At 34.2% G+C, this 288,358-nt stretch overlaps 1 protein-coding gene across 1 annotated transcript; it reads left to right on the top strand.

Annotated features, from left to right (window-relative positions):
- The first annotated feature begins 76,462 nt into the window (after nt 1-76,462).
- LOC118192884 (uncharacterized) lies at nt 76,463-198,191 on the top strand. Its single transcript, XM_085807074.1, has 4 exons — nt 76,463-77,659; nt 166,008-166,244; nt 194,328-194,393; nt 196,736-198,191. Exons 1-4 carry the CDS (start codon nt 76,658-76,660, stop codon nt 196,925-196,927), a joined length of 1,497 nt encoding a protein of 498 aa, XP_085663200.1. The 5' UTR covers nt 76,463-76,657; the 3' UTR covers nt 196,928-198,191.
- Nucleotides 198,192-288,358: the final 90,167 nt, after the last annotated feature.

The raw sequence follows: 288,358 nt of genomic DNA, 5'->3' as shown, positions 1-288,358 counted from the left end.
GAGTTTTTTACTTAGTTCTTGTTGTTGACTGTAGCGAATTTCCGATGAGATCGGATTGGCTTTCTGTTTTGAATTGAGTTTTATTTAACGTTTTAGTAGTTTAAAATATAACTACTGTGAGACATTGCGATATTGTACGAATATCTCTGAGGAAATTTCAGCACTTTCTTTTATTTCTTGTGATAATAATAAATTTTATTAATTTTTTATCGACATGTGCATTCAATTCATTACGAACCCGTACGCACGCAACAATATTTAGGATCAATATTTAAGTAAATGCGTCTGTAGCCATTTTTCTCGAACACCTATATTTGTAATCTATCTTAATTATTATAAGCCACGGGTTTCTCCACCGGGGTGAAATCACTCGCTATCAAAATTGCACTGCTGGCCATTAAATTTGCAACACTATGAAGGAAAGCAGATGCAAAAAAGATATTTGTTGCATGTAAACAGTATGGCATGAAAACAAAAGAATTAAATTTGTAAGCATTTTGGAGGTTTGAAGAGGTGCGAAATTAGTAGAAATAGCTGCCACCTCTGACAACTAAAACGGCCCTTACCTCACTAGGCATGGAGTCAAACTGGGCTTGGATGACAGAAACGGGCAACTCATTCCATACTGCTTCAAGTCTATGCCACTATGCCACACTTATTAACAGACAGGGGGTGACGGTCCAATCTCTCAGCAACCCATGGCCAGATGTGTAACAGATCTGGAGACCGTGCAGGCCAGGGAAGCAATCGATTACCTTGTGTATCAAAGAAGGTCAGAACACGACGTGCAATATGTGGTCTTGCATTATCTTGTTCGAAAATGGCGTTTGGCAGGCCTCAAAGATAGGGCACAACAATTGGACGTAAGATATCAGAAATGTACCGATCTGCTTTCAAATTACCGTTGATCCGAACTAGAGATGAATGTGTCGTGAACCCAATGGCTGCCATCACACCAGGTACAGAGCCCCTATGCCGATATCGAATGCAAGCAGGCGAAGTGCAGTCTCCTCGGAGCCGCCATACGGACATCAGAATATTGCACTTAGAACCGAGACCCGTCTGAAAAGCCGGCATTGTGATACTTCTGTATCCAGCTTTGTCTTTCGGTGCACCAGAGTCGCTATCTCTCTCTGTGCTGCAGTTTCAAGGGAAGCCGAAGTAATGACCCACCAGCGGCCGAGCGGTAAAAGCCGCTGTACACTGGTAGTTCGGTTCCGGGATTCGAGTCCGTAACGTGGATACGATCCAGTTTCTCTTAAAAGACCTCCGCGGGGCATACCTCCTTTTCCGTATAGTGCCTAACGGCGGAGCACGTAATAAGCAAAAAGAAAAAGAAAAAAAAAAAAAAAAAAAAGGCCGAAATAATGGCCGCCGTGATGATAGTCCACGCTGCTGCAAATGTCGACGTACCGAAAGAGCGGATACTGGGCGAGCGGCAAACATGTCCATTTCCTGACTAATGATCCGTGATGTGAATGTATGTTTTTGAAGGGCCAAAATCCCAATATGTCTATTCTCCTGGGCGTTAGTCATGGGAGGGCGTTGAGATCCTCCATGCCATTCAGTATAACCCTCAGCAACCCATTGAATCTATATTCGCATGGCAGTGGTTGGATGTCGACCAGTGCGACAGGCGATATCACAGATCAATAATCCACACTGACACTTGACGGTAAGCATTTCTTCTTATTATTCGAAGCATAACACGATATTTTGAGCAAACTCCAACCTTACAAAGCGTTTTTCGAATGAGAAATCCACTATACAGCCTTTCTTTAATGCAGTGCTTCAGATGCAGTTTCTCTTTCCTGCGTCGTCTAAATGCTCTGAAATACTAATCATTGGCACATCCGAACCTCTTTTTCCTTTCAAGTGATTTTAGCGTTCATCAGATCATTTCTCCCTGGTGTTGCAATTTTAATGGCCAGCAGTGTAAAAACTGTGTGTTATTCCTGATAATGTTCTAATCAATGACGAATATTTGTGAAAAAAATGGCATCTCTCACTACCTTTTTCGATATGACTTATTTAATTTCCTTATGGAGGAATGCACATAATGCATATCAGCGTTTCTAATAATTTCCTTATGGAAGAATGCACATAATGCATATCAGCGTTTCTAAACTCTGAAATCACTTCATAATTCAATAATGCACTTTTTGTAATAACCAAAAAAAGAGTACAATCTATGCTTAAAACGCAACGGAAAGCTACATAATGATACACTTTTCATAATAACCAAATAATAATGATAATTACGAAAAAGTGCATAATAATGCACTTTTCGTAATAACCAAAAGTGTACAGGCAGTGTTTGAAACGCTATTAATACACAGTTCATGCATTGTTATGAACAGCAATGTCGGTTAGACCACTTTCGTTCGCCAATGACGCTCGTCTAATAATTTCGCGAATGCAATCAATATCTAGAATAGAAATTACCAGCTCTTCGTAGTCCGCAAAGAAAAGGGACCCTGAATTCGAATCTCAGCAGAATCTTGTGTTTGTAGAATTTCTTGAGTTATTCTTTCAAATGCAGGGGTGACCGCTTTTTGCGAAGTGGTAGCTTTTTTTGTTACCGATAGTTTTGACTTTTTTCCTTTTTGGTTACTCAAGCTGGTTTTGTTGAAATTGTCTCTACTTTAATCAAGAGGAAGTCACTTCAGGAAACTTTTCCAAAACCTAGTAATTTTCATTTGTTTTGTATATTTACCAGAATGAGCAAGTCCCATAATTTTAAATCATATGTTTTTTCTTTGTACTTAGAATTAAGTACAATTTACGTTGTTGTTGTTGCTGTTGACTAATGCTCACTCGTCTGACCTATAGTCAGCCCAAGCCCCCGAAATTCCTCTTGGCAATCAGCGCAAGATACGCCTGTCCTTGGCAACAGCCTTGAGCAGGTGATAGTGCGATTTAGCTCAGTTCTGCTCATTTTGATGGAGAGCACCCCGGGAGGACGGATCCGACGGTCTCCCACCCTTCTTCCCCTACCAACAACCTCTCGAGAGTACTTTCGGCTCGCCTCACCTGCCGCACGGACACTATACGTGTACAAACATCCATGCCCTCTCCGGGATTCGAACGGGGGGCCCTTCGGCACAGCAGTCAGCGACGCTAACCACTATACCGGTTGGGCTGCACAGTTTATGTTTATTTACGTATAATACTTTGTATTGCATATCTGCATGTTTGAGTTGCATGAGGCTTATAAGTTTAAAAAAATTGAGAAATCTGTATACAATGGCACGAGCTGAGCGTTTTAATCGTTCATATACTACATCAATAAAAAAATGAGGCATATGGCGAGCTATATATATAAAAATTACTATAACTGTTTTCGTTGACGAAAAGGGAGTGTGAAATCTAAGAACTAAAATGATTGCACAGATAATAAAAGACAGTCCAAGAGTATATATCACACACGACGTGTTAATATGCATACTTGATACAGTGTGGGCTCGAACAGGATGCGGTTTCTTGATGAATCCTGTGGTAGGGAAAGGAAATTTTGAATCATGTTCTCCCTCAGATTTAGGGCAAAGATTTATTAGCGAAACGTGCCTTATACGCAGCCACATCAGGAAAGGAGGGGTTGCTTCCACATTTCGGATCGTTTTGGTGACGAAGGCCACATGCTAATAGGTGTACCTATTCGTGATCCCTCATGATAAGTCATAAAACTGAACTGCAGGTCAAAGCTCGATTAAAAAAAATGACTTCAGGGCTGACGGACGCCACCATCGTTTGATACAGGTCAAACATGGGATTGAATGGCATGTCCTCAAATGATGAATAGTTGATTGTTGTGGAATGAAATATTTGATGAAACCCTCAGGTAGAAGCCAATGTTTTCTCAATTAATTTTATTCTGTCAAAATTTTCTGTTAGTAAATGCTTTAACACATTCTGAAAACTATATGAGAAAATAGCATACTATGGAATGACTTTTTTTATCATACGTTATAAATTTCAAGACAAAATGTTTGACTTGTTATTTTTAATGTTTCTTGCAGTTTCTGAAAGAATTGCGAATATTTTAGAACTGAGAAATTGAGAAAAATGAGGCGTCTAGTGTATTTTTTTCCCTCATTACTAAAAAATTCTATACACGTTAAATTCATGATAAATTAAAGGATATTTCAATCTAAATGGTGAAGGTTAATATAACTTGAACTCTCTCATAGTATGAACATAAGAGAGAAATAAGTTTCAGTAAAGTAAATTTTTTACATTGTACCTTCTTTCGAGTCTAATATTAATTTTCAAGCTGCGAATTTTTCATCGGAGTTTTGTGGTTTGTTGAATCACGTTTTAACAGTTTTTCAACTAAGTTTTGAAGGTCGATTAAATTTAAGAAATTTATACCATTTAAAGCCTGTAGAAAGTGAACAACACTACAGGATAAAAAGAACACAAGTTAGGAAAAAAGTGACATAGTCATTGTAAATTTCAAATGACAGTTAACAATAAATTAACAATATTCACATATATGTTCATATACATTCGTGCATTCGGTTTTCGAAAGCAAATTTATGCAGTATTAATTGCTACACGAGTACCCTTGTTTAATTTCCTATTGCCGGCTTGATTTGTCTAATTATGAAACAAATTCACTATTGTCATGGGCTATGTATGGTTTCTGATTCAATCTTTCTTAAATGTAGAACAAGTAAATCTTATTTACAGTTATTTATACATAAGGAAAAATGTTTGAAAATGCAGATTTTGCTCATCATTTAAAATTTACTATAGATTCCTCAATGAGTCTTAAACTGGTATTTTCATTTTCAAATACGATGTTCGTACTTATCAATAAAACTGCGTTGCGCGGGTATAATTTTTCTGAGCAATGGTTGTTTTGGTTGTTCTCAAAGTGTGCTTTGACTGAAAAAAATGCAAGAACGCGTAACATTTATTACGTTGGCTGCAGATTTGTTTTTAAAATAAAATTATTGATCTAAAATTCTGTAATTTTATTTTTGGAATTTCGCACACGATTTTGGACTAGTTTCAGAACTTTGTAAAGAAAGGTTTGCCTTCCGATGTGTTATTGTGGTGTCGTAGTCAGCATATCAGTTCGGTAGTCTGAAGACCGGAGTTCAATTCCTGACAAGTTTCTCAACATTCTCCTCTGCTCAAACTCCAGATGTCTTTAACACACTGGTTGCAATGAGTGCTACAGTGGGTAAAAAAGTATTGGCAATTGCCTATAATTGATCAATCTAGCTATCAAAGGAAATGCTTGACAATTTTAGCTGGACATAATGAACACAGAAGGCAATAAAACACAAATCTAATGAAACTTTCGTTTTTACTATGCTTTTTACACAAAATATACACTAAAAACGTAAATTTGGATGTCAAAAAAGTATTGGCAAGATCAATACAGCAAAATGTGGGGACAAAATTTAATACTTTGTATTCATACCTTTTGCATTTATAACAGCTTATAATCTATTTCTCATAGAAAAATGTAAGTCCTGGTTGTTGAAAAAGTCCTGTTGGGAATTTTGTGCCATTCTTACAGGAGTATACGCTTAAGTTCATCTTTACACAAAATTTCATGTTTCTTGACTTCTGGGTCCAATTTGTGCCATAAATTTTCAATTAAATTTATGCCAGGCGATTGAGACTGTGTCTTTAACTGGCGAGGAGCGTTATAGAGTAACTATTGCCAGGTGAGGTTCCCTTTATCCTTAGGGTCATTATCCTGTTGAAATCCACTGAATTTCATGTTATGGCGCAATCAACAGTTCTTAATCATTATATACTCTTAACTTCATACTTTATCTCTCGACCATAGTTCGGTCTCCTTAATTCGTTTTGTTTACTCGACTGTATTGACTAGCATATTAATTGAAGAACTGTGATGAGTTATTTTTTAATTCTGGAGGAAATACTTAAAGTTTATTTCAAATATCCAGGTTTTATTCTTTACCCCAAATTAAGTTAAGAAACACATGCAAATTAAGTTAAGACGCCCAGGAAATTTAAAAAAAAAATAAATAATAAAATCGCAGGCTTGGTTGGGAGATTAATGACGCTTACATAATTTTTAAATTATTGCACTTTATGGATGTATAATTCTTTAAAAAAATTTAAATTACTCTGCTTTCCTATCTTGCACTTCAAAAAACTTGAAACGACAAATGAGCAAGCATGTTTATGCAAGAGTTCGATGCATTCATAAGACCTTTTGACTTTGAATATCAAATGCATGAAATTATAATTGTGTAAAAAAGGTGTAAGCTGAAAGTGTTAGTTATAAGCGCCTTTAAATAACACATTTTCTTGAAATCCTTGACATTAAGAGCCTTGAGCATACACAGAAGAGCGAGTTTGACCCTGGCAAGAACTCTTCAATAACCTGTGGAACTTGTAGAACGAGTCTGTGAAAATAAACTCGGAGCCAGCTGACACACACCCAAAGGGACCCATCTACTGAAGTGGCATGCTAATTATCAAAACTCTTTTTATTTGTTAAAAGGATTTCCTAGGAAAAGTCATCTTTTATATATTTTTAGTCGTACAGCCAAGAATAAAATTTATGCGAGAAATTTGAAAATATTAGGACGAAGGTAAATGCGGTTATTTTTTCCGCTGAATGCGCTTATGTATATGTAAAACACTGTGAATCTCTAAGAGAAAATCTGAATTTAAAAGAAGCTGCATTAAATATACTAGAAGGAATTTATGATGCTAAACGACTGAAATTTGTAAGATTATTTCATTAAAAAGTGCAGCAGCTTTACCCGGAATCGTCAACAGAGTTTATTTTTATACATTCCAAATCTTGCACTAAACCTTATTATTTTCATTCCTTTTCCCCCCATCATAACTATTCAAAACTTTGGACAAAGCGCTAAAAAAGCAATATTTATTTAAAAAAAAAATATGTGCTTTCCAGTCTTCCAACCAACGAATAGTTCACACGTGTGAAAGCACGCATGGTATGCGTGAAAGTACGTGATAAGTTTTTATTTTAATTTATGCGTATAATCTTAATCATAAAATATATGAATTTTATTAATTTTAATACATTTGTTGTGAGTGAATGTTCTCAACCTCTTACTTGAATATAATTTTGTTTCTTTTTAAATGTGATAAAAGGCCGCTGGAAGAGTTTGCGTTTAGTTTTCGCTCGTTATTTGTGAAGAACATTTTTTCGATAGAACGAGTGAATGAATGGTCTTGTAATGCAATTTTAGATAAAAGTAATGGAAGAAAATTGAAAAAGAGAAACTTCGGGGTGCAATAAATTCATGAAAGCTCTTGACTTATCTTTTTCAATTATAAAATGGTACTTGCCTTTTTTACTCTTAAACCTCGTGTAAAATATTTTGCTCCTATGAATACATTAAACCCTTGGTGAATGCGGGGGCTATATCGTTAATACATTACGCACATTGAAAAATTGCATTCCCCAAAGTCAACTGTAAATGGAAAAAATGTGTTACGTGTAGTTCGAATTAAGAAAGTAAATATAATTTGAACGACCTAATTATTGTTATAATTCAAAGGTAAAAGAAATAAATGCTAACTGAAATTAAAATCATATACTACTGCCTAATAAGTACTAAATATTTTTTAAAATGATCCGTGACTTTTGCTTCGAACAATATGACAAAATTCGAAACATGCAGACTATAACGTTAGTTTTCGTTGATCTTAAAAAAGTAAGGCTTGAAGCCATGCCTGTACATTTAAATGTTTTCCGTTCTATTCCACTGCGTAACCGATATCGGTACAAGCAGGATATCTGTTTATGGATAGTATTTATCTTTATATTCCATCACATGCATGCTTTCGAAAATGACTCTTTTAAAAAACTTGACTTCCTAAACACATTTTAGTTTTAGAGGAAGTCGAAGTGTTTTACTTTACTGATCACGCACGATATCATCCAATCTCGTGTCTAGTTGTCATAGCTCTATTTTGTGATTTCGATGATATGGTTGCTATTATTGACTGATAATTCTATTTGGATGAATACTTCGTGCAATTATGGGATCGGCGACAACGGATTAAGGAATGTTTGCATATTATGCTGAACGTTATTATACGCCTTTTTGGGAATGTTGTAACTTTATATATTATTTTTCCCACCTTTAGACAATACAGTAAATTAATATTTTATTAAAAAAAGAAATAGGGGAAAAAACCCTGGGAATTACTGTCCCTTTATATTTTTTTAAAGTAAACTTTTGGTAAAGAGAAGAAACACGCTAAAGTAAAGCATACAAATATACAAATAGGCAAATTTATTTAATATATGCTCCGCCATTAGGTACTGCCTGGAAAGGGAAGTAAGTATTCCCATTGGAGGACTTTTTTAAGGGAAACTGGCTCGTATTCATATTACACATGGGGAAAACACGAAAACGTCCATGCAGCCAGCCCGTTCTTCTGGATTCGAATCTAGGACCGAACTACTAGTGTTTAGTGCCTTCTACCGCTCAGCCGCTGGTGAGCCAGCATTGTGTTTAGCGTAGATTTTAACCAAGGCTCTCGATTTCACAGGTAAAGGCTTCTTTTCATCAGGAGTAAAGAAACTTTACAACAAAGGGAAGAATCACGGGCATATGCACCAAAACTTACATATACCAAAATCTTTTGGTATAAATACGGCTGTGGCAACTTTTTCGTTGCAGAATTTCTTTGAAGAAGGCCCTATACCTGTTTGTTTTCGAAACCGATAGAGTCTTAATTAAAATCTACGCCAAACGCAAGGTTTCTGCTTTGCCTAATTGTTAAGCTTCTGATAGTTACAGATACAGAAGTTTCCCTGGAATATCAATGAGATATGTGAGACAGATATTTTATTAAATAAACATTAACCGTACATTGGGACCACATGATAACCAAGAGCTCAAGCATTCTTGTTTACCTAAAGACTATTTTTGGAAACGTTAAAAAAAAAAAAAAAAAAAAAAAAAAAAAAAAAAAAAAACCCTCATATTTGTGTCTAGATATCTTTATGATTTGTGGCAAAAATATAGACAGTACCTTATATAAAAATAAGATTATTAATGTTCTCTGAATAACTGATTATACTTTTGAAATCTGTTCGCAAAAAGTAGGATTTAATTAATAGATACGTAACGGCCGAACCATACTCGTTACAGATTAATAAATTTTACTTTCTCAACTGAGTATTTGCCCTTTATGAAAAATTCTACTTAATAGTTTTGCTGAAAATTTGTATTTTTCGGCTTGAGTTACGAAATTTTTTTCTTCAGCTGTTATGACTCATATCCCATGAACTAGAGGATCCCATTTTAAATCAGGACGTTTTTGTTGACTTTTGTTGATAATACAAGGTGATTTAGCTAAACGTGAAAAAAACTTCTGGGAAAGATAGGTTGAACGAAGACAAATTCGAATAGTTATAGAAATACAGGGTCGAAAATGCTGTCTTTACATTTATCATCACTAAGACATGACATACGGACATCAGTAAATCGAATGTTCATTAGCTTGCAAGATTGACGAATGTTTTGATTATTTCTTCTGGCTCTACATTAAAGTACTGGTGAACGACATTCCATCAGAAAGTGCTAAGAAACTTTTTGCGTGCATCATTAGCTGCTTCGAAAATCTGACACGCGCCAGAATGTTTTCCAAAATGGACACAATTCCAGGAATCAACAATGTCAGGCATGTGTTGCAATTGTACTTCTGTAACCGCAGAGCAATTCACAAATGTCTTGTTCATTATTAAACGCAGTTTGTTCTCTTAAATGTTGTTATATCGTTTCTCTTCTTCTCTATACTCTAAGAAATGAAGATGACATTTTGACATTTCCAGCTGCATATTTCTACATGATTCTGATTATCTTTCCTTCTTTTGGAAATTTGTACTCGTTTAGCGGAATCACCCTGATAGCTCGGTACTCGGTATTTCTATCATTTTAATCTTGAAGATCATAATGCCTCTTTAGTGCATTTTATAGAGATATTTATGTGATATATATAATCATACGTATTGCGTAGCATGAGCATTGTGTAGCATGCATATAGACTTTACTTGCACCATAATCTAATACTGTATTTTTGCATTGCGAATTTTATTTAGTTTAATATTCTTATTTAGGTCGCCCAGATGGAAAAGGTTTTTTTGCTTCAGGACTTCATTTCAAAATGCTGTAAATGGTTAAAATACACGAATTTCGATTAAAACTAATGTAAAAGGTATTTACAGATGAAAAACATTACTAGAAAATAATTCAAATTAATTTCCTAATCAATTTAGTAATTTTTATATATTTATTGACCTATAAATTTGAAAAGCTTGGTTATTAGAAGGAGTACAGAATTATAATTAAAATAAATAAAAAAAAGTAGATGAAAATTATCCTTTCATAATCACTATTTTACGGTTTTAGACAACTATTGAGAAATAAATAAGCTAATTTATTCATTGTAGCATAAGTTACTATTAATATAAATGAGACCAATTAGCATTTCTTTCTATTGTATGTACCTTCGTTATCTAGCAAGTTTTAAAAAAGTTTGTTTTGGTAATCAGTATAATCAAGTTTGAGTAACAAACCATACTACGTATTAATCCTTAAAGGCAGGGTTCTACACAAGTGATTTTGTTTTAATGCTTTTATGTAATCTATCACTAGCGATACTTTATCACGAAACAGATCAGTTTCTCCACACATGTAGGAGTAAAAAAGTATTATCATGTTTTTTTTTATGATAACTTAAGGGGTTAAATGTAATACGTTCTTTCGTTAGTTGTTGTTGTTGTCTTGTCCATATTACATTGAACAATGGTTGCCACAGCTTACTCTGAAGAGAGGTTGAACTTCTATTTGCCGCCCCCAATTTTGAGGGAGAGCATCCCGCGGGTCTTCCATTAGTCTTGCATTTAAATTAAATTCATTTTTGAAGGGTGAGAAATATTCGAAAAATATAATAATATTTTTGGAAAAAAATAGTAAAGAAAAATTTAGTATTTATATAAACCTCATTTCTAAATGATCACTATTAAAATAATACTTAAGATTTAAAGATGCCCTAAATTTATTTCAACACTTTATTTTCTGAGATATTTTGCATTTCAAAACGATCAAAATGTAGCTGTCAAATCTGATAGAAAACATATGAAATTGATACAATCAGAAAGGCAGAATTTTACAAAATGATAACCGAAAATTACGTTCTTTTCTTTCTCTACAAATACGAACAAAAGTTCCATTCATAAAGTTCTCCAAAAATAGTAATATATCTGTCAGAAGTTAATAACCTATCCTCACTCTGCAGTACATGAAACAAAGAATTCTAAGAACAGTTGCACCATTTCCATTTTCTCAGAATAAGCCTGGAACATCCGGACAAAAATTTGTATTACGAACTTTTTTTATAATGTATACAAATGCACCTTTGGTAAGGCAAGATTAGTTTGATCGCGTTAAGAAAATATAGAAAACAACTTGAGGTCTAATTGCCTAGACACTTTAGTATATTTTAATGAAATATGCTGGTTACTTTTAAATACAAAGAGTTCTAAATTACTGTCATCAGAAGCTATTATTTACTGGTAGTTTTTCTAGAAGTTACCTCAAGTTTAGTCTTAATGAGTCTGATGAAATGAGAATTTTATAGGAATATTACAGCTATATAAAGGAAAATTAAATTTGATATGTATAATAGTGCGAAAGTGTTTAACAATTAAATTTTTTTCCTTATTTTTGTCACCTCTATAATTTATAATGTAGAACGTGGACAAAAACTGTAATTATTTATGAAACTTAATATTATTGAGTGCCGCCCAGACGGGAAAGTAGTTCGCGATTCTTACTGCTGTGCCGAAGGGATGGCTCTGGTTCGAATCCCGGAGAAAGCATGGATGTAATTTGCTCATCCCTTCATAGGAGGCAATGGTTGCTCACCAATTAGACGCCTCCATAATAAAGATACCACTACTACCGGCCTTAGTAGTGGCCAAAGCCTATAAACTGCTACTGTCTGCCATTGGAGGAAAAAAAAATAGATATAATTTAGTTTGAATTGTGACTGTTATATATGCTTAAAAGTTATGCCAGGTTCGAAAACTTCATATTTATTATTTTTTTTTATTTATTTTTTTTTTTATTTCTGAAAAACAGCGAATGAAAGATTTTTTTCAGTTTTTATGTACCATAGATCGAAACAATGATTTATGATTTAAATCCGTTATTCCAGTGAGAATTTATTTTAGCATAATGTGCAAAGAAATATATATTTTAAACCTCTAAATATTATTAAATGTGAAACTATTAATTTCGTAAATCTATTCGGGACTTTCCAGACTCTTTTGCAGTCTTCAAAATAGGAATAACGACTTCAAAACTGAAGTTCTACATGTAAGTTTAAGCCTAGTAATAAAGCTGCCGTTAACTGGGATTAGTTTACATAATAAGAGATTATTGTTTGGATTTTATCACCCTCTAGAAATAAAATTCCGAATAAAATAAAATTACTTATTAGTGAAGGTGCTACCGGATGCCATAAACGACAAGATAAAAACATTATTTTAATATAAGTGCATCATATAATTATTTTGATATAAGTGCATCATATAATTATTTTGATATAAGTGCATCATATAATTATTTTGATATAAGTGTATCATATAACTGCATCTTCTTTTCTCTTTTTTTCTTTTGGATAGCTACTGAAATTTGAGAATTTAAGTTCTGAAAATGTTACAAGATACAGCTCCTGAAAATTTTACTAAAATGTATATTTGTAAATGTCGAATTACTCTTGTGCAATACGTGACAGTGAAAATGCAGCCACATGAACGTATGCGCAGATGAAAGTGATAAAATACGGCAAAAGAAAAGACACCGCAACGAATAATAAGTAATGTTTATTACAATATGATACACTTATAAAAAGAGCAACTACACAGTATGCTTAGTAAGTTGTCGGACCATAGTTTGCGGAGATAACATGTCTAAGTGCAGACGCAAACAATATGCAGATTGTCTTCTGAGGGATAGACGTTCCTTCCCCATTAACCATTTGCCACAGTTCATCTTCTCAACACGGCAGCGGAAACGCACACAAGGTGATGTCCATCACATCCCAGACATGTTCGATGGCTGAGAGATCCGGGAAGACAGGTGGCCAGAAAAGCAGATGGGTATCTAGCTTGACGGCATGTTGTCTAATGTGCGCAGTGTGCGATCTCACGTTGCTCTGCTGGTAAATGGCATTCGGCACCCCCTAAAGGTAGCGTAATGTTACCGGATGGAGGATGTCATACACGTATTGTTGAGCCTTTATGCTGACAACAATACAGTGATCTGCCAACAGTATGGTGATCTGCTACCGTATGCGATTGTACCCCCAAACCATGAAGGTACGTTGCTGCGCAATTTGCCTTTCCACAGTTGCGGTGGAATTGGACCTGTTACGAGGTCGCCGTCAGAATTATACACGGTAATTTTCGTTGCTTAAACGAACTCGTCGGAAAACACCGCATTATATCACTCTGAAGTTCACACTGCTTTATCCCAACACCATCGAAAACTGAGCTTCCTTGCTGTTGGCTCAATGGCAGCCTTCTTAACGGACGCCGTACGTGTAGGCCACAGGTTGTCAGTCGGCGAACAATGATGGTGGTCGATAAGGGAGTATCAATATCACCTGCCACAAAATGTCGATGGAAGTTGCTTGCGGGGTCACCACCGCATTGCCTGCGAATGCATCTCTACACAAGTGCTGAAGTCACTTTTGCAGCACCGCCCCCCTCTAAAATATGCCGTATTCCCTTTTCCCAACCATCTTCGCCACAGTAGGTGCACCTTAGACGCGTGTAAGTGCTATCCTCTACGACTCGGCGCAGGAACCAACATGCTCTTCTCAGTCTGATCACCATAATCCTGGTATACTTGTTCGTCTGCTGGAAGTAATTCGGTTGACGGCGTCCTGAAATCGTCAGTACTAACGCTTCCTCTACGATAAATGTTAAGATGGGAGAAAAAATGACCGGTAGTCTAGTAAGGTTATTCAATGCAGATTAAATATAAAATTAAATATAACATTTTAGGCCAAATTAAAAAAAAAGGCAGAAAGTAAAGGTTTATGATTTCATATTAAAAGAAGATAATATAAATTGTATTTTGAATACAAGTAGTACTAGTGTTCCGTCACGGTTAGAATGCTTTGCCCATTTGTACTGATGTAACGATTGCAGCGCCATGCAATGTCAGTAGCGAAAATCCAGTACTAATTAGTAAGCGATAAGCACGCATTCGGCCCACACCGAGTCATTTTTCCTCAGCCCGGTCAAAGCGGCAGCCAATTGTTATACTAATTAAACTGCAATCCTTACTCACCCTTTTGCTCGTTTAGGAGGCATTATTATGTGTTAAAAAGAATAAATATTGTTAAAGTTTTTTTCAACTTGACTTTTATGAAATCATATACAGTCCGCAACCACATGCTATCAACAAACAGTTCTTTAAAAGTAATTTTAGTGATGGAGAAAACAGGCAAGCCAGCAAAGGAAATATGATCTCAAGAATGAAGTTAAATATCAAAATGATTATTTCTCAGTTACTGAAAGAAAGATAGAAAGGAGAAAATTTTTATAAAGGAGTTATTCAAAACATATAAAATATTATAAAGATACCGATTCAATACTTAGATCCATGGAAAAGTATGGAGAATTATGAAAATGGCAAGAAGGATATACTGATGAATTATTTGATGAGTAGGAAGGCTATTGTTTAGCATCAATAAGCTAAAGCTGCTGAGATGTTGGATGCATTTTTATAGTTTTATGATATGATAAAAGTGTTTGTTTATCTCTTACTGATTCCTTCAGGTAGCATATGACGATGTTTTGCCTTTTGTGTGATGTAGAATTTTTCGTATTTTTTTACGATTCAGAAACGCAAGACATCAAGTGTGCCGTCACGAGATTCGAACCGCCGATATTCCAGTTGCTAACAGGTCGTGCTAACCATTTACGTCAAGAACACATGCAGGGGGGATGAGATAATTTTTTACTTTCTTCTCTGTTTAAAAAGGCAACTGATCAGACCCACGAGATTCTGTTGACCAAATCTAGGAGATGAGGTTTCATCCACCACATCCTTGTATGGGATTCACTGTAGAGAGTTTTCTTAATAGTTTTTCGAGAATCAGGACATACAAGAAATAAATTTTGTCTTCATTTGGTTTTGAACTTGATCTTCCAACTATTCTTAAAATGATCGGGAACCGACCAACCAAAATGAACCAATTACAGTACTAATCAAAGATATGAATGACCCGTGAACTCTTTCAAAATGTATTGCACTGGATAAAAATTTTCCGCTATCTGTCTGCCACAGGAAGATTTCCCATCAGAATGTCTCCAACTGTCTTATTGGAGTAAAAACGAACAACTAACTCATTTTTCATAGGGATGCCTTGGAAACGTGCATTCAAGTTTACCATCACAATGCACTTAACGAACAATTGCGATTAGATTTTTTCTTTCTATAAAATACTCATTACAACATTGCTTTGTATTTCCGCGGACAACATTGGCAAAAACAAAATAGCTATAAACCTTTCACCTGATTCTTACTTAAAACGTATAAAACCTGTTAAGAAGTATGGCGAGAGTAGTTTTCATATTAGAAGTCAGTATGCAATCAGTAGAAACATTCTGATGTTCATTTATAATGGCATTCAGGTTGTCCCGTGGTTATTCAGCTTGCCCAAATCGCAGCTTATAGCTAGAGGAAACGTACATTCCTCCTAATGTGAATTTCATAGCACAACAAGATGTCATTCGGAATCTTAAACATTTACATTGTCATTGTTTCGAAACCCTTAAATAACATTGTATCAAATATACAAATGAAAAATGTTCTGGATGCAACTCGAATGATGAGCAAGTCATGGAAAGGAGTTCTAAAATCGGATAGTCATGAACTGCTTCTGCAAAACAGGCTTTTAGACATAAAAACGATAAAAAAGTTGACTCTGGGACCGTCCAGAAGAATCTGCAATATTGCAGAATCCCAAACACCTAGATAATGCAATTCGAGATCATCAGGCAGATCAAATCAACAACAAATCCTAGTTAAATGCTGATAATAAAGTTGCTGTTGGTAGGCAACTGACTGATACAGATATGTTGAAATGGTAACCATAACGAAATTTGAATCGCATAATAAGGAAAAGAAAATGAAGCTAACAATATAATAAAACAGCCTGTAAAATAACCTCTTTAGAATGTGTAGGCATATTAAAGAAAGCAAAAGTGTTCGTTGGAGTACAAACGGATGTTAAAGATTACATTTTTTTTATCCTGTATGTGAAACTGAGAATTTTGTATACTGTGTAAAAGCAAATTTAGGAAGCGAATGAAGATTAAAAATTATTTTTAAATGATATATTTTCAGCATTGTACTCCTTGTATGACATTCATAGATACAAAAAATGTAAGGAACTCAACTGAAATGAATGAAATTTGTATAACTGAGTTAAATGTCAGCATAATGAATAAGTGTTGATAAAACTGGATAATTCGAATGTTGCATTTTCCTTCCAATTCGAATGAACTAAGTTCGACTGCATTCTTTTTCGGATAAAAATGCGTTTCTTTAGAATCTCATGGAATTATTCACAAGGATTTAAGATAGAAATTTCAGTAAACTGCAAAAAAGAAACAGTTTGACTTAAAAAATTCTTAGTTTATGTAGAAAGTAATCTCTGCTAGTAATATGTATAGCCAGATAATCTGGCTAAAAAATGCTGATAACAGCAAATTTGGTTGATCATCCGCTTTTCTGAAAGTTTTAATCAAATCGTGATCTAGAAAACTGAAAAAATTGAATCAGAAATTCAGAGCCAATAATAATAGGCCAAAAGCGTTCAAATTTATATCAGTTATTAATTTTCCACAAAAGAATGCCATGTACATGACACAGAGCAAAAGAAACTCATTATTTAAATTATGATTTTCCTTTATCAATACTGTAAAAGTGAGTATCTTTAATAATAATAAGCTATCAGATCCAGCCAACTAATACCTTTATCGTCTTATCTAAATTTCGTTTCAGAACAGTAACTTTTTCAGATGCGGAAATGATCACAAGAACCATGAAATGATTAAAAACCACTAAGGTAGAAAACTTCCTTCTGTCTGTCATTACGATTCATGTACTCCAACTGATATCGGAATAATAAATTTTTAAACTACGAACTTTATCCCTAGAGAAGGCAAAGATCTGATGATAGAAAATGCTGAAGAGTTTAAATGAAATAATAATCATTAGTCCTTTAAACAGGTTCTTCTAAAGATTGGATGGTAATCTTCTTAACTTTTTTTCCTCTTTACGATCCAATACTTAGTGCACACATTATGGCCTCTGAGAATGTTAAGCAGTGGTCAACGTTGGTACAACTGATGTCACATCTGCAAGAACGGGAAAAGCCGCCGAACCAGGATAGTGGCAAGTGACTCTGACTCGGGTTTGAATCCTGGAGAAGACGTGGATGGTTGTAAATGTATAGTGTTTGTGCGACATGGGAGCACTCTAAATATGCGGCGAGCCGAAAGTCCTCTCGAGAGGTTAGTGGTAGGGGAAAGAAATGGGAAACCTTTGGACCCCCCCCCCCAAGGTGCTCTTTCTCAAAACTGGTGGCGGAAGAGCTAAAGTGGAGCGATCATTTATATGGGGCTCAAAACTTTTGCCAAGACAGTGCATATGACTCCTTGCCACGATGAATGTCGTGGGTTTGGGGTGACCTTTGTCAGAGAAGTCAGACTGGTAACAACAACAGAAGGGGAAAAGATTCGCGTAAACAATCAAACATTACTTTGGTAAAAAACACTTTAGCCTTGGCAGCCATTAAACCAGCTGGAGCTATTCTTTAGCTTTGGTTCCACATATACAAATAAAGCATCAAGGCAGATAATAGCCGTGATTGATGTACCCGCGAGTAAAATTGGCCTAGTAAATGAGTTATGACATACCAGCCAATTTCCTTTGGATGTTTCGTTGAAGTTCCAAAGGTTTGTTAAGGTTCTTCAAACCCTTCTTACATCGTACCCGTTCAGGAATTCGAAAACGGGAAATATTGGTTCTTTAATAAAAGTAAATATTTAAGAGCCATAGATTGAAATCTACATGCTAACTGCAGATTTTTGTATCATAACTTATGGTGTGGCCTAAAGGCCCCTTGTAACAGATGCATTTTCTGTGCATAAAATGGAGAAAAACAGATAATCTGTAACAGAAACAATGATTATTAAATTTAAACTTGAAGTGTTTTACTGATATAAGTAAAATGTTTCATAAAATGAACTTTTAGCGTATTTTTGAAGTTGCAGTGATACCTTTTAGGCGCTCCACGCAGGGTTTTCAGAAAAAGTGGCTACAAATTTAATTCCAACATATTGATCCTGATTGTTAGTTGTTTTAAATTTCAGAAATTTAGAAGCAAGAGCTTTTTATACAGCTGACAAACAGCTCGGATTTTACGCAAAGATTTATGCTTAGTGGTAGTAATATTAAACGTAATATTCAACCGCTTGGATGCAGGGTTGAATTTTCAAATATTTCTGCTTTTCAAAATATTTCCGATATAACAATGAAGTTACGATTTGAATCTGAAAGCATTTTAGAAACGCAGACAGTTGATTTGAAATCGTATTTAACATGAATAAAACGACAAATATATTTCTTGTCTTTATTTAAAGAGGCCTTTAAAGATGACTCACAACTTTATGCGTTGAAGGCGTAATTTACAAAAACACTGATTGCCCAGACATTATAAGCAAAACAAAATAGACAGAAATGTAATTAAGAAGCAAAAACTGTTTAAAAAGTGAGACATGCGATTGAGACACTCTGCATAACATCACAGGATTGTTAATGAGTGGCTGATGCACAGCTTCGATACGATGCGGAGGCATTACCGCATAATTTTAGAGCATGGTTGTCAACTTCCGATCTCAAAATTTAACAGAATTTCTACAGACTTTACCAGTACATTGTATTTATAATTTTATACCCATGGTTAATATGGGTCGACTCTAGGATTCACCGCAGTTACTACAGTAAATTCCAGTTTCAACGGGGACGGATTAAGAGCGTTGCTGATTAAGCGGGCCCTGTCTGATGGAAAGTTAAGTTTGTTTATTGCGAAACACTGGAAAAGTTGCTATCGCACACTATCAGCATAAAACAAAACGGTCTACGGAAAATGCAAAAAAGAAGAAGGATGCTTAGGATAACTGCAATAATAGCGGATGAAGTCAGTTCTAACCCATGTCCATGCTAATTTGAACTCAATGACATTGTTGAAACTCTCTCTTAATCATTCTATAATGCCATTTATAAATTAGTTTCTTCATTTCTAGTGATGTTTATTCTTCCATTATATACAGTGTCCTTTCCGTTTGAAATACTGATTTAATTTACGTGAACATATAAAATAATTCTCTAGAATAAACTATTACAAAATGCAGGAAAATTACTACACGGCTTACCACTTTTATTAACAAAGCTGCTGTCTGTCTCATTTCTCACTTATTTGTCCATATCGTTTTTCAAATAAAAGGATGTTGCCATCTAATGTTATCGCCACGTATTATTTTTAAGAAATAAATATAGTAAATATGAAAAAGGTGTATGGCAACAATTAACACTCCATCTATAATTCTAAAAATTTTTTGTTATATTTTTTAATTTGATGTTGATGTTATGTGGCGTAAGTGCGAAGTATAAAGTAAAGAGAAAGCAACACAAAAACAAAAATGTTTAAACAAAAAATTTGCGTATTCAGAAAACTGTCCATTCAGACCATTAATATAATGAACTGAGAAAATTGAATTGCAACACTTAACACTCTATCGAGAAATTTAAACATATGCTGTTTTTAAAAATTTTGTAATTTTGTTGTTGAACCTTACGTACCGTAAGTTCGAAAAACGTGATGTTTGATAATGAGACTTGCATTAGCAAGAGTGAGTCCAAGACCAGATTGCTAAGCTGTGAGTTCTGCGAGAGTATAAACCCTTTGGTGCGATTGTTAAATCATTAAACCCTGAATCTCTCAGCCTTTTTTTTCCCCTATTTTTTTTAACTTCCTTAAAATTAGCTGTGATTTCGAATTAAAAGTGGACGTCGTTCCTGGTATTAACCGATAAATCGGAAGTTGACTGTATATTGTTAGACAACCTAAATCGTTGGAAAAATCTGAATTTCTTCTCATAAACATAAACACTCAATGTTATTTTCAATTTTGATGGATTATTTCATCAATTTACAGATTTGTCTTTCTATTCCAAACTCAAATTTCTCAATTTAAATCTCGTAAGCCTTCTTTTCCTCTTGAAGATCGTAACTTCTAAAAAAATAATATGTGCTTAACATACAAATATTAAATGTGAAGTAATTCTGCTCGCAATAAAAAATAAGTAAAATGGCTATTTGAGGAGGGGGAAGTAAATATATGAGCACAACAGATCTTTCGCTCGCACACCCATCTTTTCCTTAAAAGCGGAAGTTCATCTCGAGGAAAAATATTTTTTTTACTCGCCTTGAAATGTATTCGACCTTTAAACGAAAGAGAAAAACATAGATGATAAAGCGATATTGTCTATCGTTATTCAACGCAATACTGCTGTCTCGATTTCTGGCGCCAAATTTTATCTTATATCTTTAAAATGCCATCGCTAAGTTGTAACTACTTCCGAAGAAAATATCCCATGTCAGTGTTAACTCAAGTTCAAAATGCCAGACGGTCAGTCATTAGTGGCTTCTTTGATTAGCTGACTGAAGAAGACGGAGTTTCATTACCAATGAAAAGATTTGTATTTCTTTTTAATTTTAGGTTTCATACTGTAAGCTCGAATTTTATCACTTACCGAAATAATTTCTGATATTTTAAATGACATTTCGTCTTATTTTTCTTGTTAAAGAGCCTAAAATCAAAATATACATTTAAAGAAGAGAAAATATGCCCTGTGAACTAAAAAAAAATCATAAACATAAGAGAAATATGTAGAATAAAATAGAAAGCATCGTTGACAATAACATCTGTTTAATAAAAAAAAACTACCAAAATTTTGAAAATGTTTTTTGAAAATTTCCTGTTTTGTTATTTTGCATATTTGCAAAAAATTGCTGCAATTCTTTAAATTCAAAAATTCAGTCTTGAAAGAGAATTTATGTTGTTTATTGAAATTGTTGACAGAGAATTTATTTTGTTGACAGAAAATTTAATGAAAAAATAACTTAAACTTTTGCAGTGCAAAAACATTATGCTTAATTAATCATACACCACTGTGACTAGATTAAGAAATCAATTGAAATTAGAGGCTCTGAGGGTTCTCGGAGTCTTTATTCTAACAACCAACTAAATTATAACAACATGTTTATCATTCTTCAGTCCGCCCACTAGCGGCCGAGCAGTAAAGTCGCTAGACACTGGTAATTCGAGATGGGTTCGATTCCAAGTGAATGAGCTGGCTGCATAAGCATTTTCGTGGTTCTTTCATGTGTAATTTGGATACGAGCCATTTTCCCTTAAAAATCCTCCACTAACGTATCCCTCCCTTTCACGTCTTTTGTCATGATTAAAAAAACCAAAAACCAAACTATGTTTCCGAACCAAACACGAAACTATGCCCACCAGTGGCCGAATGAACAAAGCTGTTGAACATTAGAACTGGGTCGGTGCGTAGCATTCTGTAGCAACTACTGAAAGCAAACGGTGCACAATAGTTGAGTGGTCCTATTGCATTGGTTGTACCAGTTGCCGCATGCGGAATCTCATGAACATACTCATTCAAGCAATCTTTATCAAAATCAGACGGTCTTCCTAAAGGCGGATCATTAGATAAGTCAAATGTTTTCGCAGAAACTGAAAGAACGTATTTTGGAGTATTTTCAGCGATGACATTACTTCCGATGACATGGCACACTTTTTCGTTACCCTACTGTACTTGACCTTTGGTTAAAGTCGATGAGTAGTTTACACAGCAAATCATTTTGACACTACTTTGTTTCCTTCTGCAAGATAAAAAAATGTACTCATAATTAGAGCAAACCGTTTTCTTGAACACTAAATTACATATTAATCAATAATAATGAAATAATGGACAACGAATTCTTTGCAACACAGTGTTATCAACCCATAACAAAACGCTACGAACTTACACACCGATTCAATAGTTCGTTCCAGATTTGTACCATCAAGTTTCATAATTCCTTCAGTCTGTAATGTAATCTAAAGCAATTTAGACTATGAAGTCCACCAAGAAGACATTCTTCCTAAGCCAGTCAGTCCTGGCCGGTTACCATATTAAAAAATATATATAAAGCTACTATTCAACATCATGTTGACAAACTAAAGAAAGTCAGTTTTGGTATTTGGTAGAAAAACACGTTATCGAAGCAACACAATCAGAGTTAGAGATTTATGAATATAGTTAGCCCTTTGCCATATTTCAAGTACAGATAGAGTAACAGGACCGCTTGCCATCTTACTGATCGCTGCTTGATATGGAAACAGATTGCTAAAAACTAATTCGTTATCGAACTAACTGAGGTTTTAAACTTTGATCGTAAGAAAGACATTATCCTGGCAAACTTACGGATTTTTTTATAGATCGTTATCTGTAACTTAAACTGCATATAACTGTTATTTAATAAGCATAATTATTAAGTAAAACGTCAGGAATTCTGGCCAAAGATTATTGTTTAAAAAATTAAAAAGAAAAAGCTCAAATTGGGATAATTACTCACCATACTATTATATCATGGCCGGCGGTAGTCTGCGATTTTGAAATCCGTTCCGAACTTAGAAGAGACACTGAACCCTGAACCTCTATTTAACTCTGAACCCACTTTCTTTGTTTCCTGAAAGTGGTGGTGAAAGAATCCTTCTTTCAACCCAAAAATTATCTCAAATTGACTAAACATGAATTTTTATCGAAGTAAAGAATGAAACAGAATTAAGGTGTTGCTTTTAATGTGAGATTGCGCGAATTCCAAACTGATTTCCCAAACTCTATTATCCTTTGAACTGTCAACATTCATTAATTATTTTTGGCTTTAAATTAAAGTTATTAGTTATTAAAATTAAATTAATTAAAATTAAAGTCCCATATTTATTTCACTTAAATAAGCAGCATATTCACTAAATACCATTCAAACAGTTCTTGTTTAAAACTCACCAGTTCATTTATTTTTTGGTTTTATGATATGGGCTGTGTCATGGGCGGATAGGATACCCCTGTTCTGCAGTATCCCTTGGTTACATTTCATCACAGAAAATTAGTCCTATCACAGTACTCTAAAGCAGCGATAATTACACATTTACAACTAGCATTTCTTCTCGAGAAATTTCTTGAAGAAAAGCAAAGTTTTTCATAACTCACTTAAGTAGAAATTGGTTTGTTCCTCTGGAAATGAGAAAGCAAGAAAATGTTTAAAAACATTATGCTATAAAATATCAGCAAAATTAATTTCAATATTTTTCTTTTACTGATTATCATCACAGTCAAGAAAACATCTAGAGATATTCAGAAGGACTGTAGAAAAAGTAAGAAATTAGAAACAGTGACTTTCAAACTATGTGAAAGAAGACAGCGAAAAGCAGCTGACATTCATTTTTAATTTGTAAAACAATTAAAGTGGCTCTAATTGATCTGAATAGTGACTAATATAAGAAATGACGATTTAATAAAAATTTCTGGTGTATAACTACGATATCAATACTGGTTAGGCTAATTATCGAATATTTACCTGAAAAAAAAAAAAAAAAAAAAAAAAAAAAAAAAAAAAACTCGACATTGTCAATTGCCGAAGGAGAGCTGAATTTTTTATTTTATTTTATTTTATTTATTTATTTTGCAAATTTAGAAAAGTCTAACAGTGAAATACTTAACTCTAAGAGTGAAATACTTAAGTCAGAAATACTTTAAAAATTTTAAAATCAAACAAGCAAAAGAACTAATAACTTAATAAATGTCTTCAAAACCAGAAAATTTCATTTTTCTTTAATTATTCCTGAATTTTTTTTATTGACAATTTTTATTCCTTTGATAAATAAGTTTTTTTAAATTAATCGAACATCAGTATTTTACTGCTACAGCATTATTGTCTTTTTCGCCATTTAAAAATTAATTCTACGTAATTACAATAATGATTTTTTTCCCTAGAAATTTCTTGATTTTCCAAGAAAAATGTACAAAGAGGAAAAAAAAGTGACGTACAGGATACTTAAGTAACTAGAATAATTATGATCGCGCTGACGTCAAAGGTGATATTCAGCCAATATTCCATCTGTAATTTAAGAGAAGAGTTGTTTATTCAGAATCAATTCAATTTTTTTATAACAGAAAATTCTACAGGACCTACATCTTGTTGTAATGATAAATATCAAACTCTTGTTCAACAGTTTAACATTTTTGATAGATGGGAGGGCAAACTTGGAAAACTGAGCTATGCATTGTGCGCAAGATTTTAACCCTACTTCTGGGCAAAATGAAAGAAATTTGAGGCTTATTTTATAAACACTTTTATTTTTCATCTTTTTAGGCTTTTACCAAAAATCATAAATTAAAATAAAATCTCATAAAACTTTATTTAAAAAGTTTTTCAACTCTGTCCGATGGTACAAACAGTAAAATTCTAAGGGGTTTAGTTTGCCTCTGAAACGAAGAAGATAAGTTAGAAAAATCGTTTCAACATCAAATTAAAAATTATATAAATCAAATTTAGGGGGAAAATCTCACCACATTGTATTTTCATACACAATAAGAGTGTATGCGAAATGGGAGCTCGATATCTTATAATGAATAGGAAAGTTTTGACCGTAGTGACAAAAACCATGAGTGTTAAATGAAAGTTTATAAAAACGCGTGTAGTTTAAAAAAAAAAAAATCTAAAAAGCGTCCTTATTTATATTTTTCCATCATTTTTGTTTTAATAGAGGATGAGAAATATCTTTAATAACCTATGAAAATTTCAAATCTTTAGCACAGATACATGCTTGGAAGTTAGAACTTTGAACTCCCATAAAAGAACGTAATTTTACGCACCTCGAAAAAATTAGGAAAATCAGCTTTTAAAAGGAAATATTTCTTAACTTGTTTATAGACTTCTGACGGGGAAAATATTTAAAATTACACGACAAAATTTCACTACGATGCAGTAACATCATAACCTTGAAACTGTGTTGAAGGAAGAAGCCTTTCTGTTTTACACTGCAGTGTATTGTTACGAATTTTGTATACATTTAAATAATTTTAGCGAAATTATATGTAAATTGTAGTATTTCTTGTATGAAACGCCTCAGAATGCGAAGCACTGCCTGAAAAATAGGCGTACATGGTTAAGTCCATTTAACATTGAGATAAATGGGGCTCCAAGTTGGCGAGAAATCGCCAAAAGTTGCCAACTTGAAGACCATGTGTCCGATTCTGTGTAACTACTCGTATCCGGCCATATGTCACTATATCTGAAGCCGGCCCTATGCAAATGTAACTGTGTATGCTTTCCAGCAATTTTGAGAATCGAGTAAGACCGGAGAGAGTATCAATTTTCAGTTTAATTCAGAGTATTGAGAAATTACAGTGCGATTCGCTTTTTGATGCCTTGTGTTCAACGTTCTTTAGTAGTTTGAAGTGGTAGCTACTGATTGTGCTTTGTCATACTGAGAAGAGCTGTACGAGTACTTCTGCGTAGAAAATTCCAAAACTGTGAAGCGTGGGTTTTTTTTTTTTTTTTGAAAATAAATTTCATCACGCTGTCACTGGTTCTGTGTGCATTCAATTCACTACGAAACCGTACGCACGTAACTATTTTTGGTGTCTATAGTCGCCAAACTTGAAAACTTTTGGCGATTTCTCGCCAAATTTGGAAAAAAAATTAGTTTTCCAACTTGGCTTAGGAATAGCGGCAAGTTCAAGATGGTTTTAGCGACATGTAAGACGGACTTACTCTGTACCTCCATTTTTACGGCGATGCTTTGCATTCTGAGGTCTTTATACAAGAGATACTATAGTTTACATTTAATTTCACTAGAATCATTTACATGCATACAAAATTCGCAACCATGCTTTTGTTAAATGTAGAAAATCACCCAATTAATGTTTTCATATCAATCTTGTTTTAAGAAAGGCAAAGTTATCTATAATCCATGAAACTTTAAAAATTTTGTAACCGATACATATGTAGAAGTTGAAATTTTAAAATCATAAACTTAAAATAGTCGAAAAAATATGGAGAGATTTTTTTAAAATTGTTTAAATAGTAAATTAAAAAAATCTAAATCGAATATTTTGAAAAAATTGCTTCACCAGATTGCATTCTCATCCAGAAATAGTAAGTTTACAAAATATGAATTATTAAGCTTATCAGTGAATAATGTGTCAACTGTGACAAACTTCCGATTACAACTACAAACACCGCGAGTAAATATAATAACAAAAATAATAAATAAATATGAATGAGATAAATATATTATAAATCAAATATAACATTAATATATAAATAGAAATAAATTAGAATAATATAAACAAATTATAATAATATAAATAAAAACAAGTTTCCCGATGATAACGCAGACTTAATGACGTGCAAAAGTAAAGGGCTAAATTGACACACTTGGAGACGAAAATATCGAGCACTGGGTTCTTTTACTTTGATTTTGAAGATTTAAGTTTGTGATATTATGTTTCCTTTCCATTAGCTGAAAACGAAACTAGGTTTGTGCCTTACCCTAAAAATCAATTCTTGTTACCCAATCATGGATACAAAAATGTAAGATTGGAATCAAAATATAACATATATGTTGATAGAACGTTGGCAGAACAATTAAAATGTTTCACTGATGCAAAACAGAGCTATGTTGTACTGCTGGCGCATGTACATTAAACTCTTTCCTCAGTTATTAGTAAAAACATGCAAACGACTTTGAATTCTCATTACCCAATTTATACTAATGTTTGCTACTAATGTTGAACTAATTCTATCAATAGTAGTATAATATTTGCATTGTATAAATATTTTAGCTAGAAAGCTCGCATTTTTTAATAAAAGAGAAAATATAATTTCTGCTTATGATTATGCAGATTTAAATTCCTCTAAATATTTAAAGTATATTTGTATGCTGTCTCAGCAAAAGCATTCTGCAATTACATTTCGTCACGGTTCAGACTGATTCTGGTGACTGACCGGCGACATGAAATTAGAAGGTAACGTCGGACGAAACTAAATAATCTTCTTGGTAAAAATGCGTCATTCAACCACTCACATTTCTTCAAAGCTCATTCTGTTACCTCAGTTTATATTCAAACTCTCGACCATTTATAAACCTACACCCAGTGTAGGTTAACGACACAAGAAAAACATATTTCATCCACCTTTCTACTATGTCTTCCACCCTCCCAGAGGTTTCGACAGCTAGTCTGACACCCACAGATATTCCGAAGACGCCTTAGCAAAGTGCTTTTGCTGCCTTATAAGCCTTTGCCCTTGTTTATTTTTAATTTCATTTTCTATTCTCGTTCGACGCCCTATCGCTTTCGGTAATATAGTGCTTTAGAATTCTCCTTTCTTAGTTTCGAAATTGTGATGATTCTTGATGGTTTCCGGCGCCAAAAGAGAAAAACCTAGTTAGAAGCTCTGCTGGTGCCATCATTTCATGTTTTTATTTCCCTGATTTGACGTAGTTGTTTCTGCGCTACTGCGACTCTGATGTGAAAAATCAAGTAGGTCTAATGACCTCCGTCCCACGTATTTCGATTATGTATTTGGCCGGTCAAGGTTATACTAAGGGATTGACATCTATGCTGATGCATGAATGCTGTTAAAATTATTTAAACAAGCTTAGAATAAAGCTGAGTAATTCAAAAGTAAAAACTAAGAAAGTCGATAACTCTGGCATACTTACGTAGATCTATATAAATAATGTGAATATTCTCCCAAACTTTTCATACAGAAGTAGACTTTTCATTCTATACAGCTGCTGCGAGATGAATAACCATAGTGAATTTAAAAGCAACTGAAAAAGAACGCCAAGCGTTTAAAGAAAGATTCAGTAGATAAGATTTGGTGGTTAGTTAATTACGATAACAGCTTAAATGTGAGAAGAAAAATTAGTTGATTCTGAGATAATTTGTGCATTTCATAGTTTATACGATATTTATTAAAACCCTAATTCTTTGTGAACCGTAATACCTCCAAGAATAATCAAAACACAAGAATTCGATGTGTGTGGAACAGTAAGGATGTCTTTATTACCGAAAATCATATTAAAAATATTCTTTAATGCAAATAACAGAACTTCTTGAGTTATAAAGTTACTGATTTCTAAAGATGTGAAATGTTGATATAAGTACAAGGAACAGTCAGTTTTTTTCACCCCTAAATGAAATCAGTGCCTTGCTCCATGGTCCTATTATGATGCATTTCTGAACTGGAGCAATTTTCTGTTCCAGCTTTAACTTCTATCTAATAGCAATATTTAATAGAGGTTAGCTTCAAAACGCTTCTGAAATCACCGCCTTCCTTACAGTTCTCCCACAATAAGAAGCTGCATATCAGAATTTTGAAATACCTATGACGTCATGTCGCGGGTGTATGTCTACACGATTCCTTTTTTCAACAGCAGCAGGATATACTTTTCCTGTAGTGTGTGTCTAGTATTGTGGTGGCATTTATGGTGCAATTTGGCTAATGGATATCTAGTCAAGTTCAGTCTAACGACCATAGGGCAACCTACACAGTCACCATACATGTTTCCAGCCGATTCTGTATTTATTTTTTAGCTAGAAATCCACAGAGTTACTATTAACATCTCGGTTGCAGGAAATCATCTTAAAATCTATCAAAAATATTATTTTCAGGACTGCTTCGAGCTGCTTTATGAGCATTGACGAAAAATTATAGTCCCCAAAGTAACTATTTCAAAACAAGTGTAAATTATTTTACCTTTGATTGTTCTTTCTAATATAAAAATTCACAGCTTCCTTTAAGCTACAACACATGTTATTAGGTATTATTTTTTAGATTTATTTAAATTACAAAAAATTACAAAGTTGTTACAAATTTCTTAGTTAGTTTGCTTACTATGAAGTAATATCTCAGAATTTTCCCAGCAACACTGGGGCTTTGAGACAAACGCCTGAAATCGATAAAAACATAAAATACAAATATATAATGTGATGGCTATAGCCAAAATGTTCTTTGGACGAAATATTTTTTAGTTGTTAAAAAAATTGCATTCTATTCCACATTAAGTTACAGCTGACAAGTAACACGACAGTCAAATATAAAAATAGAATTTAAAAAATGAATTGTCTTAGCTCTGTAAAAGTACTGAGAGGGAGGATAAAGGAAAACTTGTAACTAAGCATTCGTATATAATATTAATTTGGAGAACTAAAACGTAACTGTCCTATTCCTAATCTGACATTTAATACGTTTGTGATTCAGAATATTTAGAGATAATATGCTGCTTCATTTAAAATGTAACCAACATGCAATAAATATTTAAACAAATTTAAAAGCAAAATTATAGGTAATTTCATATTGAATAAAAATACTGTTTAAGATTAAAAATTTTCATTCATTTTAAAAATACGCATTTTTAATATAAAGTGCTTGGAAGGAATTACTTAAATAAGTCATTTAATTAAAATTTACATAAATAATATAACTGCAAATCAATCTTTGAGTAACATTGATGTCCACCCGAATGTATTTTAAAACACTTTATTATGTTACTTAGAATTGTTGAGTCTATGTGGTCATTTCAAGAGCATTCACATTAGACCCTACGTGAAAGACTACGTAGCGAATTCTCGCTATGTCTTGAAGAACAGATACTAAAGAAGAAGTTTTAAATAATATTTTTATTTGAACTAACGTCACAAGATGCACTCACTCGGTGTTCACAATTCACCACCACTTGTGGCTAAATAAATTGCGCAGAAAATAAAATTGTAAAATCAAAATAAATTAGAATTGGTTGAACGACTAGCTCTTCCTTAGTTCTAAACCGCTAAATCCGCTCGCTCAGCAAAGCAGAGCCTAGAATATCAATATAATCTGAAGAGGGTGTCTAACACCAACTAGAGAGCTATTTCAAACAGCATAAACTCGGATCTAACTTCGATACTACTCCTCGCGAACTCTTGAAACGCAGCTTAAATACTGCTTCTGAAACAAACTTGGATTTTGCATACTACTTATTAAAATTTACATTCCGGCAGGAAACTGAAATCAGGAGGAAAAATAACTGAGTATCAATTTAGCAAATTCATGAGGATGTCAGGATTGTTCCATTTTTATTTCTAATTATCATTATTATTTATTAACGCATTATTATTATATTACTTGTTAAAATATCATATACAGGATGTTTTATAAACTACTGAGCCCTTTTCAGTAACACAATAATCTTTTGATACATGTATTACATTTTAAAAACATTTCAGTATGTGCTGCTTCTATGACATGAGCAATATACATTACAGCTGATATTCAATCTCTCGGCATGTGCTCCTCGGCATTTTCGACATTATTATCCTAATTTCCGTAAATCCTAAAATCCGATAATCTCGAATAATTTAATTTCATAAATATCCTGAGTAAAGAATTACACGGGTATTACATCAAGAGACTGAATTGTCCAAGACATCCATTTATCTAACGCGTTATTTATTATATTCGATCTTCTTTGTGGAATTTTCTAAGTTGATGGATTGGAGTAAACTTCTTGATTATCCACAACTCGTAAGAGCTCTTTGCCTAAGGGAAGGAAGACATTGTGGTGAATTCTTTAAGGGGAATTAGACTGCATTTTTCTTATACTTAAAGGGGAGGTTTATCATGTAGCCATACTTGTTAACCTCTGAGAATAAAACACAGACCACTCAAGAAGTTGTTGCTCACTGTTGTCGCTGATCTGTAAGTTATCTGATCAGTTAGTGTAAGTCAAACTAAAAATAATTGGTTAAAATAAAATAAGGTCATTACAGAACAAGTGGCTTTGTTACCTCCTGTTGCTTAAATTTTTAACTTGAGGGTACAGTCGGTACATATGATACGTCTTTCACAGTTTAAATCAAATTACTAGAAGAGAGAGAAGACCTTTAGCTCGTCAGTTATCATATTTTTATTGCATCCGCAAGCAATATTTTATTTCATTTCGCTTTGCAACTTCAAGCTTAAGTTTTTAATAAATTTGATTTATCAGTATTTCAGTACTTACAACATTTAAAGAATATTGATTTGTCTCGATAATTAAGCTTTAATTATAATTAAAAATTTACATTTAATTAAAGATATAATTATAAATACCAATTTAACCTCAGTGTAAGGCGGCTAAATAAAATGTTGGTTAAACAATAGAAAGCATTTTGCCACAAATTAGGAATCGACCCATTGTGTTGTAGAGACATTAGGATTTTTTTGGAGGCCGCAGAGATGAAAAATATGCAACTGCCTTCGCCGGGAATCGACCCACGGACCTCTGAAATACCGGCTCAGTGGGCTGACCACTACACCACGAAGGTAAGCTAGGAAGGCGGGAGAAATACCTTACATACTCCCCCTTTTAAAGGGCGACTGTGGTTTCCAGGGGACCTAATCGCCAAATCCTGGGTGAGGAGAATTATCATCCAACACCCTTTTAGTTCGGGACTACTATAAAGACATTAGGATTTTTTTGGAGGCCGCAGAGATGAAAAATATGCAACTGCCTTTCCCCGGGAATCGAACCAAGGACCTCTGAAATACCGGCTCAGTGTGCTGATCACTACACCACGAAGGCACGCTAGGAAGGCGAGAGAAATACCTTACAGTGTAAAGTTTCAAAACAGTTTTTGCGTTCAGCCTTAGTCGTATGATAGTTTGCAAAGTGAACTCCATATTACTGTCCAGTTAATTTGAGTGGCGGAAAAAGCATATATAGTGTCTTCGAGGCATGGGGGTATTTAAAATACGTTGAGACAAAAGTTCTTTCGATAGGTTGACTGTAGGGATGGAAGGTTTCGTTGTACTTAGATATCGTTCCTTGATCTATTTTCAATCAAAATTAAGACGGAACTGCTCGGAAGTCCTATTATCACCAATGAGGATCTGATACAGATCAGAACGCTAAGTGAGCAACAAACTTCTTGAGTGGCCTGTGTTTTATTCCCAGAGGTTAAGAAGTTTGGCTGCATGATAAACCTCTCCTTTAAGTATAAGAAAAATGCAGTCTAATTCCCCTTAGAAAATCCACCACAATGTCTTCCTTCCCTTAGGCAAAGAGTTCTTACGAGTTGTGGATAATCAAGAAGTTTACTCCAATCCATCAACTTAGGAAATTCCACAAAGAAGATCTAATATAATAAATAACGCGTTAGATAAATGGATGTCTTGGACAATTCAGTCTCTTGATGTAATACCCGTGTAATTCTTTACTCAGGATATTTATGAAATTAAATTATTCGAGATTATCGGATTTTAGGATTTACGGAAATTAGGATAATAATGTCGAAAATGCAGAGGAACACATGCCGGTCATAGAAGCAGCACATACTGAAATGTTTTAAAATGTAATACATGTATCAAAAGATTATTGTGTTACTGAAATGGGCTCAAAAGTTTATAAAACATCCTGTATATGATATTTTAACAAATAATATAATAATAATGCGTTAATAAATATTAATGATAATTAGAAATAAAAATGGAACAATCCTGACATACTCATTAATTTGCTAAATTGATACTCAGTTATTTTTATGAAATAATTGAAGTAACAGTCATTAAAAAACGTTCAACATCTTTTGACTGACTTTTGACTTCAGTTGATACAACGAAGGCGTCTAACACTTTTCGCATCCGATGAAGGAAAACGAGTCTCAAATTTAACAGCTGTAGATTTATTTTCTAGAAGTTTACAAGTGAAAGAATACGCTAATTATTTTTGTCTTACATCAACATGCAAATGCACTCACTTCAGATATAACCCAATAAATAATTTAACCAGGCATGTCACACGTTACGGTTGACGATACGACAGCCTGAATGCTCTATTTCTCTTTCAAGACCTGGATGACTGACATCCGTTTCTTGTAGTATATTACATAGGCTCAAATGAGACAGACATACGCACATTGATTCTACATTGTTCTTCTTGTATCTTAACATTATTTCTTTTCCTGAATGGATAATTGTAATGAGTCAGTAAAATAACTACAGTTATACAAAAATAATGTTAATTAAATGATATTAGTTACTTCTGACCTTGAGTTAAATATTTTATGGCTTTTCAAACTCTAATCATGCATTTATACAATAAGCACATTTTAAATTGATTTTCGTTAGAATATTCTGTGAATTTTTAGCTATCTACCACTGATAGGAATTAATTTCTTTCACTTCCTATCAGCGGTGGATTTATGTGACATCGCAAGGGATATTGCAATATAAAAGCAGGAATACTCATAGAATTCGTATCTGTGCCTTTTTTGTTGCAAAATTTCCATAGCACAGAATAATTAGGAAAATTCAAAGTATATCTGAATGTCAGAATCGGAATCATGCCTGGTCATTTTGTCACTTTGTAGAGTAATTAGGTTATTTCGAAGCAGGAGAGACGAAAAACGAGCAACGCCCTCGCCGGCAATCGAACCACGGACCTCTGAAATACGCGCCCAGCGTGCAGACCACTACACTACGAAGGCATGCTAAGAAGGCGGGGGGAATACCTTATGACTTGAGGCAAGAAACTTTTTCTGTACAAATACATAGAATATAAAGATTCATATGAAAAGCTTTATACTCTGTATTTTGGGGCCCTCCTAATTTTTCGCCTGAAGCGAGTGCTTTAATCGCTTCAGTAGTGTCGCAGCCCTATTTGTTACAAACTTGGCAACTTTTTGTTAACTACGAGATACAGAAGGATATATATATATATATATATATATATATATATGTGTGTGTGTGTGTGTGTGTGTGTGTGCAATAAATTGGAGAAGTTTAATCCGTACATAGAATGATGAAACTTGTACATAAACGGAGCCATAGATACCACATAATTTGTTACTGGATAACTCATTCTTGAGACATGTGCTCTTATTCACATATCATGATGGGCACAATACGCACCCCATAATTTTGTAAGCTTAGCACACCTTCAGACAATAGATGAACCAGAGAAGCGGTCAATGACACGCTGGATCTGAAGCAAGGAAGCAGAAAAGTGAGGTATTCAGAAGAAGCCTGGGAGAGATTAAAAAAAGTTTCGGTTTCAATACAAATCTTATTCAATGATTGGATAAAAGGTGTCCAATGCAGAGTTAGGTAAGATCTAATGATGCGGATTAATTTTGAAATGACGCAGTTTAGAATGATATGTTATATATAATTATTAATTTTAGGACAGAAAGGAGAAGTACCCAAATTAAAATGAAGAATAAAACGACTATTGCCATTTGAAGTTATCAGGACTTGTATTCCTTTTAATTTGTTTTGGAAACATGTTGTGTCCTGACTGGACAGGGAGTTTGACTACAAACTATGTCTTGAGGAGTGTTGAAGATATAACAAGATGAGAAGGGTTTAGTTACCGTTTATTTTTCACAATAATACAGGCACTCCCTCACTCGGGATACAAAGACCAACCACTTGTGGTCTGAACGTAAAAATATAAAACTACTAACTAACTAAAACTAAGATCTAACTTTGAATTAGTTTAACACAATGGCCTAACGTTAAGACTGGCCTTTTAAATTATTATGTATGTAGTACGCAAACTACCGAAACTACAATACGTTTTAAATAACGAGAGAACTAAACCTCTGGCCTTAAAGACAGACAGCAGCTGATTGAAAATTCGCGCGGAACGCAGTGGCAAGACGGCTCACTTTCTCTCTGTCTAACTCTTGGCAAAAAGCCACAGCTTAAATACTTCGGCGTTAACAAGTACAATTTGCATAAACTAGTTAACGCGTTTAATTCTGGCCGGAAGTGGAAACTAAGAGAGGACAGTAAAGTTTTAAAATAAAATAAACGTTAGTAAAACTTAAGATCTTTACAAAGTTAGCTATAAATATTATTTTCTTACATGCATATATATATATATATATATACTACATATATCATATTTTACAAATACGGAATTATTTTTACAAAAGGTATCTCTGCAAAATTAATTTGAATCCTCTTACTCCACTGCAATAAATATAAAGCAACATTTTTTTCCTTATGAGACGCTGTAAAATTCTTAATTACTTAAGTAACACTTTGGGAGAAGCACTTTTAATATTTGACACATACATCTTCTAATTACTGGAAAGTCCTTTCGACTAGAGTCAGGAGGTTCGGGGTTCAAATCACGGCGAGGGCTGATTGTCCGTGTTTCCTGCTCCGAAATGATCCTAACGACTCTGCAGATTTATGAGAATATCAAGATTTTTATTGTTGTTGAACAAACAAGAAGATTAATTGTAATGCAGCATGAAACCTGATATGATAAAACAAGCTTGCTTGTGTTAAAGTTACATGAAGGAGTAAGTAATTATTTTTCCTTCAATTTTATTTAGCAGTTATTTTTGTATATCTTAAAGGTCTTACATTTGTTTTCCTGTTATATGGATATATACAGTCTAATTAAAAATATCTAGCAAAAATTTAAGCACAGATAGAGAGGAATTTTTCTGTTGCAATGAAGATTTTGTATTGGAATGTGTGAGCAAAAATGGTGCTTTGATGGCCCTCTTGAGTGAGAGATGAAAGAGTTTTGTGGAGCAAATCATCATGCTCCTCTCAAATTTCGTGCCGTGTGCATCACTATACGAACGGGGAGCTCACCGTCATGCATTTTGTTAATCAGACTGCCGACAGAAATAGAACAGCTGCTCAAAGGAGGTACTCAGGAATCGTTGTCTGTACCTCTTAAGTCGCTTCTCAGTTTTAACCCCAGCTCCATAGATAAAATCCATATTGTTGAGTTCCGATTTCGTTTAGAGACACATACCACTCGAAATTCGCACGGGGGATGAGATTAACTTTTCACGGAGATTGTTTGGCGATAATACATAATACGCTTTTAACAGTCGTCGTAGAGGTTTTTTACGATCTGCTGAAACTACTTAATTGAGGTGTTTGTGTCCTTCAATTCACCCAACACTGCGTTTTACATTTTCTCCTCGTTGGAAAATCTACGATTCTTAAGATGGCGTATTAACTCAGAAAACGGGTATAAGTCACCCGCTACGAGAGCAGGTGAATACCGAGAACGTGGAAGGGGTAAACTTCTTGTTATACCAAGAAATTTAGAAGCCGTGGTTGACAAATAGGCGAAATCATTGTTTTATAACTTCACCTATAGTCCAAAGTTGAGATTCAAAACAAATAATATTTTTTATATTAAAATTTATTTCTAACTTTAACCTGTCTTTGCTGCCATCTGAATGAATATGTGATTTCACGGATAACTTCCTATAACTGAAACTGCTTCCGGGTAACTGAAACCGCTTATTATAAGGATCGAAACAAAGATGGCAGTTTCTGTTGATAGTAGCTGTAAGATGGGCTGTGATTTCCAGCTGTAGAGCGCAAATGACCTTCTATCAATAATCTCTTGTGTGTAGACATTAGCACTGTCTTTTAAGATTATGTCTCGATATCTTTTGGCAAGTGTCTCGGATATCCTTGCAATGATGTTTATTTTCTGGATCGTTTGTTGTCTGTTAGTTTGTACAAATGCAGAAAGCTGCAGTTTTCTCATCATTTTATGTAACTGGTCGGCTATTAATATCGCCATTTTCGACTTCTTCTCTTGAACTACCAGAAACATCAATGGCATACTAAGACTTTCGAAATGTATCGTCACAATGAACATACATAAAAAATTTTGAACATTTATACTGAACGTTTTCCTAAACATACACAGAAATGTTTGTTGACTCACTGTCTAGTGAATTCTTTATGTAGATGGCTTTATACGTAGAGAATGCTTGATAACGTTTTGATTAGTGGAAAAGAATACGAGGGCCTGTAAAAGCAGGAACAATAAGTGCTCCTCTTAAATAAATGTTTTATTGTTGTGTATCTGAATCAAGCTTCGTACATGGCTCATTTATTCTCGAACTTATTGCGGATTACTATTAGCCTAGAAACCCTTCCGAGAAAATTTGAAAAGGAACTTCCACACTGTTCAACAAATGCTGTATTTTTAAAATTGTCGAGCAAAAAGAGCTTGACTCAGAATATCTAGATGTACTAGAGAAGTCACTAGATGTAATTGGCCGGAATTAATCCTTAGTTCAGTGCCGTAACTTAGACAAACTTCACTTGAGTCTTCTAGTACGTTGTTCTACACATGCAGCTCATGCTGCTATACATGAATACATATATACTGCTCATGAATGCTTGACTCCGATTAAGTGTGTGTGTATGTAGCGAGCGCTATCTGCCTAAGGGGAGGGGTGCCTTCGTGGAGGACTTTCTAAGGGAAATTGGCTCGTATACACGACCTCGATTAAGAAAAATTACTTTAGAATATTTGATACAATCAGTAGGTTAAAATATTCAAAACTGTTGCATTTAATTCACAGTTTTCTTATCTCATGCAAAATATTTAAACTTAAGTATTTATTAAAATTTATTTACATCAGTAATCTGATAAATATTATTTTCACCTAACATATTTTTTACATGTGGCCTAATATCCACATACAATTAAATATTTGCAAGGGAACGACTCCTGAATACAAAAACTGCAAGGACAACTGTTTATTAAAAAGTATGGATTCATAAACAAGAAATATATTTTTTGCTGTTTTTGTAATTACTGGCGTAGTATCAAGCGTAACACCAGTATTCGCATGTAATTAGAAATGTGTCCATTCAATTTTAGAAGCATAAAATGATTCACTGCAGACAAATATTAACTTCCCAAAAATACGACGGCATTTTTTAATGAGACATGTATCTTACTTGTTCATCTTCACGCACAAATTTCATGTGTCACGTCAATGGTGAACAGAAAGTCAAGAAGTATGTTACGGTACATTGTATGACCTATGTAAGAATACGTGCTACTGGACTTGATAAATAAATAGCTAACTTTTATCATAGTTTATTTTGTGTAGCATGTAATCATGTAAACAGATATAAGAAGGCTGCATTTATTAAATCATGCATTTATTTTTTCACCGAAAGGCGTAAATACAAGCACATCTTTGAAATAAAATACCGTATTTACTGGCGTAATATTCGCAGTTTTTTTGCCAGTTTTTCACTGTGAAAGTCTAGGTACTACTATTATGCGGAAAAATCTACTACACAGTATTATACACTTTTTACGATTTTTTCTTTTTCTTTTTTTTTTTTTTTTCTTTAAAACCGGGTTGCGATTATTACGCGAGTAAATTGATATTCATCGGCTCCTCTTTTCTTTAACAAAATAAATAATATATAGTAAATATAATGCTCAATTTGCATTAAACAGAGTTTTTTTAGTTAAGTTCTAAAATATTAGTCTCTAATGTCACTTCAAAGTACAATCGGCCACGGTCAAGACATAATATTCATATAATATTCAGACGTGAATAAAATACCAAAATCAATAAGAAATAATTAAATTAAGAAACATATTTTCGTTGTGGAGTGCAACAGACAAGAAAATTCTTAAATATCGGGAGAGGAAGGAAGATACATTGATATTTTAGCAAACTGAAAAAAAAAATCGAGTTTTCCACCACGTGAAATTTAACAAATTTTTGTAGTTAGTTACTGATGAGATTTTAAGTTACCTAAATAATTTTCAGAGCAGAAATTTTGGAATATTATTAATTTATGAGTACAGTAAAAACCCTCTCACGACGTTCAACTCTGAAAGTGACCGGTATTTCTGACAAACTAAAGATACGTTGGCGCTGAATATCCCCAGTCATCCTGCTCTGTAAAATTACACCTCCACTGGAGACCAAGATCGTCTGAAACCACGGTTGATTGTCTTATGGATTATTCAGATTATGCCAAAGCACGCCAGAACTATATAGAAAAGAGAAGAGATGTCTTCGGGGAGGAATTCCTAAGGGAAACTGGCTCATGTACATACTCGTGTGCAAAATTAAGAGAATTTTCCCACCATATCGAATTTCTAAAAACTAATGGACAGATTTTTAATCAAATGTGGTATGAATAACACAGTAAGAAATGTCCAAAATCCCTGCTGTGACATCCAACTGAAAACGAGTCTAGTATTAAGATAGCCTTCTCTAACGGCCAGACAGGTCACGTATCGTTTCGGCATACTGAACAGGCGGCAGTTGATAAGCCCCTGTGGTAGTCGAAATCACTGCTGAAGCATGGCAGTTATCAACTCCGGCATGGTTCTCCGAGGGACATGGCAAGGTGAAATGTCTTCCAAGAGCGACCCAGATATACTCCAGCGACAAGAGAACTCAGATATACTCCATAGCAACGATTCTCAACCGGTGGTATTCAAGAGAAAAATAGGTGGTACGCAAAGAAACAAAGTATTTTTAACTAGTAAATTCAAAAATTAAATACCCCAACATCCTGTTAAAACTTTTTCTCTAAAACTCGTAAATTTATGCGATCTGAGCTCTGTTGAAGATTAATAGCCGCTCGTTAATTTTAGAAAATAATCCGTTTTCATTTTCATGAATATTCTTTTAGCCATAGACATAATCAAATTTGTAAGAAATGATGTTTTGAAAAGGAGTAATAGAAATGGATGTTGCATTTAATCGGAAATAAAAATAAGTTCCTATAAAAAGATAATAGTATCCTATTAATTCTTTTAGAGTTGATCGACTTATTAACATGTCTGCACGTCATGTCGCCACCATTTCTGGGCTGATATTGTTCTATTTTATAATCATTTTTTTACGTCGATTTGCTGTCTCCGACGGCAGTATTTTATCTTCTCGTTGCTTTGTATTCCTTATTTTTCTACGCAATTTGAAAATATCGTCGTTTGTGTTTAAAGAACTCGTAATAATATATTGTGCATCTAAATATTTGTGAAAAATTAATAAAACAAACCTAGATTTCCAAAATAGAAAAATGGCAAGTTAAATGAATTAAATCTAGGATTACAAGGACAAAGTTTTAATTTGTTTACCATCAGAGATAAAATAAATGCAATGATAAAAAAATTCAAGCTAACAATCAAAGGATTGGATGATAATATTTTAAGCTTTTTATCACTTTTAGAAAGTTTTCTAACCGAAAATAATTGGAAATAATAGAAGAATTAGCAACCGACATTAAAAATTAGTTGCCATTGATAAATAATTTCAACGTGTATACGTGTATCTCCCTAGGATTATGAGAAAGAAAATTGGATTAGAAATCCATTTTGTTCAATTGTACCTGAAATTTTCTATTGTGAAGAGAAAGAGAAATTGCTAGGAATTTCTTGTGATCCAACTCTAACTGAAAATTTCAAAAATAACATACTTGTTAACTGTTGGCTGAACCGAAAAAAAAAAAAAAAAAAAAAAGAATTTAAAGGCATTTCAAATAATGCTATTAAATTTTTCTTGCCTTTTTGCACAACCTATTTGTGAAAATAAGGACTTTCGTCTACATTATATATGAAAAATAAATACAGAACAAAATTAAAAGTGGATCCTAATTTACGGCTAAAGCTAAGTGAAATAAAACCAGACATAAAGAAATTTATGTGTCTTAAACAGGCCCAAATTTCACACTAAATTTTAGAATTAAAGTAACTTAAATTTTGATAATTGAAATGGTAACCAATTTTTAATATAATATTTTTATGTGTGCATATTCAATACAAATAGCCAGTAGACTGCGCAAATAGCAAAATATATCTCTTTTAATATTCCTCCTGAAAATCTGAAAAATAATCATCGTAAAATGTAGTGGTAATACTAAAGTTTTTCAGTTTCTGTTTAGTTGGTACGCGTTAGTCAAAAGGTTGAGAACCGCTGCTCTATAGTATTAACTTCAGGAGATCTGGCTGACCAATCCATGCGGCAAATATCCTCACTTTCCCAGGTAATCTTCGACTAGCTGAGCCCTTATGTGGACGAGAGTTCTCGTCCATTAACAGGAAACCAGGACCAGCTGCGGTCCTGAAAAGTAGAAAATAGGACTCACTCCCTGTATAACTCATAGTAGTCAGAAGCTTTTGTCAAACGCATCCAGGGGTGGAAGGCAGTCCTACATAAAGCCTGTCCAAACCTTTACACCTCCACCACAGTAATGATCCTTTATGCCTGATGAGAGAGATATGGTATCGTGTTCCAGGCTCTCTCCAGATACAAGAAGACAGAGAATCAGTGTCTAGGCTGAATCTCCATTCATCTGTAAAAAACTCGGTGCTCCACTGAAGTCTGGTCCTAGGCATATGCTGTCTGCATCATGCTAAACACGCTCTCTTGTGTGTTGCAGTGTATGCAAACAAAGGATCTTCGCATACAGCACTATCTCATGAACCCTTCGGGAACTGTAGATCATGAAACTTCGGTTCCAGCGGCAAGTATACAACTCACACGAGAGCTTTGAAACTTTCACAGTTCTAAGTAGCTGCGTTGAAAGTGCTAAATAAGAATTCTTCTTCATCGTTGTGGATCTTGTCCAATTCTTCATATGTTCTAGTACCCTGAAACTGTTTCCACAAACTATTGCCATTTTTATATATCATGTATATATTTAATTTCTATTTCATATCTGAGGTTATGGCCCTCTTTACCGCCCTCTTTTTTTAGAATCGTCTCTCCCGCCCTCGAGCGACCTGTTGCAATTTTCTGTAATATGATAAAAATGAAAGGAAATGTATAAAAACGATAATTGCCCTAGGAATACAACAATGTACTAGGAGCTGCACATAATATTTTACAATAATGAGTTCCTTAAAATTGTTTAATGTAATTAGATATACTCATGTAAATGTATTGTTTGTATGATGTACTAATGTATTTTTGAAGTAATTATGTTATATTAATCTGTCATAGTCCAACTTTTGTTAATCGATTAAGTTCATTGTAGTAATTGCATACCGAGTTATTGTAATAGCATATTATATACGAAAGTCTAGAATTAATGTAAAGTATCTCTGTAAATGTCTTGCTAGGCTGGCTTCTGATTAAGGCCAACCGAACGCCCAGCAGGTTTACAGTAGTGCAACGGAGCAATACCTGTAAAAATCACTGACGAAGTTCTGGTGCTCCGTCTGCTTTTCCCTGTCCCTGTTTCTACAGATTTCAGACAACATAAATTAAATATATATATAGAACTGTATACTACATGAGTCTGTAATTTCTCTGCCTCCAATCTACCGACAATTCTCCCTCTCATTCCATCATCCATACGTTCGCAGCTTTTCATTAAACCTGATACCTTATAAAATTTACCCGACCCTTGCGAAAAGCATTGGGAATGTAGTGAAGCAGTACGAGCACACGAATCGACGAAATTCCCACATGTGCTTATAACTTTCCGCAATCACATCTTCTCAGACACGCACATGTAGGCTTACATATTTAAATTTGAATATTTGTATAATACTTCGGCGGCATAATTAGTACCTTCGGTTCAATACCTTTCGTAAAAATAGACAATTTTCGGAGAAGATTTCGCTGCTGTCTTTGAAAAAAAATCGAAAGCGGCTCCTACTTATTCTCACTGTTTAGACTCGTCAGTGAAAATTTCAGTTCATTTTCTCTTTGTTGAGAAGTTTTCCGTGATTTTGAGCAGTGCAGTCCTTTGGATTTGCAGGAGTTTTGGGCTGACTCTTACTGTGTCCGTCATCCATACTGGACACCCGTATAAAATCATTCTTTCTATACCTCGTAGGTACTATATTTTGTTTAAAAGCCAATCCTGTTATGGTTCACTATCCTATTTAGGTTGCTTATTATTTTATTGGCTTTAACTCTGTATCTGCTAGATGTAGGATTAACGTAAGTTTCTTATAAAGTATGAATCGCAAATATTTGTGGGTATCACGGTTCTTCAACGAAAGTAATCCCATTTAATTCTTGGAGGATTATTAATCATTTGTTCCTTTTTTAAAAAATTGTCATTTTAGTTTTTTTGAGTGCTGATATTTAGTCTTATTACATACTGTGATGAGCTTTAAAGCTTTCTGAGCTTTTCTCTCTCTGTTGTAATGCGGGTGCTATCACTTCCAATCTATCAGAGAATAATATGGTAGCAAAACGTTAGTTATTCAAAGCCGCAAATTTAAACTATTAAAATACAACCCTTCACTCAGAAATAAGCTTATAATTTTCATCAGTTGTTTTGCTCTTAAACTGTAGTTCTTATTAAATTAGAAACGAAAGTAACTTTTCGAGAGACCAACATTTACTATCGAAATTTTTAAATAAAAGCAATTTATCCTAAATCAACGTAATAAGGATTTCACTAAGTTACCTGACGTAATGTTGATTACATTAGTGATGAACGTGTAACCAAAATCATTTCAGAATGAAAGAAACTAAGCTATTCATGAAAGACAGCAAAGTATCTTTAATGAGGATTAGGATAACAGCTTACAGACGAAACCTGAGTAAAACAGGGTGTTGTAGAAAGTTTCAAATTAAATTTATCCACATACATTTGATGTTATTTTGCTTCCACATTTGAAGTTGTTTTAATATTTAATAACAACGACGGTTTCAAAATTTTACTTCTCGCTTAGTTACTAAACGTTTTTAATTTATTGAAGAATAAATGAGAACTGAAAATCGTTCACAGGAAAATTTTATCATATTTCACGCCCTACTGAGGCCCATCGCTCGAAGCGCATATTATTTCATAACCTGGAAAGAAATGTACATTTCTTAACACGGCAATAAACTAGAGGCATACATCATTTTTTTTTCTTCAAAACAATATTTCATTTTAGCAGTGTTTTCCTGTTCCGTTCTTGTATGAATTAAATGAGTCGAATAAGCAATTGCATTTAAACCTTACGCATTTACCGGCCCTTGCATAATCTTCCAATCACTTTTTTGCATCTACTTTAAGACTCCTTAGTTTCAGCTTACGATCCAGTCAGGTTTCCCTAGGTCTCACACAATTTGCAGACCATGAAATGTTTTACTACTTTTTTACAGCACTTTTGTGAAGTCAAAAGGAACAAAAGCTTAAGTGTTCCACTTAAGAGTGGTTTCTCCTTGATCAAAATGCGTTTTTCATATGGACACATTCGTCCAGAATAGTGTGTTTCAAAACTTTTTTCTTTTTTTTTTAAGTCTCGTATTTGTAGAGCAAGACGCATTTTCTCTGTTGCGATAGGCTCGTTTACAAAGTTCAGTTGAATTATTTGAGCAATACAAAATCTGCATAGCTTACTAATACATTCATAATTTTACATAAGATGCACTTTTTAAAATTATGAAAAGAACAAGATCAACTTCAGATTTCCGCAGCTTTTGAATAAAACTCGATCTCTTGAAACTGAAACACCGAGCTTCCTTCATTTTCTTGACATTCTAATTAATAGCAATTACTTTGAATTCAGTACTACTGTTTACTGAAAACCAGGGATTCCCAAACTTTTTCTTGCGTCGACCTCTTTCAGAGGACTGGTTTTCTTCATTGACGACCTTACATTTTTCTCTATAATATACGATATACAACATAATCATAATGGAAATTATTGCACATGAATAATTTTAAAATAACAATTCGATTAAAAATGTGAAAAATCTGATGTGTACACCACATGACTTCCTTGTATTGGAATATTAAATTGGAATATTAAATTATACGCATTTTTTCTTGCATTTCATTTAAACTTATTGGATTGAATTAAATCTACTTCGCCGACAGCGCATAAACCACAATAGAATAAATGCATTCTTTAAAATTCACTCTAGTATTTGTTTACCATAGCGACACTCTGGCGCTAGATTCACTTAACAGTATTAATAATTATATAACAGTTAACTTATATAATAATTACATAACGAAAACTAAGTTAACTGTTATATAATCCAATAATTATATAACAGTTAACGTATATATTTCGTTCATAAAATAACTCACAATGCACAAAATTTATATCATTTAAAGAATAAAATTATCTAATCGTTGCCACATGTTCTATTCAAATACTATAATAAAGCTAGAATGATGTATAAAAGAAATTAAACAAACAAAACAAAAAAGAAACAGTTTTACACAGACGATTGAGTATTTTTCATTTAACTAATTCAGTTCTCACTTCGCGAGAAAGGGAAAAATACATAAAAACTCAAAATATCTATATTTAAAATTACGAAGTAAAGTTCAAACACTTATTTACTCGAAAAAATTCCAGAAAGAATTAAGCAAGATTTAATTGGCAATAATAAATGAATGCGTTATCTTTGTTGTTGCGAAGCTAAGTTTCTCTAGATTGGCAACAAATCCACTAGTCTCCTGTTTCAAATGTAAACATCAATGGCCGCCATTAAAAAAGGCTTAGCGGCAATTAAACAGCTTTAAAATTGCTGATAATTCTAAAAATATTGCACACAGATTTACTAAAGGCATAAAATCCTTAACCGGAAGATAAAAACAACATAATTCAATCATTTTTAAAGCAAAAAATGTACAATTTACAAACATATAAGAGTAAAGAAACTGAGATCTCTGAGCCGGGTAACAGAGTGGATATATATATAAATATATTTATATACGTTTGGTGCGAAAAATACGAGGTGCGAAAAATACCAAAATACGAGGTGCACATCTACATGTTATAGCAGTCCTATATACAAAATTTCAACGTTCTGAGTCTACTCGTTTTTGAGTTATGCGAGATACGAACGTACGCACGAACGTACGTACGTACGCACGTACGTACATACGTTCGTACAGACGCCACGAAAAATTCTCTTCAGAATTAATTTTAAAGCAGTTTTATAATTTTTTTGAAGGAAAAGAGTATTTTATTCTGTCCTTACGTACAGATATCACGCAAAAACATCGTTACATTGCATTCGATAGCGGTCAAAATCGAAATTTTGGTTGAAATATGCTGCCTGAAACTTTTCGCGATTACAATACCTCCTTTTTACTTCGTACAAGGAAGTAAAAATGGTTTATTAAATTTCAGTTTAATAAATTTTTGTATTATTCTTATTTTTAATTTTACAAAGATAAACAAATACCACAGATTTTAATTGCATAAAAGTTCGATTTTAATTAACGCTTGATATATTGATGCAATTTGTTTAATATTTGGCACTAATTGCTTAAATCATCTCATCCAAAAGTATTCAATCTGTTTCATGTTTTACGTACTAGTTCTGCGATCTTCGTATTTTCTTATGTTTTATTTGCGTATTACGCCTTTATATTGCTCTTACTGAATAAACATACACTGGAAATTCCCCATGCAATATCATGTAACTTTCTAAATAAAAAATAGCCTTTTTGTTGGTTTTCGTGGCTCTACCCATGTGTGACAAAAGTATGGACCAGTTTTCCTTAAGAAGTCTTTTACGGAAGTATCCTTTTCTTTAAGTAGATAGCCCTCAACTTCTTTGCTATTATCAGTTAAACAAAATTAATTAGTGTATCGAAACACGCTAATGTACCATGATGTTCCAGAAAGTGTACTGCGATATTTTTTTAATTTAAATATACATTTGAAAGTTTAATTCCATTTTCAGTGTTTTACCGATTAATCGGTATTTTCTGTAATGAAAGCAGTGAAATCTAAGTTAAAGAAATAAGCGGTGCATCTTTAAAATGTTTTAGATTTTTATCTATTACCACTTCTTGACACATCTGGGGAGCATACCATGCACACATATCATTTTACACACATTTGAGGCGAGATATTCCTCGCTAACATGATAATAATTAAAGCTACAAATTACAGGTTTAAGATTACAATTTAATTTCACTTATATTAAACTGAGCATAAACCGTACTAGATTGTGAGACGAATTTCGCCCTTCTTAACTACGAGTACTAAAGCATAACTGCACAACTGATATGTTACGTATAAAAGCAGCCAAACTATGTACAATTACTCAACTTAAAATTTACAAATAAAAATCAATAACAAACTAAGTTGCCGTTTCTTGGGCCTTGATAATGCAGCAGTAGTTCAATATCGACAAATAAAAATGTTAAAGCATAAGAATCGATCTCCTATGCTAGTACTCCTTCACACTTAACTATAAATGCAAAATTAACTCCCCAGTAGTTAACACGCCTGTCGGAAGAAAGCAGGATCAGTGCGTTGAGGACCGAGATTACTAAAGTTTTCTATTTTAATTTAAACTCACTTTGTTTACATTTCTGGTAAAGAAGACAAAATACTACTACTACTAAAGAAAAATTCAATATAAAAGAAATGACGTGGTCATTAAAATAAACTTTACGCTGGGCTGCAAGATTATGGTTGCTAAGTTATAGTCAAAGGTAGAGAGATTGAAAACGTGAATCGTTGCTTTTAGTGATAGATAATATTATCAAAATGTGGAAAGTGCATTGGTAATTGACAGAAATAATTTAAGGCATTTGAAAACAAACAGCAAATGAAAAAATTTAGAATTTCTTGCACTTGTAATCATTTTCATGACACAGATTGGGATTTTTTAATTTATACAAAGCATGAGAGGGCTATCTGCATAAGTTCCATACTAATTTTGATTTAAGGTCTCTAGGGAATCCATCACCTATGGAACATGGGAAGAACATTGAATATTAAACCTGATTATTTTACTGATGGACAAAAAATATGAAAAACGAAAGTGAATGTTTTATTAACAAATTATATACTGATTTTTAGTAATCTTTATTAGTAACTTATATATTGAGTCTTCCTTTTCTGTCACTGGAAATTTCTGCCGCCTGAAGAATGAGACGGTTTGATTCAATACGGCATGAAACTGATAAGACATGGAAACTGCTGAAGTATAAAAGGGAAAATTTGTGCTTGAGGGAAAAGAAATTTGAATACGTGCGAGATGGCTTATTAACATTCTGGTTAGAAAGCGTGAGTCAAAATGAGAATCAAAGGAAAGTTGCTTTAAAATTAAAATTAACTCTTAGATAAATTAAATGAATCTTCACAAATTCAGCGAACTTAACTATCATGGAAAGGCCGTTTTTCTCGTAAATATTTAAAAAAAATGTTAAAATGGTAATGCAGCTACAATCCCGAATAAACGATCGGTAATTAATGTTCACCTTTTATAAAAAATTATTAATGAAATAAAATTGTCACTCATTTGAATTTCGGAAAATATTGCAGAAAATATTTTATTGCATACTCAGCTTATTTTTTACTTTAGTCAAATGAGCCACTTGTTAGTATTTTAGAAATTTAGTATTCCGAAGATAAAGAGTTTAATTTTTTATATTGCTTTTGATTTTATGTGGTAGATATGAATAATAAGGCTTTAGAGAGTGATAAAATTTATACTTGTGCTGAGATTTTCTGAAGTTTCGATGATCATTTTATAAAGTATTTCTCACGCCTTCTTAACGAGACTTCGTTGTTTAGTGGTCAGCACACTCAGCCCGTAATTGAGAGGTCCTCGGTTCGGTCCCCGGTGAAGGCGTCGCATATTTTTCATCCTGCCTGTTTCCAAAATAACTAATGTCTCTACATTGGCGCCCGAACTAAAAGGGTGTTGGATGATGATTCTCCTCACCCAGGATTTGGCGATTAGGCCTCCTAAAAATCCCAGTCGCCCTATAAAAAAGGGAGCATATAAGGTGATTCTCCCGCCTTCTTAGTGAGCCTTCGGGTTGTAGAAGTCTGCACGCTCAGCGCGTATCGATTCCCGGGGAAGGCGTAGCTAATTTTTCATCTCTCCGGCCTCCAAAAATGCCTAATGTCTCTATAATTTATTGACTGTCTTTAAATGGTCCACTACTTGTGCATTTACTGTACTGCATCGTTTACTTTGAGGCTCACTTTTGACGATTGCCTAAACCATGTTATAAAAGAAAATATGATTTATCGGTAGTTTAAATGTAGGAAAAGTTCGACTTTAGAGGGTCGTTAGTTTTTCAGAAAAGCTGTGTGCATTTTGACTGAGTCTGAGATAAGATTTTCTTCTTCGACGAACAAAAGTGTTATGCACTATCGTCAGAAGTTTGTCATTTAAAAAACGAAATAAAAGCAAATAAAGGGAAAGAAATCAACAATTACAGAGTCAGTTTTCAAACGAAAGCTGTCACAATTTATGATAAAAAATTTTAAATGCTTCGGGAAGAATATAATTGGAATAAAAATTATTATGTTTGTATGGATATGGGATACTTCAAAGTTATATATTTCTTCAACTGAAGAAGACTTTGTAGAATTTTAAACGATGCGAAGTTACGCGGGCATTAACGGGAATCTTTTAAGTTCACTCTTAAAATTAATGACTTGGTAAGGGATAAACAATGATTAACACTGAAAGATTTATTTATTTCTTCATTTCTGATGTAAGATTCTCGGTGTAGATTTAATTTCGAAGCTCTTTTAGTTTAAATAACGTATATTATGCTATACTGTTTTAAAGTTTAAATTACAAGAGAAGATTGGATATAGAATCTTAAAAAAATAAATTATTCATTTTATTAACAGAAGAAAAGTAAATTAGAAGCAGCGCTTAGAAAATGTTCAGGATGTCTCGTAAATAGCAGAATGGAAAATTTGGGAAGATAATAGGATTATCACGATTGATTTTAACTAGAGAACCCTTTTTGTAACGCAAGAAAAGTGTTCTAAAAATTATCCGTAACAGAAAGATGTAGTAACAGCTTTCAAGTAATTAAACTCTTGAATAAACGAAGATTGCAAAGAACAAACTTTAAATTCACGGTATAACGTCTCGTATTCTTTGGTATCAGAATCTAGTTAGACGTTAGAAGGCTATTTAAGGGATTATCCCCGAGTCTTAAGTATGACAAAGTCCAGACGAAGATTTAAAAAAAGGTTTATTAACTCAGAGAAAAATTCCCAGATGGCAACGACTCGTGCTTACAAAGATAACGATTACTTTAAAACTAAACAGAGTTAAGATTAGTCTAACGGCTTCACAGGTTACTTAACACGCAGGATGGCTGTGACTCGTAAAAGTCTGCTTAAACAAGCCTAATGGTAAGAAGAGCTCAACATCACAGAAATCTAATCGCTAGTAAATCAAAATAGTAAAGTGGCATTCAGGCAAGCAGAACACGCTCTAAATTCACGTTCAAAAACTTGTCTTAAATATTAACTTCTTTCTCCCTCATTTGAATACACGCGCTCTAGCTCATTTAGATTCTGGAAAGAAAGTGTGAGTTGAAAGCAACAGCAAGGGCTGCTTAAAACTAAAATTAACTGTTACGTAATTAAATAAATCCTCACAGCGGAAAGTGTAAAAAATAGATAGAACCTTGTTTTTATTTAAAGGAGTGATAAGATTTGTCTTGAGAAGGAAGATGGACAGAAAAGTGCTCTACAATAAAGAAAACTGTGCTGAAACTAAGTTTATTGCTGGCTTCCAAGGAAAAGAAAGGTGACGAGAGGTTTAGTTTCAAAAAACCAACCTAATGCTGGACTTAGAGAAATTTAATGGGTTAGATTGTCAGGACTGCTGTTACTTCTAATTGCCTTTGGGAACATCTATTAATCCTGAATGAGAGCAGGGAGCTTAACTATGCTCGCGTGTATGTAGAATAAACAACACCAATAAAAAAGGTTAACTTTACCCTTTATTTCTTACAGCGTACAACCGCTCCCGTACTCCGAGATACACTTTTGGTCTAAAACGTAGAAAATAAGAAATAAACTAGTTTAACTATATAAGAACTAAGATGTTTTACAGAGACTAGCGACGCGAAGATTGGCCTTTTCGCACTACGTATGTAGTGAGCGAAATGCAAAAACTACAATACGTCTTCAAAATATCAACAGGAACTAAGTTCTGGCCAGGCAGACATGAACTGACTGAAAAGCACGCGCGTGGTAAGGCAGCAAGAAGTCTCTCTCTTCTCTTGGCTAAAAGCTCCATCTTAAATACCTATACAATTTGCAACATCATTAGCATAAACAATTCTACTCGTGCTTATTCTGGCCGGAAATGGACAATAAGAGAGGATAGCAAAGTTTTAAAATAAAATAAACGTTAGTAAAATCCCTACAATATATGTTCGATTATCGTTTTTGGGCATCAGAATGCTCAGTAGAAGGCCAGTTAAAAGAGTGAGAAAAAGGGCTTAATAGTGTGTTAGTATCAAGTATTCTTCATTCGCTAAATAAAACTATTCAAGTGATTAAACAGAAACATGCATGTTTTGAGACTATCCTAATCTGTTTTAATTCAGGGACAAAAGGTACCATTTTGTTTAATAACCCATATATAAATAAGAATATCCAGATGCTGACAGCATCCGCATATACTATATTCGTATAATTAAAATGTGCACAAATAAATATTTTTTTATGAAATGAAAGTGGGAACTCGTTTTCCTTTGTCATTCTGCAGAAGTCTGCTGAACACATGAACGATTACCTTTGAATTTTCTTGCGTACAATTGTCCTATAGAACAAATCTTAAAATACGAATGAAAAAGTAGCACAGTGCCAACAGCTATTCTTCAAAATGCATCTAATTATTTGTTAACATTTCAATAAACCTGCATTTTATTAGCATGTGAAGTTGAGGATTCAAAATACTGTGCGATTATTTTTTTTTCGTTCAATTTTTTCCTCATAATGTTTATAGAAAAAGAATGAATATTCTTTTTTTCCTTTTGGTAATAAGTATAAAATTGCATAAACCACTCTACTTATCCGGAAAATTTATTTAAGTGTTGGAGAATAAAACCTTAAACGCATTGTTATGATAAATATAAAAAGGATAAATGTTCTTTTATTTAAATTGTTTTTATTTTTAAACCGCGAAACAAGTTTCGTTTTTATTTGAATATCTTGCAAACAGTTTCAGCTTCCTACTAAACACTCTAATTGCTGTTCTGAATTCTATATCTATAAATTTTATTCCACGATTTTTATTTGATAAAAAATGATGTAAGACACAATATTGAAGCCAAATTACATTCATATTATTTATTTGCTATTAAAAAACGTTTTCAGAAGTCAAATATGTGCAATCATTTGTGTTGCTGTTAATTAATTTTCAGGTCTATCAAAAGTTTGATTCTTTACCTATTAAAACAGTTAATAGAAAGGTTTGTTCGTGATCAGATTGTTTTCCACTTTTTATAGATGACATCTAGCTGTTTATTTTACATGTTTGTCGTCTTCTAAGTATTTCTGTAATATCATTTTGTAAATTTAGAGATTAGTAGAAATTTTGAACTTAATTTTAAATGTCAGCTTTCAATACCTTGATCCTAATCTCTACATTACTAAACTTGAATGAATCCTTCCTCCTAAATAACTTTTGCTTTTGTGACGCTAATATAACCGAATTTCTCTTGAAAAGTCCTCCGTGAAGGCATTTCCTCCATCAGGCATATAGCTGTCGCTGGCCTTCTAAGTATTAACAACAAACAAATGTTCACTGTCTTTGAAGATTTAATACTACTGTTATGGGGGGGGGGATATTAAAATACATATTAAAAAATCGAGAATGTTATGGTGGTTATTAAACAGCCTATAAACATTCATGACGTTGAATGGCATCACTCTTGAAATGAAATCTATGTTGATTATGGAAATAAAAGTGATATAGCTAATTAATATATGCTTCGGGCCAGTGGAGTAGCGAGCATGACTGGCGCCCGGGGCAAAATACCTTTCTGGCTCCCCTTTCCCGAAAAAAACATGGAGGTAGGAAGTAAGATGGAGTCGCCCTAAACAGGTTTCTCCCGTACCCTGCTCTGAAGCACCGGCGATCCCTACTTGGTGACCAAAATATTGGGTCATTTACCATTGAGTTCTATGGGATTTGACGCGTTCGGATGTAAATATTTTGTAATTACGTCGTAAATATACATATAAATGTATATATTTTCTTTTTCCACAACACTTCAGAGTCCTAAGTATGTCAAAACAACATATTTTTAAACAACATTTCATTCTGAACGGAATTAAATGCTATACTTTTCACAGGACAGTTTTCTCAGAATGGTTTAATTTGAATGAAATATTTTCACAAGTTTTCGTTAATTACATTAGAAAAAAAAATTAAGGTAATTTGATTTTATTCGGTTAAGGTACAAAAATTAAGATCAAAGTTTATTGTATTATTAATATTAAAATTATGCATTATTTCTTTTCTATTTATAGAGCTTCTTCCTAAAATACTTTCTTAAATATGACATGATTTTTTGGCTTCTTTTAAATCGAAAAATGTAAGTCAATTTATAATTAATGCTCTATTCGGTTCATTTTAAATTAGAGAATTATTAGGAATTAGCGAAATACTTTAGATAAGTATTTCGCTAATTCCTAATAATTAAATAGGTATTAAATACTATTTGACTTTCTCTGAACATTTCTGAAAGGGAATAAAATAAGTTTTTTTTTTTTTTTTTTTTTTTTTTTTTTTTTTAAGTATTATTTAAAACTTGTAACTGAGTTATTATAAAATGTAAAGGGAATAATTCTTTTAATTATACTTATCAGATTTTTTTTTTACCCTTCATTTCAACAATACATATTCCAAAACTCTTTATTACGTTCTTAAGTGCGCATCTCATAGCATTTGCTTTACAATACCTTTTAACAGATTGCTTTCCAATACGAACAATTTTTGCTTAAATAGTTTTATAACGTATTTGTCAACAGGATTTCAATTTATGTTTACAATTCAATATTAAGGTTATTATATATTTAGATAACATTTATAATCATTATAAATTAGATACATTTAATAATTAGATTTCTTCACAGTACTTTCACAGTTGTTTATAAGTGAATAAATACTTCATTTCAAATACATTTATAAATAATTTAATGAATATTTAAGTATTTTGTCAAAGGCAGATACATGCTTTTTGCAAGCACATGCATAAATACCCATACATATTTCCTATTTTTCCTTTCCGTCATGTGCAAATCTTTAATTTCTGTGCATTCACTATATTTTTCGTGCAAAGTAATTTACGCTAATTTAGCATACACCCGAAAGTTTTACATAAAAAATATATATGAATATAATTTGAATGAAAATTATAAGTATTATTTTTAATACTTAATACCCACTCAAAGGTCAGTTTTTTTTTTAAATTCTTCCACGATGGCTTCTCTCTCTTTAGGCAGATAGCCCTTGCATGCGTTACTCTATTAAATCTGACCTATGTGCCTAATTACAAATATTTTAACGTACATAATTTTATATTTATAAAACGTGTAAGCCCAAAGTGATTATTTTTCAGATATATAAAATTAAAACGATGGGTTTAAAATGAGCAGCAGTAAAGGCTCTCCTCTAAAAAATTTTGAAAGGTACATGTTACAATAATATATGGATGTGAAAAAAATTTGTTTTATTTAAAACATTTTGACGTTTGGAAAATAAAATAAAAGTAGCGAATACTCTATCAAGGGTATCGAAAGACGTATATAATTTTAAATGTACCGTAAGGTATTTTTCATTCTTTAAGCATAACATTTTTCTTAAAATCTATATTTTTGTAGTGCAACAGCTTATAATTTTATAAAACAAATTCATAATCAAAATCGCTGTTGTTAGTTATCGAAAAATAACCAAGATGTGATTATTGCGTAAATGTCACTAAACTATACAAATTGCTATTATCCATCCCACTATGAATGTTTCTTTCATGAGAAAGTGTCTCTTTTTCGATTTCTATGGAACTGTCGTGTGTCGAAATATTATCAGAATCTTGTCAAGCGAGCTTCTCAATGTAAACAAAGAACACCCCATCTGGTGACCCAAGCCTCAAAGCAGTGCTTCACTTTTAGCGCGGGTTGGCCCCTCCTCCCTCTCCTACCTCCATGAAAAAAACACAGTGATATGATGAAAATCTTGTTTGGAGACCATTTGACGCCCCTCTGCGAGCAGCGCCCGGGGCATCATATACCCCCTTGCCTCCCCGTCGCTACGCCACTGCCTGGGACTCCCAAAATACATTCACAATTTCTTTTCACGTGACCCCAGAAAATCTATATCAGTTTACATAAGTGTAGAAGTTGTCATTTAAATCTTCAATTAGTTGATAATGGGAAGCAAGGTAGAGCTTACTGCCTTCGTGGAGGACTTTCTATGGAAAACTGGCTCATATTTAAGTTGTACATGAGTTAATTGATAATGGCGAATCAGGCTAGAGCTTACTGCCTTCGTGGAGGGCTTTCTATGGAAAACTGGCTCATATTCAAGTTGCACACGAGGAGAACAACGAAACCCCGAAGCAACGAGTCGAACTCGGGGCAGAACACTAATATTCAGTGGTATTTATTTTGTTGGTCAGTTTTATATATAAAATATCTCGAATATAAATGCTGAATTAAGGCATTAATTTTTTTTAAAGCATGAAGCACAAAAAATCAGCTAAGCCCTTATCCCTTACCGATATTCGAACCACGGATCTTGCAACGGTTAACTGAACTGTTACTTCTTACACCACGACAGCACACGCGGGAGAATGCGTTAATTCCTTGTAACTTTTAGTTCATTTACTGACGTATAATAAAGAGTAGCGCATTTTAATGAATTTTCCACGTTCATACTCCTAGTTTTATATGAGACATTGCCAGCACAAAAACAATATGCAGGCGTTTAAGGCGTAATTCTATGAATGATAATTTCAAAAATGCGTTAAAATGGCAGCTAATACCATGCATAATACACTCACTTCCAAAAGTTAAGCACGAAGATGTAAAATGCAAAAAAATCAACAAATACTGCTTTGATTGACACAAAATTCGGCAGGAAAGTAGCATATATATTTATGAATAAAACAAAATCAATAATTATATACAGAAATGAAAAAAAATATTAAATTTTTGTAAGTTATCAGATAATGACATATTGGAGACGTAAACAGAATTATGTATAAAGTGAAAATAAACAGCATAAAATAAAAAAAGGACATTTATAGGTTATGTGATCCTTCCTCATCTGTATACAAAGTTTACACCTTGTGACCATGCTTTCAATTAAGTGGTCAACCACCGCAGAATTAAGCGATCATCATTCTTCTTGAAGAGCAGTTTCCAGCTCAATAAGAGTGGCTGGAGGTGGGAGACGTGAAGATACAGCACGGCTGAGAGCATCCCAAAGATTTTCAATGGGATTAAGGTCGGGCGAATATGCTGGCCACGCCATACGCGCAATCCCTTCCCTCTCCATGTAGTCATCGACGATGTCAGCTCTATGGGGACGTGCGTTATCGTCTATTAAAACAAAAAGTAGGGCCAACTGCTGCAGCGTACAATCTCACAATGGGTTCTAGGACTTCATCTTGATACCAGACAGCCGTCAAAGAACCCCATTTAAAGATGTGCAGGTCGGTGCGGTATCCTAATGAAATTCCTGCTCACACCATAATGCTTCCGCCTCGGAATGCATGATGTTCGGTGATGTTTTGGGACTGACTGTGTGTTCGTTGTTCACACCATATCCTTATACGCTTGTCATCTGGCTCCAGAGCAAAGCTTGACTCATCAGTAAACATGACATGGCTCCAGTCAGACACATTCAAATTGACATGTTCCCGGCACCACTGCAATCGTGCCCCTCTTGATTGGACGTAAAGAGGAGCACAAACTCGAGTTACCCGGGCGTACAGTCCACTCACATGCAATCTTCGGCGTACAGTAGCTGCAGATATCGCCTTACCAATGGACGCTGTAACCATAGATGTCACACATGTGGAGGTCGCTCTGCGATTCCGCTTGACTACAATAGCAATATATGGATCTTCCGCGGGGGTTGTAACCCTTGAGCGGCCGGCCACGGGCCTTCGGACAACTGTCTGTGTGGTTTGGAATTGTTTCCATAAACGTGAAATTACAGAATGATGAACGCCGCAGAAAAGAGCAACATCTGTGATCGACTGTCCTGTTTCAGTGCGCTCCACAGCACGACAGCGCTCAGAATCTTTCATTCGTCTTCTGGAAGTCATAGAAACACGTATGTCTTGAAAACAAATTGTACGAAAGTTTTAAACACCTTCTATCAGCACTTACAATCAACTTCTGTAACCCTTCATAAAGCTGTCTTCTTATAAGACTGCCTTTTTTTGCATATTTCTTGACATGAAAGCGCGATTGGCTGTTACCTAACATATTTGCATACTTCCATCTACCTCTGCAGCGACGTGCATCCTCTTCAATTCTGATTGGCTTCAAGAAATTAGCATTTTCCTCTCCTGCTTAACTTTTGGAAGTGAGTGTATTAAAGATTATTAACCATTAACCGTATATTAAATTTGATGCAACGGAAATTATCATTATTTACTACTTCAGGAATTATAATATTTCATCATATTAAAAAATAAATGTGAGACAATTTCATTTTCTCTAGATATTTTTTGATTCCTGGAATTTATAATTTTTCTAGGTATAAAAAAAACTCTAAAATCATGTTGGAGTACCAAGGAAATGGGAGAGAAGGAAAGAAAGCCTGACTAAAATGGGACATTTCGGTTAAGAAGAAACGGATCTACTGAGCTGGATTGGATTATTTAGAGTACGGGCAAAGTATGTGAGGGCTATCTACTGATGGAAAGTGAGGCTTTCCTGGAAGATATTTTAAGGAAAAGGGAATCGCGTTCATCTTACATATAGGAAAAAAAAGCCGCAAAACCTCTAGTACATCCAGCTCCTTCGCAAGAAATTGAACTCCTATGGGACTACCAGTGTTAACTTAGTTTTACCGCTCGGCCGCTGCTGGACGATCTGCTTAATTAACGAAAGGTTTTGGTACAGGTTATCTGATAAAGAGGGCAATCTTTATTTATTTTCTTAAATACTGACACTAGATACGGACTTTTAATTGCAGGTTTTCTCAAAATAAGTAGGAATTTTTAAAATAGTCTCAATACCGAAGATGAGATTATTCTCTCATATTACACTCCTGGCATATTAAAATTGCAACACCAGGAAGGAATGATCTGACGAATGTCAAAATCACATGAAAGGAAGAAGAAGTTGAGATATGCAAATGTATGTATTTCAGTGCATTTAGACGACGCAAGAGGGAGAATCGTCACCTGACGCACTGCATAAAAGAAAAGTTGTGTAGTGGATTTCTCATTCGGAAAGTGCTTTGTAAGGTTGGAGTTTGCTCAGAATATCGTGTTATGTCTCGAATAAGAAGAGAAAATGCTTACCATCAAGTTTCGAAATTCGATAGAGGCAGGATCGTTGCCTATCGAAAAGTGCAGATTATCGTTCCGTGATATTGCCGGTCGCACTGGTCCACATCCAACCACTGGCATGCGAATAAGGAATCAATGGATTGCTGAGAGTCATACAGAACGGCATACAGGATCTCAACGCCTTCCCATCACTAACGCCAGAGAGGACAGACATATTGTGAGGTCAGCCCTGCAAAACCGTACGACCACATCACGGACCATTAGTCAGGAAATGGGCATGCTTGCAGCAAGCTCCGTATCAGCTCGTAAGGTGCGTCGACGTTTGCAGCAGCGTGGACTATCACCAAGGTGACCATTACTTCGGCTTCCCTTGACAATGCAGCATAAAGAAATACAGCGACTCTGGTGCACCAGATGACAAAGCTGGGTACAGGAGTGGCACAATGACGCCTTTTTAAACGAATCTCGGTTCTACGTGTCGGTTTTGATGGCCGCATACGTGTCTGGAGTGTCCGAGTAGACCGCACGTCGCCTGCTTGCATTTGATATCGGCATAGGGGCTCTGCACCTGGTGTGATGGTTTGGGCAGCCTTTGGGTACACGACAAGCACATCTCTAGTTCGGATCGCCGGTAATTTGAAAGCAGATGGGTACATTTCTGACATTTTACGTCCAGTGGTTGTGCCCTATCTTTGAGGCCTGCCAAACGCTATGTTCCAACAAGATAATGCAAGACCACATGTTGCTTGTCATGTCCTGAGCTTCCTCTATATACAGGGTATTCGATTGCTGCTCTGTCCTGCGTTGTCTATAGATCTGTCACCCATTAAAAACATCTGGTCAGGGGTTGCAGAGAGACTGGCCCGCCACCGCTCTCCAGCTAATACGGTTGATGAAGTGTGGCATAGACTTGAAGTAACATGAAATGAGTAGTCAATTTCTATTATCCAAGCCCAGTTTAACTTCATACCTAATAGGGTAAGGGCCATTTTAGTTGTCAGAGGTGGCAGCTGTTTCTACTAATTTCGCACCCCTTCAATTCTCCAAAATGCTTACAAATTTAATCATTTTGTTTTCATGCCATACTGTTTACATGCAACAAATATCTTTTTTTGCATCTGCTTTCCTTCATGGTGTTGCAATTTTAATGGCCAGCAGTGTACCTTTTAAAGCTGCTTGCTTTGGCTATTAGTGGTTCCATACGTTATAATATTAGTGGTAGCATACGTTATTACATTTCTAGCTGGTTGCATGAAAGCATGAAACAGACGTATCTCTGGCAATTTTGCTCAAATGGATATGGAACATTTTGCATCAAACTTAATTAAGAAAAATATTTTTCTAATTAAAACCTTTGACCTTCGAGGCAATAATCTGCTAGATTTTATATTTGTGGCAAAACTTGCTTAGCATTTATTTTACATGAAATGAAGCTGCAGTTAATTCCCACTTTAGAGACAAACATGCAAAAAGCTTTGATTTTATTTATTCAGTCACTGATAAGCCATATCAATCACCGACGATACCAGCTTTTGGAAAGAATAGCTTTTAAAATCAGCTGTCAAAATAAAGTATTATTACAAGCTCGTTATCTGCTTCCACTAACGCTACCACAGCAATCAATGATTCTGAGGTCATAGCCAAGCAAATCTGCATACCAAAATTCGCTGATGTACAAAACTATCTCTGTTTATGCAAAAACATTAAATTTTCAAATACTGCTCCATAAAATTGAACGAATTTATTTAGGGTGCTATATAGAAAAATAAAATACAAATACATATCAAAAAATAGAATACTAATGTATATGACTCAAAGCTATATGAGAAAAATAAAATTAAAATAATATATTTTAACAAAATTTAGAAAAAAGATAAATCGCCAAAAGTTAACTTTTGGCATTAATAAGGCTAATGATTTCTCCTAATTCGTACAAAATTATCATAAGGCTATTTCATGCTCTCAGGAGGGTGGTCAATTAAAATTTAGAGAAGTAAATTCCAATTCTTTACTGATAAGCTCTCCGAGACTCTGCGATCTGCAGAAGGAGAATTTCCCCATATAACAGCTCTCTAGGTTATCTCCTATGTTCTGTATGGTACTGAAATTAAGAGATTGACTGGTGAGTTTATTTGCTCAGTGCCTTCGGTTTCAAGAAAGCAACGAACCTGGTTTACTGAAAACCTGGTCCTTAAAAAAAAAAAAAAAAATTCAGAACCACATGCTCAGCTGAAACGTCGTATGTAGTATGTTTGACGTCATCTCGATATCGATAGAAAGTGATATATCCTGGCAGTGAAACGAGTACGTCGATGACTCATTATTTCTCTCTATTCCATTACATTTGCACGGAAGTAATGGCTATATTCTTTAACGTTGGTGGAAATATTTCACGTTCTTAGCTTTCTCCGGATATAAAGGCGTTAGAATCAAACTTTAACCGGAACCGTTATTGATCACTGAAAAGAACACAGGCAATTGTTGTAGCCTTTCTTTTTAATGTGAAATTAATAGCTTAAAGATCAGGCATAAGGCCTTTTTATTCAAGCCTTATATAGCACTTCCACTGATACCTGCAGACTCTACACTCGCCTAGCAATCAAGTTTCTGTTGCGACGCTCGGACAGAAACCGATCTTGAGAAATAATTGCTTTTTTTCCTGAGACATTGCACCGACTTCCTGACAGCAGCTTCAAAGAGTTTATATTTCCAGAGGCCAAAACTATCTATCTTGAAATATTTAGCTAGCTTGTCACTTTCATATCCGTCTTTCCTACTTTTAAATAACCCTTTACATCTCATGATTCAAGATTCCCAAGATTTTTAAATCTTTGATAATTCTTTTAATCTACTTCGTCGCAATAAAAAGTTATTTTGATTTGATAAACAGTGAAACAAAACACTGAATCACATAGAAACATCATCTATGCAAAGCTCTTGATTTATCTGTGGATGACATCATGCCATCCTTTGCATTTCATAAACAAATTGATCTACTTGGTAAAATATCAATAAAAATGCTTATCTTTGAAGATTCTATGTAAAACTAAATCTAATTGATTAGTTAATTAAAATCTTTATTTTTATATGTGTAAAATAATTTTAATACTAACGTAGATTAACAGCTATCCATTCCTTTATTAAGTAAAATTTACGAAAATTTACTTTAATCACCTAATAATGATTAAACGTTCTTATTTATAAGAGGACTTATGACTATTATACTGATACAGTGGTGTTGACTAATATCTCACCCCCAGGCATTTCTGCTTTCTGGATGAACCTGCAATATTCCGAAAAGAATTCGCTGACTTATAAGTATAGAATCATTGCCAAATTATTAACTATGCAGTACTTCCAATCCAAAATGTATGCAATAAATTTTGTAACTATATTATAAAATTAATTTATACTTGAAAAATAAATCTTCTGTGACCCTTCTTTTCAAGGGTAGGGACATTTAACATAAATACTCATCTTAGAATTCGATTACGATGTCGATTGCGAAGTTTGGAGAAATACAGTTTTGATCGAGTAGTTTAATTCTATATTCTAAAACAGAAAACTTATGGAAAATGAGAAAGTGTATGTAGAGGAGGAGAATTACCTTGTTTTATATTTTCCATCACACGTGTAGGTGATATCTATGTCAGGAGTCGCATTGAGGATGGGGAGAGAAAGGCATTTATTTCCGGTAACAAATGGGAAACGGAGGCAAAATTGAACTGCAATAAAAATATAAAAATTATTTAGAGGTAATATTTTTAGTACCTTTTTGGTATTTATTCTCATCTCAACCGAACTCTACTGATGACAATCAATTGATTACAGATTTTCTAACAGAGCCTTCTACTTTAGTTAACTTCTTTCCTGCGTGTTATTGGAAGCTGAGCAGTGATATGAATTTATGGAGCTGCAGGAGAATCATAATTTAGAAATAAGCTGTAATGCTACAGAAACTAATTTTAGACAAGGAGGGACATCTGTTCCTCTACGTAGCATCCAAGGGCCGCCAAACTGATGCTACGAATTTTTAGAATAAAATGTTTTCCATTTTTGGCAAGTAAGAGGGAGTGCGAAATTTTCAATTTTCTCCGGGAGCTGAAAACGCAAGCTACAGTTCTGTATGATTAAAAAATATTGATAAAAGTTATGACAAGTTTGCATTAAATTAAATCAAATCTATTTTTAGGGTTTCTAATAATTAATAAATGCTTTCTAATGAATTAATTTTTATTTTAATAAAAAAATCTGTATGATACCAACATTTCTAAACCCCGGGAACTTTTAGTTGCATAGATGTTTTCTACGATTTCCCCAATCTCTAATGCAAGTACGAATCAGTATTGAGAAAAATCTTCCACAGAGGCATCCTTTCCCTTAGACAGAGAGAGAGAGCTCTTGAGTTAATCTGTCTTTATCTATTAACCAACCCCTTGAAAAAACTCGAATATCAACGCAGACATCTTCGTAAGAACTTCAGAGCATCATTATTCAAAAAAGGAATGCACTTAAACTTGTTCCTCCCTATTTGAGATAACTTGATAGGGCAAAGGACTCAAATGCTGTATTTGTTTTATAATTTTAATCTCTATTATTTTTCGAAATACAGCTCATCTAAATATGTCATACTATTTTAAACTTAATCTATGAGAGGGTTAATAGATTAAACACACAACATATGATTAAATTTTCGAAATATTGTTTTTACACAAATACAGCACATTTAGTAATAAAGCCTCGTACAATGTGAAATAAATAAGACATAAATGTTTGTTTCTTGCAGTTTTTTCAATAACAAAATGTAAGAATCAACCAGTTTCTCACCCCAGCCACTCTGACATTATGAAATATAATTCGAGCCAGTTTAAAGAATAGCTTTATTAACGAAATCGTATTACAACCACACTACAGCGTAATTAAATATTCAAACTCAATACCGCTCGTAGAACGAATAGCCTATTGAAGAGGGGAGAACCATGTAAAACAGAAGGCGAAAGTGATTTCGTGCTCAACTGACCATGACACGGCCAATTTGTTTCTTCGTGTTACTGGCATACGCGGGCTTCTCATTCAAACTTTTACACTCGTGCGAAAGTGATGCGATGATTAATGTGATTAATGTATGCAGGTAGGTTACGTGATGCTATCAGTGACACGAAACAAACTTATCAGACACTATTTCAACTATCTCAGTTTCATCTTAATGCCTGGCCACCAGCTTACTAAGCTTACTTTTAAAATGACTGATGCGTAACTATTTTAAATGGTTTCAGAAATAAGATAATACTGCATGCTAAGAATAGAATTAATCGGGATTGAAAGAACTTCTTAACCAAACATTCTGGAAGACACTTTTGAGGAAAGGCTCATAATTTAAATATCTTTTCTAGGTGACATTTATTAAAAATGGTATTTTACTGCTTAATACAAAAATAAATAAAATTAGAAGAGTAAATACTTATTCAAGAAAGTTTATTGGCACTAAGAACTGAAAAGGGTAACTGATATTTGATATTAATATCATAAGATCTGATTGCGACAATTATAATTTTTTGTATGCATTGTAGATATTCGTTAATATTCTTTCTACCTTCGAATTTCTTTCCAATTAAAATTAAACAGATTTTATACTATGCTCAAGACTTTTGTAAAATAAGAAGCAAATTAATCTGATTGCGACAATTATAATTTGTATGCATTGTCGATATTCGTTAATATTCTTTCTACTTGCGAATTTCTTTCCAATTAAAATTATATAGATTTTATACTATTCTCAATTATTTTTGTGAAATAAGAAGCAAATTAACTTTGAGATCCCAGACTCCAAAACAGAGATAAAAAAAAAAAAAAAAAAAAAAAAAAAAAGAAAGAAAAATAAACTGACGCTTACAGGAATGATTATCCTTTACACAGATTTTAGCAGACATTCACATATATACGGATCAACAAAATGAGATATTTGTACTCATATTTATTCCCATATATTGTCGAATCAGTGTTAAAAAATAAAAGAGGAAAAAGAAATTTAACTGTTTAATTAATTTGAAGAAAAAAGAAATAATTCGTGGAGCATCTTATAAGGAAAATTGTTTCGTATTCACATTTCACAGGGATAAAGTCGTGGAAAGTTTACGCAGCTAACTCGTTTGCAGAAAATCGAATGTGGGATGAAGTACTGCATTCAGCAATCGTATCCACTCGATCAGTGAGGAACTATTGAAAATTTAAGAAATGTTGTTAACTGTATATTTTTACGTGCTTTGTTTCCACATTTTTCATTCAGAATTTAATCCTTCATCTGTCCAAAACATCTTTACACCTTAATATTAATACTTATCTTTCGGTATATCTTCGACTCCACGCCATGATCTTTAACCTGAAAATTGCTTATTTCAACTTCTATTCATTCATATGTTATAGATTTAACCATATCATGCATTTATAATAAAGAACTTGCAGCCATTTTCTATGTTAATTTTCATTGTTTATCGCAAAGTTAAAATAAAGAGATGTTAGGGTTGAGATAGCTAAGAAAATTATTAATCTGAAAGATCTAACTTAACTTTTCTGATAACAAAGTGATACTAAATGTTTAAACGAGCATTTATAGTTTTTCTTTTTTACCCTGTTCATGTTCGAGACTCACTGTGTTGTTTTGAAGCAGGAAACATGAAAAATGTGCAGTGCCCTCACCTAACTATATATATATATATATATAGTTGCTAAATTAAGATTATTAATTATTAAAGGTGTTCAGTGTGTTTCGAAATTAATTAAATAATCAAGAGCTAATAAATAAAGCTGGTGACTAACTTACTAAGAGGAAGAATATAACAGAAAATATAAATAAAATTGAATAAAAACAAAACAACATAATAAATAAGTTGAAATAAATTGAAAATTCTTTGGTCTTTTTCAAAGAGTAGCCGAAAATATTTCAACAGAACCAAATTTTTGAATTGTATCTGGATGATTATCAAAATAAATTCGTTAAAAAGTCAAAAGCGAGTGTTAAAGAAATCATTTTAAAGTAATTTAAAATAATGTTACAAAGGCATTAAAATTTGTTAATGTCATATAAGAAGGACTGTAGAGTCCTTAGGTTATTTTGATGCTGGAGACGTGAAAAATGAGCAATGTCCTCGCCGGAACCCGAACCTGGATATCTCGAATACGCACCGAATATGCTACCGTTACACCACGAAGGTATGCTGGTTGGAGGGAGAAAATACCTTATATACTCCTCCTTTTAAAGGACGGCTGAAGATTAAGAGAACCAATTGCCAAATCCTGATGGTGAAGAATCATCATCCACCATTTTTTAGTTTGGGAGCCACTCTAGAGTCATTTAGGATTTTTGGAAGCAGGAGACGTGAATAATGAGCAATGCCTTCGCCAGGACTCGAACCTGGATCTCTCGAATACGCGTCGAGCGTGCTACCGTTACACCACGCAGGTATGCAAAAGGAGGGAGAAAATACCTTATAGGGCAATTAAAATTTTAATTAAAAATTGTTTAGAAATATTTTCAAAAACAAATACTAAGATATAATCTGCTCCGACGCGGGCTAAACAAGTTATGCTATTAATTTTATTGGCCTTTTTAATGGCATTAAAAATTTTAGTGACCTTGCAATACTATTTTAAATTACTTTAAAATTATTTCTTTAAAACTCAGTTTGGATTTTTTTTTCCCGAAAATTTTTTTTAACCATCCAGATATAATTCAGGAGCTTAGCTCTGTTAACATTTTTTCAGAAGCATATATTTCCTGTTAATTACACTGCTGGCCACCGTAAATGCAACACCCTGACGGAAGCATGCAAATAACATGAAATTTACAACATGCATTAGCGGCGGGGAGATATGCAAATTATTAGAATTTCATCGCAGACGCACATCACGCGCGCCTCTGTCGCCACTTCAAAAAAGCTATTTAAGGCTGGGAGTTTTCGAAGATTTCAAGTTCGGCAATTGTGTTTTTCTTGTGATTTAAAAAAAAATTACGATCAATTATGCCTCGTAGAAAACAGCGATCATCGTTTGATCAAGTATCCGAGTTCGACAGAGGAAGAATAGGTGCCTACCGAGACTGTGGATTATCTTTCAGGGAAATCGGTAATTGTGTTGGACGAAACCAAACAACTGTAATGCGGATAGGTTATCTACTAAATAAATTTTGTTGTGATATCTTTTGTCTTTCTTTGTGTTGTAGTTTGGGTGGCCAGCAGTGTACTTGTAAGGATCCTAAGTTTTACTAACGTTTATTTTATTTTAAATCTTTACTATCACTTCTTATTTTCTACTTCGGCCAGAATTAAAAGCTTTAACTTATTTATGCAAATTTGTCTTGCGAACGCCAAGTACTTAAGTTGTGGCTTTTTGCCAAGCAAGAGAGAGGAAGGAGTTATTAGAAGCAGGCCGCTTGCCATAGTAGTTTTACTCGGTTGCTGGTTGCCTTCAAGGCCAGAGGTTTAATCCTCTTGATAATTTCAAACGTATCGTAGTTTTAGCAGCTCTCTGTACTACATACGGATTTTTGTTAAATAACGGCCAATCTTAAAGTTAGGCACTTGTATATTAATCCAAAGTTAGTTTTAGTTAGAGTTTTAGTTAGTATTTTTATATTCTTACGATCAGACCACAAGTGGTTGGTCTCTGTATTCCGAAGTTCCGGAAATCTCTGTAAAGATAGAAAAATAAAGGGTTTCGTATACCCTTCCTGTGTGTATTGTCTACTTCACAATTTATTGAACATAGCTTGAGTAAGCTCCCTGTTCCGAGTCAGGACAGTTCATGTTTCCAAGGCAAGTAAAGAGGAACACAAGTCCTGATATACTTAGCCACCAGTTTCGATGTAATTATTATTATCTCTTAACTATATGTACAGAATTAATTAATTATTTAAAATTAATGATTATTTCTTAACTATATGTACAGAATAGAACAGAAAATGAGTAATATTTATTAGTCCAAAAGGGTAATTTGCCCATAAGGACTATTAATTTTGTTTTGGCATTTTGCGTCGATTCACTACGAACATTGTTTCACTTTTCAAATTGTTGCCACCAAATATTATCGCCCTGTATTTTATTTGAAGACATTAAATAATAAAGAATCTGGATAAATGCCTGTATGTTTCTCGCACTGTGATAAAATAACGGTACCTAGAGCCATCAAATTTTGAATAACGTAATTCTCCTGCGAATATGGGCACCTGGAAGCCCAAATTTGAAATTTAGAATTTGTTTTAGTATCGAATTCATATTTTGTAAAACTTTAATGAATTTTCGATTAATAGACTCAAGGATTTTAAAGCGAGCAATGGCAACATTGTACAGAAAAAAACATTTTAATCTCTAGCGCGCGAGACAGAGTATCGGAAATTCTAAAGATATGCTCATTTTAAAATTATTTTGCGATATTGCTCTTGTACTGAATTTTATGGTTTAAATGCGAAGAACGTGATATTTAATAAATAAAGGTAACACATGAAATGTTAAAAAAAACGCCCCTTTGGACGTAATTTAAAATATGAAACCTTTCAGATATTTTGATAAATGCTTCTTCTTTATTTTTAATGAATACTTGTAATGTCACGCAAAATGCTACGAAAATAATAATTAAGAAATAGATAAAATATAAATAATTGATACCAACCAACTGAGGCAAATGTTCTAGCAAGAAAGCTCAAACTAAAAACTATTAAATTAATAACTTGGAAAACAAAACTGAAACAAAAAAGGATATATTAAATATCGCATAATATTAAATAGCACCTGGATAAATCTTTGGTCTTTGTTGAGAAGCAGCAGAAAGAATTATCACGTTTTTGAATTATATCTGGATGAATTGCAAAAATAATCAGAGCATTCCTTAAAATTAATTTGATAAGAATATATTAATGCAAGATTTAAAGTATTTTAATTTTAAAAAAATTAAAGGTTTTTAAAGTATATAATGATCAGGACCTACGCTAGACTTTTGCCGCCCGGTGCAAATTATGTGACTGCGAAATTCTGTCGCCCGGTTCTTTCCTAAATTGTAAACATTTTGCCGCTCCTAAATCATGCAGCGTGGTGCGGCCGCATGAATTAAAACCTGCTATTATCTGAAATCAAACATCAAGGTTTAACCTGCTTTCTGTTTAACTTTTCTGTAATTCTGATTTCTAAACTTGTCTTATACTTAGCAACTAGTACATTATGTCATTTCGGTTTTCAAAGTTACTAATTTTTATAAAATTTAAACTTAAGATTTAAAGATTTTCCTGGTCTTGTTTAAACACATTTTGTGTTTTAGTCTATTTTGTATATTATGTAACTAATTTCGAATCATGTTGGAGCAGATTATATCTTAGTGATGGATTTCAGGTAATAAATAGGTTTTAAATTTCTTTAAGAAATTGTGAATACTTTAAATTTTGTAATAATGTATTCTCATTTAATTATTTTAAAATTAACAAATTCATTGATTATTTTTGAAATTCATCTAGATATAATTCAGAAACTCTGCTCTGTTGATAATTCTTTCGGCAGCTTCTTGACAAAAAAAAAACCCAAAGAATTATCAACTATTGTTTAATATTATACGAATTTTGTTTTGTTTTTGTATTAAGTTAATCTTATCAGTTTAGTTTTGTTTTCCAAGTTATTGATAAAATTGTTTTTAATTTGTGGTTTCTTGTTAGAAAATTTGCCACATTTGGTTGACATTAATTCTGTATATTTTATCTTTTTCTTATATATAAAATATATACATAAATATGAAAAGAGAGAAAAAGGGAGTAAAGATATTTAAAAGAAATGTAAGAAATTTGAATAAAAGAAGAAAGAAGGGAAAAAAAGTTAGCAACAAATTAATCAGAAGGGGCTGAAAAATTTTTAACATTTAAATGAAGAGTAGAAAAAGACAAATAAAGGGGGGAAAAGTGTTTGGACCTTCTTTTTTTGGCCGTTATCATGGGGCAGTCATAAATGCATTCAAATTAAAATCATTTTCCTGATTATGGCCCTAGATGAATTATCATTAATAATCGACGTTTGTTTTCTTTGATTATGGCAAAGCACGTGAAGGGTATCTGTCTAAGGGGAGGTGGATTTCAATGAGGACTATGTAAGGGGAACTGACTCGTATCCACGTTACACGTGGGGTAAATAACACAAAAACGTCCATGCAGTCAGTCAGTTCACCAGGGTTTGAGGCCGAGTCAAATTATCAGTTACCCTTCGAATTACAGTTACTGCACGACCGCTGGTGAGCCTAATCAAAGCTTGAAATAATAATTAAATTCTTAGCAATAGTTTATAAAAAAATTGCTTTCAGAATTAAAATTGCTTAAACACGGTGGAAATTGAAAAAACAACATGCCTGGAAAGCCGAAAAGAAAAATGCCGTTCATGATGGCCCAAAAACTAAAATGATCAAAAATAAAAGGCAGTGTAAAAATAAGAAGAAAGTTGACGTAATTTTTTTGAAGAAATAACAATTATAATTAAAGTTGAATGTTAAGTTATAAAACAAAATTTCAAGAAAAAACGCACCCTTCTGAGAACCGGTACATACCAGCAAAACATGTGAAATTTAATTCATAAGTCAAACAATATAGTCCCTTTACAAAATTAATCAATTAAATTAATACTCAGTTGAAGTACTTACCAAAATAAAAATAATAATAAAAAACTAAAAAAATGCAGTAAAAAGGAAGAAAATAGAAGAGCAAAGAATTTCGCCTTTAGAAGATTCTTATTCCTTTCTTTCTCCAAACAGAGGAAGCCAACTCATGGCTGACTTGAATTACATTAATTAGCATTGAAGTGGATTTGCAGAGGGCTGCTTTGAAGGCTCAATGAATATTGATGCTGGTTAGATTAAAATGTAGTAAATTTTAAAATTTGCGACTGTAAATTTAAAATTAGTGAGATGTTAAAATTTATCGGTTTAAAGAGCCTAAACTTGTATCATAAAGCAGTAAAAGTAAAAAATTTCGATAAATAAGTTTAAACTGCTAATAATGAACGTTACATTTATTCTTTAAAATACATTTTAAGGTGGTTAAAAAATTAAAGTTTGCTAAAGCAAGTAGAAAGTGATAATTAATATCCATCTTCCAGAACAAGCAAAAGACTAGCTTAAATGTGTTAACAATGATAAAATTAAAAACACCCAAACATAAATTAAAAGAGAAATTGCAATTGATTGAAATATGAAGCATAATCTATCAAGTTATCAAATAAACAGCAAATTTCCTATAATTTAGATTGCGAAAACATAAAAAAATATAAGAAAGAACATTAAATTCATCCAATCAATCTTTGTTTTTAATTTTACCTTTCTTCACACACTTAGTCTATTGTTTCGCCTGCTTTGGAGGAGGAAAATTCATGATGTTCATTATTTTCTTTTCATGCTTATTTATCAAACTTGCATTTGGATAAGAATTACCTTTTAATTATAAAACTTTTATGCTTAGATTAAAAGCTTGTTAAAACATGTTTCCCTTGTTTGAAGTTTCTTTGAACTGCATGCATATATATTTATATATTATAGTCCATATAATTTTTCCTTATATATATATATATATATATATATATATAATAGGAAGAAATATTGTAGTGAGCTCGCTAAAAAGTTACCAGGAGCTGTGGCTCCAAGAAATAGTTCAACGCAGTATTTTTTAAAAAATATTAACATGGAAGTATTTGTTAAAATATTAACATGGAAAGTTGAAAAAACAGCTTACATGCGAAATAAAACATAGAACATAAAACTGTTAAAATCTATTGTTGGAAAACATGTGAATGCACAAAAAAAGAGCAAAACCTATCGATGTGATATGTGAAAAGTTAGCACATATAAAAAACTGATCGACGGAACAAGTTAAAACAAAATTAAAACATAATAATTAAACTTTTTAGCGAGCTCACTACAATATTTCTTCCTATTATTTCATAATTTTGAAGCACTTTGCGCAAAAAATTTTTAAGACCAAATAGGTCTTACTACACATTACTTGTTAGCTTTTCAATTTCTAGTTCAATTATATATAAATGAAAACATTTAAAAAAACTACATATATATAATGAAAACATTTAAAAAAAACTTTAAAACTTTCTCAAGAAACCAACAAACAGAAATAAAGAATTAACGGACAAAACTAATACAAGGTTAGTCTATCACTTTTCAACTCAGGAAGCATTTTAATTAACAAATTAAATAAAATTAAAAAGCAAAAGAAGAAAAGGTTATTAAGATAAAAGAATGCTGAAGATTACTTTAAGCACGTTGTCATTAGGAGAGAAGACGTTGTAATGTTGCGCGGCCCCAACCTGCACGCAACAATAGTGGTGACTGCTATGAACTGGAAAGTACACAAAGTCTTGAGAAGGGTTTAAATCCCTTTTTATTCAACTTTAGAAATTACAGATGCGTGCTCTTGACGCTCACAAACTACGCCGACCCGGCGGTAAAATAAAAATAAGAAACTAAAAATGAATAATAACAAGTGACTACCTACGAGGCTCTCTAAACTTAACTAACCTAACCGCGTTCTAAAATATCGCTGATAATTCAGCAAACTTCTGAATATTACGTTGAACGATTTAACTATCTGCTGAGGCAAGCACACAGGCCGAAACGCGTGGTTCTTCAATTTCTACCTAGCCACCTCCACGCTCGTGAAGCAAGAAAGCACACCTTCGAACTCGTTTCCCTTCTATTTAACTCAGAATACTTCCGCTGACTATTTTGAATACTTTACGCGTTCTACTAAAATTTACATACTCTGGCATTGGCAATTCCAGGGGAAAGTAAGGCTTGACAGGAAAGATAGTTTAAACTTAAAATAAATGTTAGTTAAAATAAATATAAACCCTACAACGTGTTTAGAAGAATCTAAATTAATCTAATTAAAACAAAGACTATATTTCTGAAATTTTAAAATACAAGGTAAAAATTTTAAGAACGGCAAATAATAATGATGAAATACAATAACATGTGCCTTTTTCTGGTATAAATTAATCCCCAATATAGTTTTATTCGGAAAACAATGTGAAAAGTCAAAGATAAATGGTCATTTAGCCAATATATATGTAAGATAAAATTATAACTTTAATTTGTAACGTCCTGTAAATTCGTTTTAATTTGATTTTTTTCTCTCCAACTTAAAAATAATATAATGCTTATAATCAATGTTTTTGAAAAGCGTCATTCGAAAATTAATTTCTGTCAATTAAATCTTATACTATAACTCTAATGGTGCATGTACTTACATAATTGCAAAAATGAAAGTGATATCTTTTATCCAATTATAAGTAAATCAAAAATTTTATAAATTAATAATAGTAAAGTGATAATATGTCCCTCTATTGACAAATAAAGTAAAAGCACCTTTCTTAATATGGCATAAGTAAAAAAGTTTCCGTTTGTCTCTGTCTAGCTAAATTGTAGACTATCGTTTTTCAGCTATCAATATTTACAATATTCTGAATACGTGAAGAGAAATAATCCCATTTTTTTCAACAATACGCATGTATTACTGAAAAACGAGAGTGTTTCTTGCACCAATTTAATTATGCATGTTTATTTTAAAAACGCTACACCAAAAATAAAGAAAAGTATTAATCGGCTATGGAGTGAAGCTATAGCTTTATGCGCTAGCTCCATTATCTTCTTCAGCATCAGTCCCAAAATTTCATCTCTCTTCCATGCACACTTCATAAGATACATGTATTAAAAGTAAAATTTTTAGTGTGTACATGTACAAGTGTACATATAATACTTTTCTTTTAATTTTCCTTTCCATTAAAATAAAATTTGTTTGATTATATATATGTTCCAACTTACTAAAAATCATGAAAGTTAACGTTAACCAATCACTGTTTATTCATGTTTTCTCCGAGTTTATTATTTCTCAAAAACTTTGGAAATTTTTTAACTACATAATTATAATTTTTAGTTTTGTAAGAAGTACATTAGTTTCGTTTTGATGAAACTATGAGCTATAAATGTATAGTTTGTCTGTCCTTTTATTTGAACTATATTGACCTATTATGCAAAGATACTGAAATAGTTTTAGGCTACTTCCATAGCCTAAAAGTACTATAAGTTATCTCGATTGATTTCCACGTGTTTTCTAACTTTTTTCGCAATCTTAAAACTAGTTAATGTATACTGAAATATGCATACGACTGCTGTTTAAATTTAGGGTCTTTTGGGAAAGAATTGTCTCGGAAAGCCGAATATTTATTTTAAACATGAGAAAGTAAGGAAGAAATCCTACACAGTTTCCATGTAAGTTCCGAAATATATTTAGCTTTGTATTATAAATTCAAGGTATTTCCTTATGTTATATATTGACATTATAATCTTTGTATTACATACAAGTATTATATGTAATACAAAGTTGTATTACATATGATACTTTCATATACAATAAAAAATAAGATCTATATACGTTATGTTGCTGCTCGTAGTTTTTTTTTTCCTGTGAAGAAGTGTAAATAAGAAAAGAAAATGCATATGAGATAAATTATTGCCAAAGCAAATCGATTAGTGCATCCTGTTTATGGAATTTACTGTCGACAGAAGCATCCAGATTTCGTTTAAATCCACAGATGTATGTTTCAGCAGATGGAGTACGATCAACCTATTCTCTTCTACGATGGCACACATTCGATTAAAAATGGACTACCTTGGAATCAACCTACTGTTCTTGATATCGAAAGAGTCCTCCTACGCATGCCTACTCTTACGAAAAAATATTATTGACCACATGTGTTCCGAAGAAAGTTAAGTAATTCGCCCACGTTTGGTAAAGAGAGTTACGTGACAGAAATACATTTAATGGCTAATATAATATGACTTTTCATCCTGCCACATATGATTTTTTTTTCTTTGTTCAATAACCATTTGTTGCATTGCATGAATATTTACTTGCTTTCGGAAGCCTTAGGTTATAATAGATATGCTTCTGCGGGACGATGACTCTTTGTTCAGTATATGTGTAATCCAGATGACCCAAACCAGTACATAGCGGAGGATGTTCCAGTCAAATGAACGTAGAAGAAAAATGTATTTATATTTTTTAAAAGCATATAAATATTTTTAAATGTATGGAATTACTATCTTCACTAGAGAAATTAATCTCCAAATTTAAAGCAGTAGGAAAATTAAACGATTTGCCGAGAGGAATAGTGAACAAACAACTCGGTTAAAAAATTACATTACTAATTAATGCATTACAGAGGTAATATTAATACATTACAGAGGTTATTTCATTGCAGAAATTTTACAAATCTATTTAAATTGAGAATTTTGCTTTCTATCAAAGACATATTTAACAGTCTTGTAGGTATATAATAAAAAGTTAAGATTTGAAATATGCCTTTTTTTGCTTGATTTCAGAACAGTAATAAATTTTAAACTGATTTAAGCACATACATGGTTTTTTTTTTCTCTCAAAATAGATAGGAGCTACATGGTCTACCACTTTGAATTATTCAGTTTTTATTGATAAAATATAAAATTCTTGGGTAAGCTGAACGTAATTTCGCAATAATAAAATAATTGCAATAGGAGAAATTCAAAATAAGCATGCTATTAAAAAATTACTATTTTGTGAAAATTATGCGAAGAATTTTTTTAAGTTCCAAAAATATTTCCGCAGAATCTCTGCAAAAACTTTTGCATTGATGTAGGGACGAATTGTATATCTTCATGCTCATACCATGTGCATTTTTAGACAAATTTAGTTTACGCAGCAGCTTTGATCTTTCAATGCCTTGTCATAAAACTTATTACATTCTATGTTGCAATTTTGTTTTAACATTAGCGTAGTATTCATTTATTTTAAACCTGCATTTTCCTTTACTCTGTGCTATTTATAACATCGAATACTCTTTTCGTGGATTTTAATTTTTAGGAACAGACTAAATAAACTCTGTCATTATAAAAATTATATTATATACAACTTTTCCTTGTTGATTTCAATCAGCCTGTCTCTACTAAAAGTATTAGTATCTTTGCCAAAAACATAGTTATAACTGGGGTGAATTTAAGTTTTTTTTTTTTAAAACATTGATGAAGACATGACGGAATTGGGCTTTTTACTAATTTATTGAACTAAAGTGATTTTTTATTTAAATTGATTAATACAAAGTTAAAATTATGTCATTATAATTTATTGACTAGTATGTAATACAGATCAATAAAATATAATAATTTATTAAATTTACAAAAGGCTTAAATTCACAATACTATATATATATATATTTAACTTTCCATTCCTTCTTTCCATTCCAATTTATTCCGAAGAAGTGTATAATCAATATACACATAAATACATATATCAAAAACTGAACAAAATTTGCTCCTGAAAGATACGAAACTGTTACAAAGATGCGCGGGAGAAAAATTTGATTCTCACAGAATATTAGTTAGCTACAAAGATGCATGGAGAAAAGTGCCTAAGTAACGTACATGTGCGTTTAAAATACATAAAATACTTGCTTTCACATGTACTAGTCCATTCCATTTAAATCAAATTAACGTTTGGTTGCATTTTTAAACGCAAAATAATTTTTTCAAAATCTTATTACTTTTTTTTTTCCTCAACGGGGTGGTGGGGTGTTTTTCGATATTTTACCTTTTAAAATTTAATTGCAAAATAATTAAGCGGAGGAAAGTCTCTTATACATTCGCAAGACACTATTTTCTCTGACCTTTTAAAATTTACTGCACTAACATTTTTGACTAGCTAAGTAAGAAACTAAATCATAGCATTAACACTTATATTACAAAATATATACAAGAATTCCTTTTTTTTCCCATCCACCCCTTTCCTTTATAAGTATTATTATTTTTTCACTTACTAAAAAGCAAACGGCAGTGAAATAAATCATGCAGATCAGTTAGAAAATAAGAAAATAAATAAACAAAATAAAAATAAAAAACACCAATTTATAAAAAGATTTGAGGGCATTGGATTACTTCTTCATCTACCACTTCTGTTAGTTTTTCTAAAATTTGAGTGTACATTTCCAAATATTGTCAGTTGACGCGCCTTTTATTCTTTTCGTATCGCGAAATGTAGTAAATACGGTTCGTACATACTATCATTGCGCGATCAGCAGCGCCCCCTCCGCTCACGAAACAGGAACCACGCATGCGCGTTCGGCCTGTCGCACGTTTCGAAATATCAGGTTAGTGGATCCCAGCATCAGAACGAGTTCATTAAGCTTCTTTCTCTCTATGAGGACGGACGTAAGTGTGCTACCGGGTTTGAGTATCTATTAATTTTCCGACCGCGGCAATCAAATACGATTCTTTAGGAACTGTATTTTTTTATTTTTTCCTAGGAAAAAAAAAAAAAAATTATTGCGAATTGTGAGTGATTAAACAGCATCTTGGGGGGCGAGCTTCTCGGAGATAAAATGCTGGCTAGTGAGCCATCTTCCAGCCGAATTCATGCTGGTGGAGGTATTTCTGTTCGAGTAAATGGAACCGCGGTCGAGTCTCAAGAACCTGATGGTTCAATCGAAAGACTTAGCGGTAACGTGAGTAGCAAAGATCTAGCGGAGAATCCATCCGAGTGGGCTAAAGCGACTATTACATGGCGCAATGAAGCGCAGCGCTTCGATGACGCGAGCTCGAAGCTCGTGCATAATAGCAACGCTTCCTCATCTGTCGGCATCAACGGTCTCACACCGCAACTGGTGCACGTGATTCGAGTGAATTCTTCCGGGGAGCCGCTCGAAGGGAAAGACACCGAAATGAGCGGCAACGTGGCAGCTCCTATAAATAGTGCTAAAATACACATAACCACCTCCACCCCCAATAGTACTTATGCCAAAAAGAATGTAGACTATTGTAAAGATAAAATATCGGTAATGGTTGGCTCTCCGATCAATCACATTGTCAAAGCGGAAGATGAGAGAAGCAGTAGCGGGGCTTCCAGTGCCCCTGGCAGTGATTGTGAAAGATCAGATTCGGACAGAGAAGCGGATGATGGAACTGATTCTGGTTTTTCGCCGTCCAGGAGACATTGTGCAAGAGTTAGTGTAAATGCCAACAATTCAAATAACAACCATCCTTCTGAGTTGTCCAGTTGTGAATTTAATAACAAAAATACGATTAAAACCAATGTGATTTGCAATGGCAATCGGAACAACGTAAAACTTACTATATCTTCCTATTCGGATAAAGACTCTGAGCTTGAAAACGGCGGCAGTGTTAATAAGGACCAGTGGGATATGCACTTCCATTTGCGTGAACTTGATTCTGTACCGACGGATAAAAAGACAGATTCAGAAGATATCAAAACAAAGATTGCCGCTGCTCACGCTATGCTTTCGGGACAAGCTGGTGAAACGCTTTGCTTGAAGAACAAAGTTCGGTCCAGTATCGTATCTCTTCTGGTCCAGTCAGCATCAAATGTAAGTTGAATTTTATTTGAAGTGACAGTTCTCAAGAATATGCTTGTTCGCTTTATTTCCCCCAACCAGTTACAGCTAAATTATAGTTAATGTTACATCAGTTGAAATTTTAATGATTTTAGGATTATACTGAATTATCTACTTCGTTTCGGTTATGTTTCTAAATTTGTTTTTAAATTGTTAAATTCTCTACCGAAGCGAACACATACGAGAGAACTGTCACCGCTTTTGCTTTGGCTAGTGTTTACTTAGACGACATGTGTTCTGTTGAGACTACCAGTTATAGTTGTGCTGATATGATTGGCTAAATTTTGAAGACTGCCAGTAGGTACGTATTCCTGAAAGAAGGAAGACGCAGTTAAGAAAAGGGTATAGTTTTTACGTCGTTTTTTTTTCCAAGATGAAGGCATTATTTTTTTAACATTCATGCCTAGCCTGCATGTGGCTGTAGAGAGCCGAATATTTTGCGCTTTGTAGCCTTAATATAACGTATCATCGCTTAACACCGATCTATTCCGAAAAATATTAATTAATCTTGTAATAATCATGAACATATGTTTGGATTGGATTACGGTAAGTAATCATCTTTTCCTAATCAGAAAATGTATTCTACACATTTTTTAATAAATTAATCTGATATTTTGGTTAATTTTTAATAATTTCTAAGTAATATAATATTTAAATAATATTCATCGCATAAATTACATCAGATTTAGATATGTATTTTTATAAACATCTTGCTTGCTCTTAAACCTCTTGTAATCCAATTCTTTTCTTCAAAAATTGTAAAGATACATTTTAGCGCATTATAAGTATTGATCATTATAAATTCACGATACATGTACATAAAGATCATAAGTCAAAACACATTTTTATGTTAGGAATATTTTTAAGAATACCTTCTAACTTTTTTTCAATTTATACGAAATCGAAAAGGCTGTTGCATTTGAAGACATTTTCGATCTTATTACAATATAGATTTTTACTGCAATATAAATGTGACTCAATTTATACGATCTTATTACAAATTATTATTATTTTATCGATATCGATCTTATTACATTATTATTTTATCGATCTTATTATAAATATTTGAGGATAGGATTATTTAACTTATAAAACTGTGCAACTGCAAAAAAATATTAAAATTCCAAAATAGATAAACGTTATTGAATGATTTCAAAACTAAGGAGTGTTATCAATGAAGACTTTCAATTTTAGTAAGTCAAAATGTTGGCCTTTTTTGCGATAATTTAAATAAATAAATAAATCTGTATCTATTGAGTTAATGACGTACGTTTGTTAATAACTAAGTACTGAAAATTTTTACAGATAAACTTCATTCTGAATTTCTTCTTTTTTTAAGTTTGACCTTTTGTGCAAACATGAATTTCTGGAAATTTTACAGTTAAGTATCTAGCAATAAGAAAAGCATATAAAATAAATTCTATAGCAGATCTTTGCTACTATATGTCTATAAATACTGGGGAATACTGATGCTAATTTTTTGAATAAATATTTTCTTCTTAAAGATTTAAACACATTGATTAATGCAAGTAAGATTTAATTATATTGCATTTAACTGGTTAATGCAATTAATGTTTAATTAGATTGGATTCTAAAAATAGATGCTATGTTACATGTTCATACGCTTTATATGAAGCTATTAAAAGACTACTCATCTAAGGAAAAATTCAATCCCAACTGCCTTATCTTTAAAAATTTTCATTAGTTAACGGATTATTTATTGACGCTACATAATTCGTTTTGGTGATATATGTTACTGTAGATACTTCTTAAGAATTAATGCAAATTAGCGATTGTAATTCTTAAAAATTATTGAAAATGGGATGCTGTGCAAGATTAAGTACTCTTCTGTTATCAAGACCGAATTCAGAAATCTATGTATGTGTTCATATATGCATGTGTATGTATATACTCACCCACATACATACATACATTTCTGAAACCGGTCTCGATAACAGAAGAGTAGCTAAGACTTTTCTGTCATTAAATTATTTTTCAAACCAAAAAATAAAGCAACTATTTTACAAAACAATATAAAAGCTGCAAAAATAAATAATTTTTCTTAACATTATCCATAATATTGATGTAATAGAAATAAAATTCTGTAAATACGCAATAAAGGTATTTATATCAGCTGTTATACAATTTACATTAAATGGCATTCGTGTATTATGTCCTCCATGGAAATGTTGGCGCCGTGGATCGCCATTTAGTGCCAGACATTGGAGCATTTAAATTGTCGGGTGCAAAGGATTTGAAGCTATCCTTTACTTTTAATTCGTTAAACGAAACTGAAATAATTAATAGAGGACGACAACTTACTTAACGAACTTGAAAATGAAGTAATGAAACTACGGGTGATTGAAAAGGAAGAAATCAAAAGAATTTGCACAAATGATTTTAGCATGATTAAAATGATTGTTTTCTACATTTCTGAAGTCAGTTTCTACCAGTGACATAAGTACATTCTCTCTCTTTCTGTCTTGTCTCTTTATCGAGAAAGGCCGAGCAGCTGCCGCACGGATAAGACTACTGAAGTCGTGAGTTCAAATCCCGGTGAAAGGTTTGGTTTGGTTTGATTATGACAGAGCTTCGAGGGCTATCTGCCTAAGGGAAGGGATGCCTTTGTGGTGGACTTTTTAAGGGAAACTAGCTCGTATACATATAACACATGGAAAAAAACCACTTAAACGCTCGTTCAGCCAGCTCATTTGCCGGAATTCGAAGCACGGACTGAACTACCAGTGTTCAGCGACTTTATCGCTCGACTTGTGGTGGGCTCCCAGTGAAAGAAATCAGCTGCATGGGAACTTTCGTGATTTTTCACATGTAACTTGAATGAGATCCAGTTACCCTTAGGAATCCATCCAGTGGCATTTCTTTCCTTAGCAGATAGGCCTAGTAAACTTTGCCATAATTTAATAAGCTTTATCCAACGATGCAATCTTTCCACAGAAGTAGCTCAAACTTATATGTTTTCAAAATATTTTACGATAATTTAAAATATTTTTAAAGCCTTAACACTCTTTCTCGAATTATTTGAGAGATTTATAATGCTTACCTTTTAACTAACTTTTTCTGTATAAGTTTTAAAGAAAATAATTTGTTAAAAAAATCTATAAATTGTGCAAAAAGTAATTTACTATGAAAAGATAATAAAAATACCCTTCCCTCCAATTCATAGCTCTCTCCACTGGCTAATCAAATTGATTTAGGGTCCCAGCGAACTGGTTGGCTGCATGGAGTTTCCATGATTTTAGCTGGTATTTACGTTATGTGCAGGCAACACATAACGTAAATACGAGCTAGTTTCCATTAGAAATTCATCCACGAAGGGATCCCTATTTTAGATTGCAAATCCTTGTGTTACGCTGTAATCAGGTAATTAGGGACAAATTAGATAATAGGTCTCCGAATTTATAAAATCATTGAAAACTTGATAATTCGGCCTGGGTTTATATCTCGTCCGCGCATGATTGTTTTCATGATTTTGTCTTGTGCTATGTCAATTGTCCTTAGTAAGTCCTTTACGAAGGTATCCATATCCTCTGCGCTGATAGCCCTCGAGTGCTTGGTCTTAATCAATTAAACAGCTAATCCTGCATGACATAATTAGTTAAGGTTTCGACGTTATCTACTTAATCTGAAACATTTATCTCGCAGATACTGAACGAGCGTTTTTATATGAGTGGAGGCGGAAACAACGGAGTGTGTATGTAGCAGATCTATCGTGTTTGCACGCATCATGATCGTAACTTTGAATTCAGAATAGGTACAGCAAATGAAAAGAGTATCGTTTCTGCATATAATGCTACTTTAAGGGGAAGGAGCAAATATGTCGAAATAGCACTGTCATATTTTTGTTTTTGTTTTTGTTTTTTTTGTTGCGGTTGTGTCCTCTTTAATTTTAGCTCTGACAACGGAAGCATTAGACGGAAATATTCAATTATAATGTCGGCATTTGAAATTAGCCATGTGAATTCAAGCCTTAAACAATGAAGTAGAGTTGACTAGATTGCATTTTCTCTTACGTAATTATTGCGAAGCGAATATGTCTGCATGATATTTCAAAATAATTCTCAGCTACATAGTTAACTCTAATCTATTCTGCCTTTCTTCTAAGTGTCTTTTTAACGATGAAGGTCACACGAGAAACGTTATTGTTAATTTCAGCCAACGTTTTTACATATCAAATTTTCCAATCGAAATTTGGTGTGATAATTGCTAGTAACTCTTTCTGCTACAAAGCCTATTGTTCTTAGTTATCATCTTTTACCATGTCAGTAGAACTTCTCTTTGATGATTTTAATCTTAATGATTGTCTTTTTTTCTTCCAAAAAGATTTCTTCGTGATTTGGTTTTATGCTATTGCGCAGAACAGAGGAATTTTTAATCAAAGGTTTTCCTGATTTGAAACATAAATATAATGGAAGCTAAAAGAAGCAAAAATATGTATACTGTGGAAGAGTAAAATTAATTACAGAACTTTAAGGCGTAACTCCCTCTTCTCTTAACGATTTATATATAAATGCTTTTCAACAGGTCGGCAAAAATTTTATTTTTTTTATCACGATTTCTTAATTGATGATACTAGCAATTTTTCTCTTCAAATTGGTGCTAGATAATTGGTGATATTTTGGATATAAAGATATCATTTGAAATCAGGTTAAATTTAAATTACATCAAACAATATTAAGGTTAATATAGTTGTTACATAAAATGATTACTTGTGCATAAAATTAATATTTAGAAACTTTCAAAGAATACTGACATACTCGATAATGATTGAAAACTAGCTGTATTTGATTTGCTAGCACAATTCTACCAGAATAATTGCTGTTTCAAAGACCCTAACTGGGTGTATAAAGTCACGATTTGGTTGTTTGGGCGATAAGGTTCGCAAGGTCTGTGTGATTAAGAAGAGAAATGCCTTCTTGGAGGAACTTTTCAAGAGAAACTGGCTCGTGTTTACGTTATACATGTAGAAAAATACGGAAGCTGTCAAGCAGCCAACCTAGATCAAATTACCGGTATTCAAGGATCTTACTTTTCCCTGATGTTAAAAATACTGGTAGTTACTCATTGTCTGTGTTTCTGGCGACTGACCGGACGTGCTGCTTCCTGTAATATTTCCTATGTATAACGTAAAAATATGGGCCTTAAAAGTAAGCATCATAAGAATATTAGCATAAGTACAGCCCATAAAATTGTCATAAAGTTCAGAACTCAGATGGTTGGCGTCTTCACAAACTTACCCGAGTGGATGAGGGATGTAATAAACAAACTGCTAAGAAGCAAACTACTGCTGTCTCCCTTCCGATCCCCCAAAAAGTTCAGAGTGGTACAAAAAATGTAAATACATTGAAAAGCACTAGAAACGAAACCGTTAGTTCTTCAGAAATTACAGATAATATCCAGGTTTTATTGGAGGTAATAAAGATTAATCGGGAGATCAAAGAAACATTTGTTCATGCTTCGCTCTCTTAACTTATAAATGAATTTAAGCCACTTATCGCAGATATAAAAATGCTAAAATACTGCACAATTCTGAATTTTAAGAACAGCCGGAATATCATTGTAGTCAATTACGCACAGAGAAACTTATTTTACAAAATAATGCGTTTGAAATTGGCGAAATTTATCCTGTTGCTCAACGGACTCGGGAAGAGCATGAGTTTAATTCCTTTTCTAGCTCACGTTGTAATTGCAGCCGGTTTGTTGTGATGGTATGCTATTCCTAGAAGTCAGTAATTAAATCCGGTTAATGGATCTTTCATGATCACTGTGACTATCAAGAAACTAAAAAAGCACCTTGAGGATGAGGAGCCTCTAATTTGTTTCATCATAATTATATTTCTAATCCTTCAAGGTCAAGTTGAAATGTCAATTAGTAGTGTCATTCGTAGTAATCTGGCAATTAGGTATGTAATCAATTCACACGAATCCGTTTCTTTATGAGTTGTTAGTGTTATCCTGTCCTAGTTTTGTTTACTATCGTGTTTTCTGTATCAGTTTGATTCATTTGACGAAGGGGAAGTTATGTAACAGGATTTTATTTTATTTATTTATTATTTTGTCTTAATATGACGATAAACGAGTTTTTTTTTATTGTATCGAAATTAGCTTGTAGAAGATAAGGCATGAAATAAATCTCACCGTCAGTGTGCTATCTAACCTCTCCCCCTAAAAAAAGAGTTATTCAGGAATTTATCCGTACATTTTTGTTTGAATTACGTAATGCTGATACCAAGAGTAGTAAGGTGCGTCTATTATACACCATCGTGAGGTTTTCACACACACTTCTCTAAATCTTCCGATATTTTTTAGATTGCATTTAAAAATTGCAAGACATATTATAACTAGACATTTAAAATTAGACTTTTTGAGTTGACATCGCAGCAATACCTAGTACATTTACCTAGTAAATTAATCCATTTATTGCTCGAAAAGCAATTTAAGCATCTCATGGAGTTTAGAGTCAACTACAAATCGCCAGTTCTCAGATCATTAAGGACTAGTGTAATTTTAATTATTTATTAAGCAAAGCTGAGAAAAAGCTAAGGGATTTATACCAACATATCTTAGCAAAATGATACTTATTCGTATTTTCCTTGAAAGGAACATTCTAAGAATGAAGATTAATTAAGACATTAGACTTGTTTTGGTGGCAGAACTTTAAATACAGTAGGCTATTGTTTATCTGACATACGCGAAACTGATTGCTGATCTAATGGTTAGGATTGTTGGATAATACGGAAATACTGAAGGTAAATTAATGTTGACTCATTCAAACAAAAAATAAAATTCTTGTCAAACTTGGTTTAATAAAAGAGAGACATAACTGTATATTGAAACCAATATGTAATTTTATCTTTTTTATGCCTGCAATAATAAAAATATTCAATTACAAAATACGACTTCCTTTTACGGTACACTGTACGGAAGAACTGTAAAAAACTGTAAAACTAAAAAGCTCTTTTAGCATTGAAATCGATACAAAAAGTGATATATATCTTGTAAATTCGACAAATTATTTCGTTTTTCAGACCTTAACAGTTACTGTTCTAAAGCTTGAATTGGAAAGTACTCTTTGATCGACTTTGCATTATCTAGCTGTCTTAGGAAGTTTCTATTCAGTTCCAGTAAAACGGTGTTTAAAGACACCCGGGCACCTGGGCGAACCCTACCCCCCCCGAATCGAAAACTACAAAATATGATTACTATACAGCTTCGAAATAGTACTTAAGATTGATTATAATAAAATTGTATATATATAGCTTTATACTAATATTTTTTTTTCCTTTCTAATAATATATTCAGTTGCAAAAGCGACTTTCTTCCACCATTTGATATGATACATTTTTAATACAGTACTGAAAATAACACACTAAAACATAATAGTTGACTAATACAAAACAATTAAGAACATTCATATGAAAGATAGCATGAATAACTTAGATTTTTCAGAACGAATACCTATGATCTTGCCTCTGTGATTGCTGTTCTCAGAACTCATTTGCTAGCAATGCGGTGGATATGTCTTGAAGGAAACAAACAGTAGAGTATTCGTAATTTCTGCTATTAGTTACATTTCCGTGGTTATATCGGATAATCGGCAGCCTACTCTATATATCAGTCGACTCTACTGTGTACCTCTCTGGAAGCATTTATGGTAAATATGCATTTATTATAAAGAAAGACTTGGATAACCTATTACAAAGTACGTATGACTAGTTTAATAACGCAGAAGTATTCAAGATAATTTTTTTTACTGTCATCTTTTTCCCACATGTCGTCTAAGTGCTTCCAATTATAAATTCCTTATGTTATGTGACGTGTTATTTTTGACTTCATTAATATTGTTCCTGAATCTTTACTGTGTGTATCCGTTTTACAAATATATTTTATTCACAGTAATAATCACTTTCATTGAATACAAGGCCACAAATTAGTATGTCATCCCATTTAATAGTCTTAAACTTATGATGAATGCATCAATTACTTATTTTTTTAAGTTATAGCAAAATTGAAAGAAGAAGTTATATGTACAGAATCTGAAATTGATGAAGTTCTGAGCTAATGGGTTTATGGCAGAACGGCATTACATAAGTTACATTTTAAAATAGTATGAGCATTATGGTTAATATTATGGGTGCAATGCATTTGAATTTTATTGGTCGGAAGAAAGGCAAGAAATGCTCACAGCTAGATTTTTAAGAATGTTTGTCCCGCGAACGGGCTGGCTGCATGGGCGTTTTCGTGGTTTTCCCCATGTGTAAAGTGTATACGAGCCAGTTTCCCTTAGAAAGTCCTCCACGAAGGCATCCCTCCCCTTAGGCAGATAGCCCTAGTGTGCTTTGCCGTATTCTCAATACACACACACACTTAAGAATGTTTTCCAGAACTAATTAACGTTCATCAATAATCACTGAATTAAGTATTAGAATTGAATGCTTTATAGTGTTCACAAAAACAGAGTACTAATTCTAGCAAAGTACATTTAAAAGCAGTAATATCCAATGTTTAGATCATCAAAACCGCATAATATTTGTCTGTTTTATCGATTATTGTAAAACACTCGAAGGAAATCTGCTTAAGAGGAAGATCTTATAACTAAAGGCTAAAATTGAATGAAATATTGATTAGGCTATTTGTAAACATTAGTTTACAGTTTACAGTTTACAGTATTTGTGGGGGATTGTATGAGCATTTGAATGCATTAATCTTATACTGGACATCAGTCATTAACGGTAGTTTAAAACTGATGTAATTCATTAATTATCAAGAATAATCTTTATTTCCATTAAATAAAAATTTTACTAGAATAATATGGTCGGTCAACACAAATGAATTTTAATCTGATCACCTTTAAACTTCACTTCAGTTATATTAGTTAGATATTATTTCAGTGGTAAAATCAAATAATAAACATTCTAGCTTACCTTTTAGTGCAAATTATTGGATAGCCATTTAAGTTATTTTAGATATGTAATTAAAATACTAAAATCATACTTTTGTTATGCATTTAAAAAGGAATAAAAGTTTATTGTTAAATATTTAAGTACTGTGTACTATCTAGTTATCAGTTTTACCTTAAAAGTAATTAATTGAAGTATTGTCATTATATAACGTTTCAACGTAATTTTAAGTCACCTTTGTTCAGCTTCGTATTCGGTAAGTAGATTTAGAATTACTTCCACTTATCTGTAAATATTAACTAGTAAATATCAAATTTTAATTTCCATTTACATTTATAATCAACAGTATCTGAAATAATGAAGGGGGTTTTAGTCTTTATGAAATTAATATAAAGGTAGGTACGATTTCGTTTTTTTTCTTACATTTAAAATCCTTTCATTTTTCTATAATCTAAAACTTTACGCAAAGTTAGGTAAGAGATTAATATAAAATTTAGGTTACCGTTCATTTTAATGTCATTTTGTAAGCACTTTTTATATAGATGTATGAGCCTCTTATTTGTACTGTTATTATTTGTAATGTTAAAAATGCTCTACATATAAATAACTTTAGAAATAATAAATATTTTGGAATTTATTGGAAAGTCTGTTTTTTCCCCCCCTGAAACGTTTCAAAGACACAATGATAAATTCGGAATGTTACTGAAAGCTTTGATGCATAATATTTAGATTTTTAAAACATATAAAACTATTGGGTACATATATAGCAGAATATTATATGTATCTTAGGTGATCAGATTAAGATATTAAATATTTAGTTTTTTTCTGGTGTATTTACTGCATTTATGGTAATTTTATTCTTTTGCAAGATAAAAAGTATTAATTCACGTTTGTTAATTCAGTCTATAACACTTAGAACTGTATAAAATACATATATATAAAGTTTGTTATAATAGCAATTCCATTGAAGTATAATGAAAGTGATATTACATTTGAATCAACAAAATTCTCATGCCGAATATTTTGCACAGATATCAAACTGAAAATTCTGTAGCAGTGTTTCTCAACCTTTTTTGTTTCATGCGTCCCTTTCAACATTGCTATCGGATCATTCCCTTCGCTTTCCCAAACTCGAAAAATGCATATACATTTATTTAGATTATTTTCTAACAAGTCGGGATGACCACATCCTCTGAAACTATGACTCTCCCCCCGTTGAGAACCCTTTTTCTATAGGTTGATCTGTGTCGAGCTGAAATTAAATAACGGTTTCGCTTCATTGTTTTTGTTTTACATATAAATTTAATCCATAAAAATAAAGCTTTTGTTAAACCAACCTTACGCGTTTCATTATTATTTTGGGTACTTTTCCGTTTCGCCTGCGCAAATCTCGCCAAGCAGACTTTATTGGCGACAACATACAGTATACACATAAAAAATATTTAAAAAATGTTAGTTCTAAGAATTCTTTTAAAAAAAGAAGGCATAAACATTTAAATATCGCTTAAACTTTTATAAAAAGGCCAATAAATAAAGACAATAAATTTGTAAAAAGACATTGATTTAAGAATTTACTATGCTTTCATGGTTCAACATCCTGATTCGCCGGTTCATATTACGTGACTCCAAGCGATCTCCTCTCACGTAAACTACTCTACAAAAAATCTAATGCTCTCAGTAATTATCTACATTAATTTCAAGTTAAATCTTAATTTGGAACACAAGTTTAAATGCAAGAAATATTTCAATGCATACGAATAGCTTACTCAGAAATTATGTAAAACTGTAGTGCTTTACTTCGCTAATGCATTCTTATTAGAATGGATGAATTTAACCCTTGACTTTACCTTTTCTATATTTTCGGCTTCAGGTAAGCGCTGTGATTGCATCCTAATTGACTTAATTACCGAAAATGGCCTTAGACATAAAACTGAACTATCTGATAAAAATACTATGTAATTATATGTCAGTATTGAAAGAAACAATCAATCTGATAAGAAAAAGCTGCGACTTGTTTTCAAAATGAGGCGTAAAAGGTTACCAGCGAGAATATTCCGTTTGGCATTGGTTGTACCATTATTGGCGACTTTATCGCTTGCGCCGGCAAAACGGAAAAGTACCTTATTTTGTTGTGTTGTGAAACAATTTTGCTTCTTAATATTATCAAAACAAAATTTTACAACTGAAGTGTTTAAGGCCCACCAGCGGCCGAGCAGTAAAGTCGCTGAACACTGGTAGTTCGGTCCGAGGTTCGAATTCCGCGAACGGGCTGGATGCATTGACGTTTTCGTGGTTTTCCCCATGTGTAACGTGTATACGAGCCAGTTTTCCTTAGAAATTTCTCCACGAAGACATCCCTCCCCTTAGGCAGATACCCCTCGAAGCTTTGCCATAATCACACACACGCAACTGAAGTGTTGTTTCACCGATATGTACGTGTATATTAAACAGCTTACCAAACTTAAGCTTATATTTACGTATGTATTAAATATTTAAATAATTTTAAAAACATTTCTTTTTAAACTCCATCAGGAAGTCCGAAACACGTTTAAATGATAAATGTCTGTGCTATCGGTAGATGTGTTATTATGAAGGTTTTCTATACGAAAATTATTATTGCTGTATTTTCTTGTCAATCTTCAATAGATTTATAGCCAGAGAAAATATGGAATTAAATACTCATCAAAACATCAGTGGTACTTATTTACCGAACGAAAACCAAAACAAAACAAAAAAAAAAAAAAAAAAAAAAAAAATGCATACATCTCTAAGATAGTTATTATTTATAAAATTCTTTGCGAATGAATGTTAAAGGAACATTATTTTTTGCCTTTGCAAAAAACTGAGAATAGCAGCGTTATTTGCGTAGTACTATTTAAGAATAAATGTTCCTCGGGAAGAATTAAACCCTTTTTCAATATTGCGACAGAGCAAACGATAACGTTTACGAAGAAACCATACGTGCAGCTGAATAGAAGCCCAAGCTGTGTACGTGTAGGTTTTGGTCATGGAGGTAAGAAAGGTCTTACTTCCTACCTCCATGGTTTTGGTGGAGGGGCTAAGACCATGGAGGTAGGAAGTAAGAAGGAGTCGCCCTAAACAAGTTTCTCCGTACCCTGCTCTGAAGCACCGGCGACCCCTACGTGGTGACCAAAACATTGGGTCATTTACCATTGAGTTCTATGGGATTTGACGCGTTCGGGTGTAAATATTTTGTAATTACGTCGCAAATATACATATAAATGTATATATTTTCTTTTTCTACAACACTTCAGAGTCCTAAGTATGTGAAAACAACATATTTTTAAACAACATTTCATTCTGAACGGAATTAAATGCTATACTTTTCACAGGACAGTTTTCTCAGAATGGTTTAATTTGAATGAAATATTTTCACAAGTTTTCGTTAGTTACATTAGAAAAAAAAAAAATTAAGGTAATTGATTTTATTCGGTTAAGGTATAAAAATTAAGATCAAAGTTTATTGTATTATTAATATTAAAATTATGCATTATTTCTTTTCTATTTATAGAGCTTCTTCCTAAAATACTTTCTTAAATATACATGATTTTTTGGCTTCTTTTAAATCGAAAAATGTAAGTCAATTTATAATTAATGCTCTATTCGGTTCATTTTAAATTAGAGAATTATTAGGAATTAGCGAAATACTTTAGATAAGTATTTCGCTAATTCCTAATAATTAAATAGGTATTAAATACTATTTGACTTTCTCTGAACATTTCTGAAAGGGAATAAAATAAGTTTTTTTTTAAAAGTAATATTTAAAACTTGTAACTGAGTTATTATAAAATGTAAAGGGAATAATTCTTTTAATTATACTTATCAGATTTTTTTTTACCCTTCATTTCAACAATACATATTCCAAAACTCTTTATTACGTTCTTAAGTGCGCATCTCATAGCATTTGCTTTACAATACCTTTTAACAGATTGCTTTCCAATACGAACAATTCTTGCTTAAATAGTTTTATAACGTATTTGGCCACAGGATTTCAATTTATGTTTACAATTCAATATTAAGGTTATTATATATTTAGATAACATTTATAATCATTATAAATTAGATGCATTTAATCATTAGATTTCTTCACAGTACTTTCACAGTTGTTTATAAGTGAATAAATTCTTTGTTTCAAATACATTTATAAATAATTTAATGAATATTTAAGTATTTTGTCAAAGGCAGATACATGCTTTTTGCAAGCACATGCATAAATACCCATACATATTTCCTATTTATCATTTCCGGCATGTGCAAATCTTTAATTTCTGTGCATTCACTGTATTTTTCGTGTAAAGTAATTTACACTAATTTAGGATACACCCGAAAGTTTTACATAAAAAAATATATATGAATATAATTTGAATGAAAATTATAAGCATTATTTTTAATACCCACTCAAAGGTCAGTTTTTCTTCAAAATTCCTCCACGATGGCATCTCTCTCTTTACGCAGATAGCCCTTGCATGCGTTACTCTATTTAATAAAAACTTCATCTGACCTATGTGCCTAATTACAAATATTTTAACATACATAATTTTATATTTACAACAAACTTTTCAAAACTTTCAAACTTTTCAAATCTTCTAGAAAATAAATTTTGGCAGTTTTCTCATAGCAATTTTCTTAAAATCTATATTTTTGTAGTGCAACAGCTTAGAATTTTATAAAACAAATTTATAATCAAAATCGCTGTTGTTAGTTACCGAAAAATAACCAAGATGGGATTTTTGCGTAAATGTCAGTAAACTATACAAATTGCTATTATCCATTACACTATGAATGTTTCTTTCATGCGAGAGTGTTCCTTTCTCGATTTCTATGGAACTGTCGTGTGTCGAAATACTATCAGAATCTTGTCAAGCGAGCTTCTGAATGTAAACAAAGAACACCCCGTCTGGTGACCCAAGCGTCAAAGCAGTGCTTCACTTCTAGCGCGGAATGGCCCCTCCTCCCTTTCCTACCTCCATGGTCTTATCCATGGAGGTAAGAAAGGGAGGAGGGGCCATTTCGCGCTAGAAGTGAAGCACTGCTAGACCATGGAGGTAGGAAAGGGAGGAGGGGCCATTCCGCGCTAGAAGTGAAGCACTGCTTTGACGCTTGGGTCACCAGACGGGGTGTTCTTTGTTTACATTCAGAAGCTCGCTTGACAAGATTCTGATAGTATTTCGACACACGACAGTTCCATAGAAATCGAAAAAGGGACACTCTCGCATGAAAGAAACATTCATAGTGTGATAGATAATAGCAGTTTGTATAGTTTACTGACATTTACGCAAAAATCTTGGTTATTTTTCGATAACTAACAACAGCGATTTTGATTATGAATTTGTTTTATAAAATTCTAAGCTGTTGCACTACAAAAATATAGATTTTAAGAAAGTTGCTAAAAGAGATCTGCCAAAATTTATTTTCTAGAAGATTTGAAAATTTTGAAACTTGATGGCTAAATGTAAATATAAAATTATGTATGTTAAAATACTTGTAATTAGGCACATAGGTCAGATTAAGTTTTTATTAAATAGAGTAATGCAGGCAAGGGCTATCTGCTTAAAGAGAGAGATGCCATCGTGGAGGAATTTTGAAGAAAAACTGACCTTTGAGTGGGTATTAAAAATAATACTTATAATTTTCATTCAAATTATATTCATATATATTTTTTATGTAAAACTTTCGGGTGTATGCTAAATGAGTGTAAATTACTTTACACGAAAAATATAGTGAATGCACAGAAATTAAAGATTTGCACATACCGTAAATGATAAATAGGAAATATGTATGGGTATTTATGCATGTGCTTGCAAAAAGCATGTATCTGCCTTTGACAAAATACTTAAATATTCATTAAATTATTTATAAATGTATTTGAAATGAAGAATTTATTCCTTATAAACAACTGTGAAAGTACTGTGAAGAAATCTAATGATTAAATTTATAATGATTATAAATGTTATCTAAATATATAATAACCTTAATATTGAATTGTAAACATAAATTGAAATCCTGTTGACAAATACGTTATAAAACTATTTAAGCAAGAATTGTTCGTATTGGAAAGCAATCTGTTAAAAGGTATTGTAAAGCAAATGCTATGAGATGCGCACTTAAGAACGTAATAAAGAGTTTTGGAATATGTATTGTTGAAATGAAGGGTTAAAAAAAAAAATCTGATAAGTATAATTAAAAGAATTATTCCCTTTACATTTTATAATAACTCAGTTACAAGTTTTAAATATTACTTTAAAAAAAAAACTTATTTTATTCCCTTTCAGAAATGTTCAGAGAAAGTCAAATAGTATTTAATACCTATTTAATTATTAGGAATTAGCGAATACTTCTTTAAAGTATTTCGCTAATTCCTAATAATTCTCTAATTTAAAATGAACCGAATAGAGCATTAATTATAAATTGACTTACATTTTTCGATTTAAAAGAAGCCAAAAAATCATGTCATATTTAAGAAAGTATTTTAGGAAGAAGCTCTATAAATAGAAAAGAAATAATGCATAATTTTAATATTAATAATACAATAAACTTTGATCTTAATTTTTGTACCTTAACCGAATAAAATCAAATTACCTTAATTTTTTTTTCTAATGTAATTAACGAAAACTTGTGAAAATATTTCATTCAAATTAAACCATTCTGAGAAAACTGTCCTGTGAAAAGTATAGCATTTAATTCCGTTCAGAATGAAATGTTGTTTAAAAATATGTTGTTTTCCCATACTTAGGACTCTGAAGTGTTGTAGAAAAAGAAAATATATACATTTATATGTATATTTGCGACGTAATTACAAAATATTTACACCCGAACGCGTCAAATCCCATAGAACTCAATGGTAAATGACCCAATGTTTTGGTCACCACGTAGGGATCGCCGGTGCTTCAGAGCAGGGTACGGAGAAACTTGTTTAGGGCGACTCCTTCTTACTTCCTACCTCCATGGCTAAGACATAGGGGAGGAACACAGCCTATTCGGCCTTCAAGGTCGAACTTGAACAGGTTAGCGAATCTATTTCTTCCGTTAACATCGCTTCTACTCGAAAGACGCGGTTAGTTCCACTTGTCACGCGCAAATCACTTTTCCGGGCTCTTTCGAAAGCAAACTAATATTTGATTCTTATATGATGAATGCGAAAGTATAAATTTTCGGCGTACGGTTGAATGAAAGTAAAATTTCAGTAAACGCACCCCTTGCGGTTTCGCAAATAATTTATCTTCAAATTTAGCCTTTCTTTAATCAACTGAATCTGCGGCACTTCTTTGTTAGGAAACAGGTTAAGTTATTTGAATATGGCAAAGCTGGCCAGGGCTATCTATTTAAAAGGAGAGATGCCTTCGTGGAGAACTTTGTAGGAGAAACTGGCTCATATTCACTATGCACATGGAGAAAAAAAACCACGAGAACCAACCGTGCAATTCAGCCCATTTGGCCTGGAATTGAATCCAGGTCGAATTGGTTCAGCAGTCATAAAATAGAAATAAGGAACTGATGAAAAATCGCTTACGTATCTGCTGTAAATATGAGTAAAATAAATTAATCAAGTAATAAAATAAGTTTTTATTAGTTAAAATATTACCTATGTAAGTAAAATTTTAAAATGTAGGCAAAGTAAAAATTTATTTGATTTGATTATAACGAAAGGTTATTTTTAAAATTATATATATATATAACAGAATAAAATACTAATGTTATTTACAAATGATTTCGAAGTAAAAGATAATTTTTTAATAGTACTTTTTGTTGAAATGAAACATGAAATGGCTTCAAAGAGTAGAAAGAGAATTAAAGGGCGACATTTCGCTACATTTTTGGTCAAATTTGAGGTGGTCAAATTTATTATATATTCTTCTCCTTCCATTGACACTCTCATCGCGACGCCTTCAGTAGAGTGTCCTTAAGGTTAGTAATATCACTTTATACGGACCTTGGGATCTCCCGGCATAAGGTGTGCGAACACTCTTAAGCGGCACGGTAAAGACTGAAAGCTGCCAGTATTCTAAAATGAATAAGTGTTCTTAAATAAATGCTTTTGTTTTGATTTCTTTTTTTCTATAGTATACATACAATATACTGGATTTCGTTAGAAGGAGCCTAATGGAATGATAGTTCATGTACTTTGAAATATTGTCCGGTCTATAGAATATCCTTCCTTCTAGGTCTCATTATGATTATTTTAAATAAAGAAATTCAAAATGGAGAGGAATAACTTTCAAATTCTTAGAATCCTCTTTCGCACTGTATGTTTGAACATTTTGTTCGAGTAGTATATTTCTTATTAGTAAATAGATAAGCTGAACGTTTCGTTCGTAAGTTTCGTTAAAAATGATCTCAAAATTACCTTAACTGCATGCAGTGAGAGAAATATTTTAAAGTTTTAATAACTTTTTCTCCAACAAGGATTAAAAAATAAACTTTTATCTACATGTAATATGCTCCATGATGCCATGCATTAAACTATGAATGTTTTTAGTTTCTTATTTAGGGAAAAGCAATATATGAGTTTATTTAAAGTAACCACATTCCTATCGTAAAATGAGGATTAAATTGTGATGAGAAAAAATACTCACTGAATAAGTTTTACTTAAATTCAAACTGCCGGAGTAAAAGACAGAATATTCATTCTTTAGGTTTGCTTTAGATTCAATCAAATTCATCAAAGACTGGAGGGAAACCTTCGTACACATTTCAGGCACAAAAACTGAGAAAACCTCGAATTTAATTTGGTGTATTTAATGTGAAATAAACTTTAGTAAAATGTTTATATTAAGAACTATTATATTAAGCTTTTCTACAAACACAAATATTATATTTCCAGCTTTTGCTCGCTTCTTTACTTAGAGGTAAAAAAAAAAAAAAAAAGTAAGGAACCACTCTTTAGCGAACGTCAGTGGGGTTAAGTGCTTACATCTTCCTCACTGACCTCCGCAAATGGGTGCTGATTGAATTAAAAAATTAATTATTGATTTTGGGGCTGCTCGGAACGCGGGACCCCTCACGAATGTGACAGGCGTGTTCCCAAAACCTGCCTCTGACCTGAGTATCACTCTCTGCTACATTAGTTTTCCATTAAAAATTAAAGTATGGATCTTAAAGTTGCCTGTAATGACAGTGGTTACCGTTCGACATCGCATAAGACCTTTACGTTAAAAAACTTGTTGTTAGATATGTGTAACGTCACTATGAAACACTTTCTTTTAAAAACACCTTGCATGATGGCATTTCTCTCTGTCAAGGAGACAGACCCACCAGCGGTCTAGCGGTAAAGTCGCTAAACACTGGTAGTTCGGTCCGTGGCTCGAATCCCGGCAAACGGGCATTTTCGTGATTTTTCCCATATATAACGTGTATTTGAGCCAATTTCTCTTAGAAAGTCTTCCGCGAAGAAATTCCTCTTCTTAGGCAGATAGCCGTCGTGGACTTGCCATAATCAGATAAATCAACAACTTAACTTAGGCAGATAGACTTGTGTGCTTTGCCTTATTCAATTGGCCACCAGCTGTCAAGAGGATACCACTGAATACTGATAGCGTGACCCGGGTTCAAATCCTGGCAAACGGGATGGTTGCATTTTCGGGCTTTCCGCCAGCTAGTTTCTCTTAGAAAATCCTCCACGAAGACAGCTTTCCTCTTAGTCGGATAACCTTAGTGCATTTTATCATAATCTAGTAAATGCAATCCTCTTTACCCTGATCTAACAAATCCATCGACATCTTTTATAACGTAATGGTTCAAATGACCATAAAATTTATCAGTCAGGTACATTACAAATCGCGGGAATTTTGAAGTATTATGAATTCCATCAGTTGCATATATTATTAAACTATTGTTGTACATCTCTCTATTTAAATCCCTTTTATTGCATTGTTGTATTTATTTGTTTCGCATTTGTGGCCGCGTGTATTTTTTATGTCTGTGTTTGTTTGTTATATGGAATGGTTGATTTTGTTGTTCTGAGAGTGGCAATGCTCAGAATGTAAAAATAGCCTACGTGAAATGCGAGATACGCTCCTCACGCCTTGGCGACTGATATTTCTCGAAATTTCTAGAAGCTCTGGTTACACCAGATCAGTGCCCGTGTAACTGCGGCAAAGAGAGTTCGGGCAAGTTGTTATTCAGTTGTGAGATTTAGTATTAGCTGAATTCTGAGTTTACTTTGTAAGTGATTTTGACAGTTGCCGATATTTCTCATGCTATAAGCAGGAATTTGTTTATATCCGCGTTTTGCTTAAGCTGCTTGATTTTGTTTTACTGTGCTATCTGTAAATATGCATTTTGTAATTAGCTGTTAATTTCGTCCTATTGTTCGGAGCGATAATTCAGAGAGATCATCGAAATGGTAGCCCGCAACAATATTAAAGTTTGGTTTGTTTGATTATAACAAAGCACGCAAGGGCTATCTGCTAAGGAAAGAAATGTTTCGTGGAGGACTTTCTACAGAAACTGCTTCGAATCCACTTTACACGCAGGGTAAACCAGGTCGAACCAGGTCCAATTCGGTTGTGGTGGGTGAAACTGGCCATATTCTTGCAAGCAAAACTACCAGTGTTCAACAACCCTATTGCTCGGCCTCTGGTGGGCCTCGCAACAATATTAAATAAAGATTATTAAATAATACGCAATCAAACTTGTTAAGTAATACATATTCTGGCTTTTTAAATCGTTCACTAAATTAAGCATTGGATACATTTAATATGAAAAGAAAAACGTATTATGGTATATCGAATGGAAATGCGTCTGATAACTGGAAATTTGTTACGCCTCGTGAACTCACAACATCTGCTAAGATAAATATAAATACCTCGGCAGCGAAACATAACAGGACACAAAAATAGAGCCAGAGCTATAACATTTCCGACAGAAAAAATAATTATTAAATTTTGGGTCTGTATGACTCACTATTCAAGTTACAAACAGATCTTTTACTATGTCCATTACAAGTTGCATAATTTCGATATGCTGCTTAAAAATATGTTAATACTCTGTTGCGTCCATGGCTGCTGCCACATCACAACACTCACGAACTGCCTGTGAGGTAAACGCATCATTTTTTCTAGATAAAATGTCTGAAACTGCAGTGAAAGGGAAAAGGATTACAGGAAGAGAAATAAACTACACTGCATAGTTTTTAACCACGGGTTTTTTTGAAAACTTACAAAAAGGTGGAGAAGAAATTACTTACAAAAACATTGCAAGGCTGTATAAATAGCTGTCTTGCAGGCAGAAGCTAATCAATGCTGTGTTAAGATATGTATAGTTATTTTGAAACGTATTTGTTTGAATTTCGGTGGCGGTACACGAAAGAGTTTATCTATCTACCAAGGGGTTTATTTGTTTTATTTGAGTACGGCAAAGCATCATAGGGCTATCTGCCTAAGAGGTTTTGTTTTATTTGATTATGGCAAAACACTCGAAGACTTTCTGCCTAAGGGAAGGGATGCCTTCGTGGAGGACCTTTCTAATATACAAAATAATAAAAACCACGAAAACGCCCATGCAGCCAGCCCGTTCGCCTGGAATCGAACTCAGCTCGGAACTACCAGTGTTCAGCGACCTAACCGCTCGGCCGCTGGTGGGCTATCTGCCAATGGGAGGTAGGCCTTTGTGAAGAAAGTTTTACAGACTTCATATCACACATAGCAGCATTACACTCGCATCCACATTACGCACGAAGAAAAACAGAAAAACTCCCATGCAGGCCTGCTTGTTTATCGGGATATGAACGTCGGTCGAATTACCATGTTTAGCGCCTTTACCACTTGGCCGTACTTTCTATAACCGATTGGATGGATTGGATTATTTGATTATGGCAAAACACACGAGGGCTATCTGCCTAAAGGGAGAGATGCCTTCGTGGAGGACTTTCTAAGGGAAACTGGCTCGTATACACGTTACACATGGGGAAAACCACGAAAACGCCCATGCAGCCAGTCCGTTCGCGGGATTCGAACCTTGGACCGAACTACCAGTGTTCAGCGTTTTTACCGCTCGGCCGCTGGTGTGCCTAATCGATTGGATGTACATAAAAGAGGAAAACTTCAGATTCCTGCAAGATTTATTAGTTGTCGAGTGGATAAGACTGCGTAAACACTAGCAGTCCATCTGGAGTTCAGTTCCTGGTGAAAGGGCTGGTTAGTTGCGGTTTTCATGATTCCCCCCCCCCCCCATGAATACGAGTCAGTTTCTCTTAGAATGTTTTTTACAACGGATCGCCGTTATCTGTTAAGCAAAAAAACGAAACCCTTTTAAATCAGAAAAATTCTGGCGTGCCTTATTATAAATCAGTTAACTAACCAATCATAAACAAGTCTTAATCTTTGTAAAGCTCATTATTTATTTTTAATGTAAATAGGCGACAGGAAAACCCGCCGTGATAGTGGCTTACATTTATCTTTTATTAGCCTAACTTATAGTTACTGAATGAAAATTGGTTTTCATTGAGTATTCGCGGTGTCAAGTATGCCAGCAGAAACTAAAGGCTTTTTTTTTTTTTTTTTTTTTTTTTTTTCGTTTCTTTCTGCGAAGAAAGGATACCCGTAGTCAAAGCCAAACTTTTATTATATTGCGGAAAAGTTACGCTGCTTCTTACTTCTGTCATGAAATGCAACAAGACCAGTTATTATTAACCTAGTTTCGCTGAAAAATACTTGGATGATGAGGTAACGCCTAGCTTCAGAGTTCATGAGATAGTTTGGAATTTCAATGATCTTGTCGTAGGCAGTTGCAAGTTTCAGCCTTCACCTAGTAAAGGCTCGGGAATATTCGACATAAATAAGTGCTATGTCCGCTATTTCCAAGTTTGCGCATTTTATGTCTATGCTAACCCGGAGCTCGTGCTAGTTAGTTTTTCTTTCTCATGACAAATTCACTGTTCTGAATAATTCGTGCTGCGTTTTGACTCGGTAATTCCGGATACAAAAATTGCTGTGTTTTTATAGCTATCAGATTAAAAATCACAGGACCGTCGCTTCTAATTTTGCGCTTGTTTTATTTCGCGTACTGCATGAGATGTTATTTTATTGTATACGAAATGAGTGCGTTTCGGTTTTGAAATTGACATCTACTAATGAAATGCACATTTGTGATATTAATCCTTTGATTAATTTCGGGGAATTGTAAATGCTGTTAATTACTTAAGCGGAAAATTTAACTAAAAGTAATGAAAATCTGATTTACGTATTTAAGGATTTTTCATTCTTATTTATGTTTAATTAAATTTATAGCGTCATCTGCATATAAAGAGAGAACTCCCTTACAATTCCGTCGCGCTATTAAAATTGGATCTCCTTCTTTATTCCATAGTTACTGCAGTTTATATATTCGGTTCGCTACACTTTTAAGTGAATTTGCTTAAATAATGTCATTTTTCTTAGCTTGCGCGAGCCCACCAGCGGCCGAGCGGTAAAGTCGCTGAACACTGGTAGTTCGGTGCGAGGTTCGAATCCCGCGAACGGGCTGGCTGCATGGGCGTTTTCGTGGTTTTCCCCATGTGTAACGTGTATACGAGCCAGTTTCCCTTAGAAAGTCCTCCACGAAGGCATCCCTCCCCTTAGGCAGATAGCCCTAGTGTGCTTTGCCATAATTAAATACACCACACTTAGCTTGCGCGTCCAGTCTTAGCCGAGTGAGTAAGACCGATGAACACTGGTAATTTGACTCAGGCTCAAATTTGAAAAGACGGGCTTCCTGCGTAGGGGTTTTCGTGGTCTGCCCAATGTGTAGCATGAATACGAGCCAGTTTCTCTTAGAAATGTCTTCCACGAAGACATCCTTCTCCTTAGGTTAATAATCCTCGTGTGCTTTGCCATAATCATTCTAAACCAGTCCAAACCTAGATTGTTGGAAAGAAGTGTTTAAAAAGAAATGCTTCATTTTTCGTGATTGGTAAAAAATTATAGCAATTAATACTTTTGAAAGGGGGAATACTGTAGAGGATCGACACTGCGTATGATTACAGCCTTTCTGTCGGTACAGGATTAATACATCAGTTAACTGATGTCGATTTTAAGCACGTCACCTAAGAACATGGTAATTTAAACAAATTCTTACCCTCTTGATTATGAGAAGTTTCTAATTACTCGTATATCAATTTTGTTACTGTTCTAGTAATAAAGCTAATAAACAAGTAATTAGCAACGTCTGGGATCCTGGATGCACAGTTGTTTTCATGAGCTTATATAGGCTTATATACGGATAATTGGTGTGCATTTATTGCTAGTCTACGCTATGAAATTGTCAATTTTATCCTGGCATGAATTTTATAGCATGTTGATGGTATGCCTGTGTCAAGCCTATGCAGTCTCGATCCTGACCCGATGAAAAGAACTGTCAGGTGACTAATATGTACTAATCCTCTTACTATTACATCATCACTAAAACTCATTTTTTTATTATGTTGATCTTACGAAGTGTCGATCAGATGAATGCTAGCCTTGGAAAGTAATATTATTTTATGAAAATCATTAATAATCTCAGATGTTTGTTGTGAATTTCAATTTATGCTCAGCCTATGAGAAAACACAGCTAAGAAACTTTGAAACAGGTCTTAAAACTCTGATGTTTTGAAACAGGTCAAAGGGTTTCTGAGCCCGAACAACATTACTTCATAAATATTCACGTGATGGAAGGAAAGATTTTGCTTTCTTTCTGACAACTTCCATCCTGTAATGCGAAAGGTCAAGCGGACTTGGAATAATGAAATGATTGCCGCAATTCTATTACCGAGTTCGATAAAATTCATCTACTCTCTAATGATTATCTTTTAAATCATAAAAGGAAAATATTTTCAGGGAGAAATTCTTAGTTTCTTATAAATTAGTTTTATGCTAACTTTTTAAAATATATTAAATGAAAAAAATATTTGAAACATTTTACTGAATGCGTTTTACTTTAAAATTTAAGAATATTTTATGAATAAAGTGTTTCACAAAATATTGAATAATATTGAATTTTACAAAATATGCTCTAAGGTGTTTTCCTCAAAAAAATAAGCTTTTAAATGCAGAAATGCTTTTTTTATGCTGGTTACATGTAATTAATCGTAACAAAAATAAGCCGATATATTTGAAAATATAAAATATATCTTTCTTTTAATTATGCTTGACAAGCAGTTTGTAAGCTAAGAAGTAGTTTACAGATTTTATTAAAATTAAAATAACGGAAGAACAGAATTTTGTACTTAAAGTTCGGCTATGAATATTATAAATAAAAGAAAATATACTTAACATGGCACAGATGATCAGCGAAAAACTACTAATTAAATGGCTTGCCTGTTTGTCAGGAAAACCTGAATTACTTTGATGTGTCAATAATGTATTCATCTAAATAGTGGGATGTTAATCACTCAGCGATCGAATGTTAAACGTGTAGTAACACATTTCACCTGGCTTTAAGCGTGAAACTTTCCTCTTGAGTACATATTCATAGAATTTCATTATTCGAAAATAAAGCTGGTATTACGCATGAAGGAACTTGGACAGTTTATGAATTCGGCACCCACATGTTTTTCCGTTTCGCCTATTTTGTGAATCTTAATTACGTAAAGTGAAGTGGGCGGGCTTTATTGTTATTACATTCCTTTACAGATGAATAAAAAATTGTGGCTTAGTTACTGGTCTACGGCAAGGTAGAATTAAATTGAGGTTGAGTAACTTTTATTTTGATTTATTTATTTATCTGTATTCGGGTAATTAAAGATTTTAAGTTCTTTATTTATAGAGACATCTGCAACTAATGAATGAGAAGTTTTTCAGGACTTGCTTATTATGTCAGGAAAGGCTTTTCCATTTCATACGCTGGTAGTTCGGTCCGAGGTTCGAATCCCGCGAACGGGCTGGCTGCATGGGCGTTTTCGTGGTTTTCCCCATGTGTAACGTGTATACGAGCCAGTTTCCCGTAGAAAGTCCTCCACGAAAGTCCTTCCCTTAAGCAGATAGCCCTCGAGGCTTTGCCATAATCACACAGGCCTTTTCATACAATTTTCAACTTTTTGTCTTTTACTTTCAAACGGAAAGGAGAGTCGATTAAACTAAATGTCTACAATTTAAACAATATAATTTGCCAAACCTATATTTACTTGTGTCTGAACACTCTCGAAATTGATAGTTTCATTCAAAATCTTCGCCAGAGTAAAGTTGCTTTTTGCGTAATTTTAAATCGAATATGTTTCAAATAAAAACTACAATATGCATATAAGTAAATATATGTATATGTAAACGAATATATATATATATGCAAGTTATTAATAAATTTTACACATTGGTGCAGCATTTGGTTATAAGCCGCAGAGTACAGTACATAAAGAAACAGAAATTCTTTTGATGATTCTTTTGAAGACTTCACCTCGTTTATTATAAAATTTCTAAAGAATACACGGCTTTTTAAAATGCTTGAGATAGCGGTTATTTTTAATCTCTCTTTACATAGTAATAATAGGGTCAAGAACTCAGACGCAGTCCAAGGAAGAGAGGCTTCCGGTCACGCAGATCTTTGTTTGCATGGCCTAGTACCTGAATGCGGTGCTATGTCCACTCAAGCATACTCTCTAATGCTGTCAGCGAAGAAGCATTCGTAAGTAAAACAAAAGTGTAAGAATATTTAAGTATGTATGTTCCATCATTCACGCTAAACTAGTTAATAGCTGCATCTTCTAATCCTCTTATTTGCTCCTTGGATCATAAACAGATTCTGACATTTTAGGGTTTGAAACCGCGATTTGGTTGAGTTATTAATTTAACAACCTGGATCTGGATGAAATATGTTCGTAAATCCGGTATATGGTTACCTCATTAATGCGGAAGTATTGAAACATAACGGAAAGAATACTGTGATGTAAAGTGTAGATGCAAATATTAATTAATCGATGTTCGTTTGTTATTTGTTCGTAAGCACGGCTTCAGTTCTTATTGTGCTAAGCAAACATTTGACAGTACAGTGATAGACAGTAGTGTAATTATAACTGTTCATCCTCATCCTAGATTTTTGTTTAGAGGTATGGGAAATGAAACTTATTTTCTTTCCACCGTTAACATAGGTTTTACTTTATGGAGTTTTTGATCTGGTACGGATCTCCTTCTATTGTGTTTCGTGAAAATCTTGCAGAATGTGATTTCTTACAATTTGATCATGATTTTTCTTTTTAGATTAATTCCGTTTACGCGGTTTTCGTACTGAGTCTTTAAAGACAAAGGGAGGAGGAGTAAATAATTTTCTTTGGTTGAGAAAGGAATATTAAAAAGATAGAATGAATTGAGGTTTATAATTTTGCATAAATAAGGGTTTATTAACCACTGACATTCAACTCTACAATTAATTGCTTTTAATATTTCACATACGATAAGGCAAAAGTGGTGAATGGCATATCAAATATAGGCACTTAGACCCTTTACTTTTCTCGAGTTCATTATAAACCAGTTTTCAAGGCACAATTTTATAACTGTACGCTCTTTTAATAGAATCATTTATATTCAGTCGTTAATCCTACGATAAATGCGAACTGTCACATTTTTCTTTAGTTCCTTTAAGCTAAGTAATAGAGTAAAATGTGTAGTCTGTTTTATGCATCTTTATAGTTGAAGCAGACATTTTTTTAGGGGGGAGGCATCGATTTGAATAACGTAAATATTTCGTTTCTCCCCTTTTTTTTTAAACTTCTGGAGTCCTGGAATTGTCTTACTGCATTCAAATGCAAAACAAATCTGAACAAGAAAACGTGCAGCTAACACAGTTTAATTAGGTGAAGGTGAGGCGGATATGAATAAACTAGATGGTTTGTAATTTGAAATAGTAGTGGAACTGATTTAAACCGCTGTAGTCAGCCTTTATTGGGTTGAAGACTCTTAATATGTACTTTTAGTAAATTTCATTAATATTGATTTAATCAGAGAAAGCCCAGCCTTATTTTGTATTCATTCCTTTATAGAAAAGTATGATGTCTCTTTAGTATTTTTTAGATATTATTTAAAGTTTTCCGTAAGAATATACCATTTTAATGCTTCTTACAAAATGTTCTACATAATACGTGTAACATTTTGTAGGAAATTTGTAGGTTTAAAAAATTAGAATTAAAAAATTAGAAAATATTAAAATATTAGAAAGGTAAAATATTGAATGTACTTGTCTAGTAATTCGTTGGTTAGCTTTTTTCGCTGACAGTAGTAATCATGCAGTGTCAGATAAATTTTAAGCTAGACTAGCTCTCATTCAATCCAGATGTGATGTACTGTAAGGAAGTAGTCTGATTCTTTGTAATGATGTCTCGCACGTCAAGAGTTATCGACATATTTACAATCATATTTTCCTGTTTTGTTGGAAGTTTAGTTTTATTTCTCACAGACTTTTAGACCTATGAGGTGCTTTATTACGGAGATGTTCAGCCTTGCAGAAATAGAATAATCGACTTTCATGACACCCACAATCTAGCCGCGGTCACAGACATTGATATCCTTGTATTTTCCAGTAATTACATTTCTCCAATTGTTTTACAATGCATAGAGACCTGCTCTATTTTTAGCCATTATCGGCTTTCAACTTGCCTTGCGATACAGTTTAACTGAACAGCGTTGGCGTTAAACTAGAAATAATGCTTTTTGAGCTACCTGTTAACCGTGTGCATTATTTCTCTTTTTAAACAGATCTTATTTAATAAATTGTCTCTTTCAAATATATGTATTTAAAATTGCAGAAATTAATGTCTGTTAAGAATAATTTTCTTCTTTTCATTAAAGCAATTCCTTTTATGTGAAAATTATTTAATTTTACAAATTTTAACCATCTGATTGAATTTTATACATTTGACTAAATCCTTTTTTTAAAACAGATTCAGCACACAGGATGTTATTAGACTTCATCTAAATTACGCTGAAGTCGTCCTATATCGTCTTGGTAGAGCTCTTTTTCTAGAATTCAAAGGATCGATTTTTTTTTAATGAATGAAGAATCGTTATATTTTATATTTATTACGGTTTTGTTCTAGCAAGAAATACAATTAAAAATTATCATTTTACCCGCAATGTTAAGTACTTTGTTACTTAAAATGCTGAAGTTTCATGTAGCTATTTTTCTCATTTTCTACCTTAGCTCTCAAAGAGCTTATTGGGCTTATATTATTAGATTAGTGTTTAAAATTTATGTGAATAAGTTAAAATGAATGTTTGGTTGAATAAAATTAAAAGAAATGGAGAAAGCAATCTGAAAGACGCACTGAAATATCTTTTCGTTAGGCCTTTCGACCATTCTTCATCAGATTATTTCGGAGGAATTATTTGTTTAATGTTGAAGCTCGTGAGTGAACTTGTGGTTGGACCAGGAAGCTGTTAAATTTTTGCGATCACAAGTTCTACGGCAGAGAAGTGGCAGAGCAGTTGTCTGCTTTCTTTCAAGTTGATAGTTCCTTCGCATGTCAGTCTGATGATGGATATAGAAATGATCAAAAGACCTACTCAAGACTAATTATTTAGTTAATTAAGATACAGCATACGAAAGCTGTTTGCCTAATGGAGGGAATCATTCGCGGAAGACTTTCTGAGGCTAATTTCTTATATTTATGTTACTCAAGGACACACGAAAATCGCACGCAGCCAGTTCTTTCACAGAGATTTGAACCAGAGTTGAATGAGGTTTTATCTACTGGGCCGTTGGTGGGTAGCCAGCTTACGGTACGTAACCTGAATGTCTTTGAACAGTTTTTCCTTTTTAACTAAAAGGAGCCATTCTTTCCAGTTTTGTTAACTCACGAGTATTTGTATTAATAAATACCTAATCCTTTCCAGTGAGCGTATTTAAAAAAAAAGAAAAGAGAAGTTAACTATAAAAGAGAATTATGTTCAATTTATTCTAAGATTCTTCTTTGAAGCCTAATTAAAATCATAAAACACGTTAAAATAATCATTTTAACTTTGTGTATAAAATCAAATCCTACTTGAACAGAATTTTAATGAAAATTTTTATCATTTTGCATACAAAAATATAAAATGTAAAATACTTCTTTAACTATGATCAACGTGTATTTTGTTTAATCTTATTAAATTTAAAGGTTTGTTAAAATTTTTAAGATTTTAAGTGGTGAGTATTGCTTGAAAATATTTTGTAAGTTTATTTAATTCAATCAGATGCTGTGAAGTTGTTCTGTTAATGGCTTTTAATAATGTGTGACCTTTTTGAAACATCAATTCCCTTCAAAAGTCATCTCGAACCCTATTTTTGCGTCTTTCCAAATTCTAACAAGCGTCAATCTATCCATTCAGTTTAGTGTGGTGTAAAAAATACATTTTACAAGTAATTCCTAAAAAAATTACTTAAATGTTCTTTATTAAGAATGACTCTTAAGAAAGAGGAGTAAAGACAGTGATAAATATAACACTAACCAAAAAGAATTTTTTAAAATCTAGTTTAGCAAATTCGAAACGGATTCTTATTATGGATTTCCCTTATTTTCATAATTTTCAGTTTCCTGCATCTGATATATCATCTAAATCAAACTTGTAATCAAACCAGGCTGGCATAAAATTGAAAAGTTGGAACATTTAGACAAGATCCATACACCAATTTCTGTTATGTAGCAAGATCTGGTTGCCTTGTAACGAAGTTTGGCTTAAGCCCCTTGTCACCCCAAAGCCCTCATGTGAACGATTTATAATAAAAGCCCTTTGATTAAACTCCCTTTATCCTTCGGTAAATAACGTTATGATGTTAAATTCAGTCTGGCTTACTCTAAACTTAGTTTTAACATTCTAGAGACAGCCACGCGAATTCTCATCCTGTCTTTACTTTTCAGTACTTGAACAGTCGACGATGTGAAACAACTAAAGGAATTCAGCTGAACTTCAGCAAAGTCACAACTCAGAGTTAATAATATTAACATCCCATTCTGGCGAGATAGATGAACAATAAAGATTCAAAATGGTTACAAATCAAAAGGTTAACTGTAATGTCCAAAATCCTGGCTCAACTATTTTACAATTGCTTACTTAGTTTTTAACAACAAAGTTTGAAAAGCAACTCTTTGTTGTTGTTGTTGTTGTTGTTGTTGCTGTTGCTGCTGCCGCCGCCAACAACGCTGAAAAGACAGCCAGTAACAGAGGAGTATCACTACGGTGGACTGTAGTTACCAGTCCCCTCTCTTGAACTTAGATTCTTGCTGCTATTTGAAAATCTTGTGATTTACAAATTCAGGTAGCTTAGACAAAACAGCGGAAATGCAGGAAATATTTTTAACATAATGAATATAGTAATGAATTTATATAAACCTTGAAACGATACATAACGATTTGTGTTTAATGCAATTGCACGATGTGTTTAGATATAATTTAAATAATTATAAAAAATAAGCCAACCAGAACATCGAGTTTCGATGAGCGTAGTTGTCCTTGGATGGTATTTTTTAATGACTATTAAGTTTCCGGATTCTGATAGTCAACCTTTACAAAAAAAGGAGTCAGATTGGCTAATTAAATTAAATGAGCTTTTTGTGAATAAAGAGTAACCTATTCTTTATTTGGATGATATTTTTCTAATCTTGAAGAAAATGCAAATGAAGATGAAAGCATATAAGAAATATAAAAACTGAAATTAAAATCATTGTCAGTAGCTTAAAGCCATTTGCATGATTCTATCCTTTTTTAATTAAAAAAATAAAACTATGTCATTTACATCAATGTATACATTTTTAATTTTAAAAAGTGCAACTCGAGTTACTTTGAGTATTGGTTATTTGTAGCAACACACTACACTTTTCTAATTGTGTGAGTATTTAATCCACAATTTTGCATTCTTTTTGATGATTTAGAAATGAAAATAAAAAGGAAATAATAAGCTATGTAATAAAAGTTAAGATTCTAGACATTTTCTGTTCTAAATAACATATTATTTAAACTGCATTACAGCTCTTTCTGTGTCCGTTTAAGTTTTCAAGAAACTAAAGTCTATGTGAGAATAAGATGAATATGTGAAAATCGCAGTTAAAAAGTTTGAGCAGAAATTTCTAAATGTTTTGAAATTAAAAAAAAAATGAACTTAAATTTTTAATGTTATCATTTCGCTTATTAAGCTGTCAAACATAAGTCATCGAGTTTCTTCCTCAGTTTAAACACTTGGAAAATGTTCTTAAACCATGTATGGTTTAGATGATCTATGCTAAAATTAAACGCTTTATTTCACGCTTCATAAACGACGGGTAACGATCGTGTTTGAAACTCTGTACCTGCTGTAAAGGATAAGAATTACTCACCCTACGTGACAAGTAAAAACGCTTGTAAATTATTAACGGTAAGTACGTGCAGAAACTGGTTTTGACATATTTATTAACTAAAATGTGCTGCGGTCAAAGCATATATGGAGCATCTCCTTAAATTGGCGATACTTTGTATGCGAAACATTATGTGCAGTATAACTTGATGAGTAAGATAAATAATTTTTCATACATGCTTTAGAAAGGTCTCAAATGCCAAGGTTTTTCCTCTTTTCAGTATGTTTCCATTTTTCGCTTTTATTATTTTTTATTGTGTTCCAGCTGCCATGACACATTTAATAGAACTGAAATTATACATTCGTTTTAAAGAATGTCTTGGCTTATTTTCCGTGCGAATTGTCAAGGAGAAGGTCGCAGATTACTCATATTTTTAAAATTTAATATGATCTTGTAAACTAGTCAGTTGCTGCTTGTTCCGCGAACTCAAGTAAACGCACTACAAAGCCTGAACCCACCTTAGGACCTCCATACTAGGCAAGAGATGGGTATGTTAGACGAATTGCTTCGATCGAGAGTAATTACATTCACTTCGCTGCCGCCCGTCCTACACATATTGGCGACAGACTGTATAGTTCTCTCTTACCCCATCGCTGAACTGGCCAACCGGGTCACCACTCCCAGCGACCAGAGATCACGATGCGGGGGGGGGGACAGCTCTTATTAGCCTGAAGATTTGACTGATCGCCTAAATGCTCCAACCAGTACTACACGGGCAACCTGAAAGCTTACGCTAACAGGATTTGCACCGACTCCTTCAGACGAGGCCAATGAAGTTTCCTCAGATGGGCGTGAAACCCCATCTGAGGTTTTGTGTCTCCGGTAGGCTGCCTAAGTACAGATCCTAGCCAGAACAATACTCGACCCCCTGGGGGGGATTTTGTAAAGATACAAAGAATCTAAATGAAGAAGAAAGTGATATTAAAAAAATTCGGCTAGAAATGACCCATAGGGGTTCACAGCACCTGCAGCAGGGGGTCGCCAAAAATTTTAGCAGTTGTGATATTTCTCTAACTTATTATAATAATTTTACAATTACCAAATATTTTTTACACAATGTATCTGAAAATAGGTAAAGATTAGACAATACAGACTAAGAAAAAACGGAAAACGTTTTGACGCATTCATTTTAGAATATAAACGTTTATTTTACTTGTTTTGCACGTGACGCTGTCATTTCGTCTGTTATTTATTTATTTAACATTTTCACATTGTTCTATGTCTTAAAATTAGAAATTAAAGTTAATGACCTAGCAGCCCAGTCGGTATAGTGGCTAGGGAAGCTGACTGCGATGCCAAAGGGCCTGGGTTCGAATCCCGGAGAGGGCATGGTTGTTAACTGTCAGTCTCTTCATAGGAAAGGCGATGATGGCTCACCTATTAGGTGCCTCCATAATAAAGAGACCACCACTTCCGGCTTTGTATAGATTAATGGACTGGTTTACATTTGCAATTGTTCAAAATCTGCCACTGGAAAAAAAAAAAGTAAAAGTTAATGACCTATAATGCAATAGTATATTACAGTACAGGTGGAAAAATTTACAATTTCGCTCACGCGTGTGTCGGATTTTGCGCATTGCTTATGGGGTCCAACAAGATTTTCGTAAATATTCTGGGGTCCTGGAGTCGCGAAAGAAATATCGATGATAAAAAGGAGTCGCGACTGAAAAGAGTTTAAGAAGCCCTGGGTTAGACCTCGCTTTTTGCATTTTCATATAATAATAGAAAAAATATAGTTCTGATTCCACTTTGAAAACATTATCGATAGGTTATGTGATTAAAAGGCGAAGCAGGCGCTCGGTGCACTATAGTTAATAGTACGCCCACTTACTTCCCTATCTGTAAAAAAAATAATGTGTCTAAAATATTATTCTCTGGATATATAGTTTTATTTCTTACTTGTCTGTGAAGCATCTAGTGGCCCACTGGATAAGACGGCTGAACACTGGCAGTATGACTCTAAATCAGCGCCCGTTGAACATTGCTGGCTGCATGGGATTTTCTCAGTTTTTCTTACTGCTAACTTGTATACGAATAAATATCTCTTAGCATGACCACCACAAAGGCATTCCTAATTTTATATAGATGGCCTTTGCCTGCTTTTAACCCATCAGTTAATTAGTTGGGCAATTATAATATCACTTATAGAGAATTTGAAATCAAGTAAAATGTCACTTATAGATAATTTGAAATCAAGTAAACGAAAAATTGGATGTTTTTTTCTAGTTTAATTATTTTCTTCTAATGAAAAATCTTCTAGCGCTGTTTGACCGAGACTTCTCATATCTGTTCAAGCTTTAGCATCACCTGTTACTTAAAAGCATTGCGCGGAATAATTTTTTATAAGAATCTTGCAAAATGAGATGTTGCTTTATAAACATGTTAACTTAAAAGTATATATAAATATAGGACTAACATTACAGTACTTCAGAAGTATAAAGTGCTTTTTTTTTAATCTAACTTTATCTAAGCAGCAAAATAAAAGCAATTTTGCATCCTAAACGTCACGTGCAGTCCTGAACTAGCCCATTTTCCTATTCTTCTGTATCATTTAGAACTTTCTATGAGTATACATGTGTTGCCATTATATGAATCACAAAAGATTTTATTGTTAACACTCTGCCCTTATTCCTATTTAGAAAAGCCTTTTGTGGAATAGTGCTATTATATATCCATTCTTGACAATACTTCTGATTACGCTGCAAACTGCTGTTTTTTTTATTCTCAGTTGCTGCATATATTTATTCTATTTTGATATGGTTTGTGATGATTTATATTCTCACGGTGTTTCTTAGGGATTTTGTGATTTATTCGTTTAAAAAAATGTTCGTCTAAAAAAATGAAAAAAAAAAAAAAAAATGTTGGTTGTGTTCTTCGTCCAATAATGAATGCCATTTCTATTCCTTTCGGAAGAAACTGCTCCAGATTTTCGGAATATACCCAAATTTGGTTTTATATTTTTCTTTCTCGGGAATATTATCTGTGCCATGAATACCAAACGTCAATAAAATAGCTTATTTTCTAATGATTATTTGTACATGCGATCTAGCATTGTGTATTGTTTAGAGCAGTCAATATCCATCAGGTTGTTATAGGCCTGTCAAAATTTGTAGTTTTTCAGTTCCCTCATAATCGACTGTCTTGTGCTGTGACTGCCTTTCGTGACGACTGTCTGAAATGTCTTGCAATGCTAGAATTTCGCAAAGCCTCTTGCGACAAAGCGTATGCGTGTTGCAAGCGTGCGTTTTGAATTATCGTGTTTCTTTCTTTCTTTTTCTTGTTTTCCGTTTTAAACGTGATCTCTTTGTGAATAGATATCTCTTAACAGAACGGATTAAGTTGCTAAGGACTTGTGTATGCAATACATTTTAAATTAATGAAATTTGCTGCACTTTACTTTCTGTCTAATTATCATTTTATATCCTTTCCCTTTTAAAAATTACTGATAAGCGGCCGACGTCGCTAAACACCAGTGGCTCAACCCGGGTTCATATACTGGTGAATGGGCTGGCTAAATGAGTTTTCGTGGTTTACTTCGTGTGTAACTTGACTCCGAGGAAGTTTCTCATTAGTAAGTCCTCTACGAAGACATCCTATCCCGGTAGCAGATGGCCTTCGCGTACTTTACCATAATCCAAATAAAGTAAACTCTTTTTTTTTTTTTTTAATATTACTTGAGTGAAATCATGAGGGATTTCAGGATCTTCTCATACTGCAGTGTAAAACGAGATTAAATGCTAAGAAAATTTCTGGTCTCTGCGTTATAGCGATTGGAAGGAAAATTGATTACGTTTTTGAATTGAATTTGTATAATCAAAAGGTACTGCAAATTAATTTCCGTCTTTTGTAATATTGCCTGATTATCAAAAATAAGAGTAAAGAGTATAATTTCATGATTTAAGATAATTCGTTCGACAAAAAGAATAACTATTCCATATTTTTAGAAATAAAAAGCTAATTTTTGTTTTGTATTGCCTACTGAAACTGAAGAACCTGCTAGAATGTGCCTCTGGAAAAGACTTACCGACGAATTTTAAATACCCCTTCTCCATACACACATTTACGGACACTTTTACATGCTTTACAGAACCTCTGCCGTAAGGTACGGGAGCAATCACATTTGATTATCATATAATTGAGTGGGCAATTTAGTTATGTTTCGGAACGAACACGTTATCACTTAAATTTTACCTTATCTTTTAATTTAGCTGGAATTTGGATTTATTATATTACGGCTAAGCCATTTTGGCTATCTGCTTAAGAGAAGAAATACCTTCATTGAGAACTTTCTGATAGAAGCTGCTTGTAATCACATTACGCACGGGAAAAACCACGAAACGCCTATGCAGCCAACCCGTGTCCTGGGATTCGAACGTGACCCAAGCTAAGATATTCAGCTGTCTTATACTCTCGGCTACTAGTAGGTAGCTGAAGTTTAACTTCTATGTTACATTTAAAGTAGAGAAAAAAAAAAAAAAAAAAAAAAAAGAGGGGGAGACGTCATACAAAATGAACATCTTCCAAGCGCTTTTGCATATATAAATTTCATGATCTGCTCTAGTTTTCATACTGAAGAGTGTTATTTTTAATATTTACCAAAAATGAGCAAGATCCTTCCTGAAAGTTTCTTAAGTCTAATATATGCTGTACATGGATTGTGAGGTAAAAGGATATTTACAGATGTTATTCAATAAGAATAGTTGTTTATTGGATAGTTTTCTTTTTTATTTGAGATTATTTTCTGCATTTACATTTCGAAAGTAATAAACAAAAATTCTCATTTCTTTTTTAGATGTTTTTTATCATAGGATGCAGTTTGTGCTTAGCTACATTAAATCCATTTCTTATTCGATATTCGGTACATTCGTGTTGTCATTGAAACACTATGTCACATCAAACAGAAATCTGAAATTCAAATGGAAACACTTTTTTTCTCCTTGCTTTGGAATGGCTGTTATTATACCAAAGTTATTACTTTTTCATTTTTTAAATTATTTTTCCCTGCTGAGCTTGAGGCTGCTTTGAATACTTGTAGTTTCTCTTAGTTCCCGTTCCAGTGATCGAGTTATCTATCTGTATAGTATTTCAGTAGTTATTCTCTGTATTTCTTGTTGCTAATTTCATTTGTTAGACCCAAGCAGTAAAAGCCCATGAATTGTTTCACGGCACGGTATTCAAGATTGCGTCTGTCGTATCTTTGAGCACCATATAACTGATCGTACAATTTTGCCGAGTTCCTCTCCAGTTTTGAAGAACAACCCGGGGACCGGCTTTAGGATTTCCCACACCTCTTCCTCGACCATCAAACCACATTAAAGGACTTTCGGCTTATTGTATATGAGTGCCCTCATACCGCACAGACACTATATGCATTTACAAACATCCATGCCTTCTCCAGGATTCGAACTAGGGCCCATTAGTACGGCAGTCAGCGTCACTAATTGTTAACCCGCCTGAACAGCTCTCTATATGTAATAAGTACTCGTTCCCCCCATTTAATATTCGTTAAACTGAGGCAGTTGGAATTCAAGCACTTTGCTACAATCAGTAACCTAAGCCAGTTTAACCTTTTTGCACTGAGATGAAAATATTTTTTCAAGGAAACAAATCTTGATTTTATGAAGAATATCGAAAAAAGAAAAAAAAAAAAAAAAAAGGACTCCATAATTAGTACAAAAAAAGCTAATAAATTTTAAATATTTTATGAAACAGTTTGAGCCAAAGAGAAAAAAAAAATAATCTATTCTGCGTTTTGTATTATCTACCTTAAAAACCATATTGAATGTGAAAGCTAAATTATAAAACAGTCTGTTCCAATAGATTTTATTATTGATGCGGGAAATATGCACTGAATACTAAACAACAGTGAAAAGATTATCATATGGCAAAAGTCTTAATTTGAAAATGTAGACGGGGAAATTTTATCTTAAAAAGTATGGTTATTTCTCTGTAGTGATACTCAGGTTTTCAATTAGCTCTGATAACCTTCCAGCATTCAGGCATTCTCGGCATATTATGGAAGATTTCAGATTACAAGATAAAAACTGTAAATCATTTCCAAGTAGTAGAAGTGAGAATTGAAGTGAGTGAAAGTGAGTCAAATTAAAAGTGAGATCGAGTAACATTACTATACATTCTAAGACTCCTATCAGCTTCACTGATAAAAAAAAAATTTTTTTGAATCTATTGCTTTTACGAGTAGGCATACATTAAGTCCAAAAACCTCTTTCTCGATACCGTCTATTAATCATGATCTTTTGTCGAAGACACAGATTTCTTCTTTTTACTGGACCAAATTGTGTCATCAGTATTTTCACTTTGATTTTCTTTTCTGATATTCAAAAGCCGATAGTGATGCCCACGTTCTTTTTAATGATTTTAGAGATTATCTGCTAAGGAAAGTGTGGGTTTAGTCGTCAAGATAATAGCCCACACTCACTTAGTTCACTGAACATACTACTGAACCCAATGTAGGTGTCTTTGTTGAACAGAAGGTCAAAGGTAACGTGTATCACTCTTCCCTTTCCCAATGAGTTCTATCTCACGAAACTTTCTAGAAACTGTAAAATTTAAATTCTTAGAACTTATGAAGCCCCGAAACACGGTGAGAAAACCTAGCGTTCTGTAACATTGTTGAAGTTAACGTTGTCTTAGAATACCGATGCTCATGCGCTGGAGCACATTTCATTTCTTAATATGATTATTATCCAAAATTGTTTCTAGAGCAGGTGTTCTCAGTGTTCTCAACCAGGGAGGAATTCCTCCCTGGGAAGGGGGAATTTCATAGTTCAGGGAAAGATGTGGTCAACCTTTAGTAAATGTTAAGTTTTAGTTTTATGAATGTAAAAAACTACTTTTATTCAAGTTTTCTTGTTTAATTGATAAAAACGCATTAAAAATAATCTAAATTTAGACAAGTGTGTATGTATTTTTCGAGTTTGGGAAAGGATGGGGATGATCGTCTAGGAATGGTGAAAGAGGTTGTATGGAGCATAAAAAAAGTTAAGAACCAACTGCTTTAGAGCATTCCGCTATCTTAACTTCACACTGAACGAAATCTGTATTTTGGGCATCTGTTATGTCAAAACCTTACCACGGTAAAATTAACTTTATCTTTGAAAATACCGTCTGATCTGCTACCCTCAGCCGCTAAGTGGCGGCTTGTAGGTAGCAAATTTCTTTCCCGCAAGATGACATTATTCTGTTAGTTATGTTATGAGAACTTAGCTCAGAAGTCCTCCTGTTGGGTTGGATTGTAATGAAGTACTGAAACGATGTCATTAAGGTATTTATAGTTTAATATTATGTATTATTAATAAGGATGCAATTTCAAATTACACCTGATTCTTTGAAAGCAACCTTGCTTAGAATAAAGGTAAATTTGGGCTTCTTTTTCCACTTGCCTAGAAGATTTACCTAATTTCGTGGCGGAGTAAAGATGGGTATAGGTTTTTAATCCTTATATATATATATCAGCGAAGGTTACTTAAATTGTTCTCAACTTTTCATTCTAAATTAAAAAATAAACGGAATAATTATCATAAGAACTTTAAAAGGGTGTGCGATAGAAATGACTATCCTTTGTTATGTTCAGAGTTATCTTTCAAACATGCTAGGTAAAAATACAGCTGAGATATTTTAGTCATCTTTCAAATCCCATATATTTCAACTGTAAATTGTAGCTTTGATTTTTCTATGCGACATTACTTTAGAGTTGAGAACTATTTTTAGAGGTTTTGATGTAAAACCCCGTTAATCCATTTACTTTCTTTCTTATTTCAAGAAAGAGTGGCCAGTTTCCTGTGACTGACTGTGATAGGATTCATGGACCCTGGGTGCTTACATATTTTTCTTAGAATGCTTAAAGATTGGTTAGGTGCTTCACTGAGATATGTTTTATGAGTGCTTTGTTGACAGCAGAATAAAGCTATTATTATTAAATTACTGCAAAGTTCTAACTTCGGAGGGAATAAGAAATTTGATTATGTTTATAATCCTTCCATTATTTTGATCGTTTTCGTGGCATTCTAAGATAGCTAATTAAAAGGCACAGTGTATGCAACAATTTGTTCGAGATAATTTTCAAAATAAAATTGAGTGAATATAACACAAATTATGCGGATCCTTATACAAGGGAAAGTAAATTGACTTGTTAGAACATGATCATAACTTTAGTTGACTGTAAAATTTTGAGTTAATCTATGTAAGCTTTATTTTAGCATTTTATTTCTTATTTTACAACTTTCTTGCACTTCCTCATCTGCTCCACCAGAAATGCCAATTTAAATTAGTTTAAATAATGAGTGAGAATATAAGTTTAGAGAGACAGCTTTGGCTGAGAGCTCTAATTCTGAAAAGTTCTTGGTCTTTAATATTTAATTTTGTTGAATGATCAAATTATAATTGTATTCTTAGGCTACGTTTATTTTTTGTTTTTCTTAGTTGTGTAATTTCAAACAGGAAGTACCAATAAATGTTTAAATTACTTTCATGCTACAGATGTTATCAGTTTTATGTTATTGAATTCTAGTTACAAACGCAATAAAAATTCATTTGACAGTCTAGCAAGATTAATCAGGTTTTAGATTTAGTGGAATTAGGATGTAAGTGTAGGTTTAGTGTAATTTAGAGTGTAGGCACACAATTCTTTATAAGAAATGTTCTTTTGAACACAAAAAGAAGATTGAATAACTAAGTTAAAATTTTAGGTATTTCCTTGAAGATGAACATTAAAATGATTTCCTTCTTTAAACGTTTTAAATTTACGCACTGTTCCATAAAAAGGGTAATAAATTAAATACATTGATAAGTCATGTTCGAGAACTCGTGTCCATTATTCTGCCATTACGACCTCTCTACTAGCACAGTTATACTCAATGCAGTAACTAAGGATTAAGTTGAAAATGACGGCATATTTTTACATGTCTTAATCCCAGGGATGACAGCTTAAAAGCAGGAAGTTATTTTATAAGTGAATTTCTCTTCGACTACAATTTGAAAGCAGGTGATATTCGAGTAAACTTTACCAGTTTGAGCAAATTTACTACGTTCTTTTACAAAAGAAATTGCCCCGTCAGCTACTTACCCGACAGCAGATACTAAGCGTATCAAATTCTTGAATAATGTAGAGGTAACGGATATTATTTTGTTGGGGGGTGATTTCCTGGGATAGAAATAAATGTCACTCAGGGTAATAACTACTTGTCCACATATAAAAATTATGATATATTGTTCGCCACAATACAAAGTTAAAATTTTGTTGATATTTACAACGGATTTATAATTTGTCTAAGTTATTATTTAAAAAATATATATTGTTCTATAAAAAGAAAGGGGGGAGAAGATATGAATTTGAAATCTTAATTCCAGCTTTAGTTTTATTACTTCTGTTTTCGTATTTGACAAACTTCACAAAAATGTGCATGAGGCCAGAACCTTAGGGTTTTCAGCACTCTGGGGCAGCTGAAAATTTTGCTAAGAATGGAAAGTGTTTCATCCCAAAATTTCGTAACATCAATGTTACGTCCCTTGCTCCCCCCCCCACAGGTATGTCACTGCATGAGGGTACATCTGACTTGCAAGTGATAATTCGAAAACTGTGACTATCCAACTATGAAGCTTTATATGTTCACAGTTTTTAACTTTCATGCAGCTTAAATTTTAGGGCAATTTAACATCTTTGCATTCAAATCAATAAAGTGGTTGAAAATGCATTATAAAAATTCAAACGCAAGTGAGCATGAACTTATCTCCTTTGAATTTCGTCATAAGCAGTTGTCAACTGTAGAATTTGGACTTTTTTTCTCACATAAGCAGCAAATGGTGCATTTATTTTTTTATGGTAAATAACTCTAATGTTTTAAGTTTTTTTTTTTTTTTTTTCCATTTTTTGAGAGCAGTAAATTAACAACAATGACGTGCCTTTCGTTTAAGAGGCGGACTGCGGTATTCATTTCTAGTACATTTTATATGCAGTTTTTTTTATGGGAAATAAACTGCAGGTGCTATAAATTGAATTTATATTACATATTTTAATATATTTGAATATTTATCATTTTAATTATTATACTTCGAGTTTAGAATAATTTTATCTTTAAATAAATGTTTCAAGATTTAATCGGCTAAATGGTTGAAGAAAACGGTACTTCTTTGTTATAGCGGCCCCCAACCATATTTGGAGATTTTAAATTTGCGCCAAGATCTCAGCTATAATTTCGCCAAACTCGTGAAGCGCGAATGTGAAAATAAACAATACAATATATATAATAATAATTCTCACATGTCGTTTTCTAAGAATAGTTTTAAGAATACTTATCCTTATTATTATTTTACCGCTCGTAATTGTTCCAGTCAACTGCAGCAATTTCACACGTATTAACCTGTTTGTTACAACATTTCATCGACGTCAACTCCTTTGCTCAAGAATACCTAAAATCTAATAGCAGTGACGAACGATAGTCTGGAACCGCTGAACCACTATCACAACATGGAGACCCTTCTTTTTGCAAATTTTAACATTGCACCTCCAAATGGTTTCGTCGTTAGCATAAAGTTTCATGTTGGGGCATACTCGTTGGGGCATACCATTTTTGCATACTCGTTTGTCAGGTAACATCTCTTTCTTGAAAACATTATATGGTATCCAACTCATTATTTGGTAAATTAAAGATTGTTAACATCATGTTCACACACACAAAAAAAGCAATGAATATATTTTTAAACAAACAAAGAAAATTCGAGAGCTTCATTAAAAATGAATAATATAAGAACTCGCGGCGAGAGCAAAAATGAAACACGGTGCTAACGATTGCGTGGCGAGGTATAAGAACACAGAGCCAGATTTTGGCGAGATATCTCGGGTGATTGGCGATTCAATCTCGGGTCTGATATAATAAAGAATTAGTGAAAAAAAAAACTTTTAATAATAATATAATATTATATATATGTATAATATGAAATATAGTGAAACAAACTTATCTACATTTATGTCATTGTTTAAAAAGTGTGTTTGTAAATTACCAGTTCTATAGAACATAGCTGAATTACACAAATTTTTTCTTTACTGATGTACGCTTGCCGTTACGTCACCTAACATTTAAAAAAAATTGCTTGCGGCCAAGCGTATAAGCATGTGTACTTTCGAACAATAACATACTCGGGAAACAGTTATTTTAAGTCATACTTAGGGTAATAAACACAAAATATAATTCTTCCTTGCGCTGTTTCATTTAATAAGCATTAGCTAAATAGTAAATTTACCCATCTTAATTTCAGTTAATGGCAATATAAAAAAATTTAACTGTCGCATATTAGGTGGAGTTACTTCACTGTTATGTAGATGAGATATATTAGTTAACAACGGAGTGAAGACTCGACATTACACTCACCTTTTTTTTGGATTGTACTTAATTATTTATTTGGATTACGGCAAAGCTCGCGAGTACTATCTGCCTAAAGGGAAGAGGTACACTACTTTCTGATGAAAACTGACTCTTATCCCATTTAAACATGGGGGAAAACACGAAAAATTCTGTGCAGCCAATCTTTGGCCGGGATTTAATCCCGGATTGAACTACAAGTGTTTATCGAGCATACCGCTGGATCGCTGATAGGCTGTTTGTCTATTAACGGGCTGTTATCTGTTAAATTGGCAACCACTCTTTCATCCCAACAAATTTCGAAACTTGAAGACATTGCGCTTAAGCAGTTGTGTAATTGTACAAATGTACATGAACATTTTAAATTTATTCCTACAGCAAAAAACAATTTTTTTTTGTTTTGTTTTATTTGTAAAGGAAGGATTAGCTGCGTTAGATGTGCATGATATATTCTGTTTATAAGTAACATTTTTTACCCTAGCTGTAAATAAATCTGCTGTTTTTTAAATAAATAAGTAATGAAATAATTATAATAATAATAATAAATACTGTGCGTCAGCTGATTCGAGTACAGGGGTGGGGGTGGAAGGCGTAACTCATTTGACGCTAGAAAATCTGGAATTCGATACCGTGAATCGCACAATGTATTGCCGAAACTTTTATGCAATTATCTTGCGTTTTATTGCGTGTAATGCATCTATCTGTGTTGGTATTGCACGTAGCTCGGGACACGCCTATCTCCAATTTGAAGGGCGTAACCAGTGAGACAATTACCACCCACCTGTTTGAGATAAGAAAGGAATGAAAAGCAAATACTTTTATCAAACATATCTTATATAACACATATCTTAATAAATCACGAGAATTCATTACCTGGAAGAAAGATTTGTAAAATAATAACCGCTCCTTTATTTACACATTCATAAATATTTGAGGTCTATGAAAGGAAAAGCACTGAACAGAGGGAATTCTCCTTAATATTCCAAAGCTTCATGTGCGGTTATAAAAGGCGTAATGTTTACATAATCTTTCTTTGATTTCAAATTATTAAGTGGGAAAATTTCTATTAAATAAATAAACCTTTATTAGTTTAAACTTCATTTCGAATTAATTTTTACTGGTTTGAAAGTTTATTGAATTTTATGTCTGCTTTACGCATAGGGGCATACCTAAGTATTAAATGTGTTGTGTAAGGAGCGTTCCAAGAATTAATTAATCTTGCAAATAACATGTAGCCGGATCTTATCTATAAGAAAATTTTGAAACTTAAAACCTTTTTCCTTCATCACCTAAGTTGCAATATAAAACCAATTCAAGCGCAACTTGGTAGCGGAAAATCCAAATAAGCCAAGCCTCCCTAAACCGGTTTGCGTCTACACAAAGACGGGTTTTCTAAGAAAGGCAAATAAGTGAATCTCTTGGTAGGAATAAATATGTTTTTAAGCCATCATTTCGCATTTTCGTCATTTTATAGTTTTGAGAATACATTAGAGTGGGATTGAAAGCTTTGGCAATTTTGGATTTCATTATAATTTAAGGATGAATATATTATGTCCACTATTGAGTTTCAGAAATGCGTAATTGATAGAAGTGGTTATGGTCGATATACTGTATAACTAAATAATCTTGATGTTAAATTTTTACTTCTGTTTATTACTTTTTGCTAATAAAAGAAATACATAAATATAAAGTATATTAATGAAAAGCTGAATTATTTTTACTAGTAAAATAATACTTACTGATTTCATTACAAAATTTGAGGATTCTTCATTCTGAGGAGGCTGCAAAAAGTCTAGACGATCACGCATGCAAGTAAGGTTTGTTCGACTTGAAAGAAATAAACCAGCGTTTAACTGAGGTACCACTGAATTACCAAGCAGTAATTCTAAAGTATTTAAAGCTCCGAGTAGTGATGCACAAAGTGTGGTGATTAAGCAACGAACCCATCTGCATTAAAACTCCTTTTGACCCTTTGACGTATAAGGAACAAGTACATGCTCATAGTGAAATGCATGCTTTTTGCTTATCTATGCACACAAAAATGCGACCTCGTATGAAGTGGATCCATACCACTGTGTAAAAGCTCAAGTTGTCAAGTCACTATAAAAGCTCATTTATTTAACTATGTGGTTACGGTGTTTATGTATTGGTTACTATACTAAAATTGGAATATATGAATTCTATCAGCTTCTTTGCATATATTTTTCAAAAAAAAAAAAAAAAAAAAAAAAAAAAAAAAAAAAAAAAACTTTTAGATGCATTCAAAGAGTTGAACGAACTTTGCTCAAACGTAATTGCGGTTAACCAAAATGCTAGAAAAAAATAACATATTAAATTGTGAAAACCCATTATTATAAATCTTTCCCCTCCCTCCTCAAAATTTTAGTCTTTATACGCGAGTTCATATTTTATGAGAGAAAAGGAAATCTCATACTACGCAAACAAGAAACTGTGTGTAGGAGGTTGTTTTTACGTTTACTGCTCATTAATTTGTACCCTTCCCATAAAAAGAAAGAAAAAAAAAAAAATGAGACGTACTTTCCCATAAACAATATGAGAAAACAACTCAAAAGATCACGAATTATTTAAGACAGTGCCTCTATCTGAATATTTTGTAATACAAGCTTTTGCGTAACATTGCTGCTTTTAACTATCGAAAATATTTTCCAAAGATTTCCCCCAAATGTGTTATTCAAGATGGTTCTGCTCTTGTTAGTTCGGATAAGTGGGATTGCTCTATATTTTTATTCCTCCTTCTTGGGCATGATGTTTAACTGATTAATCTTTCTTCTTAAATGAGTATCTTAAAAGTCATACCGATCAAGATGTCCGTCAGATGTCTGTGGGGTTGAATTATTCAATTTAGGCAAAGCATATGAAAGCTATCTGCCCAAGTTTCATCCCATTTTTCACTAGGGGTCTAGTAATTGTCTTTCCCTATCACTACCCTCTCGACAAGACTTTTGTCTTCCAAACTATGAGAAAATTCACGCAAGTTCAAATTATCACTCCAACTAGAAATCATCAAAAGCTGATAGCTTGTTTTGGTAGCGTGCTCATTTTTGATGCTTTGTTTTGGGTTCAAGTCCCAGTTTAAGTTCATGGTTGTGATGAGATAATCTTGATATCATATGAAATATTTTGTTTTCATTAATTTTTAATTTATGTGCGCGTTAAACACTTCGTATGTTTAATTGATAAAAATAATTTTTTTCCGATCAATCTATGCGAATTTTCGGCCCACCAGCGGCCGAGCGGTAAAGTCGCCGAACACTGGTTGTTCGGTCCGGGGTTAGAATTCCGGCGAACGGGCTAGCTGCATGAGCATTTTCGTGATTTTTCCCCAAGTGTAACGTATCTACGAGCCAGTTGGCCTTCAAAAGTCCTCCACGAAGGCATCCCTCCCCTTAGGCAGATGGCCCTTAAGTGTTTTGCCATAATTAAATATACCATACCTCTTTAAACTTTCATATTTTATTTTTAGTAATAGGCTTCAGTAATTGATCGCATTTATACTTTTAAGTCTTTTTGTTAGGTTTGACTGTGTCATTCTTTCAAAAATATCTGTAGTTCTTGGCTGTATGATGCCAAATTATGGTTAGTTTTGATGCACGCTGTGGCTAACATGTAAATTATCTATTTTAATAAAGCTAAGAAAGTTGAAATTGCAGTGAACACTATTAATCTTAAAATTTCTTTGGAGAACTTAAATTTTACATTGGTGTGTTTCTCTTCCAGTTCTGTTCCCTGGAATTCCTTTAATTTCTTCAGGTTTCTTCAGGTGTAATTTCTTCAGGTTTCTTAAGGTTATTTAATATTATGAATGCGTAAACAGCCTAGAAAATATTTTGTATTTTAATACATAAGTAATTAATAGCAAAATTAAAGTATAACTGTATAGATTGCATTAAACTAATAACTTTAAGGCGCTTGTTAATAAAATTTTCTTATTAAAAAAATTCATACAGTTGTTTTAATGCTATGGTTATGTTAGGTTATTTGAATATGGCAAAGCGCACGGTGGTTATCTGCTTTGAGCAGGATGCCTTTGTAGAGGATTTTCTAAGGGAACTCCTTCGCATTCACGTTACACATGTGGGAAACCAACCGTGCTGTCAGCCTTTGTTTTCAGAGGTTTTAATGTTATGTGTTTTGGGGAAGGATTTTTACAAGATTAATAACATACTATAAATAATGTAATCCAGGAATTTTAGGGCTAATTTCTAGATCTAGCATATCATGATTAAAAACCTTCCGCACTTTTAATAGTGGAAAAAAATTTTTTTGACAGAAAGTGACAGTATAACAAACAATTTATAGCTTGCAGAAAAATAATTTTTTTGGATTAAATGATAAGCGTTTTACTGTGCTAATATCTTTCATCGCATTATAACTTGAGACAATTGAGCACTTCCTTGAATAGAATACAATCTTAACGAAAGAGCTTGTTAAAAAAAATGCGTTGTGCTAAATGATGGTAGTTGGTACTTGCGTATTAACGCAGCCACCTTAGTAGAAATGCCAAATTTTCAGACTGTGCCAAATTCTGCAAGCGTAGCTCATAACATTTCTTCAGTCAAACAACTGTAACGTCAGTACACCCGTGTCGGGTGAAAGAAAGACAGGTTGTCTTTTAAATTATTTATTTGATAAACTAAAATAGATTTCTTGATTAAAACATAAAAATAAACTGTTCATTACAGCTCTAAATCATACAATATCCGCTAACGCAGATTGGACGCAAAAAGGCGTCCTTTTTACTGTAGTTACAGCATAAAAAAAACTATTGTTCTACAGAAACCACTGGCGTGGTTTAGAACGTAAAAGATGCGTCCTGTCACCTCAAAATCACATGAAGAACTCTTACACAAAGATTTCACTCGTTTTGTTATCTGCGAAGAGAAACATAATTAGTTCCTTGTGTCCGGAAACTCCCAGGAGTTTTTATCTGCAGTCCTGCTTTTTGCAGGTATCGTCCATTTTGTCCGCGAACAAACAGGAAGTTATAATTCAGCACCTGTGCCCGCGGAGGTGCTAGTAGCTGTATCGTCACAACCCCTTTTCTCTCCGGGGGGCGGGGGTTTTCAGAACTCCAATTCCGGTAGCTACCACAGCAAGTTTTCAAAGTAAACTAATTAGTAGTTATTAGCATTAATAAAATTTTACAACAACACTGGGCTAAGTACCAAGGATAAACATAACAAGAACTATATTGCGTGGTGATGGCGATAAGGAGCGCGCCTTGCGCCCTCCGATAAGTGTGGCAACCCTAGAGGAGAAGTTTTTCTTACGAGTAGCGAGCAGAGCGAAACAGGCAGGCTGTCGGGGAGTGTGCGCGAAGTTCCTAAATAAAGCTTAATTTTTATTGTGCACTATGTCTTGTTAATATTATATTAATGCAGTAAGAACATAATCTGTGATATGGAATTCGAGGATTGGTGGTAAAAACATAACCGGAAATCTCCATAATGGTAACCTGGACTGTGTTAAATCGTATGAACAGTTCTCAAGCACTTTCGGTTTTGACTACAAGCCATCACTCAAGATCTCCAAACCAGAAGTAATGGATTACATCGGTTTTCGTCCTCCGGATCACAGATGAGTAGTAATTATAGATCATTTTATAATTCTGTTTTCTACTTATCATTTAATTTCATTTTCTATAGTTAAATTTTTGCTTTTATTTTGGCTTAAAAACCTTGCACAATGTCTGATGTTTATGCCGTCCAAATTCCGGTTTATAACCGATCAGACCCATCTTTATGGTTTATTATGTATGAAAGTACCTTTGCTCTTGCCACCCCCAAACCTATCACAGAATCCATTACTAAATATAATTATGTAGTTTCTCATCTTCCTCCAGATATCGCATCACTAGTACGGGATTTACTTATGAAACCAGACCCTATTGATCCATATGCAAAGCTTAAAACTGAGTTAATAAATCGTTCAGGAGAATCTTCTCAGCAAGAAATTCGCCAATTATTATCTGGAGAAGAATTAGGTTCTCGAAAACCTTCCGATTTGCTTAGAAATATGAAACGTCGAGCAGAATCTTTAAATGTTCCTGATAACTTAATGTTAGAATTATTCCTTCAACGTTTGCCTTCGACTGTTCAGTCTATTTTGGCAGCGGTTTCCAATTTAACTGTAGATAAAGCTGCAGAAATTGCCGACAGAATTTTAGAAGTAAATCCAACCCCAGGGACTTGTGCCGTTTCTCGCACAGTCGATCAGTCTCTTGAGGATAAATTATTTAAACAAACAGAAAAATTAAACAAACGTATTGATCGCATTTCTCTTTCTCGTGGTCGCTCGCCAAATCGCGGAGATCGCAATAAGGAAAGAAGCAATTCCAAAAGGAGAGATTATTCTGTTTGCTGGTATCATAGACGTTTTGGGAAAAAGTGTAGAGATGACAAATGTACAAAACCTTGTTCATGGCAGGGAAACGAAACCAGCAAAGAATAGAGGCGACTTATTCTTTGCCTCAAGTTTCACGTCGCCTGTTCGTTCGTGACCGTAGAACAAACCTTTCATTCTTGGTCGATACCGGCTCTGACGTGCCCTTACTTCCAGCAAATAATTCTCAAAAACGGAATTCGTCCCAACAAACACTTTTCGCTGCTAATTCTTCTACTATTCATGTTTATGGTCAAAAAACACTTTCTTTGGATTTCAAATTAAGACGACAGTTTACATGGACTTTTCTTATAGCAAATGTTAGTACACCCATTCTTGGAGCAGATTTTCTCCATTTCTTTGAATTGGTGCCTGATCTCAGAAACAAATGTCTCAAAGATTTAAAAACGCATTTTAAAACCGTCGGTTGCGTGAAAAATGCAAGCATTTATTCAGTAAAAACTGTATTTAGTGATACACCATATCACAAAATTTTAAAAGAATTTCCTTCAGTTACTAGATTACCAGATCCTAACCAACCTGTTAAACACAACACCGTTCATTATATCATAACTAAAGGTCCACCTGTGGTTGCAAAACCTCGTCGGTTAGCTCCAGATCGCAAACAAAACAAGCAAAACAATAATTTAAATAAAATAATTTAATAAAAATAGCAAAACAAGAATTTCAAACTATGATGCAATTGGGGCATTTGAGACCTTCGAGCAGCAATTATGCATCCCCACTTCACATGGTTCCAAAAAAGGGAAGTCTGGAATGGAGACCTGTAGGAGATTATCGAGCATTGAACGCTCAAACAATAAAAGACAAATACCCTATTCCATGCTTAGCCGATTTTACTGCTGCATTGCACGGTACTAAAATTTTTAGTCATGTCGACCTGATTAAGGCATACCATCAAATACCAATTAACCCAGCCGACATCCACAAAACCGCCATATGCACACCATTCGGTTTATTCGAAAGTACCCGTATGCAATTCAGCTTATGCAATGCATCTGCGACTTTTCAACGTTTTAAAGATGAAGTCACGCGGGGTTTAGAAGGCGTTTACGCTTTTGTCGATGACTTGCTCATAGCCTCTAAAGATTCTGAGGAACATTGCAGGCATTTGAAAGCTTTATTTTCCAAACTTCAGGAATATGGACTTTGCATAAATGTTTCAAAATGCACCTTTGGTCAAACATCTATTGATTTCTTAGGTTTTCACCTTAGTGAAAACGGAATTGAACCTCTTCCTGACAAAGTCAAATGTATTTTAGATTTTCCTCAACCTACCACTCTCACTCAGCTTCGCCGATTTTTAGGCATGTTTGACTTTTACAGATGTTTCATATCTAAAGCAGCACATATTCTTTCTCCTTTAATAAAATTGTCAGAAGGCTATATTAATAAAAAGAAACCTCGTTCTCGTGTTCAGGATTCATCCCCACAATTAAATTGGAACGAGAATGCTGAACAAGCCTTTATTGCTGCCAAAAATGCCATTGCTCAGGCTACCCTTTTGAGACACCCTATTCCCGGAGCCCAGCTAAGCATCTGGGTAGATGCCTCAGACGTCGCAATCGGCGGCACACTTATGCAGTTGTCTCAACAAACATGGGAACCTATAGCATTTTTCTCTATGAAACTCAATAAAAGTCAACAGAAATGGTCCGCGTACGATAGGGAATTATTTTCTATTTATTCTGCAATTAAGAAATTCCGACACATGTTAGAGGGCAGAAATTTTATAATTTATACGGATCAGAAACCGTTAATATACGCTTTTAAACAGAACCCTCATAAATGTTCACCTCGACAATTGCGCCATTTAGATTTTATTTCTCAGTACTCTACTGATATTAGGCATGTGCAAGGTTCAAAAAACGTCGTTGCTGACGCTCTTTCAAGAATCGAAATTGATTCCATAACAAAATCTCCATTTTTGGATTTTAAAAAATTTCGGAAGCTCAACGGCATGATCCGGAGGTACAAAACCTTCTCAAAAACAACACATCATCTTTGAAACTGGAATTTAAACCGTGCCAATATTCTGATGGTAATATTCTTTGTGACATATCAACAGACATTCCTCGTCCATTTTTTCCGAATTCCTTTCGCAGACTCATCTTTAATCATCTGCATAATCTGTCACATCCAGGAATTGCAGCTACTACGAAGCTTATTTGTTCTCGTTATGTATGGCCCGATATGAAACGTCATATCAAAAATTGGGTGAAATCCTGTGAATCTTGCCAAAAATCGAAAATTACTAGGCATACTAAAGCACCACTGGGCACATTCTCTCTTCCTGATGCACGTTTTTCAGAAATCCATATGGATATCGTCGGACCGTTACCTCCATCAGAAGGCAACGTGTACCTTTTGACTCTAATAGATAGATTCTCCAGATGGCCTGAAGCCATTCCCATCCCGGATATGAAAACGGAAACCATTTGCAGAGCCATCTTCAACTGTTGGATATCTCGTTTTGGCTGCCCATCGATCATAACAACAGACCAAGGTTCTCAAATGAGATCCGCACTTTTTGCAGAATTCACGCGCATTTTGGGTACGAACAGAATCACAACAACAGCCTATCATCCAATGTCCAACGGCATTGTTGAACGATTTCATCGACATTTAAAATCTTCTCTCAAGGCTCACGAGACCAATAACTGGACTGAAACACTACCAGTTGTTATGCTTGGTATTCGGACAGCCGTAAAGGAAGATCTACAGTCATCTTGTGCTGAACTGGTGTACGGCACAATTCTCAAGCTGCCTAGTGATATGATAACGTCATCTAAGATATCTCCGTATGACACACAATTTATCACGAATCTTAGGCATAGAATGCAACAATTGAATCCAATAGCAACATCTGCACATTGCCAAGAAAAATGTTACGTAAGTGCTACCTTAAAGTCGTGTACGCATGTATACTTACGTGTCGATCGAGTAAAGCCACCTCTGTGCCAACCATATACAGGTCCGCATAAAGTCCTTTCTAGAACAGACAAAACTTTCACAATTGATGTTAACGGTCTGAAATCTACTGTGTCTATAGACCGTGTGAAACCAGCCTATTTGCTTTCGGACTCTAATTTGCCTGAACTAAAAACAAATAAAGACTTAAAGACAGTTCAGCAGAATAAATCTGCAAACGAACTCTCTAAGACACAAACTGTCACCAGATCGGGAAGACATGTTCACTTCCCTAAGAAACTTGCTTCTTACATAACAATTTAAAACATTTTTTTTAAATTCATATCTTAACATATTTCTTGTTATTTCATGTTTATTATATGTGTCAATACCTTGTTATATATTGAATTTCATTTTGATCTTTTCTAATTTTATATTCTAATTTTGTAATCATGTAAAAATACCCGACAGTACGGATACTCTGAGATAATTTCATAAACTATGTCGTTCCTTTGAATAGCCATTAAAGGAACTGGGGGGAAACTCTGTGGTGATGGCGATAAGGAGCGCGCCTTGCGCCCTCCGATAAGTGTGGCAACCCTAGAGGAGAATTTTTTCTTACGAGTAGCGAGCAGAGCGAAACAGGCAGGCTGTCGGGGAGTGTGCGCGAAGTTCCTAAATAAAGCTTAATTTTTATTGTGCACTATGTCTTGTTAATATTATATTAATGCAGTAAGAACATAATCTGTGATATGGAATTCGAGGATTGGTGGTAAAAACATAACAGGAAATCACCATAATTGAGGCCAGTAAAAAAATATAAACAACATAATAGTGAGAACTAAATTATACACATACAAATAAAGAACGTATAGTTTTCTGAAAATGGAATATACAACATACATTCCTAAGTTTAATATTAATTATATATCTAGCCAGGCTGAAAAGGGAGACCTTGTAGATTTTTAATTTTCCGTTTGTGATAAACTCTCAATAGTAACCCAATACCTGAATGAGAACTACTACATTTAACCTCAATATAAACATGTACATTTAATTTGGCTTTAACATCAGAAAAAACTACTTCATTACAAGTTGGATTTACATCATTCATGAAGTAGCTATATTTAATCCCCTTTGACCGTTCAGTATCAGGCACTAGTATAGATAAATGATAAACTGGGGATTCTTCTACTTTTCTTGGTAAATTTACACTACTAGGTGTCTTGGGCAATTCTCCTACGGAATTTCTAGGCATTCGCAAACCTCCCGAGTCTGGGTGGTACGATACGTCATTTAGCTTATCTACAGTTTCTTGTTCGTGCCGAACCGAAAAGGTAAGTCTTAACTTGTACACCTTTCCCAAAGAGTTACTGTGATCGTTTAACGCGACTAAGTCACAAGATGGCTTTTCAACGTCACTTTTCTTTTGTAGGTCCGCTATAAAAGAATATTTTATTGTAGGCAGTGATAGTTCATTCACTTTCGTTTCAGGCAGAAAGAAATTGGTTTTCTCTATCCTTTGTGTTTGAGACAAGACTTTACCTCCTTCTATAATGAGGGGAGAAACTTCGCTTGAGGGTTCGAGTTCGCCGCGTTCAGACTCCAGTGGACAACTTTTCCCCATTTCATTCTTTGATTGACTCGGAGCTCGAATACCTGTTTTCACCTGAAAGAAAAGTTTATCGTGTTGATCTACGGCTAATTTTTCGGCGGTTCTGTTTCCTAACAGATAATGCTCCAATTCATTTCGAGTGACCGCTGCTTTTGTTGTTACTTGGCCAAAAGTTCCTTCTATTGTAACGTTTGCTAAGGGTACACAAATTGAGGCCTCATCAAACGGGTGTTTTACCCAAACAGTCTCGCCCGTCAGCATCGAAGGAGTGAGATATTTCTTGCAAATTACGTCAATGCATGACCCGGTATCTCTCAAAACTGGAAGATCAAATCCGTTCACTTTAGCCATCGTTAGATACGGGGCTAAACAATCTTCTTCAATCTCCTGGACTCTATTTACAATAAACGGAGTTTTGAGATCCCTTTTAATTTCTGGACATTGAGGCCTTAAGTGTTGGCCTTAAGTGACCCACAAGAATAACACTTAATTGGTCTTCTCATATCAAATTGACGCTCATCCTGATTCCGGAGATGTTCCTTTCTGTCAGAGGCATATCTATCTTCCCCTCCAGACTGGTGATACTTTTTCGGATCCCTCAAATTTAAATTATTTGTATTTCCCCTTTGTGACTCCGAACTATGAACAGGAGAGATCTTCTTCCGGGGTTCACGCACATTTTCATATTCTTCTAGCATTTCCGCTAATTTCTCTGGAGTCGTTATCTTCGACCATTCGTCAATAAAATGTTGCCGCACTTCGGCATTTACACGACGCTTCATTTGGTTCGTTATCATGAGCTCCTTTAAAAGTTCAAAATCCGTAACTTCCAAACCTGCAATCCATTCTTCAAAATAATTCCTTAATTCAAAGGCAAAATCTCTCCAAGTGGTTTGGGGGTGTCTCTGAGATTGTACGAATTTGATGCGAAATTTTTCTGGACTAAGTTTGAACGTTTTTTTAAGCAGTATCCCTTTTATATAAGCGTAATCATAAGCCTGCTGTTCTGGTTCTCGCATAATCAGCTGAACTATGTCAGTTGGCAAAATTGTCAATAAAACCGAAACCCATTCTGATTGGTGAAGATTCGCACGCTTTGCTTGGCGCTCAAACATGACTAGATACAAACTAATATCGTTCTTTTCAGGATCAAATTTTGGCATCATTTTTTTTTTAGATCGTATCGGCTTTTTTTTAGTCCATTTCCTTCATTCCCACCATTTCCAGAGTCATTTCCGTTAGCGGCTAGTAAACGTAACTTGGATAATTCAAATTTCATTTCTTCTCTTCTAATTCTATCCTGCCTTTCTGCTTCTTCTCTCCTAATTCTTTCCTGCCTTTCTTCTTCTTCTTCTCTCCTAATGCTTTCCTGCTCCTTTTTTTCTCTCTCAAGCCTGGTTGAAGTGATATTTTCTAACAGGCCTTTCACTAGTTCCTCCTCATAGGATTCATTTCCCATAATCAGCTGTCTTAAATCCAATATCCTAAGTTCAGGGCTAACTTTTTCCCCTAACTCTCCAGCCAAGGATTTAAGATCCTCTTTCCTAACTTTTGCTAAGAATGCCATGATATAACCAAAATTATGATCCTAACAATTTTAGCTCCCTCACACTACAGATACATACAATTGATTTAAACAGATATCATTTTCACAAGAGAGAGTAAAAATTAAACTTTTATATTTTTTTTTCACAACCTATTTTACAGATGTTAGACAAAAACAAGACAGTTTACACTATAATATGCACATTATGCATTCAAAAATAAAAATAAAAACAAAAATTGTCTACTTGAGGACGTATGAAACTACAAATAATATTATCCTCTGAAAAGCTTTAAATTCAGTTGCGTAAAACACACTTGCTTATGATAATACATAAGTACACTTGCTTATGATAACTTTCCTCAAAATTTGGGATATGTTAAAATATGCGTTCAGAAATACAAGAAATTACACAATACCTATCCATATGCTAGTAATTAACGTTAATATGACAACAGTTAAAAGGAAAGATACTGGGGGGTTTTATCATTCCTCTTTTACTCCTTCAATAGAAAAAAAAAATTCTCAGTTCTTACACAAATAAAAGTTTGACACACCTTAACTGAAATTCTAATATTTATAACATTCAAAACTTCTTAGAAATGATATGTCAGAATGCCACATAACATTAAAACCTTCAAGTTACAGTAATTCTACTCCTTTACACAATCCAATATATAAGTTTAATTTAAGCACAACGCATTAACATTTCAGATATTTTAAAAAAAAAAAACTATTAACACAGGTTTAAATTCTAAATTTTATACTTTCTTATTGTAACATAAAACCCAAAAAGCACATTTCTTTAAGCTTTACAGGAACAAGTTGACTTAAAACAGTTATGTGAACTTACATACTGATTTACAGAAATAAATTAAATTACTTTACTGCCTCAATATAAAAATCCAAGGTACTTACCCGTCTGGATTGGAGACTTCGCTTCTCACAATTTAAGATTTTATGGACACTGATGATCCAGGCACCTATAACGCACACACACAAGATCTGATGATCTAAATTTTCTCGATCACAAGGGTGATCACCCACATATCACTTTTTCAATACCCTACACATCAAAATGATCTGATGATCTTCGGACAATGATTGTCCCACACGCTCACTGCGTTAAATTTCTCGAAAACAAAGATGATCCCACAAGTAACACCTTTATCACCGTGCTTAAAGATGAGCTTATTTCAGGAGACTGTCGTTCCTCTTTTTCTGGACTGATGTCCGTAACTTCTTCGTGGATTCTATTCCCCACTTCGAAGAGCTGTAAATCACTTTTCGAACGGATGTTCGTAAATTCGTGCTGCACTTCAGAGCCTGGCGATCTGTACTATCTGCAAACACTTGATGATGTTCGGACAATGGCTGTCCTACAAACTCGAGATGAATTTCAGACTCGGACGGTCTGCAATCTCTGCATGGATTTTCTTATCTCGTCGCTTCGGAGAGCTGTAATCACTTTTTCGAACTGATGTTCGTAACTTTTCGTGCTGCACTTCAGAACCTGACGGTCTGTAATATCTGCAAAACATTGTTGATATCCGGACAATGACTGTCTAACAATCTTGAGATGAAATTTTAGAGCCTGACGGTCTGTAATTTCTGCATGAATTTTCTCATCTCGTCGCTTCGGAGAGCTGTAATCACTTTTTCGAACTGATGTTCGTAACTTTTCGTGCTGCACTTCAGAACCTGACGGTCTGTAATATCTGCAAAACACTGTTGATATCCGGACAATGACTGTCCCACAATCTTGAAATGAAATTTTAGAGCCTGACGGTCTGTAATTTCTGCATGGATTTCCTCATCTGAACCGCTGCCACCATTTATTATACAACATCGCCATTTTCGTTTGCATTCTTTTTCGTTTATTCCAAATAATAGAGGGTTGGATAGAGGAACAATGATATATTTTTCTCCTAAAACTCAGTTTTAAAATATGTGCTCGTGGAATTTGCCAGCAGTGGAAAAACTGCAAAAATATAGTATTTTACCGCAAAATTGCTAAAAGGAATAATGCCGAGGTGTGTTTGGTAAATTGCTGGTGCGCGATGTCATGTTTGTGTAATTCTCTGGATGTTTTTCGTGCGAAAACGGATCAATGTGTACAGCGCAAAAAATTACAGAAGATTTTTACAAAAACATGGTTCATTTTTTCATGTATCGTATAATCCTTATTTAATAATTAAAAATTGTACATTAAGTTGCTAAAGTGTTGTGTTACGATATTGTCACTTGGACCTGATATGTAACTTTTTCCTTTAAAGTTGTCAAACTACGCTAAGGTGGTTGCATTAATACGTAAGTACTGGGTAGTTTTCTGTATTTTTATTTACGTGGAAAATGTGGGACAGTTGTGTAACCAAAGATATTTAGGAACACCATAATAGCATACCGAGAAGGGATTTTGTTCCTTTAACAGCAAAGGAATTCTAGTGTCAAGTCAGATTGTATTAATCAGTTGATAGAAATTAAGATACATAATCATCTGTAAATTACGATTGGTTTGTTTTGTGATACAATATTGAACCATTTGCGAAACAAAACGAATTGCATATTTGTTCATTAAATTATGGCAAACTACTCTAGGGCTATCATCCTAAGGAAAGGGGTGCATTCACTGAGGACTTCGTGAGGGAAACTGATTAGATTTGAACCGAGGTCGAACTATCAGTGTTTAACAACTTTTATCCAGGGTGCTATGTCTGGTCGGAGACTTTATAGAGGAAAGAATTTATAGGTAGTCTCAGGATTTATATTCTTCTAGTATTTTAAAATAATCATTTAAAAACTGAAATTCGAGAGACTACGTTTTTTTAAAAGACAAAGAAGGACTGTTATGAAGGATACGGAAAAAGACCGATAGCTAAGCAAAGGTATAAATTAAACTTTATTTAATTTATATATCTGCTTACCTAACTGTCATTTTCCGTATCCTCGTGTGTTCTTTCTTTTTAAATTAGGAGAAAAATAATTTTATTGGTTATTTCCGATATTTGAGAACACGAGTAAAGTATATGTGGGTGCTTCATGGTTCATTGTAAGGTTACGACCACAAACTGTCGAGCGAAGAGTCGTCGAATACGGATAGTTCTGTCCGGGGTTCGAATTTCGGCGAACGGGCTGGCTGCATGGGCATTTTCTTGGTTTTCCCATTGTATAACGTATATGCGAGCTAGTTTCCCTTAGAAAGTCCTCCACGAAGGTATCACTTCCTTTTTGCAGATATTCCTCTTGTGCTTTGCCATAATTAATAAATCAAATCAATCCATTGTTAAAATATTTCTTGCAAAGAACTCTTAATAAGTATTTTGACACAGGACAGTATTTTTTCAAGTCGCAAGTTTAGAAATCCGTCATTTGTTTCTCGTGATTTTTAAGATCATGTTATGATTCTTAAAATAATGTTAAGCACTTGATGTATAGTAAAGACAAAACTTCGATTGTAATTGGATCGATGTGGTTTTATTGAAAACTATGATAATAAAGCTTTTGATGTAAATAAGGAACACAAAATACGTTTCTAACTAGAAGACAGTGAGAAATTTTAAAAGCTAAAAAACTGTTGTGTTATATTGTACAGTTCTATCTAAAAGACGTGTCCATTTAAACGCATCGCTGTGTAGCAATTGCTGAAGTCTGCTTTTCATTGAATGACATTATTAGACCTGAAAAATATCTTACACTCGTGTGCGGTGAAGCGCAAAAACACAGAAACAACCATAATTTTTTTTTAGCCCTAAAAGTCGAACACAAGATGCAATATTTATGATTATGTTAAAATTTGCTTTGTTACTTGTTGATTTCAATCAGAAACTTTTCAAACCTTTCCGCTTCATCGATGCTTTATATAAGGCGTCTTACGCTTGACTGACCGTTAAGTTCTTTTAAATGTTACCATATTGCGACAAGAAAGAAAGGTCTTTGCCCTTCACAAACTATCTATCGAATTGAATTATTCTTCATTCATTCTACTCTAAAAACAAAATCGATTATTGTGTTTTTAGTTTGAGCTCACTATTAAATCATATTAGTTACTGAAGTGAAATTCGGAGAAAACTACGTCTATTTTTTTTCATTCAAATAATTTAAGGAGGCATCATTTTAGGCAAGAATTCAAGAAGTAAATTTCAAGTAATTTAAGAAGGCACCAGGTTTAGGGCATCACTATGCCAGTTGGCTTAGAATGAAATTCATTTTAGTCTTCGGCCCACCAGCGGCCGAGCGGTAACGTCGCTGAACAGTGGTAGTTCGATCCGAGGTTCGAATCCCGCGAACGGGCTGGCTGCATGGGTGTTTTCGTGGTTTCCCCGATGTGTAACGTGCATACGAGCCATTTTCCCTTAAAAAGTCCTCCACGAAGGCATTCGTCCCTTAAGGCATATAGCCCTCGAGTGCTTTGCCGTAATCTAATAAACCAAACCAAACCATTTTAGTCTTCAGATTTAAGTTCAGTCTGTTCTGTCATTTCTGAAATACGATGTTAGAAAGGTAAGAAAAACTCAGACAGTGTAACCTCTTTAAAGACACTTACCATCGGTTCCAGATCTGGACTAATTTCTCTAAAATTAAAAGTGCTGGAAAACTGTCAAGAATCATAAAACAATGATAACGAAAATAATAGCTGAAACAATAAAGAGTGAGTAATTTAAGTAACATATTAAGACGCACAAAAATAAATAACAATGAAATACATTTATGATAAGTAATAAAATTAAATAAATATAAGCTGATAAAATTCTTCTTGAGATGTTTACGTCTCTCATATGTAGATATGTCCTCCACGAAGTATCTCAGTTCTTTGCTATCATAAATGTGTCTACTTTTTCCATGGAAAGTGAAATACTAATTATGTAGTTAAGTATCAGCAAAACACTAATTATGAAAAATTAGGAAAGTGAAACACTAATTATGTAGTTAAGTATACTAAATGCTTAGAGAAACAGCAAATAAACAACAGAACTACAGCAAATTTTGGGATTCCAGTACGGTAAAGAAAAAAAAATAAAAGAAAAAAAAATGTTGCATCTGGGATGCGCTCCATTTGGAAATAACGGTTTTATTAAAAAAGGTTGGATAGCGCTGTCCAAGAAAATTTTGTTCTTCTTTGTAGGTGGTGGACTCAGAGAACATAACAAGCAATGATGTTAAAAAACTGTTATTTAATTAATTATTTTCTCAGAAATACTGATCACTTTCTGGTGTGGTACTGTTTGAGAAGTGGAAGTAAATGGTTTCAATGTATATGATTTTTCAAGTGAGATGTTAACGTGGATTATTTATGGATAGTGACCACAATTTACAGCGGAATTTCAGTGTAAGTATAATAGAGTATTATTAGAATATGAAACAAGCGCATGCATTTTAAAAGAAAGATTTCTGAAAATCGTTTCATTTAATAATGCAAGAATACTTTATAATTCAAAAACGGACTATTTTCTGTTCCTCCAAAAGTATGACATCGATATGCCAGCTTTAAATTTATTTTTCTAGGAGTTATTTCTCTTCTAATCCATTAGCACCATATAAATTTAAAGGCCCAACTGTAATCTAAGAATAGTAAAAAAACTCCTGAATATTGAAATTTGCATCACGGTTTCTATTTCTGGCGACTGAAGAATTATCGCTGTTTTTTTCATATGTAATACGAAACGATCGAATTTTAAGGCACACTCCAGATGTCTTTCGCTAGGTAAATAGCGGTTGAGGCCTCTCTAGCAAGGTATGCGTGTTTGCATTTGTAAAGCGTTTTGGTAATGGGACACTTAAAAATCTCGAATTCCTTTCGAGAAGTTGTGTCCTATCGAGAAGAGGGAATACGAAACCTTCAGCTTCCAACTCATGGGGGGGAAAAAAAAAAAAAAAAAAAAAAAGAGCTCTCGGACAAAACTGAATGCAGCTTAAGCAGAGAGTCCTCGTGTGGTGTGACTAGATTAAATAATTCTATTCAAGCTGGCTCTTATTCAGATTAGTTTCTTTGATTAAATTTTAGTAATTGCAAGTGGGTATTCAAACTGAAAAGTTTCTAAACTGGATGTATTGGCCAATTCCTTGTTTAAATTTTTAGATAGAAATGCAGATATGTTTATTTTCTATTTAATGATGACCATCTCTTTCCTAATTTTCCGTTGAACACAACGGTATAGGCAATGTTTCATCATACGTGATTGTTTCCAAAATGCTTCCCTTTCACCCACCATAAAGGCTTAGTGGGCAAGTTTCATAAAATAAGTAGCTTACTTCAAAATTGTAAACTATTTTTGTAAGTTTTGAAACGTGCAAAGTCTTCCTAATTAAGAGCTTAAGGTACAATAACTGTGAAAATTTGAAAATATAACGCTGATTTTTGTTGTTTGACTTCTAAATCAATAGCTATCTATCTGTTCGTTATTGAGGATGTTTAGATAGGAAGGGACGCGGATTTGCAGCACGGTTCTCTAATCATGTATACCTCATTGTACCTACTGTGAGTATTTTTGGAAAATGAGATCTTAATTTGCTTTAATTTTAAAATGTTGGCGGTAAAACCTCTTATTTTAAGGTATGGTATTTCTCTCAATTATAATTTTTATCCGATATAAATGTTTAGGTAACGCTACTTTAATGTGAAGTATCTTAATTTCCATGGTTTGTGAAGTGCAAAATTTGCTTATGTTACACTGCCGTTAACATTTGCGTATCAAAATCCAAGTTGAAATACCTCAAATTACGTAATTTAACTGAAATATAATGCAATTTTATTGCGTCTGAATATTAGTAATTTGTTGTTGTTAAGCATCTGGAATTCTCGCTAGCATACCTAACGTAAGACTCCATGATTCTAAATATTTCAAATTTAATTTCAGATCTGCTGCTTAGAATAGAATCCCCCCCACACACATACACAGTTCATCATGCTTGCCAGGTTCTTGACATGAGAACTTATCTCAGCATTTCAGGATCCTTCTATCTTTTATTGTGAAAAGCCATCTGACAATTGCACAGGTGCTTTCAAAACTTATTTTCCACTTTTATCTTGCTCTTCCAAACTCAAGGACGCAAGACATTTTCTTTATTTTTTTTTATTGAAAGCTTTCATTCTTCGCAAACATTTTATCAAGCTGAAAAATAGTAGTAATTTTAGCTTTAATAGTTAGAAACACTCTCGAATGACACAAAGCATTTTCTAAATAAAAAATATGTTAAGAGGAAAGCTATTATCCCCAAATGAAGGTCAGCCCGTGAGGCCACTACACCCATTTGTCGCAGAGTATCCAATGAATTGTTTAAGAAATTGCAGTCTTCACTTCGCTTTAGATACTTTCAGGAAGACTGTTAGAAAGTCGTTTTTTTCCCTGCGCTTTTATCAGAAGTCTGAAACTCATTCGAGTTCTCTTGAGGAAGACATTTAATGGGAAAAAATTTAAATAGGATATATATTCATTTTTAAATCATAAATACGGTATTATACTGCTAAAAACTATAATTTTAGTGTCTTAAACCTTTAAATAGAATTGATTAATTTCAAGCTGTATTTCTGGCAATGTACGGTTTTTTATCGGGGGAGGGGGATGTGATTACAGAAAAGCCTCGAGGGCTACCTTCCTAAGAGCAGAACTTTCTAAGGGAACTGTCTCTGGTATGCACGTTACCACATAAAATGCCCACGCAGGCAGCACGTTCGCAGGATTCGAACCTCAGACCGAACTACCAGCGTTCAGCGACTTTACCGGTCGGCCGCTAGTGTGCCTCTGCTAATGTAGTAGATACGAAGTAGAAAACATTTGAAGAATTTGTGCACAAGTAGAAAATAAGGGGTATTCTTCCTCCCCAAACTATACAGCACAACTTAATCTGTTGAAATGAAATAAGTAGCTAACGAATTACAAACAAAATTATTTGTAACTGATATTGAGATGTAACACGCAAAATGAAAACATTTTAAACAAGTATTTGAACAAGGATTTATGAAGTGCTTTTTTTATGCTACCGAATTACACTTGAGCATCAGATTTTCTTAAACTAATTCTGAATAGCTTCGTATTATTATTAATGGAAAATAAATATCATAGTGTCAAAAATAAATGAATTCTTTAGCAAGTGTTCCATTTATAGTCTTCAGAGCTGCATATAAAAACACAAGGGAAAAGGGATTTTTCGTGCACAGAATGTTAGGGAAAAGTCATAGTTGTACGCAAAAGTAAAGTTGTACGCAAAAGTTACGTTTTTTTCATCCTGTAATCCTCCCTCTTAAAAAAAAGTGAAAAGAAAGGGGGGGACAGAAATGCAATAGATCAAGCGGACTGATTTTTTTTTTTTTTTTTTTTTTTTTTGGCTTTGTTTTATTTATCTGATGTTTGTTGTTTTCTACAGCAGGTAATCGAAGTTAAACTGTTTGCTTCCGACTATTTAGTTTGTTTTTATTTTGGACATAAAAGTTAAATGATGCGTGATTTCACTTGACTCAGTCAAAGTAATTATTATTTTTGTTTGTTTTAATAGCCATTATTTGTATTAATTAATTAACACAATTAGTAAATTTTTCATCATACAACAATGCCTGCATATGGTTAATCAGAAAGATTTATTGCTGATTTATATATACCTTATATTACACACAAATATGTAAGAAAATTATAACAAGCGTGTAAAATAAACAGTCCGTAAAACTCCATCTTTGTTATTAAAATTAAAACGTTCGTTGCTTTTCAAGAGAAAAAAAGAATGATTTTTCATTTTCATGAAACGTAATTCTAAATTTTTACCAAGAATGAAATGAAATAATTCAAATGGACGAAAGTAAGACAATATTTGTAAAACAGTAAAGTAAATTTACGCAGAATTCATTCATGCATAATGTGAGGAAATAGTTTGCATGAGACTTTTGAACTTTAAACTAAAAGGTGTTAAAAATACCACAAATTGAATATTCATAAGTTTTTACGTGGCTGTCGTAAGGGGCTTGATTTACAAGTTTGTATGTCCAGGGGTAAATCATCAGCCGTTTAATATCCTAATACTCTAGAAAGCCCAACAAAATATATGCCGAGCTCATGAAATGTCTTCCGATCATTTGTTCCAAAATAATTTTAGTAAAATTTTAGTTTCATTAATTTCCGGAAGGTCCCCGACTGCAAACATGCGTGTATGTAAACCTATATTATAGAGAGAAATGTGTTCATATGCAGTAATCCTCACCAATGGCCGAGTACCTAAGGCCTCTGAATACTGGAGATTGGACCCGTGTTCAATTCCAGTCGAACGGACTGGCTGCATGTTTCGTTTTCATAGTTTTTCTTATGGGTAATGTGAATACGAGCCAGTTTCGCTTAGAAAGTTCTACAGGAAAGCATCCCTACCCTTAGGCAAATAGCTGTTGCGTGCTCTGTCATGTTCCAGTAACCAATCATAAGCCGTGATAAGTTATCCCAGCCGTCATAAGATTATCCTCTTGAACTAAGGAACTTTTCTGATGATCTAACTCAATAATGGATTTAATTGCATTGAACCTTGACTGAATTAATTTTTTTTTAAATTTCATTTTGAATTTATTTAAAATAAGTTAGTAGAAAACCTGCTATGCAACCCTCAAAGCGGATTAGAAACAGCGCCTCGGTAGCCTACGAGAGAAACGTTTAATCGTACATTCTTTAGTTACTCTATCAAGGATTTTCTAAATAAGTCAATGAAATGCTCTTTATAAAATAATCCACGGGAAAGGTTAAGAAATGAAGGTGTTCTAGCTTTTGGTGGTATGTAAGCAAGGCGGAAATTGCTACGTAGATAACAATGCCAATTACTTGAGACTTACGTAAGATTAAAACTGTTAAATATTAATGACTGAAAACATTTCATTCATTTGTAAAAAGTGGTAAAGTGGGTCGGTGATGTGTTTTTCAACTCGTTAGAGTTATTGTAAGGCGATGTACCGAAAGTTATAGTAAATAAATATTTGAAAGTAGTCGACCAGAGTGAAGAGAAATAGCTGTTGTGCAAATAAGTATTACTTTCCTGGAAAAAAGGTAACAAAGATTTTGAAGGTTTATAATTTAGTATAAGCCACGTTCCCAAATGAACGCTATTTATCCATTTAGGTCTACGTTTGTGGAATTAAAATGTTTTTACGATATTGCATTTTGAAAGTAATTGATAAATATTGCAATGAAAAAGCTTTTTAATATGTTTTAGAAAGAGCCGTTCAGACGGGAAGGTGTTTAGTGACTCTGACTGCCATACCGAAGGATCCGAGTTTGAATTCCGGAGACAGCATAGATGTAATCTGTCCGTCCCTTTCATAGGAGGGAACGGTGGCCCACCTATTATGTGTGTTCATAATAAAGCGACCACCGCTTCCGATCTTAGTAGTGGCCAACACCTATAAACGTCTAGAACCCACCATTGGGGGGGGGGAATTACCTCTTGTTTTAATACATAGCCCATATTTCTTTCTTATTAATATTTTGCGACATGGATTTTTTTTCTTATTACGTGCTCCGCCCTTAGGCACTATACGGAAAGGGAGAGATGCCCCGTGAGGTCTTTTAAGGGAAACTGGCTTGTATCCACGTTACACATGGGGAAAACCACGAAAACGCCCATGCAGCCAGCCCGTTCGCTGGGACTAGAAACCCCGGACCGAACTAGTGTTCAGCGGCTTTTACCGCTCGGCCGCTGGTGGGCTCTTTGCAGCATGCTGTAAGTCATAATTCAATTACCGCTCTAATTTCATTTTGTAAAAATTCAGTCCGCATTATCATCAGTATCAGCGACTCCTAAGATTTGTGTCTGAGGGTTGGATGATGATTATTTGTTTTAATTCTTAGTTAAACATTGAATATTGTAATACTTCTTTGGCGAAATGAAACAACTCCAATGATGGAACACAGCAATAACTTTTATTTAACACTAAAAAAATGGCGACATACAAACAAGAAGAGAAAACATATTCTAACATTTAAAAATAAATTACATTCTTCGTGCGAGAGTCGCACGTGGCACTCGAGTCTGGTTTCAAATATTGCCATTAACAAATGCCTTAATGTTCATCTATTTAAATTATTTAAACTACAAGATTTTAATAATATGTAAAGCTGTTACAACCTCTTCCCCAACGGAGAGACTTTTACCGAAGGGAAAAGTTCTGCAAAATTCGAAGGTTTATAAGCTCGGCATTCTGAATTATTTTAAGAAGTAATTTCTCCCATAAGTTCTAAACTTTAAACCAAAATTTTAAGTTTTCAACAAATACTTTTACACCACATTTAAAAAGAAAAAAATGGAGAACGTTCAAATACATCAGTTGATCATACATTAAATAATAAAATAAATTCTGAACGTAGTTACATACACTAAGAGTTATTACAGTGCTTAATTCTACTCAGAATATCTACGTTCTTGTGAAAAGATCCTTTGCGATGAATGACCTTAAAATTATAAGGTTGTAATGAGAGTGCCCAGCGCATCAATCTAGAGATACATTTGGCGTTGGATTGTAGCCAGACCAAAGGATTATGATCAGTTTGAATCAAGAATTCTTGCTGACCATCCAGATAAAAATGCAGTTTCTTGATAGCGTAGATGATAGCAGCGCACTCCTTTTCAGTAGTACAATAATTCTTTTCAAACTTTTTTGCTTATATTCAAATTTTTTGCTTATATACAAGATAGGATGTTCACGTTGTTCATCATCTAATTGGCATAGTACTATACCCATGCCATTGTCTGAGGCATCGGTTTGTATAATAAACCTTTTATCAAAATCGGGAGCATACAGAATTGGTTTCTTGCATAGCAACTCTTTTAAATTTTTAAAAGCTTTGTCACATATTTCAGACCATTGTATATTTCCTTTTTTTGTTACCCCCTTCAAAGCGTCCGTGAGGGGTGAAGCAATTTCCGAAAATCTCGGTATGTACTGGCGATAATACCCTACCAGTCCTAAGAAAGCACGTACTTCTGTTTTGGTTTTAGGTGCAGGATACTCCTTTACAGCCAGGATCTTTACTTCATCCGGGATTCGTTGTCCTTGTCCCACAACATGGCCTAGGTATCTCACTTGATCTTGTGCAAATTTACATTTTGATGGTTTTAGTCGTAAATTTGCTTTCTGTATTCTCTCTAGAACAGAAGTTAAGTTTTTAAGGTGCTCTTCCCAGTTTTCTGAGTAAATGGCAATGTCATCCAGGTATGGTACAGCGAAACTTTCGCATCCAGCCAGGACTTTAGTCATAACTTTGCTAAAAAAATATGGGGCATTTTTTAATCCAAAGGGTAAACGTAGAGGCCTGAAACTTCCAAAACTAGTTACAAATGTTGGATATCTTTGGGCTCTTTCTGTTAACGGAATTTGCCAGTAGCCTCTAGATAAATCTAATAGGGTAATATATTTTGCTTTTGCTACAATTTCGATACGTTCTTCAATATTAGGCAAAGGATAGTATTCAGTTTTAGTAACAGCATTGAGTTTACGATAATCAATACAAGGCCGAGGATCCTTTGATGAAGATTCTATCAAAATCATGGGAGATGTATAGTCCGATTCTCTCGGCTCTATAATTTTAAGATCGAGCATTTTCTGTATTTCCCTTTTGAGAATTTCAGTCTGTCGGGGTGACAGTCTGTATGGCTTTATTTGTATTGGTTCGTTATTTAATAGCTCAATATCGTGACAAACTAAGTTTGTTAGTCCAGGATTATTTGAAAAACAACCAGAATATTTCCATAAAATCTTTCGTAAATCTTCTATTTGCTCGGATTTCAACCTTTTCTCGAGTTCATTCTCCTCTATGATGTCCGAAAAATTTAATGTACTTGGATTGGAAGGTAAACGAGGAATGTCCATTTCTAAGTCTCCTTCCACTTCAGTTATCATATTAATCATTTCTGGTCTTTTGTAGTATAGTTTAAGCATGTTAATGTGATATACTTGATTTGGCTCATTTTGTTCCTCGAAACTTACAATATAATTGGTTTCTGAAATTTTCTGCTCTATTTTTTCAGGTCCTTTCCACTGTACTTCTAGTTTATTTTGACGATTCGCTGATAAAACAAGAACTAAATCTCCTCTAGCAAATTCTCTTTTCACTGCGTTTCGATCGTACCATGTTTTCCTCCGTTGTTGAGCTTCTTTCATGTTTTCCACGGCAAGTTCTTGGCATTTCTTCATTCGATTAATAAGTTCGAAAACGTAACTGACAACATTATTACTTTCTTCAATCGGTTCTAGCCACTGCTCATAAAGTAAAGTGACTGGCGTTCGTAGGTTTTTGCCATGAACTAATTCTGCTGGTGTAAAACCAGTGCTTTTGTGTGTGACTGTTCTGAGAGCAAAAAGAACTGATGGTAGATAATTCTCCCAATCCGAAGTCGCTCCTATACATACGACTCTTAACACCCTTTTTAGCGTTCTATGGAATCGCTCAACGGGATTACTCTGCGGATGATATACAGAGCTTCTTACATGTTTAATGCCGAAACGCTCCAAAAATTCCTCTGTCAAAGCACTGACGAAAGAGGTCCCCTGATCTGTTTGGATCATTTTTGGGAAACCCATACGACTGAAAATCTGTAAGAAAGCATCAATCACAGATGGCGAAGAAATGTCTGTCACCGCAACAGCATCTGGATATTTGGACGACATGCACAGAGCTGTAATAATATATTTTTTCCAGTCTTTGACATAGGTAGCTGACCAACGGCATCGACATTTATTTTAGTGAATATTTCGGAAATTACTGGTACTAATGTCATTGGAGCCTTCTTTTTGTCATTTCCTTTTCCAGCGCGCTGACAAGCATCACAGGTTCTTACAAAATCTTCAGTTTCTTTGTAACACCTCGTCCAGTAAAAATATCTAGCAAGTCTGTCTTTGGTCTTTTTGACACCCAAATGACCAGAAGTTCCTTCGTGGCACATCTTTATAATTGACGGCTTGAGTTTTTCAGGTATAACGACAAGCTGTCTTTCAAAGCCCATTTTATCCGTCGTTTTTTTAACTAAAAGTTCTTTTCCTGTCAGACTATAGTTCTCATTTTTGCATGTACCTTCTTTAACCTCTTGGATGATTTTAGACAGTTCCTTATCAGCAAGCTGAAGTTGTGCAATTTCTTCTGAGTCAATGTTTACCAGTTTCATGAGAGTTTCATCTTCCGAATTTAGCTCCGGTAAATTATCTTCTTCTTCAAAAACATCTCTGGATGCTTTATTTTCTTCCTTCATCGGTTCCAAGATCTTCTCTTCGGCTATTTCTCTTTTCTTTTGAGCTCTAGTAGAGACAGCATTAACCTGGTGAGGACAACTATCAGGTTCCTTTCCTTGTTTATTCAACAGTGCAAAAGTTCGATTGTCTAATAAATACCTTCCTTTGTCGAGTTCATTTCTAATAATGGCAGCCTTAGTTATTACTCGCCCAAGATCGCAATTTAGTTCGATCTCAGCCAATGGTAAACAGGTAGGTTGGATTCAAATCTAATGGCTGTTGCACCCACACATTTTCACCTGTCAGCATTTCCGGCGTGATGTATTTGCGACAAACTATATCAATACTAGCACCTGAATCCCTTAATATAGGAAATTTATGACCATTTACATAACCCATACTAGTATAAGGTAATAGAAATTTATCCTCTGGTTTTGCACTAATTCTGTTAAGATTAGCAGGAGATTCAGTACTCTTCTTAAGTTTTGGACATTGGGGTCTTAAATGTTGATAGGACCCACACTGATAGCATTGTGGCGTTTTTTGTTTTTCATATTTATCATCTGGACGTGGACTTCTAGGTCTATGAAACCAGCTTAGCTTTGCGAATTAAATCCTGATGACAATTTTTTTTTCAGTTTTATTTTTATTATCTGAACTCAACTTACCATGAGTTAGTGCATTGTATCTTTCTTTCTGCCGATCCACTACAGGCCTTTTTTGAAAGTTTCCGCAAACGTTTTCATAAGCATCAAGTTTTCCAGCTAATTTTTTAGATGAAATCATCTCTACCCATTCATCAAGAAAATGATCTCGAATTTCAGGAGGAACTCGACGTTTAAGTTGGTCAAGCACCATCAAATCTAGCAACTGATCAAAAGTCTTAACTCCTAGACCAGTCACCCATTCTTTGCAATAATTTTCTATTTCATAATTGAAATCCACCCATGTGGATTCGGTACTTTTTTTATGTTTCATAAATTTCTGCCTAAACTTTTCCGGGCTTAATTTAAACCGTCTTAACAATAAATTTTTCACGTGTTCGTAGTCTTTAGCTTTATCGGAGGGTTCTCTAGCTATTAACTGGCTTACTTCGTAAGGAAGTAGTCCTAGTAAATGAGATACAAATTCTTCTTTATCAATTTTAGCCCATTCTGCTTGCCTTTCAAACAATAGCAAATACAGACTGATATCTCCTTTCTTGTCATCGAATTTCTGCATAAGGTGACGCAGCTCCGTTTTCGGCCGGATCTGTCCGGTATTTTGAGACTTTGTCTCTGCTTCAAGTTTTAATCTCTCTAATTCATACTGTTCGTTTCTTCTCCACTCTTCTGCTTCTTCCTGTCTCCTACGTTCTTCTCTTTCCTCCCTCTCTTTCCGTTCTTCTCTTTCCTCCCTCTCTTTCCTTTCTTCTCTTTCCCTTTCCTCCTTCTCTTTCCTTTCTTCTCTTTCCCTTTCCTCCCTCTCTTTCCCTTCTTCTATTATTGTGTCTAAAACTCCTTTGACGAAGACTTCATCATAATCTCTACTTTCAACAATTTTCTGTTTTAAATCAACTATTTTCAAATCTGCAGTCATATGAACTCCCAGTTCAGCTGCGAGATTTTGCAAATCTTCCTTACGAGCTCTTCCTAAGTAAGACATTGTTTCTATGTTTAAAATTAACGAACACTGTGTTCCTTATTTTTCCTCAAAATAGCTCAAAAATGAAATATTTAAATTATATGAAGTTCATTCTCTCTACCACATTAATTGTGATTAAAATAAGAATAATAACATAGAGCAATATATATATATCTACCGTATGGACAACTAAAATGAATATTAAATATAATATCAAATACGGTAATAAAATAAGATAATTTATTATTAACAGGAAGTAATAATTTGGTATCACTAATATTGCGTTCAGTGATGAACTAATAAAATAAAGCAATTCTATATGAACAGGAAGTAATAATCTGGTATCACTAATATTATGTTCAGTGATGAACTAATAAAATAAAGCAATTCTTTATGAACAGGAAGTAGTAATCTGGTATCACTAATATTATATTCAGTGATGAACTAATAAAATAAAAATACGCACGATTATTCGATCTCGGTCGGTGCCTCCAAAATAATTAAGACTGTAATACTTCTTTGGCGAAATGAAACAACTCCAATGATGGAACACAGCAATAACTTTTATTTAACACTAAAAAAATGGCGACATACAAACAAGAAGAGAAAACATATTCTAACATTTAAAAATAAATTACATTCTTCATGCGAGAGTCGCACGTGGCACTCGACTCTGGTTTCAAATATTGCCATTAACAAATGCCTTAATGTTCATCTATTTAAATTATTTAAACTACAAGATTTTAATAATATGTAAAGCTGTTACAATATGTTATACGTAACTGAGAGAACAGTTTCTTGAGGTACAGCTTCTAAGCATCTAAATGTATAAAATTTTTAGTTATTTGGGAGGATTGCATTTATTATTTAATATGTGTATATGTGTGGGTGTTATTATATTTTTATTTTTTGAACTAAAAAACTGATTAAGATTAGTATCGTTAGCGTTTGTATATAGATGCTTAGTTAATTGACAGTTTTAAAATCCTGAAGGGCTGTTTGTATGCTTTCGTTAAAGACTTTCAGCAAAACTAGAAGCTCATATTTTAGAAATATAGAATATAGAAAGCATTTCATTTAACGCAAAAACTTGTTCCATCAAAAATTGGAACTCCAGATAAAAGTGGTACTGTTTACTTGTTTATCTAGCCGGCTACCTATGGCCCCCTGTACTGTATGTAAACTATTTGAAAGTGTATGTTAGTTCATTTCATGACCACGTGGAAGCTTATGCCGTACTTCGTAATTCTAAGAAATTTAAGCTTTTATAATTAACCCTGAAAAGTACGCAGTCTTATTTTATTTTCCATTACTTGCATAGTGTATACACGCTATAGCTACATAAATGTCTAAATCTTTCTCATACAGTGTGTTGAGAATGAACACCTGGAAGAAGAATTATATCCCAAAATCCTTAAATCTGTTTCGTCAATTGTGATAGAAGAAAAGCTGCTTATATAATGAGTATTGCAATTTCGATATTTTAGCACTGATATGTACAACTGATATATAAGAAATAATGAAGTACCTACTATATCACGTGCAACAAATAAACCCTAGAACCACAAAAGATGGAAAAGCTAGTCCTCACCTCCGAAGTTATACATCGGCGAATTTTAGTACCTCACTCTCAAAATAGGAGTATTTTAGAAACAAATATATTACAGGACGATTCTTATCAAGTTGCACCAGATGCTTCCTTGATTCGTCTTCTGAAAAGAATCTTCTTAGCTCAGCATACATCTTCTTTATTCATACTGCTAGCGTATGAAATATTCATCGGTTATTTATGATATGGGTTACTAAGGCTTTCTAATGTTATAAGTACCTTGTTGTTCTTTTGCAATGCATCTAACTGACTTATTTAAATGTTTGTCCCGTGGGAAACAAAGAAAAGGTGCAATTTAAGCTCAAATATTTTTCAACGTGCATTACTTTGAATCCCGAACGATGTTCGAAGTGAAGTAACTGATTCGACCTCTTTTATCTGAATTTTTATCTCCAAATACCAGTCATGCTCATATTCATTTCAGCTCTTCTTCAAGCGTATGCAAGCGCGGAATCTGTGAGAAATTTACCAGGAAAGAAAAATCTGTCCGAAACTGAAAACCACTCATGCGTAGAGAACTTGATGGCAACGAACTGTCTATCTTTGACAGAAGCGCATCGCATGGAACTTAAAAGAAGGAAACAAAGCGGGTAACCATTGATAGGTTTCACGTAATTCTCTCCGTAGGAGGATCACGGATGACGTCATCTCTGTCCTGCAACGTCGACCATGCGCTTGAATTTGATTATCAATATCAACCGATTCGAACAGTGATGTCATTTACGCCGGCTGGAAAGTTGGTCAAATGCAGTGTATATATACAGTTTAAACAGCAGAAGCATGGTTTAAAAGATGATGGACTTTTGTGTAATCCTTAATTTTCCGTTCGAGGAGAAAATCTGCAGAGAAGAAATAAAAGTGAATGCTAAATTTTTATAGTAGGCACGAAAAGGACGGATCAAGCATTTTATAGACTGAGCAAGTTGTTATTTGGTTGAGAATGCTCGGCTAAGCTAAATTCAACTCGTCAACAAATTTGAATTTCATTTTTTAATTGACTGACTATGAGCTTATAATGTCCAACAGGATAGAGCTATAGCATTTCAGATTTTTCAAAACATTTCTGTTTTATCTTCTTTATTAGTCATTACAACCTCTTCATGATAAATGAATGTGCATTGTGAAAAATATAATTCTTCATCGCAATCATTACACCGTTTTGGCTGACAAAGTACGTAAAGTTATCTACCTTAGGAAGAATGCCTTAATAATTTTGTAAGGAAATAAAACTGCCTTGTATACACTTTACATATGGGGGTGGGAACCATGAAAACTTCATCTAACAACCCATTCGCCTGGAACTGAATTTGGGGCGAACGATCAATATTTAGCAGTCTCATTTGCATGGCCACTATTTCAAAATAATGTGTAACATAAAATTTTGGAAAAGAAAGTTAAGAATTTGATAAATAACTCGTGTGTTTGACTTAATTCTTGAATGCTTTGGGAATAAAGGTAATGTTAACCATTTCCTTATTTCTGCACTTTAAATTGTAAGATTATCAGATGTACACTCCTAGATTTTATAATCTCTTTGAATAGAGAAAAACATACTTAACAATAAAATGCGTTTGATCACAAATTAAATGTTGATGCACATTGTGGTACCCAATATTACAATGTTTAAATAGCAGAAGTAATTAACGACTTTAATTAATATTGTTAAGTTCCGTTTATAACGAGTGACATAAGGAACGTTACAGTTCAACTAAATCACCTTTTTACAGTACTGATTAAGATTTGATCAAAATTAATTTTTAGCCGAATCTTATATACTGCTAAGCAGCTATTTTAATTTTTCAGATTAAAAAAAAATCAGATGGTATGACTCGAGTGAATTTAGCATTAGCATATTTTTTACAAGCTTTTGCCAGTACGAATAGAGCAATTAGAGTTTAAGACGTAGATTATTTGTTTGAAATACCCTTATATGCGGTCAGGTCGTAAATTTAGAACCCCTTTTTTCACAGGGGGTTGAAAAGTAGGGAATAATCTTGCTCGTGGTCTTTGTGGGTCGTTTAAACATCTAACTTCGCTACATTCAGTTTTATAATTTTGTACAATGAAAATGTATTACTTAACGATAAACTGTAAGATAAATAACATCTTTTTTTAAAGCCATAGGTGTAGACAGACAGATATTTGTTACACGAATGAATTTGTAGTAAAAATCGAGTTTTTCATTTCGAATGCTATGTTCCATGTATGCCAAGTAGCTGAGTATGTGAGATAATAGTCATAACCGAATGGCTTTCAACCTTTTCACGGCTAAGGACTGTTTCTCAATTACATTGTGGTCGCTGCTTTTTGATTAATTTTCTAATGACATATAAACAATAGTTGTTTTTATTTGAGACTTATGAATAAAATAGCGCAAACTAGACTGCAGAAAATTCTTAAGAAGGAAGTTAAATAATACTGAAAAATACATTATTGATGCACTTCTGTGTTTTATATGTAGTAGTATTAACTACTACTATAATCCTTAAATGGAATCCTTAAATTATATATATCTATGTATAGGTATATATAAATGGAACCAAATATAGAACAAGGTATAAAATATCTTTATTATACAATGTTCATTACCATACGTATATTTACGTAATATCAATATAAATAGTTAGTTAGGTTTCGTACATATATAATTTATTTTTATATTTTGTATTTTTTGTATTAGATTCAGTATTGTATACGTATCTGAAGTTTAATTTGTTCTCTTTTTGGGTTACGACTTTAAGTGCGAAAGAATTGTTAGGGCCTTCATAGGGATTACATTATATACAATCAGTTAGGATCCGACTTTTCCTTTCTTTTAATCATTATATATATTGAAATACTACTTGATAAGTATACGTAAAATATAGCAGTTTTTAAGCTACTTATCTATATATCTATTGTTTGGTCTGGTTTTGTTTTTTTAATTTTTTTTTTATTATAGCAAAGCATTCGACGGTTATTTGCCTAAGGGTAAGGGTGCCTCGTGGAGAACTTCCTAAGCAAAACTGACTCTTATGCACGTTACACGTGGGGAAAACCTCGAAAACGCCAATACAGCCATCCCCGTCGATCCGGATTCGAACCCTGAATCGACCTGCCAGAGTTCAACGATTTTACAGCTCAGCCGCTAGTAAGCCACACACACGCACATCCACACATATACATTAAATAGTATTTACATGTCGTTTATAAAGTATACTTGAGTGCAATTTAATCATAAAGAGAAAATATTCTACGGAATTACTTCTGTGACGTCGTGGATGCTTCAGTGGGAACCGAATCAACACTGGTATTGGTGATGCATCACTTTAATTACAGCACATACCACAGATACAACATTTAATTAATACATTTATAAAACTTGAGTACATATCCGAGTTGGTGACACGATCAGAGACGTTAACGAAGATAGCACTCGTCATTACTGGACAAATTTAGTCTCCACACCTCAGCTCGCTGGCGGAGCTTCCCAGCACTCTCTCTTTTTCTGACAGGCGTTTGACCAGAAAGTCTCTTCTCTTTCCGCATGCGTATTACTCAATTAAGTCGTTGCCATTCACAGCTCTTTAAAATAGGTGTTAAAATGAATTACAGTCCTCGTAGTGTGAGGAGATCGCTAACGAAGTTCTCTCTAGTCGAGAGCATCATAGGTTTTTCTCGAGAGTTCAGGAGCGTTCTTTACAGACTAACTCCTTCCGCCTCCAGTTTTTGTTTCTCTGGACACAGGAGAAGTAAACCTTCACAGTTCACAGTTTATGGTTTCAATAGATTGTTCAACATTTTACCAGTTAATTTTAAACCACACTGTTACAAAGGTTCTCCACTCTCATAACCAGGCCATCATAAAAAGAACACATTTAAAAATTCACATACAATATATGAAAAACCAAAACACAAATTTTTGTCTTTAAGAATAAAGCTAACAATTTACTATACACTATGAATTAAAAAAGATACAATATACATAATCAAATAACAAGACAACTTAAAAGAAATGAATACTAGTCTATTTAACTGGCATGTACAGAGTTTCTACTTAAGCAGTCTACATTTAAGTTGTCACTTCCCTTTTTATGATGTATCGTAAAATTATAAGATTGCAAGGCTAAGGCTGACCATTTCTACCTGCATTATTTTTTAGCCATACTAGGGGATTATGGTCCGTTTGAATGGAAAATTTAGTCTGCCCATCTATATACCCTTTCAATTTTTTTATTCCATACAGAATTGCGGCACAACTCTTTTTCAGTGGTGAAATACTTCCGCTCACCATCAGTAAATTTTTTACTGAGATACAATATGGGATGTTCTTTTCCTTTATCATCCTTTTGGGCTAAAACAACACCATATCCTTGATCGGATGCGTCTGTCTGTAGTATGAATGGTTTAGAAAAATCGGGTGCATGTAGCACAGGCCTACTAGATAGCTTTTCTTTTAACGATTTGAATGATTCATTACATTCATCATTCCAAACAATTTTACCCCTTTTCTTATTCCCTTTTAACAGATCTGTCAAAGGTGCGGCTATAGCAGAAAACATAGGTATATATTGTCTGTAGTATCCAGCTAACCCTAAGAAAGCTCTAATCTCAGTTTTAGATGTGGGAACAGGAAAACTTTTAACCGCCTCGATTTTTAGTTCTGCTGGAGAACGTTTTCCTCGACCTACTATGTGATCGAGATATTGCACTTCTTCTTGTGCAAACTTGCACTTGGTTTAATAGTTAAATTGGCTTTTCTTATTCTTTCTAAAATTTCATGTAAATGTTGTAAATGTTCCTCCCACGTTTCAGAAAAAATAGCAATATCATCTAAATAAGGGGTCGCATATTTCTCACATCCGCACAATATTTCGCTCATCATTTTACTAAAATAATAAGGAGCATTTTAAAGCCCAAATGGCATTCGCAAAGGCCTATATACGCCAAAATTTGTAGCAAATGCAGCAATTTTCTGCGCCTTAGGGGTCAGCGGAATTTGCCAATAACCTTTAGTTAAGTCTATCAAGGTGATAAATTTGGCTGCTGCAACAGTTTCAACACGTTGCTCTATGTCATTCTATAAGGCTTATGCTGTACGCGTTTGTCACTGATTAGTTCGATATCATGTTCGACTAAATTTGTTTTCCCTGGAATATTTGAAAATATAGCAGAAAACTTTACCAACAACTTTCCCAACTGCAGGATTTGTTTATCACTAAGTCTTTCTTTAAGATTATCTTTTGCTATTATTTCATTAAAATCAAACACATTGGGGTCGGTTAACATATAAGGAAAATCCTCCTCAAATTCCGAGGGTTCAACTATCTCCTCGTTGTCAAGGAGCACCATATTCAAAAGTTCAGGTCTCTTATGCTAAGGTTTTAACATATTGATGTGATACACTTTATTCCCTTCCTGATTCCCTTCAAAACTAACCACATAGTTTGTTTCTGATAATCTTTTCTCTATTTTCCCCGGCCCTTTCCATTGAGGAGCGAGTTTATGGGGTTGGTTCAATGCTAATACTAATACAGAATCTCCTTGCTGGAATTCCCTTTTCACGGCATTTTTGTCATACCATTTCTTCCTTTTGTCTCTCACCTCTTCCATTTTCTCTGTAGCTAATTCTCTACTTTTCTTTAACCTATTGATTAATTCAAAAACATATTCTATTACGGTATCTTCTTTTTCCTGAGGATCTAACCATTTCTCATACAATAATGCGACAGGTGTTCTGAGGTTGGCCCCGTACACTAATTCAGCTGGACTAAATCCTGTACTATCATGCGTTACTGTCCGCAGAGCAAAGAGAGCGGCAGGTACTTGTACTTCCCAATTTGTGGCAGCTTCAATACATAATACCTTTAAGACCCTTTTTATTGACCTATGGAACCGTTCTACTGGATTGCTCTGGGGGTGGTAAACCGAACTTCTGGAAATTTTTATACCAAACCTTCTCAAAAATTCAACGGTTAAGCGACTCATAAAAGATTTTCCTTATCAGTTTGAACCTCCCTTGGAAAGCCCATCCGACTAAATACCAGCAAGAGTGCACTTACAACAGATTTTGACGTTATATCCGGTACCGGGACGGCGTCAGGATATTTAGATGCTAAGCACATAACTGTAATAAGATATTTATTACCTTCAGTAGATGTAGGCATAGGCCCGCAAGCATCTACATTAACCTTACTAAAGACTTCCGATATCACAGGTACTATTACCAACGGTGCTTTCTTTTTGTCACTTGCTTTTCCTACACGTTGACTGGAGTCGCATGTTTTAACAAATTTCTCAATGTCTTTATAACAATTTTGCCAGAAAAAATGTCTTAGTAACCGGTCTTTTGTTTTCAGAACTCCTAAGTGACCTGAAGTTCCTTCATGACATATTGCTTTAATTTGCTCTCTGAGGTTTTCTGGAACAACAATTAAATGTTCTTCTCCTCCTAACTTATTTACCTTCTTTTTTACTAAAACCCCATTTTTAATCCCATAACTTGTTTTACTTCCGCTTTTTACTAGTTCTAATAAAGGCGCAAGTTCTTTACTTTTTTGTTGTTCATCAATAAAAGTACTTGAGTCTATTTGAATCGCAGGACTTGTGGGGACACAATGGTTGACAGGAGGTAATATCTCTCTGTTTTCAGACCTCTCATGAGCATCATCCTCCTCTTCCAATTCTAACTCATTCTGCTCAGAATTTTGATTCGTCTCACTTAAATTTTCCGCTTCCTTAAATTGCCGTGCTTGAGATCGAGTAACGGCCGCATTAACATTCCCGACATACGACGAATAATTTTTCTCAGTTCCTCTGAGAAGAGCCGCTGTTTGGTTGCCTAATATATATCGCCCTTGGTCTAAGTGGTCTCCTATAACAGCTGCTTTGGTGGTTACTGTACCCAAATCGCATTCAATATCTACTTCAGCAACAGGTAAACAAGTCATATGATCATCCAACAAATGTCGAACCCACACATGTTCCCCCTTCATTCTATCTCTGTCTACATATTTCTGACAAATAATATCTACCGTTGCTCCCGTATCTCTTAGAATAGGTACTTCAAATCCATTTACTCTTCCATTTAATGTATAGGGATCTAACAGATTCTTTTCTGATCTCCCGCTTATCCGATACAAATCTGCCTTTTTAGTTTTAAAATTGGGGCACTGAGGACGTAAATGGTCAAAAGATCCACATTCATAGCACTGGAGTCTTTTTCTCCTATCAAAATTCGAGTCCGACTTTTTCCCAACATTGCGTGCATCATTATCAGTTTTAAATTGTGTGCTTTGATGTGTTTTTCTATTTTGGAAAATGTTACCAGTGGACTGAAAAACACCCATTTGTCTACCTGATGTTTTCGTTTTCAGTTCACTCAATTTCGTTTTCCCAACCATCGTCTTTTTCGCATCTTCAAATTCCTCTATTTTATCCACCAACTGTTTTGGTGAAGTGATCGTGGCCCATTCATCTATAAAATGTTCCTTAAATTCATTAGGCGTGCGCCTTTTAATCTGATCTACCAACATTAAATCCTTGAGTTGCTCAAATGTTTCGATTTTTAATCCCTTAAGCCACCCATCTAAAAATGTCTTAATTTCGTGATAAAAATCGTACCATGTAGAATCCGGATTTTTTTGAGTCTTAACAAGAAGTTGCCGAAACTTCTCCGCACTTAACTTAAATCTTTTAAGTAGTAATTCTTTAATATGTTGGTAATCTCTAGCCTGTTCTTCAGGCTCCCTAGTAATTATATTATTCACCTCAACCGGAAGGACACCAATGAGATATGACACCCATTGATCCGTGGGCAATTTTAGAACTTTAGCTTGCCTATCAAAAAGTTCTAAGAATAAACTGATATCATCAGTTTTTAAATTAAACTTGGGCATAAGTTTCTGAAAATTCTGATTAAATACCGTTTCACCTCCAGGTTTAGCAGATTCAGTGTTCTGTTTTGCTCTAAGGCATTCTAGTTCTAACTGTTGCTTTTCAATTTCTTTATTTTGTTGTAGTATCTGAAATTCCCTCTCCCTAGCTTCCTGTTCTAACTGTAGTTCTTTCGTTCTTGTTTGCTTCTCTAAGTTTTCCTTTTCTATCCTATCAGTCATAATACTTTCTAACAAATTTTTAACAAATTCTTCCTCATAATTTTTACTATTCGTTATTAAATGTTTTAAATCTATTACTTTCATATCTTCTAAAGCTATTTCCCCAAGTTCTGAAGCGACAAGGAATAGATCCCTTTTCTTAGCTTTTCCCAAAAATGTCATTTTCACAAAAGTAATTGTTCAAAACAAATAAGAACTCAAATAGTTATTCACAAATAATACACATAAAAATATTATCAGAGATATACAAAACACTTTCTTCTTTCTTACAAAATTAGGCAAATAAAAATAAAAGGTTAATAAAAGCATTAATCACTGTGGATTTATTTCCATTCAAACATAAAACGAATAAACAACCTTACTGAATACTTCGTATAAAAAAATTAATAACAAATTCTTTTCATTTAGTACAGCCAGACAGAAAAAACCCAGAGTCGCGCCAATAAATATAAACACCTTTAATTAACTATCGTTTTCATCACAGCTACTTCCGTTGGCAACCACATGGCCAACGCAAATACTACGTAAATCGATAAGCGCAGCAGGTTTAAATCAGAACACTATTAGAACATTTCTTTACTGCTCAAAGTTTTAATTTTTATGCATTGAAATGATAAAAATTTAACATTCTACTTATCCGAAAAAACACATCATATTAAAATACAGCACTGGTGTGCTTTCATGAGAAAACCAAAGTAACAAGTTTTTAATATCTTCAACAACTTATTTCTTTCACAAGAATTTAACATAAATTTTCTTCTAATGACTTAGAAATGAAAATTTCAATATTGCACTGATGTGCTTTCACTTCTACACAAAATAAACAGTTCAGATTCTATCACACCAATTTATAACGAAACGTTAAACATAAATACACTGATGTGCTGGGGGATGGATTTTTCCCATTATCATACAAAAGAAAAATATCTCGTTAGATATATAAATGCAACACTTTGATTGTTTTAAAAACTTTTATTCACTGACGTGCTATAAAATGCACTGATGTGCTACGTGTTAATAGGAAAATGTTTTCCCGAATATACCACAAAAGGAAAATATCTTGTTAGATATATAAACTAAACACATTGAGTGTTTAAACTGTTATGCACTGATGTGCTACTTCTGCTTTGGGAATTGATTTCCCGAATAAGTAATAAATAACTACATTATACACTTCAGGCCTGGAAATGAATATTGTGGAGAACACATACCTGGTCTCTTGTCACACAGATCTCGGTGGAACCTCCAATTTTTATTTCTTTTTCGTCTGTGACGTCGTGGATGCTTCAGTGGGAACCGAATCAACACTGGTATTGGTGATGCATCACTTTAATTACAGCACATACCACAGATACAACATTTAATTAATACGTTTAGAAAACTTGAGTACATATCCGAGTTGGTGACACGATCAGAGACGTTAACGAAGATAGCACTCTTCATCACTGGACAAATTTAGTCTCCACATCTCAGCTCGCTGGCGGAGCTTCCCAGCACTCTCTCTTTTTCTGACAGGCGTCTGACCAGAAAGTCTCTTCTCTTTTCGCATGCGTATTACTCAGTTAAGTCGTTGCCATTCACAGTTCTTTAAAATAGGTGTTAAAATGAATTACAGTCCTCGTAGTGTGAGGAGATCGCTAACGAAGTTCTCTCTAGTCGAGAGCATCATAGGTTTTTCTCGAGAATTCAGGAGCGTTCTTTACACTTCACTTCGTAGACTTTTTGCTAAGCTTCACCATATTTCTTAAAGAGAATCGCAACGCTGATTCCATTTCCTAGACCTTTATGTATCTTATTTTTTTCTACACTGAATTATATTTAGAAAATTATTTCACTTGGTTATAGCTGAAAATGCAGTTTTTTTATTGAATAATTTAATATCTAATTATTCTTGAAGCATTTAATTTTTTTAAAAAAAAGCGCACATTAATACGGATCACTTAACTAAAGTGCTCGATATAGGACAGATTAATTAATTAATTACGGACAGATTAATTAATTTTTAAAAATATATCTCCCTTTATGATCCCCGACACAGCCGTTTTCTTTCCCCTTCCGTAATTAACGTCAGTCTCCTGCTGTTGACCGCATTTGCCAAGCCACCATTTGTTTAGTCAAAGACCATCTGGGCTACCTGCATATGACAGAAGATGCCTTATGGGAAATGTTTTGAGGAAAACTGGCTCTATCAATCTAAAGTTTAAAGAATCGTGTACATTATTATTCTGTAACTGTGTGTCAAAAGTGTTTGCAACAAAGCGATACTTCATCGGTTGATTTATTGTTCTCATTGACAATGCCACTAAATTGCTTTAATGTCTTGTCACTCAATAGAAAATTAAGGCAATTAATTTGGCAATACTGATAATTTTAACTTGAATGTTCATAGTTATTTCTAAATCAGTAATACTTATATTTCTGAAATTTTCTATTTCTAAGGTAATACTAATTTTGCAAAACTTATTTTAGAGTAACTAAGACAAATGTTTTCAAACTTTGTATAGATACTATGTAACTATTTAGAGCCCTTTTGTCTAACTTTATTTTTCTTTAATGTGTTATGTACTCAGATGACGCTAGTAAAGAATTTATACATTATAATAAGTACCACCTTTGTATTTTTGTATATTTGTGAGTTGAGTGCTAATATGATATACATTGTAAATGGCGGCTGTAGACATCTTGCAAATAAAAGGCGTACTCTTTATATTAGCATCAACCTTAGCTTTGTTTATGAGAGGATAACTTTTAGAGGGAGATAGAGCGGTAATTTCACAGAAATATTTTCGTGTGCAAAATTAAGAGTATATTCACTTTTTGTTGAATTACTGAAAAAATAATGAACATATTTGTATGAAATTTGGTATGAATTTACATTTATAACACAGAAAGAGGCGTACCGTTCGAAAGTCGTTTTATGAAAGCATCAGTAAAGCTCATAGTGCGGGAAGTCCAAAATCCACGTTGTGATATAGAGCTGAAAACTAGTCTAATATGGGATATGTCTCCTCTCACAGCCAGAGAGGTCCCGCAGCGTGACGGCATACTGGACAGGAAGCAGCTGAGGAGTCCTTGTGGCAGCTCTCAAACCCAGTATGGTTCACGAAGGAGGATGGCGAGATGAAATTGCTCTCCCAAAAGGTGTCTTGGGCATGCTCTGTACAGTTAAGGTCAGGAGATCTCATTGGCCTGTCAATGCGGTGAATGTCCTGACTTTCCAGGCAATCGTCGACTAGCTGAGGACTATGTCGACGAGCTTTGTCGTCCATTAACACTAACCCAGGAACGTCTTGAGAGTTTCTAATTGCATCAGATAGAATCATTATCATTTCTATCATTAGAACAGTATTATTATTCTAAAACTATGTTGAATGTAATAAAATAATTAATAATCTTATTTTAGAACTTATGATTATTTTTATATCACAGTTATCATATTAACAATATATTATAATTAGTTATGTCACAGTTAATATATAATATAAAAATAGGTAAATCAAAATGCTAATTTTAATTTGAAATATCGCCTTAAGTATTCTTTTTAATTTGTTTATTTCCCGTTTCTGTCCTGAAAATTGTAACTGCTGATAATTAGGATATTTGAATATACCAAATCTATGAGAGCTATCTGCCTAAGAGGTAGGATGATTTCGCGGAGGATTTTCTGGGGGAAACTGGCTCGTATTCGCATTACACTGGGAGAAAACCAACTTTGCAGCCAGTTCGTTTGCCTGGGTTTGAAACCAAGCCAGGTCGAACTACGGGTATTAAATGGGCCCTGCTTATAATAAATAGCTCTAAACTGCCTTATTTCAAAATGAATCATTTCACAGATTTTTACGTAACGCTGAAATATATATATATATATATATACTGACTGATCTAAAATTCATTGTATTCGGAATTAAACTTCCTACATATGGGTTCACTCTTTTTTGATACATTCTACTAAATTTATATTAGGAGATAATATAATCAATATTTCTTTAATAAATATAATATATATATATATATATATATATATATATATATATATATATATATATATGTATATATATGTATGATATGCAATGTAGAAGGTTAATATGGCATAATGCGGAATTAGTTTTCAGATATAATGCAGTTTCGAAAAAGTTATTTAACTTTTAGAATAGAGAGGGAAGGTGCCCAAGCCAAAAGGAGGAATTAAGGGGCTATAGCTAATTTAAAGTATAATTCAGAGTTATATATTTTTATCTTACTTATATATATGAAACTCAAAATTACTAACTTTAATTTGGTTACGACCTCCTCTGTTTTTAAAAATGCTGATATATAAATCTAAAGTGCGTCATCTAAAAATTAATCCGTTTCGTGTTTATGTAATCATGCTGCAAAGTGGTAAACTCTCAGCCAATCAGAAGAAATTTTTGTCTATAAATACCACTTCTACCTATTGCGTAAACCTTTTTTTTTTTTTTTTTCACTCCGCTCTCTGCTGCTTGCACGTGTTGCTTTGCCGCTCAGCTTTCTTTTCAGCATCTGCAAGTCTTTTCTTCCACTACACAATTACGCCAACGTCATCGATAATCATCGGCTATAATTACAATTATTTGTATGTTCCCCCCCCCATTCCTAAATCACTATTCTAGTTGTTAACTTATTTTGATGGTATTTTATTATTATATATACTATAGCGCTCCTAAAATTCTCAGTTTTGCTGTTTTCGTTGCACTAGCCTTATTCACTACAATCGTTTTTACTATATTTGGGGGTATTTTCACGTATAAAGTATATAACTCCGTTTAAGTTAGTTAATTAACTTATGTTTAATAATTGTTTTGATAGTTAAATAGATAAATTACGTTTTAAGCTGAGTAACGCAGAAAACCCTGTATTCTGTTATTCTAACTTTAGTTTTCAGACTCATAGTCTAAGTATTAACGAAAATATATTAGAAATGAGGACACTGGTAAAAATATACTCTCTTATATACACCGATAAGCAATATATGTCGTAATTCATGCGTTGGCGAAAGAAAATATCATTACACCCTGCAACGCCCGATGACACATCAGGAATATATTTTTTGCGATTGCATAAGGTCTGTAAACGTCTTGACTGTTATTATTAGCTCATTTGCTAGTACAGGTTTAAGTAATTCGTACTGGACTTAAGATTTTGATCAGAAGTTTCTTCTGGAAAGCATCGAGTGATACAAAGCACTTTTAACACGAATGATCATCCAGATCTCTAGACCTGAAACACTGATTTTTTTTTTCTTTTCTTTTCTTTTTTCTTTTCTTTTTTATTTCGGGGCTACCTGAAGTGCATAGATATCATTCACTGATTTAAAAGAGTCTGCTCATCGACATATGTCATGCATATGTAAACAAAACGCTGCTTTTACTGTACACTTTAGTTAATCTTCATTATGCTTCAAATGCCCAAGAACGATGCTTCCTGATTAAGGTTTTGAGCTGTTTCTTTTTTTTTTTTTTCCTTTCTTTCTTTCTTTCTTCCTTTCTTACGTGTATGTGTTCGTGCGCTCACGTGAGTAAATTACCATCTGGTAGACATAACTGCAGTTAAAAATATGCATAATGCGAATACATTTTTTAAAAAATCGTGTGCTTCTCTGCAGTTTTCTGCTTAGTGCATTACTGTGTGCTGCTAAAATCTTTGAAATATAAACTATTTAAATGTTTTTTTAACCACGCAGTAGAAGCTAGCTTAGGCTAATTTATTTGGATCTCTAGCTGGGACTTTTAAAATTTGAATTCTCCGACGCTGAGAAAAATTCTCTTTGCTTATATATTGATGCAAATTTTATCATAACAAATGTATTTAGATAGCTATAAATAAAATAATAATTATACATGAATATAATAATTCTCGCATTTAGAGCACTGTAAATAAATTCATAGTTGTAAAAATATAATAAAAGCGAGGAAATATGGAAGCAGTATCATAGTATAAAAAGTGCTTAAAAATCTTTTGTGACACCTTTCAAAAACAATATATCAATAATAAGCGGGGATAAACTGTGTGATTTTTATTTTGGTGCATTTGTTAAAATGCTAAAACTGAAATAGGTAGAACCAAGATTCGAATCCTGACAAATCCATTTGAGAGAAGATTGGATGTAAAATTAGTATTGATCTAAAATCCAATTCGAACAGCTGCACTCTTTAAATACTGCTTTAACTGAAATAATAATAATGATAAACTATAAGTTTGCATATATTGCCTCTTGTGTTTGCATACGATGTGTAAAATGTTTTAAAGTAGAAAAGAAAAATTTAAATGTTTCTATATTTATGCTATTCTGTTACGCTGACTTCAAAGAAAAGACCACAATTAGTCTAAACATAAAAAACGTTAATTTAGAAGTCAAACAACAAAAATCAGCGTTATATTTTCAAATTTTCACAAGTGTAGTTTCGATGGTTTTACCGAACCACCATTCTCAGCTGCAAAAGCGCAAATGAACGAGATAAGATAAGACAAGAAAGCTTGGACAGGAGATAAGCTACTAGCGCCATCTGTTGATGAAACCAAAAATAAAACATAATTTCTTTAAAAGCTGAAGGCAAAGATGGGTTGGAATTAGGGTCGTTACCTACTAGCACAGAAAGATTTTTTTGAATGTGAAATGTCTCTAGAAAATGCAGTTCACCAATGGAAGATGTTTTTTGAATAATTTTGGCAGCAGAAATATTGAAATTGTTATTTTCGGACCAACAATGTTGGGCAATAGAAGACTTCTGTGTTTCCTTTTTTCTAACATATGCCTCATGTTCTTAACGCGAAATTTTAAGGCTCTTTTAGTTTGGCCAATGTAAATTAAACCACACTGGCAAGGAATCATGTAAATAGCCCAGGAATTCATATCCGGAATGGGGTCCTTGAGTATGAACTCGGAATTTTATTGATGAGAGAATAAACGACTTGGAAGTTAAATTTCTGCAAAATGCGTGCAATTTTATAGCTAATTGCTGGAAAGAAAGGAATGACAACAGAATTTTTATAATCTCCTTAAACAAGAGTGTGCCTTTTGGTGTGTTGAGATGAGAATTTTTTAACTGCTTGATTAATAATGTTGGGTGAAAAGCACCTGTCAGTAGCTCTTACTCTTAAATAATTTAGTTCTTCATCAAGGGATAATTTGGAGGAGCAAACTTGAAGAGCCCGGAAAAATAGGAGTAAAATGAAGCTAGCTTTTGTTTAGTTGGATGACATGATTTGAAGTGTGGTAGAAGGCAAACCGATGAAGGTTTACCGTAAACCGTAGTACCGAAGTTGGATGTGTTACATGTGACCAGAATGTCGAGAAACGGAAGAGAATTGCAAGTCTCAAGTTCAAAAGTGAACTGAATAACAGGATCAATGGAATTCATTGTTGAAAGAACGTTATTTAAATCATCTTTATTACCTTCAAACAGGGTAAAAGTATCGTCTACGTAGCGGAACCATACCGGGAGGTTTAAAGTTTCAAACAATTTTGATTCATAATAATGCATGTAGATATCAGCCAGGATGGCACTGAGGGGGCTTTCCATGGCTAATCCCTGAGTTTGCTTGAAATATTTATAAATAAATATTATTGCATATTTATAAATAAATAAATATTATTATATATTTATAAATAAATATTTATAAGCCACATTCCTATATTTTCTGATAACCTATGTATTTTAGCTACTACATTTCTAAGAACAGATCTGTATGATATTTTTGTAAAATTTTTGACAATTTTTTTCTTTCTATTCCAGAGAAATTATGACCAAGAGGAAGGTGGTCGAATAGTCTTCTACACAACTTCCATGGGCATTGTTCGAACAACTTTTGAAAGATGTCGTAAAGTTAGAAAAATTTTAGAAACTTTGATGGTAAAATTTGAAGAGAGAGACGTCTTTATGAACAGGGGTTTTCAACAAGAAATCAGAGAAAGGTTAGGTACAAACAGAGTCATCGTGCCTCAAGTATTCGTTGAAGGCAGACATTTAGGAGTAAGTGCTGCATATTTGCATTTATTTTAAAACATACAGATATATGTAAAATGCCATTTTGCCCGTATTTTCATGTTCAGAAATCAAATGTAATGTTAATGCTACTGACTGATCTTAAAGTTATTGCTTCTATGTCATTCTTTAAAGGAACTTAGTTAGTTTTCCTAGCGGTAAGATTTTACTAAAATATTTGGCTAATCTTGCTTTCTGACCTTGTTAGGGTTTTACTTTATTTTTCTAATAATTTGTTACGAATTTGGTATTTAAAAAGCTAATGTTAGTTCAATTATAAATTAAATGGTTTTATTTCTCGCGCAGTGCAGCGCGTGACGAATATTAAAAGAAAGCTAAGCCGGAAAATTGAAAATACAAGAGCGCGTGCATTAAATAAATAAATATCTCTTTTTGATTTCGAGAAAGTACTGGAAAATTCTAGCGCGTGATTTTAAAATATTATAAAAGGAGGAAAACATCTCAGTTTGGAGTAGTTGCTTAGTTTGTTGTTGTTTAGAAAACTGCCGTTGTTGATTATAGCGAATTCGCGGATTAGCGTTCTTTAGCTGTTTTGAATTACGTTCTATTGTACATTTGAGTAGTTAAAAGATAACTACTGTGAGATATTGTGATACTGCATGATAATTTGAGAAAATTTAAGCATTTCTGTTGTGATAATAATAAATTTTTGTTTATTTTTCATCGGACTTGTGCATTCATTTCATAACGAACCCGTACGCACGCAACAATTTTTGGTGTCAGGAGTGGGATTTGAATGCCAATCACAAGAGCGATGGAAGAGCAGTTAAGACAGCTGATATCAGCCTTTGCTGCATTTAAGGAAGAAATGAAATTGGCCAGGAATCCGTTAAGGAAGAGATGAAATCTCTTAAAAATGAGATGAAAGCAGGTCAGGACGAAATGAAAAGAGAAATTACCTGCGTAATAGAAAATAAATTTGAGGCTATGGAAGGCAGAATAGACGCGGTTGAAACTAAAGTTGGACAAATAGAAGAAAGAGTTTCTTCGGTAAAAGAACAAGTAGAAGAAAGAATTTCTTCTGTAAAAGAACATATAGAAGAGAGAGTTTCTGCCGTCGAACAACAAATTGATGATAGGGTTTCTGCTGCCGTCGCCAAAGAAGTTGACAGCCTAAAGAAGTGCATAGCGACGGTAGGAAACAAGTCTGAAGGTTTCAAATTTTTATCGATGCCTGCTCGTTCCGTTCTGAAACTATCTACATATGATGGGAAGACCTCCTGGCAGGTGTATAGGACACAATTTTCTATCGTTGCGGATGCGAATGGATGGGATTCCCAAGCTAAGGCCTGTCATCTCGCCGCTTCTCTGAGAGCAGACGCAGCGGTTATCCTGCAGGTTAAGACGCTTCCCGAAAATCAAAGGCTAGATTTCGAAGCTCTATCCGGCGCTTTGGAGCTGCGCTTCGGCGAGAAATGTTTAAAAGACTACAGCAGGCTTCAATTAAAATCCCGTCAACAGAAGCCTGCTGAATCACTCCAGGAACTCGCCACGGATGTTGAAAGGCTGTCACATCACGCCTTTTCGGAGTGCCCGACAGAAACAAGGGAAATACTGTCCCTGCAATATTTCATCGATGGCATCCGGGACCCTGAAATACAGAAAGCACTGCGAATGGCGGATGTGAAAGATCTGAAAAGCGCTCTGTTGTACGCCATGAAGTTCGAGGCAGCCCAGCAAGCAACTAGTAGAGATCGCTACCCAGTTAGAGCTGTGCGAGTCCATGAGCCAGTGGATCAACTGATGGCTCGTTTAGATGATTTAACCAGACAAGTCGACTCTTTGATACGGAGTAGGAGCGAGAAGAAAGTGGCTCTAAGGTGTTGGAGATGTGGTAGTGAAGGTCACCTAAGACGGAATTGCAGAACACCCCAGGGTACGGAATATAAAGCAGATGATTTTACCAGACAAGTCAGTGGCTTGAGACGGAACAGAAGTGAAAAGAAACTAATTCTAAAGTGCTGGAACTGCGGAGTTGAAGGCCACATACGAAGAAACTGCAGAACACCCCGAGGTACGGAAAATAAGATCATTTATCAGCAACAACGCAGTAAACAAATTAGTGACCATATCGTGGAACGGAGGTTGCCAGATAGTGAAAAACCTTGTTTTAAAGCGCTTAAAATTTATACAGTGAGTGGCAACAGTAACGGAATGTCCATTAATGGGAATATCGATGGAGTTCCTTGCAATATGATCATTGACACAGGAGCTAATGTTACCATCATTAGGAATGATTTAGCTGAACAGGTTAAAGATAAACTTATTTGGACGCCATCCTGTGTTACCCTTCAGACTGCGTCTGGTGATAAGATCGACATAACTGGGAAGTTAAACGTAAGCATCACGTTTGGAAATGCCGCCTACCATCACACGGCTTATGTGGCGGATATCACAGATCCATGCATACTCGGATTGGACTTTTTAAGGAAATACAATTTTTCCTTAGACTTGAAAAACAACAAACTGCTTTCAGCATCTGATTGCATGACTATCCATCCTCAAAAGGGATCCTCATCTGGAAATGCCGACGCCTTGTCCGAAAGACCCAGCTCAGGAAGCTGCCGAAATCGTGCTAGGGCCAAAAAGAAACGCAAGACTACCAGCTATTCTCCATCTCAGATGCTCTTCGGTCGAGACCTTCGTCTGCCTTGTGACCGCCTGTTTGATCGCCGCACGGATGCTCCTTCATCGCCTGAGGAACACATCCAAGATGCCCAGGCCCGTTTTGAAGTGATGCACCGTTCCGCACGAAAGCGAGTGAACTTTGCGACGGAGAAGGTGAAGACCACATACGACACGAGAGCTACTGGACATAAATTCAAAGAAGGAGACAAGGTGTGGTTGAGGAACCCGATTCAACGAAGAGAACTCAGTTCTAAATTACAGTCACCTTCGGATGGTCCATATACAGTCCTGAAGAGACTGAATGACGTCATGATCCGTAAGTGTTCGAACTCTAAACCTAAAGTCGTTCATTACGACATGTTAGCTCATTACTATGGCCATAGTACATAATGTAAATAGTATCAGACCATGGTCCTTTTTATTTTTAAATGTGTATTTGATTTGATTTGTATTTAGTATCTGATTTGCATTTAGTATTTGATTTGTATTTGACTTGTATTTGATAGCATTTGATTTGTTTTATTTATTGCATTTATTGTTCATGTTGTTTATTATTGTAATGTAATGCTTATTAATGCATTTACGCCACAGTTGTAAGTTTGGCTTCCTGTCCAGGGATTGTACTGCCCGGGACGTGCAGTCCTTGGGAAGGGGGCAGTGTTACGAATTTGGTATTTAAAAAGCTAATGTTAGTTCAATTATAAATTAAATGGTTTTATTTCTCGCGCTGTGCAGCGCGTGACGAATATTAAAAGAAAGCTAAGCCGGAAAATTGAAAATACAAGAGCGCGTGCATTAAATAAATAAATATCTCTTTTTGATTTCGAGAAAGTACTGGAAAATTCTAGCGCGTGATTTTAAAATATTATAAAAGGAGGAAAACATCTCAGTTTGGAGTAGTTGCTTAGTTTGTTGTTGTTTAGAAAACTGTCGTTGTTGATTATAGCGAATTCGCGGATTAGCGTTCTTTAGCTGTTTTGAATTACGTTCTATTGTACATTTGAGTAGTTAAAAGATAACTACTGTGAGATATTGTGATACTGCATGATAATTTGAGAAAATTTAAGCATTTCTGTTGTGATAATAATAAATTTTTGTTTATTTTTCATCGGACTTGTGCATTCATTTCATAACGAACCCGTACGCACGCAACAAATTATTTTTATTTTGGAACAAGTCTTTCCTTTACCTTCTAATTTTCTACCTACGTTTCCCTGCCAGAAGTAGTTTTCAGTATTATCTTTTATGCGAATAAGGTAGAAACGAGCATTTAAGGCTTGTTATTCTACGGCCGTACTTAATACGTACCTGCTAGTATACGCCCGTAATTCTTAATTAAAGACCAACTCTACGAGTTTGATTCTGTGTATCTTTGGCTGATTAAATTTATTTAGGATTAGTTTATATTTTGAGTTAAAGCCCAAGTGGAGGCTTCGTATATGTGCAAGGGGGGGAAAGGGTACTTTAACCCATCTTTGGACTTGTTACTTACGCAACAAGAGCTCATTCGTTACATAGTTCTTCAGCGTTTTAACTTTAAAGGTACTCTGTCTTTGCTAGGATATTACAAACTTACATTTCTTAATTACTTAGACTGGAAATGTTATACTTTATAACATAAATTTTATTTCCGGTATCTTTTATGTATTTACCTTGAAGTAAATTTATATTATTAATATTTTAGAAGCTTTTTACATTCCTCAGACTGTGTAGGGTATTTTAATGTACTTTTGCTTTTATTTTCTTTTGCTTTATTGTGAATATTTTGCCCATCGTTAGTCAATTTTTTCCCAAATCTTTGATTCCTCCTTCTTTCTATTATATTTCGTTTTCTAGCTTTGCTTATTTCAATCTTTCGCTTTTTAGTTCTAAGAACAGAATCTTTGAGAATTCTTTTATTTCTGAAAGTATTTTTAGGCACACTCACACTATGTTTCTACTATATTTTTTAAAGAAATATGGAGGTAGTTTCTACAGAAAGAACGTGGTCTGAACCAAAGATTTTAGCCGTAAGTCATACACTGCAATATGTTACGCAATGTATCTTATAAAAATAAGATTCTCTGATAACTTTCCCATAACATTTACTTCCTGCTGAGCTGTTTATAGCAGAGCATTGCCTCTGGAAATTAATTGGACAATTAAAAGTTTCTCAAATGGTGCTTTTAGGTTAAGCTTATGCGTCTTTATCCAAGCAATTTCTTCCTCTTTAACCAGAACAATTATCGAAAGCTTGCTGAAGCAATTACACACACACACTGCAAACACCAAACAGGTTTTCATCTTTATTAAAGAGGATATTATTTTTGCGGTGGGAAAATCCAGCGTAAAAATATGTTCTTTTAGCCTTTTTGATGTTTTATTGAGTTAAAAGCTCTAGTGCCATGTTTTTGCCAATGCAATGATTATTTTTTTTATTTATTTAAATAAAAATATGCCTTTCGTTACTAGAGAAATTGCTGTTAACAAACAGAGCTACAAACGTGCAGAAGTTCCGTATACATTTAATCCTTTTGTCTTCCCTTGTTCTTTTACTGTCTACACGGCCATTAGATATAGAAAACTCATACGAATTTCTTTTAACTATAAAGTATGGAAATTATTTTTTTTTAACTTACAAGAGCGTTTACCTTACAAGTGCGAATTTCTCGCAACCATAAAGTATGGAAATTATTTTTTTAAACTTTATAAATTCATATTTCTAAGACACCCTCCACGTTTAGTGTGTTTTGAATAAGTTTTATACGTATTTCCTCATCAAAATGCATAATTCCTTCATTTTAAACACACCCAGAAAAGTATTTTTTGTGTGCAGGGAAGAATTCTGTTACAGATAATTCTGTTATTTACGAAAATACCCAATCTAATTTCTTAAAATATTTCTAATTCATGTGTAAAAATTAATCATGATGAAGAGCCAAGTGTTCAAAACATTATTTCATAAAATGTTCTCCAAATATTTATTTTATATTTTAATTCCTGTGATCATAATTTATTTAAAAGCGATCCTTACATTACATAAATGGCGAAGATTTGTAGGGAAAAACTATGAACATTAAAAGTAAGGGGATTTATTTCAAGGACATATTTCTACTACACACACACACACACACACCATTTAGATCACAATATGTGACCTAAATGTCAGTTGTGCCTTTTAAACCGAATAGAATTTACCATACATAATAGTTCATACCCTTGCTCATTACTGTCTTTTAAGAAGTTATGAAAATGGCGAATCAAATGATGTCACAAACCAAAATTTATAGCCCTAATACAAATGTCTAAATGTAAAGGGAAGTATGATCATGAAGGTCATTAATAAATTTTCTCTATGACAAACAATCATAAAACCAAGCATGTGGTTTAAGATGTCAAACCTAGAGATGACGCGGCCTAGCGTCACTGTGCTTAGATATGGAGCTAATTCATTGTTATTTTTCAAAATATCAAGTTACATATATTTTAATGATATTTCTGATACGTCAGCTAAATATTTTTATACATCATTTTATTTTCGGTATTTTTAAAATTGTTGAAAAAGTATCTAATTAATTTTCCTCAAAAACAAATAAACACATGTGCGTTTCAGTTGCTTAAAAATAAAATATATAATGAAAAATACCTGAATTTTTCTTCTTTAAATTATTTATGAATATATTTTTATAAATGCAAGCAAGTAAAAACTGGTGTGTGATTACTTATCCTAAGCGTCAAATATGAGTGTAAACGATATTTATACTTGTAAGATAATTTTTCTCTTTCTTTACCGCGGACCTTCTGGTGTAATTGGAAAGCACGTCCGGCTAGCGATCGGAAGGTCTGGAGTTTGAATCCCCTCGAGAGCATCGTGTATTTATCACATTTCCTGCTTCCTCTGTCCTGAAGCGCAATTAAGGAAAATAGCGATGCCTATGGACAAGTTTGCTAAGTGATGGCAAGTATTTTAAATTTAGCAGATTACAATCAGAAAAGAGCAACTTTTTTAGGAAAAGTAATTAAGAACGTAGTAATATTGTGCATTTTTGATAAGAATCATATTTTAGCAGTATGAAAACTTTTACCGGCATATAAGTATTGCTGATAAATCGGAGAGCGTAAGTCATCTTTTACAACGATGATATATACAAAACTGACATCCGAGTCTTCCATTAGTTGGTCAATTTAACGTGATTGATTTATTCACTGTACTTCGCTTTGTTTGTGATTTATTTTAACTCCACGATTATTTTATGATGCTTCTTCGATTGATTTGTATTTTATTTTAAAATTCATTTGTTTATTTAAGAACAAACTTACCAACCGGCCTTTTTAAGCATTTGATCAAGGCAAATCTACAAAATACATTTATGCTTCCTGTTATGTTTTCTAAACAAGAAGTTGCTGTGGTCAAATAACTTAAAAAACAAGAAAATTGAGGGCCTGCTTTTAAATGTATTTTATAAAGATGTTAACTCCAAAAATGAAGTAATAATTTTGAAAGTCTTTCATGAACAGCAAGCGTATAATTTGTATATGATCTTTAAAGCACTCACTTCATGGTGAATCACAAAATCGTAGAAGCGCAAATCCACTGTTACTGAGAAAGCACATTTTTAAATATTCAGCAATGTTGGGTTAATTTATTTATATTTTACCTGCAAGCAGTTTGATCATCTAAATATGTGGGGAAGGATTTACAATAGAGGACACTAACAAACTGCCTCATATAACACGCATCGTTAAAAACCTATTTCCAGGGTGCAATGTTTGCTGTGTCTTTTGAAGTGATAAAGAAAGTGGTGATTAGGTATAATCAAATAAACTACAGTTGGTAAGTAAACAATAGCAGCTTCTGAGTTTGTTTTACTTTTAAAAGAGAAAGTATGCAACTCTAGTGAATATTTGATTGGCATTGTTTTTTAGTTTAGTGTACGATTTTGGAGAGTTTAAGTAGGAGAAGCAGAATTCTATTAGGAAATCAAATGGCTTTAGTCTTTAATCATTAATTTTAAATTGAAACATAATTGTGGTATCTTGCAGATTTTGAAACACGAAAGCGAATATTTTTGGTTTAAAAGTATTACTTATCTGGAAGGAAGCTCAAAACTCTGCTAGAAAACTAGATAATTTTAAAAAAACAATTTTTGCGTGTGAGCATATACTTCTGATGAGCATCGTATGAGCATTTGACTCTCAAGTTTGAACACCTCAGGTGTTCATGATGGTGCAGGAAGTGATTGCCTTTTAGCGCTGGATGAAGGTTATTTGGCCAAGTAAGGAACAATCAATGGGGATATCTGAAAATTGGCTCAGTTGGTGGATGCTTCTGAAATGACGTCCAGTAGATCTTCCGCCAAATCCGTCTAATAGATCCCTACAAAATTCAAATTCTCCTGCTTTTAAGCTGCACCCACAAGAAGAGAAGATTAGAATTTAACTTAATAATGATAAAATTTACTTCTTTTAGGTAAATTTAATCATGTTAGTTATGTTTTGCCAGTTCTTCATGTTGTCGGGTTCATAAACATGTAACACTTCAGGCTTTCAAGACATGTAAAGCTCCCGAAAGAGACGTCAAAATAATCCGTAATTTGAGGTGGGAGAAATACATTGGTAATTCTTTCTGCTCAAAAGATTATTGGTAGTTTCCTTTTCAAAAAAAATGTTGACTCGGAAATTTAACAAAATAATTCATGAACAATTCTTTCCTATTGTTATTAGACTAGACGGGATCACCTGTTTCTGAGTCATGGAAGGTAAAGCAAGACCTGAGAAAATCGATTACGTTTTCAGTTTTTTTTTTTTTTTTTTTTTTTTTTTTTTTTTTTTTTTGTCTTAAAGTATTTTCTGAATCAAGTTATCAACTTTAACTGATCAAGGTTTGCTAGTGGAAGAATGAATTTGTCACCGAATTTCCCTGACCTGAATCCCAAAGCTTTCTTTTTTGGGGGATACTCTTAAGATATTAGTTTGCCGTTCCAACCCATAAACGCTAAGAAACCGTTATTAGAAATGAAATCATAAAATTGTCTGCAAATACTTTCAGATAGCATGCAAGGCTGGGAAAATGTCTCCGGAAAGTGGTGGACTTTGCTAAGAACAGCTTTAAATGTTTTGTTTTATCAGGCCTCTGAGGGCTTTTTCTCATTCACTGTATGTCTTATAAGGTATTTCTCCCACTTCCCTAGCGTGCCTTCGTGGTGTAACGGTAGCACGCTGGGCCGGTATTCCAGAGGTCTGTGGTTCGATTCCCGGCGAAGGCGGTTGCATATTTTTCATCTTTTCTGCTTCCAATTAACCTAATAACTCTACAGTCTTACCCCTTTTTTTCCTTCAAATTTTATAAAATTCATTTCTCATTTTTTGATTTACTCTGCACTTAATATTTATCTCCGTTGTTTCGTAAAATATCCTTTTAGTTCTCTGATGTCTTTGGAAGTGCAAAATTCTTTAAAGGAATTATGAATAGAGGTCTTAGTATATGAAAAAAAAAAATGGTATTTTTTTCTGCATTGCGAGTCTTGCTGAAAATTGATGTACAGTTTTTATTGCGTTGTTTTTACCTGTCTCACTTGTCTGACAATAGTCAGCACAAGCCCACAGCATTTTTCGTGGCCAAGAGTCAAACGTGCCTGTCGTATGGCAAGATCCTTTGGCGCAATACAGACCTTAGCTCAGCTCCACCCTGAATTTTGAGAGAGAGCATCCCGGAGGAAGAGGACGGGTCCGAGAGTCTTCTAGCCCTCTTCCCCTATCGCCAACCACTCGAGAGGACTCGACTCGCCACATATTTAGAGTACAACCATGCCGCACAGACACTAAACATTTGCAAACGTGCATGCCTTCTCTGGGATTCGAACCCGATCTCTTCGGTATGATAGTTAGAGTGACTAAGCACTGACACAGTTAGGCGGCAGTTTTTATTGTTTTATGTACTTGTGGACCCGGTTTTCATTTTTTTCCCCTGCATTGATCATTGGTTCCACACTGATATTCAACGTTAGACTTATCAACGACAGAAATGTCCTTGCGTCATTTTTTTTTCTATTCCACTGTCTATATTCAAAAATAAGTTTACAAAATGAAAATTATACTGAAAGAAGATTTGTACCTATTGTGTAAGTGTTTAACGGAATGTCTAAGTAAAAAAGAACGTAAATGATTTATATCAATGGCAGGGAAGAAATATGTTATGCTTAGAATTGTTACGCAACTGAAACTATTCCTTTGCTATGACATCATTTGTTCTTCAGTTTTCCCAATAAATTCTGTTGGAAGCTCGTAAACGTGAAGGATAATCCTGTATAATTTTATCAGAAAAAAATATTACTTATCCTCACCAAATTAACTGGGCATTTCGTATAATACTTTTTTATATTTCTGTGAATAACTTTAACTGTAGTTATTCTGAAAGCGAAAAATAGGACGACTTTAATAACAAACGGTATTACAAAGCAAGAATAATTTGTTCTAAAATAACTTTTGATAGCTACAGTGATAGATAGTTAAGACAAAATGAATAACCGTAACGACTAGTCATAAAATTATCAATTTCGCTTACTAAGAAAATCGTTAAATGGGTTGGTTTCTATTTAATTAGGTCCTGCCAGTTGTCGAGCGGAAAAATCGCTGAACACTCAACCTAGTAGCTAAACATGGGTTCGATTCCAGACAGACTGACTGGGCGCATGGGCGTTTTCCTGGTTTTTTTTCTATGTGTGACGTGGATACGAGCTAGTTTTCCTACAAAATCCTTCACGAAGGCATCCTACCCTTAAGGCAGATAGCTTTAGTGTACTTTGCTGTAATCAAGTAGACCAAATCACAGCATTTAAATAATTTCGCCATTCATTCTTTTCTCAAGTGAAAGGCATATTGTAAAAAGAATAATTGAAAGCTGGATGTATTTTTCTTTAAAGATTTTATACATAGATGGTATTCGTATGCTGGTAACTTTTTCAGGATTAGAAAAGGAAATCATGAGTTCCATGACTACAGACGTTTCTAAATGATTATTATAAATCTTCTTCTATTGTTTTTCTAAACGTTTGAGGCTGCTAAGTCTCTTTGACTTTAATTAAATGGTTAATGATTATTTATTGATAAAGTTACGTATGCAGTGGCATCACTGCGTTAAATACGTTATTGTTATCAAATAATTTTGAAATATTGTTAAGGAAAATCTGCTTTACATTTATCAATTAAATTTTAACTAATTGAATAAACCACTAAATAGGCCAGAATTAACTAAGTTAATGTTTTTTTAAACATATTATTTTCCCCTAACTAATTTTAGATTGTTGACTTGATACAGCGTTGTAACGTTCATTCTGTTTGAGGTACAGGCCATTGTGTCTGTTCACTGAAACTTTTCTCGATAAAAAGAAAAAAAAAAAAAAAAAGCGACAGTGGATAATAATTAGAAGCAATGGAAGAACGGGGGGTGAGTATTTAAAAACTAATCTTTAAAAGCAGAGATAAAAATAGAAATATGACTGCTTTTATAAAAAGTGTTAAATTCAAAGAATTTTACTTATTACGTGTTTCCATTCAACTACTAAACATTTTGGCTCTAAAGGTTAACTGTAGATCCCTCAGATGCATCTCTTTTCATAGAATTAAATGAAGAATGCATGTAAATCAAATAAGCAATACCTGAATCATTGATGGTAACTGCATTGTAGATTATTTTATGGACTATTTTAAACTTTTGCATGATCAGAACTGCCCCCCCAGATGGTATAGTGGTTAGAGGAGCCTACTGCAATACCAAAGATCCCGGGTATGAATCCCGGAGAAGACACGGTTGTAAATGTCCGTCCTTTCAGAGGAGGCAAAGGTGGCCCACCTATTAGGTGGCTCATAATAAAGTGACCACCACTTCTCGCTTTAGTAGTGGCCAAGCCGAAGTCGGCTGAGGGCCCGCCATTGGTAAATAAAAAAAAAAAAAAAAAAAAAAAAAAAAAAAAAAAAAAAAATGATCGGTAGCATTCAAAAACCCTTCTTTTATAAGTAAATAAAATTTTTATGCGAGCTACCATAAATTAACAGAAATCTTTTTCAGTTAGCTTATTTATAATTTATTTATGATCATATAATAAACATCAATTGAGGCATAACTGTTACATTTAATATTAATAAGAAGGGGATCGTATTCCAAGTGTCATTGGCCACCAAGAAACAGTTCAGGTTCAGCTTGTGGCTAGCAGGCCAGCATGCGAAGCTGATTTGATGAAGCCTCAGGTGATCAGCAGCTGGCAGTGGAAATCCTTGTTTTTTCACAATCAAAATCGAGACAACCTGCTTCCTTTTCTTTGACAACTAGCAACCAAATTTCCCCATATTATGTGCGACAGGGAAGTGAGCGCTTTATTTCTGACCAGAACTGTAAGAGGAAAATGTGGAATAATTTCAGATGTAGGTAGTCTGCCTGAAGGCGTTCAAGGCCATTCGCCCTTCTCTCATCGATAGTAGGCTTTGGCAGTAGTCGAGTAACCTTCTGAAGTCGAGTAACAGGACCGCATTTTTCTTCGGTGAGCGGATGATAAATAAATGACTTCGGTTGAAATGCTTAAAAAAGCGTTTTAATGTGTTAAAAATAACTGTTGCTTTGTTTATATTGGACGCCTCAAATTGGAAGGAAGGCGTCTGTTATAAATACACAAATACAAATCGATTTCTTTTACTATGCCAGTCTTTTGTAATTTCGTATGTGATATCACTATTCCTTCCCATAATACCAGTGATAGCAAGAAATCTCACTTTAACGTAGGTAAATTTTGCATTGATAATATAACAGAAATGAGTTTTAAACGAGAATGAGCCCTCGTAAAATGTGGTTAAAAAATATTTCCTACTGTCCATACTACAAGTGATAAAAACTAATACGCATTCTTGAAACTTTTGAAAAACCTGGCCTCGCGCGCAATTAAGCGTAAGGTTTTTAAGATCCAGTCAGGTTTCCACTGCATTAGAAGCTGGGAGAAGAAGAATTCTTCGAAACTGAAAGAATGGCATTAATTCAGTTTTTCATGATTCTCTTAACCAAACGTAAACTGGAAGTTCTCCATATCAAAGATTTATATATGAAATATCAAAGAAAGCTTCTAATTTTAATTGGCTATAACCTCTTTTATTTTTTATTTAATTTGGGGACTTCATCTTTCTATCTTAAGGGCTAAACTATGTCATTCAAATTAATCATGCGATCCTACGTAACGCATAATATAGATATCTCTTGCCCAATCAAATAATTATAAAACAAAACTTTTCAAACACGAACTGAAACTTTTGACTTCCTCTGAATCCTTGCGTCACTTTTCGCTTACGCCTTTCATCCTGGAAAGACGCTACTGCAATCATCTATGCTCGCTACTGTCGCCATGGTATCAAATATGTCAATGTTCTGGAAACAGGCACGCTTGGAGTGCCAAGTGAATTGTGGCCACAAATGTGGATTTAAATAAAAAATGCAATTAATCCAGCTCGACTTGTTCCTCTTTTAATATGGATCAAGTATCTACGCTTAACAACATTGCTACACTTCTCTCTCAGTATTCTTACATCAGTGCTTCTAAAATTGTGCTGTCATTACATAATGATATATAGAAAGAGAAAGAGAGAAGAACGTAAAAATTTCCTTATGAATTCTAACAGAGAAACAGATTAATCTTTAAGAAACGTTGAAATAAATAATTAATTAAAATTTTAAGAATTATTAATTGAAACTTTATTTTTAGACGCAATCTGCGTAGCAAAAAAAAATTATTAATAATTGATATTTGGTGCGAAATATATCCATAATCAAATTGCTTACCTAAGGAAGATATTCCAATCTTTTAACGAGCTTTCCTTTACTTTCTAATAATATTGTAATTATAGACTTACATACCCATGCCTACTAAAGCAGTTTTCACAATTTATTTAGAAAACATAGCCTCGAATTCCAGGGAAGACGAAAGAAGTATAGAAAATTAATACATTTCCAACATTGTAAGAAAGGAAATAGGCTAATCTAAATGTTAATAAAACAAGTATTAGTTTATTTTCTTAGTCGAAACAATCCGTTCCACTGAGACTGCTATTTTCTAAGTTATGCCAATTTCTTAATATCTTAGTTCTTCTTAATATAAAAAAGTATGATTAAAAGTCGAGATGAAAAACAACTTTCGTGGTTCAATATTCCGAAGTTTTGATTAAAAAAGTGCATTGTGAAGCAAGCTGAAAATTTAATTTCTAGTCTATTTTTGCAGTGAAATCGTATGACAGTTAATTGAAGGAATTTTAATTCAAATTACGTTTAATTTGTCACTTATGAAAGTTCTATATGTCTTGCAAAAACAGTTCTCAGTAATCTTTCCCATGAGTAATTCAGTAGTTAAAACAACTTCTTGACTTTTTGTATTTGCAAGCCATGGTTTGCTTGCTTGTGACAGGGTGTATCTCTTGCTTGCTCGTGACAGAGTGCCTGCGTAGTGATGTAAATATAATCGCCTTATTGTGAGAAACTTTTAATCGAAAGTAAATATTTACGACCAATATTTATGGAAATAAATCCTGTAGTCACTTTTCTCGAACACACTGTATCAGCCAAATTAACAAATAGTTACATAGTAAATAAGATGATCTTGCCGGGACGCATTTTATAATTTTTTTCGCATTATTCCGCTCTTTAACTCGTCTTTACTACATGTAGATACTTTACTAAAATAAAAACTAAGATACTATCCGAATATGCCTATTGAGATGATTCTTTAACTGTTCTCCAAATACATATAATTATTATTTATGTAAAAAAAATATTTGTGTATTTATGAATGTTGGCATATCCACGTGCCTGATAACCATATTTACGTCTCATCTGCAATTTCATCATTTTCCCATTACAGTCATAAGCAATCACTATGTAGCGGTCTCACAATTTTTCTTTCGCAATGATTGCTTTTTTTTTCTTAATGAGTCGTACGCTATTCTCCACTTGATGCCTTTTCCAAATGAAGGGTTATATTCATTCTATATCATTCGAGAGAGATATTTGAATTCTTTTTATGTTCTGATATTCATTATTTTTCTAATGTTTTGAAAAACACGTATAATTAACTTTGCTCTTTCACTCTGTTCTGAAAATGACTCTTCTGCGTGTTTCTCAGAAGGAAACAAAGGAAAAAAATATACCGCAGTTTTTTACCGTATAGATCTAGTATTTGTTTTTTTTATCCTATAGATTTTAACTAATGATTTTTGGTCATATTGCTGCAATTAAATTTTAATCCATTTTGAAACTGATGCAGGATTTATTTAACAAAATTATGCTTCAAATGAGCCTAAAGTGTTAAAGTTTATAAAGCCTTATAGTGTTAAAGTTTTATAAGCCTAAAGTCTATAAAGAAAAGTATTAACGTTTCACTTTTTTTAAGAGTCCTAAAGTTTCTGAAAATGGAAATTAATTAAAATGCCTGAATTCTCAACTCGCGTTTTATTTTGCTCCAGATTTGAGTGATTCGAAGAAAACCTTCAAGCGCTATCACAATATACTGCTCTTCGTTTCTTAGAAAATATATCAAACTGGCGCAAGGAATGGCATGATGAATTATTTTTGAATTAAATTAGTGCAGGAGGAATTGTTAACCAACGCCCTTGGCAAACCTATTTTACAGCGGCAAAACAAAAGAAAAGACAATACTTGCACTTCCCACGCATTCCAAATATTGAAGTAAACGGATTTCCTCAAGAGTTGGTAGAAATGACCTGTTAGATCGTTACGTCTGTACTCCTTTTATGACAGGAATGTGAAAAATGCCTCTAGCCTTTTACCCAGCGGGAAATGGTGATTTTCGTGTTGTGTCGTATACGTTGTTCTATTACGTACACTCAGAAATCTGCAGAAATCATAAATTGTGAAGCTATTATTAATTTAAACGTCTTAAAAAAAGAAGAAAAAACCAATAGTTTTGATAAAAAAAGGTACATCACAAAGAGTTGGCAGCAGATGCTGACCTAAATATGCCATCATTTTGATAAATTTCAGAGAAAGAAATGGTTTGATGGTTGTCTGACTTAGCCAACTGTTAATAGTTGTTTTTAAAAGGAAGAAAATATTTAATGATACAGTAGCCTTAATGAAGATTATGAAATACCTCAGCTCTCCAAAAGCTTCTTAAAATAAGAGAGGCTAATGAAAAATAAATAGTTGATAAATTGGCATGGGAAGGCTTTTATGCTTTCAAGTTCGATCATTTATTTGTGTGCTTTTAAATATTTATAGCATCAAAGATTTTTCATTTATTATAAAAAACACAGAAATAATAAATTCAGGAAAAGTCCGATAATCTGCACTTTCGTAAGTTTAGCGATACAGGATTATCGCACAAAATTGCCTATAAACGATTTTTTTCAACATTATTGAATGTTTTGAGAAATGAGAAAAAACTTCACATAATAATTCTACCAACATATTTAATAAATAAATTTATTAATAGTTTAATTATATTTTATCATTTCCTAATTTGAAATCATCATTTTTGTCTGTGTATATAATCTTTTCAAACAAATATGTTCATCTCTTGCTTTATAGACTCCGCTCTGTTTCCCAAAAAATCCTTCTGTAGACTAAGAATATCCATTATTTTAAAAATAATTAGTATATAGAAGCCAATTCTACTATACAATATGCCATGTATTTTATAATTTACCAACCTTATGTCAAATGGTCTTCGTTAAATCTTCTAGCCCCTTTCCATTTCTTTTTACCGTGCAGATTCATCATACTTTGAATTATGGCGGCGTCACTTAACTCTCCCACAACTGGTTTCTTTTTTACTGATTTTATTTCATTTGATACTCTTGTTTTGTGAAAGCTAATTAATGGATTGTTCGGATGAAGACATTCAACTATTTCCAATAACTCCGAGTGAATGGACATTGGATCATTAATATTTCCATCATCTTCGATAGAATTTTGCTTCAGAGCATTTGGCCATAATTTTCGTCAAGCTTTTTGTAACTATGTATTGTTTATATGTTTCCAAGCAAACAGCAGTCGGGAAAATTATATTGTTTTTAATTGAACTGAAAGCTATAATCAAAATTTAAGGATTAAACGAGTTGTTATATTTACATTTAATGTTTGAACAAATCCTTGATCCATAGGTTGAATTAAAACCTTTAACTTAAGTGGAAAATGTGATATAATAAAATTACTCACTACAAATAATTCAGAAGCCATAGCGTTCTACAGTAATCCGAAAGCTCATAGCTTTTGCACTGGTTTTAAAGTTGCTGAGAAGGTCAAAATTTTCAAAAATATTCTTTAACAGCTGGTGCAAAGTAGTTAATAATTTTCAGCTTTTGGTGAATCTTTAACGTCACGTTTCTGCTTCATTCCCTTCTCAACAATTTTTTAATTAACGTTTGGAAATGATTTAAAGGAATAAAAGTAATGAAAGCAAATTATATATAAATGAAGTTTTAAAGGACTAACTGAAGGTGTAAAATGATGCTAGCCTTTCTGAATATTGTCGAATCAAATGATAGTAACGGGACTGAACGGCAAGAATATCTGTGAGAGGAACATAAATGTGAGGAACAGTTATTTGTTGTATAATTTTTTTGTTGTATAAACAAAACCTGGATAATTCTGCGAGTTTTACATGATATTTACCCTGGAAATATGTTTTACATTTAAATCTTTTAAGAAATATTTGACTTACAGCGAGTTATGCATAGCAACATCTACACTCTGCACATAAAAAAAAGGGTGTACAATTAAGAATCTCCCGTTCTACTGGGCCGATTGAAGAAATCTAACTTGCCTTTTTCATGTCTCGAAAGCGCGACTTAGGATGTATATTAAAGTTATATATATCATTGATATAACTTGGGTATTTTCACAAAAAATCGGACTTTTTCTGAAATGGCATTCTGATTTTTTTCTATATTTCGATTCTATGACTCAGGCTATGCCTAAATATTAAATTTTGTAAATTGGTGAGAAACTTACTGAGGAATTCAAAATTTCATCTTGGTGCACTTTTTTCAATTTGCGCGAGGAATAATTCACTTAGCGAAATTTTTAATTTATGGTAACCTATTTTCCTTTCCTTTTCATTAAGCGCGAGAAGAAAAAAAAAGTGAATCGTTCCTTCTTTAAAATAATTTTCTTAATATTATATTTTTTAATCACAGTTGTTATTTTTAGTAAACCAAATTTGGCGCTCTTACTTCTCAAAACAAATATGCCAAATTTCAAAACTCTCCAATATATAAATTCACGTATATATTTGGAAATTTTGAATAAAAAAGGCGTGCTCAGAAATACATCTTCTTTCAGATGATGGCAAAAATTTTATAAGTTATTATTCAAAATTTTTTTTCGAAAAATGTATAAACATTACTAAACAATACAAATTTTAAAAATAAGTCAAATATCTGTTAATTTTATTTAGATTGAACCTAAATTTTGGACTATGGAAGAAGGAATCAACTAAGTTTAATAAAAAAGATATGCCAAATCTAATTAACATATATTAGTTAAAACTTTGAGAGCTAATTTTTTAAACACTACTCGTGCAATTTTTACAAAACTTAGTATTTGATATAATTTGAGTCGTAGAATCCAAGTATGGAAAAAAATTAATATGTCATTTCAGAAAATGTCCGTTTTTCTGTTAAAATACCTATGGTATATAATGCTATATATAAATCTAATATATATCGTAGGTCGCGCTTCCGAGACGTGCAAAACTCAAGTTAAATTTCGTCAATCGACCCAGTAGAACGGGAGGTTCAGAACTGTCCTCCCCCTTTTTTTGTGCAGAGATTACATTAAGAATGCATCTTCAAGTTCCATAATTTACGATATCTCAAGTGTTTGTGCTAGCTCACGTGCAATACCACACTGAAATACCCACTAAGAGATCGACTGCTTTAGTTTGCAAAATGCGTAGGTAGATAAAAATTTATTATTGGTACTTTAAGGTTCTTCGACTAAAAAGATACAGTAGTTTCAGAGAGACGTAAATGAAGCTTACGTGCTCAGCTTTTCAATTCAGGAAATTTCTGCCTTGCGACGTCTGCACGAGACGGTTTCTATCTTGGTGATTCACGATCTTTTCAATTGGAAGTTCAGCAGCATCAAATTAAAAAAAAAGAAACCCTTTCTTGTGTAGGTTTATAGTGGGAGCTGCAAACACTATAAACCTATTAATAAAATGTGTAGGATAGTGATGTCCATAAATATGCCATGAGTTTTCTGTGTTTTTGATTTCACATGAAACATAACAATGAATGAGTTTATTGGTTTCCTGAATGTTAGTTATCAATTATTTTTTCCTGTAACTCACGCTATATAGCATGATTGGTTCGCATACATATTTCTTAAATAAAAGCAAAAATGTAAAATCTTAATATTTGAATAAATTTTTTTAATGTTTTTGAATTAATGATCTTAGCTGCTGATATTATAACGCTGGTTGTTCGCTTTCTGTCAACCCGCACAAAAAGCGAGACTACTACTGCGTTATTTTAAACCTTTTCTAATTTTTTTCATTCGAATGCGCAACATACGGTTTTCACCTTGAAAGAACAGTCACATTCCTTAAAAGACATAAATACTGTAAGTATAAAATCAAAACAAAGCGAAGAATCTTAAATTAGCTGTTAAAGTTTGAGACTAAGACATAGTATATTGTGTTTACTTATCTGTCCTTGCCGTAGGTAAAATAAAATGTCTGTCCATCATTCTTTCTCTTTTGTTTCCTGCGCTCCCGCAGTTTAACTATGGAGAAGATTTATCTCTTATTATTTTTGTTTTTAAAATACCGATTATGGAACTTCTTTTTGTTAAATCTGGATTTTGAAGTTTCAGGTAGGGGCGAAGAGGATATTTGTGTGACGATATTTTTGGAGAGCTCGAAATTTGTATGTTCTAAAAAGAAATGAGCAGTATGAGCCTGTTTCTTTGACAGCTTTAGCAATCTGGGGAATTTTCGCAGAAGCAAAGTTTTACCTTAAATTGCAGGATAGGTGTAAATATATTCTGGAGGAAGTTCAATACGAGGGTATCTTCTGCAATTCATTCATATTTCAATCTCATACTAAGACGAGTTCTTAATCGCGTAATAATTTCAGTAATATTTTGTATTGGTATCAGTTTCTTTGCGGTTTATTCGTAGACTTATAACTTAAATATAATAGTATGGGAATTTAATGAATTTGAATCTATACACCGCAATGGAGGTGACACAAATTCAAATTTATATATATTATATTAAGGCGCTTGCAAAAATTAGAGTATTATGTGTAAGATATTAAAATAGTTACGTATGTATGTATTCACTGCAATAAATTTTCTTATTAAACAATGTCTTTAAATGTGCATATCCGTTTCATTTCCTCAGGGTGTCCTATAACTTCAGACCTTTATAAAAAAATGGAAAATATGATTAAAGTCTAGGCAGCTTAATATGCTACTGTAGAGGAAATATTTAATATATCATATCATGTAAAATGCTGTGAAAAGAAATTAATGAATGTTTTTGAGTAAACTTTAGAAAATCCGAGTTACCATGCTTTCTTCTTCCGCAAGATATTGATTTATTACTGATCCATTCTCTTTCTTTAATACATGTTCTGCATATTAATGCCGTTTCATCAGTGCACGGGATTTATGTAACCCTTGAAATCCGATAAATCTTTTATTTCGAAAGCGCTTTCTTCTTCACCTTATCGAGCACTTTTTTTATGCGGAAGTGTATCGAAGATAAGAAAGGAAAGTTAGTGCGAATGAGTTTTAAGACCTGTTTACGACTGGAGATTCATTAAAGAGGTAACGTGGCAGACTAAACTGATCGAATCTACTCCAGTGCACAAAAGGTTATACTTAAAGCATATTTTAAATCAATTATAACTTATCTTCATAATGCAAGCAGTTCAGACGTCATCTGGAAGAAAATTTATTAGCTTTAGTGTAAAATCTTCTGGAATTTACTGAAGAGAACTTGCTTTCTCTTTAATATCTTGATAGTTGACTGTTTGGGTAGAGTAACTGAAAAAACGTGATGTATTTACAATTTCACCGATTTATTCAGTATTAGTATCATACCATATTATTTTTGTTTCTTTACAATTGATCCACAGAGGGTGAGTAGCAAGACCGCTGAACGCTGGTAATTCAACTCAGATTCGGATGGCCGGCGAAATGGCGACTGCATGGAAGATTGAGGTTACCTACCATATATAACGTGAATACGAATCAGTTTCCTCCTAAATGGACGCATCAGCGGCGGAGCCTGAAATCGATGAATGCTGCTAATTCGACCCGGGTTTAAAGCTCGGCGAACAGGTTGTCTACATAAGAGGGCGTTTTCGTTTTTTTTCCCTTTGTGTTAATGTTAATATAAACCATTTTCCCTTTAAATTTCGCATCTCTTCTCCTAGGCAGATAAACTCTCACTACATTGCTATAATCTATATAATCTTATTCTTTCCTCAAGAAGCTTGCCACGAAAGTATCCTTTCCCTGAGGTAGATAGATCCGTATACTTTGCTACAATCCCAATAATTCGTCCTTTACTTTCAGTACAATCAGCGTTAATTTCATCAATTCGTAATTCGAATGTAAACAGTTCAACATGAATGCATTAAAAGAAGAGGCCGTATAATTTAAAAATTTTTTTGTTATCGAATGTGTAGTTATATTCTCTACAGCGTTTAAGCAAATTGCATTAGGTACGTTATTCGTAGGCAGAATAATTAAAAATAATACAAATTTAAGTTCCCGTATTATTCTTGTGAAAATTATAGAACGCGTAAAGTTTGAAAAAAACAAAGGTTTTTAAAAGTGAGAAGTTTTTGTTTCTAGGGATTTATTCAAATACTACGTCAAAATTTTTTCAAACATGGAAGAAGAAAAATAAGAAGTTTTCTAACAGTTGTAATTTATTTTAATTCTTTTTTATATATTATTAATATATTTATTTTTAATTTGTAACAAAAGAGAAATGACGTACTAAAAAGATAAAAAATAAAGAAAGGTATCGACATTTATTTTATTTTGATATTTTGCGTAAAGTTTGTGAAATAAGAGTTAGTTCAAAGGTGAAGCACTTGCCTCGGGTGAATAACTAGAAGGGGCGCCAAATTAACTACGAAAATGTAGAATATTTCAGAGAAAGAAATTATTATTGTTAACTTTCAACATCAAGAATCAATGGGACACATCAAGAACTATAAAAAAATTTCGTGTTGTGAACAATCCATCTGAATTAAGAGAAGAATGAATAGCAATAATTTATTCTGAAAAATGCTGCAGTTTCACAGTACTAAGTATATTTATTTTCTAACATTAAAATTTATTGTTGGAACTAATGTATTAAGGCTAACACATGCTTGTTTACATTAACGTACTGAGCTGCATGGTCTAAACTTGTCTACAAAGTATCATTCTGCTGACATTAGAACTTAGGCCCTTAATTTGAACTATAGTTCTTGTTACTTTGACTTCACCATAACAAGTATTAAGTCCGCTGAGTATGGGCAGCGGCACAACAGTCTACATTTTGTTGCAGCAGACTTGTCACATAAAAGCTCATTCGAATAGCATCGGGAGACTAAATAAGGTTGTTCAAAAATTAAATATACCATGTTATAAGTATTTTGCTAAATTTTTTATGTAAAATTTGCCAATGAATGACACGCATGTTTCGGGATTTTGTCTTCTTGTAACTGTACAGTTAAATATGGGTATAACAAGACAGAAAATTTAAAGTTGGTTTTATTTTTGGTTATTACTTGAAGATTCTTTGAAAATACCAGAATGTAAACATATAAAGTTACGACATTTCTTTTCTGAGGTATTCTATTGTTTATAATGAAACAATGAAATGAACTGTTTAGTTATGAGTATCAAAAAAATTAAAAATAAGGTTTATAATTTTGAATGCTTTGTGAAAGATTTAACAGAAACGTTGAGGCTACTTCTATCATAACTAATGTTAATATAAAAGAACATGTTTGAAAAGGTTCAGTTTCATTCTGTTGATTCTAAGGTAACCGATAAAACAAATATATTTTTAAAAATATATTTGTCTTTCCAATGAAATTTTGAAAAACTCAGTTTCTGAGAAAAAGTAGAGTTAGTTGGCATATGATGTTTAAGTTCTGCTTAAGTTCAAATAAGTCTTTCCTATAATAAAAATTCATTTGACTGATAAACGATTTGAGAATATTAAAGACTATTTCTTTGTTTTATCGATTATAATAAAGCATGCGAGGTTTTCTTCTTTAAGAGGGATGCTTTCATGGAGAATATTGCATTTAGTATTCAAGTTACACATGAGAAATTCCGAAAACTGTACGCAGGCAATTCGTCTCCAAACCATTGTGGATCTGACAACAGAATTTTCAGTAGCCCTCAACTCTCAATCTTACTAATGTTTTGAAAGTACTTTTGCAGAGAACTTGTTAATACATGGAATAGATCCAAAGGATTCTTACGGATATACTTTTTAAAGAATTAGAGAAATGACTTTTAACTCGATTCACTCGCTTAACGAGCAACTTTTTACCTCTGAAAAACTAATCTGAAATTTGTACTCAAAATATTCAATAATTGTGCTTTTTACGTCATCATCATTAAATTTCTTTCTGCGAAGGTCATATTTCACTTTGGAAAACAAATAATAATGGCTTGAAGACAAATCTGGTCTGTAAGTGGAGGGGTCAGCTTTTTGCTGTTCAAGAAATTGAATTGCTTTGACACGCAGCTGGTTTTGAATTGCTGAAAGAAGTCGAACTGAAGTACCCATCTTTGCAGAATTTTTCATGTAGAAAGTGCAAAACAGTTGTTTTATATAGATCCAATCTTGAGGCTGTCTTCTTGACTTTTAGTCTGCTATCAGCCAATATTTTCGTATGTCAATGCCTCCAATAGTTGACCTCCACAAGAATCATCATTGGCCCATGGGAAATTGTTCTACCCATTCATTCACTGTATAATAGGGAGGAGACGAATCACTATATACATGATTAAGTATAGTTTCATTTCTTTTGGACTAAGTTCTTCTTTAATCAAAAATTTAATCACAGAACGTTGTTTCAAATTTAAACGTTTCAAAATAAGCTAGTACACCACATTTTTTTTCCAAATTGGCCAGACGCATTACATTATAGCACTCATTTATTTCACTGTGAGGCACTCATTTATTTCTTTGCCTCAGGTTGAAAAAATATGTTGTCACGCCTCTGTGAAATAAATATTTTAACGATGTTGGTGCGCGATGTAATTAAACGTTGGTTTTAGTTTTTATTAATTTATGATGTATATGTAAAAAAATGTATAAGTTTCAGCTGTCGAAGAAAACATCGTAAAATACATTCATTATATATTTATTCATTATTTCAGTACTCTATTTCTACATACCATGTATTACGACTGAAGAAATCTAACGTTTAAAATCATGCCCTTCCAAGTTTTTTTTTTTTTTTTTTTTTTTTTTTTTTTTTTTTTTTTGAGAAGAAATGACACAATGAAACGCACACACACACACAAAAAAAAAAAAAAAAAAAAATCCAGATTTAACCTTAATAAAAATGTTAATTATGCCTTATTTCTGATTTAAGAGTGATGAAATTTTAAATACAGTGTTTTTTATTGCATGATGTAATACAGTTTTCTTTGCAACTGTACTTACCTTAAAGTAGAAAGCAAGACACACCTTTAACAAAAAAAGGTAAAGAAAATCGCACGCTGTGAGGTAAGGTCATAGTAGGTTAATTATAACGAGAAAACGTCTGCCCTTGAAGAAGTGGAATTTGCTTCTCTATCTTTGTTTTGCTTTTACAAGTATTACTACTTCACTCTGTTCTCTTTTGCATCTCCATCTAAAATATTCACGAAGAAATTACTTTCCTCATTACATTCTACTTAAATGCAGTAAACTATGTAGAGGTGATTTGGTATTTTCAGTCGAGAATGTCGTCTATTGCAACTCTATGCAGTAGTTTACTATAAAAATGAAAAATTTCAAACCAGTGCATATTTGCCTGTGCAAACCTTGACGTTTTCTGTATTTTATGAGTTTTCCATGTGAATTTTATTTAATATACGCAGTTATTAAATAAGTATTAACACGTATTTAAGTTTTCTACTCTTATTTTATTACCGTACTACATGTAGAAGTACGATTACCCTGATTAACTAGGATCACTGCTCATCCGGGTAATTGGACATTCGGATGGTGGGGTATCTCTCTCTCTCGCTCTTTCCCTCCCTCCCAGACAAAACTTATATATGCTGCTATGTAAGTGAAGGAATTTTATTCCACTTTGTTATCGATATTACCTTTGTCTTTTAGGGTCATAAAAACGCGTTTCATTTTCAGTATTATGTGGATTAAATAAAATGTATTACATTGCGTACATGAAAAGATGGCACTTTTCTTAAGATTTTAAAAACACACGTATACCTCCATCGGCCTCCTAAAAATTCAATGGCTATCAAAGGGCTTCTAAAAAATAAGTGATTGCAGTTACACTGTATATTTCAAGACAAAAATTCTTTGCATAAAACTGAGAATTGGCTTAATATCACCAAACTATTTAATGTATTTTTAAAGAAAAAAATATATTCAACAACTACTAATTAAGGATTCGTCGGGAATTGCCGAACCATAGTGTGACTGTTTCATCTCCGAGAAGGTCGTTGTCCAAAGTATACCACTGGGGGGGGATCGATATTACTTTCGCAAGAATGGGGGATAGACAGTCCCATGCATCTATAGGCGCCTAAATTAAAGGGCGATATTATTTTGTTGAATTAAATAAGGCGAATGTGTGCTGAAATTAATTTAGGAGATTTTTAAAAATTATATACTATAGCTGTGTTTTTTCCTTATAATTTAAATCCTTAAACAAGTTACCAGTTGATGACTTCGAAAGAAACCTACCAATCCGGATAACTGGAGTTTTGGAAAATCGAAATTCGCAAATACCTGAATTTTGATAGACACTTCTTATTGCTAGTGAGCGTGAAATTCAACTTCATTTGGTTCTAGTTTTTTGTATGAGTTCGTGGTAAAAGTGACTCTTCCTTGTCCCCAGACTTATATTAACGCAACAGATCTTCTTCCAGATCATTTGCTCAAATACATAATATCATGTCCTTTTTATAATCCTTAATGGTGATATTTAATTCATCCAGTATGCAGGCTATTCAAATACTCTATATTATCGCACCCATAAGGAAAATAATAGTTGATATAAAGGCATGATGATCTTGTATGCAAAGGCAAGCTAAATAACTGGATTTTAGTGTCTACGAAAACATCATGTTAAAGTACCGTAGACATACGTTACTTTGCGTGCTATACAATGAGCTGTCGCATCATCTTACTGATCGTAAGCTCGGAAAACTTCATCTTCTCTTAGTAGAGTAGATAAATAATTGTCACAGTGTTATCAGAATTTATAATTAGTGAAGAAAATGAGCTCGCGTGAAACTTGAGCGACAGGTCTAACTTTCTAATCAAGTTAAGTTTTTACAAAGGTGCACGATGGTTCTTATCTGAAAGCTCGACATATAATAAATCAAAAAGTAAAACTTTCAGATAGTTTCATGGGAGACTATTAACGTGGCTTAATCGAGAATTGCATTCTTTTGACATCACGTTTTCTGCTTAGATAAATAAACAGAAGAAAATTTGGGGAACGATTTTAGTTTTCGAAAAGAGTGTAATTTTTCGAGATTTTGAAGAAAATTGTTTAGAGCGAGTAGAGGTTATCTTTTGCCGAATTTCTATCTATTGCTATTGCTGTCAGTTTTAATGCTTGCAATTTAAAATATAAATCTAATTGTTTAAAAAATTTCCTTTTATGTTAAAAATTATGGATTTTAAGATATTTTCAGAACTACCAAAATTTGTTTCGAGCCTTCATAAAATCAAGTAGTGGTATTAAAGGTTTTTCACATTAAATAACTTAGAGTGATTCTTTTTAGTGGGATTCACTGGTATGATAAAATATTAACCGATAAATAGTAAAATTTGAGTTAGAGAAAGGCGGAGTATTTTATGATGCAAAAGTTTTTACATATAGTAAATGTCTGAAAGTAATGTGTTAAAATATTATCAAAGAGATTAAAATAATAATAAGCTTTAGCCAGCTTTCTAAAAGATTTTTAAAAGCGAGTTTGAATCTTAAGCCTACATGATCCTGATCAGGATCTAGATCCTGATCAGGATCTAAAAACTTTTGCATCATAAAATACTCCGCCTTTCTCTAACTCAAATTTTACTATTTATCGGTTAATATTTTATCATACCAGTGAATCACACTAAAAAGAATCACTATGGTTCCGTACCGGTAGTCGAAATCGTACAAAATTTTTCTCAAAAGCATGAAATCAAAGCGGCGCATTTTCACGCTTCAGTGCTAATTTTAAGTATCCTGTTATTTGCTGCTTCTTTCTTTTTCATTTTTCTCTTTGGTTAAGTTTTTATTTTTAGTCATCGCCACGCTGCTTGTCGTGCTTGGAAGGATGTGAATCTTGTAGTTATTAAGGCCTTTCAAGTAGTGCAGAAATACTCAGGATCATGTCAAACGAATTAAAGTTGTTTTAGTAACATACCCTGTGGGAATAAAATTTTAAATAAAAAAAAATGTTTTTCAAAAACATTTAAGACTACAATAAAATATGCTATCTGTCTAATATGATTATTTAATTATGAAGTTCTGTACATTGATCTAAGAATTCGCTGATCAGTAACTAATGTAATAAACTGAAATTCAAAGACTGAAATCCAAAATCTAAAATTGTAAATAAGAAAGAATTTTAAAACTTATAAAGAAACAGTTCCAGCAATTTTAGGGGGGTCTATGACATCATCCGTTATTAAATCCAAATATCCAGAAACGAGCCATAAATAATTGAGGTATTCTGGATATTAGTGGAAAAGTGGAATCATGTAAAGGTATTCCTACTTAAAATACTAAAAAGAATAGTTTCGAAATGTGTATTGTTTATCTATCTTTCTTTAACATTCAAGTCAAAGTCCTCCACGAAGGCTTGCTTTCCCTTAGACAGAAAGCCCTCATGTGCCTTGCCACAATCCGTATAACCTAAGTTAATCCCACATGAGTTCATATGTAATAATTAATTGTATGGTGGGTTTTTTTTTGTTTGTTTGTTTATTTGTTTATATACAACTGTTTTAAATGCAGAAATTTCACACGCCACTGAGTTAAGTAAATTTTGGAAACTGCAATTGTTTTACATGGCGGGGAAAAAATTAACATCGTGCAGCAATCTAAGGCACTGTATCATCAATATATCTGTTTGTCTTTTGGTGTCCATTTCTTTTACATGCGTTACGGATTATTTTAGTATTATTTTAATTTAAGCATTCTGTACAAATTATCGGTTCTTAGTATTTTTTCCTCTTCTAGAGTGCAGAAGTTGTGGAACAACTAAACGAGATAGGTCACCTAAGAGAGCTTCTGCGACCATATAAAGTAAGTTTACATTTCTTAAAGCGTATTTTATTGAATACTGAACGGAAGGAATAACATTTTTTTAAAAAATTCAATTTTATTAAATCCTTTTATTAGGAAACATGGTAAAATTTACAGTTGTCGTAAATAAGTGTTTCTGGTGAATGCTGTCCTGCAAGGTATAATTATCTAGCTAAACTGAAGTAGCGATTTAGATGCTATATTTTACCAAATCACGATAAAACTTCTATTTATTTCAATAAAGTTGCCAGATTCCTTAAACTTTGTCAGATTATCAAATTTAAATAGTTGATATACTAATAATGTGGTCTACCTGAAAAACTTTGAGAATTATAAAATAAATATATTTAAATTTTATAAGGTTAAAATTGCTATTCAAAATCTGAAAGTAAATGAGACTTTCTTGAGTACCCTTACTGACTATACAGCCATAAAATATTATGTGAGCACCCATGATTCAGGTCTCAGATGTACTGCCACATGTTTCAAAATTGAACAATAAGTGAGGGAAATACTTATTTTAGGATTTCGTTAAAATTTTGACCATGAAAATGTTAATTCTCTCTTGAATAGTCATTTTACAAAGGCAATAAATTAAACATTTTTGCATTACTGTGGTAAAAAATAAGTTTTACGTTTAATTCATGTGTCTTTCGTTGGTACCTAATTCTTCTTTATGCCATTTGTTTTTTTTTCCTTTATGCCATTTATTATAATTTATTACTTTAAAATTACAAAGCTATTGAACTAAAGTTGTTAAAATCCACTGTTAATTAAATTTCTTTAAAATATGCATTTCTGTGTTGAAAAGTTTTTGAGAACAAACTGGCTTGCTATGTAATACGAGTTTCAAAGTTAACCTATTTAGTTTTAAGCTATTTTATTGAACATTTTTTTTATTAACAATAAACTTTTTTTATTAAACAAAGTAATCTAAATGTTCTTCACATTTTTCTGCAAGAAATTTTTCTTACGATAATAATTTTTACTTAACATATAGATTTTATAAAAAAAAATTTAATTTATAGTATTTTAAAAGTAATTATGGGAGAAATATTTCTTTCAGTTTCTTTCAGGATTTTACATAAAGAAATGGCATCTTTACCCTTGGTGATATACATAAATGAACTCCCATGTAAACATCGGAATCCAGTAGAAAAGATTTCATAATAACTTTATGAAATTTTATCATTTAAAGCACTTTCAAAATTGTATTAGATAAAAGTGGCTAATATCAAAATTGAGCTATCAAATATAGCTTTAAGGTGATTGTACAGTTAATATTACTACAAATAATTTTAATGGAGAAGTAAGTAGGAATATTGGCTTTTGGTGTGATTACTAATAAAATTTAAATATTGTTTACAGAATAATAAATTGCTAAGCGAAAATTTATCTTTCTTTAAGCAAATACAGATATTTATGAAAGTTTTTGTCTCGCAGATGAGTTACTTCAAGCTTCTATACTTCATGCCTAACAAAACATCCAGTTCCACAACGAAGAGCTTAAATGTGCCAAAACAGATAACTTTCTTAGGGTAAAATATTAGTAATGTGCAAAGATTATCATAAGTTCCTTTATTGCAGATATGGATATTTAGAGATAGGAATGTAAATTTAAGATTTAAAATATTGCGTTCATGAAATACAAGACAATTGGTTCAATCCTTATGTTACAAAATTATAGTAAGTGCAAATCTTTACTACTGCCTTCTTCTGTAGCAGTTAAATTAGTTAACCATGCCAGTTTCAAACAATTCATAAGGAGTAAAGGTCTCCCTTTACTCCTTATGAAGTAAAGGTCTCCCTTTACTCCTTACGAAAGAATAGATTTCAGTAATAGATTTCAGTATGCCTTTGAAATATTTCTGTAATCAGGAAAATATGTACAGAAATGTGTTTGGTTCTGATGATATTATAGAATACATCTTTCTAGACGTGAAGGTACCACTGGATAGCAGTAGTGCAAAATTAGATGTATGCTGTTTATTTATGAAATACTTCTACTGTAAACGTAAAAAATGGTTCCTGGTATGGTTATATTTTTTCAGACTAATCCATCAAACACTACAAGAGATAATTTTAACCTGTAGTATTTATCATTTTATCACTTTTTATCATTGGAAAAAATATTGAATTGGCTTTTTAAATGGTTTAAATTTTTAAATTTTAAATGGTCGATATCTCACAATAATATATACAATTCTTAATCCTTTTTTTATTATTATTGTTATTGTTGCTGTTTTTGAACTATATACGCGAAGTAACAATGCAAGACATGTTTATCCTTAATGTATTTGATTTTTGGTCCTAATATTTTATGATTATTTTTACATTTCTAGAGACAATCAGTTGGAGGAGTGTGCCAACAGTGTGGTGGATATCGATATCTATTGTGCCCCGTATGTGGTGGCAGCAAGAAATCAGTGACCCATAGACACCATTTTTCAGAAGATCTTGTTGCTCTTCGTTGCGTGACGTGCGATGAAAGTGGCCTTATCCGTTGCCCTCAGTGCATCAATGGCGAAGGTTGACTTTAACTTTTTCTTCACTCAGTAGCTCAAACTGCAATGATGAAAGACCATAGAGCTACATATGTTTTTCCTCGAATCGACATACTAGTTACAGCTGACCATTCAGCTGAGCCAAAGTATTGAGACTAACAGGGCTTCAATTTACCACGCTGTGCAAGTGTGAGACATAATATGTAGATAGAAAGTGCCTTATATAATTTCCCTATGCTCAACGACTTGAATACTTTGTATGAAAAGTCTTACTAACAAACTTGACAGCTTCTGGTATCTGGCCGGCATTTTACATGCCGATATTGTGTAGATTATGTTTTCACACTTTAAAAGAGTTTTACGTGGGTTACGTGGTTAGAGAACCACTGGTGGGTTCAAAGCTTGTCAATGCGTCAGCTGACCCTCCAATGGCGAACACACACATACACAAACACGTATATGATTTTAATCTAAAGAACTGGATTCGTAAAAACGCTAGGATACATGTATAGTGAATTTTCGAACGATTTTCTATTTTCAGTTCTTTTCAGGAAAATTCGAAATTCTTTTTTTTTTTTTTTTTGTTTTTGTTTACAATTAATCCTTTGATGACGTTAAACCTTCGCGAACTTTTGAATGTTCAGTATTTATCCAATTGCGGGCATTAACTTTCATGCAGCTTATAGTCTAGTGGGTTGATGTCTAATAATTACGACCTCGTGTAGTAAAAGTACTGGATAGATTTCTAAGAAAATAATCTTAATATTTATAGTTTTAAAACGACAATAGCAAATGCGTTAAATCAATGCTACACTTCAGGTTGCCATGAGCATCTCCATAAAATTTACACGTCACACTTCAAGTACCTCTTTATACTTATTCACGTATACACGGCTTTCCGATCTTCACGATAGCTACTGAAAGTTTTAGCTTTCTTGCCAGAACTGTAAATGAGCCGTTAAATAAAATTATTGACAAGTTAAGACTTTATTAGTTTAAGCAGTTGACAATCAGACCCAAGTACAAGTATTTAAGAGCAGTTTGCAATGGTTATTGCAATTTTGTGCTTTTTGGTATAATATTCTGAACGTCAAAACCTGCATTAACTTAGTCAGCATAACTGTTCAATACTCAAGTCAGGCCCCCAACTTGGAGAAAAGAGTGATAGATCATTATTTCTTTCATCCTCAGCTAAGCAGGAATGCGGAAAAGCCAGTTTCGCAAATGGTCCTCCTTATTGTTTATATTATCTGTATGGAGTAAGTAAAAAAAAAAAAAAAAAAAAAAAAAAAAAGCGGTTTGTATAGCTATTTCAAGTTCAAAATGCATTATTTTCGAATAATGTATTTAATTTTCTTTCTGGGTGATTGTTTGCAATGGCATAAGAGTGGTTTACCTCATTTAGTTAAATTTTCGTGACTGTATCTGTTCTTAATCCTTTTAGTCACAAAATTGTAATGTTTTAAAAAAAATTAAAAGAAATAAGTAAAAAAGAAGAAATAAAAGAAAATTAAAAAATGTGCATGAAAGTAAATGCTATCATGAATAATATATATATTAAGAAATTTTTATTATTGAGTCTGTGATTGTTCCTTAAATTGTTGCTTTTACTGATGAGCTTTCTTCCACATATTAATATCTAAGAGCTTGGAAGTAATTAATAAACTTCTTTTATTATGAGAGTAATGCTTAAAGCCAATTTTTAAACATATTTTTAATTTTTCAATGCACAGAAATATAAAATCGTATTGTATATTTAAATTTTTTATAAAGTTTTAATTTATTTTAGGTCTATATGACTGGAAAAATACTGGAGGACACAATTATGTAAAATAAACTTGCATTTTCTTCTTTATTTAACTGATGTTAAATTTTTATTTTTAAATGATTATTTAAATTAAATTTCAGATGTGCAATGATATTAAATTATTGCTTTATTATATAGTTTTCAAATGCTTATATATTGCACTTCTAATTTTATTTATATCATTTTGAATTATGCGAGTGTGCATATATTACTGATTTGCTTTTGATTAATGTTATTTAATATTTAAATATATGTTAATAGCTGCAAGTAATCGAAAAATTATGCATTATATATATGTACCCATACTTTTAAAATGGTAATGAATAATTAAGCACTTAAAATAAGCGAAGTTGGAGCGAATTCATCACCCCACCGGCTGCTTTTCTGTAATTGTACTTACCGCCATATTTGTTGTGTTAATAAAAAAATTATTTAAACTGTGTGCTTTATTTTAAAGAAAACATACACAACCTATTATAAAACATTTTGATTACTTTTGAGATATCTAGTCATTATTATAAGATAGAGGAACATATATGATTACATTTAAGTTTTAACTATATTATTTTTAATAATTTTTAATTGATCTAAAATTATTTTTAATAATTTTTTTAAATATAAACTACACATAAATGCTTAAATTTAAGTATTATGAACTGATAATTGAACGAGAAATCGAATAAATTGTTCTACCAAACTTTTATATGCTGCATTTCGACCACAAAACGGCCCACCAGTGTTCGAGTGGTTAAAACTACATGATACTGATAATTCGACCCAAGTACCCTGGTAGTTCGGTCCGAGGTTCGAATCCCGCGAACGGGCTGGCTGCATGGGCGTTTTCGTGGTTTTCCCCATGTGTAACGTGTATACGAGCCAGTTTCTCTTAGAAAGTCCTCCACGAAGGCATCCCTCCTCTTAGGCAGATAGCCTTCGAGGCTTTGCCATAATCTCACACACACACGATGTCGTTAGACTTTTCATTCTTTTTTCTTTTTATCCGGTCCGGTTCTAAAATTATAAACTGGAGGTTGAAAGATGCTTTAGTTCGTTCTTTAGTTACATAGATTTTCTTTTGACTATCACTGATATTTCATCTCACTCTCGATACGCTTTACTGACACTGTATTTATCACTTCGTTTTGTAAAATATTTTCATATTTTTATTGTTATTTTTATTTTCTTATTTTGCAGATCATGACAGTGCTTTCAAATGAATGAGGAACAGAAAAAAATATTTTACAGCTTAACACAATAAATGTAAAGTTGAAAGGGATATTCAGATGCATAGAATGAAAAAGAGCGAGCTTCCCTAAGAAAATTCTTCACAAAAACATCTTTCTTCTTAAACAGCTAGCCAAAGTTTAATTTGGTTAATCAACTAACTAATTAACCAACATCTAAATTTACCTAAACGAATTTTAAAATATCACATTTTCGAAAATAAGGATTGCAATGTTTTAAGCATTTCCTAAATAACAAGCACCCACCACAAACGAAATAGACAACACTGCTGAACACTATTTCGAGCTGGGTCCGAATCCCATTGAACGGTCTGTCTGCACGGGATTTTTCATAATTTTGCTCCTGTAGTAAAGTGAATTAGAGCTAGTTTCCCTTAGAAAGTCGTGCACAAAGACTTAGGATTTTAAATACCTGACGAAAATAATTGTATGCACTTTCATAAAAATTTTTCATTTTGCTATAATGTTGTTCTAATAAGTTCTTAAAATGTTAGTATATAACTGCTTGCACGAAACAAAACATTTTTATTACATCATTCTTGCCTATAGCTTCAATACAGTACAAATAATATTGGTCAAAATGTGTAAGGATGTGTTTACCTACATTTATTTAAAATAACTATGTATTTTAAAATCTAGTCAAGGCTGTATTAACCCTTAAACAATATAAGCACGTTCTTAGGGCATCGAGGAAAGGAGGTACCTCAAAAATGTCCTTAGGTAGACAGAAAAAGAGGAACCTCAAATTTTTCTATTGCCAGTTTTACCATGGAATGTAACCAAGAGAAAGAAGAAAGTATGAAGGAAAAGCTATAGTGAAGTCCTTAGGGGTCTATAAAGGTCTTAATTCGGCCCTGAATCTAGTGAACATATTTATGCAATTAAACTCGTTATAGTAGGAAGGCGGTTAAAAAATGGCTGCAGTTCTCGCTGTAGATAATAGAAAATGTAAAAAAAAAAAAAAAAAAAAGTATGTTATGCAAATCCTGGCTGCCAACATTGAAATCTAAAATTCAGTGTGGTGCGTTTACTTACGCATTGCTATTTGAATGATCGGGGCAATAATTTGTTTAAATGCGACATTCTTTGTATTGGTAACATCTCTTGCTCGTCATGACAAAGAATTTCGTAAAGCTTGTTATTTTAATACTGGAGTTAGCAACAGCTCTTTCGCCACCAGACAGCATACATGGCAGATTTTTTGAAATCAGTAAATACTTACACAATTAGTTCCAATAACGCCAACCAAGCTTTATTTCTAAAATCGTAACTGGCGCAGTTCTGAAAAGAATTAATTTGCTTCAAAACGATTTATTACTTACGTTTTCTACTGAAGTTTTATTACTTAAAAATGTGTAAAAAAGGTTTTTTGAATTAAGTAAAGATATCGAAATGTCCATCTGAGTTAACACAGCGATAAAAATTACTGCACCTAATTTTCTACAGGTCGCTCTGTATGCTTGCGCTTTTTCAGCAGTTTGAAACCGTTAAATAATTGGCAAGCCTTAATGATGAACAGTATTTGCTTTCATAAAATAAAAATATTTCAGGAAAAAATACATCTTGTATTCGTAAATAATTTTGTGAAACAAAACTGTCTCGATGTAAATAGCCGCGCATTGATACTGAAATGCAAGATTCGCAAAGAAATGCTTGAAAGCAATGCTGAAAAATAAATAAAAATTATAAGCAAATGAACAAGAAACGGATAACATAACAGTCAAATCAGTATTCTCTTTTTGCTTAGGAAGGATGCCTACAAAGAAGGTTTTTCAGTCGGTAATTAACTTATACCTGACACTTTAGGAAAACCACAAGAATCCCATGCAAGCAATCTACTCATTGAGGAAATCTAGTCCAACATGAATTGTAAGTTTTGCCTTCAGCTACTCAGCCATTTCTGAAGTACGGCTTTAATACTTTTAAATTAAATATGAACATCAAAGTACGATACAGAAAGTTATTCAGATATTTTCTTATCACCTGGGCCTCAATTCTAAGCATTCAGTCGCCGCTAATGTAGCAATGCTCCACCCTCTTCGTTACAGTGGTTAGTCTTTCCAGCTGCCTTATCATTGGGTAAGATTCGAATATCAGAGAAGGCATGAGTGTTTATATTTATCTATCAATCTATCCATTCCATTGTGTCCTGAGCAAACGCCTTCCGTGTAGAAACGGCCAAATGACAAATAACTTTCAACATCCCCGACTATGCTTGGCAACTTAGGTCAGACCATCTGAAAGAAAATAATAATGTAACAATGCTGACCAATGGCCGAGTGGCTAAAACCGTGAAACGCTGTTACTCATCCCCGAGTTTTGTGTATGTTTCACGGTCTTCCTCATGTGTAAAGGTTGATTGGTTAATTAGTTGATTGATTATGGCAAAGTTTAAGTCAGCTTTCTGGTATAGGAGAGATGCTTTCGCGGAAAACATGCTGGGGGAAACTGGTTCGTATTAACGTTACGCATGGGGACAATTTGTACAGCACGCACGGCCTTTAGCGGGAAACCAAATATGAACTGAATCAATTATCAGTATTAATGGTTTAATCTATTCGGTCACTGATCAACATCACATGTAAAGCAATTATGAGTTCCCTATATAATCCTCCACGAAGTTTTGGATTCGTTTATTTGATTATGGCAAAGCACACGAGTTCTATCTATCTAAAGGGAGAGATGCCTTCGTAGCTGGCTTTCTAAGAGAAACTGGCTCATATACACGTTATAAAAGGGGAAAACCACGAAAATGACCATGTTTCCAGCCAGTTCGACGAAACTCGAACCCCGGCCCGAACTAACCGTGTTCAGCGACTTTACCGCTCAACCCCTCCTCCACAAAGGCATCTCTCCTTATAAGTGAACAGCCCTAGCGTGCTTCTCCATAATCAAATAATCCGAGTTAATTTTGCATCTGGCTTTAGACAAGTTAACTAGTCACAGCGAGCTAGAGAACATAAATCATAAATAGATATTGTTAACAAACGCGGACTGAATATAACAGAAGAAGCTATCCGTATCCCCTTTTTCAAATAAAAACTTTTTTATCCAACATGTCAGTTCAAGCGATGAATCATACGGTTGGTCACCAGTACTAAAATTTCCAAACAATTTCATTTAAATAAAAACTTAATTGTCATAAAAAGGGCGTCAGAGATACCTTCTGACGGGGAAGCGAAAATATTTTCATCTAGTACTGCCTTTTCCGGAAAACACTGATTCACACAGATAACATGGTCTTGATTTATTAACAAATAAATGCTTCTCTCTTCTAGTTGGGCAATAATAATAATCGTATCCATGCTCCGTCACTAAGACACTATACAAACTGACCCCTGCTGAGAAAAACCCCATATTAGGCAAGGGGTAGGGTCGCCAGCCGTAGTTCCCCAAGAGGGTAAATGTACGCTAATCATGCTACCAGCCCGGGCTTCCAATCCGAGGTGGTAGATTTTAAAAGTTTCTCTATAACCACTGCTACCTCCTGAGCCGCGAGATCACCACTCCCAGTTCTCAGCTTTCACAGTGACGTGCACGCATGGAGATCTGTCTGGCCGGTTAAAGATGCTACCTGTCAGTACTACGTGGACTGCGCTTCACATCAGGGCATTGCTTACCAAACTCGGTGCCGTCCCACACCGAGCTACAGAAACTGTTCTAGGACTTACACCAACCCACCCGACTGGGCCAATGAATTTTCGTCTCAAGGTATATCTTAGCCAAGCAAATGGAACCGCCATGCTAATGATTTTATGCCCCCGTCGCCGAGACTGCCTAAGCATAGATCCTAGCCAGTAACTTCACAGAGTTCTCTGCTTTGAGCCCCGGGAGAGTACTACTTGGGAAAAGAAGACCGAAAGTCTACCGTAGAATTGCTCTTTCAAGTAATAAAATATGAGCAATAGTATTAAATATAGCTTTTCATTGGTTGTATGGTTATTGTCTGCTTTGTAAATTTTGAAGTTTTTGAACATGGGGCGCATTTCGCCTAAAATATCCGCATTACCTGATCGATGGCAAATCTATCAAATAAATACTATTATCTAGATGTAGATATTGGAACTACTTTTCATAGTGTCACATTGAATTCGTTACGCTTATTTTATGTAAAATACTCTGAAATAAAACTTGAACTCGGCGGTGATCTGTAGAGATAGAATAAATGTTGAATGGGAGGTATGAGAGAGAGTCATTGCATTCATTGCAATATATTTCACTTTCTATACCTTTAGCTGAACGTTACAGACACAGAATCGACACTGGTGAAAATTTCTTTGTAAACGCGGAAAGTATTTAAATAATGATGTTTACGATAGACTGATTGACATGAGAATTTATTACATCATCTTAGAAATGTGAGGGTTATTGAAACTTTTTCATTCAAGGTTAAGGAAAGGGAAGATAATAAATATAAAAATGACGGATATTTAACAATGACTGAGTGAAAATATATTAACACATTTCTCGCTGGTCACGCATAAATATATACTTTTTCCAGTTTCGTAGTTACTTAACATACAAAAATTAGATTGTTATTGCACTTTTTCAAGGTAGTATAATAATTATCCTCGAATACTTAGAGCTCTTATTCAGTAAGATTATGTTAATACTGAATGCAGTTTCTTATTGTAACTACACAATTGTCCAAAATTAAAGTCTGAAGTATATGTTTTGTCGTTTCGTTAAAATTATATTATACAATGATAAAAGAATTGCATAGTACATGCAATATTCGTAAGAAACATCCAGGCAAAGACAAGATTATATATTGCAGGTCGAAATTTGAGATGCATATAAAATTAAGTAGCCTACATAATCACGCTAAAAAAACTGGTTGTTTTCCGGAATAACTAAAACAAAGAGCATTTTGTGATTTATAGCTGCATTCTGCATTTTAATATACATGTTTCGGATGCTGTTAACTAAATAATAATACGGCCTTACTAACTTACGTAATAATACGGCTTTGAAGCTGAGTCAGACACCAGCTCAAGTCGAAAGATTCATTCAGTCCAAAATGAATTATAGCTGTGGTAATAATTTTAATACAAGACATGTCAAGGAGACCTAACCAAAACTATTCAAGGTATACAACGGTCAGAGATAACAGCGCCTATTATGATATAGCCAATGAATGGACCTTTAGGGTATCCCCCTTTATGTATATAACAAATACATTGGCCTTTAGTTCGTTTTCTTTTTAATTTACAGGTGAAACATTACTTGTGAAATATGAAATCAAAGTTATTCTTAACCTATGTGACTGAAAAGCGAGTTATCACTTTGTCTAAAATACCATGACAAAAGTCTAGAGAAGCTTATAAATAACCTTTTTATTTGATCATAAATGAACAGAAAGCACAAATCGTGGGCACGAATAAACGCCGCAGCTTGCGGATAATTAAAATAACTATAAGTTGAAATTTTAAATTAAAAGTAATGTATTCAGAGACTACACAAGCTAGTCTACTTAAACTGCCTCAATATTTTTAATGGCTAAAGCCGGAATAATCGCTGGCAGAGCTGGGCGACAGGACGTAAACTGCAGGCAGGTTATCTTAACTTCTAACTCTAAAACTGGGATACTGCAGTGTTATTCTGGAGCTCTACTGCCTAAGCAGTACTTCCCAGAGCAATTACACAGTTCCTTACAGAGGCTGAGATGCAAATACATGAAATGTGTCCCTCGGAGGAGGTCTTGGGTGGTAAAAAGAAGAAAAAGACGTTTGCATCTGCAGCAGTTAAGAGTCGTCACGCATCTGGTGCTATCTATAGCACTAGGAGAATATCCAGGTAGACCATGGAGGTAGGAAGTAAGATGGAGTAGCCCTAAACAGGTTTCTCCCGTACCCTGCTCTGAAGCACCGGCGATCCCTACGTGGTGACCAAAACATTGGGTCATCGGATGTAAATATTTTGTAATTACGTCGTAAATATACATATAAATGTATATATTTTCTTTTTCTACAACACTTCACAGTCCTAAGTATATGAAAACAACATATTTTTAAACAACCTTTCATTCTGAATGGAATTAAATGCTATACTTTTCGCAGAACAGTTTTTTCAGAATGGTTTAATGAAATATTTTCACAAGTTTTCGTTAATTACATTAGAAAAATAATTAAGGTAATTCGATTTTATTCGGTTAAGGTATAAAAATTAAGATCAAAGTTTATTGTATTATTAATATTAAAATTATGCATTATTTCTTTTCTATTTATAAAGCTTCTTCCTAAAATACTTTCTTAAATATGACATGATTTTTTGGCTTCTGAAGCATCCTTTAAATCGAAAAATATAAGTCAATTTATAATTAATGCTCTATTCGGTTCATTTTAAATTAGAGAATTATTAGAAATTAGCGAAATACTTTAAATAGTACTTAACTTTCTCTGAACATTTCTGAAAGGGAATAAAATAAGGATTTTTTAAAGTATTATTTAAAACTTGTAACTGAGTTATTACAAAATGTAAGGGGAATAATTCTTTTAATTATACTTATCAGATTTTTTTTACCATTAATTTCAACAATACATATTCCAAAACTCTTTATTACTTTCTTAAGTGCGCATCTCATAGCATTTGCTTTACAATACCTTTTAACAGATTGCTTTCCAGTACGAACAATTCTTGCTTAAATAGTTTTATAACGTATTTGTCAACAGGATTTCAATTTATGTTTACAATTCAATATTAAGGTTACTATATATTTAGATAACATTTATAATCATTATAACTTAGATACATTTAATAATTAGATTTCTTCACAGTTGTTTATAAATGAATAAATTCTTCATTTCAAATAAAACATTTTGGCATTTGGAACATAAAATAAAAGTAGCGAATACTCTATCAAGAGTATCGAAAGACGTATACAATTTTAAAGGTACCGTAAGGCATTTTTCATTCTTTAAGCATAACATTTTTGTTAAAATTTATACTTTTGTAGTTCAAGAGCTTAGAATTTTATAAAACAAATTCATAATCAAAATCGCTGTTGTTAGTTATCGAAAAATAACAAAGAGGGGTTTTTTGCGTAAATATCACTAAACTATACAAATTGCTATTATCTATCACACTATGAATGTTTCTTTCATGTGAAAGTGTCCCTTTTTCGATTTGTATGGAACTGTCGTGTGTCGAAATACTACCAGAATACTGTCAAGCGAGCTTCTGAATGTAAACAAAGAACACCCCATCTGGTGACCGAACTTCGAAGTAGTGCTTCACTTCTAGTGCCTGTTGGCCACTACATTATGTGTCGCTTTTAAATACAGCCAGACCTTAATTTCTAAAATTAGAAGTGCCGGAGCCCTATGGAAGGGCGTCAGGAAAGAGGAACAAAAATAAACAAATAAAATAATTAATAATTAAATTTCAGTAACATGTAAAGAGATTAATAAAATTTGGAAGAGAAGCACGCAATTGTAAAGCTCAAAACTAGGCCGAATAACAACTTTATTTTGGAGTAATTTTGAATGAAAAGGTCATAGATTTCGAAAGCGATCAGAACCTCCATGAGGTAGACAGTAAGGAAGATAAGTGTTTCCAACTGTGATAGTAACGTCTAGTTTCCCGGTTGCGGTGTCCAATCCAGGCAACTCACGAGATAGGAAAATATACAGCTTTTAAGAATTTATATCATGAAGCGTAACAGTTCGGCTATGTGTATGTGAGGGATGGAAGCGCATGTCATGTGACAAATCCTTCTTGCCGTAGGACATGGGTAGCATATGGAAGAATGAAAAAGCCGTCCGCTAAGATTTCATAATTTAGAAAGCCAGCAAAGTTTTCAGTATTATTGGTACCATGCTGTAGAATTTTACATTAAGCTTGTTTAGGTATTCCTTTACCGTGTCAGTTTTCAAATCTTGGTGCAGATTTCCTTTTCTCATGAAGAAAACACTAAAATATTCAAAACCCTTTATTTAAGTACTCAACCAACTAATTTTCATTCTGGTGAGGACTACGGAAAAAACATTTTCTACTATTCGCAACAAAAATTCGTTTTAAGTTTGATAAATATAATACTTTTATAACTGTTTCCCACTTTCTCCCACCTTTTTAGCGAGCCTTCGTGATGTAGTGATTTGAACGCTCAGCGCGTAATTGAAAGGTCCGCGGTTCGATTCCTGGCGAAGGCGTGGCTAATTTTTCCTCTTACCTGTTTCCAAAAATACCTAATGTCTCTATAACTGCTTTTATTTATCAGTAGTTTTTTTTTTTTTTTAAATTTAGTTGAAAGTTGTTTTCCTCTCGTTTATAGAAATATAGCACTGTTTTATAATATGATTAAATAAGTTTTTAAATCTATTTCAGTACTTGCACAGAGTTTATTTTAAAATATCGAATTAAATCAATAGCTTTAGACATATTATAAAATATTTCACTTGTACGTTTAGCGTTTAATAACTGAAATTTTGTGTGTCAGATTTTTCCTTTCTACTTTTCTTTGCTTTCTTAAGGAATTTCGCTACGTCACTTTGTATTAGGGAGGGTAACACTTAAAGAAAATAAATGAGAAAGTATGACAATAGAATTCGATAGGCGGAGTCTAAAGGAAAAGGAGAAAAATGACAGGTAACTTTTTTTAATCCTTTTAATATACACAAGGATCCAACTGTTCCTCTTATAAAAGCAGTATATATTCTTCATTGTCCGCCACGAGGCATTTTTCAGGCTATTTGGTGCCAAGCTCTTTATAATTTATGAATTATCAACTATTTCTTTGTATTATTCTTTGAAGAAAATATCAATATTTTTTTTATCTGCCTACGCTATATTTTTTCATAATGTTGAGTTAGCCTAAACTAAAGTGCGAAGATATATTTTTCAGTTGTTTCCTTTAGAATTCAAGCTCGTATGTCTAAAATTTAATGAGGCCATCTTTGAATTATTTACCATGTTTCCGTTTATCAAGCACTTAATACGATAAAATAGAGCCATTAGAATAATTTCCTATACTTGCTTTCTCTAATCTCTTTTTAAGCTGTTAATACCATGCTACGTTGTTATCAGCATGATTGCGTGATAACGTAAACAATACTATGTTTGATGGAAGCATTGACTAGAATATTATAAATAAAATACAAATGTAATTTAAAAATTCCCTTTAAAAATTTTTAGGTTATTAGATACCAACTTTCGAAAGGAAGGCTATAGATATTTCTTATTTATTACTAGAGTTTCAGATGAAGGAGGGGCAAGGATATGATCAGGTAATATATATATATAATTTAAAATTCACTTTAAAATTATTAGGATGCCTCATACTAATTTCTGATTTATTTCAAGAACTCAACACGAAGTTCGCAAATATGCCTAAAGGATTTGTCATAAGCAATAAAATTACTCTTATCAAAAGAAATTAAACCTGTAGTTACGGCTTAAGTATTTACCAGCCAACGTTTCCATTTCGAAACATCTATAATAAGAACTGAAGTTAATCATTTTTAAGATTTAACGTAATGGCTCATTTATTTCAGTTACTATTAGTGTGGAACTTACTTTCCAAATAATTTGCTCGGGAATTAAATTTAAAATTCATAATGATAGTGTTCTAGTAATTTTAATGGCGTTCTAGTAATTTTAATAGCGTTCTAGCAATTAGGTTCTTGAATGTTGCAGTAGAAATGAGTTCAGTGACAGTGTGCATGAACTAGATATGGCGGTATGACCATACGTAGAAATTAAAACCCCAGCTTAGCAACTTTTCCATTTCCTTGGTTATTTATCTACTTTTATTTAGTATTTTTCCGGTAAATAGAAGGTAATCGAATAGAAGACATGACAGAGGATCCAAGTTTAACTAGATTCAGGAGCTAAAGGATTAAAGGGCATTCTGTGCTACTTCTGTAATCATACCTATGGTAGAAATTTTATAGCGGGTAAGGGGAACGAAAAGAAAAGGAAAGAAAAAGAAAGCAAAAATTTGGAGGAAATAATCTGTTTGATAGGAAGTAGCATCACAAATAACTAGTGCATAGCTAATTAAGCATACAACTGACTTAAATCTCAACACCAAGAAGGAGTTATGCTAGAAAAACGAAATTTGGTAGGCGTGTTTATACATCTGAAAAAAGACATTTATTCAAATTTCGTGCTAGGTGCATAGCTCTAGTAGCGTCACTATGAACATGCAAATCAGGTTTGCTTTAAATACGCGCTGTAAAGTTCGTGAGTGTTCTCTATTGTTGAGATTTGGGGCAGTGAGTTGATGATAGTCAAGAATGCCTTTAAGAAGACGAAGAAGCCACTAATTAGCAGCTCAGTGAGTTTGAACGAGGGCTACCAGAAAGTGGATTTTCTTTCCGCGATATTGCAGGAATGTATCCACTGTGTCTGACTCTTGGCAGCAGTGATCAAGGGAAGCTACTGTCTCAAGAAGATCGGGTTCCGTGCGCCCACGTGGCACCACTAAGAGGGAAGATCCCTTGTTCGGCGTATGGCTGTGGCGCATCGTACTGCGTCTGCACCAGAAATTCAAGCTCCAGCTGGCCCCACAGTGACACAAAGAACTGTTAGAAATAGGTTACTTGAAAGACAGCTACTAGCCAGACGCCCTGTAGTGTACATTCCACTCACTCCAAACCACTGCCGTTTGCGACGTCATCGGGGGTCAAGCTAGAGCTCATTGGAGAACGGAGTGGAGATCTGTTGTGTTTTCTGATGAAAGTCGGTTCTCCTTTGGTGTCAGTGAAGGCCGTGTGTTGGTTAGAAGCAGACCAAGTGAGCGCTAACAAACAACCTATCTGCGGCCCAGACACATTGGACCTACACCTGGGGTTATGGTCTGCGGAGCAATTTCGTTTGACAGCAGGAGCTCTCTCCTGGTTATCCCACGCACCCTGACTGCAAATCTGTACGTCAGTCTGGTGATTCAACCTATTTTGCTCTCATTCATGAACAGCATTCAAGTTAAATTAAAAATTCGGGTGGTTACACCGGTTATTAATGTACCAGCATTTCGCATTTGAAATAGCTCTTCTCACACTTGCATTAACCTGTCATTTTAAAAATTTAATTAATTAAATATGTTGCCTAGACAAATGTATTGCCGAAATTTCATTACGCTACAATAATTTTTCCTTAATGTTGCGAATTACTTTTTTCGTCAGTGTATTATATTACAATGCTTTTGAAACTGAAATATACATTAATGAGGCAGACCAGTGGCCGAATGGATAAGACCAATGAATGTTGATAGTTGGGCCCACATTGCATTCCTATCGAATGGCTTGGCTAAGGGAGCGTTTTCATAGTTTTCCCCGTATGTAAAGTAAATGCTGGGAAATTTCTTTTAAAATGTCCTCCACGAAGGCATCCATCATTTAAAGCCTTCGTGATTTGCTATCTCCAGCTAAGCAAACTGACTCTGTAATCGGAGTCCTTATATGAGGTAAAGAGTTCCATTTAACTGGGGGCAATTTTGATACATTATACTTTTGCTTGCATGAATTTTTTTCCTAAATAACGCACTTTTAAATTTAGAAAAAAAAAAAAAAAAGAAGTCCTTCCGTTCATTTTGAAACCTTTCATTGGTACTGACAAGTAATGGAAGGGTACTTTATGAAATTATGGGAAACTGCTTTAATCACATTCCTGATATCTAGAAAGAAATTCAAAGTTCTGAATCTGATATTTTGTATTTGTAACTTACTTTCCATCGAAATTGTATTTTTCTCCTAAATTCAAATACAAGGCAAAATTAAAGTTATTAAATATGAAAGCTAAGCCTGCAATTATAATAGAACTTAAGAAATAACTAATAAGCTTCCAATTCTCTAACGAATCGAATAAGAGAACGTGTGAAACTCAGTACAGTATGAATTGCGTGTGAATGAGAATGAGAGAACTAAAAGGTAGAGAGTAAATCCAACTTTAAAGTTGTGTATATATTTTGAGACTTGGTGATAAGATTAAACTAAATAAATAAATAAATAATATTGAACGAGCATGGATCAGTTATTTTATTATTTTAACATGGATCAGTTATTGAACGAACATGGATCATGAACATGGATTTTCTTCCTTCTTTCTGCATGCCTTCGTGGTGTAACGGTAGTACACTCGGCGCGTATTCGAGAGGTACAGGTTTGAGTCCCGGCATTGCTCATTTTCACGTCTCCTGTTTGAAAATAAACTAATTTCTCCAAAGTGGCGCCCGAACTGGAAAAAAAAAAAAAAAAAAAAAAGTGGTGGATGATGCTTCTTCACCACCAGGATTTAGCGACTAGGTCCCCTAATCCCCAGTCTCCTTTAAAGAGGAGAGAATATAGGGCATTTTCTCCCTCCTTTCTGCATTCCTACGTGGTATAACGGTAGCACACTCGGCGTGTATTCAAGAGGTGCAGGTTCGAGTCCCGGGGAGGGCATGGTCATTTTTCATACTGCTTCAAAGTAAACTAATGTCTCTACACATTTCCTTTTTCATAAACTTTGTCCAACAATGAGCAGTAAATCAAATTAATCAATTCACGAAGTTAATCGAAACCTTCTCTGTGCACAGAGTTTCGGATAAAAACATTGCTGAACACTGTTAAACATTTTTAAACATTAATGGACATTGATCGACTATCTGCGTCCATGCCACACACAGTTATTTGTCTTTGCCTTCTCTAATATTAGATTAGAAAGCAATCTGCAGTCCACCGATTTATGCAATAACTAGTGAAAAATCTCGTATTAGTGAAAACTTAAGAAATCTTCTCATATTAGGACCACGATCAAATTAGTTCTCCTATTCATACCTTTTCTGAACTTCGTCACGAATAAGGAATGACTAAAATAATATCCACTATTTCGTGTCTACGAAGATATGCAGACAACTAATTGAATGCTTATTTTTATTGTAATTTCGATTAAATTATTTACATTATCGGAGCTTAAATACTTGAAGGAAACAGTTGCCAAGTCTCCTGCGGAGCTCTCAAATCTAAATTTTAAAACTAAATTTTAAAATTTTAACACGTTCGGATTTAATTCGAGAGCAGATATGAATACCAACTTTCTTGTTTCTCTTTAGTTTGACGAAAGCGATCGTAAATCTGCGATAAATTTAAGTCCTGAGGAGGCACTACAAACAAAAAAGCATTCCATTGGAGATAATAGTATGGAATTATTGGTGCCTGTGATGAACGACCCCAACGGCTGGAGTTACAAATAAGTCATACTTTTCATTACATATACAGAATGTTTGTAGAATGTGTAAAGAATATTCTCAAACTTCAGGCTGCTGCCAAAAATGTAAATAGATATAGCTTAGCTTTAATTAAGGAATTGTGTAGTTTGCAATCCTTCTGTAGTTGTTTATTAGTTAGTTTATACCCCTTAAATATAAATAAAATAAATATAAATAAAAAAGTTTAAAAATGCTTTTATTTTTTCATAATAGTTATGATTTGTTTAAATACGTGAAAACACATAAAGGATACTAGGGTAACGGATGCCTTCGTGAAGAGATTTATATGGGAAACTGACCTCCATGCAAGGTACACATGAGAAAACAACGAAAATATCCATGTAATCATTCCGTCTGCTGGGATTTGCACAACGGTTTTAACCATTCACCCATCGGTCGATTTTTGTACCTCATATAACATTACATCCATCATTTTAAGGAAGAAATGTTGCTAACTTTGTTTGGAAACTAAATACTTTTTAGACTTTCTTGAAGGTACAAGGCTAAATTCTATTAGAAATAAAAATAAGTTTAAAAAATTTATCTTTTTCTTTACAGGACAACAGGCGCCAAACATTATTTTCTAGAAAGAGAGTATATGAGCCAACGGCACAATTTGCCATCGTTAAATTAAATGAGCTGTCGTTTACTCTAACAGTGTTCTTGTCTGTTCATGCCAAACATTTAAACTTGGAGTACTCCATATACGACAGTTCCGAGAATTCATTGCTTCGCCTAGGGCAAAATATACTTATCTGACCACAAAATGCTCTAAGTCCATGCATGTCAAAGGTTATTCTCGTCAAAAACTGGTAAACAAAATCAGCTCTATCTATCTTCGGTAAAAGTATGGTGAATCTCAAAAAGCATCATCTTCCCTAAAGGCATGATGAATCTCAAAACGGTCTATCTTTCTTCTCCTAAAGGTATGGGTGAAGAATGATTTGGGGGCATTCATTACCTGGTATTTTAAAGAGTTCCCCATTTGCATAACGATTCTTTTTACATGATAGCGCGATCTAGTGATCGAATAAAAAGCAAAATCTAGTGACCGGAATTTGACTATTAATTTTTATTGCCTTTCCTTCCTCTGCCTTCTCCCCTCTCAAGCTCTATACAACGTATACCCAGAGTTTCAACAAAATGCTTCAATTAGAAGGTGCTTTTCGTAGGTATAAATAGGATCGCTTTAATTATAATCGTTGTATATTTAAGAAAACCTACCGCAATCAAAACGAGCTGATGGCGAAAATATGCTTTCTCGTTGGAAGTATAAAGCATATTTCCTCAGAAAAATACTTTACACGTGATGTTTTTTAATGGAAAAGATTTAACAAATAAATAAATACAAATTACAGAACTTCACATGTAATCTGTCATTTAGTCCTAAAACAGAATCTAGATGGAAACTAGTGGTGCCAAACAATTTTATCCGCTTGTGCAACAACAGGTAATTTTTAAATTGCCCCCCCCGCTCCGAAAAAAAAACTTTAATGCATTAAAATTGCCTTTTTTTTTTTTTTTTTTTTTTTTTTTTTTTTTTTGTTCAGTATGTTGAAAAGATCAATCTGCTTCTTTATAACAAATTTAGCATAAGTAAAATTTTATGCCAGTCTAGAAGAAGAAATACGTGTACTTTGCCAATTATAATGAGAGCCAGGGTAAGGAAAAAAAGCGGTAAAACATCCGAAAAATGTAATAATTAGAATAAAACATCAAAAATGTATTCACCTATGCGTTTCCTATGAATATATATAATATTTTTTAAAATTTAGTACGGTTAGGAAATTTGCATTTGTAGCAAAACTACTTTCCGTTTTAGTTTGTTGGTTTTAGTTTAGTAACGTTTCGTTTAGTTTCTACTCAGGAAAGATGACAAGAGTAGCTCTGAACTAACCCTGACCCCACAAAATCGGACTTCTAGCTAATGCATAAATTATGAGCTGTAAATTCCACAGTTTTGTAATCTTCAGGATGATGAAGCCAAACTAGAAATTGCTTTGGAATGCCTTGACCCAAATCAACGTACCTACTTTACTGCATACTTCACAGTCCTTTCGAATTTCTTTTGTGAAGCTCTTTTAATGGTATGCGTAATTGAAATGTACCTGTGTATAAATTCTGAAAGTTTTGCCGTTATTTTTTCCTAATTTATTACGGGGAAAACTGGTTTCGTTATCAATAAACATTTGGGCCAAAACAGCCTTTAAATAACTGCAAGCGCTCGGCGTTTGATCGTAGTTAGTGAAATCCTCTGAAGACAAAACTTAACCAAATAATGTTCTAATAATCTGATTTCGATTTTCGAATTATTTTTTGGTTTTATATAAAAGTGTGCTCAGTTTCTTCAGTTGTTACCGTTTTGGATTTAAATGGTATTACATTTCAGATTTCAAGATAATGATATTTCAACGGTCAGACGAGCGAAGCCTTTTGTTAGGAGCGGTAATCACACTATTTACGAAAAATAAGAATTTAATTTTAAAAGAAAGGCAATAATAGTAGACAAAAATGTTTAAATATAAATGCATTTTCATTATTAACAGTACTTGTGAATATTTTACAGAAGTGTAGTACGATATCTTGATACATACCTTTTTGAATTAGGGTTGTGTATGAATAAAAATGAAATGGATAAGAGAAATTTCAGTTTGTCAGTTCTAGCTGAATTAACAATAGCGAGATTAAGGATGCTAAAATTCGCTTTTAAAAATAAATAAGAATATTTTCATAGTACTTCATTTCCACAGCTTTCTGAAAGTGAAAACCTCTTGTTAGAACTACAAGTGAGATGAAGCTTAAATGTTCTCTAATCCGAATTCTAAAAGAATCGCTGAATAATGGTAATTCGGATCCCGGCAGAAAGGTTGGCTATATGGCTTATTTTTGTGTCTTTCCCCGTGTGTAAAGTGAATGCGATCCAGTTTTCCTTAGAAAGCCCTCCACGAAAGCATCTCCCTTTCCCTAGGCAGACAGCCTTGGTGTGCTTTCTCGCATTCAGATAACCAACAGAATCATAAAAGGTTCATGAATCTTTTGAATCTTGGACCTATCGTGTAACATAAGAAAAAAGAAAAAACATTAAAAGTTTTTAATTAATGTAAAATTTGAAATTTATGTTTAATGAAGCAAAAAATTAAGAATGCAGTTTTTAAAATATACGTACAGTTCATGAAAAGATACAAATGGACTTTTGTAGGTATAGTAGGTATTTAAAAACCTTGAATCTTGGGATATATTTTCCCAACCTAATTTGACTAAATATATTTAAGCATCAGTTCAGAATTTTTATATCATAGAAAGTTAGAATGTGGAGGGGGAGATTATTTCGAGAGTTAATTTATGTAAGCATAGAATTATGTATTTTCTCTAGAAAAGTAAGATTGCAACGTAAAGAAATTGAAAGAGTTGAGCATTTTTTTTTTCTCTGATAAACGCTTCTGTTGGTTTCAGTAAAACTAGAGATAGTTAACAGTTTGTAGCAGAATAGCTATTTGATTCCTTCATCCTCTACGTAACATATATATATTTCTAATTATTATATTCTAATATTAATAATAATTCTGTTATTATCATTTATTTCGTTTGTCTGACAGAAACAACAAATCAAGTGTTGGAATTTTACCGTAGCCAGGAGTGCAAGAGTTGCGCTTATCGTTGTCTTAGTCCTTGGGCATAGGTCATAATACGAATTTGTCCAACTCCGTCCCAGTTTTAAAGAGGTATTCTCTGGGAGATGTGTCGGAGAGTCTCCTATTCCTTCTCTTCATCCATCAACCTCTGAAGACGACAGTATTTCAAGTGCTCCAGGCCACAAAAATATTATATAGTTACAAAGTCCATGACGTCTCCCAGATTCAAGCCTGGTTCCAAGGTTATGACAGCAGGCTTCCTTGCCATCTTGCCAATAAAAAGGCCCATAATGATGCTAAAATAACCAAACTGATATTGAACTAGGCTCGCTGAATTGGGCCACTCTTCTGTGGTTTCTAAAGACGATTTTACGCATTTTCTGTTACGGTTATAATTTTATTTACACTTGTTTCATTTCTGTACTTACTAATTGTACTGGCACTGAAGGCCATTGCTAGACCGGTACAACCTGTGTGGCCGCACCAAACGGCAGGTTTAGGAGCGACAAAATTCTATAGGCACTAGTGGGGAGGTCTAACGCCGGTCTTACTGGTGTCATCCAGTTAATTTCAAATTTGTAATTTAATATTATAACCATATTTTCACAGTCATCCTTTTAGTTTCAAGAAATACGTTTAGAAAGTTCTGATATTTGCATTTTCTCACATAAATTAATCAAAACGTTTTCAAACGAATTTTAGTAATCCCAGTGTGCGCTCTTGTGGTGTAAGTGATGAACACGCCAATTTAACTGTGGGAAGATTCGAACCTAGGCTAGCACACTACTGAATTTTCGTATGCTTGGCAAGAAAAAATCTAATTGGTGCCCTAACTAACATGTAGACGACAATGACTGGATTTGGTCAACTCCATTTATCTCTCCCAAATCGCTCTTTAGCTGGGGGAGAATGGTAGAAATTATCGCATTCTTCATTTCGTGTTCTCGTGGTAAAAGTGGTTAACCAGGTTTAGCTAACTACCGGAATATCCGTGATTCGAATCCCTGAGAAAGCACAGTAGGTTTTTCAGACTTCTTGCATTTAAAAACCGAATTATCTCCACAATAGGAACTAACCAACAGGTTAGCTTTAGTTAAAAGTAATTGCCATATAGTTAATTTAGCGCAAGAAATGGCTTCCAGCCAAATTATTAATAAAAAATGCATTCAAGAAGTAATAAAATTTAAGTCCCATAATGAAGATCTCCATCAGTGCGGATCTCTCATGCAAATATATAATGACAAATAGATTCTCTTTACGCTGGAAATCAAAATTCGTGAGTCATGCTTCTTTTGATGAGTGACAAGCAAGTTTCTTAACAGCTCATGGTGAATAATGCTTCTGCCCCGTTCTTCCTTTTCTGCTGCATTTCATTTCCTTGTATACACGTTAATGTCAGGAGTTGTAAAATTTGTTATTCAAGATTTCAAGGCATTTATTTGCATTTAAAAGAAAGTAAAATTCTTAGGTATGTATCACGAAATATTTCAGTAATGACACATTTGAAAAAAAAGTCGACAGCAGTGTTATTTACCTATTTTGCTTGAAGATTTCTGTAACTTTAATTCCTTTATTTCAAACAGCCCATATTGATGGCTGAAAGAAAATAATGTAAATATATATATATATATATCATAATTTCCAAGCACAGTCGCGACGGTTGAGCGGCAGGGAGAGAGGAAGACATCAAACCAAGTTCAGCAGTTATGATCTTTATTTCCAGATTTCCAGGCACGTTAGAATAATTCCTCGTAGACAACATACTCTTTAATCATATCAATTACGATAATTTCTCACACACATTGGTTTTTTTTAAAAAAGAATGACGCAGACATTTTAGATACGCGAAGCGAGGAGATATTAGCAAGGTGAAAGCTAGCAGAATAATGACGTAATTAGCTGGCCAGAGGTTTTATACCTGAGTAGGTGCGATTATAAAAACAAGAAGGTAACTAAAATAATATTGGTCAATATTATTTTAGTTACCTTCTTCAAGCAGTGTTATGTAGTTTGGAATCATCTCGAATTTGAGAGAACAGATGAATTTAGGGTAGATCATCAAATTTAGAATGTTAATTTTGAGGTCGCCAAATATTTTTTTAATGCAGCTATTGCGTTGTGTTATATCTTATACATCCCTCCCTTCAAAAGAAAGATCGGGAGAGCAGGGTGGCAGAAAAGGTTTAGTGAATTAGCGAAAGCAAGAGAAAATTTAGTAGATGAGGAAAGACATGAAGTAGCATCAAGGACATAGCCTGCAGGTTTACCTATGCCCCGCCATGATTCATGACATTTCTCATACATAGATTATGTAATACTTGAACAATTAATGTACAATTATTGCAATAACAGTATAATTTCTAAATAAACTAACTATTAAATTAAGGCAAATTTAATTTTAGAAGTCCTTAATTCCTTTGAAAAAATGTCCAATGTCTTTTTGAATGTTCAGTGAAAATTGTTTTAGACGTCTCTTGATGAAAATAGTTGCATCAGGTGAATGTTCAAATACTTTCTTAAGGTTCTTAAGTTCACTAAAAGTCTTTCACAGTAAATGTTCGCATGTTTTTCATAGAGTAAATGTTCATTAAAAAGTCTTTCAAATTTTTGTTGATGAAAATATTTCCATTATACTACGGATTGCGTTGTGAGCTTTCATATAGTTTCATATTTAGTGAAATATAATTGTATAAAAACATAATAATATAATGGAATATACAATGATACTTTGACGATTAATTTGACATATCCGTTCCAACAGTGTTTATAGTGCAAAAAGTGTCATCGAGTGGGCTTTTTTTCGACAGTTACGGACGTGATATTTGATCTCAATAGTGAAATTTGAATGTTTCAAATGATGTGTGTGCCCGTAGCAATGTAGAGACATTAGGTATTTTTTGGAGGCCGGAGAGATGAAAAATTAGCAAACGCCTACGCCGGGAATCGAAACACGGACCTCTGGAATACCGGCCCAGCGTGCAGAACCACTACACCACGAAGGACGCTAGGAAAGTGGGAGAAGTACCTTATATACTGCCCTTTTTAAAGGACGACTAGGGTTTTAGGGGACCTAGTCGTCAAATCCTGGGTGCGGAGAATAATCATCCACAACCCTTTTAGTTCGGGCGCCACTTGTAGAGACATTAGGTATTTTTTGGAGGCCGGAGAGATGAAAAATGAGCAAACGCCTTCGCCGGGAATCAAACCACGGACCTCTGGAATACCGGCCCAGCGTGCAGAACCACTACACCACGAAGGACGCTAGGAAAGTGGGAGAAATACCTTATAACAAGTGTTATGTAATTTGGAATGATCTCGAATTTGAGAGAACAGATGAATTCAGGGGGAGATCACCAAATTTAGAATGTTAATTTTGAGGTCGCCAATTATTTTTTTTAAAGTAGCTAGTGTATTTTGTTATATCTTACATATATATATATCTATATAATATATAATACATACATATATATATATATAACATATAATACAATACATTAGAAAAATTTTATTGAAGGAATTCAAATGGGGTTGCATGACAAATATTTTCAGTGACTTTTGACACCCAGTCTTTTTATATGATGTCAGAAGATTCTTCACTTCGTGATTCTCTACCCTTCTGTTCCCCAGAAAAACCCTGAAACTAAAGGCATTCCATGCTGCTTGTTCACCGTAACCAAATCTCTTTTCAAACTCACAATTGCTAACAAGAACCTGAGATACCTACCCTTCAAGTTCTTTCCAGCAACAAAATATGCCACACAAAACGTATCGAAGAGTGCCGAAATCTTTTGAATACTCTTGCCGACTCAACAGCATTTCAATAGATGCCAGTTCGGTGTGAAATACAGAGAAATAAGAGTGCAGATTTTTTGGAAATAAAAGGAACGACTGTCCTCCAAGAAGCTAGAAAACTTGATGAAGTTTTGCTGTGCTAAGAGATTGATAAATATCGAATTTAGCACGACTCATGAATTAGTTTCTGCGTAAAAAGGTAGAGGAAAGACTTGGCAATATCTCAAGAGATATGGTATACCTGATTCTTCTCCTGCTGCAGCTGTGGCATTATTCCGTATTTTGGTTGGCTTAATGCTTTACATTCGATTTAGGAATTCTCCAGTCTCTCTGTGACTATGGACAACTCATGGACAAAAGCATTTAAACGCGAGCTCTGCAAATAATAATTTTAATTTTGCCACACAGATGTATTGGAAAGCAAGATGGCTACTGGTTTAAGTATCAAAACCAGGCATTTGTAAATAAATAAATCATGCACCTGGGGTTCAACAAATATCTTTTTTTATCTCATTAAATAATTAAAAGTGAAAATTTGCTGCCTATGTTTGAAAATGACGAATCATCTTTCCATAGTACCTTCACAAAGTTCTTTATGACCCTGATATGAAATGAGAATTAGCTTTGTTGGATCTTTAAGAGGTTGTAAAGTAACACTTTTCGAGCCAGATGTAAAAATGTACCTGCGGGCCAGTTCTCCCTCTTGTAATGTGGCACTACTATCCCACTCACACAGATATGCATTAGCCGCGTATTTTTATTTTTAACTTTAATTAAAATCAGTAACTTAACTAGGCTTGAATGCGCCGCCTTGTCAGTTTTGAACTTCGGGCCCTAATTTTCCATATTTCATTTTCTGCATTTTGGGTTGTTTCCACATGTAAAGGTTGCAGGGATGCCATTTAAGCACGTGATTAAAATTACCTTATTAATCTTATCGAGTGATTACCTTTTGTGTATCTCCACACATTTTGCCTCGTTACTATGACACTGCCAATCGCTCAAAAATATTTCTTTACATAGTCATGCTGTGAAATAAACATCCACCTTCTCTTCTGTTACACCATAACGAGAGCCAATCGAACTGTTTTAATGTCACTTTCATGTTCATATTAGTAAAGAATAGGCATTTCCACATATGTAGCAAAATGTATGCAGAACATATCTGAGCCATGAATGAGTGACATTGCGCTTCAAACAATAATATAATTCACTAAAGAAGTTAAAAAAGAATAAAATAAAGAAATAATATTGAAGAGATGTGTTAAGTTTTAACCATTTTTATTATTTATTAGTGAAATGGAGAACCAGTTCCTTCCTTGAGAATGCAAAGTAAGTTATTAGTATGTCAGATATCTTTGTATTTTTATTTTGTGTATCGCCTTGATAGGTTATCAAAGAGATAGCTGCTGGTGAAAAATTATCTGACAGGTCGGCTTTCCAAGTTATTTTCGTCGTTTCTATCACTATGTGAGGAAGATAAAGAAACACTTTTTTTTTGGGGGGGGAGTGTATTACCGCTATTAGATTGAATTCGTTTCTAGAAGCTTTGAATGCTTTCTAAATCTTTCCTCCCGAAGATATTTCTCAGTTGCTAATTTTTGGAATGATTCAATTCAAAATGCTGTGAATCAAATTTTTTCTTTCTTTCGCTTTTATTTACGCCTCAGCTGAATATGTTTTTGATTACAAAAATGCCTCATCAAATGAAAGCATCCAGTTCCTCTACATAATTACTTGCCGTAAATACTGTTCATTCTATGACTGAAGCTATCGAATTATTTCATTTATGGACTGTATTTTTTTAATCTTATACAAGTGCAAAGCTCACATTCTTCGTTTTTAATAGCTTATAAAAGAAATAATTTTTGTTTTTAATGGGCGAAGCTTTCTGAGCATTATTCTTAGTCCAAAGGGGCAATTCGTTTTGGCATTTTACGTTGATTCACTACAAGCGTTGTTTCACTTTTCGAATTGTTGCCACCAAATATTATCTCCCCGTATTGTATTTAAAGAAATTAAATAATGAAGAATCTGCATAAATGCCTGTATGTTTCCCGCTTTGTGATACAACAACGGTACCTAGAGCCATCAAATTTTGAATGACGTAATCCTCCTGCGAATATGGGCATCTGGAAGACCAAATTTGAAATTTAGAATTTGTTTTATTATCGATTTCATATTTTGTGAAACTTTAACGAACTTTTTATTAACAAACTGAAGGATTTCAAAGCGAGCAAATTGCAACGTTATACAGAAAAAGCATTTTTATCTCCAACTCACGAGACTCTGTATCAGAAATTCTAAAGATATGCTCATTTTAAAATTATTTTGCGATATTGCTCTTGAACTGAAATTTATGGTTTAAGTGCGAAGAACGTGATATTTAATAAATAAAGGTAACAAACAAAATGTTAAAAAAACGCCCCTTTGGACGTCATTTAAAATTTGAAGCCTTTCAGAATTTTTTTTTTTTTTTTTTAATTTTTTTTTTTTTTTTTTTAATTTTGCTTTCTTGTTCTGTAAATTTTATGACTTCATTCGAATTCATTAATTTGGAACGGAGCTTTGCGCTATCTGTTTTAGCCAAAATTTAATAACGGAAATATAGAATTGTGGACAAGTAAAATTTAGTGTTTTTACTATTTTGCTTACATATATACACGTTTAAAATGCAGAACAGTGTAAGTTTCGATTATTCCTGAATTCAGAACTGATCATTTTTGCAACTACTAAACTAACAATTCTAATTTGGGAATAACCAAGGTCTTGCATTTCCATCAAAATGTAATTTTCAGATTGCATATTTTTATTCAGAAATGTGGAACGATATATTAACATATTTTTCTATCTCTTGAAAAAAAAAATATTGTGTATTGTAACGGGAATCTTTATTAGATTTAATGTATTGTTTCCCAATTATACTTTTGCTTTATTGTCTCAGGATATCAGTAACGTATGTGACGTCTGAGTAAATTTTATTGAGTGTCATTGGAGAAATTTTATACATATTTCTTAAAAAGGAAGTTAAATATTATTATGATTCTAGGTCCTTACATCTGTTCAATAATATGATTATTATCTATGGGTAATATAAAGATGAATGATTTTACGCTCAGTATGTAAATAGTACGCGTAATATGTAATAGTAGACAGCTTACACGTATATTAATAAAAGTATAATAATAGTAAACTTGTTATCTACTATATAATAAGTTAATAAAAATTTCATTTAAATTACATTCAGATACTAATTCAGAAGTCAAACAACAAAAATCAACGTTATATTTTCAAATTTTCACAGAACGCTGATTTTTGTTGTTTCACTTCTGAATTAGTATTTGTTCGGCGTGTTATTGTGTCTTAATTACATTCAGACAGTTATAGCTAATGAATAGATCCATATCGATGATCTATGGCGAGAGTTTTGACCATGTTATTGGTATGGAAATAAAAAAAGAAGAAATCTACGGTTTTTGGAAATATAAGGCAAATTAGTGTTGGAAGGAAACTTAATCAGTTTTAAGTTTGTTGCTATAGCAAAATCTTATAACAACAGTTTTTCTGCGCTATAGCTTTGTAGATAAGAGTAACAAGGATGGCAAATATAACTAGAAAACATTTAAAAATGAACATCATGACTGTGAAGAACTACGTTTTGAAATATGTATAAAAGAACCACAGTTTTATAGGAAGGAAAAAATTCGTGTTCAAGAAGATATGGCCAAATTTGTGGTACTTATAACTGCTGCAACATTTGCCATTTTGCAACCTAATCCATGCTACAACATAGGTCTCATTCTTACTGTCAAACAATTCATACAAAATGTTACATACTGCCTAGGTGTTACTCCATGCTTTCTAAACTTCTAGATAGAATTTAACTACATTTCTTTCTTTCAGGGCATTCTGAGCAGAAACTATCTTTAATAAAGTCCCGCACATACTCAGTTCACTTTAATTTAGCGAATAGGCAAGCCAAATAAATCAACAGACGAACTGTGTGTAAAACATACTGCTTAGCATGGGTAGCTTACAGGGTCTGAAATATCGGAAATTCTACTCAATATAAAGAAAAACAGAAATGTCGTTTAATGATGGTAGTCGTGTATGAAATACTACTTGTGAAACTGCTTTGGACAACTGCAAAACTTATTTACAAACGTAGTTAATATATGAAAAAGACTAACAGTCGCCATTTCTTTTCCAAATATGTCTGTAAAAATCAGTATACGAAGTCATGTTCGACAGCCGTCGCTTAGCACTACATCGCAGTTTCTTTCCTTCAGTGAGCATTATATTACTACAGTGGGGCATGACAATAACAAGGCTGGTTCAAAGCCAACTGTCAAGCCCGGCTGGGCGACAGTACACATGTTACCTAAACTCTAACAGAATATTACAAAAAGTTCGATTCTTGGCTCAGCTGAAATTCCAACCGGCAGTGCTACGGTTTCATGAGTAAACAGTTCTTCATATACACTGATCATTTCCTTTCTCTTTCCTCATTTTCCCTGCATCCATTCTATATAGCTTCTTCTGCATCCTAGTCCATTGTCGATAACACTACAAACTGCCGATATCTGCTGTTAGATAAGCTAATGAATGGAACATCCGGCTCCTACATGAGCCATAATGTGGTTGCTTCCAAACTTTGACAGTTGGGTTAACGATACACCATACTGTGACTTAGTATAAGACGTGCCGCCGTTATTTTTTAGGCCTTCCTTTTTTCTTTCGCCAAAGAGAAGGCTTCCGACCCTAAGCTATAATGCCTCACAGAATTTATGTTAGCTCACTGGAATTTCATAGCAGCTTATATGACAGCATTATGTTCATAATGAGAATAGTACTCTAAAATATATATAAGTATTATTGGTATATAATGCGCAATCAGATTGTTATAATCCTGTGACTATGTGTATAGACTCGCAGATTTTTCCTCTGACCAAGTGGATTTTCGATAGTTTTGTCTTGTCCTTCTGCTGTTTTGCTTCGTGTTAAGCTCGAACCTTGGATGGTTTGGATCGCAGCATGATGCTCAAATCGATCATGGCTGAAAGAAGTACGCTTAGCGCAAGTGCAGTTGAAGTAATGTTTTTTCTGGGCGAGGGAGCCTGTGCTGGCGGTTCGAATGATCAGTCAGGTGCTCGTAGCCAGAAAGGGATCCAAATACCGGTAACAGAGATGGAAAAGGGATTTTCGGACTAGCGGTACGATATTCGGTATGTTCGCAACTGGCCGCAGTTCTACGTTCAAGGTCATTTACTACCTTGAAGGACAGTGGAAACCCTCGCTATGCCGCACTTCTCATCCGTGCTAATAGATGACCGACGCAACGAAACAACTGACAAACAAGACCCCCACCCAGGAAGGAAAAGAAAAAAAAAAAAAAAAAAGAGTGGAAATCGGAAAAAATCACTGACCTAGTTAACTCCTTCTGTATATCGTATTCTGGCTATTCCGATCTGAATAAGTTTTCCTTCATTTGTTGTTGAATTTTCGTAGATGAGAAGCAAGAATGTATTCAAATACGAAGAGGCATTCTTTGCAGGGCAATTTTCGAATTGAATTTATGTTTGTTTTGCACTCTCCCGTTAGTACATCGACTAAACTAACTTGTAAAAAAGCATGTTTCATTCGGAATTTAGCAGAATTTAGCTCAGTATTTTTCTTAGATGAATTCAATTGTACCCTACAGTCTGATTCATTTCATGCTGTGCTTAGACCGAGAGAAAGGAACAATCAATCCAATATTCTCCAAAGAGCACTTGTAGAGAGGGAATGCTACCATTTGGTCAGGAGTCTTTTTAGATACCCGCATTGACCTACAAGTGTTTTCTGAATACTCGACGTATCGCCGGAAATTTCTCAATCAGTGTGTGAAACTTCGTCGAAGTAAGTGATTTCATTTTCTGATTGGACGGAATAATGTCTCCCATTATGCGACAAATATTTGTAGTCAACTTTACTTTGTGACGTATACTGTGAATAAATTAACAAGTTTACTCACCACATTTCAATCTAGTAATTATGTAAAGACTTAGGAATATATGTAACTACTTTATTTCCACTTCACCAGTATCTTTAAAGAACTGCAACATTGATTGCAGGTATATTAACATTTGAATTATCTGGCAATGCAGATGACAGTATGGGGAAGAGATATCAAGCATGCATCCAGTCCAAGAGATGTAGTCCATACTAAGATTAATTTTTTATTTTATTTTACTTCTAGTTTTTTTTTTTTTTTTTTTTTTTTTTTTTCATCAGGCCGATAATTAAAAAAAAAATCCTTCTTCAACAGTACAAAACTTCTAAGCAACTAATAATTTATTTGAAATAAAAACTTCCTAACGATTTCTTGCATTTTTACATCTAAGTCAAATTTCCCTTTTAAAATCATAATCTATTAATTAAGTAATTAAAATGAATTAGCGAAATTAAAATTAACCATTATTATGAAAATCAATTAATTACAGTTAAATTAATTACTTGTAATTAAAATTATAACCTCCCTTAAAGTTTGACAAGTTGTTCATATATGCCTTTGTATGCTTTATTTCTACATTTCCTTTCATTGCATCTGTTGTTTTCTTTTCTTTCTTATTTTTTTCTTTTTTTAACTTACTTTCATGATAATTTTAAAGGTTCTCTTTAAAAGTATTCACAAATGATGTGCTTAGTTTTAAATTATTAAAAAGGAGAGCGTAAATTTTCCTTTTAATCCAAAGACACATATAAAAAACATTTATTTCGAAAGTGATTTTTACATTGTCGCGGACCACTACATGAAATCATCTTTATGGAAAAAGCATACTAACCACCTTTTAATAGGAAAAACATTCATTTAAAAAATAAAACAGTGCATTTCTCTCCCAATTTAAGTGTGAATAGTTTTTACTGCATGTTAACTACATATTACGGTTATACGCAGTCGGGCTAACTGGAAATCAGTGAACCTCTCCATGAACTTCGTATAGTAGCGCCATCTGTGCGCTTGGAAATGTGCTGTAAAGTGATTGTTAATCCTGTTAAAGAAATTATACATTTGTTTCATGGAACGCAAAATCCTAAAGAAAAAGAAAGATTCCAGTACAAATGTATCTCATGCGAAAGAGCAGTAAAATTTACGAGGAATATTTCCATGTAATTGCAGATAGTCAAGCCCGCTGATCATACTGCGTTAGAAGTCATTTTTAGATCCATATGGTGTCGCCATCTTTTGAGGAAAAAGTAAATACGTATTGGCCCATGTTTTATGATTTGTCTAGAATTTCAATAAAAACCAATATAATATTCAAAATATTCAATACCAGCACTCAAATAAAGCTTGCCGGTACTTAAATATACATCAAACTGTTGTAAACTTTTATTTGCTTACAGCTATTCATTTCCATATAGTACAGTCATTTGGCTGTCAGGTGCGATCGCTACAGTTTTTAAATTGTGCCGCACAGTTCCTCCCTATATTTTAAAAATTCGTCGCTTGTAAATTCTGCTGCTCAGCGCGACCGCGCCAGTCGGGCGTGCATTTGCAATAATATTAAAAGCAAAGTCCGTGATTCTAAACAAAAGCACACTGACAGTGTCGCTACGATTATGTCCCTAATTGTGACAATGAATGAAAATTAAAACGCTCCAATTCGAACTCAAGTATACTCGTGCTTTTTCACAAATTTAAGAATAAGTTTGCATTTTATTCAGTCTTTTTTTTTTTTTTTTTTTTCTTTTTCTAACTGGACTGATGAGTTTTATGATGAAACCAAAAAATGCCTTTAGAAAACGGTAAGGAAAACTTCGGAAGTTTTAACAACCAGCTTACTCTTTCTGGTCAGTACTGGCTGAATACAGTATTTAAATGGTTACTTTTCTTTTTGTAATTTTAATCAATTTAATGAGGCTAAAATCTTTATTTTTTATGACACTTAACGTGCTATCACTATCATCTTAATAGAAGTCGTCAAATTTTCAAAATTTGCCAAACTCTGGGAACCTTGCGAATAAACATTCTTCAAGCAAACAGTACTTCAGCAAGCAAAGTCGCCATTTTTTCATGTTTCTTTCTGTTGTATTCCTAGTTCTAACTGTTTTTATAAACAAATTATGTTATTTTTGGCCTTAATCATAATTTTAAAATATGCATTTGTAGGATTTAACAGCTATGGAAGAAATTGCGTTAAAATTTCTGCAGGAATACAGAGTTTTGCCGCAAAATCCCTAAATAGAACAAACGAGGAGATGCGTTTGGTAGATATCGGGGCTGTCGGAATTTCCTCGATTCCGAGTCTCTGCAATTCTCTGAATTTTTTTTTTTTTTTTTTTTTTTTTTCAGCGAAAACAGATCGCTATATACTTGGGAAGAAGAATAGCGGGGGGGGGGGAAACAAAAAAAAACAGATATATTTGGAGACAAATGCAAGTGTTTTTTTTTTTTTTAGATGTAGCAAGTGTTTTTTTTTTTTTTTATTTTTTTTATTTTTTTTTTAGATGTAGCATTTTTTAGATGATGTCAATATAGTCAATTCATTTTAATATTTTAAACCACGTCTCATAAACTTTTGAAATCATTTCTCACAAACATCTTCGGATCAACTTTTCATAAGTTTCACAGAAAATCCACACTTTTCCGCAGCAGTCGTATTTCACTTGAAATCATGCTTATCATTTTCGCTTCGTGAAAGTTACGTCTTTCTTAAAATTTTATGTCATGTAAACGATCTAATTAGCTAAAAGTATGCTACGTCTTAAATTTTTTCCCTTTAAATAAAAAAGATCCTAGATGGCGTTAAATTACAGCAGAATAATAATAGCAAGTTTTATTATTTTGAGCAGCTCGTTTTAAATATATGAATTTATGTTTTGCATTTTTAATTTTCTGGAATTAATTCATAACTTACTGATAGGTCTATTGTAAGTGTTATGCCATTTTTTTTCCCAATCGTTTGGCATTGCTATTTTAAGCAGCTCGTTTGGAATACATGAATTTATATTCTGCATTTTTTATTTCGAAGTATTAATTCTTAAATTAGTGATATGCCTATGGTAAGTGTTTTACCATTTTTACATGACATAAAAATAAGTTTACAGTGTTACTTAAGATACCGCAGGTATTCTTTAAAGTCCTGGCAAAAGCCCCATCTTAAATTTGTATAACAAGTTAATGGTTAAAAAGGGGTTTAATAATGAAAAAGAGGAAAAACTGTCAACTCAAAGCATAGTCCACTCGTTTACAATTTAATGAAATTTTCTTAATACGTATGTAGATTACGAAAGTGTTCGGTGATAACTCGAACGCGAAATGAGCGAAAGTTTCTCTTCTGCCAGTGGCAACGAGGAGTCGAAAAACGAACTTGGAAGAGAGCGGTCGCTCACTCTGTTTCTCTTGATATAATTTGACACGAAGGGGGGATAATCCCCATCTTTTGATTTGAAATTAATCTCGAATTATGTATGTATTGTAATATAAAAGATGTGTGTAAATAAAAGTCATTAAGACTTAATTGAAGTTATCAGGGTCAGTGTTCCTTCTAACCTTCTTCGGGAACATGCAAGGACCTGACTCGGAACAGAGAGCTTACTAAAGCTATGTTCAAAACTGTGGGAAGTAAACAGGATGCACAAGAAGGGTATACAAAACCCTTAATTTTTCTCTATTTACAATGACTTCCGTACTTCGGAATACACCGACCCGCTACTTGGGGTCAAAACGTAAAAGTATAAAAATAAAACTAAACTCTAATTTAACTTTAGAATAATAAACGTGGAAGATTGGCCTTATATTAACAGGAAGCGTATGTAGTACAGAGAACTGTGAAACACTACAATACGTTTAAAATTTATCAAGAGGATTAAAACCTCTGGCCTGGAAGGCAAACAGCAACTGCGTAACTTCTAAGGTAAGCGGCCTGCTTCGACTCACTGCTTCTTCTCTCTCGCTTGGCAAAAAGCCACAACTTAAATACTTGGCGTTCGCCAGACAAACTTTGCATAAATACCTTCACGCTTATAATTCTGCCCGGAAGTAGAAAATAAGAAGTGATAGTAAAGATTTAAAATAAAATAAACGTTAGTAAAACTTAAGATCCTTACATACTTCCCGCCAGAGTTAATTAGTTTGAAACTGAGGTCTAAAACGACTTGTTGAAAACTTTTAGCTCTAGAATCTAACGCGAGGCTAATCTTTTACAAATATTTTTCGCTAGAAACTAAAAATTTAAAAGAAAGAAATTTGTTTTTACAATAGCAGCTCCCAGGATACACAATTTTTTTCATCTTTACTGCATCCAAACAGGAGCTCTTATTCAAATGTGGTTCCTTCCAGAGATCTGGAAGGAAAACTAGTTTAATGAAATGTTACACAATGAAATGGCAAGTAACATGTATAATTATATTTCACTTAACATTCTTATTTCATTCATGACTATTTTAATTATCTCTCCCCGTGCTCTCTGACATGTGTTGTAAAAGAACACCAAACACGAATGTGTTTCTGTCTACGTGTTCCACACTTCCTCCTACAATCAAAACACTAACGTGTTAAAATTCAACATAACAAGACCTCTTAACACACCCTAATTTCAACTATAAACCCTGAGGTACTATTCTAAAAGTGGCTAACTCTAAAGTGTAGCGTCAGAGAGCCTAACTACATCATTCAACCTTTAACACATATTCGCCATGATTTAGTCTTTACAGTCACACGAATAACAAATTTTTAACATTACTTTCACTTTTACCATATCACGGTATTTCTTAACATTTAAAATAACAGAACATATCAACATGCCGTTAATTTTACAGATTTGAAAACATACATTAGTAGTACATTGTTAACTTCTATTCTTTTCAAAGCAAGTGCCAATTCTTTCTACATTGAAATACTACATTTCAAAAAGTCTTTCAGACTAAAACTTCTCTCTTGCTAGAATGTTTTAAATAAAATTTATACAATAACTTTTTACAATATTTAAGTCTTTACACAACGCTATTATACATCAACTTTAGTTTTACGCACGAGTAATTTAAACCATAATACGAAAATCGGTCACAACTCATTTCTCGCCCTTTTGGCGATAAAGGTAGACCTCGCATGAGGTAAAACTTCTTGAAATCTGCCACTTGCAGTAAAAATGAAAGATTAACTTAAGTTTGCAAAGTAACATAAAATTTTACTTATCTTTGTGATATTCGGACATCCTTTTCTGGGCCCAGTCCTTAAAGGTACTGCAGATAGTTGTGTGATTTATCCTCCTTCTTGTACGGGCTCGCCCTTCAGTGCCTTCTTCAGGAAGCTTCCTTTTTTCAGCAGTTCGGTCACCCTTGAATACCTTCTTTTTCTCCTCTGCTTGTGGTCCTGGCCGTTTGATGGGAGCGTGTCTTGGCGGAACCGGGAAACTTCTTTCGTGTGCCTGCTTGGACCTCGTTGCTGGCCGTTCAAATTTTCCTTGTAACTTTTCCTCCGCCGCTGGTGGCCCTTCCGCAGTTCCGCGACATTTGCTGCGGAGAGTCCTGTCGGATGAGTAGATCTTCCGTTTTAGAGCCGGGTTATAGTTGCCATCATTTCTCCTGGTTCTCTTCACATACGTCGTCCTTCTCCCTTCTTCATTCTGGGGGTGTTCGTGAACTCTCTTTTCTGGACGGTGGAACGGCTTCTTTTTCTTGCTACTTTCAATTTTTCCGCGGGGAAATTTTCTTTTCACTTGCTCCTGCCTCTTAATGGCTTGCCCTTGTACTTGTCGTTTTTCCACCTCTGGAGCTTGTGCCTGCGGTGTCTGCCGTGCCGGATCCTGCAAAAGATCTGAAAATATTTGCATTTTATTACGATCAAATAAGGGTTTGATTTGATCAATGTTTGCGGAGCAGGTTTCACCATTTCTGGCTTTTAACACTACTACAGCGTGAGTTATTTTTTCTATAACATATGGTCCTTCAAATCGTGGAAAAAATTTGGCAGTTTTATCTTCTGGTGCTGAAGAAAGTGAATGCTTAATTTTTAAAACTTCATCCCCTACTTTATAAGTTACTCCCCGTCGTTTCAAATCATAATAGAGCTTCTGTTTTCTTTGTGCTACTTCCGTATTCTTTTTTGCTTCTTTAATTAATTTTTCTATATCACCCATTTTAAATTCTGGGGCTCTTTGCACATAAAATAATTTATCTAACGGCGTTATAATCTTTCTGCCTAAAAATAACTCAGCAGGAGTTTTGCCCGTTGTATCATGTTTTGCGGTCCTAAGGGCGAAGGCAAATTCATTGACATAGTTATCCCAGCTTTTATGAAAATTTTTAACATAACTACGGATAATTTTCACTATATTTCTATTGACCCGTTCCGCTATATTTGATTGCGGCCGATACGGGACCATTTTTAAATGACGTATGCCCAGTTTTTGACACATGTCTTCAAATATATTACTTACAAATTGAGGACCATTATTCGATCTAACTTTTAGGGGCGCCCCGTATTTTAAAATATATTTATTTAAAATAGAATCAGTAACTAATTTCGCGGAGGCTCGTTTTAAGGGAACAATTTCGGTCCATTTACTAAAATGATCAACCATAACAAGGAGATAGCGATTTTTATTTAACTGACTTTTTGGGAAAGGGCCCAATAAATCGATGCCAATTATTTCATTTGGAAATTCGGATTTAATACTATTTAGAAACCCGGCCGGGCGGAAATTAATATAATTAACTGCTTGACATGTTGGGCAGGACTGGATATACGCCCTTGTTAACTTTTGCAGTTCAGGAAAGTAGACTGCCTCGCGTACGCGTTGGATAGTTTTTCGAATACCAGCATGAGAAGCTAAAGGGCTGTCATGGAGCTTCTGCAGGATATTTAATCTAAGACTAGCTGGGATAACAGGGCGAAATTCGTTGTTGGAATTCGTAGTTTTTGTATAGAATAATAGACCATCTATTAGTTCGTAATGGGCCGCCCTATTTCTTATCGCCACAATATCTTGGTGGCTAAAATTTTCAGGATCCTTTAAATACTCATAAATGCTTCCAAACTCAGGATCCTTACCCAGTTCGGTTATTAAAGTTTCTCGGGAATTTATTGTACATGCTGTGAGCATTGCCACCTTTACGGCATTACCTTGTTCATCTATTTTAATTCTTGATAGGGCATCTGCTACGATATTTTCCTTTCCGGGGGTATGCTTGATTACCAGATTATATTCTTGCAGCTTGAGTGCCCATCTTATTAACCTTGGGGATAAATTTTTCCCTGAGTACAATCTAGTTACCGCCGCATGATCAGAGTACACTGTTATCGGCGCCTTTCCAAAATAGACTCGGAACTTTTGCACTGCTAACAGAACTGCAAGTGCCTCTCTCTCAGTCGCGGAATAGTTTCTTTGTGTTTGATTTAAAGTTCGGCTAAAAAATGCCACGGGCTGCTGATTTTGCGAAAGTACCGCTCCTACCGCATAATCCGAAGCAGCCGCTGAAATTTCTAAATTCTCATCCTTTTCAGGAAATTTCAACACAGGGGCTTGCGTTAATGCTTGTTTTAATTTTTCGAAAGCACTATTGGCTTCGGCCGTCCACGAGAATCTTGCCTTTTTCCTTTTTAATTTTAACAATGGCTCAGCAATAGCCGCAAAATCTTTAATAAAGGACCTATAATATGAACAAGGTCCTAGAAAAGAAGAGAGCTTCTTTGCCGTGTTTGGAGTCGGATACTTTTGTACAGCGATTATTTTTGATTCATCTGTCTCGATCCCTTTTTGAGATATTTTGTAACCTAAATATTTTAATTCAGGGGCTGCAAATTTGCACTTTTCGACCTTAACTTTTAGACCGGCCTCATTTAATAAAGAAAACACCTGTCTTAAATCCTGTACATGTTGGTCGAGATTATCACTAGTAATAATGATATCGTCTAAATAGATAAATGTGGACTTTCCAAGAACAGGTCTTAACACAATGTCCATGCATCGCTGAAATGTTGCCGGAGCCTCAGAAAGGCCAAACGGCATACGCAAAAATGCATAAGTGCCAGACTTGGTTATAAAAGCAGTCTTAGGCACGTCCTCAAGCCTAACCCCTATTTGAAAATAACCAGTCGTTAAGTCTAAAGTCGTCATAAATTTGGTTGATTTTATGTTCCTTAGAATTTCTTCAATGATCGGTAACGGATATACCGGATATTTAGTTATGGAGTTTAATTTACGGTAATCAATAGCGAATCTCCACCTTTTTGGATGCGTCATAGGATAGTCATTATTTTTCTTACATAAAACCACCGGGCTAGCATAACTACTTGAGATGGGCGTTATGATCTTTTTACGTAGCATATCGGTAATATGCCATTCTATAATTTTTTCCTTATTCTTATCATACCGGTATGGTTTTTGGCGAACTGGCAATGCATCTCCGGTGTCAATACTATGGTTAGTAACCTGAGTAAATCCTGGAATATCACTAAATAACGAAGCAAATTCACTTACCACTTGTCGGATTCTTCCTTGCTCGTCATTAGGGAGGTGGTCAAGTTTTAACATCGGCGGTTCAGTCTTTTCTGCACGGACTGGTTTCATTGTCAGCTTAAGGGTTGCTTCATTAAAATCCAGTGTTGCTTGTGCGTCTGAAAGAAAGTCTATTCCTAAGATTATATGTGCTTGCAGATTCTTTACTATAAAAAACATCACCTTTACTTGTTCGTCCTTGATACGGATATACAGAGGTACTTTACCTATGCACTTACATTTTTCTCCTTGCGCCCCTAATACTGTCGTATTATCCGAATTATATATGCGATATTTACGAAAATACTTCCTAAAAAAATCTTCTGCCACACAGGAACACTGCGCGCCTGTATCCAGGAGTGCGGTGGCTGGGATATTATTCACCAACACTTCAATCTTCGGAAGAGTCAAATTTTTCACCATTACTGTATTTAACTTGAAGGAAGAGGGGTTTTCGTGGCCTTCGGATTTCCGCACCCTCCCGTCAGCAGAAATCCGTTTTAGTTTAAATCCTTTTTTGTTTCCATGCTTTCCTTCTTTTTCCACTGGCCTTGAGACTTTTTTCCTGGGTTGCTATTGAACTGTCGACGTTCGCCGGCTGTTTTTGAATGATCGGGTTTCCTTGCCCACTGATTCGCTTTGCTTCCGTAGCCGTGTGCTTGAGTTTGCTGTAGTCTTGGCGCACCAAATTGGTTTCGCTGTTGATATTGGCGTCTTCTTTCGACGTCCGCCGTTCTCTACTTTCAAACTGGATTGCTAGCTCAAATAACTTTTCCAGCGTAGTCGTATTTCTTAATTCAATAAAGTCTTGCACTTGGGGCAGTAACCTCGGCAAAATCACTTGAATTATTTCAGGATCCGGACGGTTTCCATACAAGAGTTTGAAGACGTGAATTTTTCTTAAAATAAAGCTTGAGAGGTTTTCGATTCTTTGTTGATATATACTGAAAAGTTCCGTTTCTAATTTCGCTCGATCCCTTACAACAGGGAAGGCTTTTAGTAAGGCAGTCTTGAAATTCTCGTAAGTATAGGTGGGACTTCCTGCTTGACCCAAGAGACTTCTGCCTATACATTTGAACCAGTTAAGCGCTTGGCCCCTCAAAGCGCTGGTAGCTAAGGTAACTTTTTGAAACTCGTGCACGGGTAGAGCATGAAGTGATTATCCAGTTTTTCCAAAAAACTGGTTACCGGTGAGTTTCCATTAAATGTTGCTTCTGGTTTCATCGAAGCGCGCATGGTCTGGACGATGTAACCAAAAATTCCAGGGCTGCAGCTGGCATTTCTGGATTTTGAGCCGTTTCTGCAGGCAGCACAGGTTCTTCTTGAAACTCGGCCATGGTTATTCTTCTTCGTTGGGCGCCACTATCAGGGTCAGTGTTCCTTCTAACCTTCTTCGGGAACATGCAAGGACCTGACTCGGAACAGAGAGCTTACTAAAGCTATGTTCAAAACTGTGGGAAGTAAACAGGATGCACAAGAAGGGTATACAAAACCCTTTATTTTTCTCTATTTACAATGACTTCCGTACTTCGGAATACACCGACCCGCTACTTGGGGTCAAAACGTAAAAGTATAAATATAAAACTAAACTCTAATTTAACTTTAGAATAATAAACGTGGAAGATTGGCCTTATATTAACAGGAAGCGTATGTAGTACAGAGAACTGTGAAACACTACAATACGTTTAAAATTTATCAAGAGGATTAAAACCTCTGGCCTGGAAGGCAAACAGCAACTGCGTAACTTCTAAGGTAAGCGGCCTGCTTCGACTCACTGCTTCCTCTCTCTCGCTTGGCAAAAAGCCACAACTTAAATACTTGGCGTTCGCCAGACAAACTTTGCATAAATACCTTCACGCTTATAATTCTGGAAGTAGAAAATAAGAAGTGATAGTAAAGATTTAAAATAAAATAAACGTTAGTGAAACTTAAGATCCTTACAAAGTAGTGATTTGAATCGAATATAGAAATCGAAAGCTCTCCCAAATAGAACTATGGATTTTAGAAATGACATATTTTAGTGGTGTCTTCACCAAGGGACTTTTGGATTAGAATTTCGAAGATTAGCAGATGGATTACCTGTAAACAGGTAAGCAATTCCTTTTTCTTTAAAAATTTGGAAAAAACTGAGTTTCAATATTGTGATTAGTCAATTTTAAACATGGAAACTTTAGACAAACTGAAGCAGAAACGTACGAATGAACACAGTAGCGTTACGAAATTAATTAGAAAAATAGTCTTTATTATCAGAAAATATCGAAAACACAAACATTGAGGAATTGCAGGAGATGAATGAAACTATTCTCGAAAGAGAAAGCACGTTGAAAATGTTGAATTCACAAATCGAAACTCAGTTAAAAGATGCTAAAGAATTTGAAAAGGATATTACTGCAAGTGATAAATACAATGAACAAATTATGTCTGCAAAGTTTAGAATTAAAATAAGATTAAATAAATATAATGAAAATTTGTCTGTGAAAAATACATCAGATGCAAATTCTTTGAACACTTCTGTTTCTGAAATAAATGTATCGTCATCGGCTATGAAATTGCCAAAGTTAAATATTCCAAAATTCTCAGGAGATGCAGGAAAATGGTTAGAATTTTTTAACAGTTTTCAAGCTGCGATTGATCAGAACAAAGCGTTAACCAAGATTGAAAAATTCGTATACTTGAAATCATTATTGATAGGGCAAGCATATAATGTCGTTGAAGGATTTCAATTAACAGAACACAATTACGATTCGTGCTTAGAACTTTTAAAAGAACGCTTTGGAAAACCAGAGAAAATTATAAAATCACATATGAATAATCTTTTGGACATAGAACCAGTTAAAATTTCTTCTAACTTAAATGCACTAAGAAGATTACACGACGCTTGTGAAAGAAACATTCGAAGCTTAAGTAATTTAGGAGTAACTTCAGGTTCGTACGGACACTTGTTAAATCCGATATTATTGAAATTATTGCCTCATGATTTGATTCTCGAATATCACCGAAAGCGTGATCCAAAAGAGGAATCTGATGTTACAGGTTTAATTGCTTTTTTGAAAAACGAAATTGAATGCCGCGAACAAACGTACGCAGTTAACAAACCGGAACCGTAATTCGTTCCATTGAACGGAAAGAATAAACACTTCGACAAACATAAAAGTAATTATAAATACACAAACAATAAGTTTAACTCTAAAGTTAACCCCTCGTCGGCGGCAGAATTATTAGCCCCTGTAAAAGGAGAAAATTGTATTTTTTGCAAAAATAACACACATAATAGTGAAAAGTGTAATATGAGTGTAAATGGAAAACGAAATATCCTGCGATTACAAGCTCGATGTTATGTTTGTCTTGCTCAAGGTCATCGATTTTCTGATTGTTCTGAGAAGAACTTTTGTGTATACTGCCACAAAAAACATAATGCAACCCTTTGTTACAAAAATGAGAAAAAACCCGAAGCATCGCAATCAAAAGCAGTAGAAAATTCAGCGTGCAATTACATTAGCATCGGTAGGAATAAAATATTTTTACTGACGGCGACAGTAGAACTTAAAAGTAGGTCACGCAATAAATTAGTTCGTTGTTTATTTGACAGCGCTAGTCAACGCTCGTATATTCAGAAACGTCTGTCTAAACAACTGGGATTAAAAGTCGTGGGAAGGGAAGAAATAATGATTCATACTTTCAGATCTCAAGTGCCTACCAAACAGAACTGTGCGCGAGTAGAAGTAAAAATAAAAAACACTTTCGATAACCAGGAATTAATTATTCAGGTTTTAGAGACTGGTGAAATATCGAATGCTGAGCTAGACTATCCTCCGCAAAATATTAAGGAGTTGTTGAAAGATAGGGGAGTAATTTTAGCGGATATTGATCACGAATCTTTAGATAACAACAAAGTATCTTTACTCATTGGAGCTGATAAAATTAGTAATAGATAATAAATTAAAATTAAATTAAAAATTAGTAAAAGAGAAATTAGTAAAAGATAAAATTGAACGTTTGAACTCAACATTAGTTACAATGGAAACCAAAATGGGTTGGATTTTATATAAAACTATATGATCGTATTGAAGATGGGGGAAAATGTAACTAATGCCATCGCAGTGACTTCTTTATTAATTCACACATCGAAGATTGAAAATTTGTGGAAATTAGATTTATTGGGAATTCAAGACCCTGTTGAAACAAAATGTAGAAAGGAAATGGAAATTGCCGCATTGAATCATTTTAACGAAACTGTTACCTTTAAAGAGGGAAGATATGAGGTTCAGTTGCCTTGGGTAACAGAAAAGGACTGTTTAAGTCAAAATTTGGATATTGCCAAACAGCGTTTAAACAGTACGACACACCGGTTGATACAGAAGGGCAAATTCCAGGATTACGAAAATGTTTTCACAGATTGGTTAAATGAAGGAATTATAGAGGAAGTTCCTGAACACGAAATGAATAATTTGTATCACTATTTACCACAAGAAACTTCGACCACGAAATTGCGACTGGTATTTGATGCTTCCTGTAAAGACAAAAATTCGCGCTCACTCAATGATTGCCTAGAAAAGGGTCCAAATTTGATGGAACAAATTATTCCTATAATTTTAAGATTTCGCAAAAATAGAATAGGAGTTATTTCAGACATAAGAAAGACTTTTTTGCAAATGTCAGTGAATAAGAGTGATCGAGATTTCTTACGATTTTTATGGTGGAAAGACTTTGACAAGAAGGAACTTAGAGTTTTTAGACATAAACGCGTTGTTTTTGGATTGAATTGCAGTCCCTTTTTATTGGCTGCTGTATTAATCCATCACATTGATCTAAAATCGTCTAAATACCCTGAAACAGCGGAAAATTTAAAAGAATCATTCTACGTAGATAATTGCATTACATCAGTTCCTGATGAAGAGACACTTACGCGATTCATCGAGGAATCGAAACAGATATTAGATTCTGCGTCATTCGATTTGAGAGAGTGGGAGCACACTTCTCTTTCGAAATCTGAAGACAGTATAGAACCTACTCCTGTATTGGGAATTTTGTGGGATAAGGAAGATGATAGCCTTTTCTGTGAGGTGAAGACTGATACTTACAAACCAGTGAATCTTACTAGAAGAAATATATTGTCTGCGGTACATCGCATTTTCGACCCCATGGGTTTTCTCTGCCCTATAACGCTAACACCTAAACTACTCATACAAAAGACATGGTTGTTAAAAATTGGTTGGGATACAAATATACCCGAAGACTTAGGAAACGAGTTCTATTCGTGGATTGATGATTTGTCACTTTTATCCAGTATTAGAATTCCAAGGGCTTTAGATATAAATGGAAATGAAAGTCTTAGTCTTCATACGTTCTGTGACGCAAGTAAAGAAGCCTATGGATGTGTGATTTATTTAAGAAAGGAAACAAGTGAAAATGTATCGGTGTATTTTCTTCTAGCTAAAAGTAGAGTGAGTCTATTAAGAAAAATGACCATAAATAGTCTAGAATTATTATCCTGCTGTATAGGAGTCAGACTCGCAGCTCTTGCTTTACAAACACTCAAATTAGACAACGTTCCAAGGACCTATTGGACAGATTAGAGTACTGCTCTTTCTTGGATCCAAAGAGATGACCATTGGAAGCCATTTGTCGCAAATAGAGTAAAAGAGGTACGAAAATTGTCATCGGAATCTGAATGGCGTCACATTTCAGGAAATTCGAATCCAGCAGATATACCATCACGAGGGTGTTCGATTAAGAGTTTTGTGAAATCTCGCTGGTTGCAAGGGCCAGAATGGCTTATGAAAAACTAGGAAGAGTGGCCAACTAGTGGAGTGATTACTAACGAAGAAGAAATTATGAAAGAAAAGCGAAAGAACATTATTTCGACTTTGGCTAATATCACCGCTGAAAAATGGTATCTGATTTACTTTTCAAGTTACTTTAAAATTGTGAGAATGATTTCTTGGATTCTAAGATTCATAAATAATTGTAGACATGGAGGAAGAAATTATGGCAAAACCCTGAGTGTTGAAGAATTGGACATTGCTGAGAAGAAATTTGTGAAGATCGTTCAACAAGAAGCATTCTCTAGTGAAGAACAGTTGAAGGGACATTTTACTTTCAGAGATGAAGAAGGGATTATAAGGTTGAAAACGAAGATTTTGAGAAGACATGATGATGAAAACTTCCGGTGCCCCATTGTACTTCCATCCAAACATGAATTAATAGAAAGAATGATACAAAACTACCATTTACAACTTTTACATGCTGGTACTCAAGTTCTTTTGACTAATATTCGTCAAAAATTTTGGATAATAAAAGGAAGAAAAACAGTACTAGGAGTCATATCGAAGTGCGTTCGGTGCAAAAGACACTCGGCGAAAGCTCTTGATACAGCTCCTTGTCCTCTCCCAGAAGATCGAGTCAGAGATGCTTATGCATTTGAGGTGACAGGTGTTGATGTAGCAGGACCACTTTATTTAAAAGAAAATAGAAAAGCTTACAGTATGCTTTTTACTTGTGGAGTTTATCGTGCGGTTCATTTAGAAGTAATTGAAAGCTTATCGACTAATGGATTTTTTTCTCGGATTTAGGAGATTCATAGCACGAAGAGGACGGCCTAGAGTAGTATACAGCGATAATGGCACAAATTTTGTAGGGGCAAGGAATTTGCTCCGATCTGTTGACTGGAACCAAATTATCAGAAGTTCTTCGATAATGAAAATTCAGTGGAAGTTAAATCCCCCAACCGCAGCATGGTGGGGCGGCTGGTGGGAGAGACTGGTTCAGATGATCAAGAAATTATTGAGAAGAGTCCTGGGAAAAGCATTACTTTCATATGAAGAAATGTTAACTATCCTATGTGATACAGAAACAAATATCAACTCCAGACCATTAACATACGAGTCAGAAGATTCCACCGATTTATGTGCACTCACTCCATCTATGTTTATTCAGGATGTGCGAACTGAAGGTGTTCCGGATCTGGACAGTTTGGATAAAATCAACTTATCGAAAAGATGGCGATATCACCAAAAGTTACGTGTGGAATTTCGTAAAAGATTTAGAGATGAATATCTTGGTATGTTAGTACATCGACCAAAGACTGTACCTTCGCGAACCATCAAGAAAGGTGATTTAGTGTTTGTAGAGGACGATAAAAGGAAAAGAACAGACTGGCCTATGGGTCGTGTGATCGAAACATACCCAGGAAAAGACAACAACATCAGAGTGGTGAAAGTAAAAACTTCTAGTGGTGAACTGTTAAGACCAGTTCAAAGAGTATTTCCAATGGAGATAGACAATAAAGAATCTATCTTCGAGCTTAAAACTACTGAATCATCCACATCTTCAAGAAATACTGGTAAAAGGAATGATTTAGTAATTGATACCAAAAACTGTGAACTTGAAAATTCTGATAAAAACATTCAGTTTAGTAGATATGGCAGAAAAATTGTGAAACCAAAGAACTTGATTAATTTAGTTTAATTTTGTTTTCCTTACCACTATTATTTGTTTTCTTTGTTCCTTTCTTTGAATTTAAATTTTGTCTACAATTTGATTTTCCAGTTTAGTGAATTAATCTCTTTGCTAGTATTTTTCAGAAAAGAATTTTTTGCCTGTTGTTTTAAGAATGTAAGTTTGCAGAATATTAAGTAAGTTTAAAATATTCAAAATATTTGTTACGCCTAAATGAAATTGTTGATTTTGCTAAGATTAATTACTCATCTTATATTCGTATTTCAATTTTCATTTCACAATTGTTTTGATTTTTTCATACTTTGTCAAAAATCAAAAGGTGGGAGAAATGTTACAACTCGAACGCGAAATGAGCGAAAGTTTCTCTTCTGCCAGTGGCAACGAGGAGTCGAAAAACGAACTTGGAAGAGAGCGGTCGCTCACTCTGTTTCTCTTGATAGAATTTGACACGAAGGGGGATAATCCCCATCTTTTGATTTGAAATTAATCTCGAATTATGTATATATTGTAATATAAAAGATGTGTGTAAATAAAAGTCATTAAGACTTAATTGAAGTAGTGATTTGAATCGAATATAGAAATCGAAAGCTCTCCCAAATAGAACTATGGATTTTAGAAAGGACAGAAAGTGTAAAACCTATATGTCGATTATTAATAAAGTTTCCATTCTGTTTTGAGAAAAAGATGCGGTTTGCTGAAAGTTATACTTTTGCTACGCATGGAATAAACATTAGCTGTTTCGTTGATTTTATTCTGAACCCGTAATAAAAGTTTCTATTTTTCATATGAAGTAAAACGTTTATCAGTATTCATCAAAAGTCGTATTTCATTAATGTTTCTCGTCTGACGTATATTTATTCATATATTCTCTTTTCTTTCAGCTTTAATGATTTTTACCTCAAATTTTTCTTTTCCAAAATTACTGTATTTCCCTTCTGGCATATTTTTCATTGGAGGTAGAAATACGCCTTTCCTACCTCCATCTTATTTTTGCCCCTAGCGTTTTAGCACAAACTCTGAAAAGTTTCCAGATATTCGCGCAATTTCTTCCTTACATAAGTTTTCCATAAAGCGTTTTCCTAAATTTTAAAGTGAATCTGTTCACGTAGATGTCGTTTTCAGCTTACTAACCGATCTCCTCCTTCATTTTGGGTGCATGGGCTCTGTCTGATTAAGCAATAATAGTGAAGAGCTTCAAGAAAACAGGCAGACTTTTATTGGTTATGAAGATCATTGCACGTAATAAGACAGACTGGATGGTGACAAAGACAGTGGCAAAGGTGACGATGGCGAAGGCTTACAAGCTATAGCAAGACAACACAAACAGCAGTTCAAATGCCTTAAATGATTTTAGGCTTAGAAAGTAGCAGTGGACAACTACAAGTGTTGGCGAGATTTAAGATATTCGTTATTATAATGTCTATGTACTCTTACTAGAAGGTAAGTTTCTTTTAAATAAACAATAATGTGACAGTAATCGAAAGTTCCTCCATAAATATTTTTCATTTATTATATTCTTTATGTAACTGCCTCCTTTAAAATCAAATTATTAGCATAATTTTCACTTCTCGATTTTCGTATGATAAAGTTCGCTAAAAAGGGGGGTAGGAAAATGTGCGAATAGATACTGCACATACTGCTACATTCATATAGCATCGATTTATTGTTCATGAGAGCTTAAAGAGAATGCATCTGTTTTTCCCTGCACAAACATAAAAGTTCTTACCTTTCTTACAGTATCATTTCAATGAACAGAACTGAATGAGCTGGTTGCATGATGTTTTAATCTCTTCACTATTAAGTCATCTAGAAATTCTTAAAAAAATAAAAATTCTAAATTTAACGCATTTTAAAGCATGTGCTGCACTCTTGAAGCAGAATAAACGGGCTGTTTGAACTGATATACAGTATTAAAGAAGGTTTAATAAAATGATTTATTTCGAAAATATTAGGTAAGTACTGAGTTTACGTAATGTCTTTCTATATCAATTGGTTTTAGAATCTTTAAATATACTAAACAGCAGAAAGATATCATGTTTCTGTGGGATTTATTTTTAAAAATTATTGAATGCAAATCTAATAATGATTCTTCTATACTTAACGTCATTTTTAAGGAATATTGTTTTTAAGTATGTTGCAGAATGTTACTTTTTCATGAAAATCGTCCTTTTATATATGCATTTTTTTAAACATGCTTCTTATTTACTGTATATATAACTATATTTTATTCATATACTATTTCAGTTTTAAGTTATGCTCTTTTGATTTTATTCTGACAAAGTGAACGCAATTACAAACGGTAAAGAATTTCAAGCGTTCATTTCTGAGCCACATTTTGAAAACTGGCACTTATGTAAAAATATTTTAGTTGTTTTCTTTATTCTAATGATATGCTTAATTAAAAATTAACAGAAGTCTTAACCGATTGATCATTATATTCTAATAATTAATTTGTAAGGATTATGTTAATTTTATTAACAGTTAAATTTTGAGTTAAAGTTCATTTCCTGTCAAATTCTTAACTTCAACTTATTACTTCCGGCCAGAACGTAGTTTTGGAATCTTTCTGAATATTTAATGAGGAGGAGGGGGTATTTAAACCGCGGAGTTACTTACAGAGTGAGAGAGAATCAGAGTTTCTGATCTACGCGCGTCTGCCTTTTGGTCACTCTCTCAAAGCTGTTATTACGCTCGGCCGTACTCAGGGCCTTGATAAGCTTCGTAGTCAAATAAAGTTAAGGGGCCAACTCGATTTGAATCTTGATAGCTTCGGCTATATTTCTATAGTTAATCTTAGTTTTAGTTTAATTTTTAGTCTCTTAAGTTCAAGCCTAAATGTCGGCTTTGATGGTACACTCCAAGACGGAGTTTTGTTAAATCTTATTGGGATAATAAAGGGTTAGTTACCTTTCCATCTTGTTGTTTCTTGTCAAACGAACTTAAGCGCTCATTCGCTAACTAGTTCTTAAGATTCGTCACTTTCTACGGTAACTGAGAATTACACTAGTGAAAATCTTACAAACTGATACAGAACAGAAATCTATATCCGTAGTTTGTAAAACTTTATGAACTCTAAGCTTAATAAAAATGAGTCAAATGCAAATTTAATTAAATTTTGTTACAAACCTTAATTAGATATTTAAAAAAAAGTTTTTGGAGTGACCCTAAATTTACAAAATATTTATTTTATTTTAATGAATTAATTTATTCATTTTCTTCTGCTTCTCTTAATAAATCAGAACAGAAAGCCTCTGCCTGTATTTTGTAAAACTATGAACTCTAAGGTTAATAAAAATGAGTCAAATGCAAATTAAATTAAATTTTGTTACTAACCTTACTTAGATATTTGAAAATTTGTGTTTTTGAATGAACTTAAATTTACTAAACCTTTATTTTATTTTATGAATTTATTTAATTTATTCATTTTCTTAAATTTTTTCTGTTTCTCTTAGTAAATCCAAATAGCAGAACATTCAAATTTTGATAAGTATCAATGCACTATGAACAAACATATAGAAGTTATTATTCTAAGCTACTGTAAGCTGCTTTTGTTGCCGTCAAACAGTTGTAAAATATCCTGTCAGAGATGCTTCGGCATCTTAAAAGTTTCAGTGATAAATGAAAAAATATTATACTAAATGTCCTACATTAAGAAAAAAGAAAAATGTTTCTGTACTTCCAGAGCTATAAATGAAGTACTAGTTGATAAAGACGAATTCTTTCTTCAAATACCTTTAAGTTAATTAGATGATATTTATTTAGACGCTAGAATAACTACTTGACAGTATTCATTATGTCACCTGAGTACTATTAAAGACAATTCTTACAATGCATCATTAATAAAATTCTTCTTTTCTACAGCATTTGTAAAATTTACCTCAAGCGAGTCAAAAATAAATTTTTACATTATCAAAGCACGTACATTCGTATGTTCGATAATTAAATACAATAAAAACTGTTATTCTGTTATTCTTGATATATGCATTTTAACAATAACGTATATGGAGTTCCCAATGTAATCTCGATTTTTGGCTTTTTCCATCTCAATTTTCAGTTCGAAGAACATATTTTTTGAAAGATGAAGTTAGAAAGGTCGCTGAAGCATAAAAAACTAAAAACAGATTTTGATACTTAATGGTGTAAAACAATCATCCAAGATTAATTATATAGTGTTTACCGTTGTATTAATTCTGTCATCTCTACACTGAAAGAAAATTCATTTATTTTTTGTTGCATCTGTATGTTGATTAATTCTTTCATTTAAATGCAAAAATTAATATAATAAATACTTATTTTTAACATTTTCCATAGCCATTAATCAATAACAGCTGATTATAAGAATGAACTAAATCTCACAACAATTTTATAACTTGTTACATGGTACATTTTGATAAATCAGACCATATCACAGCACATACTGACTTGAGACAACAATTATTAATTGTCAGGTAATGAAGTATTTAGTCAAGAAATTTTACATGTAGAGCAAGAAATGTTTTGATTAACATTTGTTTGCATCATAACATTCTATTTAAAAAAAAATGCATAATATTCTGAAAGTCCTAAACTATTTACGAGCACTTTAAATTAAACACATTTATTGAACTGAACTTTCTTTTCTGAGTAAATCATTGATTTTTGATGCTGTTTCAGCATTTTAATGAACTTGTAGGCATTAGGCATATATAGTCAAACTACTAAAGGTAGTAAACTTTTATTAATCTTGACTATACATGTCTAGTTATTGCCCCTCAAAAACAGGAATTAAAATAAACATGCAAAATAATTCAATTCATTAATTAAAATTTTAGAAAAATAAAAAATTATCACTATTTTTTTAAAATCCTCATCCCTAATTTTACAAAATGTTGACCACTGAATGAAAACATTTATTTAGTTGGAAAGATTCATTTTCAGACAAGAGGAAATTTCCAAGCTGCGGGAGTTGAAATATATATTTATAATTGAAATAAAACGTAATGTTACAAAAGAAGATTTAGTAATTGTAAACTTTTATACTTACTGTTACAAGTGATAGCCTTTTGCATGCTTCTGAAAATAATTTTATATTGTTAAGGGGGGAAAAAGGAAGTTTATTTATGTTGCTAAAAATAGAATTCTTTTGCATGAAATATTTTCAACTCTAATTCATTACATACTTTATATTGATAAATTTTCTTGTCAGTACAAGTAATCATTCATAAATGTGTTATCTCTTTCAATCATTGAAGCCTTATTCGTTTATTATAAAATATTATATCTACAAAGAATTCAAGAATACTTTTTCAAATTTTGCAATACTGTTATCAAAAATATATTAGTGTGAATGCAATTGATTAATAGCAAATTAGAATTTTTTGTTTTCTTTTCTAATTGTGCTTACTATAATCAGAAAAAGAATACTACAAGTTGGTAAGAATTTAATTTGAGCAATATTTTAAAATTACAGCTTTTATAGGATTAATTATTAAAACATGAACATTTTAATCTTAATTAAACATTTTTTTATCTAGTGTGAAAAACATATATGAACATTTTAGAAACTTTACCTAACAGGTCTATCCCAAACTTACAGATAGAACAGACATTTTGTTTTCTTCTCTCAGTTCTAGTTATCTTTTATACAAAAATAATTAATATTTATCATATAGCAACACCAAAAAAGTAACTTGCGTTGTAAACGCATGATTAAAGTGACTGCATTTCGTATATTTTTATAAATGTACGAAATTTCAGTTTAACAATTTCAGTGCACAAATATCTGAAAAAAATTAAACGTTATAACTGCTAATCTTAACATTATCAAATACGTGAAGTACAAATTTTGTATATATCTAGTAAGTACTTTATTTCCAACAAGCAAATCTTAAAAATATTACAACAAAAATAGATTTTATAGAACTATATATTTTTCTATGCGAAATTACATTACAGCGTAGATTTTAACTTTAAAAACGTTAATGCGATAAAAAATTTTGTGAATTTCATTAACTTGATGAAGCAAATTAAAAATCTATATTCTCTGCAATCAAAATAGTTCATGAAAGTTAGGAATTCTGTTAGATATTTAACGTAAGACACGCTAGTATGTATGCAGTCATTTGAATACGATAAATACACATACATTAAAACTATATCAGTGTGACTATTCAAAAAAAGTACGCATGCATTAATTATTTTAAATAATTTACTTTCATTGCATTCGTTAATAACAAATACCTGTAAAACGTTAAAACCCGGCATTTAAAAAAAGACAATAAAACATCTGCTATAAACTTTTAAAAATTCACAAACAATATATTTAAATATAATAAATTAGCCAGTACTTGATTTATATAATGCTATATGCTAAGTATATTATATTATTTTGTATAATTGATTTGATGATCAACATATTATTTCAGTTGTTGAAATACCTTTTCCGCATATCCCGGTAAATATAATATATGCTTCATATTGTCATTTCAGTGCTCTTTTAGAAACACTAAATATTTCACTGCCATTATTCATTAATAACTGAATATCTAAATGGAATAACTTAGTGTTTTTGAAAATAATAAGGCATTAAATATAAGAAAACAATCATATTGGTTTATCACTTTTTGTGTTTCTTCTCTTTATTGGGATGGTAGCCGCATTCATCGCAAGATTCATCAGTATTTGCTGACTCTTCATTACAGTCACAAGAGTCACACGAATCATTTCCACTCATCGAACAAGCACAAGTACTGAAGTTATTAGAACTTTCATCATCAGTAGCCGTATGCCTCTTCAAACTGGATTTCACATTTGCACCTGAACCTGACTGGCAATTTAGTGAACAGCAGTCAAAGCACTCACACTGCCTCGCATTTCGTAAATCCAAACTTTCACATTTTGCACCACAATTACAATCGGAATTTTCTTTTGCTCTTTCAGAGCTTTCTTGATTGCACTCTTCACAATCACTTACTCTCTGTTCATAGGTATTAGAACTTCCTCTGACACATTCTTCGCATAAGCATTGGCTATCAGTTGCAGATTCCTGCGTAGAAGTTAATGCTTTACTTTGATTAAGACTTCCTGCTATGGAACACTCTTTGCATTCGCTGAATCTGCAATCTGAAGATACTGAAGAAAGCCTACTTGCAGTTTTGTTTTCTGTCTGCTGTTGAATAGTAGAACCGTTCCTTGAGTCACTACTGTTATTTTGTCCTGCATTAGTTCTTGGTGTTACCACCCGTGGAAGTCGATGTCGAATATTTCTCTGCCTTCTACGTCTTCTTTCTCTACGGTTATTGGTTCTATCTTTTCCAGAACCTGGAGGATTAGAATTTACGGAACATTCCGAACAGCTATGGGTTTGCGATCTAAGCGCTTGATGTGATTCAGAGGTTTCACAGATTTCACATGAATTTGAAGAATAGTTGTCACTTAAATCGAGGTTAGATATTCCGCTGGTGCAACAATCATATTCCGTAGAAAGCAAACAAACAATGCAAAAATCTTCAGGCTCGTAATATCGTCTCAAAAAATCAGTGGAATGCGTGAGAGCCTCAACAAACTGAAGAACGTTTTGTATAGAAGCGGATTCTCTATTTGTTCGTGATAAGGTAAGAGATGACAATAGCTGCTTCTTTCTTTCTTCAAGTCTAAGATGTTCGCTAGAGGGTGAATCATGTTTGGCATTTTCTGCTTCAGATTCAGAGCTGCTACAGCAGCAACAACAACAACATTCCTCTTCACTTGTTTGGTTAGGTATTGCTTCCCCAGCATCATTTTCATCTGCACAATCTTGGCAAAAGTTAGACTGGTCGGTGGAATCTTTCTTCATATTTCAGACTCGCTTAGTATTGATTTCAATTACTTGAATGTATAACACTTTAAGATATAATCAAATGCGTCTTAGAAAATTTTGATATGGATTTAAGGTAGATTCTAACTACTTCAGTCAGTCCAGTCAGCGGTTTATTAACAAGTATATTACAGTTGTAAGAATTACAAAAGCTTAAACTAAGGGTACTAAAAAGCTAAGCAGTTACCAGCTGTGCGACTTCAGAAAAACAAACCGTCTTAAATACAGAATATTCAATTTAAAGGAATTTCCGCAGAAACAAAAATATCAGCCAGTTTTCGCGGCTGGTACCACATTAAAGAATCAAACTATCTGCTGATTTGTTTACGGAACAGTGAAAGCGGGTAGAAATTCCTTTCTCTGTAAAAGTGTCACTCTTGATTACTCAACCGAAAAATGGAGCAAATTTCTCACCATCACTACGAGGAAACGTATGCCTATCCAAGTTGCGCAACAACTACAGAAAATATGAGATTTTTGTTTGTTTTTTAATTCCGGATTCTTTGCGCTTTTTTTCTTTCTAGCCCATCCGAGAACGGCAACATCGTGTAAAACATTTGGAGGAATTGTTCAAGTTCCGTGAAGCAGAACACAACGGCTCATTTCCGAAAATAAGTTTTTACTGTATTTATGAATCACCATAAGTTCTTAAGTAAATTACAATTATTGAAGTTAACAATTTAACAAGTTATATGAACTGCTATTTATTGAAGTAACATAATTGCTAGAATAAAATATTGATTTGAAAAAAAAAATATTTCTCTCTCTATTCAAATACTGCAGGAAATCTTGCATAACACGTTTGCTCAGAAATTCTTTTGCTAAATTTGATTTATTTTATTAACTTTCAAGTAACGGTTGATAAACTAAGAAATGCGGTAATATGTTTCGAAAGGTACGTTTGAACTGAGACGTAACAAAATATTTTTTAAGATCTTAATTAAAGTGCTACTTGGCAGCTTATAATTTGGCGGGATCTCAGGTCAGCAGAAAATGATAAAAAGTTAAAGAAGATATATGCTCAAATAAATTGACATGGACATTTGAAAAGTGGAATAGTTTAAATTAATTAAAGTAAAATTTTAATTTGAACTACACCGATCATGTAACAGAATACAAAAATGCATAGTATAATCTGAAATTTGCAAAAGGATTTTGATTCGTAACATAGACATCATATAGGCTTAGGTAACAAGGATATCAATAATTTGCAAGTTTAAGAATAATGTAAGCAGTTGAATTAAAAATTTAAAAACCTTCACAACATTAAACTAGGAATTTATTGCCTCCGTCAGAATCACTAGTTTTATATGTTACGTTAAAATTTCTTTTCTTCCATATTGTGTCTGGCACCGACTTAAGAAGCACATGATCGAAGTTACTTTAACGCTTTTACAAGAACCGCCATGTTTAATCCAATATTTTCCAAAGAATTCTTCGTTGCCTCACATATCTGAGTGAAAATGAGAAGCTAGTCAGTCGTACAATAAGTAAATAAAATAGGCTTCAGAATAAACTTAAGTAAGGAGAGGCATAATAATTGACAATTAAAGCCAGGTGCTCCCAGTAACAAAAAGTGCCTACAAACGGCCGAGTGGTAAAGTCGCTAAACACTGGTAGGTCCACTGGGCTCTATTTTTCCGGATGAACGGACTGGCTATATGGACGTTTTCGTGGTTTTCTCCTTGTATAACATAGATATCAGCCAGTTTTCCTTAGAAAATCCTCCATGAATACGTGTCTACCCTTAGGCAGATAACCTCCATGAGCCTTGCCATAATTCGAATAAGCCAAACCAAATCCAGTAACAAAAATGTAAACTATATATATGTATTTAAATTTTTTCAAATTATTTTAACTATAGCCATGAGCGTGTGTTACCTGTTAAGAATGAATTTATCCAAATAGGAAAAAACTAGTACCCCTCAACATGCTAAATAAATTGGTACTCTGAAATTTGGTTTTCTGTGCCCGTCACTTTCAGAGTTGCTGGACTGCATTTGAAGTTTAAAATTAAATTCTGTCTTACTTTTTTAAACTTCAGTTTGGTTGATTAATGGGTTAAATGGACAATTGTTATGATAAACAGAAGAAAGCTATTTGCTTGAGATAATGGATGCCTTTGTGGAAGACTTCCTAAAGAAAATTAGCTCGTAAGAGCATTATATATAGGACAGACACTGAAAACCGAACGCAACCAGTTTGTTTGCTGAAAGAGTGGTTAAGACCTCTGAACGCTGGTAGTTTGACCTAGGTCTGAACCCTAGCTAAAAACTGGCTGCATGGATGCTTTCATAGTTTTCCCCATGTGTAACGTAGGTACTAGCCAGTTTCTCTCACCAAATCTTCCACGAAGGCATCCCTACCCTAAAGGAGATTGCTCTCGTGTGTTTTGCCGTACTCATATAATCTGATCGTTCGCTAGCAGTCACACCAGACAGTGGCGTAGCGAGCATAACTGGCGCCTGGGGCAAAATACCTTTTTGGCGCCTCCCCCTCTCTCCCGAAAAACAGTAATATGATGAAAATCTTGTTTGGAGACCACATGGCGCCCCTCTGCGAGCGGCGCCCGGGGCATCATACACCCCTTTGCCACTGACACCAGAAACAAGATACTAGTCCTCAACTGTCATATTAAAATTTTACGTGCTGCTGGTAGAAAATAGCTGAAACATTTTTATTCGAAACACATTTAACTGAATTTTCCCATTAGTAATGCCATACATTTTGAATATTTTACTTAGTGTAAGAGAACAAAATAATATCGAAATTAGCTTCTGGCTCATTTCAAATAGCAAAACTCAAAACTTAAATTTAAACAGTGAATGACGTAAACTCTGAACTTAAATTTAAACAGTGAATAAAATAATCAAGCTATTAACTCAAGATCTTACCTTTTTGGATTCATACAGCTCTAATGTCAGGAGCTATGAGAAGTTTTCTTGGGTTTCCCCATGTGCAACAGATACACGAGCCACTTTCCCTTGGAAATGCCTCCACTTGGTATGCTTTCTTACACGCAGATAGCCCTAGATTGTGTTTTGCTATAATTAAACAATCCAATAACTCGTTTTTGAAACTCCTCAAATAGAAGAAAGTTATTTGAAGGAAGCTGCATAGAAAAAAGTCCTATTATATGAAAACGAAAGATGGTAGCAAATTGTACTTATGATTAGCCTCTATTAGGAGGTATTATTGTCACGATAACTTCAAAACAAAACGAACGGATACAGTTTTTTCCCATAGGAATACCTAGAAGCTTATTCTGAAAAGGTTGCCAAAATGTTAGAAGCTTATTCAGAAAATGACAGACAAATATCTGAGGAATGGATAGGAAAATAAATACACTTATGTGCAAAATTAACAGAATTTGCAAATTGTGTCTAGTTTTACAAAAAATATTGAACTAAAGGTACTAATTATACCGCCGAAGAATAATGCAAATATTCAGAGTCGAAAACGTAAGCGTACATGTGCGGGTCTTCGGAGCTGTGATTGTGGAGGGGATATAAGCGTAAGAGGGGTTTTCGGCGAATTTTTTGAGCTCGTACTTCTTCCCGATTTTCGCCGTGCTTCTAGCAAGAGTTGGGCAAATTTAAAAAGGTATCAGGTTAAATTGCATAGCCACGAACCTTCAAATAACGGACTGGAATAAAGAATTGTCGGTAGATTGGAGACAGGTCAATCACAAGCACAGACGGCTGTAGAGCTCAATGGACATGAGCTCGTCCACAGAGGGCTCAGCTGGTCTACCTGGAAAGTGAAGATATTTGTCGCCAGGAGCCAGACAGATCTTCTGAATTTAACTCTATAAGGCATGTCTGGGACGTTCTCGGGAGGACAATTTCATCTCGCCATGCCTCTCCGAGAACCATCCCGGAGTTGAAAACTGCCTTGTTGAAGGAGTGTGATCGACTGCCACAAGGACTTCCTCGATTGCCCCCTGTCTTGTACACGCTGGCGTTACGCTACGCGATATCCCTGGCTGTGAGAGAGGAGTACCTTATATTAGACTCATTTTCAGTTAGATATCACAGCGTAGATTTTGGACATCTTTGAACTTTGAACTATAGTGATAATCACGCATGCATAATATGACTTTTGAATGCTACTTCTCTTTTTCTGTTATAAATGTATATTCATATTAAATTTCATTAAAAATCTGTCCATTACTTTTTCAGAAATTCGATATAAGGTGCAATTCTCTTAATTTTGCACACGAGTATGTTTTAATGAATAATGTAATTCAAGGGGCTGAAATTTCCGTAATCGGTTGGTTTCATTGCGTTAATGTTTTATCAAATATTCAAAGTACTGTTAATGTGCAACGTAAATGTATGAAACCTTAAACTGCATTTGTTTCCAACAAATTTAATTCACACTTGTACTCATTATCTTTATCTTTCATTCACTGCAAATTTAGATTATTTCAAATAAATTGCAAATTTTCGTTTATCTTATCCGCATTTCTTGCAGTTAAAGCACTGAGTGGAGCTCTTTTTTCGAAGAGTCTTCTATTTAAAAATATAATTATTTCTTCTTCTCATTATTGAGAAGTCTCTTTTTCTCTGTAACAGATAAGTTATCTTTTAGATGGGAAATTAGAGAAATTTTCCGCTATAACTAAACCTTACTCTACTGCATATTTTAATCTAGTTTGCAATTCCAGGAAATGAGTTTAGATCGTTCCGCTCGAATGAAGTGAACTCCAAAAGTCAGATAGCGACAATTTTAAACAGTTTATTCCTCCTTTATTTTCTTTTTTTAATAACTTGATTTCTTTTTCTCTACGGATTTTGCATCGGAGCGAAATACATGCATCGGAGCAAAACTTTCGGTGTAAAAACGTTGATTCATGCAAAGGTGATAACGTAATATTCTTACAACGTTTATCAATTTTTTAATAATCAAGTGTTTGTTTCACGGTCTTCAATATACGATCCTTGTATGACTTCAATATACAATGCTTGGTGCATTCATTCAGCTGCTTGATACCTTCGTAACTCATCTTTTGAAATACTGATTAAGTTTCTGGTTATGGTTTCTGATCTCTTCGCTGCTACTAGAATAATGACCTTTTAAGTGAGACTTCACTTTAGTGAAGAGAAATTAATCTGCAAGTAGCAAATCCGGTGAATAAAGGGATCGGTTTGAAAGCTGAAAGAATTCGTTTTCCTAGAAACTGTCCGATGAGAATGGAATTGCGTCGTGTACTTTTTCAAAACTAATGCATTGAATTCTTTTCAAAATTCAGTTCGTTACATATCTATATAATATGGAGCTTGCCATCTATGCCTCGAGAAATAATTATGTTTTATCCCATTCTAATCAAAACAAATATCCAAGATTGTCTTTACTCGAGATTTATGAAACAGAACTTCCTCTAACTATGGTGACATTTCTCCAACCCTGGCTTCTGACTGCCGTTTAGTCTGAGAATCATAAGCAAAACACTAAGTTTCATCTCCAATCACAATTTATTAAAAAAAAAAGAAATTAGGTTAATTTCTGCTGGTTAGATTAAATTACGACATGCAGAAATTCGGTCTTCTTCCTATTTTTCAGTCAATGAATAAGAGAAATGACAAAAACAGTTCCCCTTCCTTACCCTTCCCCCTCCCAGGTCTTCCAGGGAAATTTTGTGAGCAGTGTTGTAGGGTTCTGCGTTCTGCGTGTATACAAGCTTAACTCAATGTCTTTCAGACCCTACTAGACTGCTAATGAGTTATCGTCCTAATCTGAAGCAAATAACAAAGTTTTATGAAAGCTAAAATAACCTTTTTATTAACTCTTGAAATTTAACAGAAGGCACTACTTGCGCTACAGAACAAAATTCTGCCACATGTGGCTATTCAAGATAATATAAACTGAAATTCAAATTTAAGCAATGTAGTTGGAGATTACACACATTATAGTATACTTAAGCTGACTCAGTCAGCTGACGGCACACTTTTAAAATCCGCTAACAAAGTGGCTAGAGCCGAACTAAACTTAACAGAAAGGGCGATAGGACGTGAACTGCAAGCAAGGCTACCAGAAGCTCTAACTCTAAAACATTCAAACCCTCGACTTAAGTATTCTTCAATTATTTTCTATTCTGGTGAGGATTACAGAAAGAAGGACATGCAGTAAAATTTCAAATCATAATAATTAAGATAAAATTCTACACTGGCTTATCAAAGAGACAGGTGACGACTTTTCAACAGCAGTTGTCGAATTTTATGAATGTTCTTGTCCGTAGGGCTGCGAAAGGTGACCCTTCTGAGTTCATCATCAACATCTTCGCGTTCCATCACGAAATCACCTGTACCAACGAAAAACAGTGAATTTTATAAATGTTTTAATTTCTTGCTCTTAACGGCTCAGCGCAAAATTTCAAATGTCTCTGTTTGATTTTTTTCTTTTTTACAGCAACGTTTTACTTATAGGATTCATGAATAGCAGATGTTTACAGGATCACAGAAAACGGTTCAGTTCACAGAAAATTCAGTCCATAAGCAAATGATATTAGGAAAAGCAAGATGAGATATCATAGTAATATATTGTTAAGAATTTTGTATTTAGATAGCTAATCTTAGTTGAATTATAATTAAAATTGCCGTATTTCACCGTGCAATGCAGCGCGAGGCAAATTTTAAGAGAAAGCTATGCCGGAAAAGTAAGAATACAGGACTACGTGCATTTAATAAATGGGTATTTTTTAAATTTGTATTGAAACTGAATAAATGTAAGTGGCAACTACATTGGCTGTAACCGTAATTCCATCCTCTTATTGCTTTCCAGAAATCTTGAGAAGCAGAAAGTACTAGAAATAATTCGCGACCGGTTGAAAGCTATAAAAAGCCAGAGATAAAGTACCTCAGCTCAGTTGTTTAGTTACTGTTGTTGCGCGTTGTTTAGTTTCGCGTCAACTAAGATATCTGAATTAGATTTACATCCGTTTTGCATTGCGTCGTATTTAACGTTTTTAGCAGTTTAAAGTATCACTTCTGATTATAATCCGTGACACTGTGAATACTTGTACGAATACCTCTGAGGAAAATTCCAGCTTTCTGATATATTTCTTTTGATAAGAATAAATTTTATTAACCTATTATCGGACTTTTGCATCCAATCTATTACAAACGCGTAAGCACACAACACGTTTTGGTGTCAGGAGTGGGGTTGAATGCCAGTGACAAGAGCGATAGAGGAACAGTTAAGGCAATTGATGGCAGCCTTTGCTGCGTTACAAGAAAGATGGAAGCTTGTTAAGAATCAGTTAAAGGAGAGATGAAAGCTGGTCAAGATTCCAATAAATAAGAGAAGAAAGCTGTTAAAGCAGAAAGGAAATCCTGTCTTTGCAGTACTTCATCGATGACATCCGAGATCCTGAAATACAGAAAGCTTTGCAAATGGCGGATGTCAAGGACGTAAAAAGATCTCCATTGTACGCCTGAAATTTGACGCAACCCAGCAAGCAATTCATAGAGACCGATACCCAATCAGAAGTGATCAAGTCCACGAGCCAGTGGATAAAGGGATTGCTCGTTTAGATGATTTGTCTAGACAAGTCAATGCTTTCATCCAGAAAAGGAATGAGAACAAACTGACTCTGGAGTGTTGGAAATGTGGTACTGAAGGTCACATAAGACGGAACTTCAGAACAACCAAGGGCACGGAAAACAAAACAGATAATTTAACCAGACAAGTCAGTGTCTTGAGACGAATAGAAGCGACAAAGAAACAAATCCTCTAAAGTGCTGGAACTGCGGTGTTGAAGGCCATATACGGAGGAATTGCCGAACACACCAGGTCACTGAAAATAAGACAATTCCGCAGCAGGGACGCAAGGAACAAATTAGTGGCCATTTCGGGAAGAGGAGCTTGAACAATATTGAGAAGCCCCATTTTAAAGGCTTCAGATTTCTGCAGTGAGTGGCGGCAATAACGGCCTTTAATCAGGGGACATATCAGTGGAGTTCCTTGCAATATGGTGATCGATACAGGAGTGAATGTTGCTATCATTCGGAAAGATTTAGCTCAACAATTAAAGTATGAACTCATTTGGACGCCATCCTGTCTTACCCTCCAGACTACGTCTGGGAATAAAATCGACATAGATGGAAAGTTAAGCGTAAACATCACGTTTAGAAGTGCCGCCTACAATCACAAGCCATTCGTGGCAGATATTACAGATCCCTGTATGCACGGATTAGACTTTCTAACGAAATACAATTTTTTCTTCGACTTTAAAAATAAAGAGTTCACCTTCTTAGAACATAACTATCCATTATCAGAAGGGATCCCCACCTGAGAATGTCGACGCCTTGTCTGGAAGATCCTGCTCAGAAAGCTGTGGATATCATAGCAGGGTCGAAGAGAAAAAGAGCTGCTAACTCCGGTTGCACCACAAATTACAACATCAACATCGGCTAATCGAAACCCATAGAATCACAAAGAATTCAGGAAAGTCCAGCTGGAAGGTTGCGACATTAAATCCATAATTGACCTAATGGAATCTTCAAACATAAAACTTACCTGGCAGGACATTTCGATCTACAGTCCTACAACAAAACAATATGGGACTCCATGGGACTCACTCCATATTCGAAACGGCGTCCTTTACCGGAAATTCGAATCGGATGATGGAAAGACATTCCAATGGCAGCCTATATTCCCAAGATCTTAGATCCCGGACGCCCTCAAAGAATCACGTAGTAACCCTCTAGGAGGCCACTTCGGAATAACGAAGGCTTTGTAGAGAGTTCGAGAGCGCTTCTGCTGGAGTAACGCAAAGGATGACGTGCAAAAGTGGTGCCGATCTTGCTATGCCTGTGCGGGTCGGAAAGGACCGATAAAACGCAGCCGATTCAAGCTGCAACGTTACACTGTAGAAGCACCTTTTGAACATATCGTCCTTGACATCCTGGGACCTCTGCCACGAACTGCTAATGGCAAAAAAATACATCCTCGTTGTCATTAATTACTTCACCAAGCTGTCTGAAGCGTATCCTATTCGTGATCAAGAGGCTGTCACGGTACAGCGCTGGATATCCATGTTTGGAGTGCCTCTTCAGTTACATTCCGATCAAGAAAGAAATTTTGCATCGGCTGTAATAACTGCAAGCTACTTGGCATTGACAAAACATAGACGACACCTTCACATCCTAAGTCAGACGGTATGGTGTAGAGGTTTAATCGAAGCATCCTTAATAACCTCTCGTTGGTGGTTTCCATAACCAAAAGGACTGTGACAAAAAGTTACCACTGTTTTTGGCTGGCTTATCGTAGTTCTGTCCACAAGACTACCGGCTATTTCCCATCTCAAATGCTCTTTGATTGTGGCCTTCGTCTGTCTTGCGATATATTGTTTGGTCGCCCTCCGGATGCGCCTTGAGGAGTACATCCAAGATCTGTAGACCCGGTTTGAAGTGATGCACAATTTTGCATGAGAGCGAGCCAACTTGGTGACGAAGAAGATGAAGACCCGATACGACACGAGAGCTACACGACGGTGTCCGCCGATAACATCGCGGCAAAAACATCGCAGACGAAAACGTCGCGGAGAAAACAAGGCAAGGCGAAAACGTCGTGCTACAAAACATCGTGGGAGAAAACATCGCAAAGAGAAAACATCGCAGTTCTAAAACATCGTGGTACAAAATATCGTCATCGAAAATAAAGCGGTTCAAAAACTTCGCAGTTTAAAAACATCGTCGTCGAAAATATCTTGGTAAAAAATAAAGTATATACAAATCATCGCATGACGATAACATCGCAGATATGCTTTTTTTCAGGCTTTAATAGTAATTGTAAATGGATATTCCTATAATGATTGAGCGCAAGATGGAAAGAAGGATAATTTTTACTTTCATATTTTTTATTAACTAATACATTTTTGCTGATAAAGTAAGAAGGAAACTTAAGCATAGAAAAGTAATGCAACTTATAGCACTTAACAGAATTTTAAACCGACATAGTTAACTAACAAAGGTGATTAATAAATTACTTTTTTTAAGCTTTTATTGGTAATTTTTCATGAAAAGTATAATCTAAAAAAAGCCTGAAAAAAATAAAGCATGTCTGCGATGTTATCGTCATGCGATGATTTGTAGATACTTTATTTTTTACCACGATATTTTCGAAGACGATGTTTTCAAACTGCGAAGTTTTTGAACGGCTTTATTTTCGACGACGATATTTTGTACCACGATGTTTTAGACCTGCGATGTTTTCTCTTTGCGATGTTTTCTCCCACGATGTTTTCTCCCACGATGTTTTGTAGCACGACGTTTTCGCCTTGCGTTGTTTTCTCCGCGATGTTTTCAGCTGTAACCCTACAGGACATGGTTACAGCCGAAAACATCGCGGCAAAAACATCGCGGACGAAAACGTCGCGGAGAAAACCACGCAAGGCAAAAATGTCGTGCTACAAAATATCGTGGGAGTAAACATCGCAAAGAGAAAACATCGCAGTTCTAAAACATCGTGGTACAAAACATCGTCGCCGAAAATAAGGCGGTACAAAAACTTCGCAGTTTAAAAACATCGTCGTCGAAAATATCGTTGTAAAAAATAAAGTATCTACAAATCATCGCATGACGATAACTTCGCAGACATGCTTTTTTCAGGCTTTAATAACTGTAAATGGATATTCGCATAGTGATTTGTGATCGCAAGATGGAAAGAAGAATAATTTTTACTTTCATACTTTTAATTAACTAATAAATTTTTGCTGAGAAAATAAGAATGAAACTTAAGCATAGAAAATTAATGCAACGTATAACACTTAATAGAATTTTAAACCGACATAGTTAACTAACAAAGCGGTAGCCATTAATAAATCATTTTTATGAAGTTTTTACTGGTAATTTTTCATGAAAAGTGTAACCTATAATTTGCATTTAATTTTTTATGCTTAAGTTTCCTTCTTACTTTTTCAGCAAAAATTTATTAGTTAATAAAAAATGTGAAAGTAAAAATTATCCTTCTTTACATCTTGCGCTCACAAATCCTTATGGGAACATCCTTTTACAATTATTAAAATCTGAAAAAAAGCATGTCTGCGAAGTTATCGTCATGCGATGATTTGTAGATACTTTATTTTTTACCACGATATTTTCGACGACGATGTTTTTAAACTGCGAAGTTTTTGAACCGCATTATTTTCGACGACGATGTTTTGTACCACGATGTTTTAGAACTGCGATGTTTTCTCTTTGCGATGTTTTCTCCCACGATATTTTGTAGCACGACGTTTTTGCCTTGCGTTGTTTTCTTCGCGACGTTTTCGTCCGCGATGTTATCGGCGGACACCCAGGACATCGATTCAACGAAGGAGATAAGGTGTGGAATCCGATTTGACAGAAAGGATTCTGTCTTAAACTACAGTCACCTTGGCATGGTCCTTACACAGTCCTAAACAGGCTGAACGACGTCGTAGTTCAGATCCGTAAGTCATCGAATTCTAAACCTAAAGTAGTTCATCACAACAGGTTAGCCCCTTACTGTGGCCATAGTATGTAGTGTATATAATGTAAATAGTATAATACGATGGTCCTATTTGTTTCTTAAATTTGTAAATTTGTGCACTCATTTATTGATTTGTTTTATATTACTTATTGTAATTATTATATATGTTGTTTTTTACTGTATTGTAATGTTTATTACTGCATTGATGCCTTAATTGTAAGCATGGCTTTCTGTCCAGGGATTGTATTGCCAGGACGTGCAGTCATTGGGAAGGAGTCAGTGTTACGAATTTTGTATTTAGACAGCTAATTTTACTTGAATTATGATTAAAATTGTTGTATTTTCCCGTGCAGTGCAGCGCGAGACAACTTTTAAGAGAAAGCTATGCGGAAAGTAAGAATACAGGGGAACGTGCATTTAATAAATGGGTAGCTCTCTAATTTGTGTTGAAATTGAATAAATGCATTTGACCACTATTTTGGCTGTGACCGTAATACCATCCTCTTATTTCTTTTGAGAAATATGAAGAAGCAAAAAGTACTAGAAATATCTTGCGATCGATTGAAAGCTATAAAAAGCCAGAGATAAAGTATCTCAGCTCAGTTGTTTAGTTATTGTTTTTGTGCGTTGTTTAGTTTTGCGTCAACTGAGATATCTGAATTAGATTTCTCTTTACATGCGCTTTGCATTGCGTCGTATTTAACGTTTTTAGCAGTTTAAAGTATCACTTCTGATTATAATTCGTGACACTGTGAATACTTGTACGAATATCTCTGAAGAAAATTCCAGCTTTCTGATATATTTCTTTTGATAAGAATAAATTGTATTAACTTATTATCGGACTTTTGCATCCAATCTATTACAAACACGTAGCACACAGCACGTTTTGGTGTCAGGAGTGAGGTTGAATGCCAGTGACAAGAGCGATGGAGGAACAGTTAAGGCAGTTGATGGTAGCCTTTGCTGCGTTTCAAGAAAGATGGAAGCTGGTTAGTAATCAATTAAAGGAGAGATGAATGCTAGTCAAGATTCTGATAAAGAAGAGATGAAACTGTTAATGCAGAAATGGAAGCCGGCCAAGATGAAATGAAAACAGAAATCACCTGCGTAATAGAAAACAAATTTGAAGCTATGGAAGGCAGAATAGACACGGTTGATGACAAAGTTAGAGAAACTCAAGAAAACGTTTCTACAAGAATTTCTGCTCTTGAACAACAAATGGATGACAGGGTTTCTGCGGCTGTCCAAAAAGTTGATACCTTGAAGAAATTCGTAGAGACGGTAAGGAGCAATAGTGATGGTTTCAAATTTTTACCCTTGCGTGTTCGTCCCTCTCTGAAGACCTCTTGAAAAGTATATAAGACACAATTTTCTATAGTGACGGATGCGAATAGATGGGATTCCCAAGCGAAGGCCTGTCATCCTGCCGCTTCTCTGAAAGCAGACGCTGCGGATATTCTTCAGACTCCTCCAGATAACCAAAGAAGGGACTTCGAAGCTCCATCATAGTAATATATTGTTAAGAATTTTGTATTTAGATAGCTAATCTTAGTTGAATTATAGTTAAAATTGCCGTATTTCACCGTACAATGCAGCGGGAGACAAATTTTAAGAGAAAGCTATGCCGGGAAAGTAAGAATACAGGACCACGTGCATTTAATAAATGGGTATTTCTTTAATTTGTATTGAAATTGAATAAATGTAAGTGACAACTACATTGGCTGTAACCGTAATTCCATCCTCTTATTGCTTTCCAGAAATCTTGAGAAGCAGAAAGTACTAGAAATAATTCGCGACCGGTTGAAAGCTATAAAAAGCCAGAGATAAAGTATCTCAGCTCAGTTGTTTAGTTAGTGTTGCTGCGCGTTGTTTAGTTTCGCGTGAACTCAGATATCTAAATTAGCTTTCTCTTTACATACACTTTGCATTGCTTCGTATTTAACGTTTTTAGCAGTTTGAAGTATCACTTCGGATTATAATCCGTGATACTGTGAACACTTGTACGAATATCTCTGAGGAAAATTCCAGCGTACTGATATATTTCTTTTGATAAGAATAAATTTTATTAACGTATTATCAGACTTGTGCATTCAATCTATTACGAACCCGTACGCACGCAGCAATATATTTGTCAGGTTTGCTGGAATTCGTTAGACAAATTAGTTCTAAAATTTTGTAGACGCATTGTATACTATAATACAACTATGGAACATTTATTTTTCGTTTACCGTATTTTATATTTATATATATATGTGATGATATTTTAGTTCATTGCAGATAATTTGATATTAGATGAGCGCTTGAATAAGGAAGACACCAATATTTTGCAGTCGCGAGTAGATTGAAGTTAGAAGATTAGTGAAATATCAGTTAGGTAGTAGAAGATGACGGGAACTTTTGAAGAATCACAACTCACTTGGTAATATAAACAATATCTTTATTACTTTTTGACTGTGATCAATGGTGACTATCTATGGCATTGCACAGCACAATCGGCGCAATCTGCAATCCAAACTTTTAATTACGAAGCATTATATTTTTAATAAAGAATCGAAGCAGCCAAGCAGAAGCCATCTTTCAGTTAACAAGCGTAGGCAGAAAAGAGGATGTGTAATAGTTTCAGCATAATTTACAATATTTATAATCTTAGATCAAAAAAGTGATGCGTAATAATAGCAGTAGTATTTATAATTTTAGAGCATTTCGTTTTAATCCTGAACAGCGATTGGGCAAGAGTTTTCGCATTGCGGTTACTGCAGGAAAAACCGAGATGCCTTGAAGGGGTTGTACTTTAATTGAAAATCAGTAATTCAAAGTACTGAGCGCCGCCTGAGATAACCACTGACCTGACTTTGTTGTAAAAGTCTTACAGTGTTAGTAGTCATCCTGGCAGAAGGGAAAATTTTCTCCGTTTAAAAATATACATATAAATATTACATGGGCATACAAGGCCTGTGTATAAGCATAGATATGTTGATTACAATCATTGTCTTGTACAAGTTACATATGATAGATACATAAAATCATGATAGCTATGTGTACATTTAGACATTATATGAATTCATATTTACAATACTTTTACTGAGATAATCAAAATTAAACTTGTAATTCATTTACACATTGACTGGATTTTCAATATCATTTAAACTGCTTTACAATATTATTTTTATCAAGTACATATAAACTGGATAGTAATATGCTTACATTACAATAGTTTTGCTCTTACAGTCCTGTTATTATTCTACGGGGAGAGCTATTTTCCTAGTGTTGATGTTCAGTTGTTGTAGTATTTGAATTGCTATTAAAATTATGCTGCGAAGATACAATTCTCAAGAGAGGGGGAGAATTTCTTAGTATCTTGCTGAGCAAAGCCTGATTACCTCCTCTATTTTAGTTTTCGTCTGCTTGTTGCCGCGGGTATTCTTCGCCCATTGCGGCCAGTATTCACTGCTTGGCATTTTTAAATGCAGTTTATCGGTTTGTGGGCAGTGGAAGGGGAAGTGATCTGCATCACCTACCGCACCACATTCACACAAATCTGATGCTCGTATGCCGAATCTCTTAAGGTAATGTGGGAAGGGACCATGGCCAGTGTAGAATTGAGTTTGTGCTCCGCTGTATGTATTAACTGAGCACGTGACTTTTGGAAAGAACTTGTAGGTTCTCCTCCCTGTGCTTTCCCTTTCCCATCTTTTCTGCCATTCTTGAAAAAGGGCTATTGAGCGTGGTTTTTTTTAAATAGGACTGCGGATCACTTACTGCGTTTTCCAATCTACTGGAGTCATTGGCAGCCGATTTCGCAAGCAGGTCCGCCGCTTCATTGCCAGTAATATCCACATGAGCTGGAACCCAGATCAGGATAGGTCTGTCATCTGGTGGGATACTTAGGAGAATTTTCTGAATATCTTGCACCAAAGGACTCCTTGTCTTGTGCCCTCGGATGGACTCCAAACTTGAGGCAGAGTCGCTATATATGCTGACCTTTAATCCTAATTGATATTTTGCCAAATTGATGGCTGCTTTTAATGCAAGAAGCTCTGCTCTGAAAGACAGTATTTTTGTCTGCCAGTCGTCTTTCCCAAGTTTTAACCACTTCTCCTTCTTGGAGTACACAGTAGGCGCAGCCTGTGCCTTTTTCCGTCTTTGAGCCATCTGTATAAATGGCAAATGCCTTCTCATTTGGCGGCGTGTATTGCATGCATATTGTGTGCGATAAATCAGTATCTGCAGGGTGTCCAAGCATGATCGGCTTGCGCTTCTCATAGTCTGTATGGTAGAATGTCTTTTGCCACAGAGAGACGTTATTTTCTAGGCGCAATGTCCTTACTAATAGTGATTCTCTCTCCACTAGAAGGTCCAGTGGAGGGATACCCGCCAGCACTTGCAGTGCCGCAGTTGGGGATGTTCTATAACCTTTGCATATGATCAAAAGTTGCATTCTTTGTATGGTGAGAAGCTGTCTTCTCATATGGGCAGTAAGCTTCCTTCCCCATATGGCAGCCCCATATAATATGATCTTTTCTGAGATTGTTCTGTACCAGCTCTTGAGCATAGTGATTGGAGTGCCCAAATGAGGTCCTGATGTTCTAACCATGGAATTACTAATCTGATTTAGTTTCTGCTTAAGCTCTTTAATATGCGGTACCCAGGAAAGCCTATTGTTAAATATAATACCTAGATATTTAAGGTCAGTGACCTTTTTTATAGACTCCATTTAGCTTAATGTTGGGAATCCTATTTCGCGCTCCATGCTTACATATAAACAGTTGTTTAGTTTTATCTGCTGAGATATTTAATTTGTGCTGATTTGCTCAGCTTGTAAAAGTATTGATTGCTTTTTGTGCCTTTAACCTAATGTCCGTGCTACCAGAAATGACCAATAAAAAGTTGTCTGCGTACGCCTGGATACCCACTCCTTGCTGTTGGTCATAGAGCGCAAAGGCTGTGTTCGCTACAAGATTCCAAAGTGTAGGTCCCAAGCAGGAAGCCTGAGGACAGCCTCTTTCCAACTTGACTTTGAGTACATCGTCCATTGTAACCTGTATCCAACAATCCTGCAAGTAGCTGCGTATAAGATTCAGGATTTCCTTTGGGCATTTGATGATGTCTAGGCATTCGACTACGTCTGGCCACCACAACGAGTCGAATGCCCCTTTGATGTCCAACGAAATAACCAGTGTGTCCATATTGTTGTCTTTGTTCTGCTCTATGTTATCTAGCAGTTGTTTTAAGACATTATCTGTGGACTTTCCTGCGCAGAAGCCATATTGTTTTTCGTTTATAGACTTGTTCCTGCACATGTGGAAATTAAGGCGTTGCAAAATTACTTTTTCTAAAATCTTACTGATTGAAGGCAGTAAGCTTATGGGCCTATAAGATGCCGGGTCTGACGGATCTTTGCCCTGCTTGTGGAAAAGTGCAATTTCGGCTAGTTTCATGCTTCTAGGGAAGTGACCGAGTCGCCAGCAGGCTCTACATAATTTTGGAAACAAACCTGGGAATTCTTTGTGAATTTCTTTAACAATGATATTATCTATACCATCGGGACCTGGGGCTTTTTTGTCTGCTAAGGCTTTGATGATATTATGAACTTCGTGGTCTGTAGGAAGAGTAATATCTCTGTTGCTGCTTTTCCAGCTTTTCCTATTAAACTTCTGCCTTATTTCTCTGTGAGTTACTAAATCAAATTCCATCTGGTCTTTAACAAAGATTGTTTCTAGGATAGTGTTTAGAGCTTCTGTTTTGCTTTTTGCATCTTGTTTTACTTTAGCGGGAAGTTGTAGGGGTTGAAAAACCTTATTTGTGGCTATTTTCTGTAATGTACCATAGGTTGCTTGCACGTTACTGCAGTGCTTACGCCATGACTCTTGTTTCGCTGCCTTGATTTGCTTTTTGTATTGCGCTAGCTCCTTCCTGTAGCGTACCAACTTTAATATTTTTGTTCTTCATCATTCTCCGCTTGCACCTGCCTTCTTAGGGCTCGTATTTTGCTTCTTCTTTGCTTGAGGTGGTTGCTCCACCACGATGTAAATGTTTTCGGCTTAATAGCTTTAAGTTTGTAGGAAGCTCTTGCTGCCTGAGTTAATTTAGTTATGATGAAGTCATATGTAGAATCCAGCTCCTCCGGGCAATCGCAGTTATCCAGTTGTTCCAAGATTTCACTCACCCATGGCCTGAAGTAAAACTTTAAAGTAGTGTGCCCTCCGTAGCAGGTCTTGAAACGTCTTTTTGTTAGGTACTATTGATCTCATATTGAATTATACGATGGTCACTCAGAGAGGGTATGTCCATTATATCCCAGTTGTTTATGTACGCTGACATTGATGATGAGACAAATGTGACATCTGGCCAGCCTTTTGCTCTTCCATTGTCAAATGTAGGTTGAGAGTCTTCTTTATTTATTACTGTCATTCCATGAGCTATTGCATATTCTAACAATTTCTGCTCTCTGCGATTTTCTGTTTGTGCTCCCCATAAGGGGCTGGTGGCGTTAAAGTCACCAGCCACTATGGTATTCTGGAATGTTCGCAGTACGGCTGGGTTTAATTCCTGTAGCAGGCATTCAGTTTGCATGCTTGGGGGGAAGTAAACGCAAGTGATTGTTATTTTCATGTTGGAGGATTCAATCAAGATTGTTACTGTGTAATCTGTCGTATCCAGAAGCAATGGACTTAGAGGGCCGTTATACAAGATGGCTGCCATTCCCGTACTGGAGGCGTAGGATTTACTCGTAGAAGGTTGGTCAAGAAATTTGCCGTCCCTCAAGTAAGGTTCTTGTAGGAGTGCCAGGTCTGGAGGACATCACCTCCATGAAATTGAGTGTGGCTGCTCTTGCCCTTTGGAGATTGCACTGTAAAATTTTGATGTTAGACCGATCTCTGTTGTAAACTTTCTCTGTTATTGAGTGGACTCCCTGGCTGAGCTCATTCTCGCCAATACTTGTCTGTAACATGGACATTTCGATGCACTTGCTGGATGTTGTGTGTCAAAGGTGCTACCTGTGTTCTCGTTCGCGAGGCTGCAGTTGACACAGTTGATGGTAACTGAGTCACACTTTTCTAACAGGTGACCTTTACCACACTTGGAGCAGGCTGTATCCGACTTGCAGTAACGTCTAAAGTGCCCAAATTTTTTACAGTTGTAACACCGTATCACTTGGAGATATTCTTTGAAATTGCAGGCTCAAAGTCCAATGTAGATTCTTTTCTTTTCTAATAACTCTTCAGCCTGTTCCGTTGCAACACCCACTAGCCAATGGCAGATGTTATCCTCCTTTGGGTAGGAACGAATAGGGAATATAAACTCTTTCGTGTTACTTGGGAACAAGTTAGAGAAGGCCTCTGTGATATCTGTAGCTGTACTGTCCTGTGGCACTCCAAAGACTATTATGGTACGCCTAGGTGGTCTGGGTACTCTTACACTTAATGAGTGATCTAATTCCGGAATTTCACTGATGGCGGTCCTGAGTTTGTCCAGGTCTGTATTCTCTCTACACCTGATGAGTAGTTCCTGCGAGCGCGTAGGCTTTACTTTGACGACGTTAATCCCCACTTTATTAGGCTTAATGCTACTCACTAGCTGCTTCTGAACACTTTCAGTAGTGCGACTCGTGTCTTTACTCTTAATAAGTATTAAGAGTCAGTTAATTCAAAGTCTCTTAATTCAAAGTACTAAGAGTCAGTTTGTTCAAATTCAATTCAATATGTTAATTTCTGTCATATCTTACATCTATATAATATATATATATATATATATATATCGTACTATGTGTATGTGATTTATTTCAATTTTTCAACCTTTATTTGATTTGTCTTTGCAAAGATAACATGGTTATGTTTCTTATTTTTCTCATGTTTATTTCAATTACTTTGAGTTCTACTTCATAATTCTAGTTAAGATTACTACTATTTATTACGTTTATTTTTATAAAAAATAGTTTTGAATTAACATGCATAAAAGCGAAGGTGTCGGGGGACATTTACTCAAGTATCTTGTAAATTTCACTACATAAATTGGCTATTCACTCAAAATTTCTAAAGAATCTTGTATTAGCGAATATGCTTCATTCAGAATGAGTTCTTTGATACCCTACTTTGGCTATTATCCCATCAATTCACGGAAATACAATTTTGGCCTAATTTAATTTGCCAGGTTGGCATCATCATTCTTACTTGAGTAAAAGACGAAACACCTTTGCATTTATTAATTAATGTTCATTGAACGGGAGTTGGTTTGTTCTCCTTGAAAAGTCAACTAATTTCCGATCAATAGCGATAATTACTTGTTTTTTACTTTATTTTTCGAAGTTTGAAATTTTGTTATTCATGATATTTAAATTCAAGTGCCCTTAAAAAGTTTTTTTCATGATTTGCATTCACGTTCCTTTAAAACACAATTTTCGGAATTAAACTTCCTACATATAGGCTACTTTTTGATACATTTTACTAAATTTATATTAGGAGATAATTTAATCAATATTTCTTTAGTAAATAAATTATATATACACTGCTCGACATTGAAAATGCAACACCAAGAAGGAGTGGTCAGAAAGTGATGAAATTTGAAAAAAAGAGACAGCAAGCAGCAATAAGTGATCTTTATTTCAAAATGATAGTCAGGCTACAGAGTGAGAACGGCGTCGGCTTAGTAGGATTTAGGATTTAGGATTTAGGAACGGGGAAGACGGGCACCACGCCTTTACCATTTGGTTAATTGGTTTAGCGTCGTCTGCCCACTACGTGATCCCAGCCGTTTATTAATATTAGCAAACAGATACATAATTTGAAATGAATACAAAATTTGCAATGATACATAATTGAAATGAATACATAATTTGAAATGAATACATAATTTGCTATGATACATAGTTTGGAAAGAAAAAAAATTGAAGCATAATGTATAAAATAGCATAATTATAAACGTACAGAATTTTGAATGTAATACAAAATTTTGTGCGGAATTTTGAATATAATATGCGACGAAAAGAAATAGTAGTGATGAAGAGTAGTTTGTAGTTCCAACAAAAGTCTATAGTTCAAAGTCTATAGTCCATATTCTATAGATGTAGTACAAAATCTATAGATCAAAGTCTGCAAGTTTAATATTTTGTTTATGTAATTCATGTATATTGCTCAAATTTGCAGATTTTGCAAGTCAGTAGGATGTAGTCGGCTCAGTAGGATAAGGTTCTTACATTCAGTAAAAAATTGTACAATACAAACTGGCTAAATAGTTGGGAGCCCGATCCAGGCTAACGTGACAAATTCTTACTACATTAGATAAGTTCAAAATAAATAACTAACATGTTGCCATCAAACTAACATTTACAATTTTTGGTATGGTAAAGAGCTGACAGAAATAATACAGTTGAACATATAGTACAATAGAACATAGTAACATAGTGTACTGATAATGCTAGATTTGTTGACTGGATGATAATGCATGCTAATATAATATAAAAAGAAAAGCATACAACAATTATTTTCATATAAACAAGTAGATAAATGAAAAATGCGTAAAAACAGTAGAAAATACAGTACAGTGCAAACAAACCAACATGAAATCTGTATAAATGCTTGGCTCAAAATTCGATAGGTAAACAAGAACATATACAAATGCTATATGCTATATAATATTTACTTTTTAATTAAAAAGTTGACAGATTCATACAGCGATAGATAGTACAATGCAATTAGCTAACATGATGCCAAACTAACATTTACAGTTTCTGGTATGCTAAAGAGCTGACCTAACATATTGTTACAATAGAACTTAGTAACATAGTATGCGGATAGTGCTGTACTTGCTGACTGAATGATAATGCTTGCTATTATAAAATTTAGGGGAAAAAAAAAAGTAACTAAATGAAAAATGCATATGAACAGTAGGAGAGTACGAAACAAACAAACAAGTTATCTGTAAAAAATACTAGGCTCAAATATGCAATAGTTAAACAAATATATATACAAAGGCAGAAAGTTGCTTACAAACAAAGAAGAATTTACGGAAAAAGCTATAGCTATACTTGCTGACTGAAACTATCCATATTGTCAACAATAGCTAGTCAACAATAGTACTGTTGCGTACGTACGGGTTCGTTATGAAATGAATGCACAAATCCGATGAAAAATGAACAAAAATTTATTATTATCACAACAAAACTGCTTAAATTTTCTCAATAATTATCATGCAGTATTACAATATCTCACAGTAGTTATCTTTTAACTACTCAAATGTACAATAGAACGTAATTCATAACAACTAAAGAACGCTAATCCGCGAATTCGCTATAATCAACAACAGCAGTTTTCTAAACAACAACAAACTAAGCAACTACTACAAACTGAGATGTTTTCCTCCTTTTATAAGATTTTAAAATCACGCGCTAGAATTTTCCAGTACTTTCTCGAAATCAAAAAGAGATATTTATTTATTTAATGCATGCGCTCTTGTATTTTCAATTTTCCGGCTTAGCTTTCTTTTAATATTCGTCACGCGCTGCACTGCGCAAGAAATAAAACCATTTAATTTATAATTAAACTAACATTAGCTTTTTAAATACCAAATTCGTAACATTGCCCCCTTCCCAAGGACTGCACGTCCCGGGCAGTACAATCCCTGGACAGGAAGCTAAACTTACAACTGTGGCATAAACATTACATTACAATATCAAACAACATGAACAATAAATGCAATAACTAACTTAATCAAATGCTATCAAATACTAAATACAAAACAAATACTAAATACAAATCAAATACTAAATGCAAATCAAATACTAAATACAAATCAAATCAAATACACATTTAAAAACAAAAAGGACCATGGTCTGATACTATTTACAATTATTTACATTACGTACTATGGCCATAGTAATGAGCTAACTCAATAAGTTGACTCGCTCTCGTGCAAAGTTGTGCATCACTTCAAACCGGGCCTGGAGATCTTGAATATATTCCTCAGACGATGAAGGAGCATCTGGAGGGCGGCCAAACAATAGATCACAAGGCAGACGAAGGTCACGACCGAATAGCATCTGTGATGGAGAATAGCCGGTAGTCTCGTGGACAGCACTGCGGTAAGCCAGTAAAAACAGCGATAATTTCTTGTCCCAGTCCTGCTGGTTTCTGGAAACCACTAATGAGAGGTTATTAAGGATGGTTCGATTGAACCTCTCTACCATGCCGTCCGACTGGGGATGTAATGGCGTCGTTTGGGTCTTGTCAATGACGAGTAGTTTGCATAGTTCTTTGATTACTACCGAGGTAAAATTCCTTCCCTGATCGGAATGTAACTGAAGAGGCACTCCGAACCTGGAAATCCAGTGCTGTATCATTACCTCAGCTACTGTGACAGCTTCTTGATCAGGAATAGGATAAGCTTCAGGCCACTTGGTGAAGTAATCAACGACAACGAGTATGTATTTGTTGCCATCAGCAGTTCGTGGCAGAGGTCCCAGGATGTCAAAGGCGATTCGTTCAAAAGGCGCCCCTACGTTGTAACGTTGCAGCTTGCCTCGGCTGCGTCTCTTAGGTCCTTTCCGACCTGCACAGTCATCGCAAGATCGACACCACTTTTGCACGTCATCCTTTGCATTATTCCAGTAAAAGCGCTCACGAACTCTCTGTAAGGTCTTCATTATTCCAAAGTGACCTCCCGTAGGGCTGTTATGTAGTTCTTTAAGGACATCAGGAATGCGGGATCTTGGAAGTATCAGCTGCCATCGGAACGTCTTCCCATCATCCGATTCGAATTTCCGGTATAAGACGCCGTTTCGAATGTGAAGTGAATCCCAGAGTGCCCAATATTGTTTGGTTGTTGGACTACAGATAGAAATGTCCTGCCAGGTAGGTTTTCTGTTTGACGACCCCATTAGATCAATTATGGGTTTAATGTCGCGGTCTTCCAGCTGGTCTTTCCTGATTTCATCATCACTCCACGGTTCTCGATCAGCCGATGTTGATGTTGTAATTTGTCTTGCGACCGGAGTCAGCAGCTCGTATTTCGCTTCCACCCTGGAACAATATCGACAGTTTTCTTGGCAAGGTCTTCTAGACAGGGCGTCGGCGTTTCCGTGTGATGATCCCTTACGATGACGGATAGTGATGTCATATTCTTGGAGTCTCTGTATCCACCTGGCTATTTGACCCTCAGGATTCTTGAAATTTAAAAGCCAGGTCAGTGATGCGTGATCGGTGCGGAGCAGGAATTTTCTGCCGTATAGATAGTGATGGAACTGTTCTACAGCTTTGACTATGGCGAGCAACTCTTTCCTGGTGACACAATAATTTCTCTCCGGTTTAGACAGGCACTTGCTCCAGTACGTCACTACACGTTCTTGGCCGTCTATTTCTTGGGACAAAACAGCACCGACACTTTCATTGCTCGCGTCGGTGTCGAGAATAAATGGTCGGTCGTGCTGAGGATACGTCAGGATTGGAGCAGATGTTAAAGCCTCCTTTAAGTTGTTAAATGCATCGTCGCATTCTTTTGTCCACAAGAACTTTTGGTTGCTCTCTGTCAGCTTGTGAAGGGGTCTTGCGATGGAAGAAAAGTCCTTCACGAATCTCCTATAGTAGGTGCAAGGCCCTAGGAAGCTTCTCAGCTGATGGACATTTTCGGGACGTTTCCAGGATTTAACCGCTGATACCTTTTCAGGATCCGTGCGCACACCTTCTGCAGAGATGACATGTCCCAGGTAAGTCACTTCCTTTCGGAACAATTTGCATTTAGCGGGACTCAGCTTTAGATTGGCTTCTTTCAGTTTCTGAAGCACCTTTCTAAGATTTTCTAGATGCTCTTCAAAACTCTTTCCGACGATGATGATATCGTCCAGGTATATCAGACAGGCTTCGTAGGAAAGTCCTTTCAAAACAGTCTCCATGAGGCGTTCGAATGTTGCCGGCGCATTACACAGTCCAAACGGCATCACCTTGAATTGCCAAAGCCCTTGTCCCGTAGTAAATGCCGTCTTTTCTCGGTCATGAGGGTGTATTTCTACCTGCCAATACCCACTCTTTAAATCAAGCGTTGAGAACCACTTGCTTCCAGAAAGAGTGTCTAAAATGTCGTCAATTCTAGGAAGAGGGTAACTGTCTTTCTTCGTAACCTCATTCAACCGGCGATAGTCAACGCAAAATCTTGTTGAGCCGTCTTTCTTTCTGACGAGAACGATGGGAGATGCCCATGGACTTGTTGAAGGCTCGATGACATCGCCTTCTTCCATATCTTTTAACAGTGTTCGCACCTCTTCCTGTTTAGCAAACGGCAGACGCCTTGGATGTTGCTTGATCGGGGTATGATCGCCGGTATCTATTCTATGTTGTGTCAAACTAGTTCGACCCACGTCAGAAGACGAGCGGGAAAAAACAACTTGAAGATCTTTAATAACGCGATCGGCAGCATTCTTCTCTTCATCGTTTAATTTCGCATTCTGAAGTAACTCTGATGTAATGCTTTCTGAAGACACGGATTCTTGGATGTTACTCTTTCTATCAACGGTGGTTACTGGAGTACATGTTGCAACCACTTCACCTTTCTTAATAACTCTCGCCTTCTCAGTTACATTGGCGACTCTCACCGGGATAACCGTTCTGGATAGGTCGACGAGTGTTGAGGCTACTAGTACTCCTTTTGGGCTATTACAGTTATCGGGATATTCTATGATGCCGTAGCGAAAATTTCTATTTTCGGCTATGGATCCAGGAAGTAAAAACTCGGTTCTTGCGGGAATTGTGATATCATCTTGAGCTATAATTTTGTGGATAGATTTCACTCCATCATTAATTCCGAATAGGGCTATGTCCTCAGATGTAGAACGCAATTCGTTATTTTTAAAGTCCAAGGAAAAATTGTATTTCCTTAGAAAGTCCAATCCGAGTATGCAAGAATCAGTGATCTCTGCTACATATGCCGCGTGATGGTAAGCGGCACTTCCAAACGTGATGTTAACGTTTATTTTTCCATCGATGTCGATCTTCTCACCGGACACAGTCTGGAGGGTAACGCAGGGCGGCGTCCAGATAAGTTTGTTTCCCAGTTGTTGAGCCAAATCTTTTCGGATGATGGTAACGTTAGCTTCTGTATCTATCGTCATATTGCAAGGAACTCCATTAATATGTCCTATTATAAAATGTCCATTACTGCCACCCTTCACTGCAGAAATCTGAAACGCTTTAAACTGGGGCTTTTCATTATCTGGCAACCTCCGCCCCACGAGATGGCCACTAATTAGTTTCCCTGCTGTTTGTTAGGAGCGGTCTTAACATCCGTACCCTGGGGTATTCTGCAGTTTCGTCGTATGTGTCCTTCAGCACCGCAGTTCCAGCACTTAACGGTCGGTTTCTTCTCACCAATATTCCGTCTCAAGGCGTTCAGTTGTCTAGTTAAATCGTCTAGACGAGCGGTGACTTTATTCCCTGGCTCCTGGACTTGAGCAGCTCTGACTGGGTGGCGGTCTCGACGAGTGGCTTGCTGGGCTGCCTCGAATTTCATGGCGTACACTAAAGCGCTTTTCAAATCTTTAACATCCGCCATTCGCAGTGCTTTCTGTATTTCAGGGTCCCGGATGCCATCGACGAAATATTGCAGCGACAGGATTTCCCTCGTTTCTCACGGGCACTCCGTAAAGGCGAGGTGGGACATCCTTTCGACATCCGTGGCGAGTTCCTGGAGTGATTCGGTGGGCTTCTGTTGACGGGATTTTAATTGAAGCCTGCTGTAGTCTTTTAAACATTTCTCGCCAAAGCGCAGCTCCAATGCGCCGGATAGAGCTTCGAAGTCAAGATTTTGGTTTTCAGGAAGCGTCTGCAGGATATCCGCTGCGTCTGCTCTCAGCGAAGCGGCGAGATGACAGGCCTTAGTTTGGGAATCCCATCCATTCGCATCCGCCACTATAGAAAATTGTGTTTTATACACTTGCCAGGAGGTCTTCCCATCATAAGTGGATAACTTCAGAGAGGGACGAGCAGGCATGGGTAAAAATTTAAAACCATCACTATTGTTCCCTGCCGTCGCTACGAATTTCTTTAAAATATCCACTTCTTTGGCTACTGCAGAAACCCTATCATCAATTTGTTGTTCGATTTGGTGTTGGACGGCACAAACTCTTCCTTCTATATGTTCTTTTACAGAAGAAACTCTTTCTTCTATTTCTTCTTTCACCGAAGAAACTCTTTCTTCAATTTGATCTTTTACAGAAGAAACTTTTTCTTCAATTTGTCCAACTTTATTTTCAACTGTGTCAATTCTGCCTTCCATAGCTTCAAATTTATTTTCTATTATGCAGGTAATTTCTCTTTTCATTTCTTCTTGACCATCTTGAACGGCTTTCATTTCGTCCTTAACGGATTCCTGGCCCAATTTCATTTCTTCCTTAACGGATTCCTGGCCCAATTTCATTTCTTCCTTAACGGATTCCTGGCCCAATTTCATTTCTTCTTTAAATGAGGCAAAGGCTGATATTAAATGCCTTAATTGCTCTTCCATCGCTCTTGTGATTGGCATTCAAATCCCACTCCTGACACCAAAAATTGTTGCGTGCGTACGGGTTCGTTATGAAATGAATGCACAAGTCCGATGAAAAATAAACAAAAATTTATTATTATCACAACAGAAATGCTTAAATTTTCTCAAATTATCATGCAGTATCACAATATCTGACAGTAGTTATCTTTTAACTACTCAAATGTACAATAGAACGTAATTCATAACAGCTAAAGAACGCTAATCCGCGAATTCGCTATAATCAACAACAGCAGTTTTCTAAACAACAACAAACTAAGCAACTACTACAAACTGAGATGTTTTCCTCCTTTTATAAGATTTTAAAATCACGCGCTAGAATTTTGCAGTACTTTCTCGAAATCAAAAAGAGATATTTATTTATTTAATGCACGCGCTCTTGTATTTTCAATTTTCCGGCTTAGCTTTCTTTTAATATTCGTCACGCGCTGCACTGCGCGAGAAATAAAACCATTTAATTTATAATTAAACTAACATTAGCTTTTTAAATACCAAATTCGTAACAGTACCGACAGAACTATATTACTGACTGAATGCGATATTTGCAGACCGAGTAGAATTATTTACTGATAATGCTATACTTGCTGACTTAAGAATAAAACTAGCTAACATTGAGACAAGAAACAATGATATTGAAATTGTGTACTAAATAAAATGTAGACAGATTCTTACAACATGAGACAGATTTCAATGTAATTAGATTAACATGATGCCATCAAATAAACATTTACAATTTCTGTTATAGTACAAAGGCTCACTATAGATTACAATAGAACATACCAACATAATTTACTGGTAATACTATACTGAATGAAGATACTTGTAAGCATGATACAATGATTAAGATAATGATTGTCTTATAGACAATCAACTTAATAAGAAAAGCATACTATCGATAGAAGAGTACAGTACAATCAAACCAAAGTGAGAACTATGTAAAGGCATGGCTTAAAAAAAAAAGAAAATTAAAAATAAATAAATAAATAAAATAAAAAAATTAATAATAATAATAATACAATATATATATATATATATGTATATAAATAGATAAATAAAAATAAAAATAAAAATTTCTAACAAACCTGAAAAGGTGATAGATGGAGTTCGATACACAAAAACTAACGTGATGCAGTCAAACTTATATTTCATTTGTTATTAACAGTCTAGCTACAAAAAGCAGATAGTACATGGTTAATACATTTCCTGAAAACCATTTAGATTAAACTTTACATAGGTCAAGCCCAATGCTGGAGACTTTCTCCATTACGCAATTTAGTTTGCGGATCAGGTGTCTTTGCTTAACTAAGAGTTTGCAAAATGCCTGACGATTTTGCGTAGGAAATTGTATGTGTAGGCCTTCTGTCAGGAGACAATTGGCTAAATAGTGTTCCGGAGAGCCGAGTTCACCACAACTGCAGACATTGGTATCACTAATGCCAAAGCGTGCGAAGAATTCAGGAAAAGGTCCATGCCCCGAAATGTAACGGGAAAGATGGGCATTGCCACAGCAACGATCTGTCGACACATATGAAAGATGGTAGAAAGTACGTCGACCGGTGAAGCTATTGTCCCATTCCTCTTGTCACTTACTAATTGCTCGAAGACGTAAAGTTCGCTTGAGAAAAGAATGTGGCCAAGGAATGGATATATTCTCATCAGCATCACCAGAAGCCGCCTCCTTGGCATAGGCATCTGCAAGTTCGTTACCATATTCTCCCACATGCGCTTTAACCCAAGCAATATGAATAGTGAAAGACGGAGAAGCACGTAAGTCCTGTTGAATGTCTCGTATAATTGGAGAGGAATGCTCAGGATTGCCAATGGCGTGGATGACAGAAAGGCTATCAGAATTCATTGTCGCTTGTGTTATATTCTGAGTCAGCAAGTAGCGGATAGCGCGTGCTATCGCCACTGCTTCCCTTGAAAAACACTATTCTGCATAGATAAATGTCCCTTCCAGTGGGATAGAGGAAGATTATCATGAAAAGCAACAAAAGCGCTTCCTACGTTATCATCTATCTTTGAGCTATCAGTATATATCACGTGGCTTGAAGAATTATGAAACACTGATGGTGGAATATGAAGCCTAACTCCAACCCCATAGTCTGCTGGATGAGTGCTAAAAGGTTTCAATTTTGCTTCATAGTCATCAGGCAAATAATGTTCTCCCTCAAATGTGATAGGCCTGCGTAGTTGCACAAGTAATTGACTAACAGCCTCTTCCTCAGTTCTAATATGAAGAGGGAGTAGACCGGCTAGAACATTTAGTGAGTCTAAAGAAGTTGTAATATATGCTCGAGTTATACCCTTTTGCCCTGAGTAGGGCAAAAGGGCGTTGGATGGTTGAAAGATGTTTGACTTTTCTCCCCTGCATGGGGAGTGCCCAAACAGCAGCGACGTAAGTAACAATCTTTTCTGTGACAGTAGTATATAGAATTTTTTGGATATGGTGGTTTAATCCCCACCGATATCCCTGAATATAACGAAGCTGTTTGGCAATCATCTGTGTTCGTTTTTTAATGGATAGAATATGTGGGATCCAGGTTAACTTATCATCAATGATAACTCCCAAATATTTGATTTCTCTGAGGATTTGCAACCTGTGGCCATTGAGGACAATTCTTGGTCGCCTGACCAAGGAACCTCCTTTCTTAGGTACAAGAAGTACCTTGGATTTGTTTTCAGCAATAATCAATTTCAGATCATCACAATGCTGTTGAAAGAGTTTGTAAAGTTGCGCGCTTCCAACCTGCACGCAACAAAGTGATGACTGCTGAGAACTGGAAATAGACCAAAGTCTTGAGAAGGGTTTAAATCCCTTTTTATTCAACTTTAGAAATTACAAATGCGTCCACGTCACAAACTACGCCGACCCGGCGGTAAAAATAAAAATAAGAAACTAAGAAAAGAATAGTAACGAGTGACTAACTACGAGGCTCTCTAAACGGAACTAACCTCACCGCGTTCTAAAATACCGCTGGTAATTCAGCAAACTGTGAATATTACGTTGAAAGATTAACAAACTGCCGAGGCAGGCACACAGGCAGAAACGCGTGGTTCTTCGATTTCTAACTAGCCACCTCCACGCTCGTGAAACAAGAAAGCACACCTTCGAACTCGTGAAAAGTTTCTACAATTCTGAACTAAATTTTAAGAGCCTCGTTTACATAAAAAAAATCTGTTATCTCACAAAAGGTATAATAAATTTCTGTATATACTTATTTAATTCTCTCTTCTTACAGCAACTTTTCCTGGACTTCAGCAATCAATCTGTTCTCTTCCTTCCAGCATCTGGAAGGAATAAGTATCAGTATCTTTCTTAAATACATTATAATTTACACTTTCTTGACACTGAATAAGTTTTTGTTTTTGAACGATTTATTTTCCTTAGTTACTGCTTAATTCACATTCATTCAAGTATTCAAACATGAATTTAACTTTACCCTGGCTCTCCACCATGTGTGGTGTCAAACGGGAATATTCGTGTTTTAGTATTGCAACACTTCTCCTAACCACAATGATTTGTTAGAATTCAACGACCAAATAGACACACCTTACTCGACATTCTACAACTCGATGAGCTACTTTAACATTCTTAAATTCAAGTGTAGGTGGAGAACCCTACAAAACACATTCATTCTAACTTCCCCCTCATTCATCTTTAGACATGCAGGCTTTCGCTCTAAAGCATGATTTTATCTACAGTTTAATACTTAAATTTGAATTCATTGCTTTTGAGCATTTACTTTTAGCATCTAAACTTTTATGCTTCTAGACTAAATTCTACTTTTACATAACTTTGAAGTATTTACGTATATTTACAAAATTCTAATACATACGATTTTTACAATTTACCATAAAATGAATAAGAGAAAAATAAATTTTTACTTTACTCATTCTTCGCCAAGCTGGCGGCACTGAAACTAAGTTTTACATTAATACAAGAGTACGAAGTTAGTTTTATCTTCGGGCAAATTTTGGCTTTAACATAACAGAATTAGTCTTTCGACCAACAGAAACTGCTTGTTCTTAGATTTCATACTTAAAGAAAATAATACTTTTGCCTTAGCTAAATAAAGTAAAACAGAACTAAGTCTCAACCGAGACACATTGACTACCGTCAAAACATAGAACTTCGTATTTACGCATAACATTTCGGAACAAAAGAAAAAAATTTTATAGAAGATTTTAACTTATTTTTGAGTTTTCGATGATTGGAACTCCGACATTCTTTTCTGGCAGAACTGCTCCCACGTTATAGGTTTCATGGACGTCAGTCTTCTCCTTAATGTCCTCCGAGTGTCGTCAACGTTACTTTTTCTTTTTCGCCCTCTGCATGCTGGCCTCTTGGAGTGGTAGTCGTCGGGTTGCTGTCTTTTCCGTTTTTCCCCTGGACGGCTGGTCTTGGCGTCCTCCGGTCTGGAGTCATGCTTGAATTTCTTCTGTTGGTGGTGGTCTTTTCGTTCCTCCTGCTGTCTTTTCATTTTCGGGAACGGCGGCCTTGTTTGCACCTGACTCTTAGGCCCTGGGAGCGTTCTCCTCGATGTAGAATTTCTACTGCGATGCGTTGTAAGTGGTGTTTTCCTCTTTACCAAGGTTTCTTTACGCGGCGGCTTTTCTTTCTTGTTTTTCTTAAATGCTGGAGTCTGAAAGGTTTCGTTTCTTCTTTTCGGTACCGTCGCATGGGTTGTAGAAGGGCTAGGTTTCTCTTCAGTTCTCTGCTTCTTGGGTGGTGGAACGGTTGTCGTTATTTCTAGACCTTCTACTTCTTTTACGCTTGAGTCCTGCAAAAATCTTTTAAGGATTTCAAAATCATTTTGATTATAATATTTTTTCACTTGGTCGGGACTTACTTTACAGATTTCCCCTCCGTCGTTCTTAAGGTACAATACGACTCCTTTGATTTCCTGAATTACATAGGGGCCTTCAAATTTTGGAGCTAACTTTGCAGTAAAATTGTCTGGGGCACTTGATAAAGAAAATTTCCGCTTTAAAATTTTGTCCCCAACTTTAAAATCTGCTTCACGGCGTTTTCTATCATAATATAATTTTTGCCTATTTCTTGCCGTATCCGAGCTTTTAACCGCCTGGTCAATAAGTGTTTGCACGTCTTTCTGTTTAAATTCTTGCTCTCTTTGTTGCACAAAGAATAATTTATCTAATGGCGTAATTAACTTTCGTCCTAATAATAATTCTGCTGGGGTTTTTCCCGTAGTATCGTGATTTGCCGTTCTTAAAGCATAAGCTAACTCATTTATGTAGCCATCCCAGCGATTGTGATGTGTGCTAACATAACTTCGAATTATTTTTTCAATGTTTTTATTAACTCTTTCTGCTATGTTTGCCTGTGGTGTATACGGAACCATTTTGAAATGGCGTATGCCAAGTCCAGTGCATATGTTTTCAAATATTTGACTAATGAATTGTTTACCGTTATCGCTAATGACTTTTATCGGTGCACCGTATTTTAAAATGTATCTGTGTAAGAATGCATCTGCGACTGTTTTGGCTGACGCGCGTTTAAGTGGAACAATTTCTGTCCATTTTGAAAAATGATCTACAATTACTAAAAGAAAACGATTTTTATTTAACTCACTCTGGGGGAAAGGACCAAGAAGATCTATGCCTAAAATTTCATTCGGAAATGTAGCGCGAATGCTATTTAAGTACCCGGCCGGGCTGTAATTAATATCATTTATTAACTGACATTGATTGCAGGACCTGACATACGCAGTTACTATTTTGTATAATTGCGGGAAATATACCGCCTCGCGTACCCTTTTTAAAGTTTGTCTGACCCCTAAATGACCCGCTGTTTTCGCGTCGTGTAATTCCTCAAAATGCTTAATCGAAGCGAGGCTGGGATGACTGGTTTGTACTCGAAATTTTCGTTTGTTGTTTTCGTATAAAATAATAAATTATCTATTATTTCATAGTTTTCTGCTCTATTTCTTATCGCATCGATATCTGTGTGCTCAAAGCTTTCGGGGGTCTTTCAAATATGCATAGATACTTCCAAATTCAGGATCAGCTTTCAGTTCAGCGATAATTGTATCTCTAGAATCTAAAATTTTTTAAGTGAACACAGCGCATTTAAGTTCGTTGCCTTCATCGTCCAATTTTATACGAGAAAGTGCGTCAGCTACATTGTTTTCCTTACCCGGTTTATATTTGATTATTAGATTATATTCTTGGAGTTTTAAAGCCCATCTTATTAACCTGGGCGTTAGGGTTTTCCCCGAGTAAAGTCTACCAACAGCCGCATGATCCGAAAAGACTGTTACTGGCGCTTTGCCGAAGTAAATTCGAAATTTATGTACAGCCATTAATACGGCTAATGTTTCTCTCTCTGTAGCTGTATAATTCCTTTGTGTATGATTCAACGTTTTACTAAAAAATGCCAAAGGATAGCCATTCTGCATGAGAACCGCACCTACGGCATAGTCCGACGCATCTGCTGCAATTTCCAAGTTTTCGTCCCCCTCCGGGAATTTCAAAACAGGGGCATTGATAAGCGCTTCTTTTAACCTTTCGAAAGCGGTATTTGCTTCCTCTGTCCACGTGAATTTACTTTTCTTTCTTTTAATTACTAACAAGGGTTCAACAATATTAGCAAAATCTTCTATGAATGACCGATAGTAAGAACATAACCCAAGGAAAGAAGAAAGTTTCTTGGCGGTGTTGGGAGGTGGGAAATTCTTGATTGCTTTTATTTTTGAATCTTGAGTTTCTATACCCTTTTGCGAAATTTTATAACCCAGATATTTAAGTTCTTTAGTTGCGAACTTGCATTTTGAGGCGTTAATTGTAAGACCGACCTCTTTTAATAATTTAAAAACTTCTTCTAGATCTTTAATATGTTGTTCCAACATACTACTCGTTATAATTATATCATCTAGATAGATTAAAGTCGATTTTCCTGGGACAGGCTTTAGAACAATGTCCATAGCTCTCTGGAATGTTGATGGGGCCTCACATAACCCAAAGGGCATGCGTAAAAATGCATAATGCCCGATTTTGTTATAAACGCGGTTTTATGTATGTCTTCGGGTCTCATAGCTATTTGATAGTAGCCAGACGTTAAGTCCAAAGTAGTCATGTATCTTGTAGATTTAATCTTTCTAATAATTTCCTCTATAATCGGCAAAGGGTAAACTGGGAATTTAGTAATACTATTAAGTTTTCTGTAATCGATAGCAAACCTCCAAGCCCTTTTATCCGAAGGATTAAACTCGTTCTTTTTCCTACATAGTACAACTGGACTCGCGTACTCACTATTTATGGGCGTTATTATTTTGTTCTTTAATATTTCCTGAATTTGTTCTTCTATGATTAGGTCTTTCTGTTTATCATAGCGATAAGGTTTAGTCCTACAGGGTTTGTCGGCAGTTAACTGTATCTCATGCGTAACTATTTGACAGCTCCCAGGCCGTTCTGAAAATAAGTTTGAAAAAGTACTCACCACTTGCTGGATGGCTTGACTTTCATGGTCATTCAAATGGCTAAGGTCAACTTGCGGTTGTTCCACTGGTTCCACCACCCTCCGGTCCATCTCCAGCACAATAGAACTGTCCTGAAAATTCAGTTTGGCCCTCGCGGCCCTTAAAAACTCCTTACCTAAAATAAGTGGATTTTGCAAATTTTTTACTACAAAAATTAATACTTATAATTTTTATTTTTAAATAATCGTAACCTATTAAAATTCTTCTTGAAAAATATATCACTCATAAAATTACCTTCTGCCCCTGTATCAATGAGGGCTTCTACTGGTACATCGCCAACCAGCACTTGTATAATTGGTAGATGGGAGTTTTTTACGATGACCGTATTTAAGTGTCTTTTTGAGGGTTTTTTCAAAACTTCCGGGGTCTGGACCCTCGCTTTCACAGGCCCCTCTACTCGTTTAAAGCTTTCCTTTCAACTTCTGCCTTCTGGGTACGCAGACGATTTATCCATTAAATACTTTTCAATTGTTATGTTCTTAGTGTGTAAGGATCTTAAGTTTTACTAACGTTTATTTTATTTTAAATCTTTACTATCACTTCTTATTTTCTACTTCCGGCCAGAGTTAAAAGCTTTAAATTATTTATGCAAATTTGTCTTGCGAACGCCAAGTACTTAAGTTGTAGCTTTTTGCCAAGCAAGAGAGAGGAAGGAGCTATTAGAAGCAGGCCGCTTGCCATAGTAGTTTTACTCGGTTGCTGGTTGCCTTCAAGGCCAGAGGTTTAATCCTCTTGATAATTTTAAACGTATCGTAGTGTTAGCAGTTCTCTGTACTACACACGGCGTTTTGCTAATATACGGCCAATCTTGGAGTAAGCACTTGTTTGATTAATCCAAAGTTAAGTTTAGTTAGAGTTTAGTTAATATTTTTATATTCTTACCTTCAGACCACAAGTGGTTGGTCTCTGTATTCCGAAGTCCGGAAATCATTGTAAAGAGAGAAAAATAAAGGGTTTCGTATACCCTTCCTGTGTGTATTGTCTACTTCCCAAATTTATTGAACATAGCTTTAGTAAGCTCCCTATTCCGAGTTACGACAATCAATGTTCCCTAAGCAAGTAAGGAAGAATGAAGAACCTGATAGTGGCGCCCGACGAAGAAGAATAACCATGGCCGAGTTTCAAGAAGAACCTGTGCTGCCTGCAGAAGCGGCTCAGAATCCAGAAATGCCAGCTGCCGCTCTGGAAGGATTTGGTTACATCGTCCAGACCATGCGCGCATCGATGAAACCAGAAGCGACATTTAATGGAAACTCACCGGTAACCAGTTTTTTGGAAAAATTGGATGACCACTTCATGCTGTATCCAGTGCATGAGTTCCAGAAAGTCACCTTAGCTACCAGCGCTTTGAGGGGCCAAGCGCTTAATTGGTTCAAATGTATAGGCAGAAGACTCTTGGGTCAAGCGGGAAGTCTCACCTATACTTACGAAAATTTTAAGACCGCCTTAGTAAAAGCCTTCCCTGTCGTAAGAGATCGTGCAAGATTAGAAACGGAACTTTTCAGCATATATCAGCAACGAATCGAAAATCTTTCCACCTTTATTTTAAGAAAAATTCACGTCTTTAAACTCTTGTATGGAAACCGTCCGGATCCTGAGATAATTCAAGTGATTTTGCCGAGGTTACTTCCCCAAGTACAAGACTTTATTGAATTAAGGAATCCGACTACACTGGAAAAGTTATTTGAGCTAGCAATCCAGTTTGAAAGTAGAAGAACGGCGGACATTGAAAGAAGACGCCAGTATGAACAACGAAGCCAATTTGGTGCGCCAAGACCACAGCAAAGTCAAAAACACGGCTACGGAAGCAAAGCGAATCAGTGGGCAAGGAAACCCGAGAATCCAAAAACAACCGGCGAACGTCTACAGTTCAATAGTAAGTCACACAAAAGTCTGAAGGCCAGTGGAAAAAGAAGGAAGGCATGGAAAGGAAGAAACAAGATTTAAACTAAAACGGATTTCTGCTGACGGGAGGGTGCGGAAATCCGAAGGCCAAGAAAACCCCACTTCCTTCAAGTTAAATACAGTGATGGTGAAAAATTTGACTCTTCCAAAGATTGAAGTGTTGGTGAATAACATCCCAGCCACCGCACTCCTGGATACAGGCGCGCAGTGTTCCTGTGTGGCAGAAGATTTTTTTAGGAAGTATTTCCGTAAATACCGCATATATAATTCGGATAATACGACAGTGTTAGCTGCGCAGGGAGAAAGATGCAAGTGCATAGGTAAATTACCGTTATACGTTCGTATCAAGGACGAGCAAGTAAAGATTTTGTTTTTTATCGTAAAGAATTTGCAAGCACATATTATCTTAGGCATAGACTTTCTTTCAGAGGCAGAAGCAACGCTGGATTTTAACGAAGCGTCCCTTAAGCTGACGATGAAACCAGTTCGAGAAGAAAAAACAGAACCACCAATGTTAAACCTTGACCACCTGCCTAAGGAAGAGCAACAAAAAATTCGACAAGTGGTAAGTGAATTTGCTTCGTTATTTAGTGATATTCCAGGATTTACTCAAGTTACTAATCATAATATCGACACCGGAGATTCACTGCCAGTTCGCCACAAACCATACCGATATAATAAGAATAAAGAAAAAATTATAGAGTGGCACATTAGAGATATGTTACGTAAAAAGATCATAACGACTTACATAACAAAACCGGGATAGCATAGTAGTTATGCTAGCCCGGTTGTGTTATGTAAGAAAAACAATGACTATCCGGTAACACATCCAAAAAGGTGGCGTTTTGCAATTGACTATCGTAAATTAAACTCCATAACTAAATATCCGGTATAACCGTTACCTATTATCGAAGAAATTCTAAGGAACATAACTTCTACCAAATACATGACTACTTTAGACTTAACGACTGGTTATTTTCAAATAGGGGTTAGACCGGAAGATGTGCCTAAGACTGCTTTTATAACCAAGTCTGGCACTTATGCATTCCTGCGTATGCCGTTTGGCCTTTCAGGGGCACCGGCAACATTTCAGCGATGTATGGACATTGTGATAAGGCCTGTTCTTGGAAAGTCCACATTTATCTATTTAGACGATATCATTATTACTAGTGATAATCTCGACCAACATGTACAGGATTTAAGACAGGTGTTTACTTTATTAAATGAGGCCGGTCTAAAAGTTAAGGTCGAAAAGTGCAAATTTGCAGCCCCTGAATTAAAATAGGTTACAAAATATCTCAGAAAAGAATCGAGACGGACGAATCAAAAATAATCGCTGTGCAAAAGTATCCGCCGCCAAATACGGCGAAGAAGCTCTATTCTTTTCTAGGACTTTGTTCATATTATAGGTCCTTTATTAAAGATTTTGCGGCTATCGCTGAGCCATTGTTAAAATTAAAAAGGAAAAAGGCAAGATTCTCGTGGACGGCCGAAGCCAATAGTGCTTTCGAAAAATTAAAACAAGCATTAACGCAAGCCCCTGTTTTGAAATTTCCTGAAAATGATGAGAATTTAGAAATTTCAGCGGATGCTTCGGATTATGCGGTAGGAGCGGTACTTTCGCAAAATCAGCAGCCCGTGG

The sequence above is a fragment of the Stegodyphus dumicola genome, chromosome X1 (assembly GCF_044657685.1).
Source record: "Stegodyphus dumicola isolate Sdum_Otavi_A_Nest chromosome X1, ASM4465768v1".
Lineage (NCBI taxonomy): Eukaryota > Metazoa > Arthropoda > Arachnida > Araneae > Eresidae > Stegodyphus > Stegodyphus dumicola.
This window is presented reverse-complemented; position numbering and strand designations above follow the sequence as displayed.

Coding starts and splice junctions, on each gene's coding strand:
- LOC118192884 (XM_085807074.1), top strand. CDS start 76,658: ATGCTGGCTAGTGAGCCATCTTCCAGCCGAATTCATGCTGGTGGAGGT. Junction 77,660..166,007: donor TGGTCCAGTCAGCATCAAAT/GTAAGTTGAATT, acceptor TTTCTATTCCAG/AGAAATTATGACCAAGAGGA. Junction 166,245..194,327: donor TTGAAGGCAGACATTTAGGA/GTAAGTGCTGCA, acceptor TTCCTCTTCTAG/AGTGCAGAAGTTGTGGAACA.